Below are 288358 nucleotides of genomic sequence, written 5' to 3' on the forward strand. Positions count from 1 at the left end.
CACCCACCTCAACATTGAAAAACAGCAAGAAATTCAACTGCAACCTCAACTTTGAAAAATACAAAAAAGATAAAAAAAAACATTGATAACACCAATAAATTCAACAACCTCAACGTTGAAAATCACCAACAAATTCAACAACAATCTCAGCAATGAAAAACATCTAAAAATTCAACAACAACCTCAACTTTGAAAGACACCAAAAAAATCAACAACCTCAACATTGAGAAACAGCAACAAATTCAACTGCAACCTCAACTTTGAAAAATACAAAAAGATTAAAAAAATAACATTGAATACACCAACAAATTCAACAACAATCTCAATATTGAAAATCAACAAAAAATTCAACAACAACCTCAACATTGAAAAACACCAAATTATCAACAAAAACCTCAAGTTTGAAAAACACCAACAAATTCAAAAACCTCAACATGGAAAAACACCAACAAATTCAACTACAACCTTAATATTGAAAATCACCAAAAAATTCAACAACAACCTCAACAATGAAAAACACCAACAAATTCATCAAAACCCTCAACAATGAAAAACACCAACAAATTCAACTGCAACCTCAACTTTGAAAAATACAAAAAAGATAAAAAAAAACATTGATAACACCAAGAAATTCAACAACCTGAACATTCAAAATCACCAACAAATTCAACAAGAACCTCAGCAACGAAAAACATCAAAAAATTCAACAAAAACCTCAGCAATGAAAAACACCAACAAATTAAACAAGTACCGCAACATTGAAAAACACGGAAAAATTTAACAACAAACTCAACGTTGAAAATCACCAACAAATTCAACAACAACCTCAGCAATGAAAAACATCAAAAAGTTCAACAAAAACCTCAACTTTGAAAAACACCAAAAAATTCAACAACCTCAACATTGAGAAACAGCAACAAATTCAACTGCAACGTCAACTTTGAAAAATACAAAAAGATTCAAAAAAAAACATTGAATACATCAATAACTTCAACAACAACCTCAACATTTAAAATCACCAACAAATTCAACAAAAACCTCAGCAATGAAAAACACCAATAAATTCAACAACAACCTCAACTTTGAAAAACACCAACAACTTCAACAACCTCAACATTGAAAAACACCAAGAAATTCAGCTGCAACCTCAACTTTGAAAAATAGAAAAAAGATCAAAAAAAAGCATTGATAACACCAATAAATTCAACAACCTCAACATTGAAAATCACCAACAAATTCAACAACAATCTCAGCAATGAAAAACATTTAAAATTCAACAACAACCTCAACTTTGAAAAACACCAACAACTTCAACCACCTCAACATTGAAAAACACCAAGAAATTCAGCTGCAACCTCAACTTTGAAAAATAGAAAAAAGATCAAAAAAAGCATTGATAACACCAATAAATTCAACAACCTCAACATTGAAAATCACCAACAAATTCAACAACAATCTCAGCAATGAAAAACATTTAAAATTCAACAACAACCTCAACTTTGAAGAGCACCAAAAAATTCAACAACCTCAACATTGAGAAACAGCAACAAATTCAACTGCAACCGCAACTTTGAAAAATACAAAAAGATTAAAAAAAAACATTGAATACACCAATAAATTCAACAACAATCTCAATATTGAAAATCACCAAAAAATTCAACAACAACCTCAACATTGAAAAACACCAAATTCTCAACAAAAACCTCAACTTTGAAAAACACCAACAAATTCAAAAACCTCAACATGGAAAAACACCAACAAATTCAACTACAAACTCAATATTGAAAATCACCAATACATTCAACAACTACCTCAACAATGAAAAACACCAACAAATTCAACAAAACCCTCAACAATGAAAAACACCAAAAAATTCAACAACAACCTCAACTTTAAAAAATACAAAATGGTTCAACAAAATAAAAATTGATAACAACAACAAATTCATCAACAACCTCAACATTCAAAAACACCAAAAAATTCAACAAAAACCTCAATATTGAAAATCACCAACAAATTTAACAACAACCACAACAATGAAAAAAAAAACAATTCAACAGCAACCTCAACATTCAAAAATACCAACAAATTCAACAACTACCTCAGCATTCAAAAACACCAACAAATTCAACAACATTCTCTTCATTGAAAATCACCAAAAAATTCAACAACAACCTCAACATTGAATAACTCTAACAATTTCAACAACAACCTCAGCAATGAAAAACACCAAAAAAATTTCAAAAACAATCTCAACATTGAAAATCATCAACAAGTTCAACAACAATCTCAACTTTGAAAAACACCAACAAATTCAAAAACCTCAACATGGAAAAACACCAACAAATTCAACCAAAACCTCCATATTGAAAGTCACCAACAAATTCAACAACCTCCTCAACAGTGACAAACACAAACAAATTCAACAAAAACCTCAACAATGAAAAACACCAAAAAATTCATCAACAACCTCAACATTCAAAAACACCAACAAATTCAGCAGAAACCTCAACAATGAGAAACACCAAACAATTCAACAACAACCTCAACATTGAATATCACCATCAAATTCAACAAAAATATCAACAATGAAAAACACCAAAAAATTTATCAACAACCTCAACATTCAAAAACACCAAATAATTCAACATAAACCTCAACAATGAAAAAAACCAAAAAATTCAACAACAACCTCAACTTTGAAAAACAGCAACAACTTCAACAACCTCAACATTGAAAAACACCAACAAATTCAACTGCAACCTCAACTTTGAGAAATTAAAAAAAAAACAAAAAAAACCATTGAAAACACGAATAAATTCAACAACCTCAACAGTGAAAATGACCAACAAATTCAACAACAACCTCAGCAATGAAAAACATCAAAAAATGTAACAACAACCTCAACTTTGAAAAACACCAAAAAATTCAACAAGCTCAACATTGAGAAACAGCAACAAATTCAACTGCAACCTCAACTTTGAAAAATACAAAAAGATTAAAAAAAAACATTGAATACACCAATAAATTCAACATCAACCTCAACACTGAAAATCGCCAACAAATTCAACAAAAACCACAACAATGAAAAACACCAAAAAATTCATCAATAACCTCAACATTCAAAAACACCAAAAAATTCAACAAAAACCCCAACAATGAAAAACACCAAGAAATTCAATAACAACCTCAACCTTGAAAAACACCAACAAGTTCAACCACCTCAACATGGAAGAACACCAAGAAATTCAACTGCAACCTCAACTTTGAAAAATACATAAAAGATAAAAAAAAACCATTGATAACACCAATAAATTCAACAACCTCATCATTGTAAATCACCAGCAAATTCAACAACAACCTCAACTTTGTAAAACACCAACAAATTCAAAAACCTCAACATGGATAAACACGAACAAATTCAACTACAACCTCAATATTGAAAATCACCAACAAATTCAACAACAACCACAACTATGAAAAACACCAACAAATTCAACAAAAACCTCAACAATTAAAAACACCAAAAAATTCAACAACAACCTCAATTTGAAAAACACCAACAGATTTAACAACCTCAACATTCAAATACACCAACAAATTCAACAACAACCTCAACTTTTAAAAATACAAAAAGGTTCAACAAAAGAAAAATTGATAACTCCAACAAATTCAACAACAACCTCAAAATTGAAAATCACCAACAAGTTTAACAACAACCTCAACAATGAAAAACATCAAAAATACAACAACAACAAACACAACAATGAAAAACAACAACAAATTCAACAACAACCTCAGTATTGAAAATCACCAACAAATTTAACAACAACCTCAACAATGAAAAACATCAAAAATTCAACAACAACAACCACAACAATGAAAAACACCAACAAATTCAACAAAAACCTCAACAATAAAAAACATCAAAAAATTCAACAACAACGTCAACCTTGAAAAATACCAACAAATTCAACAACCTCAACATTAAAAAACACCAACAAATTCAACAACAACCTCAACATTGAAAATCTCCAACAAATTAAACAAAAACCTCAAGAATGGAAACCACCAACAAATTCATCAAAAACCTCAAGAATGGAAACCACCAACAAATTCAACTGCAACCTCAATTTTGAAAAATACAAAAAGATTAAAAAAAAACATTGAATACACCAAAAAATTCAACAACAACCTCAACATTGAAAAACACCAAAATATTCAACAACAACCTCAATATTGCTAATCACCAAATAATTCAACAAAAACCTCAAGAATGGAAACCACCAACAAATTCATCAAAAACCTCAACAATGAAAAATACCAACAAATTCAACTACAACCTCAACATTCAAAAACACCAGCAAATTCAAAGGAAACCTCTACAATGGAAAACACCAACAAATTCATCAAAATCCTCAACATTCAAAAACAGCAACAAATTCAACAACCTCAACATTGAAAAACACCAATAAATTCAACAACAACCTCAACTTTTAAAAATACAAAATACAAAATTGATAACACCAATATATTCAACAACCTCAACATTGAAAATCACCAACAAATTCAACAACAAACTCAACAATGAAAAACAGCAAAAAATTCCACAACAACCTCAACAATGAAAAACACCAAATTATTCAACAACATCCCCAACATTGAAAAACACCAGCAAATTCAACAACAACCTCAATATTAAAAATCACCAACAAATTCAACAACAACCTCAGCAATGAAAAACATCCAAAAATTCAACAACAACAACCTCAGCAATGAAAAACACCATAAAATTCAACAACAACCTCAACATTGAAAAACACCAACAAATTCAACAACAACCTCAATATTGAAAATCACCATCAATTTCAACAACAACCTCAACAATGAAAAACATCCAAAAATTCAAAAACAACAACCTCAACAATGAAAAACGCCCAACCATTCAACAACAACCAAAACATTCATAAACACCAACAAATTGAACAACAACCTCAACTTTGAAAAACACCAACAGATTTAACAACCTCAACATTCAAAAACACCAACAATTTTAACATCAACCTCAGCTTTGAAAAGCACCAACAAATTCAACAAACTCAACATTGAAAAACACCATCAAATTCAACAACAACCTCAACTTTTAAAAATACAAAAAGGTTCAACCAAATAAAAATTGATAACACCAACAAATTCAACAGCAACCTCAATATTGCAAATGACCAACAAATTCAACAACAACCTCAACAATGAATAACATCAAAAAATTCAACAACAACCTCAACAACGAAAAAAAAAAGAAAAACTCAATAACAAACTCAACATTCAAAAACACCAAGATATTCAACCTCAAGAATGAAAAACACCAAAAAATTCAACAACAACCTCAACATTCAAAAACGCCAACAAATTCAACCAAAACCTCAACAGTGAAAAACATCAAAAAATTCAACAACAACCTCACCTTTGAAAAACAACAATAAATTCAACAACCTCAACATTGAAAAACAGCAACAAATTCAACAACAACATCAACATTGAAAAACTGCAACAAATTCAACAACCTCAACACTGAAAAATACCAAAAAATTCAACAACAACCTCAACATTCAAAAACACCAACAAACTCAACAAAAACATCAACAATGAAAAATACCAAAAAATTCAACAACAACTTCAAAATTGAAAAATCACCAAACAATTCAACAACAACCTCAACATTGAAAAACACCAAAATATTCAACAACAACCTCAACTTTGAAAAACAACAACAAATTCAAAAACCTCTACATTGAAAAACACCAACACCAACAAATTCAACAGCAACCTCAGAAATGAAAAACAACAAACAATTCAACAACAACGACCTCAACATTGAAAAACACCAAAAAATTCATCAACAACCTCAGCAATGAAAAACAGGAATAAATTCAACAACAACGATCTCATCAATGAAAAATACCAAAAGATTCAACCACAACCTCAACATTGAAAAACTCCAACAATTTCAACCACCACCTCAGCATTGAAAAACTCCAACAATTTCAACAACAACCTCAACAATGAAAAACACCAAAAAATTCAACAACAAACTCAACATTGAAAATTACGAACAAATTCAACAACATCCTCACCAATGAAAAAACCTCAACATGGAAAGACACCAACAAATTCAACAACAACCTCAATACTGAAAATCACCAACAAATTTAACAACAACCTCAACATTCAAAAAAACCAACAAATTTAACAAAAACCTCAACAATTATAAGCACCAAAAAATTCAAGAACAACGTCAACTTTAAAAACACCAAGAAATTCAACAACCTCAACATTGAAAAACACCAACAAATTCAACAACAACCTCAACATTGAAAAACATCAAAAAATTCAACAACAACCTCAACTTTGAAAAACACCAACAAATTCAACAACCTCAACTTTGAACAACACTAACAAATTCAACTGCAACCTCAACTTTGAAAAATACAAAAAAGTTCAAGAAAAATCATTGATAACATCAATAAATTCAACAACATCCTTAACATTGAAAAACGCCAAAATATTCAACAACAACCTCAACTTTTAAAACATAAACAAATTGAAAAACCTCAACATGGAAAAGCACCAACAAATTCAACAACAACCTCAATATTGAAAATCACCAACAAATTTAACAACAACATTAACAATGAAAAACATCAAAAAATTCAACAACAACAACGTTAGCAATGAAAAACACCAAACAATTCAACACCAACCTCAACATTCAAAAACAACTACAAATTCAACAACAACCTCAACAATGAAAAACACCAAAAAATTCAACAACAACCTCAACATTCAAAAACCAGAGCAAATTCAACAACCTCAACATTGAAAAACATCAACAAATTCAACAACAACCTCAACTTTGAAAAATACAAAACTGATCAAAAAAAACCATTGATGACACCAATAAATTCAACAACCTCAACATTGAAAATCACCAACAAATTCAACAACAACCTCAGCAATGAAAAATATCAAAAAATTCAAACAAGAACCTCAAGAATGAAAAACACCAACAAATTCAACTACAACCTCAATATTGAAAACCACCAAAAAATTCAACAACAACCTCAACATTCGAAAACAACAACAAATTCAACAACAACCTCAACAATGAAAAATAGCAACAAATTCAATAACAACCTCAACATTCAAAAACACCAACAAATTCAACAAAAAACTCAACAATTGAAAACACCAAAAAATTGAACAACAACGTCAACTTTAAAAACACCAACAACTTCAACAACCTCAACGTTGAAAAACACCAACAAATTCAACAACAACCTCAACATTGAAAAACTCCAACAAATTCAACAACAACCTCAACAATGAAAAGCACCAACAAATAGAAGAACAACGTCAACATTGAGAAACACCAACAAATTCAACATAAACATCAACAATGAAAAACGCTAAAAAATTCAACAACAACGTCAACTTTAAAAACACCAACAAATTCAACAACCTCAACATTGAAAAACACCAACAAATACAACAACAACCTCATCAATGAAAAGCACCAAAAAATTCAACAACAACCTCAACATTCAGAAACACCAACAAATTCAACAATAACCTCAGCAATGAAAAAAACCCAAAATTCATCAACAACCTCAAGAATGAAAAACACCAACAAATTCAACAAGTACCGCAACAATGAAAAACACCAAAAAATTCAACAACAAACACAAAATTGAAAATAACCATCAAATTAAACCAAAATCTCTGCATTGAAAAACATCAAAAAATACAACAACAACCTCAACATTCCAAAAAACCAAAAAATTCAACTAAAACCTCAACAATGAAAACACCAAAATATTCAACAACAATCACAACTTTGAAAAACACCAACAAATTCAACAACATCAACATTGAAAAACACCAACAAATTAAAATGCAAACTCAACTTTGAAAAATACAAAAAAGTTTTAAAAAAAACATTGATAGCACCAATAAATTCAACAACAACCTCAATATTGAAAATCACCCGCAAATTCATCAACAACCTCAACAATGAAAAACAGCAAACAATTCAACAACAACGATCTCAACAATGAAAATCACCAAAGAATTCAACAACAACCTCAACTTTGAAAAATACAAAAAGTTCCAGAAAAATCATTGTCAACACCAAAAAATTCAACAGGAACCTCAATAATGAAAATCAACAATAAATTCATCAAAAACCTCAACAATGAAAAACATCACAAAATTCAACAACAACTTCAACAATGAAAAAGGCCAAATAATTCAACAACAATCTCAACATTCAAAACACCAACAAATTGAACAACAACCTCAACATTCGAAAACACCAACAAATTCAACAACAACCTCAACAATGAAAGCAACAAAAAATTCAACAACAACCTCAACATTCAATAACACCAACAAATTCAACAACAACCTCAGCAATGATAAACAGCAAACAATTCAACACGACGACCTCAACATTGAAAAATACCAAAAAATTCAACAACAACCTCAACATTGAAAAACTCCAACAATTTCAACAACAACCTCAACATTGAAAAACACCAAAAAATTCAACGGCAAACCTCAACATGGAAAAACACTAACAATTTAAACCACAACCTCAATATTGAAAATCACCAACAAATTCAACAACAACCACAACAATGAAAAACACCAAATAATTCAACAACAATCTCAACATTTAAAACACCAACAAATTCAACAACAACCTCAAAAATGAAAACAGCAAAAACTTCAACAACAACGACCTCAACAATGAAAAATACCAAAAAATTCAACAACAACCTCAACATTGAAAAACTCCACAATTTCAACAACAACCTCAACAATGAAAAAGACCAAAAAAATCATCAACAAACACAACATTGAAAATCATTAACAAATTCAACAACAACTTAAACAATGAAAAACATCAAAAAATTCAACAACAACTGAAACATTCAAAAACAGCAACAAGTTCAACAAAAAACTCAACAATAAAAAACGTCAAAAAATTCAACAAAAACCTCAACTTTGAAAAACACCAACAAATTCAAAAACCTCAACATGGAAAAACACCAACAAATTCAACTACAACCTCAATATTGAAAATCACCAACAAATTCAACAACAACCTCAACATTCAAAAACACCAACAAATTCAACAAAATCCTAAAAAGATTAAAAAAAAACATTGAATACACTAAGAAATTCAACAACGACCTCAATATTGAAAATCAGCAAAAAAATCAACAACAACCTCAAAATTGAAAAACACCAAAATATTCAACAATAACCTCAACTTTGAAAAACACCACCAAATTCAAAAACCTCAACATGGAAAAACACCAACAAATTCAACTACAACCTCAATATTGGAAATCACTAACAAATTCAACAACCTCTAAAATGAAAAACACCAAGAAATTCAACAAAAAACTCAACAATGAAAAACACCAAAAAATTCAACAACAACCTCATTTTTGAAAAACACCAACAAATTTAACAACCTCAACATTCAAATACACCAACAAATTCAACATGAAACTAAGCTTTGAAAAACACCAGCAAATTCAACAACCTAAACATTGAAAAACACCATCAAATTCAACAACAACCTCAACTTTTAAAAATACAAAAAGTTTCAACAAAATCAAAATTAATAACAGCAACAAATTCAACAACAACCTCAATATTGAAAATCACCAACAAATTTAACAACATCCTCAACAATTAAAAACATCAAAAAATTCAACAACAACAACCACAACAATGAAAAACACCAAACAATTCAACAACAACCTCAACATTCAAAAACACCAACAATTTCAACAACAACCTCGTCAATGAAAAACATCTAAAAATTCAACAACAACCTCAACATTGAAAAACACCAACAAATTTAACAACAACCTCAGCAATCAAAAACAGCAACAAATTCAATAACAACCTCAGCAATGGAAAACACACAAAAATTCAAAAACAACCTCAACATTCAAAAACACCAACAGATTCAACAAAAACCTCAACAATGAAAAACACCAAAAAAATAAACAACAACTTCAACATTGAAAAACTCCAACAATTTCAACAACAAACTCAACATTGAAAATCACCAACAATTTCAACAACAACCTCAACAATGATAAACATCAAAAAATTCAACAACAACTTCAACATTCAAAAACAACAACAAATTCAACAAAAAACTCAACAATGAAAAACACCAAAAAATTCTACATCAACCTCAACAATGAAAAACACCAAAAAATTCAACAACAAACTCAACATTGAAAATCATCAACAAATTCAACAGCAACATCAACAATGGAAAACATCAAAAAATTCAACAACAACCTCAACAATGAAAAACACCAAAAAATTCAACAACAACCTCAACATTGAAAAAAACCAACAACTTCACCCACCTCAACATTGAAAAACAGCAAGAAATTCAACTGCAACCTCAACTTTGAAAAATACAAAAAAGATAAAAAAAAACATTGATAACACCAATAAATTCAACAACCTCAACGTTGAAAATCACCAACAAATTCAACAACAATCTCAGCAATGAAAAACATCTAAAAATTCAACAACAACCTCAACTTTGAAAGACACCAAAAAAATCAACAACCTCAACATTGAGAAACAGCAACAAATTCAACTGCAACCTCAACTTTGAAAAATACAAAAAGATTAAAAAAATAACATTGAATACACCAACAAATTCAACAACAATCTCAATATTGAAAATCAACAAAAAATTCAACAACAACCTCAACATTGAAAAACACCAAATTATCAACAAAAACCTCAAGTTTGAAAAACACCAACAAATTCAAAAACCTCAACATGGAAAAACACCAACAAATTCAACTACAACCTTAATATTGAAAATCACCAAAAAATTCAACAACAACCTCAACAATGAAAAACACCAACAAATTCATCAAAACCCTCAACAATGAAAAACACCAACAAATTCAACTGCAACCTCAACTTTGAAAAATACAAAAAAGATAAAAAAAAACATTGATCATACCAAGAAATTCAACAACCTGAACATTCAAAATCACCAACAAATTCAACAAGAACCTCAGCAACGAAAAACATCAAAAAATTCAACAAAAACCTCAGCAATGAAAAACACCAACAAATTAAACAAGTACCGCAACATTGAAAAACACGGAAAAATTTAACAACAAACTCAACGTTGAAAATCACCTACAAATTCAACAACAACCTCAGCAATGAAAAACATCAAAAAGTTCAACAAAAACCTCAACTTTGAAAAACACCAAAAAATTCAACAACCTCAACATTGAGAAACAGCAACAAATTCAACTGCAACGTCAACTTTGAAAAATACAAAAAGATTCAAAAAAAAACATTGAATACATCAATAACTTCAACAACAACCTCAACATTTAAAATCACCAACAAATTCAACAAAAACCTCAGCAATGAAAAACACCAATAAATTCAACAACAACCTCAACTTTGAAAAACACCAACAACTTCAACAACCTCAACATTGAAAAACACCAAGAAATTCAGCTGCAACCTCAACTTTGAAAAATAGAAAAAAGATCAAAAAAAAGCATTGATAACACCAATAAATTCAACAACCTCAACATTGAAAATCACCAACAAATTCAACAACAATCTCAGCAATGAAAAACATTTAAAATTCAACAACAACCTCAACTTTGAAAAACACCAACAACTTCAACCACCTCAACATTGAAAAACACCAAGAAATTCAGCTGCAACCTCAACTTTGAAAAATAGAAAAAAGATCAAAAAAAGCATTGATAACACCAATAAATTCAACAACCTCAACATTGAAAATCACCAACAAATTCAACAACAATCTCAGCAATGAAAAACATTTAAAATTCAACAACAACCTCAACTTTGAAGAGCACCAAAAAATTCAACAACCTCAACATTGAGAAACAGCAACAAATTCAACTGCAACCGCAACTTTGAAAAATACAAAAAGATTAAAAAAAAACATTGAATACACCAATAAATTCAACAACAATCTCAATATTGAAAATCACCAAAAAATTCAACAACAACCTCAACATTGAAAAACACCAAATTCTCAACAAAAACCTCAACTTTGAAAAACACCAACAAATTCAAAAACCTCAACATGGAAAAACACCAACAAATTCAACTACAAACTCAATATTGAAAATCACCAATACATTCAACAACTACCTCAACAATGAAAAACACCAACAAATTCAACAAAACCCTCAACAATGAAAAACACCAAAAAATTCAACAACAACCTCAACTTTAAAAAATACAAAATGGTTCAACAAAATAAAAATTGATAACAACAACAAATTCATCAACAACCTCAACATTCAAAAACACCAAAAAATTCAACAAAAACCTCAATATTGAAAATCACCAACAAATTTAACAACAACCACAACAATGAAAAAAAAAACAATTCAACAGCAACCTCAACATTCAAAAATACCAACAAATTCAACAACTACCTCAGCATTCAAAAACACCAACAAATTCAACAACATTCTCTTCATTGAAAATCACCAAAAAATTCAACAACAACCTCAACATTGAATAACTCTAACAATTTCAACAACAACCTCAGCAATGAAAAACACCAAAAAAATTTCAAAAACAATCTCAACATTGAAAATCATCAACAAGTTCAACAACAATCTCAACTTTGAAAAACACCAACAAATTCAAAAACCTCAACATGGAAAAACACCAACAAATTCAACCAAAACCTCCATATTGAAAGTCACCAACAAATTCAACAACCTCCTCAACAGTGACAAACACAAACAAATTCAACAAAAACCTCAACAATGAAAAACACCAAAAAATTCATCAACAACCTCAACATTCAAAAACACCAACAAATTCAGCAGAAACCTCAACAATGAGAAACACCAAACAATTCAACAACAACCTCAACATTGAATATCACCATCAAATTCAACAAAAATATCAACAATGAAAAACACCAAAAAATTTATCAACAACCTCAACATTCAAAAACACCAAATAATTCAACATAAACCTCAACAATGAAAAAAACCAAAAAATTCAACAACAACCTCAACTTTGAAAAACAGCAACAACTTCAACAACCTCAACATTGAAAAACACCAACAAATTCAACTGCAACCTCAACTTTGAGAAATTAAAAAAAAAACAAAAAAAACCATTGAAAACACGAATAAATTCAACAACCTCAACAGTGAAAATGACCAACAAATTCAACAACAACCTCAGCAATGAAAAACATCAAAAAATGTAACAACAACCTCAACTTTGAAAAACACCAAAAAATTCAACAAGCTCAACATTGAGAAACAGCAACAAATTCAACTGCAACCTCAACTTTGAAAAATACAAAAAGATTAAAAAAAAACATTGAATACACCAATAAATTCAACATCAACCTCAACACTGAAAATCGCCAACAAATTCAACAAAAACCACAACAATGAAAAACACCAAAAAATTCATCAATAACCTCAACATTCAAAAACACCAAAAAATTCAACAAAAACCCCAACAATGAAAAACACCAAGAAATTCAATAACAACCTCAACCTTGAAAAACACCAACAAGTTCAACCACCTCAACATGGAAGAACACCAAGAAATTCAACTGCAACCTCAACTTTGAAAAATACATAAAAGATAAAAAAAAACCATTGATAACACCAATAAATTCAACAACCTCATCATTGTAAATCACCAGCAAATTCAACAACAACCTCAACTTTGTAAAACACCAACAAATTCAAAAACCTCAACATGGATAAACACGAACAAATTCAACTACAACCTCAATATTGAAAATCACCAACAAATTCAACAACAACCACAACTATGAAAAACACCAACAAATTCAACAAAAACCTCAACAATTAAAAACACCAAAAAATTCAACAACAACCTCAATTTGAAAAACACCAACAGATTTAACAACCTCAACATTCAAATACACCAACAAATTCAACAACAACCTCAACTTTTAAAAATACAAAAAGGTTCAACAAAAGAAAAATTGATAACTCCAACAAATTCAACAACAACCTCAAAATTGAAAATCACCAACAAGTTTAACAACAACCTCAACAATGAAAAACATCAAAAATACAACAACAACAAACACAACAATGAAAAACAACAACAAATTCAACAACAACCTCAGTATTGAAAATCACCAACAAATTTAACAACAACCTCAACAATGAAAAACATCAAAAATTCAACAACAACAACCACAACAATGAAAAACACCAACAAATTCAACAAAAACCTCAACAATAAAAAACATCAAAAAATTCAACAACAACGTCAACCTTGAAAAATACCAACAAATTCAACAACCTCAACATTGAAAAATAACAACAAATTCAACAACAAACTCAACATTGAAAATCACCAAAAAATTCAACAACAACCTCAACATTGAACAACTCCATCAAGTTCAACAACAAACTCAACAATGAAAAACACCAAAAAATTCAACAAGAAACTCAACATTGAAAATCAGCAACAAATTCAACAAAAACCTCAAACATGAAAAACACCAAAAAATTCATCAAAAACCTCAACATTGAAAATCACCAACAAATTCAACAAAAACCTCAACAATGAAAAACACCAAAAAATTCATCAACAACCTCAACATTCAAAAACACCAAAAAATTCAACAAAAACCTCAACAATGAAAAACACCAAAAAATTCAACAACAACCTCAACTTTGAAAAACACCAACAACTTCAACAACCTCAACATTGAAAAATTCCAACATTTCCAACTACACCCTCAACTTTGAAAAATACCAAAAAGATAAAAAAAACCATTGATAACATAAATAAATTTTTCAACCTCGACATTGAAAATCACCAAAAAATTCAACAACAACCTCAGCAATGAAAAACATCAAAAAATTCAACAACAACTTCAACTTTGCAAAACACCAAAAAATTCAACAAAAACCTCAACAATGAAAAACACCAAAAAATTCATCAACAACCTCAACATTCAAAAACACCAAAAAATTCAACAAAAACCTCAACAATGAAAAACACCAAAAAATTCAACAACAACCTCAACTTTGAAAAACACCAACAAATTCAACAAAAACCTCAAACATGAAAAACACCAAAAAATTCATCAAAAACCTCAACATTGAAAATCACCAACCAATTCAACAAAAACCTCAACAATGAAAAACACCAAAAAATTCATCAACAACCTCAACATTCAAAAACACCAAAAAAATTCAACAAAAACCTCAACAATGAAAAACACCAAAAAATTCAACAACAACCTCAACTTTGAAAAACACCAACAACTTCAACAACCTCAACAGTGAAAAATACCAACATTTCCAACTGCACCCTCAACTTTGAAAAATACCAAAAATATAAAAAAAACCATTGATAACATAATTAAATTTTTCAACCTCAACATTGAAAATCACCAAAAAATTCGACAACAACCTCAGCAATGAAAAACATCAATAAATTCAACAACAACTTCAACTTTGAAAAATACCAAAAAATTCAACAACCTCAACATTGAGAAACAGCAACAAATTCAACTGCAACCACAACTTTTAAAAATACAAAAAGATTTAAATAAAAACATTGAATACACCATTAAATTCAACAACAACCTCAATATTAAAATCACCAACAAATTCAACAACAACCTCAACTTTGAAAAGCACCAAAAAATTAAACAACCTCACCATTGAGAAACAGCAACAAATTCAACTGCAACCTCAACTTTGAAAAACACCAAATTTTCAACAATAACCTCAACTTTGAAAAATACCAACAAATTCAAAAACCTCAACATGGAAAAACACCAACAAATTCAACTACAACCTCAACAATGAAAAGCACCAAAAAATTCAACAACAACCTCAATTGAAAAACACCAACAGATTTAACAATCTGAACATTCAAATACACCAACAAATTCAAGAAAAACTCAGCTTTGAAAAACACCAACAAATTCAACAATCTCAACATTGAAAAACACCAACAAATTCAACAACAACCTCAACTTTAAAAAATACAAAAAGGTTCAACAAAATAAAAATCGATAACACAAACAAATTCAACAACAGCCTCAATATTGAAAATCACCAACAAATTTAACAACAACCTCAACAATGAAAAACATCAAAAATTCAACAACAACCACAACTGTGAAAAACAACAAAAAATTCAACAATAACCTCAACATTCAAAAACACCAACAAAATCAACAATAAGCTCAACATTGAAAAACACCAACAAATTCAACAACATTCTCTTCATTGAAAATCACCAAAAAATTCAACAACAACCTCAACAATGAAAAACTCCAACAATTTCATCAACAACCTCAACAATGAAAAACACCAAAAAATTCAAAAACAAACACAACATTGAAAATCACCAACAAAATCAACAACAACATCAACTTTGAAAAACACCAACAAATTCAAAAACCTCAATTGGGAAAAACACCAACAAATTCAACAACAACCTCAATATTGAAAATCACCAACAAATTCAACAACAACCTCAACAGTGAAAAACACCAACGAATTCAACAAAAACCTCAACAATGAAAAACACCAAAAAATTCATCAACAACCTCAACATTCAAAAACACCAAATAATTCAACAAAAACCTCAACAATGAAGAACACCAAAAAATTCAACATCAACCTCAACTTTGAAAGACACCAACAACTTCAACAATCTCAACATTGAAAAACACCAACAAATTCAACTGCAACCTCAACTTTGAAAAATACAAAAAAGATCAAAAAAAAACATTGATAACACCAATAAATTCAACAACCTCAACATTGAAAATCAAAAACAAATTCAAAAACAACCTCAGCAATGAAAAACATCAAAAAATTCAACAACAACCACAACTTTGAAAAACACCAAAAAATTCCATAACCTCAACACTGACAAACAGCAACAAATTCAAGTGCTACCTCAACTTTGAAAAATACAAATACATTCAAAAATAAATTGAATACACCAATAAATTGAACAACAACCTCAATATTGAGAATCACCAAAAAATTCAACAACAACCTCAACTTTGAAAAACACCAACAAATTCTAAAACCACAACATGGAAAAACACCAACAAATTCAACTACAACCTCAATAATGAAAATCACCAACAAATTCAACAACAACCTCAACTATGAAAAACACCAACAAATTCAACAAAAACCTCAACAATGAAAAACACCAAAAAGTTCAACAACAACCTCAGTTTGAAAAACACCAACAGATTTAGAAACCTCAACATTCAAATAAACCAACAAATACAATAACAAACGCTTCTTTGAAAAACACCAACAGATTCAACAAATTCAACATTGAAAAACACCATCAAATTCAACAACAACCTCAGCAGTGAAAAACATCAAAAAATTCAACAACAACCTCAACTTTGAAAAATACAAAAAGGTTCAACAAAATAAAAATTGATAACACCAACACATTCAACAACAACCTCAAAATTGAAAATCACCAACAAATTTAACAACAAACTCACAATGGAAAAACATCAAAAATTCAACAACAACCACAACAATGAAAAACACCAAACAATTCAACAACAACCTAAACATTCAAAAACACCAACAAATTCAACAACAACCTTAACAATGAAAAACACCAAAAAATTCATCAACAGCCTCAACATTCAAAAACACCAACAAATTCAACAAAAACCTCAACAATTAAAAAAACCAAAAAATTCAACAACAACGTCAACTTTGAAAAATACCAATCAATTCAACAACCTCAACCTTGAAAACACCAACAAATTCAACAACAAACTCAACATTGAAAATCACCAACAAATTCAACAACAACCTCAACGTTGAAAAACACCAACAATTTCAACAACAACCTCAACAATGAAAAACACCAAAAAATTCAACAACAAACTCAACATTGAAAATCACCAACAAATTCAACAACAACCTCAACCTTGAAAAACACCAACAAATTCTAAATCCTCAACATGGAAAAACACCAACAATTTCAACCACAACCTCAACATTGAAAATCACCAACAAATTCAACAACATCCTCAACAATGAAAAACACCAACAAAATCAACAAAAACCTCAGCCAAGAAAAACACCAAAAAATTCATCAACAACCTCAACATTCAAAAACACCAACAAATTCAACAGAATTCTCAACAATGAAAAACACCAAAAAATTCAAAAACAACCTCAACATTGAAAATCACCAAAAAATTGAACAAAAACCTCAACAATGAAAAACACCAAAAAATTCAACAACAACCTCAACTTTGAAAAACACCAAAAAATTCCACAACCTCAACATTGAGAAAGAGCAACAAATTCAACTGCAACCTCAACTTTGAAAAATACAAAAAGATTAAAAAAAAACATTGAATACACTAATAAATTCAACAACAACCTCAACATTGAAAATCACCAACAGATTCAACAAAAACCTAAAAAATGAAAAACAACAAAAAATTCAACAACAACCTCAACTTTTACAAATACAAAAAGGTTCAACAAAAGAAAATTTGATAACACCAACAAATTCAAAAACAACCGCAAAATTGAAAATCACCAACAAATTTAACAACAACCTCAACCATGAAAAACATCAAAAAATCAACAACAACCACGACAATGAAAAACACCAACAAATTCAACAACAACCTCAATATTGAAAATCACCAACAAATTTAACAACAACCTCAACAATGAAAAACATCAAAAATTCAACAACAACGACAACAATGAAAAATATCAACAAATTCAACAAAAACCTCAACAATTAAAAACAGCAAAAAATTCAACAACAACGTCAACTTTGAAAAATACCAACAAATTCAACAACCTCAACATTGAAAAACACCAACAAATTCAACAACAAACGCAACATTGAAAATCACCAAAAAATTCAACAACAATCTCAACATTGAAAAACTCCAGCAAGTTCAACAACAACCTCAGCAATGAAAAACAACATAAAATTCATCAACAACCTCAACATTCGAAAACACCAGCAAATTCAACAAAAACCTCAAAAATGAAGAACACCAAAAATTCAACAACAACCTCAACATTCAAAAACCCCAACAAATTCAACAAAAACCTCAACAATGAAAAACACCAAATAATTCAACAACAACCTCAACATTGAAAATCACCAACAAATTCAACAAAAACCTCAACAATGAAAAACAACAAAAAAATCATCAGCAACGTCAACATTCAAAAACACCAAAAAATTCAACAAAAACCTCAACACTGAAAAACACCAAAAATGTCAACAACAACCTCAACTTTGAAAAACACCAACAACTTCAACAACCTCAACATTGAAAAACACCAGCATATTCAACTGCAACCTCAACTTTGAAAAATACAAAAAAGATTAAAAAAAACCATTGATAACTCCAATAAATTCAACAAGCTCAACGTTGAAAATCACCAACAAATTCAACAACAACCTCAGCAATGAAAAACATTATAAAATTCAACAACAACCTCAACATTGAAAAACACCAAAAAATTCAACAACCTCAACATTGAGAAACAGCAACAAATTCAACTGCAACCTCAACTTTGAAAAATACAAAAATATTCAAAAAAATTCATTGAATACACCAATAAATTCAACAACAACCTTCATATTGAAAATCACCAACAAATTCAACAACAACCTCAACTTTGAAAAACACCAAAAAATTCAACATCCTCAACATTGAGAAACAACAACAAATTCAACTGCAACCTCAACTTTGAAAATTACAAAAAGATTCGAAAAAAAACATTGAACACACCAACAAATTCAACAACAACCTCAATATTGAAAATCACCAAAAAATTCAACAACAACCTCAACATTGAAAAACACCAAATTATCAACTACATCCTCAACTTTGAAAAACACCAACAAATTCAAAAACCTCAACATGGAAAAACACCAACAAATTCAACTACAACCTCAATATTGAAAATCACCAACAAATTTAACAACAACCTCAAATATGAAAAACATCAACAAATTCATCAAAACCGTCAACAATGAAAATCACCAAAAAATTCAACAACAACCTCAATTTGAAAAACACCGACAGATTTAACAACCTCAACATTCAAATACACCAACAAATTCAAAAACAAACTCAGCTTTGAAAAACACCAACAGATTCAACAACATCAACATTGAAAAACACCAACAAATTCAACAACAACCCCAACTTTAAAAAATACAGAAATGTTCAACAAAATAAAAATTGATTACACTAACAAATTCCACAACAACCTCAACAATGAATAACATCAAAAATTCAACAACAACAACCACAACAATGAAAAACAACAAACAATTCAACAACAACCTCAGCATTCAACAACACCAACAAATTCAACAACAAGCTGAACATTGAAAAACACCAACAAATTCAACAACATTCTCAAAATTGAAAATCACCAAAAAATTCAAAAACAGCCTCAACATTGAAAAACTCCAACAATATCAACAACAACCTCAACAATGAAAAACACCAAAAAATTCAGAAACAAACTCAACATTGAAAATCACCAACAAATTCAACAAAAACTTCAACTTTGAAAAACTCCAACAAATTCAAAAACCTCAACATGGAAAAACACGAACAAATTCAACCACAACCTCAATATTGAAAATCACCAACAAATTCAACTGCAACCTCAACAGTGAGAAACACCAACAAATTCAACAAAAACCACAACAATGAAAAACACCAAAAATTTCATCATAAACCTCAACATTCAAAAACACCAACAAATTCAACAGAAATCTCAACAATGAGAAACACCAAAAAATTCAACAACAACCTCAACATTGAAAATCACCAACAAATTCAACAAAAACCTCAACAATGAAAAACACCAAAAAATTCACCAACAACCTCAACATTCAAAAACATCAAATTAATCAACAAAAACCTCAACATTGAAAAACAGCAAAAAATTCATCAACAACCTCAACTTTGAAAAACACCAACAACTTCAACAACCTCAACATTGAAAAACACCAACATATTCAACTGCACCCTCAACTTTGAAAAATACAAAAAAGATAAAAAAAAAACATTGATAACACCAATAAATTCAACAACCTCAACATTGAAAATCACCAACAAATTCAACAACAACCTCAGCAATCAAAAGCATCTAAAAATTCAACAACAACCTCAACTTTGAAAGACACCAAAAAAATCAACAACCTCAACATTGAGAAACAGCAACAAATTCAACTGCAACCTCAACTTTGAAAAATACAAAAAGATTAAAAAAATAACATTGAATACACCAACAAATTCAACAACAATCTCAATATTGAAAATCAACAAAAAATTCAACAACAACCTCAACATTGAAAAACACCAAATTATCAACAAAAACCTCAAGTTTGAAAAACACCAACAAATTCAAAAACCTCAACATGGAAAAACACCAACAAATTCAACTACGACCTTAATATTGAAAATCACCAAAAAATTCAACAACAACCTCAACAATGAAAAACACCAACAAATTCATCAAAACCCTCAACAATGAAAAACACCAAAAAATTCAACAACAAACTCAACATTGAAAATCATCAACAAATTCAACAGCAACATCAGCAATGGAAAACGTCAAAAAATTCAACAACAACCTCAACAATGAAAAACACCAAAAAATTCAACAACAACCTCAACATTGAAAAAAACCAACAACTTCACCCACCTCAACATTGAAAAACAGCAAGAAATTCAACTGCAACCTCAACTTTGAAAAATACAAAAAAGATAAAAAAAAACATTGATAACACCAATAAATTCAACAACCTCAACGTTGAAAATCACCAACAAATTCAACAACAATCTCAGCAATGAAAAACATCTAAAAATTCAACAACAACCTCAACTTTGAAAGACACCAAAAAAATCAACAACCTCAACATTGAGAAACAGCAACAAATTCAACTGCAACCTCAACTTTGAAAAATACAAAAAGATTAAAAAAATAACATTGAATACACCAACAAATTCAACAACAATCTCAATATTGAAAATCAACAAAAAATTCAACAACAACCTCAACATTGAAAAACACCAAATTATCAACAAAAACCTCAAGTTTGAAAAACACCAACAAATTCAAAAACCTCAACATGGAAAAACACCAACAAATTCAACTACAACCTTAATATTGAAAATCACCAAAAAATTCAACAACAACCTCAACAATGAAAAACACCAACAAATTCATCAAAACCCTCAACAATGAAAAACACCAAAAAATTCAACAACAAACTCAACATTGAAAATCATCAACAAATTCAACAGCAACATCAACAATGGAAAACATCAAAAAATTCAACAACAACCTCAACAATGAAAAACACCAAAAAATTCAACAACAACCTCAACATTGAAAAAAACCAACAACTTCACCCACCTCAACATTGAAAAACAGCAAGAAATTCAACTGCAACCTCAACTTTGAAAAATACAAAAAAGATAAAAAAAACATTGATAACACCAATAAATTCAACAACCTCAACGTTGAAAATCACCAACAAATTCAACAACAATCTCAGCAATGAAAAACATCTAAAAATTCAACAACAACCTCAACTTTGAAAGACACCAAAAAAATCAACAACCTCAACATTGAGAAACAGCAACAAATTCAACTGCAACCTCAACTTTGAAAAATACAAAAAGATTAAAAAAATAACATTGAATACACCAACAAATTCAACAACAATCTCAATATTGAAAATCAACAAAAAATTCAACAACAACCTCAACATTGAAAAACACCAAATTATCAACAAAAACCTCAAGTTTGAAAAACACCAACAAATTCAAAAACCTCAACATGGAAAAACACCAACAAATTCAACTACAACCTTAATATTGAAAATCACCAAAAAATTCAACAACAACCTCAATTTGAAAAACACCAACAGATTTAACAACCACAACATTCAAATACACCAACAAATTCAACAATAAGCTCAGCTTTGAAAAACACCAACAAATTCAACAACAACCTCAACTTTAAAAACTACAAAAAGGTTCAACAAAATAAAAATTGATAACAACAACAAATTCATCAACCATCTCAACATTCAAAAACACCAAAAAATTCAACAAAAACCTCAGCAATGAAAAACACCAACAAATTCAACTGCAACCTCAACTTTGAAAAATACAAAAAAGATAAAAAAAAACATTGATAACACCAAGAAATTCAACAACCTGAACATTCAAAATCACCAACAAATTCAACAAGAACCTCAGCAACGAAAAACATCAAAAAATTCAACAAAAACCTCAGCAATGAAAAACACCAACAAATTAAACAAGTACCGCAACATTGAAAAACACGGAAAAATTAAACAACAAACTCAACGTTGAAAATCACCAACAAATTCAACAACAACCTCAGCAATGAAAAACATCAAAAAGTTCAACAAAAACCTCAACTTTGAAAAACACCAAAAAATTCAACAACCTCAACATTGAGAAACAGCAACAAATTCAACTGCAACGTCAACTTTGAAAAATACAAAAAGATTCAAAAAAAAACATTGAATACATCAATAACTTCAACAACAACCTCAACATTTAAAATCACCAACAAATTCAACAAAAACCTCAGCAATGAAAAACACCAATAAATTCAACAACAACCTCAACTTTGAAAAACACCAACAACTTCAACCACCTCAACATTGAAAAACACCAAGAAATTCAGCTGCAACCTCAACTTTGAAAAATAGAAAAAAGATCAAAAAAAAGCATTGATAACACCAATAAATTCAACAACCTCAACATTGAAAATCACCAACAAATTCAACAACAATCTCAGCAATGAAAAACATTTAAAATTCAACAACAACCTCAACTTTGAAGAGCACCAAAAAATTCAACAACCTCAACATTGAGAAACAGCAACAAATTCAACTGCAACCGCAACTTTGAAAAATACAAAAAGATTAAAAAAAAACATTGAATACACCAATAAATTCAACAACAATCTCAATATTGAAAATCACCAAAAAATTCAACAACAACCTCAACATTGAAAAACACCAAATTCTCAACAAAAACCTCAACTTTGAAAAACACCAACAAATTCAAAAACCTCAACATGGAAAAACACCAACAAATTCAACTACAAACTCAATATTGAAAATCACCAATACATTCAACAACTACCTCAACAATGAAAAACACCAACAAATTCAACAAAACCCTCAACAATGAAAAACACCAAAAAATTCAACAACAACCTCAATTTGAAAAACAACAACAGATTTAACAACCTCAACATTCAAATACACCAACAAATTCAACAACAAGCTCAGCTTTGAAAAACACCAGCAAATTCAAGAACCTCAACATTGAAAAACACCAAAAAATTCAACAACAACCTCAACTTTAAAAAATACAAAATGGTTCAACAAAATAAAAATTGATAACAACAACAAATTCATCAACAACCTCAACATTCAAAAACACCAAAAAATTCAACAAAAACCTCAATATTGAAAATCACCAACAAATTTAACAACAACCACAACAATGAAAAAAAAACAATTCAACAGCAACCTCAACATTCAAAAATACCAACAAATTGAACAACTACCTCAGCATTCAAAAACACCAACAAATTCAACAACATTCTCTTCATTGAAAATCACCAAAAAATTCAACAACAACCTCAACATTGAATAACTCTAACAATTTCAACAACAACCTCAGCAATGAAAAACACCAAAAAAATTTCAAAAACAATCTCAACATTGAAAATCATCAACAAGTTCAACAACAATCTCAACTTTGAAAAACACCAACAAATTCAAAAACCTCAACATGGAAAAACACCAACAAATTCAACCAAAACCTCCATATTGAAAGTCACCAACAAATTCAACAACCTCCTCAACAGTGACAAACACAAACAAATTCAACAAAAACCTCAACAATGAAAAACAACAAAAAATTCATCAACAACCTCAACATTCAAAAACACCAACAAATTCAGCAGAAACATCAACAATGAGAAACACCAAACAATTCAACAACAACCTCAACATTGAATATCACCATCAAATTCAACAAAAATATCAACAATGAAAAACACCAAAAAATTTATCAACAACCTCAACATTCAAAAACACCAAATAATTCAACATAAACCTCAACAATGAAAAAAACCAAAAAATTCAACAACAACCTCAACTTTGAAAAACAGCAACAACTTCAACAACCTCAACATTGAAAACAACCAACAAATTCAACTGCAACCTCAACTTTGAGAAATTAAAAAAAAAACAAAAAAAACCATTGAAAACACGAATAAATTCAACAACCTCAACAGTGAAAATGACCAACAAATTCAACAACAACCTCAGCAATGAAAAACATCAAAAAATGTAACAACAACCTCAACTTTGAAAAACACCAAAAAATTCAACAAGCTCAACATTGAGAAACAGCAACAAATTCAACTGCAACCTCAACTATGAAAAATACAAAAAGATTAAAAAAAAACATTGAATACACCAATAAATTCAACATCAACCTCAACATTGAAAATCGCCAACAAATTCAACAAAAACCACAACAATGAAAAACACCAAAAAATTCATCAATAACCTCAACATTCAAAAACACCAAAAAATTCAACAAAAACCCCAACAATGAAAAACACCAAGAAATTCAATAACAACCTCAACCTTGAAAAACACCAACAAGTTCAACCACCTCAACATGGAAGAACACCAAGAAATTCAACTGCAACCTCAACTTTGAAAAATACATAAAAGATAAAAAAAAACCATTGATAACACCAATAAATTCAACAACCTCATCATTGTAAATCACCAGCAAATTCAACAACAACCTCAACTTTGTAAAACACCAACAAATTCAAAAACCTCAACATGGATAAACACGAACAAATTCAACTACAACCTCAATATTGAAAATCACCAACAAATTCAACAACAACCACAACTATGAAAAACACCAACAAATTCAACAAAAACCTCAACAATTAAAAACACCAAAAAATTCAACAACAACCTCAATTTGAAAAACACCAACAGATTTAACAACCTCAACATTCAAATACACCAACAAATTCAACAACAACCTCAACTTTTAAAAATACAAAAAGGTTCAACAAAAGAAAAATTGATAACTCCAACAAATTCAACAACAACCTCAAAATTGAAAATCACCAACAAGTTTAACAACAACCTCAACAATGAAAAACATCAAAAATACAACAACAACAAACACAACAATGAAAAACAACAACAAATTCAACAACAACCTCAGTATTGAAAATCGCCAACAAATTCAACAAAAACCACAACAATGAAAAACACCAAAAAATTCATCAATAACCTCAACATTCAAAAACACCAAAAAATTCAACAAAAACCCCAACAATGAAAAACACCAAGAAATTCAATAACAACCTCAACCTTGAAAAACACCAACAAGTTCAACCACCTCAACATGGAAGAACACCAAGAAATTCAACTGCAACCTCAACTTTGAAAAATACATAAAAGATAAAAAAAAACCATTGATAACACCAATAAATTCAACAACCTCATCATTGTAAATCACCAGCAAATTCAACAACAACCTCAACTTTGTAAAACACCAACAAATTCAAAAACCTCAACATGGATAAACACGAACAAATTCAACTACAACCTCAATATTGAAAATCACCAACAAATTCAACAACAACCACAACTATGAAAAACACCAACAAATTCAACAAAAACCTCAACAATTAAAAACACCAAAAAATTCAACAACAACCTCAATTTGAAAAACACCAACAGATTTAACAACCTCAACATTCAAATACACCAACAAATTCAACAACAACCTCAACTTTTAAAAATACAAAAAGGTTCAACAAAAGAAAAATTGATAACTCCAACAAATTCAACAACAACCTCAAAATTGAAAATCACCAACAAGTTTAACAACAACCTCAACAATGAAAAACATCAAAAATACAACAACAGCAAACACAACAATGAAAAACAACAACAAATTCAACAACAACCTCAGTATTGAAAATCACCAACAAATTTAACAACAACCTCAACAATGAAAAACATCAAAAATTCAACAACAACAACCACAACAATGAAAAACACCAACAAATTCAACAAAAACCTCAACAATAAAAAACATCAAAAAATTCAACAACAACGTCAACCTTGAAAAATACCAACAAATTCAACAACCTCAACATTGAAAAATAACAACAAATTCAACAACAAACTCAACATTGAAAATCACCAAAAAATTCAACAACAACCTCAACATTGAACAACTCCATCAAGTTCAACAACAAACTCAACAATGAAAAACACCAAAAAATTCAACAAGAAACTCAACATTGAAAATCAGCAACAAATTCAACAAAAACCTCAAACATGAAAAACACCAAAAAATTCATCAAAAACCTCAACATTGAAAATCACCAACAAATTCAACAAAAACCTCAACAATGAAAAACACCAAAAAATTCATCAACAACCTCAACATTCAAAAACACCAAAAAATTCAACAAAAACCTCAACAATGAAAAACACCAAAAAATTCAACAACAACCTCAACTTTGAAAAACACCAACAACTTCAACAACCTCAACATTGAAAAATTCCAACATTTCCAACTACACCCTCAACTTTGAAAAATACCAAAAAGATAAAAAAAACCATTGATAACATAAATAAATTTTTCAACCTCGACATTGAAAATCACCAAAAAATTCAACAACAACCTCAGCAATGAAAAACATCAAAAAATTCAACAACAACTTCAACTTTGCAAAACACCAAAAAATTCAACAAAAACCTCAAAAATGAAAAACACCAAAAAATTCATCAACAACCTCAACATTCAAAAACACCAAAAAATTCAACAAAAACCTCAACAATGAAAAACACCAAAAAATTCAACAACAACCTCAACTTTGAAAAACACCAACAAATTCAACAAAAACCTCAAACATGAAAAACACCAAAAAATTCATCAAAAACCTCAACATTGAAAATCACCAACAAATTCAACAAAAACCTCAACAATGAAAAACACCAAAAAATTCATCAACAACCTCAACATTCAAAAACACCAAAAAATTCAACAAAAACCTCAACAATGAAAAACACCAAAAAATTCAACAACAACCTCAACTTTGAAAAACACCAACAACTTCAACAACCTCAACAGTGAAAAATACCAACATTTCCAACTGCACCCTCAACTTTGAAAAATACCAAAAAGATAAAAAAAACCATTGATAACATAAATAAATTTTTCAACCTCAACATTGAAAATCACCAAAAAATTCGACAACAACCTCAGCAATGAAAAACATCAATAAATTCAACAACAACTTCAACTTTGAAAAATACCAAAAAATTCAACAACCTCAACATTGAGAAACAGCAACAAATTCAACTGCAACCACAACTTTTAAAAATACAAAAAGATTTAAATAAAAACATTGAATACACCATTAAATTCAACAACAACCTCAATATTAAAATCACCAACAAATTCAACAACAACCTCAACTTTGAAAAGCACCAAAAAATTAAACAACCTCACCATTGAGAAACAGCAACAAATTCAACTGCAACCTCAACTTTGAAAAACACCAAATTTTCAACAATAACCTCAACTTTGAAAAATACCAACAAATTCAAAAACCTCAACATGGAAAAACACCAACAAATTCAACTACAACCTCAACAATGAAAAGCACCAAAAAATTCAACAACAACCTCAATTGAAAAACACCAACAGATTTAACAATCTGAACATTCAAATACACCAACAAATTCAAGAAAAACTCAGCTTTGAAAAACACCAACAAATTCAACAATCTCAACATTGAAAAACACCAACAAATTCAACAACAACCTCAACTTTAAAAAATACAAAAAGGTTCAACAAAATAAAAATTGATAACACAAACAAATTCAACAACAGCCTCAATATTGAAAATCACCAACAAATTTAACAACAACCTCAACAATGAAAAACATCAAAAATTCAACAACAACCACAACTGTGAAAAACAACAAAAAATTCAACAATAACCTCAACATTCAAAAACACCAACAAAATCAACAATAAGCTCAACATTGAAAAACACCAACAAATTCAACAACATTCTCTTCATTGAAAATCACCAAAAAATTCAACAACAACCTCAACATTGAAAAACTCCAACAATTTCATCAACAACCTCAACAATGAAAAACACCAAAAAATTCAAAAACAAACACAACATTGAAAATCACCAACAAAATCAACAACAACATCAACTTTGAAAAACACCAACAAATTCAAAAACCTCAATTGGGAAAAACACCAACAAATTCAACAACAACCTCAATATTGAAAATCACCAACAAATTCAACAACAACCTCAACAGTGAAAAACACCAACGAATTCAACAAAAACCTCAACAATGAAAAACACCAAAAAATTCATCAACAACCTCAACATTCAAAAACACCAAATAATTCAACAAAAACCTCAACAATGAAGAACACCAAAAAATTCAACATCAACCTCAACTTTGAAAGACACCAACAACTTCAACAATCTCAACATTGAAAAACACCAACAAATTCAACTGCAACCTCAACTTTGAAAAATACAAAAAAGATCAAAAAAAAACATTGATAACACCAATAAATTCAACAACCTCAACATTGAAAATCAAAAACAAATTCAAAAACAACCTCAGCAATGAAAAACATCAAAAAATTCAACAACAACCACAACTTTGAAAAACACCAAAAAATTCCATAACCTCAACATTGACAAACAGCAGCAAATTCAAGTGCTACCTCAACTTTGAAAAATACAAATACATTCAAAAATAAATTGAATACACCAATAAATTGAACAACAACCTCAATATTGAGAATCACCAAAAAATTCAACAACAACCTCAACTTTGAAAAACACCAACAAATTCTAAAACCACAACATGGAAAAACACCAACAAATTCAACTACAACCTCAATATTGAAAATCACCAACAAATTCAACAACAACCTCAACTATGAAAAACACCAACAAATTCAACAAAAACCTCAACAATGAAAAACACCAAAAAGTTCAACAACAACCTCAGTTTGAAAAACACCAACAGATTTAGAAACCTCAACATTCAAATAAACCAACAAATACAATAACAAACGCTTCTTTGAAAAACACCAACGGATTCAACAAATTCAACATTGAAAAACACCATCAAATTCAACAACAACCTCATCAGTGAAAAACATCAAAAAATTCAACAACAACCTCAACTTTGAAAAATACAAAAAGGTTCAACAAAATAAAAATTGATAACACCAACACATTCAACAACAACCTCAAAATTGAAAATCACCAACAAATTTAACAACAAACTCACAATGGAAAAACATCAAAAATTCAACAACAACCACAACAATGAAAAACACCAAACAATTCAACAACAACCTAAACATTCAAAAACACCAACAAATTCAACAACAACCTTAACAATGAAAAACACCAAAAAATTCATCAACAGCCTCAACATTCAAAAACACCAACAAATTCAACAAAAACCTCAACAATTAAAAAAACCAAAAAATTCAACAACAACGTCAACTTTGAAAAATACCAATCAATTCAACAACCTCAACCTTGAAAAACACCAACAATTTCAACAACAACCTCAACAATGAAAAATACCAAAAAATTCAACAACAAACTCAACATTGAAAATCACCAACAAATTCAACAACAACCTCAACCTTGAAAAACACCAACAAATTCTAAATCCTCAACATGGAAAAACACCAACAATTTCAACCACAACCTCAACATTGAAAATCACCAACAAATTCAACAACATCCTCAACAATGAAAAACACCAACAAAATCAACAAAAACCTCAGCCAAGAAAAACACCAAAAAATTCATCAACAACCTCAACATTCAAAAACACCAACAAATTCAACAGAATTCTCAACAATGAAAAACACCAAAAAATTCAAAAACAACCTCAACATTGAAAATCACCAAAAAATTGAACAAAAACCTCAACAATGAAAAACACCAAAAAATTCAACAACAACCTCAACTTTGAAAAACACCAAAAAATTCCACAACCTCAACATTGAGAAACAGCAACAAATTCAACTGCAACCTCAACTTTGAAAAATACAAAAAGATTAAAAAAAAACATTGAATACACTAATAAATTCAACAACAACCTCAACATTGAAAATCACCAACAGATTCAACAAAAACCTAAAAAATGAAAAACAACAAAAAATTCAACAACAACCTCAACTTTTACAAATACAAAAAGGTTCAACAAAAGAAAATTTGATAACACCAACAAATTCAAAAACAACCGCAAAATTGAAAATCACCAACAAATTTAACAACAACCTCAACCATGAAAAACATCAAAAAATCAACAACAACCACGACAATGAAAAACACCAACAAATTCAACAACAACCTCAATATTGAAAATCACCAACAAATTTAACAACAATCTCAACAATGAAAAACATCAAAAATTCAACAACAACGACAACAATGAAAAATATCAACAAATTCAACAAAAACCTCAACAATTAAAAACAGCAAAAAATTCAACAACAACGTCAACTTTGAAAAATACCAACAAATTCAACAACCTCAACATTGAAAAACACCAACAAATTCAACAACAAACGCAACATTGAAAATCACCAAAAAATTCAACAACAATCTCAACATTGAAAAACTCCAGCAAGTTCAACAACAACCTCAGCAATGAAAAACAACATAAAATTCATCAACAACCTCAACATTCGAAAACACCAGCAAATTCAACAAAAACCTCAAAAATGAAGAACACCAAAAAATTCAACAACAACCTCAACATTCAAAAACCCCAACAAATTCAACAAAAACCTCAACAATGAAAAACACCAAATAATTCAACAACAACCTCAACATTGAAAATCACCAACAAATTCAACAAAAACCTCAACAATGAAAAACAACAAAAAAATCATCAGCAACGTCAACATTCAAAAACACCAAAAAATTCAACAAAAACCTCAACACTGAAAAACACCAAAAATGTCAACAACAACCTCAACTTTGAAAAACACCAACAACTTCAACAACCTCAACATTGAAAAACACCAGCATATTCAACTGCAACCTCAACTTTGAAAAATACAAAAAAGATAAAAAAAAACCATTGATAACTCCAATAAATTCAACAAGCTCAACGTTGAAAATCACCAACAAATTCAACAACAACCTCAGCAATGAAAAACATTATAAAATTCAACAACAACCTCAACATTGAAAAACACCAAAAAATTCAACAACCTCAACATTGAGAAACAGCAACAAATTCAACTGCAACCTCAACTTTGAAAAATACAAAAATATTCAAAAAAAATCATTGAATACACCAATAAATTCAACAACAACCTTCATATTGAAAATCACCAACAAATTCAACAACAACCTCAACTTTGAAAAACACCAAAAAATTCAACATCCTCAACATTGAGAAACAACAACAAATTCAACTGCAACCTCAACTTTGAAAATTACAAAAAGATTCGAAAAAAACATTGAACACACCAATAAATTCAACAACAACCTCAATATTGAAAATCACCAAAAAATTCAACAACAACCTCAACATTGAAAAACACCAAATTATCAACTACATCCTCAACTTTGAAAAACACCAACAAATTCAAAAACCTCAACATGGAAAAACACCAACAAATTCAACTACAACCTCAATATTGAAAATCACCAACAAATTTAACAACAACCTCAACTATGAAAAACATCAACAAATTCATCAAAACCGTCAACAATGAAAATCACCAAAAAATTCAACAACAACCTCAATTTGAAAAACACCGACAGATTTAACAACCTCAACATGCAAATACACCAACAAATTCAAAAACAAACTCAGCTTTGAAAAACACCAACAGATTCAACAACATCAACATTGAAAAACACCAACAAATTCAACAACAACCCCAACTTTAAAAAATACAGAAATGTTCAACAAAATAAAAATTGATTACACTAACAAATTCCACAACAACCTCAACAATGAATAACATCAAAAATTCAACAACAACAACCACAACAATGAAAAACAACAAACAATTCAACAACAACCTCAGCATTCAACAACACCAACAAATTCAACAACAAGCTGAACATTGAAAAACACCAACAAATTCAACAACATTCTCAAAATTGAAAATCACCAAAAAATTCAAAAACAGCCTCAACATTGAAAAACTCCAACAATATCAACAACAACCTCAACAATGAAAAACACCAAAAAATTCAGAAACAAACTCAACATTGAAAATCACCAACAAATTCAACAAAAACTTCAACTTTGAAAAACTCCAACAAATTCAAAAACCTCAACATGGAAAAACACGAACAAATTCAACCACAACCTCAATATTGAAAATCACCAACAAATTCAACTGCAACCTCAACAGTGAGAAACACCAACAAATTCAACAAAAACCACAACAATGAAAAACACCAAAAATTTCATCATAAACCTCAACATTCAAAAACACCAACAAATTCAACAGAAATCTCAACAATGAGAAACACCAAAAAATTCAACAACAACCTCATTCTTGAAAAACACCAACAAATTTAACAACCTCAACATTCAAATACACCAACAAATTCAACATGAAACTAAGCTTTGAAAAACACCAGCAAATTCAACAACCTAAACATTGAAAAACACCATCAAATTCAACAACAACCTCAACTTTTAAAAATACAAAAATTTTCAACAAAATCAAAATTAATAACAGCAACAAATTCAACAACAACCTCAATATTGAAAATCACCAACAAATTTAACAACATCCTCAACAATTAAAAACATCAAAAAATTCAACAACAACAACCACAACAATGAAAAACACCAAACAATTCAACAACAACCTCAACATTCAAAAACACCAACAATTTCAACAACAACCTCGTCAATGAAAAACATCTAAAAATTCAACAACAACCTCAACATTGAAAAACACCAACAAATTTAACAACAACCTCAGCAATCAAAAACAGCAACAAATTCAATAACAACCTCAGCAATGGAAAACACACAAAAATTCAAAAACAACCTCAACATTCAAAAACACCAACAGATTCAACAAAAACCTCAACAATGAAAAACACCAAAAAAATAAACAACAACTTCAACATTGAAAAACTCCAACAATTTCAACAACAAACTCAACATTGAAAATCACCAACAATTTCAACAACAACCTCAATAATGATAAACATCAAAAAATTCAACAACAACTTCAACATTGAAAAACAACAACAAATTCAACAAAAAACTCAACAATGAAAAACACCAAAAAATTCTACATCAACCTCAACAATGAAAAACACCAAAAAATTCAACAACAAACTCAACATTGAAAATCATCAACAAATTCAACAGCAACATCAACAATGGAAAACGTCAAAAAATTCAACAACAACCTCAACAATGAAAAACACCAAAAAATTCAACAACAACCTCAACATTGAAAAAAACCAACAACTTCACCCACCTCAACATTGAAAAACAGCAAGAAATTCAACTGCAACCTCAACTTTGAAAAATACAAAAAAGATAAAAAAAAACATTGATAACACCAATAAATTCAACAACCTCAACGTTGAAAATCACCAACAAATTCAACAACAATCTCAGCAATGAAAAACATCTAAAAATTCAACAACAACCTCAACTTTGAAAGACACCAAAAAAATCAACAACCTCAACATTGAGAAACAGCAACAAATTCAACTGCAACCTCAACTTTGAAAAATACAAAAAGATTAAAAAAATAACATTGAATACACCAACAAATTCAACAACAATCTCAATATTGAAAATCAACAAAAAATTCAACAACAACCTCAACATTGAAAAACACCAAATTATCAACAAAAACCTCAAGTTTGAAAAACACCAACAAATTCAAAAACCTCAACATGGAAAAACACCAACAAATTCAACTACGACCTTAATATTGAAAATCACCAAAAAATTCAACAACAACCTCAACAATGAAAAACACCAACAAATTCATCAAAACCCTCAACAATGAAAAACACCAAAAAATTCAACAACAAACTCAACATTGAAAATCATCAACAAATTCAACAGCAACATCAACAATGGAAAACGTCAAAAAATTCAACAACAACCTCAACAATGAAAAACACCAAAAAATTCAACAACAACCTCAACATTGAAAAAAACCAACAACTTCACCCACCTCAACATTGAAAAACAGCAAGAAATTCAACTGCAACCTCAACTTTGAAAAATACAAAAAAGATAAAAAAAAACATTGATAACACCAATAAATTCAACAACCTCAACGTTGAAAATCACCAACAAATTCAACAACAATCTCAGCAATGAAAAACATCTAAAAATTCAACAACAACCTCAACTTTGAAAGACACCAAAAAAATCAACAACCTCAACATTGAGAAACAGCAACAAATTCAACTGCAACCTCAACTTTGAAAAATACAAAAAGATTAAAAAAATAACATTGAATACACCAACAAATTCAACAACAATCTCAATATTGAAAATCAACAAAAAATTCAACAACAACCTCAACATTGAAAAACACCAAATTATCAACAAAAACCTCAAGTTTGAAAAACACCAACAAATTCAAAAACCTCAACATGGAAAAACACCAACAAATTCAACTACGACCTTAATATTGAAAATCACCAAAAAATTCAACAACAACCTCAACAATGAAAAACACCAACAAATTCATCAAAACCCTCAACAATGAAAAACACCAAAAAATTCAACAACAAACTCAACATTGAAAATCATCAACAAATTCAACAGCAACATCAACAATGGAAAACATCAAAAAATTCAACAACAACCTCAACAATGAAAAACACCAAAAAATTGAACAACAACCTCAACATTGAAAAAAACCAACAACTTCACCCACCTCAACATTGAAAAACAGCAAGAAATTCAACTGCAACCTCAACTTTGAAAAATACAAAAAAGATAAAAAAAACATTGATAACACCAATAAATTCAACAACCTCAACGTTGAAAATCACCAACAAATTCAACAACAATCTCAGCAATGAAAAACATCTAAAAATTCAACAACAACCTCAACTTTGAAAGACACCAAAAAAATCAACAACCTCAACATTGAGAAACAGCAACAAATTCAACTGCAACCTCAACTTTGAAAAATACAAAAAGATTAAAAAAATAACATTGAATACACCAACAAATTCAACAACAATCTCAATATTGAAAATCAACAAAAAATTCAACAACAACCTCAACATTGAAAAACACCAAATTATCAACAAAAACCTCAAGTTTGAAAAACACCAACAAATTCAAAAACCTCAACATGGAAAAACACCAACAAATTCAACTACAACCTTAATATTGAAAATCACCAAAAAATTCAACAACAACCTCAATTTGAAAAACACCAACAGATTTAACAACCACAACATTCAAATACACCAACAAATTCAACAATAAGCTCAGCTTTGAAAAACACCAACAAATTCAACAACAACCTCAACTTTAAAAACTACAAAAAGGTTCAACAAAATAAAAATTGATAACAACAACAAATTCATCAACCATCTCAACATTCAAAAACACCAAAAAATTCAACAAAAACCTCAGCAATGAAAAACACCAACAAATTCAACTGCAACCTCAACTTTGAAAAATACAAAAAAGATAAAAAAAAACATTGATAACACCAAGAAATTCAACAACCTGAACATTCAAAATCACCAACAAATTCAACAAGAACCTCAGCAACGAAAAACATCAAAAAATTCAACAAAAACCTCAGCAATGAAAAACACCAACAAATTAAACAAGTACCGCAACATTGAAAAACACGGAAAAATTAAACAACAAACTCAACGTTGAAAATCACCAACAAATTCAACAACAACCTCAGCAATGAAAAACATCAAAAAGTTCAACAAAAACCTCAACTTTGAAAAACACCAAAAAATTCAACAACCTCAACATTGAGAAACAGCAACAAATTCAACTGCAACGTCAACTTTGAAAAATACAAAAAGATTCAAAAAAAAACATCGAATACATCAATAACTTCAACAACAACCTCAACATTTAAAATCACCAACAAATTCAACAAAAACCTCAGCAATGAAAAACACCAATAAATTCAACAACAACCTCAACTTTGAAAAACACCAACAACTTCAACCACCTCAACATTGAAAAACACCAAGAAATTCAGCTGCAACCTCAACTTTGAAAAATAGAAAAAAGATCAAAAAAAAGCATTGATAACACCAATAAATTCAACAACCTCAACATTGAAAATCACCAACAAATTCAACAACAATCTCAGCAATGAAAAACATTTAAAATTCAACAACAACCTCAACTTTGAAGAGCACCAAAAAATTCAACAACCTCAACATTGAGAAACAGCAACAAATTCAACTGCAACCGCAACTTTGAAAAATACAAAAAGATTTAAAAAAAACATTGAATACACCAATAAATTCAACAACAATCTCAATATTGAAAATCACCAAAAAATTCAACAACAACCTCAACATTGAAAAACACCAAATTCTCAACAAAAACCTCAACTTTGAAAAACACCAACAAATTCAAAAACCTCAACATGGAAAAACACCAACAAATTCAACTACAAACTCAATATTGAAAATCACCAATACATTCAACAACTACCTCAACAATGAAAAACACCAACAAATTCAACAAAACCCTCAACAATGAAAAACACCAAAAAATTCAACAACAACCTCAATTTGAAAAACAACAACAGATTTAACAACCTCAACATTCAAATACACCAACAAATTCAACAACAAGCTCAGCTTTGAAAAACACCAGCAAATTCAAGAACCTCAACATTGAAAAACACCAAAAAATTCAACAACAACCTCAACTTTAAAAAATACAAAATGGTTCAACAAAATAAAAATTGATAACAACAACAAATTCATCAACAACCTCAACATTCAAAAACACCAAAAAATTCAACAAAAACCTCAATATTGAAAATCACCAACAAATTTAACAACAACCACAACAATGAAAAAAAAACAATTCAACAGCAACCTCAACATTCAAAAATACCAACAAATTGAACAACTACCTCAGCATTCAAAAACACCAACAAATTCAACAACATTCTCTTCATTGAAAATCACCAAAAAATTCAACAACAACCTCAACATTGAATAACTCTAACAATTTCAACAACAACCTCAGCAATGAAAAACACCAAAAAAATTTCAAAAACAATCTCAACATTGAAAATCATCAACAAGTTCAACAACAATCTCAACTTTGAAAAACACCAACAAATTCAAAAACCTCAACATGGAAAAACACCAACAAATTCAACCAAAACCTCCATATTGAAAGTCACCAACAAATTCAACAACCTCCTCAACAGTGACAAACACAAACAAATTCAACAAAAACCTCAACAATGAAAAACAACAAAAAATTCATCAACAACCTCAACATTCAAAAACACCAACAAATTCAGCAGAAACATCAACAATGAGAAACACCAAACAATTCAACAACAACCTCAACATTGAATATCACCATCAAATTCAACAAAAATATCAACAATGAAAAACACCAAAAAATTTATCAACAACCTCAACATTCAAAAACACCAAATAATTCAACATAAACCTCAACAATGAAAAAAACCAAAAAATTCAACAACAACCTCAACTTTGAAAAACAGCAACAACTTCAACAACCTCAACATTGAAAACAACCAACAAATTCAACTGCAACCTCAACTTTGAGAAATTAAAAAAAAAAACCATTGAAAACACGAATAAATTCAACAACCTCAACAGTGAAAATGACCAACAAATTCAACAACAACCTCAGCAATGAAAAACATCAAAAAATGTAACAACAACCTCAACTTTGAAAAACACCAAAAAATTCAACAAGCTCAACATTGAGAAACAGCAACAAATTCAACTGCAACCTCAACTATGAAAAATACAAAAAGATTAAAAAAAAACATTGAATACACCAATAAATTCAACATCAACCTCAACATTGAAAATCGCCAACAAATTCAACAAAAACCACAACAATGAAAAACACCAAAAAATTCATCAATAACCTCAACATTCAAAAACACCAAAAAATTCAACAAAAACCCCAACAATGAAAAACACCAAGAAATTCAATAACAACCTCAACCTTGAAAAACACCAACAAGTTCAACCACCTCAACATGGAAGAACACCAAGAAATTCAACTGCAACCTCAACTTTGAAAAATACATAAAAGATAAAAAAAAACCATTGATAACACCAATAAATTCAACAACCTCATCATTGTAAATCACCAGCAAATTCAACAACAACCTCAACTTTGTAAAACACCAACAAATTCAAAAACCTCAACATGGATAAACACGAACAAATTCAACTACAACCTCAATATTGAAAATCACCAACAAATTCAACAACAACCACAACTATGAAAAACACCAACAAATTCAACAAAAACCTCAACAATTAAAAACACCAAAAAATTCAACAACAACCTCAATTTGAAAAACACCAACAGATTTAACAACCTCAACATTCAAATACACCAACAAATTCAACAACAACCTCAACTTTTAAAAATACAAAAAGGTTCAACAAAAGAAAAATTGATAACTCCAACAAATTCAACAACAACCTCAAAATTGAAAATCACCAACAAGTTTAACAACAACCTCAACAATGAAAAACATCAAAAATACAACAACAACAAACACAACAATGAAAAACAACAACAAATTCAACAACAACCTCAGTATTGAAAATCACCAACAAATTTAACAACAACCTCAACAATGAAAAACATCAAAAATTCAACAACAACAACCACAACAATGAAAAACACCAACAAATTCAACAAAAACCTCAACAATAAAAAACATCAAAAAATTCAACAACAACGTCAACCTTGAAAAATACCAACAAATTCAACAACCTCAACATTGAAAAATAACAACAAATTCAACAACAAACTCAACATTGAAAATCACCAAAAAATTCAACAACAACCTCAACATTGAACAACTCCATCAACTTCAACAACAAACTCAACAATGAAAAACACCAAAAAATTCAACAAGAAACTCAACATTGAAAATCAGCAACAAATTCAACAAAAACCTCAAACATGAAAAACACCAAAAAATTCATCAAAAACCTCAACATTGAAAATCACCAACAAATTCAACAAAAACCTCAACAATGAAAAACACCAAAAAATTCATCAACAACCTCAACATTCAAAAACACCAAAAAATTCAACAAAAACCTCAACAATGAAAAACACCAAAAAATTCAACAACAACCTCAACTTTGAAAAACACCAACAACTTCAACAACCTCAACATTGAAAAATTCCAACATTTCCAACTACACCCTCAACTTTGAAAAATACCAAAAAGATAAAAAAAACCATTGATAACATAAATAAATTTTTCAACCTCGACATTGAAAATCACCAAAAAATTCAACAACAACCTCAGCAATGAAAAACATCAAAAAATTCAACAACAACTTCAACTTTGCAAAACACCAAAAAATTCAACAAAAACCTCAAAAATGAAAAACACCAAAAAATTCATCAACAACCTCAACATTCAAAAACACCAAAAAATTCAACAAAAACCTCAACAATGAAAAACACCAAAAAATTCAACAACAACCTCAACTTTGAAAAACACCAACAAATTCAACAAAAACCTCAAACATGAAAAACAACAAAAAATTCATCAAAAACCTCAACATTGAAAATCACCAACAAATTCAACAACAACCTTAACAATGAAAAACACCAACAAATTCAACAACCACAATATTGAAGAACAACAACAAATTCAACGACAACCTCAACATTCAAAAACACCAACAAATTCAACAAAAACCTCATCAATGAAATACACCAAAAATTTCAACAACAACCTCAACTTTGAAAAACACCAACAACTTCAACAACCTCAACAGTGAAAAATACCAACATTTCCAACTGCACCCTCAACTTTGAAAAATACCAAAAAGATAAAAAAAAACCATTGATAACATAAATAAATTTTTCAACCTCAACATTGAAAATCACCAAAAAATTCGACAACAACCTCAGCAATGAAAAACATCAATAAATTCAACAACAACTTCAACTTTGAAAAATACCAAAAAATTCAACAACCTCAACATTGAGAAACAGCAACAAATTCAACTGCAACCACAACTTTTAAAAATACAAAAAGATTTAAATAAAAACATTGAATACACCATTAAATTCAACAACAACCTCAATATTAAAATCACCAACAAATTCAACAACAACCTCAACTTTGAAAAGCACCAAAAAATTAAACAACCTCACCATTGAGAAACAGCAACAAATTCAACTGCAACCTCAACTTTGAAAAACACCAAATTTTCAACAATAACCTCAACTTTGAAAAATACCAACAAATTCAAAAACCTCAACATGGAAAAACACCAACAAATTCAACTACAACCTCAACAATGAAAAGCACCAAAAAATTCAACAACAACCTCAATTGAAAAACACCAACAGATTTAACAATCTGAACATTCAAATACACCAACAAATTCAAGAAAAACTCAGCTTTGAAAAACACCAACAAATTCAACAATCTCAACATTGAAAAACACCAACAAATTCAACAACAACCTCAACTTTAAAAAATACAAAAAGGTTCAACAAAATAAAAATTGATAACACAAACAAATTCAACAACAGCCTCAATATTGAAAATCACCAACAAATTTAACAACAACCTCAACAATGAAAAACATCAAAAATTCAACAACAACCACAACTGTGAAAAACAACAAAAAATTCAACAATAACCTCAACATTCAAAAACACCAACAAAATCAACAATAAGCTCAACATTGAAAAACACCAACAAATTCAACAACATTCTCTTCATTGAAAATCACCAAAAAATTCAACAACAACCTCAACATTGAAAAACTCCAACAATTTCATCAACAACCTCAACAATGAAAAACACCAAAAAATTCAAAAACAAACACAACATTGAAAATCACCAACAAAATCAACAACAACATCAACTTTGAAAAACACCAACAAATTCAAAAACCTCAATTGGGAAAAACACCAACAAATTCAACAACAACCTCAATATTGAAAATCACCAACAAATTCAACAACAACCTCAACAGTGAAAAGCACCAACGAATTCAACAAAAACCTCAACAATGAAAAACACCAAAAAATTCATCAACAACCTCAACATTCAAAAACACCAAATAATTCAACAAAAACCTCAACAATGAAGAACACCAAAAAATTCAACATCAACCTCAACTTTGAAAGACACCAACAACTTCAACAATCTCAACATTGAAAAACACCAACAAATTCAACTGCAACCTCAACTTTGAAAAATACAAAAAAGATCAAAAAAAAACATTGATAACACCAATAAATTCAACAACCTCAACATTGAAAATCAAAAACAAATTCAAAAACAACCTCAGCAATGAAAAACATCAAAAAATTCAACAACAACCACAACTTTGAAAAACACCAAAAAATTCCATAACCTCAACATTGACAAACAGCAACAAATTCAAGTGCTACCTCAACTTTGAAAAATACAAATACATTCAAAAATAAATTGAATACACCAATAAATTGAACAACAACCTCAATATTGAGAATCACCAAAAAATTCAACAACAACCTCAACTTTGAAAAACACCAACAAATTCTAAAACCACAACATGGAAAAACACCAACAAATTCAACTACAACCTCAATATTGAAAATCACCAACAAATTCAACAACAACCTCAACTATGAAAAACACCAACAAATTCAACAAAAACCTCAACAATGAAAAACACCAAAAAGTTCAACAACAACCTCAGTTTGAAAAACACCAACAGATTTAGAAACCTCAACATTCAAATAAACCAACAAATACAATAACAAACGCTTCTTTGAAAAACACCAACAGATTCAACAAATTCAACATTGAAAAACACCATCAAATTCAACAACAACCTCAGCAGTGAAAAACATCAAAAAATTCAACAACAACCTCAACTTTGAAAAATACAAAAAGGTTCAACAAAATAAAAATTGATAACACCAACACATTCAACAACAACCTCAAAATTGAAAATCACCAACAAATTTAACAACAAACTCACAATGGAAAAACATCAAAAATTCAACAACAACCACAACAATGAAAAACACCAAACAATTCAACAACAACCTAAACATTCAAAAACACCAACAAATTCAACAACAACCTTAACAATGAAAAACACCAAAAAATTCATCAACAGCCTCAACATTCAAAAACACCAACAAATTCAACAAAAACCTCAACAATTAAAAAAACCAAAAAATTCAACAACAACGTCAACTTTGAAAAATACCAATCAATTCAACAACCTCAACCTTGAAAACACCAACAAATTCAACAACAAACTCAACATTGAAAATCACCAACAAATTCAACAACAACCTCAACGTTGAAAAACACCAACAATTTCAACAACAACCTCAACAATGAAAAATACCAAAAAATTCAACAACAAACTCAACATTGAAAATCACCAACAAATTCAACAACAACCTCAACCTTGAAAAACACCAACAAATTCTAAATCCTCAACATGGAAAAACACCAACAATTTCAACCACAACCTCAACATTGAAAATCACCAACAAATTCAACAACATCCTCAACAATGAAAAACACCAACAAAATCAACAAAAACCTCAGCCAAGAAAAACACCAAAAAATTCATCAACAACCTCAACATTCAAAAACACCAACAAATTCAACAGAATTCTCAACAATGAAAAACACCAAAAAATTCAAAAACAACCTCAACATTGAAAATCACCAAAAAATTGAACAAAAACCTCAACAATGAAAAACACCAAAAAATTCAACAACAACCTCAACTTTGAAAAACACCAAAAAATTCCACAACCTCAACATTGAGAAACAGCAACAAATTCAACTGCAACCTCAACTTTGAAAAATACAAAAAGATTAAAAAAAACATTGAATACACTAATAAATTCAACAACAACCTCAACATTGAAAATCACCAACAGATTCAACAAAAACCTAAAAAATGAAAAACAACAAAAAATTCAACAACAACCTCAACTTTTACAAATACAAAAAGGTTCAACAAAAGAAAATTTGATAACACCAACAATTTCAACAACAACCTCAATATTGAAAATCACCAACAAATTTCACAACAACCTCAACAATGAAAAACATCAAAAATTCAACAACAACAACCACAACAATGAAAAACTCCAAAAAATTCAACAAAAACCTCAACAATGAAAAACAACAAAAAATTCAACAACAAGCTCAACTTTGAAAAACACCAACAACTTCAAGAACCTCAGCATTGAAAAACAACAACATATTCAAATGCACCCTCAACTTTGAAAAATACAAAAAAGATCCAAAAAAACCATTGATAACAACAATAAATTCAACAACCTCAACATTGAAAATCACCAACAAATTCAACAACAACCTCAGCAATGAAAAACATCAAAAAATTCAACAACAACCTCAACTTTGAAAAACAACAAAAAATTCAACAACCTCAACATTGAGAAACAGCAACAAATTCAACTGCAACCTCAACTTTGAAAAATACAAAAGGATTCAAAAAAAAACATTGAATACACCAATAAATTCAACAACAGCCTCAATATTGAAAATGACCAACAAATTCAACAACAACCTCAACTTTGAAAAACAACAAAAAATTCAACAACCTCAACACTGAGAAACAGCAACAAATTCAACTGCAACCTCAACTTTGAAAAATACAAATACATTCAAAAATAAACATTGAATACACCAATAAATTCAACAACAACATCAATATTGAAAATCTCAAAAAATTCAACAACAACCTCAACATTGAAAAACACCAAATTATCAACAACAACCTCAACTTTGAAAAACACCAACAAATTCAAAAACCTCAACATTTAAAAACACCAACAAATTCAACTACAACCTGAATATTGAAAATAACCCACAAATTCAACAACAACCTCAACTATGAAAAACACCAACAAATTCAACAAAACCCTCAACAATGAAAAACACCAAAAAATTCAACAACAACCTCAATTTGAAAAACACCAACAGATTTAACAACCTCGACATTCAAATACATCAAAAAATTCAACACCAAACGCAGCTTTGAAAAACACCTACAAATTCAACAACCTCAACATTGAAAAAAAACCAACAAATTCAACAACAACCTCAACTTTTACAAATAAAAAAGTTTCAACAAAAGAATAATTGATAACAACAACAAATTCAACAACAACTGCAAAATTGAAAATCAACAACAAATTTAACAACAACCACGACAATGAAAAACATCAACAAATTCAACAACAACCTCAATATTGAAAATCACCAACAAATTTAACAACAACCTCAACAATGAAAAACATCAAAAATTCAACAACAACCACAACAATGAAAAACACCAACAAATTCAACAAAATCCTCAACAATTAAAAACACCAAAAAATTCAACAACAACGTCAACGTTGAAAAATACCAACACATTCAACAACCTCAACTTTGAATAATACAAAATGATTCAAAAAAAACATTGAATACACCAATAAATTCAACAACAACCTCAATATTGAAAATCACCAACAAATTCAACAACAACCTCAACTTTGAAAAAGTCCAACAATATCAACAACAACCTCAACAATGAAAAACACCAAAAAATTCAAAAACAAACTCAACATTGAAATTCACCAACAAATTCAACAACAACCTCAACTTTGAAAAACTCCAATAAATTCAAAAACCTCAACATGGAAAAACACCAACAAATTCAACCACAACCTCAATATTGAAAATCACCAACAAATTCAACAACAACCTCAATAGTGAAAAACACCAACAAATGCAACAAAAACCTCAACAATGAAAAACACCAAAAAATTCATCAACAACCTCAACATTCAAAAACACCAACAAATTCAACAGAAACCTCAACAATGAGAAACACAAAAAATTCAACAACAACCTCAACATTGAAAATCACCAACAAATTCAACAAAAACCTCAACAATGAAAAACACCATAAAATTCATCAACAACCTCAACATTCAAAAACACCAAATAATTCAACAAAAACCTCAACATTGAAAAACACCAAAAAATTCATCAACAACCTCAAGTTTCAAAAACACCAACAACTTCAACAACCTCAACATTGAAAATCATCAACTAATTCAACAACAACCTCAGCAATGAAAAACATCAAAAAATTCAACTACAACCTCAACTTTGAATAACACCAAAATATTCAACAACCTCAACATTGAGAAACAGCAAGAAATTCAACTGCAACCTTTGAAAAATACAAAAAGATTCAAATAAAAACATTGATTACACCTATAAATTCAACAACAACTTCAACATTGCAAATCACCAACAAATTCAACTACAACCTCAATATTGAAAATCACCAACAAATTCAACAACAACCTTAACTATGAAAAACAGCAACAAATTCAACAAAAACCTCAACAATGAAAAACAACAAAAAATTCAACAACAACCGCAATTTGAAAAACACCAACAGATTTAACAACCTCAACATTCAAATACATCAACAAATTCAACAACAAACGCAGCTTTGAAAAACACTTACAAATTCAACAACCTCAACATTGAAAAACACCAACAAATTCAACAACAAACTCAACTTTTACAAATACAAAAAAGTTCAACAAAAGAAAAATTGATAACAACAACAAATTCAACAACAACCGCAAAATTGAAAATCACCAACAAATTTAACAACAACCTCAACAATGAAAAACATCAAAAATTCAACAACAACAACCACGACAATGAAAAACACCAACAAATTCAACAACAACCTCAATATTGAAAATCACCAACAAATTTAACAACAACCTCAATAATGAAAAACATCAACAATTCAACAACAACAACCTCAACATTGAAAAACACCAACAAATTCAACAACAAACGCAACATTGAAAATCACCAAAAGATTCAACAACAACCTCAATATTGAAAAACTACAACAAGTTCAACAACAACCTCAACAATGAAAAACACCAAAAAATTCAACAAGAAACACAACATTGAAAATCACCAACAAATTCAACAAAAACCTCAACAATGAAAAACACCAAAATATTCATCAACAACCTCAACATTCAAAAACACCAACAAATTCAACAAAAACCTCAACAATGAACAACACCAAAAAATTCAACAACAACCTCAACATTGAAAATCACCAACAAATTCAACAAAAACCTCAACAATGAAAAACACCAAAAAATTCATCAGCAACCGCAACAATCAAAAAAACCAAAAAATTCAACAAAAACCTCAAGAATGAAAAACACCAAAAAATTCAACAACAACCTCAACTTTGTAAAACAGCAACAACTTCAACAACCTCAACATTGAAAAACATCAACATATTCAACTGCACCCTCAACTTTGAAAAATACAAAAAAGATCAAAAAAAACCATTGATAACACCAATAAATTCAACACCCTCAACATTGAAAATCACCAACAAATTCAACAACAACCTCAGCAATGAAAAGCATCAAAAAAAACAACAATAACCTCAACTTTGAAAAACACCAAAAAATTCAACAACCTCAACATTGAGAAACAGCAACAAATTCAACTGCAACCTCAACTTTGAAAAATACAAATACATTCAAAAATAAACATTGAATACACCAATAAATTCAACAACAACATCAATATTGAAAATCTCAAAAAATTCAACAACAACCTCAACATTGAAAAACACCAAATTATCAACAACAACCTCAACTTTGAAAAACACCAACAAATTCAAAAACCTCAACATTTAAAAACACCAACAAATTCAACTACAACCTGAATATTGAAAATAACCAACAAATTCAACAACAACCTCAAATATGAAAAACACCAACAAATTCAACAAAACCCTCAACAATGAAAAACACCAAAAAATTTAACAACAACCTCAATTTGAAAAACACCAACAGATTTAACAACCTCGACATTCAAATACATCAACAAATTCAACACCAAACGCAGCTTTGAAAAACACCTACAAATTCAACAACCTCAACATTGAAAAAAAACCAACAAATTCAACAACAACCTCAACTTTTACAAATAAAAAAGTTTCAACAAAAGAATAATTGATAACAACACCAAATTCAACAACAACTGCAAAATTGAAAATCAACAACAAATTTAACAACAACCACGACAATGAAAAACACCAACAAATTCAACAACAACCTCAATATTGAAAATCACCAACAAATTTAACAACAACCTCAACAATGAAAAACATCAAAAATTCAACAACAACCACAACAATGAAAAACACCAACAAATTCAACAAAATCCTCAACAATTAAAAACACCAAAAAATTCAACAACAACGTCAACGTTGAAAAATACCAACACATTCAACAACCTCAACTTTGAATAATACAAAATGATTCAAAAAAAACATTGAATACACCAATAAATTCAACAACAACCTCAATATTGAAAATCACCAACAAATTCAACAACAACCTCAACATTGAAAAACTCCAACAATATCAACAACAACCTCAACAATGAAAAACACCAAAAAATTCAAAAACAAACTCAACATTGAAATTCACCAACAAATTCAACAACAACCTCAACTTTGAAAAACTCCAATAAATTCAAAAACCTCAACATGGAAAAACACCAACAAATTCAACCACAACCTCAATATTGAAAATCACCAACAAATTCAACAACAACCTCAATAGTGAAAAACACCAACAAATGCAACAAAAACCTCAACAATGAAAAACACCAAAAAATTCATCAACAACCTCAACATTCAAAAACACCAACAAATTCAACAGAAACCTCAACAATTAGAAACACAAAAAATTCAACAACAACCTCAACATTGAAAATCACCAACAAATTCAACAAAAACCTCAACAATGAAAAACACCATAAAATTCATCAACAACCTCAACATTCAAAAACACCAAATAATTCAACAAAAACCTCAACATTGAAAAACACCAAAAAATTCATCAACAACCTCAAGTTTCAAAAACACCAACAACTTCAACAACCTCAACATTGAAAATCATCAACTAATTCAACAACAACCTCAGCAATGAAAAACATCAAAAAATTCAACTACAACCTCAACTTTGAATAACACCAAAATATTCAACAACCTCAACATTGAGAAACAGCAAGAAATTCAACTGCAACCTTTGAAAAATACAAAAAGATTCAAATAAAAACATTGAATACACCTATAAATTCAACAACAACTTCAACATTGCAAATCACCAACAAATTCAACTACAACCTCAATATTGAAAATCACCAACAAATTCAACAACAACCTTAACTATGAAAAACAGCAACAAATTCAACAAAAACCTCAACAATGAAAAACAACAAAAAATTCAACAACAACCGCAATTTGAAAAACACCAACAGATTTAACAACCTCAACATTCAAATACATCAACAAATTCAACAACAAACGCAGCTTTGAAAAACACTTACAAATTCAACAACCTCAACATTGAAAAACACCAACAAATTCAACAACAAACTCAACTTTTACAAATACAAAAAAGTTCAACAAAAGAAAAATTGATAACAACAACAAATTCAACAACAACCGCAAAATTGAAAATCACCAACAAATTTAACAACAACCTCAACAATGAAAAACATCAAAAATTCAACAACAACAACCACGACAATGAAAAACACCAACAAATTCAACAACAACCTCAATATTGAAAATCACCAACAAATTTAACATCAACCTCAACAATGAAAAACATCAACAATTCAACAACAACAACCTCAACATTGAAAAACACCAACAAATTCAACAACAAACGCAACATTGAAAATCACCAAAAGATTCAACAACAATCTCAATATTGAAAAACTACAACAAGTTCAACAACAACCTCAACAATGAAAAACACCAAAAAATTCAACAAGAAACACAACATTGAAAACCACCAACAAATTCAACAAAAACCTCAACAATGAAAAACACCAAAATATTCATCAACAACCTCAACATTCAAAAACACCAACAAATTCAACAAAAACCTCAACAATGAACAACACCAAAAAATTCAACAACCTCAACATTGAAAATCACCAACAAATTCAACAAAAACCTCAACAATGAAAAACACCAAAAAAATTCATCAGCAACCTCAACAATCAAAAAAACCAAAAAATTCAACAAAAACCTCAAGAATGAAAAACACCAAAAAATTCAACAACAACCTCAACTTTGTAAAACAGCAACAACTTCAACAACCTCAACATTGAAAAACACCAACATATTCAACTGCACCCTCAACTTTGAAAAATACAAAAAAGATCAAAAAAAACCATTGATAACACCAATAAATTCAACACCCTCAACATTGAAAATCACCAACAAATTCAACAACAACCTCAGCAATGAAAAGCATCAAAAAATTCAACAATAACCTCAACTTTGAAAAACACCAAAAAATTCAACAACCTCAACATTGAGAAACAGCAACAAATTCAACTGCAACCTCAACTTTGAAAAATACAAATACATTCAAAAAAAAACATTGAATACACCAATAAATTGAACAACAACCTCAATATTGAAAAACACCTGCAAATTCAACAACAACCACAACCTTGAAAAACACCAAAAAATTCAACAACCTCAACATTGAGAAACAGCAACAAATTCAACTGCAACCTCAACTTTGAAAAATACAAAAAGATTCAAAAATAAACACTGAATACACCAATAAATTCAAAAACAACATCAATATTGAAAATCACCAAAAAATTCAACAACAACCTCAACATTGAAAAACTCCAACAATATCAACAACAACCTCAACAATGAAAAACACCAAAAAATTCAAAAACAAACTCAACCTTGAAAATCACCAACAAATTCAACCACAACCTCAATACTGAAAATCACCAACAAATTCAACAACAACCTCAACAGTGAAAAACACCAACAAATGCAACAAAAACCTCAACAATGAAAAACAACAAAGAATTCAACAACAACCTCAATTTGAAAAACACCAACAGATTTAACAACCTCAACATTCAAATACATCAACAAATTCAACAGCAAACGCAGCTTTGAAAAACACCTACAAATTCAACAACCTCAACATTGAAAAACAACAACAAATTCAACAACAACCGCAAAATTGAAAGTCACCAACAAATTTAACAACAACCTCAACAATGAAAAACATCAAAAATTCAACAACAACAACTACGTAAATGAAAAACACCAACAATTTCAACAACAACCTCAATATTGAAAATCTCCAACAAATTTCACAACAACCTCAACAATGAAAAACATCAAAAATTCAACAACAACAACCACAACAATGAAAAACTCCAACAAATTCAACAAAAACCTCAACAATTAAAAAAAACAAAAAATTCAACAACAACGTCAACTTTGAAATATACCAACAAATTCAACAACCTCAACCTGGAAAAACACCAACAAATTCAACAACAAACGCAACATTGAAAATAACCAAATAATTCAACAACAACATCAACATTGAAAAACTACAAGTTCAACAACAACCTCAACAATGAAAAACACCAAAAAATTCAACAACAAGCTCAACATTGAAAATCAACAACAAATTCAACAAAAACCTCAACAATGAAAAAAACCAAAAAATTCATCAGCAACCTCAACATTCGAAAACACCAAAAAATTCAACAAAAACCTCAACAATGAAAAACAACAAAAAATTCAACAACTACCTCAATATTGAAAATCACCAACAAATTTCACAACAACCTCAACAATTAAAAACATCAAAAATTCAAGAACAACCACAACAATGAAAAACTCCAAAAAATTCAACAAAAACCTCAACAATGAAAAACAACAAAAAATTCAACAACAACCTCAACTTTGAAAAACACCAACAACTTCAAGACCCTCAGCATTGAAAAACAACAACATATTCAAATGCACCCTCAACTTTGAAAAATACAAAAAAGATCCAAAAAAACCATTGATAACACCAATAAATTCAACAACCTCAACATTGAAAATCACCAACAAATTCAACAACAACCTCAGCAATGAAAAACATCAAAAAATTCAACAACAACCTCAACTTTGAAAAACAACAAAAAATTCAACAACCTCAACATTGAGAAACAGCAACAAATTCAACTGCAACCTCAACTTTGAAAAATACAAAAAGATTAAAAAAAAAACATTGAATACACCAATAAATTCAACAACAGCCTCAATATTGAAAATCACCAACAAATTCAACAACAACCTCAACTTTGAAAAACAACAAAAAATTCAACAACCTCAACACTGAGAAACTGCAACAAATTCAACTGCCACCTCAACTTTGAAAAATACAAAAAGATTCAAAAATAAACATTGAATACACCAATAAATTCAACAACAACATCAATATTGAAAATCTCAAAAAATTCAGCAACAACCGCAACATTGAAAAACACCAAATTATCAACAACAACCTCAGCTTTGAAAAACACCAACAAATTCAAAAACCTCAACATGGAAAAACACCAACAAATTCAACTACAACCTCAATATTGAAAATAACCAACAAATTCAACAACAACCTCAACTATGAAAAACACCAACAAATTCAACAAAACCCTCAACAATGAAAAACAACAAAAAATTCAACAACAACCTCAATTTGAAAAACACCAACAGTTTTAACAACCTCAACACTCAAATACATCAACAAATTCAACAACAAACTCAGCTTTGAAAAACACCAACAAAATCAACAACATCAACATTGAAAAACACCAACAAATTCAACAACAACCTCAACAATGAATAACATCAAAAATTCAACAACAACAACCACAACAATGAAAAACAACAAACAATTCAACAACAACATCAACATTCAAAAACACCAACAAATTCAACAAGCTCAACATTTAAAAACACCAACAAATTCAACAACCTTCTCAAAATTGAAAATCACCAAAAAATTCAACAACAAGCTCAACATTGAAAAACTCCAACAATACCAACAACAACCTCAACAATGAAAAACAACAAAAAATTCAAAAACAAACTCAACATTGAAAATCACCAACAAATTGAACAACAACCTCAACTTTGAAAAACTCCAACAAATTCACAAGCCTCAACATGGAAAAACACCAACAAATTCAACCACAACCTCAATATTGAAATTGACCAACAAATTCAAAAAAAACCTCAACAATGAAAAACACCAAAAAATTCATCAACAACCTCAACATTCAAAAACACCAACAAATTCAACAGAAACCTCAACAATGAGAAACACCAAAAAATTCAACAACAACCACAGCAATGAAAATCACCAACAAATTCAACAAAAACCTCAACAATGAAAAACACCAAGAAATTCATCAACAACCTCAACATTCAAAAACACCAAATGATTCAACAAAAACCTCAACATTGAAAAACACCAACAACTTCAACAACCTCAACATTGAAAATCATCAACTAATTCAACAACAACCTCAGCAATGAAAAACATCAAAAAATTCAACAACAAGCTCAACTTTGAATAACACCAAAAAATTCAACAACCTCAACATTGAGGAACAGCAAGAAATTCAACTGCAACCTTAGGTTTGAAAAATACAAAAAGATTCAAATAAAAACATTGAATACACCAATAAATTCAATAACAACTTCAACATTGAAAATCACCAACAAATTCAACTACAACCACCATATTGAAAATCACCAACTTATTCAACAAAAACCTCAACTATGAAAAACACCAACAAATTCAACAAAAACCTCAACAATGAAAAACAACAAAAAATTCAACAACAACCTCAATTTGAAAAACACCAACAGATTTAACAACCTCAACATTCAAATACATCAACAAATTCAACAGCAAACGCAGCTTTGAAAAACACCTACAAATTCAACAACCTCAACATTGAAAAACAACAACAAATTCAACAACAACCGCAAAATTGAAAGTCACCAACAAATTTAACAACAACCTCAACAATGAAAAACATCAAAAATTCAACAACAACAACTATGTCAATGAAAAACACCAACAATTTCAACAACAACCTCAATATTGATAATCACCAACAAATTTCACAACAACCTCAACAATGAAAAACATCAAAAATTCAACAACAACAACCACAACAATGAAAAACTCCAACAAATTCAACAAAAACCTCAACAATTAAAAAAACCAAAAAATTCAACTACAACGTCAACTTTGAAAAATACCAACAAATTCAACAACCTGAACCTGGAAAAACACCAACAAATTCAACAACAAACGCAACATTGAAAATAACTAAATAATTAAACAACAACATCAACATTGAAAAACTCCACAAGTTCAACAACAACCTCAACAATGAAAAACACCAAAAAATTCAACAACAAGCTCAACATTGAAAATCAACAACAAATTCAACAAAAACCTCAACAATTAAAAACACCAAAAAATTCATCAGCAACCTCAACATTCGAAAACACCAAAAAATTCAACAAAAACCTCAACAATGAAAAACAACAAAAAATTCAACAACAACCTCAACTTTGAAAAACACCAACAACTTCAAGAACCTCAGCATTGAAAAACAACAACATATTCAAATGCACCCTCAACTTTGAATAATACAAAAAAGATCCAAAAAAAACCATTGATAACACCAATAAATTCAACAACCTCAATATTGAAAATCACCAACAAATTCAACAACAACTTCAGCAATGAAAAACATCAAAAAATTCAACAACAACCTCAACTTTGAAAAACAACAAAAAATTAAACAACCTCAACACTGAGAAACAGCAACAAATTCAACTGCAACCTCAACTTTGAAAAATACAAAAAGATTCAAAAAAAAACATTGAATACACCAATAAATTCAACAACAGCCTCAATATTGAAAATCACCAACAAATTCAACAACAACCTCAACTTTGAAAAACAACAAAAAATTCAACAACCTCAACACTGAGAAACAGCAACAAATTCAAATGCAACCTCAACTTTGAAAAATACAAAAAGATTCAAAAATAAACATTGAATACACCAATAAATTCAACAACAACATCAATATTGAAAATCTCAAAAAATTCAACAACAACCTCAACATTGAAAAACACCAAATTATCAACAACAACCTCAACTTTGAAAAACACCAACAAATTCAAAAACCTCAACATGGAAAAACACCAACAAATTCAACTACAACCTGAATATTGAAAATAACCAACAAATTCAACAACAACCTCAACTATGAAAAACACCAACAAATTCAACAAAACCCTCAACAATGAAAAACACCAAAAAATTCAACAACAACCTCAATTTGAAAAAAAACAACAGATTTAACAACCTCAACATTCAAATACACCAACAAATTCAACAACAAACTCAGCTTTGAAAAACACCAACAAAATCAACAACATCAACATTGAAAAACACCAACAAATTCAACAACAACCTCAACAATGAATAACATCAAAAATTCAACAACAACAACCACAGCAATGAAAATCAACAAACAATTCAACAACAACATCAACATTCAAAAACACCAACAAATTCAACAAGCTCAACATTGAAAAACACCAACAAATTCAACAACCTTCTCAAAATTGAAAATCACCAAAAAATTCAACAACAACCTCAACATTGAAAAACTCCAACAATACCAACAACAACCTCAACAATGAAAAACAACAAAAAATTCAAAAACAAACTCAACATTGAAAATCACCAACAAATTGAACAACAACCTCAACTTTGAAAAACTCCAACAAATTCACAAACCTCAACATGGAAAAACACCGACAAATTCAACCACAACCTCAATATTGAAATTGACCAACAAATTCAACAAAAACCTCAACAATGAAAAACACCAAAAAATTCATCAACAACCTCAACATTCAAAAACACCAACAAATTCAACAGAAACCTCAACAATGAGAAACACCAAAAAATTCAACAACAACCACAGCAATGAAAATCACCAACAAATTCAACAAAAACCTCAACAATGAAAAACACCAAGAAATTCATCAACAACCTCAACATTCAAAAACACCAAATGATTCAACAAAAACCTCAACATTGAAAAACACCAAAAAATTCATCAACAACCTCAACTTTGATAAACACCAACAACTTCAACAACCTCAACATTGAAAATCATCAACTAATTCAACAACAACCTCAGCAATGAAAAACATCAAAAAATTCAACAACAAGCTCAACTTTGAATAACACCAAAAAATTCAACAACCTCAACATTGAGGAACAGCAAGAAATTCAAATGCAACCTTAGGTTTGAAAAATACAAAAAGATTCAAATAAAAACATTGAATACACCAATAAATTCAATAACAACTTCAACATTGAAAATCACCAACAAATTCAACTACAACCTCAATATTGAAAATGACCAACTTATTCAACAACAACCTCAACTATGAAAAACTCCAAAAATTCAACAACAACAACCGCAACAATGAAAAACTCCAAAAAAATTCAACAAAAACCTCAACAATGAAAAACAACAAAAAATTCAACAACAACCTCAACTTTGAAAAACACCAACAACTTCAAGAACCTCAGCATTGAAAAACAGCAAGAAATTCAAATGCAACCTTAGGTTTGAAAAATACAAAAAGATTCAAATAAAAACATTGAATACACCAATAAATTCAATAACAACTTCAACATTGAAAATCACCAACAAATTCAACTACAACCTCAATATTGAAAATCACCAACTTATTCAACAACAACCTTAGCTATGAAAAACACCAACAAATTCAACAAAAACCTCAACAATGAAAAACAACAAAAAATTCAACAACAACCTCAATTTGAAAAACACCAACAGATTTAACAACCTCAACATTCAAATACATCAACAAATTCAACAGCAAACGCAGCTTTGAAAAACACCTACAAATTCAACAACCTCAACATTGAAAAACAACAACAAATTCAACAACAACCGCAAAATTGAAAGTCACCAACAAATTTAACAACAACCTCAACAATGAAAAACATCAAAAATTCAACAACAACAACTACGTCAATGAAAAACACCAACAATTTCAACAACAACCTCAATATTGAAAATCACCAACAAATTTCACAACAACCTCCACAATGAAAAACATCAAAAATTCAACAACAACAACCACAACAATGAAAAACTCCAAAAAAATTCAACAAAAACCTCAACAATGAAAAACAACAAAAAATTCAACAACAACCTCAAGTTTGAAAAACACCAACAACTTCAAGAACCTCAGCATTGAAAAACACCAACAAATTCAACAACAAACGCAACATTGAAAATCACCAAATAATTAAACAACAACTTCAACATTGAAAAACTCCAATAAGTTCAATAACAACCTCAACAATGAAAAACACCAAAAAATTCAACAACAAGCTCAACATTGAAAATCAACAACAAATTCAACAAAAACCTCAACAATGAAAAACACCAAAAAATTCATCAGCAACCTCAACATTCGAAAACACCAAAAAATTCAACAAAAACCTCAACAATGAAAAACAACAAAAAATTCAACAACAACCTCAACTTTGAAAAACACCAACAACTTCAAGAACCTCAGCATTGAAAAACAACAACATATTCAAATGCACCCTCAACTTTGAAAAATACAAAAAAGATCCAAAAAATCCATTGATAACACCAATAAATTCAACAACCTCAACATTGAAAATCACCAACAAATTCAACAACAACCTCAGCAATGAAAAACATCAAAAAATTCAACAACAACCTCAACTTTGAAAAACACCAAAAAATTCAACAACCTCAACATTGAGAAACAGCAAGAAATTCAACTGCAACCTCAACTTTGAAAAATACAAAAAGATTCAAAAATAAACATTGAATACACCAATAAATTCAACAACAACATCAATATTGAAAATCTCAAAAAATTCAACAACAACCTCAACATTGAAAAACACCAAATTATCAACAACAACCTCAACTTTGAAAAACACCAACAAATTCAAAAACCTCAACATGGAAAAACACCAACAAATTCAACTACAACCTCAATACTGAAAATAACCAACAAATTCAACAACAACCTCAACTATGAAAAACACCAACAAATTCAACAAAACCCTCAACAATGAAAAACGACAAAAAATTCAACAACAACCTCAATTTGAAAAACACCAACAGATTTAACAACCTCAACATTCAAATACACCAACAAATTCAACAACAAACTCAGCTTTGAAAAACACCAACAAAATCAACAACATCAACATTGAAAAACACCAACGAATTCAACAACAACCTCAACAATGAATAACATCAAAAATTCAACAACAACAACCACAACAATGAAAAACAACAAACAATTCAACAACAACATCAACATTCAAAAACACCAACAAATTCAACAAGCTCAACATTGAAAAACACCAACAAATTCAACAACCTTCTCAAAATTGAAAATCACCAAAAAATTCAACAACAACCTCAACATTGAAAAACTCCAACAATACCAACAACAACCTCAACAATGAAAAACAACAAAAAATTCAAAAATAAACTCAACATTGAAAATCATCAACAAATTGAACAACAACCTCAACTTTGAAAAACTCCAACAAATTCACAAACCTCAACATGGAAAAACACCAACAAATTCAACCACAACCTCAATATTGAAATTGACCAACAAATTCAACAAAAACCTCAACAATGAAAAACACCAAAAAATTCATCAACAACCTCAACATTCAAAAACACCAACAAATTCAACAGAAACCTCAACAATGAGAAACACCAAAAAATTCAACAACGACCTCAACTTTGAAAAACACCAACTACTTCTACAGCCTCAACATTGAAAATCATCAAACAATTCAACAACAACCTCAGCAATGAAAAACAACATAAAATTCAACAACAACCTCAACTTTGAATAACACCAAAAAATTCAACAACCTCAACATTGAGAAACAGCAAGAAATTCAACTGCAACCTTAGGTTTGAAAAATACAAAAAGATTCAAATAAAAACATTGAATACACCAATAAATTCAACAACAACATCAACATTGAAATTCACCAACCAATTCAACAATAACCTCAACAATGAAAAACACCAATAAATTCATCAACAACCTCAACATTCAAAAATACCAAAAAATTCAACAAAAACCTCAATAATGAAAAACACCAAAAAATTCAACAACAACCTCAACTTTGAAAAACACCAACAACTTCAAGAACCTCAACATTGAAAAACACCAACAAATTCAACTGCAACCTCAACTTTGATAAATACAAGAAAGATTTAAAAAAACCATTGATAACACCAATAAATTCAACAACCTCAATATTGAAAATCACCAACAAATTCAACAACAACCTCAGCAATGAAAAACAACAAAAAATTCAACAACAACCTCAACTTTGAACAACACCAAAAAATTCAACAACCTCCACATTGAGAAACAGCAACAAATTCAACGGCAACCTCAACTTTGAAAAATACGAAAAGATTCAAAAAAAAACATTGAATACACCAATAAATTCAACAACAACCTCAATATTGAAAATAACAAAAAAATTCAAAAACAACCTCAACTTTGAAAAAGTCCAACAAATTCAAAAACCTCAACATGGAAAAACACCAACAAATTCAACTACAACCTCAATATTGAAAATCACCAACAAATTCAACAACAACCTCATCTATGAAAAACACCAACAAATTCAACAAAAACCTCAACATTGAAAAACACCAACAAATTCAACAACAAACTCAATATTGAAAATCACCAACAAATTTAACAACAACCTCAGCAATGAAAAACATCAAAAAATTAAACAACAACCTCAATTTGAAAAACACCAACAGATTTAACAACCTCAACATTCAAATACAGCAACAAATTCAACAACAAATGCAGCTTTGAAAAACACCAACAAATTCAACAAGCTCAACATTGAAAAACACCAACAAATTCAACAACAACCTCAACTTTTAAAAATACAAAAAAGTTCAACAAAATAAAAATTTATAACACCAACAAATTCAACAACAACCTCAAATTTGAAAATCACCAAAAAATTTAACAACAACCTCAACAATGAAAAACATCAAAAATTCAACAACAACAACCACAACAATGAAAAGCAACAAACAATTCAACAACAAGCTCAACATTCAAAAACACCAACGAATTCAACAACAACCTCAACAATGAAAAACACCAAAAAATTCATCAACAACATCAACATTCAAAAACACCAACAAATTCAACAAAAACCTCAACAATTAAAAACACCAAAAAATTCAACAACAACATCAACTTTGAAAAATACCAACAAATTCATAAACTTCAACATTGAAAAACACCAACAAATTCAACAACAAACTCAACATTGAAAATCACCAAAAAATTCAACTTCAACCTCAACATTGAAAAACTCCAACAATTTCAACAACAAACTCAACAATGAAAAACACCAAAAAATTCAACATCAAACTCAACATTGAAAATCACCAACAAATTCAAACACAACCTCAACATTGAAAATCACCAACAAATTCAACAACAACCTCAACAATGAAAAACACCAACAAATTCAACAAATACCTCAACCAAGAAAAACCACAAAAAATTCATCAACAACCTCAACATTCAAAAACACCAACAATTTCAATAGAATCCTCAACAATGAAAAACACCAAAAAATTCAACAACAACCTCGACATTGAAAATCACCAACAAATTCAACATAAACCTCAACAATGAAAAACAACAATAAATTCAACAACCTCAACATTGAAAATGACCAAAAAATTGAACAAAAACCTCAACATTGAAAAACACCAAAAAATCCAACAGAATCCTCAACAATGAAAAACACCAAAAAAATTCAACAACAACCTCAACTTTGAAAAACACCAAAAAATTCAACAACCTCAACAAACAGAAACAGCAAGAAATTCAATTGCAACCTCAACTTTGAAAAATACTAAAAGATTCAAATAAAAACATTGAATACTCCTATAAATTCAACAACAAACTCAACATTGAAAATCACCAACATATTCAACAAAAACCTCAACAATGAAAAACATCAAAAAGTTCATCAACAACCTCAACATTCAAAAACACCAAAAAATTCAACAAAAACCTCAACAATGAAAAACACCAAAAATTTCAACAACAGCCTCAAAAATGAAAAACACCAAAAAATTCAACAACAAAAAGCACATTGAAAATCACCAACAAATTCAACAACAACCTCATCAATGAAAAACACCAACAAATTCAACAAAAACCTCAACAAAGAAAAACACCAATAAATTCATCAACAACCTCAACATTCAAAAACACCAACAAATTCAACAACAACCTCAACATTGAAAAAACACCAAAAAATTCATCAACAACCTCAACATTCAAAAACACCAACAAATTCAACAACAAAAAGCACATTGAAAATCACCAACAAATTCAACAACAACCTCATCAATGAAAAACACCAACAAATTCAACAAAAACCTCAACAAAGAAAAACACCAATAAATTCATCAACAACCTCAACATTCAAAAACACCAACAAATTCAACAACAACCTCAACATTGAAAAAACACCAAAAAATTCATCAACAACCTCAACATTCAAAAACACCAACAAATTCAACAAAAACCTGAACAATTATAAACACCAAAAAATTCAACAACAACGTCAACATTGAAAAACACCAACAAATTCAACAACAAACTCAACATTGAAAATCACCAAAAAATTCAACATCAACCTTAACATTGAAAAACTCCAACAATTTCAACAAAAACCTCAACAATGAATAACACCAAAAAATTCAACAACAAACTCAACATTGAAAATCACCAACAAATTCAACAACAACCTCAACTTTGAAAAACAACAACAAATTCAAAAACCTCAACATGGAAAAACACCAACAAATTCAAACACAACCTCAACTTTGAAAAACACCAACAAATTCAAAAACCACAACATGGAAAAACACCAACAAATTCAGACACAACCTCAACATTGAAAATCACATACAAATTCAACAACAACCTCAACAATGAAAAACACCAACAAGTTCAACAAAAACCTCAACCGAGAAAAACACCAAAAAATTCATCAACAACCTCAACATTCAAAAACACCAACAAATTCAACAGAATCCTCAACAATGAATATCACCAATAAATTCAACAACCTCAACATTTAAAATCACCATAAAATTGAAGAGAAACCTCAACAATGAAAAACACCAAAAAAATTCAACATCAACCTCAACTTTGAAAAACACCAAAAAATTCAACAACCTCAACAAATAGAAACAGTAAGAAATTCAATTGCAACCTCAACGTTGAAAAATACTAAAAGATTCAAATAAGAACATTGAATACACCAATAAATTCAACAACAAACTCAACATTGAAAATCACCAAGAAATTCAACAACAACCTCAACAATGAAAAACACCAACAAATTCAACAAAAACCTCAACAAAGAAAAACACCAAAAAATTCATCAACAACCTCAACATTCAAAAACACCAACAAATTGAACAAAAACCTCAACAATTAAAAAACACCAGAAAATTCAACAACAACGTCAACTTTGAAAAACACCAACAAATTCAACAACAAAATCAACATTGTAAATCACCAAAAAATTCAACATCAACCTTAACATTGAAAAACTCCAACAATTTCAACAACAACCTCACCAATGAATAACACCAAAAAATTCAACAACAACCTAAAAAATGAAAAACAACAACAAATTCAAAAACCTCAACATGGAAAAACACCAACAAATTCAAACACAACCTCAACTTTGAAAAACACCAACAAATTCAAAAACCTCAACATGGAAAAACACCAACAAATTCAGACACAACCTCAACATTGAAAATCACCAACAAATTCAACAACAACCTCAACAACGAATAACACCAACAAGTTCAACAAAAACCTCAACCGAGAAAAACACCAAAAAATTCATCAACAACCTCAACATTCAAAAACACCAACAAATTCAACAGAAACCTCAACAATGAAAAACACCAATAAATTCAACAACCTCAACATTTAAAATCACCAAAAAATTGAACAGAAACCTCAACAATGAAAAACACCAAAAAAATTCAACATCAACCTCAACTTTGAAAAACACCAAAAAATTCAACAACCTCAACAAATAGAAACAGCAAGAAATTCAATTGCAACCTCAACGTTGAAAGATACTAAAAGATTCAAATAAAAACATTGAATACACCAATAAATTCAACAACAAACTCAACATTGAAAATCACCAAGAAATTCAACAACAACCTCAACAATGAAAAACACCAACAAATTCAACAAAAACCTCAACAAAGAAAAACACCAAAAAATTCATCAACAACCTCAACATTCAAAAACACCAACAAATTCAAAAGCAACCTCAACATTGAAAAACACCAAAAATTTCATCAACAACCTCAACATTCAAAAACACCAACAAATTCAACAAAAACCACAACAATTAAAAAACACCAAAAAATTCAACAACAACGTCAACTTTGAAAAACACCAACAAATTCAACAACAAACTCAACATTGAAAATCACCAAAAAATTCAACATCAACCTTAACATTGAAAAACTCCAACAATTTCAACAAAAACCTCACCAATGAATAACACCAAAAAATTCAACAACAAACTCAACATTGAAAATCACCAACAAATTTAACAACAACCTCAACTTTGAAAAACAACAACAAATTCAAAAACCTCAACATGGAAAAAAACCAACAAATTCAAACACAACCTCAACTTTGAAAAACACCAACAAATTCAAAAACCTCAACATGGAAAAACACCAACAAATTCAGACACAACCTCAACATTGAAAATCACCATCAAATTCAACAACAACCTCAACAATGAAAAACACCAACAAGTTCAACAAAAACCTCAACCGAGAAAAAGACCAAAAAATTCATCAACAACCTCAACATTCAAAAACACCAACAAATTCAACAGAATCCTCAACAATGAAAAACACCAATAAATTCAACAACCTCAACATTTAAAATCACCAAAAAATTGAACAGAAACCTCAACAATGAAAAACACCAAAAAAATTCAACATCAACCTCAACTTTGAAAATCACCAAAAAATTCAACAACCTCAACAAATAGCATCAGCAAGAAATTCAATTGCAACCTCAACGTTGAAAAATACTAAAAGATTCAAATAATAGCATTGAATACACCAATAAATTCAACAACAACCTCAACATTGAAAATCACCAACATATTCAACAAAAACCTCAACAATGAAAAACATCAAAAAGTTCATCAACAACCTCAACATTCAAAAACACCAAAAAATTCAACAAAAACCTCAACAATGAAAAACACCAAAAATTTCAACAACAGCCTCAAAAATGAAAAACAACAAAAAATTCAACAACAAACTCAGCATTCAAAATCACCAACAAATTAAACAACAACCTCAACATTGAAAAACACCAACAAATTCAAAAACTTCAACATGGAAAAACACCAACAAATTCAAACACAACCTCAACATTGAAAATCACCAATAAATTCAACAACAACCTCAACAATGAAAAACACCAACAAATTCAACAAAAACCTCAACCGAGAAAAACACCAAAAAATTCATCAACAACCTCACATTCAAAAACACCAAAAAAATCAACAGAATCCTCAACAATGAAAAACACCAATAAATTCAACAACCTCAACATTTAAAATCACCAAAAAATTGAACAGAAACCTCAACAATGAAAAACACCAAAAAATTCAACAACAACCTCAACTTTGAAAAACACCAAAAAATTCAACAACCTCAACAATGAGAAACAGCAACAAATTCAATTGCAACCTCAACTTTGAAAAATACAAAAAGATTCAAATAAAAACATTGAAAATCACCAACAAATTCAACAAAAACCTCAACAATGAAAAACATCAAAAAGTTCATCAACACCCTCAACATTCAAAAACATCAAAAAATTCAACAAAAACCTCAACAATGAAAAACATCAAAAAGTTCATCAACACCCTCAACTTTCAAAAACATCAAAAAATTCAACAAAAACCTCAACAATGAAAAACATCAAAAAATTCATCAACAACCTGCACATTCAAAAACAGCAAAAAATTCAACAAAAACCTCAACAATGCAGAACACCAAAAAATTCAACAACAACCTCAACTTTGAAAAACACCAACAACTTCAACAACCTCAACATTGAACAAAACTTACAAATTCAACTGCAACCTCAACTTTGAAAAATACAAAAAAGATTAAAAAAAACTACTGATAACACCAATAAATTCAACAACATCAACATTGAAAATCACCAACAAATTCAACAACAACCTCAACCATGAAAAACATCTAAAAATTCAACAACAACCTCAACTTTGAAAAACACCAAAAAATTCAACAACCTCTACATTGAGAAACAGCAACAAATTCAACAGCAACCGCAACTTTGAAAAATACAAAAAGATTCAAAAAAAACATTGAATACACCAATAAATTCAACAACAACCTCAATATTGAAAATCACCAAAAAATTCAACAACAACGTCAACTTTGAAAAACACCAACAAATTCAAAAACCTCAACATGGAAAAATAACAACAAATTCAACAACAAACTCAACTTTTTAAAATACAAAAAGGTTCCACAAAATAAAAATTGATAACACCAACAAATTCAAAAACAACCTCAATATTGAAAATCACCAACAAATTCAAAAACGTCAACATGGAAAAACACCAACAAATTCAAACACAACCTCAACATTGAAAATCACCAACAAATTCAACAACAACCTCAACAATAAAAAACACTAACAAATTCAACAAAAAGCTCAACCAAGAAAAACACCGAAAAATTCATCAACAACCTCAACATTCAAAAACACCAACAAATTCAACAAAAACCTCAACAATGAAAAACACCAATAAATTCAACAACCTCAACATTGAAAATCACCAAAAAAATTGAACAAAAACCTCGGCAATGAAAAACACCAAAAAATTCAACAACAACCTCAACTTTGAAAAACACCAAAAAATTCAAGAACCTCAACAATGAGAAACAGCAACAAATTCAATTGCAACCTCAACTTTGAAAAATACAAAAAGATTCAAATAAAAACATTGAATACACCAATAAATTCAACAACAACCTCATCTTTGAAAAACACAAACAAATTCAACAACCTCAACATTGAAAAACACCAACAAATTCAACTGTAACCTCAACTTTGAAAAATACAAAAAAGATAAAAATACCACTGATAACACCGATAAATTCAACAACTTCAACATTGAAAATCACCAACAAATTCAACAACAACCTCAGCAATGAAAAACATCTAAAATTCAACAACAACCTGAACATTGAAAAACACCAGAAAATTCAACAACCTCAACATTGAGAAACAGCAACAAATTCAACTGCAACCTCAACTTTGAAAAATACAAAAAGGTTCAAATAAATACATTGAATACACCAATAAATTCAACAACAACCTCAACATTGAAAATCGCCAACAAATTCAACAAAAACTTCAACAATGAAAAACGTCAAAAAAATTCATCAACAACCTGCACATTCAAAAACAGCAAAAAATTCAACAAAAACCTCAACAATGCAGAACACCAAAAAATTCAACAACAACCTCAACTTTGAAAAACACCAAAAAATTCAACAACCTCTTCATTGAGAAACAGCAACAAATTCAACAGCAACCGCAACTTTGAAAAATACAAAAAGATTCAAAAAAAACATTGAATACACCAATAAATTCAACAACAACCTCAATATTGAAAATCACCAAAAAATTCAACAACAACGTCAACTTTGAAAAACACCAACAAATTCAAAAACCTCAACATGGAAAAACACCAACAAATTCAACAACAAACTCAACTTTTAAAAATACAAAAAGGTTCCACAAAATAAAAATTGATAACACCAACAAATTCAAAAACAACCTCAATATTGAAAATCACCAACAAATTCACAAACTTCAACATGGAAAAACACCAACAAATTCAAACACAACCTCAACATTGAAAATCACCAACAAATTCAACAACTACCTCAACAATGAAAAACACTAACAAATTCAACAAAAAGCTCAACCAAGAAAAACACCGAAAAATTCATCAACAACCTCAACATTCAAAAACACCAAACATTTCAACAAAAACCTCAACAATGAAAAACACCAATAATTTCAACAACCTCAACATTGAAAATCACCAAAAAAATTGAACAAAAACCTCGGCAATGAAAAACACCAAAAAATTCAACAACAACCTCAACTTTGAAAAACACCAAAAAATTCAACAACCTCAACAATGAGAAACAGCAACAATTTCAATTGCAACCTCAACTTTGAAAAATACAAAAAGATTCAAATAAAAACATTGAATACACCAATAAATTCAACAACAACCTCAACAATGAAAAACACCAAAAAATTCAACAACAAACTCAACATTGAAAATCACCAACAAATTCAATATCAACCTCAACTTTGAAAAACAACAACAAATTCAAAAACCTCAACATTGAAAAACATCAACAAATTCAAACACAACCTCAACATTGAAAATCACCAACAAATTTAACAACAACCTCAGCAATGAAAAAATTCAAAAATTCAACAACAACCTCAACGTTGAAAAAAACTAAAAAATTCAACAACCTCAACATTGAGAAACAGGAACAAATTCAACTGCAACACCAACTTTGAAAAATACAAAAAGATTCAACAACAACCTCAACAATGACAAACTCCAACAATTTCAACAACAACGTCAACAATGAAAAACACCAAAAAATTCAACAACAAACTCAACATTGAAAATCACCAACAAATTCAACAACAACCTCAACAATGAAAAACACCAAGAAATTCAACAAAAACCTCAACAAAGAAAAACACCAAAAAATTCATCAACAACCTCAACATTCAAAAACACCAACAAATTCAATAACAACCTCAACGATGAAAAACACCAAAAAATTCATCAACAACCTCAACATTCAAAAACACAAACAAATTCAACAAAAACATCAACAATTAAAGAACACAAACAACTTCAACAACAAACTCAACATTGAAAATCACCAAAAAATTCAACATCAACCTTAACATAGAAAAACGCCAACAATTTCAACAACAACCCCAACAATGAATAACAACAAAAAATTCAACAACAAACTCAACATTGAAAATCACCAACAAATTCAACAACAACCTCAACTTTGAAAAACACCAACAAATTCAAAAACCTCAACATGGAAAAACACCAACAAATTCAAACACAACCTCAACATTGAAAATCACCAACAAATTCAACAACAACATCAACAATGAAAAACACCAACAAATACAACAAAAACCTCAACTTTGAAAAACACCAAAAAATTCATCAACAACCTCAACATTCAAAAACACCAACAAATTCAACAGAATCCTCAACAATGAAAAACACCAATAAATTCAACAACCTCAACATTTAAAATCAGCAAAAAATTGAACAGAAACGTCAACAATGAAAAACACCAAAAAATTCAACAACAACCTCAACTTTGAAAAACACCAAAATATTCAAATACCTCAACAATTAGAAAAAGCAACAAATTCAATTGCAACCTCAACTTTGAAAAATACAAAAAGATTCAAATAAAAACATTGAATACACCAATAAATTCAACAACAACCTCAACATTGAAAATCACCAACAAATTCAACAAAAACCTCAACAATGAAAAACATCAAAAAGTTAATCAACAACCTCAACTTTCAAAAACATCAAAAAATTCAACAAAAACCTCAACAATGAAAAACACCAAAAATTTCAACAACAACCTCAAAAATGAAAAACACCAAAAAATTCAACAACAAACTCAACATTGAAAATCAGCAACAAATTCAACAACAACCTCAACTTTGAAAAACACCAACAAATTCAAAAACCTCAACATGGAAAAACACTAACAAATTCAAACACAACCTCAACATTGAAAATCACCAACAAATTCAACAACAACCTCAACAATGAAAAACAGCAACAAATTCAACAAAAACCTCAACCAAGAAAAACACCAAAAAATTCATCAACAACCTTGGCATTCAAAAGCACCAACAGATTCAACAGAATCCTCAACAATGAAATACACGAAAAGATTCAAAAACAACCTCAACATTGAAAATCACCAACAAATTCAACAAAAACCTCAACAATGAAAAACACCAATATATTCAACAACCTCAACATTGAAAATCACCAAAAAATTGAACAAAAACCTCAACAATGAAAAGCACCAAAAAATTCAACAACAACCACAACTTTGAAAAACACCAAAAAATTTAACAACCTCAACAATGAGAAACAGCAACAAATTCAACTGTAACCTCAACTTTGAAAAATACAAAAAAGATAAAAATACCACTGATAACATCAATAAATTCAACAACTTCAACATTGAAAATCACCAACAAATTAAACAACAACCTCAGCAATGAAAAACATCTAAAAATTCAACAACAACCTGAACATTGAAAAACACCAAAAAATTCAACCACCTCAACATTGAGAAACAGCAACAAATTCAACTGCAACCTCAACTATGAAAAATACAAAAAGATTCAACAACAACCTCAACATTGAAAAACTCCAACAGTTTCAACAACAACCTCAACAATGAAAAACACCAATAAATTCAACAACTTCAACATTGAAAATCACCAACAAATTCAACAACAACCTCAGCATTGAAAAACTCCAACAGTTTCAACAACAACCTCAACAATGAAAAACACCAATAAATTCAAAAACAACCTCAACATTGAAAATCACCAACAAATTCAATAACAACATAAACAATGAAAAACACCAAAAAATTCAACAAAAACCTCAACAAAGAAAAACACCAACAATTTCAACAACAACCTCAAAATTGAAAAACACCAAAAAATTCAACAACAAACTCAGCATTGAAAATCACCAACAAATTCAGCAACAACCTCAACTTTGAAAAACACCAACAAATTCAAAAACCTCAACATGGAAAAACACCAACAAATTCAAACACAAACTCAACATTGAAAATCACCAACAAATTCAACAACAACCTCAACAATGAAAAACACCAAAAAATTCAATAAAAACCTCAACTTTGAAAAACACCAGAAAATTTCATCAACAACCTCGGCATTCAAAAACACCAACAGATTCAACAGAATCCTCAACAATGAAATACAAGAAAAAATTCAACAACAACCTCAACATTGAAAATCACCAACAAATTCAACAAAAACCTCAACAATGAAAAACACCAATAAATTCAACAACCTCAACAATGAAAAGCACCAAAAAATTCAACAACAACCACAACTTTAAAACACACCAAAAAACTTAACAACCTCAACAATGAGAAACAGCAACAAATTCAACTGTCACCTCAACTTTGAAAAATACAAAAAAGATAAAAATACCACTGATAACACCAATAAATTCAACAACTTCAACATTGAAAATCACCAAAAAATTCAACAACAACCTCAGCAATGAAAAACATCTAAAAATTCAACAACCTCAACATTGAGAAACATCAACAAATTCAATTGCAACCTCAACTTTGAAAAATACAAAAAGATTCAAATAAAAACATTGAATACACCAATAAATTCAACAACAACCTCAACATTGAAAATCACCAACAAATTCAACAAAAACCTCAACAATGAAAAACATCAAAAAGTTCATCAACAACCTCAACATTCAAAAACATCAAAAAATTCAACAAAAACCTCAACAATGAAAAACACCAAAAATTTCAACAACAACCTCAAAAATGAAAAACACCAAAAAATTCAACAACAAACTCAACATATAAAATCAGCAACAAATTCAACAACAACCTCAACTTTGAAAAACACCAACAAATTTTAAAACCTCAACATGGAAAAACACCAACAAATTCAAACACAACCTCAACATTGAAAGTCACCAACAAATTCAACAACAACCTCAACAATGAAAAACACCAACAAATTCAACAAAAACCTCAACCAAGAAAACACGAATAAATTCATTAACAGCCTCAATATACATAAACACCAACAAATTCAACAGAATCTTCAACAATGAAAAAAATCCAATAAATTCAGCAACCTCAACATTTAAAATCACCAAAAAATTGGACAAAAACCACAACAATGAAAGACACCAAAAAAATCAACAACAACCTCAACTTTGAAAAGCACCAAAATATTCAACAACCTCAACAATGAGAAACAGCAACAAATTCAATTGCAACCTCAACTTTGAAAAATACAAAAAGATTCAAATAAAAACATTGAATACACCAATAAATTCAACAACAACCTCAACATTGAAAATCACCAACAAATTCAACAAAAACCTCAACAATGAAAAACATCAAAAAGTTCATCAACAACCACAACATTCAAAAACACCAAAAAATTCAACAAAAACCTCAACAATGAGAAACACCAAAAATTTCAACATCAACCTCAACAATGAAAAACACAAAAATATTCAACAACAAACTCAACATTGAAAGTCTCCAACAAATTCAACAACAACCTCAACTTTGAAAAACACCAACAAATTCAAAAACCTCAACATGGAAAAACACCAACAAACTCAACCACAACCTCAACATTGAAAATCACCAATAAATTCAACAACAACCTCAACAATGAAAAACACCAACAAATTCAACAAAAACCTCAACCAAGAAAAACACCAAAAAAATCATCAACAACCTTGGCGTTCAAAAACACCAACAGATTCAACAGAATCCTCAACAATGAAATACACGAAAAAATTCAACAACAACCTCAACATTGAAAATCACCAACAAATTCAACAAAAACATCAACAATGAAAAACACCGAAAAATTCAACAACAACCACAACTTTGAAAAACACCAAAAAATTTAACAACCTCAACAATGAGAAACAGCAACAAATTCAATTGCAACCTCAACTTTGCAAAATACAAAAAGATTCAAATAAAAACATTGAATACAACAATAAATTCACAAACAACCTCAACATTGAAAATCACCAACAAATTCAACAAAAACCTCAACAATGAAAAACACCAAAAAATTCAACAACAACCTCATCTTTGAAAAACACCAAGAAATTCATCTGCAACCACAACTTTGAAAAATACAAAAAAGATAAAATACCATTGATAACACCAATAAATTCAACAACTTCAACATTGAAAATCACCAACAAATTCAACAACAACCTCAGCAATGAAAAACATCTAAAAATTCAACAACAACCTGAACATTGAAAAGCACCAAAAAATACAACAACCTCAACATGGAGAAACATCAACAAATTCAACTGCTACCTCAACTTTGAAAAATACAAAAAGATTCAAGAACAACCTCAACATTGAAAAACTCCAACAATTTCAACAACAACCTCAACAATGAAAAACACCATCAAATTCAACAACAAACTCAAGAAAGAAAAACACCAAAAAATTCATCAACAACCTCAACATTCAAAAATACCAACAAATTCAACAGAATCCTCAACAATGAAAAACACCAAATAATTCAAAAACAACCTCAACATTGAAAATCACCAACAAATTCTAACAAAAACCTCAACAATGAAAAACACCAATAAATTCAACCAGCTCAACATTGAAAATCACCAACAAATTCAACAAAAACCTCAACAATGAAAAACAGCAAAAAATTCATCAACAACCTCCACATTCAAAAAGAGTAAAAAATTCAGCAAAAACCTCAACAATGCAAAACACCAAAAAATTCAACAACAACCTCAACTTTGAAAAACACCAACAACTTCAACAACCTCAACATTGAAAAACACTTACAAATTCAACTGCAACCTCAACTTTGAAAAATACAAAAAGATTCAAAAAAAAACCATTGAATACACCATTAAATTCAATAACAACCTCAACATTGACAATCACCAACAAATTCAACAGAAACCTCAACAATGAAAAACATCAAAAAGTTCATCAACAACCTCAACATTCAAAAACACCAGAAAATTCAACAAAAACCTCAACAATGAAAAACACCAAAAAATTCAACAACAACCTCATCTTTGAAAAACACCAAGAAATTCATCTGCAACCACAACTTTGAAAAATACAAAAAAGATAAAATACCATTGATAACACCAATAAATTCAACAACTTCAACATTGAAAATCACCAACAAATTCAACAACAACCTCAGCAATGAAAAACATCTAAAAATTCAACAACAACCTGAACATTGAAAAGCACCAAAAAATACAGCAACCTCAACATGGAGAAACATCAACAAATTCAACTGCTACCTCAACTTTGAAAAATACAAAAAGATTCAAGAACAACCTCAACATTGAAAAACTCCAACAATTTCAACAACAACCTCAACAATGAAAAACACCATCAAATTCAACAACAAACTCAAGAAAGAAAAACACCAAAAAATTCATCAACAACCTCAACATCCAAAAATACCAACAAATTCAACAGAATCCTCAACAATGAAAAACACCAAATAATTCAAAAACAACCTCAACATTGAAAATCACCAACAAATTCTAACAAAAACCTCAACAATGAAAAACACCAATAAATTCAACCAGCTCAACATTGAAAATCACCAACAAATTCAACAAAAACCTCAACAATGAAAAACAGCAAAAAATTCATCAACAACCTCCACATTCAAAAAGAGTAAAAAATTCAGCAAAAACCTCAACAATGCAAAACACCAAAAAATTCAACAACAACCTCAACTTTGAAAAACACCAACAACTTCAACAACCTCAACATTGAAAAACACTTACAAATTCAACTGCAACCTCAACTTTGAAAAATACAAAAAGATTCAAAAAAAAACCAATGAATACACCATTAAATTCAATAACAACCTCAACATTGACAATCACCAACAAATTCAACAGAAACCTCAACAATGAAAAACATCAAAAAGTTCATCAACAACCTCAACATTCAAAAACACCAGAAAATTCAACAAAAACCTCAACAATGAAAAACACCAAAAAATTCAACAACAACCTCAACCTTGAAAAACACCAACAACTTCAACAACCTCAACATTGAAAATCACCAACAAATTCAACAACAACCTCAGCAATGAAAAACTTCTAAAAATTCAACAACAACCTCATTTTGAAAAACACCAAAAATTCAACAACATCAACATTGAGAAACAGCAACAAATTCAACTGCAACCTCAACTTTGAAAATAAAAAAAGATTCAACAACAACCTCAACATTGAAAAACTCCAACAATTTCAACAACAACCTCAACAATGAAAAAGACCGAAAAATTCAACAACAAACTCAACATTGAAAATCAACAACAAATTCAACAACAACCTCAACTTTTAAAAATACAAAAAGGTTCAACAAAATAAAAATTGATAACACCAACAAATTCAACAACAACCTCAATATTGAAAATCACCAACAAATTTAACAACAACCTCAACAATGAAAAACACCAAAAAATTCAACAACAACAACCTCAACAATGGAAAACATTAAAAAGATCACCAACAACCTAAACATTCAAAAACACCAACAAGTTCAACAAAAACCTCAGCAATGACAAACACCAAAAAATTCAAGTGCATCCTCAACTTTTAAAAAAGGCCAAAAAAGTTCAAAAAAAACCATTGATAACACCATTAAATTCAACAACATCCTCAACATTGAAAATCACCAACAAATTCAACAGCAATCTCAGCAATGCAAAACATCAAAAAATTCAACAACAACAACCTCAACAATGAAAAATATCAAAAAATTCAACAACAACCTCAACAATGAAAAATAACAAAAAGATCAACAACAACCTCAACAATGAAGAACACCAAAAAGATCAGCAACAACATCAACAATGAAAAACACGAAAAAATTCAACAACAACATCAACTTTGAAAAACACCAACAAATTCAACAACCTCAACATTGAAAAACAGCATCAAATTCAACAACAACCTCAACTTTTAAAAATACAAAAAATTTCAACAAAAAAAATATTGATAAAACCAACAAAGCCAACAAGAACCTCAATATTGAATATAACCAACAAGTTCAACAGCAACCTCAACTTTGAAAAACACCAATAAATTCAACAACCTCAACATTGAAGAACACCAGCAAATTCAACAACAACCTCAACAATGAAAAACATCAAAATATTCAACAACAACCTCAACATTGAAAAACACCAACAAATTCAACTGCAACCTCAACTTTGAAAAATACAAAAAAGTTAAAAAAGATCCATTGATAACACCGATAAATTCAACAACAAGCTCAATATTGAAAATCACCAACAAATTTAACAACAACCTCAACATTGCAAAACACCAACTAATTCAACAACAAACTCAACAATGAAATACGCCAACAAATTCAACAACCTCAACATTGAAAAACACCAACAAATTCAACAACAACAACATAAATAATAAAAAACACCAAAATGATCAACAACAACCTCAACAATGAAAAACACCAACAAATTCAACAACAACCTCAACAATGAAAAACAACAAAAATTCAACAACAACTTCAGCTTTGAAAAACACCAACAAATTCAACAACCTCAACATTGAAAAAGACGAACAAATTTAGCAAAAACCTCAACAATGAAAAACAACAAAAAATTCAACAACAACCTCAACTTTGAAAAACACCAACAAATTCAACAACCTCAACATTGAAAAACAGCAATAAATTCAACTGCAACCTCAACTTTGAAAAATACAAAAAAATTGAACAAAATCAATATTGATAACACCAAAAAATTCAACGTCAACCTCAACTTTGAAAAACACCAACAAATTCAACAACCGCAACGTTGAAAAACACCAACAAATTCAACTGCAGCCTCAACTTTGAAAATTACAAAAAAGTTTAAAAAAAAGCCATTGACTACACCAATAAATTCAACAACAGCCTCAACATTGAAAATCACCAACAAATTCAACAACAACCTCAACAATGAAAGTCACCAACAAATTCAACAACAACAACCCCAACAATGAAAAACATCAAAAAATTCAACAACAACCTAAACATTGAAAAACACCAAAATGATCAACAACAACCTCAACAATGAAAAACATCAGAAAATTCAACAACAACAACCTCTACAATGATAAACACCAAAAAATTTAACAACAACAACCTCAACAATGAAAAACGTCAAAAAATTCAACAACAACCTCAACAATGAAAAACACGAAAAAATTCAACAACAACCTCAACTTTGAAAAACATCAACAAATTCAACAACCTCAACATTGAAAAACAGCATCAAATTCAACAACAACCTCAACTTTTAAAAATACAAAAAATTTCGACAAAATAAATATTGATAAAACCAAAAAATTCAACAAGAACCTCAATATTGAATATAACCAACAAATTCAACAGCAACCTCAACTTTGAAAAACAGCAACAAATTCAACAACCTCAACACTGAAAAAGACCAGCAAATTCAACAACAACCTCAACAATGAAAAACATCAAAATATTCAACAACAACCGCAACATTCAAAAACACTAACACATTCAACAAAAACCTCAACAATGAAAAACACCAAAAAATTCAACAACTTCAACATTGAAAAACACCAACAAATTCAAATGCATCATCAACTTTGAAAAATACAAAAAGTTCAATAAAAACCATTGATAACAACAACAAATGCAACAACAACCTCAACAATGAAAAACATCAAATAATGCAACAAAAACCTCAACTTTCAAAACCATCAACAAATTCAAAAAAAACCTCAACAATGAAAAACACCAAAAAATGCGACAACAACCTCAGCTTTGAAAAACACCAACAAATTCAACTGCAACCTCTACTTTGAAAAATACTAACAAATACAAAAACAACCTCAACATTGAAAAACTCCAACAAATTCAACAACAACCTCAATATTCAAAAACAACAACAAATTCAACAACCACAACATTGAAAAACACCAACAAATTCAAATGCAACCTCAACTTTGAAAAATACAAAAAAGTTAAAAAAGAACCATTGATAACACCAATAAATTCAACAACAAGCTCAATATTGAAAATCATCAACAAATTCAACAACAGCCTCAACATTGCAAAACACCAACTAATTCAACAACAACCTCAACAATGAAATACGCCAACAAATTCAACAACTTCAACATTGAAAAACAGCAACAACTTCAACAACAACAAAATCAACAATGAAAAAGACCAAAATGATCAACAACAAGCTCAAAAATGAAAAACATCAAAAAATTCAACAACAACCTCAACAATGAAAAATATCAAAAAATTCAACAACAACCTTAACAATGAAAAACACAAAAAAAATCAACAACAACCTCAACAATGAAAAACACCAAAAAGATCCACAACAACCTCAACAATGAAAAACACCGAAAAATTCATCAACAACCTCAACTTTGAAAAACACCAACAAATTCAACAACCTCATCATTGAAAAACACCAACAAATTCAACAACCTCAACATTGAAAAACACCAACAAATTCAACTGCAACCTCAACTTTGAAAAATACAAAAAAGTTCAAAAGGAACCATTGATAACACCAATAAATTCAACAACACCCTCAACATTGAAAATCACCAACAAATTCAACAACAACCTCAACAATGAAAAACCCCAAAAAATTCGACAACTACAACCTCAACAATGAAAAACACCAAGGAATTCAACAACAACAACCTCAGCAATGAAAAAAACGAAAAAGATCAACAACAACCTCAATAATGAAAAGCACTAAGAAATTCAACAACAACCTCAACTTTGAAAAACACCAGCAAATTCAATAACAACCTAAACAATGAAAAACAACAAAAAATTCAACAACAACCTCAACTTTGAAATACACCAACAAACTCAACAACCTCAACATTGAAAAACACCAATAAATTCAACTGCATCCTCAACTTTGAATAATACAAAAACTTTGAACAAAATCAATATTGAAAACATCAACAAATTCAACAGCAACCTCAACTTTGAAAAACACCAACAAATTAAACAACCTCAACATTGAAAAACACCAAGAAATTCAACTGCAACATCAACTTTGAAAAATACAAAAACGTTCAAAAAAAACAATTGATAACACCAACATATTCAACAACAACCTCTACAATGAAAAACACCTAAAAATTCAACAACAACCACATCATTGAAAAACACCAATAAATTCAACAACAACCTCAACATTCAAAACCACCAACAAATTCAACAAAAACCTCAACAATGAAAAACACCAAAATATGCAACAACAACCTCAACTTTGAAAAACACCAACAAATACAACTGCAACCTCAACTTTGAAAAATACAAAAAGATTCAAATAAAAACATTGAATACACCAATAAATTCAACAACAACCTCAACATTGAAAAACTCCAACACATTCAACAACAACCTCAACAATGAAAAACACCAAAAAATTCAACATCAACCTCAATATTCAAAAACACCAACAAATTCAACAAAAACCTCAACAATGAAAAATATCAAAAAAATTCAACAACAACCTCAACAATGAAAAACACCAACACATTCAACAACCACAGCATTGAAAAACAATAACAAATTCAACTGCAACCACAACTTTGAAAAATACAGAAAAGTTAAAATAAAACCATTGATAATCCCAATAAATTCAACAACAACCTCAATATTGAAAATCACCAACAAATTCAACATCAACCTCTGCAAAGACAAATATCAAAAAATTCAACAACAACTACCTGAAAAATGAAAAACACCATAAAATTCAACAACAACCAAAGCAATGAAAATCACCAAAAAGATCAACAACAACCTCAACATTGAAAAACTCCAACAATTTCAACAACAAAGGCAACAATGAAAAACACCAAAAAATTCAACAACAAACTCAACATTGAAAATCACCACAAAATTCAACAACAAACTCAACTATCAAAAACACCAACATTGAAATACACCAAAAAAAACCTCAACAATGAAAAAAACCAAATAATTCAACAACAACCTCAACTTTGAAAAATACAAAAAATTTGAACAAAATAAATATTGATAACACCAACAAATTCAACAACAACCTCAATATTGAATATCACCAACAAATTCAACTGCATCATCAACTTTGAAAAATACAAGACGTTCAAAAGAAACCATTGATAACACTAAAAAATTCAACAACCTGCTCAATATTGAAAATCACCAACAAATTCAACAACAATCTCAACATTGCAAAACACCAGCAAATTCAACAACTAACTCAACAATGAAATACACCAACAAATTCAACAACCTCAGCATTGAAAAACACCAACACATTGAACAACAACAACCTCAACAATGAAAAACACCAAAAAATTCAACAACATCAACAATGAAAACACCAAAATGATAAACAACAACCTCAACAATGAAATACACCAAAAAGATCGACAGCAACCTCAACAATGAAAAACACCGTAAAATTCAACAGCAACCTCAACTTTGAAAAACACCCACAAATTCAACAACCTCAACATTGAAAAACACCAACAAATTCAACTGCAACCTCAACTTTGAATAATACAAAAACTTTGAACAAAATCAATATTGAAAACATCAACAAATTCAACAGCAACCTCAACTTTGAAAAACACCAACAAATTAAACAACCTCAACATTGAAAAACACCAAGAAATTCAACTGCAACATCAACTTTGAAAAATACAAAAACGTTCAAAAAAAACAATTGATAACACCAACATATTCAACAACAACCTCTACAATGAAAAACACCTAAAAATTCAACAACAACCACATCATTGAAAAACACCAATAAATTCAACAACAACCTCAACATTCAAAACCACCAACAAATTCAACAAAAACCTCAACAATGAAAAACACCAAAATATGCAACAACAACCTCAACTTTGAAAAACACCAACAAATACAACTGCAACCTCAACTTTGAAAAATACAAAAAGATTCAAATAAAAACATTGAATACACCAATAAATTCAACAACAACCTCAACATTGAAAAACTCCAACACATTCAACAACAACCTCAACAATGAAAAACACCAAAAAATTCAACATCAACCTCAATATTCAAAAACACCAACAAATTCAACAAAAACCTCAACAATGAAAAATACCAAAAAAATTCAACAACAACCTCAACAATGAAAAACACCAACACATTCAACAACCACAGCATTGAAAAACAATAACAAATTCAACTGCAACCACAACTTTGAAAAATACAGAAAAGTTAAAATAAAACCATTGATAATCCCAATAAATTCAACAACAACCTCAATATTGAAAATCACCAACAAATTCAACAAAAACCTTAAGATTGCAAAACACCAACACATTCAACAACAAACACAACGTTGAAAATCACCAACAAATTCAACAACAACCTCAACAATGAAAAACACCAACAAATGCAAGAACCACAACATTGAAAAACACCAACAAATTCAACTGCAACCTCAAATTTGAAAAATACAAAAAGTTAAAAAAAAACCATTGATAACAGCAATAACTTCAACAACAACCTCAATATTGAAAATCACCAACAAATTCAAAAAAAACCTTAACATTGCAAAACACCAACACATTCAACATCAAACTCAACATTGAAAATCACCAACAAATTCAACATCAACCTCTGCAAAGACAAATATCAAAAAATTCAACAACAACTACCTGAAAAATGAAAAACACCATAAAATTCAACAACAACCAAAGCAATGAAAATCACCAAAAAGATCAACAACAACCTCAACATTGAAAAACTCCAACAATTTCAACAACAAACGCAACAATGAAAAACACCAAAAAATTCAACAACAAACTCAACATTGAAAATCACCACAAAATTCAACAACAAACTCAACTATCAAAAACACCAACATTGAAATACACCAACAAAAACCTCAACAATGAAAAAAACCAAATAATTCAACAACAACCTCAACTTTGAAAAATACAAAAAATTTGAACAAAATAAATATTGATAACACCAACAAATTCAACAACAACCTCAATATTGAATATCACCAACAAATTCAACTGCATCATCAACTTTGAAAAATACAAGACGTTCAAAAGAAACCATTGATAACACTAAAAAATTCAACAACCTGCTCAATATTGAAAATCACCAACAAATTCAACAACAATCTCAACATTGCAAAACACCAGCAAATTCAACAACTAACTCAACAATGAAAAACACCTAAAAATTCAACAACAACCACATCATTGAAAAACACCAATAAATTCAACAACAACCTCAACATTCAAAACCACCAACAAATTCAACAAAAACCTCAACAATGAAAAACACCAAAATATGCAACAACAACCTCAACTTTGAAAAACACCAACAAATACAACTGCAACCTCAACTTTGAAAAATACAAAAAGATTCAAATAAAAACATTGAATACACCAATAAATTCAACAACAACCTCAACATTGAAAAACTCCAACACATTCAACAACAACCTCAACAATGAAAAACACCAAAAAATTCAACATCAACCTCAATATTCAAAAACACCAACAAATTCAACAAAAACCTCAACAATGAAAAATACCAAAAAAATTCAACAACAACCTCAACAATGAAAAACACCAACACATTCAACAACCACAGCATTGAAAAACAATAACAAATTCAACTGCAACCACAACTTTGAAAAATACAGAAAAGTTAAAATAAAACCATTGATAATCCCAATAAATTCAACAACAACCTCAATATTGAAAATCACCAACAAATTCAACAAAAACCTTAAGATTGCAAAACACCAACACATTCAACAACAAACACAACGTTGAAAATCACCAACAAATTCAACAACAACCTCAACAATGAAAAACACCAACAAATGCAAGAACCACAACATTGAAAAACACCAACAAATTCAACTGCAACCTCAAATTTGAAAAATACAAAAAGTTAAAAAAAAACCATTGATAACAGCAATAACTTCAACAACAACCTCAATATTGAAAATCACCAACAAATTCAAAAAAAACCTTAACATTGCAAAACACCAACACATTCAACATCAAACTCAACATTGAAAATCACCAACAAATTCAACATCAACCTCTGCAAAGACAAATATCAAAAAATTCAACAACAACTACCTGAAAAATGAAAAACACCATAAAATTCAACAACAACCAAAGCAATGAAAATCACCAAAAAGATCAACAACAACCTCAACATTGAAAAACTCCAACAATTTCAACAACAAACGCAACAATGAAAAACACCAAAAAATTCAACAACAAACTCAACATTGAAAATCACCACAAAATTCAACAACAAACTCAACTATCAAAAACACCAACATTGAAATACACCAACAAAAACCTCAACAATGAAAAAAACCAAATAATTCAACAACAACCTCAACTTTGAAAAATACAAAAAATTTGAACAAAATAAATATTGATAACACCAACAAATTCAACAACAACCTCAATATTGAATATCACCAACAAATTCAACTGCATCATCAACTTTGAAAAATACAAGACGTTCAAAAGAAACCATTGATAACACTAAAAAATTCAACAACCTGCTCAATATTGAAAATCACCAACAAATTCAACAACAATCTCAACATTGCAAAACACCAGCAAATTCAACAACTAACTCAACAATGAAATACACCAACAAATTCAACAACCTCAGCATTGAAAAACACCAACAAATTGAACAACAACAACCTCAACAATGAAAAACACCAATAAATTCAACAACATCAACAATGAAAAACACCAAAATGATAAACAACAACCTCAACAATAAAATACACCAAAAAGATCCACAGCAACCTCAACAATGAAAAACACCGTAAAATTCAACAGCAACCTCAACTTTGAAAAACACCCACAAATTCAACAACCTCAACATTGAAAAACACCAACAAATTCAACAGCAACCTCAACTTTGAAAAACACCCACAAATTAAACAACCTCAACACTGAAAAACACCAACAAATTCAACTGCAACCTCAAATTTGAAAAATACAAAAAGTTAAAAAAAAACCATTGATAACACCAATAAATTCAACAACAACCTCAATATTGAAAATCACCAACAAATTCAACAAAAACCTTAACATTGCAAAACACCAACACATTCACCAACAAACTCAACATTGAAAATCACCAACAAATTCAACATCAACCTCAGCAAAGACAAAGATCAAAAAATTCAACAACAACTACCTGAAAAATGAAGAACACCATAAAATTCAACAACAACAACCAAAGCAATGCAAATCACCAAAAAGATCAACAACAACCTCAACATTGAAAAACTCCAACAATGTCAACAACAACCGCAACAATGAAAAACACCACAAAATTCAACAACAAACTCAACATTGAAAATCACCACAAAATTCAACAACAAACTCAACTATCAAAAACACCAACATTGAAATATACCAACAAAAACCTCAACAATGAAAAAAACCAAATAATTCAACAACAACCTCAACTTTGAAAAACACCAACAAATTCAACAACCTCAACATTGAAAAACACCAACAAATTCAACTGCAACCTCAACTTTGAAAAATACAAAAAATTTGAACAAAATAAATATTGATAACACCAACAGATTCAACAACAACCTCAATATTGAATATCACCAACAAATTCAACAGCAACCTCAACTTTGAAAAACACCAACAAATTCAACAACCTCAACATTGAAAAACACTAACAAATTCAACTGCATCATCAACTTTGAAAAATACAAGACGTTCAAAAGAAACCATTGATAACACTAAAAAATTCAACAACAAGCTCAATATTGAAAATCACCAACAAATTCAACAACAATCTCAACATTGCAAAACATCAGCAAATTCAACAACTAACTCAACAATGAAATACACCAACAAATTCCACAACCTCAACATTGAAATACACCAACAAATTCAACAACAACATCAACAATGAAAAACACCAAAATGATAAACAACAACCTCAACAATGAAATACACCAAAAAGATCGACAGCAACCTCAACAATGAAAAGGACCGTAAAATTCAACAACAACCTCAACTTTGAAAAACACCCACAAATTCAACAACCTCAACATTGAAAAACACCAACAAATTCAACTGCAACCTCAACTTTGAAAATTACAAAAAAGTTCAAAAAAAACCATTGATAACACGAATAAATTCAACAACATCCTCAACATTGAAAATCACCAACAAATTCAACAACAACCTCAAAAATGAAAATCACCAACAAAATCAACAAAAACCTTAACATTGCAAAGCACCAACACATTCAACAACAAACACAACATTGAAAATCACCTACAAATTCAACAACAACGTCAACAATGAAAAACACCAAAAAATTCAACAACAACCTCAATATTCAAAAGCACCAACAAATTCAACAAAAACCTCAACAATGAAAAATACCAAACAAATTCAACAACAACCTCAACAATGAAAGACACCAACAAATGCAAGATCCACAACACTGAAAAACACCAACTAATTCAACTGCAACCTCAAATTTGAAAAATACAAAAAGTTAAAAAAAAAACATTGATAACACCAATAACTTCAACAACAACCTCAATATTGAAAATCACCAACAAATTCAAAAAAAACCTTAACATTGCAAAACACCAACACATTCACCATCAAACTCAACATTGAAAATCACCAACAAATTCAACATCAACCTCTGCAAAGACAAATATCAAAAAATTCAGCAACAACTACCTGAAAAATGAAAAACACCATAAAATTCAACAACAACCAAAGCAATGCAAATCACCAAAAAGATCAACAACAACCTCAACATTGAAAAACTCCAACAATTTCAACAACAAACGCAACAATGAAAAACACCAAAAAATTCAACAACAAACTCAACATTGAAAATCACCACAACATTCAACAACAAACTCAACTATCAAAAACACCAACATTGAAATACACCAACAAAAACCTCAACAATGAAAAAAACCAAATAATTCAACAACAACCTCAACTTTGAAAAACACAAAAAATTTGAACAAAATAAATATTGATAACACCAACAAATTCAACAACAACCTCAATATTGAATATCACCAACAAATTCAACTGCATCATCAACTTTGAAAAATACAAGACGTTCAAAAGAAACCATTGATAACACTAATAAATTCAACAACCTGCTCAATATTGAAAATCACCAACAAATTCAACAACAATCTCAACATTGCAAAACACCAGCAAATTCAACAACTAACTCAACAATGAAATACACCAACAAATTCAACAACCTCAGCATTGAAAAACACCAACACATTGAACAACAACAACCTCAACAATGAAAAACACCAATAAATTCAACAACATCAACAATGAAAAACACCAAAATGATAAACAACAACCTCAACAATGAAATACACCAAAAAGATCGACAGCAACCTCAACAATGAAAAACACCGTAAAATTCAACAGCAACCTCAACTTTGAAAAACACCCACAAATTCAACAACCTCAACATTGAAAAACACCAACAAATTCAACTGCAACCTCAACTTTGAATAATACAAAAACTTTGAACAAAATCAATATTGAAAACATCAACAAATTCAACAGCAACCTCAACTTTGAAAAACACCAACAAATTAAACAACCTCAACATTGAAAAACACCAAGAAATTCAACTGCAACATCAACTTTGAAAAATACAAAAACGTTCAAAAAAAACAATTGATAACACCAACATATTCAACAACAACCTCTACAATGAAAAACACCTAAAAATTCAACAACAACCACATCATTGAAAAACACCAATAAATTCAACAACAACCTCAACATTCAAAACCACCAACAAATTCAACAAAAACCTCAACAATGAAAAACACCAAAATATGCAACAACAACCTCAACTTTGAAAAACACCAACAAATACAACTGCAACCTCAACTTTGAAAAATACAAAAAGATTCAAATAAAAACATTGAATACACCAATAAATTCAACAACAACCTCAACATTGAAAAACTCCAACACATTCAACAACAACCTCAACAATGAAAAACACCAAAAAATTCAACATCAACCTCAATATTCAAAAACACCAACAAATTCAACAAAAACCTCAACAATGAAAAATACCAAAAAAATTCAACAACAACCTCAACAATGAAAAACACCAACACATTCAACAACCACAGCATTGAAAAACAATAACAAATTCAACTGCAACCACAACTTTGAAAAATACAGAAAAGTTAAAATAAAACCATTGATAATCCCAATAAATTCAACAACAACCTCAATATTGAAAATCACCAACAAATTCAACAAAAACCTTAAGATTGCAAAACACCAACACATTCAACAACAAACACAACGTTGAAAATCACCAACAAATTCAACAACAACCTCAACAATGAAAAACACCAACAAATGCAAGAACCACAACATTGAAAAACACCAACAAATTCAACTGCAACCTCAAATTTGAAAAATACAAAAAGTTAAAAAAAAACCATTGATAACAGCAATAACTTCAACAACAACCTCAATATTGAAAATCACCAACAAATTCAAAAAAAACCTTAACATTGCAAAACACCAACACATTCAACATCAAACTCAACATTGAAAATCACCAACAAATTCAACATCAACCTCTGCAAAGACAAATATCAAAAAATTCAACAACAACTACCTGAAAAATGAAAAACACCATAAAATTCAACAACAACCAAAGCAATGAAAATCACCAAAAAGATCAACAACAACCTCAACATTGAAAAACTCCAACAATTTCAACAACAAACGCAACAATGAAAAACACCAAAAAATTCAACAACAAACTCAACATTGAAAATCACCACAAAATTCAACAACAAACTCAACTATCAAAAACACCAACATTGAAATACACCAACAAAAACCTCAACAATGAAAAAAACCAAATAATTCAACAACAACCTCAACTTTGAAAAATACAAAAAATTTGAACAAAATAAATATTGATAACACCAACAAATTCAACAACAACCTCAATATTGAATATCACCAACAAATTCAACTGCATCATCAACTTTGAAAAATACAAGACGTTCAAAAGAAACCATTGATAACACTAAAAAATTCAACAACCTGCTCAATATTGAAAATCACCAACAAATTCAACAACAATCTCAACATTGCAAAACACCAGCAAATTCAACAACTAACTCAACAATGAAATACACCAACAAATTCAACAACCTCAGCATTGAAAAACACCAACAAATTGAACAACAACAACCTCAACAATGAAAAACACCAATAAATTCAACAACATCAACAATGAAAAACACCAAAATGATAAACAACAACCTCAACAATAAAATACACCAAAAAGATCCACAGCAACCTCAACAATGAAAAACACCGTAAAATTCAACAGCAACCTCAACTTTGAAAAACACCCACAAATTCAACAACCTCAACATTGAAAAACACCAACAAATTCAACAGCAACCTCAACTTTGAAAAACACCCACAAATTAAACAACCTCAACACTGAAAAACACCAACAAATTCAACTGCAACCTCAAATTTGAAAAATACAAAAAGTTAAAAAAAAACCATTGATAACACCAATAAATTCAACAACAACCTCAATATTGAAAATCACCAACAAATTCAACAAAAACCTTAACATTGCAAAACACCAACACATTCACCAACAAACTCAACATTGAAAATCACCAACAAATTCAACATCAACCTCAGCAAAGACAAAGATCAAAAAATTCAACAACAACTACCTGAAAAATGAAGAACACCATAAAATTCAACAACAACAACCAAAGCAATGCAAATCACCAAAAAGATCAACAACAACCTCAACATTGAAAAACTCCAACAATGTCAACAACAACCGCAACAATGAAAAACACCACAAAATTCAACAACAAACTCAACATTGAAAATCACCACAAAATTCAACAACAAACTCAACTATCAAAAACACCAACATTGAAATATACCAACAAAAACCTCAACAATGAAAAAAACCAAATAATTCAACAACAACCTCAACTTTGAAAAACACCAACAAATTCAACAACCTCAACATTGAAAAACACCAACAAATTCAACTGCAACCTCAACTTTGAAAAATACAAAAAATTTGAACAAAATAAATATTGATAACACCAACAAATTCAACAACAACCCCAATATTGAATATCACCAACAAATTCAACAGCAACCTCAACTTTGAAAAACACCAACAAATTCAACAACCTCAACATTGAAAAACACTAACAAATTCAACTGCATCATCAACTTTGAAAAATACAAGACGTTCAAAAGAAACCATTGATAACACTAAAAAATTCAACAACAAGCTCAATATTGAAAATCACCAACAAATTCAACAACAATCTCAACATTGCAAAACATCAGCAAATTCAACAACTAACTCAACAATGAAATACACCAACAAATTCCACAACCTCAACATTGAAATACACCAACAAATTCAACAACAACATCAACAATGAAAAACACCAAAATGATAAACAACAACCTCAACAATGAAATACACCAAAAAGATCGACAGCAACCTCAACAATGAAAAGGACCGTAAAATTCAACAACAACCTCAACTTTGAAAAACACCCACAAATTCAACAACCTCAACATTGAAAAACACCAACAAATTCAACTGCAACCTCAACTTTGAAAATTACAAAAAAGTTCAAAAAAAACCATTGATAACACCAATAAATTCAACAACATCCTCAACATTGAAAATCACCAACAAATTCAACAACAACCTCAAAAATGAAAATCACCAACAAAATCAACAAAAACCTTAACATTGCAAAGCACCAACACATTCAACAACAAACACAACATTGAAAATCACCTACAAATTCAACAACAACGTCAACAATGAAAAACACCAAAAAATTCAACAACAACCTCAATATTCAAAAGCACCAACAAATTCAACAAAAACCTCAACAATGAAAAATACCAAACAAATTCAACAACAACCTCAACAATGAAAGACACCAACAAATGCAAGATCCACAACACTGAAAAACACCAACTAATTCAACTGCAACCTCAAATTTGAAAAATACAAAAAGTTAAAAAAAAAACATTGATAACACCAATAACTTCAACAACAACCTCAATATTGAAAATCACCAACAAATTCAAAAAAAACCTTAACATTGCAAAACACCAACACATTCACCATCAAACTCAACATTGAAAATCACCAACAAATTCAACATCAACCTCTGCAAAGACAAATATCAAAAAATTCAGCAACAACTACCTGAAAAATGAAAAACACCATAAAATTCAACAACAACCAAAGCAATGCAAATCACCAAAAAGATCAACAACAACCTCAACATTGAAAAACTCCAACAATTTCAACAACAAACGCAACAATGAAAAACACCAAAAAATTCAACAACAAACTCAACATTGAAAATCACCACAACATTCAACAACAAACTCAACTATCAAAAACACCAACATTGAAATACACCAACAAAAACCTCAACAATGAAAAAAACCAAATAATTCAACAACAACCTCAACTTTGAAAAACACAAAAAATTTGAACAAAATAAATATTGATAACACCAACAAATTCAACAACAACCTCAATATTGAATATCACCAACAAATTCAACTGCATCATCAACTTTGAAAAATACAAGACGTTCAAAAGAAACCATTGATAACACTAAAAAATTCAACAACCTGCTCAATATTGAAAATCACCAACAAATTCAACAACAATCTCAACATTGCAAAACACCAGCAAATTCAACAACCTCAGCATTGAAAAACACCAACAAATTGAACAACAACAACCTCAACAATGAAAAACACCAATAAATTCAACAACATCAACAATGAAAAACACCAAAATGATAAACAACAACCTCAACAATGAAATACACCAAAAAGATCGACAGCAACCTCAACAATGAAAAACACCGTAAAATTCAACAGCAACCTCAACTTTGAAAAACACCCACAAATTCAACAACCTCAACATTGAAAAACACCAACAAATTCAACTGCAACCTCAACTTTGAAATTTACAAAAAAGTTCAAAAAAAACCATTGATAACACCAATAAATTCAACAACATCCTCAACATTGAAAATCAGCAACAAATTCAACAACAACCTCAAAAATGAAAATCACCAACAAAATCAACAAAAACCTTAACATTCCAAAACACCAACACATTCAACAACAAACACAATGTTGAAAATCACCAACAAATTCAACAACAACGTCAACAATGAAAAACACCAAAAAATTCAACAACTACCTCAATATTCAAAAACACCAACAAATTCAACAAAAACCTCAACAATGAAAAATACCAAACAAATTCAACAACAACCTCAATAATGAAAAACACCAACAAATGCAAGAAACACAACATTGAAAAACACCAACAAATTCAACTGCAACCTCAAATTTGAAAAATACAAAAAGTTAAAAAAAAACCATTGATAACACCAATAACTTCAACAACAACCTCAATATTGAAAATCACCAACAAATTCAACAAAAACCTTAACATTGCAAAACACCAACACATTCACCAACAAACTCAACATTGAAAATCACCAACAAATTCAACATCAACCTCAGCAAAGACAAAGATCATAAAATTCAACAACAACTACCTGAAAAATGAAAAACATCATAAAATTCAACAACAACAACCAAAGCAATGCAAATCACCAAAAAGATCAACAACAACCTCAACATTGAAAAACTCCAACAATGTCAACAACAACCGCAACAATGAAAAGCACCAAAAAATTCATCAACAAACTCAACATTGAAAATCACCACAAAATTCAACAACAAACTCAACTATCAAAAACACCAACATTGAAATACACCAACAAAGACCTCAACAATGAAAAAAACCAAATAATTCAACAACAACCTCAACTTTGAAAAACACCAACAAATTCAACAACCTCAACATTGAAAAACACCAACAAATTCAACTGCAACCTCAACTTTGAAAAATACAAAAAATTTGAACAAAATAAATATTGATAACACCAACAAATTCAACAACAACCTCAATATTGAATATCACCAACAAATTCAACAGCAACCTCAACTTTGAAAAACACCAACAAATTCAACAACCTCAACATTGAAAAACACTAACAAATTCAACTGCATCATCAACTTTGAAAAATACAAGACGTTCAAAAGAAACCATTGATAACACTAAAAAATCCAACAACAAGCTCAATATTGAAAATCACCAACAAATTCAACAACAATCTCAACATTGCAAAACATCAGCAAATTCAACAACTAACTCAACAATGAAATACACCAACAAATTCCACAACCTCAACATTGAAATACACCAACAAATTCAACAACCACAACCTCAACAATGAAAAACACCAATAAATTCAACAACAACATCAACAATGAAAAACACCAAAATGATAAACAACAACCTCAACAATGAAATACACCAAAAAGATCGACAGCAACCTCAACAATGAAAAGCACCGTAAAATTCAACAACAACCTCAACTTTGAAAAACACCCACAAATTAAACAACCTCAACATTGAAAAACACCAACAAATTCAACTGCAACCTCAAAAATGAAAATCACCAACAAAATCAACAAAAACATTAACATTGCAAAGCACCAACACATTCAACAACAAACACAACATTGAAAATCACCAACAAATTCAACAACAACGTCAACAATGAAAAACACCAAAAAATTCAACAACAACCTCAATATTCAAAAGCACCAACAAATTCAACAAAAACCGCAACAATGAAAAATACCAAACAAGTTCAACAACAACCTCAACAATGAAAGACACCAACAAATGCAAGATCCACAACACTGAAAAACACCAACCAATTCAACTGCAACCTCAAATTTGAAAAATACAAAAAGTTAAAAAAAACCATTGATAACACCAATAAATTCAACAACAACCTCAATATTGAAAATCACCAACAAATTCAACAAAAACCTTAACATTGCAAAACACCAACACATTCACCAACAAACTCAACATTGAAAATCACCAACAAATTCAACATCAACCTCAGCAAAGACAAAGATCAAAAAATTCAACCACAACTACCTGAATAATGAAAAACACCATAAAATTCAACAACAACAACCAAAGCAATGCAAATCACCAAAAAGATCAACAACAACCTCAACATTGAAAAACTCCAACAATGTCAACAACAACCGCAACAATGAAAAACACCACAAAATTCAACAACAAACTCAACATTGAAAATCACCACAAAATTCAACAACAAACTCAACTATCAAAAACACCAACATTGAAATATACCAACAAAAACCTCAAGAATGAAAAAAACCAAATAATTCAACAACAACCTCAACTTTGAAAAACACCAACAAATTCAACAACCTCAACATTGAAAAACACCAACAAATTCAACAAAAACCTTAAGATTGCAAAACACCAACACATTCAACAACAAACACAACGTTGAAAATCACCAACAAATTCAACAACAACCTCAACAATGAAAAACACCAACAAATGCAAGAACCACAACATTGAAAAACACCAACAAATTCAACTGCAACCTCAAATTTGAAAAATACAAAAAGTTAAAAAAAAACCATTGATAACAGCAATAACTTCAACAACAACCTCAATATTGAAAATCACCAACAAATTCAACAAAAACCTTAAGATTGCAAAACACCAACACATTCAACAACAAACACAACGTTGAAAATCACCAACAAATTCAACAACAACCTCAACAATGAAAAACACCAACAAATGCAAGAACCACAACATTGAAAAACACCAACAAATTCAACTGCAACCTCAAATTTGAAAAATACAAAAAGTTAAAAAAAAACCATTGATAACAGCAATAACTTCAACAACAACCTCAATATTGAAAATCACCAACAAATTCAAAAAAAACCTTAACATTGCAAAACACCAACACATTCAACATCAAACTCAACATTGAAAATCACCAACAAATTCAACATCAACCTCTGCAAAGACAAATATCAAAAAATTCAACAACAACTACCTGAAAAATGAAAAACACCATAAAATTCAACAACAACCAAAGCAATGAAAATCACCAAAAAGATCAACAACAACCTCAACATTGAAAAACTCCAACAATTTCAACAACAAACGCAACAATGAAAAACACCAAAAAATTCAACAACAAACTCAACATTGAAAATCACCACAAAATTCAACAACAAACTCAACTATCAAAAACACCAACATTGAAATACACCAACAAAAACCTCAACAATGAAAAAAACCAAATAATTCAACAACAACCTCAACTTTGAAAAACACCAACAAATTCAACAACCTCAACATTGAAAAACACCAACAAATTCAACTGCAACCTCAACTTTGAAAAATACAAAAAATTTGAACAAAATAAATATTGATAACACCAACAAATTCAACAACAACCTCAATATTGAATATCACCAACAAATTCAACAGCAACCTCAACTTTGAAAAACACCAACAAATTCAACAACCTCAACATTGAAAAACACTAACAAATTCAACTGCATCATCAACTTTGAAAAATACAAGACGTTCAAAAGAAACCATTGATAACACTAAAAAATCCAACAACAAGCTCAATATTGAAAATCACCAACAAATTCAACAACAATCTCAACATTGCAAAACATCAGCAAATTCAACAACTAACTCAACAATGAAATACACCAACAAATTCCACAACCTCAACATTGAAATACACCAACAAATTCAACAACCACAACCTCAACAATGAAAAACACCAATAAATTCAACAACAACATCAACAATGAAAAACACCAAAATGATAAACAACAACCTCAACAATGAAATACACCAAAAAGATCGACAGCAACCTCAACAATGAAAAACACCGTAAAATTCAACAGCAACCTCAACTTTGAAAAACACCCACAAATTCAACAACCTCAACATTGAAAAACACCAACAAATTCAACTGCAACCTCAACTTTGAATAATACAAAAACTTTGAACAAAATCAATATTGAAAACATCAACAAATTCAACAGCAACCTCAACTTTGAAAAACACCAACAAATTAAACAACCTCAACATTGAAAAACACCAAGAAATTCAACTGCAACATCAACTTTGAAAAATACAAAAACGTTCAAAAAAAACAATTGATAACACCAACATATTCAACAACAACCTCTACAATGAAAAACACCTAAAAATTCAACAACAACCACATCATTGAAAAACACCAATAAATTCAACAACAACCTCAACATTCAAAACCACCAACAAATTCAACAAAAACCTCAACAATGAAAAACACCAAAATATGCAACAACAACCTCAACTTTGAAAAACACCAACAAATACAACTGCAACCTCAACTTTGAAAAATACAAAAAGATTCAAATAAAAACATTGAATACACCAATAAATTCAACAACAACCTCAACATTGAAAAACTCCAACACATTCAACAACAACCTCAACAATGAAAAACACCAAAAAATTCAACATCAACCTCAATATTCAAAAACACCAACAAATTCAACAAAAACCTCAACAATGAAAAATACCAAAAAAATTCAACAACAACCTCAACAATGAAAAACACCAACACATTCAACAACCACAGCATTGAAAAACAATAACAAATTCAACTGCAACCACAACTTTGAAAAATACAGAAAAGTTAAAATAAGACCATTGATAATCCCAATAAATTCAACAACAACCTCAATATTGAAAATCACCAACAAATTCAACAAAAACCTTAAGATTGCAAAACACCAACACATTCAACAACAAACACAACGTTGAAAATCACCAACAAATTCAACAACAACCTCAACAATGAAAAACACCAACAAATGCAAGAACCACAACATTGAAAAACACCAACAAATTCAACTGCAACCTCAAATTTGAAAAATACAAAAAGTTAAAAAAAAACCATTGATAACAGCAATAACTTCAACAACAACCTCAATATTGAAAATCACCAACAAATTCAAAAAAAACCTTAACATTGCAAAACACCAACACATTCAACATCAAACTCAACATTGAAAATCACCAACAAATTCAACATCAACCTCTGCAAAGACAAATATCAAAAAATTCAACAACAACTACCTGAAAAATGAAAAACACCATAAAATTCAACAACAACCAAAGCAATGAAAATCACCAAAAAGATCAACAACAACCTCAACATTGAAAAACTCCAACAATTTCAACAACAAACGCAACAATGAAAAACACCAAAAAATTCAACAACAAACTCAACATTGAAAATCACCACAAAATTCAACAACAAACTCAACTATCAAAAACACCAACATTGAAATACACCAACAAAAACCTCAACAATGAAAAAAACCAAATAATTCAACAACAACCTCAACTTTGAAAAATACAAAAAATTTGAACAAAATAAATATTGATAACACCAACAAATTCAACAACAACCTCAATATTGAATATCACCAACAAATTCAACTGCATCATCAACTTTGAAAAATACAAGACGTTCAAAAGAAACCATTGATAACACTAAAAAATTCAACAACCTGCTCAATATTGAAAATCACCAACAAATTCAACAACAATCTCAACATTGCAAAACACCAGCAAATTCAACAACTAACTCAACAATGAAATACACCAACAAATTCAACAACCTCAGCATTGAAAAACACCAACAAATTGAACAACAACAACCTCAACAATGAAAAACACCAATAAATTCAACAACATCAACAATGAAAAACACCAAAATGATAAACAACAACCTCAACAATAAAATACACCAAAAAGATCCACAGCAACCTCAACAATGAAAAACACCGTAAAATTCAACAGCAACCTCAACTTTGAAAAACACCCACAAATTCAACAACCTCAACATTGAAAAACACCAACAAATTCAACAGCAACCTCAACTTTGAAAAACACCCACAAATTAAACAACCTCAACACTGAAAAACACCAACAAATTCAACTGCAACCTCAAATTTGAAAAATACAAAAAGTTAAAAAAAAACCATTGATAACACCAATAAATTCAACAACAACCTCAATATTGAAAATCACCAACAAATTCAACAAAAACCTTAACATTGCAAAACACCAACACATTCACCAACAAACTCAACATTGAAAATCACCAACAAATTCAACATCAACCTCAGCAAAGACAAAGATCAAAAAATTCAACAACAACTACCTGAAAAATGAAGAACACCATAAAATTCAACAACAACAACCAAAGCAATGCAAATCACCAAAAAGATCAACAACAACCTCAACATTGAAAAACTCCAACAATGTCAACAACAACCGCAACAATGAAAAACACCACAAAATTCAACAACAAACTCAACATTGAAAATCACCACAAAATTCAACAACAAACTCAACTATCAAAAACACCAACATTGAAATATACCAACAAAAACCTCAACAATGAAAAAAACCAAATAATTCAACAACAACCTCAACTTTGAAAAACACCAACAAATTCAACAACCTCAACATTGAAAAACACCAACAAATTCAACTGCAACCTCAACTTTGAAAAATACAAAAAATTTGAACAAAATAAATATTGATAACACCAACAGATTCAACAACAACCTCAATATTGAATATCACCAACAAATTCAACAGCAACCTCAACTTTGAAAAACACCAACAAATTCAACAACCTCAACATTGAAAAACACTAACAAATTCAACTGCATCATCAACTTTGAAAAATACAAGACGTTCAAAAGAAACCATTGATAACACTAAAAAATTCAACAACAAGCTCAATATTGAAAATCACCAACAAATTCAACAACAATCTCAACATTGCAAAACATCAGCAAATTCAACAACTAACTCAACAATGAAATACACCAACAAATTCCACAACCTCAACATTGAAATACACCAACAAATTCAACAACAACATCAACAATGAAAAACACCAAAATGATAAACAACAACCTCAACAATGAAATACACCAAAAAGATCGACAGCAACCTCAACAATGAAAAGGACCGTAAAATTCAACAACAACCTCAACTTTGAAAAACACCCACAAATTCAACAACCTCAACATTGAAAAACACCAACAAATTCAACTGCAACCTCAACTTTGAAAATTACAAAAAAGTTCAAAAAAAACCATTGATAACACCAATAAATTCAACAACATCCTCAACATTGAAAATCACCAACAAATTCAACAACAACCTCAAAAATGAAAATCACCAACAAAATCAACAAAAACCTTAACATTGCAAAGCACCAACACATTCAACAACAAACACAACATTGAAAATCACCTACAAATTCAACAACAACGTCAACAATGAAAAACACCAAAAAATTCAACAAAAACCTCAACAATGAAAAATACCAAACAAATTCAACAACAACCTCAACAATGAAAGACACCAACAAATGCAAGATCCACAACACTGAAAAACACCAACTAATTCAACTGCAACCTCAAATTTGAAAAATACAAAAAGTTAAAAAAAAAACATTGATAACACCAATAACTTCAACAACAACCTCAATATTGAAAATCACCAACAAATTCAAAAAAAACCTTAACATTGCAAAACACCAACACATTCACCATCAAACTCAACATTGAAAATCACCAACAAATTCAACATCAACCTCTGCAAAGACAAATATCAAAAAATTCAGCAACAACTACCTGAAAAATGAAAAACACCATAAAATTCAACAACAACCAAAGCAATGCAAATCACCAAAAAGATCAACAACAACCTCAACATTGAAAAACTCCAACAATTTCAACAACAAACGCAACAATGAAAAACACCAAAAAATTCAACAACAAACTCAACATTGAAAATCACCACAACATTCAACAACAAACTCAACTATCAAAAACACCAACATTGAAATACACCAACAAAAACCTCAACAATGAAAAAAACCAAATAATTCAACAACAACCTCAACTTTGAAAAACACAAAAAATTTGAACAAAATAAATATTGATAACACCAACAAATTCAACAACAACCTCAATATTGAATATCACCAACAAATTCAACTGCATCATCAACTTTGAAAAATACAAGACGTTCAAAAGAAACCATTGATAACACTAAAAAATTCAACAACCTGCTCAATATTGAAAATCACCAACAAATTCAACAACAATCTCAACATTGCAAAACACCAGCAAATTCAACAACCTCAGCATTGAAAAACACCAACAAATTGAACAACAACAACCTCAACAATGAAAAACACCAATAAATTCAACAACATCAACAATGAAAAACACCAAAATGATAAACAACAACCTCAACAATGAAATACACCAAAAAGATCCACAGCAACCTCAACAATGAAAAACACCGTAAAATTCAACAGCAACCTCAACTTTGAAAAACACCCACAAATTCAACAACCTCAACATTGAAAAACACCAACAAATTCAACTGCAACCTCAACTTTGAAATTTACAAAAAAGTTCAAAAAAAACCATTGATAACACCAATAAATTCAACAACATCCTCAACATTGAAAATCAGCAACAAATTCAACAACAACCTCAAAAATGAAAATCACCAACAAAATCAACAAAAACCTTAACATTCCAAAACACCAACACATTCAACAACAAACACAATGTTGAAAATCACCAACAAATTCAACAACAACGTCAACAATGAAAAACACCAAAAAATTCAACAACTACCTCAATATTCAAAAACACCAACAAATTCAACAAAAACCTCAACAATGAAAAATACCAAACAAATTCAACAACAACCTCAATAATGAAAAACACCAACAAATGCAAGAACCACAACATTGAAAAACACCAACAAATTCAACTGCAACCTCAAATTTGAAAAATACAAAAAGATAAAAAAAAACCATTGATAACACCAATAACTTCAACAACAACCTCAATATTGAAAATCACCAACAAATTCAACAAAAACCTTCACATTGCAAAACACCAACACATTCACCAACAAACTCAACATTGAAAATCACCAACAAATTCAACATCAACCTCAGCAAAGACAAAGATCATAAAATTCAACAACAACTACCTGAAAAATGAAAAACATCATAAAATTCAACAACAACAACCAAAGCAATGAAAATCACCAAAAAGCTCAACAACAACCTCAACATTGAAAAACTCCAACAATGTCAACAACAACCGCAACAATGAAAAGCACCAAAAAATTCATCAACAAACTCAACATTGAAAATCACCACAAAATTCAACAACAAACTCAACTATCAAAAACACCAACATTGAAATACACCAACAAAGACCTCAACAATGAAAAAAACCAAATAATTCAACAACAACCTCAACTTTGAAAAACACCAACAAATTCAACAACCTCAACATTGAAAAACACCAACAAATTCAACTGCAACCTCAACTTTGAAAAATACAAAAAATTTGAACAAAATAAATATTGATAACACCAACAAATTCAACAACAACCTCAATATTGAATATCACCAACAAATTCAACAGCAACCTCAACTTTGAAAAACACCAACAAATTCAACAACCTCAACATTGAAAAACACTAACAAATTCAACTGCATCATCAACTTTGAAAAATACAAGACGTTCAAAAGAAACCATTGATAACACTAAAAAATCCAACAACAAGCTCAATATTGAAAATCACCAACAAATTCAACAACAATCTCAACATTGCAAAACATCAGCAAATTCAACAACTAACTCAACAATGAAATACACCAACAAATTCCACAACCTCAACATTGAAATACACCAACAAATTCAACAACCACAACCTCAACAATGAAAAACACCAATAAATTCAACAACAACATCAACAATGAAAAACACCAAAATGATAAACAACAACCTCAACAATGAAATACACCAAAAAGATCGACAGCAACCTCAACAATGAAAAGGACCGTAAAATTCAACAACAACCTCAACTTTGAAAAACACCCACAAATTAAACAACCTCAACATTGAAAAACACCAACAAATTCAACTGCAACCTCAAAAATGAAAATCACCAACAAAATCAACAAAAACCTTAACATTGCAAAGCACCAACACATTCAACAACAAACACAACATTGAAAATCACCAACAAATTCAACTGCAACCTCAAAAATGAAAATCACCAACAAAATCAACAAAAACATTAACATTGCAAAGCACCAACACATTCAACAACAAACACAACATTGAAAATCACCAACAAATTCAACAACAACGTCAACAATGAAAAACACCAAAAAATTCAACAACAACCTCAATATTCAAAAGCACCAACAAATTCAACAAAAACCGCAACAATGAAAAATACCAAACAAGTTCAACAACAACCTCAACAATGAAAGACACCAACAAATGCAAGATCCACAACACTGAAAAACACCAACCAATTCAACTGCAACCTCAAATTTGAAAAATACAAAAAGTTAAAAAAAACCATTGATAACACCAATAAATTCAACAACAACCTCAATATTGAAAATCACCAACAAATTCAACAAAAACCTTAACATTGCAAAACACCAACACATTCACCAACAAACTCAACATTGAAAATCACCAACAAATTCAACATCAACCTCAGCAAAGACAAAGATCAAAAAATTCAACCACAACTACCTGAATAATGAAAAACACCATAAAATTCAACAACAACAACCAAAGCAATGCAAATCACCAAAAAGATCAACAACAACCTCAACATTGAAAAACTCCAACAATGTCAACAACAACCGCAACAATGAAAAACACCACAAAATTCAACAACAAACTCAACATTGAAAATCACCACAAAATTCAACAACAAACTCAACTATCAAAAACACCAACATTGAAATATACCAACAAAAACCTCAACAATGAAAAAAACCAAATAATTCAACAACAACCTCAACTTTGAAAAACACCAACAAATTCAACAACCTCAACATTGAAAAACACCAACAAATTCAACTGCAACCTCAACTTTGAAAAATACAAAAAATTTGAACAAAATAAATATTGATAACACCAACAAATTCAACAACAACCTCAATATTGAATATCACCAACAAATTCAACAGCAACCTCAACTTTGAAAAACACCAACAAATTCAACAACCTCAACATTGAAAAACACTAACAAATTCAACTGCATCATCAACTTTGAAAAATACAAGACGTTCAAAAAAAACCATTGATAACACTAAAAAATTCAACAGCAAGCTCAATATTGAAAATCACCAACAAATTCAACAACAATCTCAACATTGCAAAACATCAGCAAATTCAACAACTAACTCAACAATGAAATACACCAACAAATTCCACAACCTCAACATTGAAATACACCAACAAATTCAACAACCACAACCTCAACAATGAAAAACACCAAAATGATAAACAACAACCTCAACAATGAAATACACCAAAAAGATCGACAGCAACCTCAACAATGAAAAGGACCGTAAAATTCAACAACAACCTCAACTTTGAAAAACATCCACAAATTCAACTGCAACCTCAACTTTGAAAATTACAAAAAAGTTCAAAAAAAACCATTGATAACACCAATAAATTCAACAACATCCTCAACATTGAAAATCACCAACAAATTCAACAACAACCTCAAAAATGAAAATCACCAACAAAATCAACAAAAACCTTAACATTGCAAAGCACCAACACATTCAACAACAAACACAACATTGAAAATCACCAACAAATTCAACAACAACGTCAACAATGAAAAACACCAAAAAATTCAACAACTACCTCAATATTCAAAAACACCAACAAATTCAACAAAAACCTCAACAATGAAAAATACCAAACAAATTCAACAACAACCTCAATAATGAAAAACACCAACAAATGCAAGAACCACAACATTGAAAAACACCAACAAATTCAACTGCAACCTCAAATTTGAAAAATACAAAAAGTTAAAAAAAAACCATTGATAACACCAATAACTTCAACAACAACCTCAATATTGAAAATCACCAACAAATTCAACAAAAACCTTAACATTGCAAAACACCAACACATTCACCAACAAACTCAACATTGAAAATCACCAACAAATTCAACATCAACCTCAGCAAAGACAAAGATCATAAAATTCAACAACAACTACCTGAAAAATGAAAAACATCATAAAATTCAACAACAACAACCAAAGCAATGAAAATCACCAAAAAGATCAACAACAACCTCAACATTGAAAAACTCCAACAATGTCAACAACAACCGCAACAATGAAAAGCACCAAAAAATTCGTCAACAAACTCAACATTGAAAATCACCACAAAATTCAACAACAAACTCAACTATCAAAAACACCAACATTGAAATACACCAACAAAAACCTCAACAATGAAAAAAACCAAATAATTCAACAACAACCTCAACTTTGAAAAACACCAACAAATTCAACAACCTCAACATTGAAAAACACCAACAAATTCAACTGCAATCTCAACTTTGAAAAATACAAAAAATTTGAACAAAATAAATATTGATAACACCAACAAATTCAACAACAACCTCAATATTGAATATCACCAACAAATTCAACAGCAACCTCAACTTTGAAAAACACCAACAAATTCAACAACCTCAACATTGAAAAACACTAACAAATTCAACTGCATCATCAACTTTGAAAAATACAAGACGTTCAAAAGAAACCATTGATAACACTAAAAAATTCAACAACAAGCTCAATATTGAAAATCACCAACATATTCAACAACAATCTCAACATTGCAAAACATCAGCAAATTCAACAACTAACTCAACAATGAAATACACCAACAAATTCCACAACCTCAACATTGAAATACACCAACAAATTCAACAACAACCGCAACAATGAAAAACACCAAAAAATTCAACAACAAACTCAACATTGAAAAACTCCAACAATTTCAACAACAACCGCAACAATGAAAAACACCAAAAAATTCAACAACAAACTCAACATTGAAAATCAACACAAAATTGAACTACCTGAACATTGAAAAACACCAACAAATTCAACTGCAACCTCAACTTTGAAAAATACAAAAAATTTGAACAAAATAAATATTGATAACACCAACAAATTCAACAACAACCTCAATATTGAATATCACCAACTAATTCAACAGCAACCTCAACTTTGAAAAACACCAACAAATTCTCAACATTGCAAAACACCAGCAAATTCAACAACTAACTCAACAATGAAATACACCAACTAATTCAACAACCTCATCATTGAAATACACCAACAAATTCAACAACAACAAACTCAACAATGAAAAAAAGCAAAAAATTCAACAACAACATCAACAATGAAAAACACCAAAAAGATCAACAACAACCTCGACAATGAAAAACATCAAAAAATTCAACAACAACCTCAACTTTGAAAAAAACCAACAAATTCAATAACAACCTCAACATTCAAAAACACCAACAAATTCAACAACAACCTCAACATTGAAAAACACGAAAAAATTCAACTACAACCTCAACTTTCAAAAACACCTTCATAATCAACAACAACCACAACTTATAAAAATACAAAAAATTTCAACAATATAAATATTGATAAAACCAACAAATTCAACAACAACGTCAATATTGAATATAACCAACAAATTCAACAGCAACCTCAACTTTGAAAAAGACCAAATAATTCAACAACCTCAACATTGAAAAATACCAACAAATTCAACTGCTTCATCAACTTTGAAAAATACAAAAAAGGTCAAAAAATACCATTGATAACACCAACAAATTCAACAACAACCTCAACAATGAAAAACATCAAAAAATTTAGCAACAACCTAAACACTCAAAACCACCAACAAATCCAACAAAAACCTCAACAGTGAATAACACCAAAAAATGCAAATACAACCTCAACTTTGAAAAACACCAACAAATTCAACTGCAACCTCAACTTTGAAAAATACCAACAAATATAACAACAACCTCAAGATTGAAGAACTCCATCAAATTCAACAACAACCTCAACAATGAAAAACACCAAAAAATTCAACAACAACCTCATATTCAAAAACACCAACAAATTCAACAAAAACCTCAACAATGAAAAATACCAAAAAAAATCAACAACAACTTCAACAATGAAAAACGCCAACAAATTCAACATCCACAACATTGAAAAGCACCAACAAATTCAACAGCAACCTCAACTTTGAAAAATACAAAAAAGTTTAAAAAAACCCATTGATAACACCAATAAATTCATCAAAAACCTCAATATTGAAAATCACCAACAAATTCAACAAAAACCTTAAAATTGCAAAACACCAACACATTCAACAACAAACTCAACATTGAAAATCACCAACAAATTCATCATCAACCTCAGCAAAGACAAATATCAAAAAATGCAACAACAACTACCTGAACAATGAAAAACACCAAAAAATTCAACAACAACAACCAAAGCAATGAAAAACACCAAAAAGATCAACAACAACCTCAACATGGAAAAACTCCAACAATTTCAACAGCAACCGCAACAATGAAAAACACAATAAAAATTCAACAACAAACTCAACATTGAAAATCACCACAAAATTCACCAACAAACTCAACTATCAAAAACAACAAGTTCAACAAAAACTTCAACAATGAAAAAAACCAAATAATTCAACAACAACCTCAACTTTGAAAAACACCAACAAATTCCACAACCTCAATATTGAAAAACACCAACAAATACAACTGCAAACTCAACTTTGAAAAATACAAAAAATATGAACAAAATAAATATTGATAACACCAACAAATTCAACAACAACCTCAATATTGAATATCACCAACAAATTCAACAGCAACCTCAACTTTGAAAAACACCAACAAATACAACAACAACAACTCAACAATGAAAAACACCAAAAAATTCAACCACAACATCAACAATGAAAAACGCCAAAATGATCAACAACAACCTCAACAACGAAAAACACCAAAAAGATCCACAGCAACCTCAACAATGAAAAACACCGTAAAATTCAACAACAACCTCAACTTTGAAAAACACCAACAAATTCAACAACCTCAACATTGACAAACTCCAACAAATTCAACTGCAACCTCAACTTTGAAAAATACAAAAAAGTTCAAAAAAAATCATTGATAACACCAATAAGTTCAACAACATCCTCAACATTGAAAATCACCAACAAATTCAACAAAACCTCAACAATGATAATCAACAACAAATTCAAAAACAACAACTCCAACAATGAAAAACACCAAAAAATTAAACAACAACAACCTCAACAACCAAAAACACCAACAAATTCAACAAAAACCTCAACAATGAAAAACACCAAAAAATTCAACCAGAACCTCAAGTTTGAAAAACACCAACAGATTTAACGTCCTCAACATTGAAAAACTCCAACAATTTCAACAACAACCTCAACAATGAAAAACATCCAAAAATACAAAAACAACAACCTCAACAATGAAAACCACCAAAACATTCAACAACAACCTCAACATTAATCAACACCAACAAATTCCACAACAACCTCAACAATGAAAAACACCAAAAAATTCAACAACAACCCCAACATTGAAAAACACCAACAAATTCAACAACAACCTCAATACTGAAAATCACCAACAAATTCAACAACAACCTCAACAATGAAAAACATAAAAAAATTCAACAACAACAACCTCAACAATGAAAAACAACAAAAAATTCAACAGCAACCTGAACATTGAAAAACACCAACAAATTCAACAACAACCTCAATATTGAAAATCACCAACAAATTCAACAACAACCTCAACAATGAAAAACATAAAAAAATTCAACAACAACAACCTCAACAATGAAAAACACCAAAAAATTCAACAACAACCTCAACATTGAAAAACTCCAACACATTCAACAACAACCTCAATATTCAAAAACACCAACAAATACAACAAAAACCTCAACAATGAAAAATACCCAAAAAATTCAACAACAACCTCAACAATGAAAAACACCAACAAATTCAGCAACCACAACATTGAATAACACAAACAAATTCAACTGCAACCTCAACATTTAAAAATACAAAACAGTTAAAAAAAAACCATTGATAACACCAATAAATTGAACAACAACCTCAATATTGAAAATCACCAACAATTTCAACTGCATCATCAACTTTGAAAAACACAAAAAAGTTCAAAAAATACCATTGATAACACCAACAAATTCAACAAAAAATTCAACAATGAAAAACATCAAAAAATTCAACGACAACCTCAACATTCAAAACCACCAACAAATTCAACAAAAACCTCAACAATGAAAAACACCATAAAATGCATCAACAACCTCAACTTTGAAAAACTCCAACAAGTTCTACAGCAACCACAACTTTGAAAAATACTAACAAATACAACAACAACCTCAACATTGAAAAACTCCAACAAATTCAACAACAACCTCAATATTCAAAAACATCAACAAATTCAACAAAAACCTCAACAATGAAAAATACCCAAAAAATTCAACAACAACCTCAACAATGAAAAACACCAACAAATTCAACAACCACAACATTGAAAAACACCAACAAATTCAACTGCAACCTCAACATTTAAAAATACAAAAAGGTTAAAAAAAAACCATTGATAACACCAATAAATTCTACAACAACCTCAATATTGAAAATCACCAACAAATTCAACAAAAACCTGAACATTGCAACACACCAACACATTCAACAACAAACTCAACATTGAAAATCACCAGCAAATTCAACAACAACCTCAGCAAAGACAAATATCAAAACATTCAAAAACAACTTGCTGAACAATGAAAAGCACCAAAAGATCAACAACAACCTCAACATTGAAAAACTCCAACAATTTCAGCAACAAACGCAACAATGAAAAACACCAAAAAATTCAACAACAAACTCAACATTGAAAATCACCACAAAATTAAACAATAAACTCAATTATCAAAAACACCAACAAGTTCAACAAAAACCTCAACAATGAAAAAAACCAAATAATTCAACAACAACCTCAACTTTGAAAAACACCAACAAATTCAACAACCTCAACATTGAAAAACAGCAACAAATTCAACGGCAACCTCAACTTTGAAAAATACAAAAAATTTGAACAAAATAAATATTGATAACACCAACAAGTTCAACAACAACCTCAATATTGAATATCACCAACAAATTCAACAGCAACCTCAACTTTGAAAAACACCAACAATTTCAACTACCTCAACATTGAAAAACACCAACAAATTCAACTGCATCATCAACTTTGAAAAATACTAAAATGTTAAAAAAAAACCATCGATAACAATAAAAAATTCAACAACAAACTCAATATTGAAAATCACCAACAAATTCAACAACAATCTCAACATTCCAAAACACCAGCAAATTCAACAACAAACTCAACAATGAAATACACCAACAAATTCAACAACCTCAAAATTTAAAAACAACATCAAATTCAACAACAACAACCTCAACAATGAAAAACACCAAAAAAATCAGCAACAACATCAACAATGAATAACACCAAAATGATCAACAACAAACTCAACATTGAAAATAACCACAAAATTAAACAATAAACTCAACTATCAAAAACACCAACAAGTTCAACAAAAACCTCAACAATGAAACAAACCAAATAGTTCAACAACAACCTCAACTTTGAAAAACACCAACAAATTCAACTGCAAACTCAACTTTGAAAAATACAAAAAATTTGAACAAAATAAATATTGATAACACCAACAGGTTCAACAACAACCTCAATATTGAATATCACCAACAAATTCAACAGCAAACTCAACTTTGAAAAACACCAACAATTTCAACTACCTCAACATTGAAAAACACCAACAAATTCAACTGCATCATCAACTTTGAAAAATACTAAAATGTTCAAAAAAAACCATCGATAACACTAAAAAATTCAACAACAAACTCAATATTGAAAATCACCAACAATTTCAACAACAATCTCAACATTCCAAAACACCAGCAAATTCAACAACAAACTCAACAATGAAATACAGCAACAAATTCAACAACCTCAAAATTTAAAAACCCCAACAAATTCAACAACAACAATCTCAACAATGAATAACACCAAAAAAATCAACAACAACATCAACAATGAAAAACAGCAAAATGATCAACAACAACCTCAACAATGAAAAAGACCAAAAAGGTCCACAGCAACCTCAACAATGAAAAACACTGCAAAATTCAACAACAACCTCAACTTTGAAAAACACCAACAAACTCAACAACCTCAACATTGAAAAACACCAACAAATTCAACTGCAACCTCAACTTTAAAAATTACAAAAAAATTCAAAAATACCATTGATAACACCAATAAATTCAACAACATCCTCAACATTGAAAATCACCAACAAATTGAACAACAACAACTTCTACATGAAGAACTCCAAAAAATTCACCAACAACCTCAACATTGAAAAACTTCAAAATGATCAACAACAACATCAACAATGATAAACATCAAAAAATTCAACAACAACAACCTCAACAATGAAAAAAACCAACAAATTCAATAACAACCTCAACATTCAAAAACACCACCAATTTCAACAACAACCTCAACAATGAAAAACACGAAAAAATTCAACAACATCCTCAACTTTGAAAAAAACCAACAAATTCAATAACAACCTGAACATTCAAAAACACCAACAAATTCAACAACAACCTCATCATTGAAAAACACGAAAAAATTCAACTACAACCTTAACTTTGAAAAACACCATCAAACTCAAGAACAACCTCAACTTTTAAAAATACAAAAAATTTCAACAAAATAAATATTGATAAAACCAACAAATTCAACAACAACGTCATTATTGAATATAACGAACAAAATCAACAGCAACCTCAACTTTGAAAAAGACCAACAAATTCAACAACCTCAACATTGAAAATCACCAACAATTTCAACTGCATCATCAACTTTGAAAAATACAAAAAAGTTCAAAAAATACCATTGATAACACCAACAAATTCAAGAACAACCTCAACAATGAGAAACATCAAAGAATTCAACAACAACCTCAACATTCAAAACCACCAACAAATTCAACAAAAACCTCAACAATGAAAGACACCAAAAAATGCAACAACAACCTCAACTTTGAAAAACACCAACAAATTCAACAGCAACCTCAACTTTGAATAATACCAACAAATACAACAACAACCTCAACATTGAAAAACTCCAACAAATTCAACAACAACCTCAATATTCAAAAACACCAACAAATTCAACAAAAACCTCAACAATGAAAAATACCAAAAAAACTCAACAACAACCTCAACAATGAAAAACGCCAACAAATTCAACAACCACAACATTGAAAAACACAAACAAATTCAACTGCAACCTCAACATTTAAAAATACAAAACAGTTAAAAAAAAACCATTGATAACACCAATAAATTGAACAACAACCTCAATATTGAAAATCACCAACAAATTCAACAAAAACCTGAACATTGCAACACACCAACACATTCAACAACAAACTCAACATTTAAAATCACCAGCAAATTCAACAACAACCTCAGCAAAGACAAATATCAAAACATTCAAAAACAACTTGCTGAACAATGAAAAACACCAAAAAATTCAACAACAACAACCAAAGCAATGAAAAGCACCAAAAGATCAACAACAACCTCAACATTGAAACACTCCAACTATTTCAGCAACAACCGCAACAATGAAAAACACCAAAAAATTCAACAACAAACTCAACATTGAAAATCACCACAAAATTAAACAATAAACTCAACTATCAAAAACACCAACAAGTTCAACAAAAACCTCAACAATGAAAAAAACCAAATAATTCAACAACAACCTCAACTTTGAAAAACACCAACAAATTCAACAACCTCAACATTGAAAAACAGCAACAAATTCAACTGCAACCTCAACTTTGAAAAATACAAAAAATTTGAACAAAATAAATATTGATAACACCAACAAGTTCAACAACAACCTCAATATTGAATATCACCAACAAATTCAACAGCAACCTCAACTTTGAAAAACACCAACAATTTCAACTACCTCAACATTGAAAAACACCAACAAATTCAACTGCATCATCAACTTTGAAAAATACTAAAATGTTCAAAAAAAAACATCGATAACACTAATAAAGTCAACAACAAGCTCAATATTGAAAATCACCAACAAATTCAACAACAATCTCCACAGTCCAAAACACCAGCAAATTCAACAACAAACTCAACAAGGAAATACACCAACAAATTCAACAACCTCAAAATTTAAAAACACCAACAAATTCAACAACAACAACCTCAACAATGAAAAACACCAAAAAATTCAACAACTACATCAACAATGAAAAACACCAAAATGATCAACAACAACCTCAACAATGAAAAACACCAAAAAGATCCACAGCAACCTCAACAATGAAAAACACCGTAATATTCAACAACAACCTTAACTTAGAAAAACACCAACAAATTCAACAACCTCAACATTGACAAACACCAACAAATTCAACTGCAACCTCAACTTTGAAAATTACAAAAAAGTTCAAAAAAAACCATTGATAACACCAATAAATTCAACAACATCCTCAACATTGAAAAACACCAACAAATTCGACAACAACCTCAACAATGAAAATCACCAACAAATTCAACAACAACAACTTCAACATGAAAAACACCTAAAAATTCAACAACAACAACCTCAACATTGAAAAACACCAAAATGATCAACAACAACATCAACAATGAAAAACATCAAAAAATTCAACAAAAACCTCAACAATGAAAAAAACCAACAAATTCAATAACAACCTCAACATTCAAAAACACCAGCAAATTCAACAACAACCTCAACAATGTAAAACACGAAAAAATTCAACAATAACCTCAACTTTGAAAAACACCAACAAACTCAACAACAACCTCAACTTTTAAAAATAGAAAAAGTTTCAACAAAATAAATATTGATAAAACCAACAAATTCAACAACAACGTCATTATTGAATATAACGAACAAATTCAACAGCAACCTCAACTTTGAAAAAGACTAACAAATTCAACAGCCTCAACATTGAAAATTACCAACAATTTCAACTGCATCATCAACTTTGAAAAATACAAAAAAGTTCTAAAAATACCATTGATAACACAAACAAATTCAACAACAATCTCAACAATGAAAAACATCAAAAAATTCAACAACAACCTCAACATTCAAAGCCACCAACAAATTCAACAAAAACCTCAACAATGAAAAACACCAAAAAATGCAACAACAACCTCAACTTTGAAAAATACCAACAAATACAACAACAACCTCAACATTGAAAAACTCCAACAAATTCAACAACAACCTCAATATTCAAAAACACCAACAAATTCAACAAAAACCTCAACAATGAAAAATACCAAAATAATTCAACAACAACCTCAACAATGAAAAAAACCAACAAATTCAACAACCACAACATTGAAAAACACCAACAAATTCAACTGCAACCTCAACATTGAAAAATACAAAAAAGTTAAAGAAAAACCATTGATAACACCTATAAATTCAACAACAACCTCAATATTGAAAATCACCAACAAATTCAACAAAAACCTGAACATTGCAACACACCAACACATTCAACAACAAACTCAACATTGAAAATCACCAACAAATTCAACAACAACATCAGCAAAGGCAAATATCAAAACATTCAACAACATGTTGCTGAACAATGAAAAACTCCAAAAAATTCAACAACAACCAAAGCAATGAAAAACACCAAAAGATCAACAACAACCTAAACATTGAAAAACTCCAACAATTTCAGCAACAACCGCAACAATAAAAAACACAAATAAATTCAACAACAAACTCAACATTGAAAATCACCACAAAATTTAACAACAAGCTCAACTATGAAAAACACCAACAAGTTCAACAAAAACCTCAACAAAGAATAAAAACCAAATATTTTAACAACATCCTCAACTTTGAAAAACACCAACAAATTCAACAACCCCAACATTGAATAACAGCAACAAATTCAACTGCAAACTCAACTTTGAAAAATACAAAAAATTTGAACAAAATAAATATTGATAACACCAACAAGTTCAACAACAACCTCAATATTGAATATCACCAACAAATTCAACAGCAACCTCAACTTTGAAAAACACCAACAAATTCAACTACCTCAACAGTGAAAAACAACAACAAATTCAACTGCATCATCAACTTTGAAAAATACTAAAAAGTTCAAAAAAAACCATCGATAACACTAAAAAATTCAACAACAAACTCAATATTGAAAATCACCAACAAATTCAACAACAATCTCAACATTCCAAAACACCAGCAAATTCAACAACAAACTCAACAATGAAATACACCGACAAATTCAACAACCTCAAAATTTAAAAACACCAACAAATTCAACAACAACAACCTCAACAATGAATAACACCAAAAAAATCAACATAAACATCAACAATGAAAAACATCAAAATGATCAACAACAGCCTCAACAATGAAAAACACCAAAAAGATCCACAGCAACCTCAACAATGAAAAACACCGTAAAATTCAACAACAAACTCAACTTTGAAAAACACCAACAAATTCAACAACCTCAACATTGAAAAACACCAACAAATTCAACTGCAACCTCAACTTTGAAAATTACAAAAAAGTTCAAAAAAATACCATTGATAACACCAATAAATTCAACAACATCGTCAACATTGAAAATCAACAACAAATTCAACAACAACCTCAACAATGAAAATCACCAACAAATTCAACAACAGCAACTTCAACATGAAAATCGTCAAAAAAATTCAACAACAACCTCAACAATGAAAAACACCAAAAAATTCAACAACAACCTCAACATTGAAACAAACCCAAAAAATCAATAACAACCTCAACATTGAAAAACTCCAACAAATTCAACAACAACCTCAACAATGAAAAGCACCAAAAAATTCAACAACAACCTCAACATTCAAAAACACCAACAACTTCAACAACAACCTCAGCAATGATTAACATCAACAAATTCAACAACATCCTCAACAATGAAAAACACCAAAAAATTACACAACAACCTCAACAATGAAAAACACCATAAAATTCAACAACAACCTAAACATTCAAAAACACCAAAAAATAAATACAACAACCTCAACATTTAAGAACACCAAAATGATCAACAACAACATCAACAATGAAAAACACCAAAAAATTCAATAACAACCTCAACATTCAAAAACACCAGCAAATTCAACAACAACCTCAACAATGAAAAACACCATCAAATTCAACAACAACCTCAACTTTTAAAAATGCAAAAAATTTCAACAAAATAAATATTGATAAAACCAACGAATTCAACAACAACTTCTATATTGAATATAGCCAGCAAATTCAACAGCAACCTCAACTTTGAAAAAGACCAACAAATTCAACGACCTCAACATTAAAAAACACCAACAAATTCAACTGCATCATCAACTTTGAAAAATACAAAAAAGTTCAAAAAATACCATTGATAACACCATCAAATTCAACAACAACCTCAACAATGGAAAACATCAAAAAATTCAACAACAACCTCAACATTCAAAACCACCAACAAATTCAACAAAAACCTCAACAATGAAAAACACCAAAAAATGCAACAACAACCTCAACTTTGAAAAACACCAAAAGTTCCACTGCAAAGTCAACTTTGAAAAATACCAACAAATACAACAACAACCTCAACATTGAAAAACTCCAACAAATACAACAACAACTTCAACAATGAAAAAAACCAAAAAATTCAGCAACAACCTCAACTTTGAAAATCACCAACAAATTCAACAAAAACCTCAACAATGAAAAATAGGAAAAAAATTCATCAACAAACTCAACATTGAAAACCACCAACGAATTCAACTGCAACCTCAACTTTGAAAAAATACAAAAAAGTTACAAAAACCAATTAGCACCAAAAGATTCAAGAACAACCTCAATATTGAAAATCACCAACAAATTCAACAAAAACCTCAACATTGCAAAACAGCAACACATTCAACAACAAACTCAACATTGAAAATCACCAACAAATTCAACAACAACCTCAGCAAGGAAAGACATCAAAAAATTCAACATCTACAACCTGAACAATGCAAAACAGCATAACATTCAACAACAACAACCACAACAATGAATAACACCAAAAGGATCAACAACAACCTCAACATTGAAAAACTCCAACTATTTGAACAACAACTGCAACAATGATAAACACCAAAAAATTCAACAACAAACTCAACATTGAAAATCACCACAAAATTCAACAACAAACTCAACTATCAAAAACACCAACAAGTTCAAAAAAACCTCAAAAATGAAAAACACCAAATAATTCAAAAACAACCTCATCTTTGAAAAACACCAACAAACTCAACAACCTCAACAATGAAAAACACCAACAAATACAACAACAACTTCAACAATGAAAAAAACCAAAAAATTCAGCAACAACCTCAACTTTGAAAATCACCAACAAATTCAACAACCTCATCATTAAAAAACACCGAAAAATTCGAGTGCAACATCAACTTTGAAAAATGCAAAAAAGTTCAAAAAAAACATTGATAACACCAATAAATTCAACAACAACCTCAACAATGAAAAACACCAAAAAATTCAACAACATCCCTAGCTTTGAAAAACACCAACAAATTCAACAACCTCAACATTTAAAAACTCCAACAAATTCAACAACAACCTCAACAATTAAAAACACCAAAAAATTCAACAACAACCACAACATTGAAAAACACCAACAAATTCAACAACACCCTCAATACTGAAAAACACCAACAAATTCAACAACAACCTCAACATTCAAAAACACCAACAAATTCAACGACAACCTCAACAATGAAGAACAGCAAAAAATTCAACAACAACTTCAACTTTCAAAACCAGTAACAAATAAAACAACAACCTCAATGCTGAAAATCACAAACAAATACAACAACAACCTCAACAATGAAAAACTCGAACAAATTCAACAACAATCTCAACAATGAAAAACACCAACAAATTCAACAACAACCACAACATTCAAAACCACCAACAAATTCAACAAAAACCTCAATAAAGAAACACACCAAAAAATGTAACAACAACCTCAACTTTAAAAACATCAACAAATTCAACTGCAACCTCAACTTTCAAAAATACCAACAAATACAACAACAAACTCAATATTGAAAAACACCAAAAAATTCAACAACAACCTCAACAATGAAAAACACCAAAAAATTCAACAACAACCTCAATATTCAAAAACAACAACAAATTCAACAACAACCTCAATACTAAAAAACACCAACAAATTCAACAACTACCTCCACAATGAAAAACACCAAAAAATTCAACAAAAACCCCAACATTGAAAATCACCAACGAATTCAACAACAACCTCATCTTTGATAAACATCAACAAATTCAACAACCTCAACATTGAAAAACACCAACAAATTCAACTGCAACCACAACTTTGAAAAATACAAAAAAGTTTAAAAAAAAACATTGATAACACCAATAAATTCAACAACAAACTCAATATTGAAAATCACCGACAAATTCAACAACAACCTCAACAATAAAAAACACCAACAAATTCAACAACAACCTCAATATTGAAAATCACCGACAAATTCAACAACAACCTCAACAATGAAAAACATAAAAAAAATTCAACAACAACATCAACAATGAAAAACACCAAATAATTCAACAAGAACCTCAACATTCAATAACACCAAAAAATAGAAACAACAACCTCAACATTCAAAAACACCAACAATTTCAACCAAAACCTCAATAATGAAAAACGCCAATAAAATCAACAACAAACTCAACTTTGAAAAACTCCAACAAATTCAACAACCTCATCATTGAAAAACACCCACAAATTCAACAATAAGCTCAACATTGAAAACCTCCAACAAATTCAACAACAACCTCAACAATGAAAAACACAAAAAAATTCAACAACTGCCTCAACATTCAAAAACACCAACAATGTCAATAACAACCACAGCAATGAAAAACATCAATAAATTCAAAAACAACCTCAACAATGAAAAACACCAAAAAAATTCAACAACAACCTCAACAACGAAAAATACCAAAAAACAATAAAAATATCAACATTGAAAAACTCCATGAAATTCAACAACTACCACAACAATGAAGAACACCAAAAAATTCGACAACAAACTCAACATTCAAGAACACCAACAAATTCAACAACAACCTCAATATGGAAAATCACCAACAAATTCAACAACAACCTCAACAATGAAAAACATCCAAAAATTCAACAACAACAACCTCAACAATGAAAAACACCAAAACATTCAACAACAACCTCAACATTAATCAACACCAACAAATTCAACAAAAACCTCATCAATGAAAAACACCAAAAAATTCAACAACAACCCCAACATTGAAAAACACCACAAATTCAACAACAACCTCATTATTGAAAACCACCTACAAACTCAACAACAACCTCAACAATGAAAAACATCCAAAAATTCAACAACAACAACCTCAACTATGAAAAACCACAAAAAAATTCAACAACAAACTCATCTTTGAAAAAAACCAACAAATTCAACAACCTCAACATTAAAAAACACCGACAAATTGAACAACAACCTCAACATTGAAAATCCCCAACAAATTCAACAAAAACCTCAACAATGAAAAACACCGAAAAATTCATCAAAAACCTCTACTTTGAAAAACACCAACAAATTCAACAATCCCAACATTGAAAAACACCAACTTATTCAACAACAACCTCAACAATGAAAAACACCAAAAAATTCAACAACAACCTCAACATTCAAAAACACCATCAAATTCAACAACAACCTCAACAATGAGAACACCAAAAAATTCAACAACAACCTCCAGAATGAAACAAACCCAAAAAATCAATAACAACCTCAACATTGAAAAACTCCTACAATTCCGGCAACTACCTCAACAATGAAAAACACCAAAAAATTCGACAACAAACTCAACATTGAAAATCACCATCAAATTCAACAAAAACCTCAACAATGAAAAACACCAAAAAATTCAACAAAAACCTCAACTTTGAAAAACACCAACAGATTTAACAACCTTAACATTCAAAAACACCAACAAATTTAACAACAACCTCAGCTTTGAAAAACACCAACAGATTCAACAACCTCAACATTGAAAAACACCATCAAATTCAACAACAACCTCAACTATTAAAAATACAAAAAGTTTCAACAAAATAAAAATTGATAACACCAACAAATTCAACGGCAACCTCAACATTGAAATACTCCAACAATTTCAATAACAACCTCAACAATGAAAAACACCAACAAATTCAACTGCAACCACAATTTTGAAAAATACAAAAAGATTCAAAAAAAAAATGAGTACACCAAAAAAGTCAACAACAACCTCAACATTGAAAAACACCAAAATATTCAACTACAACCTCAACTTTGAAAATCACGATCCAATTCCAAAACCTCAACATTGAAAAGCACAAAATAATTCAACTACAACCTCAATATTGTTAATCACCAACAAATTCAACAAAAACCTCAAAAATGGAAACCACCAACAAATTCATCAAAAACCTCAACAATGAAAAATAACAACAAATTCAACTACCACCTCAACATTCAAAAACACGAACAAATTCAACAAAAACCTCAACAATGGAAAACACCAACAAATTCATCAAAATCCTCAACAATGAAAAACACCAAAAAATACATCAACAACCTCAACATTCAAAAACACCAAAAAATTCAACAACCTCAACAATGAAGAACTCCAAGAAATTCAACAACAACCTCAACAATGAAAAACACTAAAGAATTCAACAACAACACCAACATTGAAAAACACCAACGAATTCAACAACAACCTCAACATTGAAAATCACCAACAAATTCAACAACAACCTCAACAATGAAAAACATCCAAAAATTCACCAACAACAACCTCAACAATGAAAAACACCAAAACATTCAACAACAACCTCAACATTAATCAACACCAACAAATTCATCAACAACCTCAACAATGAATAACACCAAAAAATACAACAACAAACTCATCTTTGAAAAAAACCAACAAATTCAACAACCCCAACATTAAAAAAAACCAACAAATTCAACAACAAACTCAACATTGAAAATCTCCAACAAATTCAACAAAAACCTCAACAATGAAAAACAACGAAAAATAAATACAACAACCTCAACATTCAAAAACACCAACAAATTCAAACAAAACCTCAACAATGAAAAACATGAAAAAATTCAACAACAACAACCTCAACAATGAAAAACACCAAAAAATTCAACAACAACCTCAACATTGAAAAACTCCAACAAATTCAACAACAACCTAAATATTGAAAATCACCATCAAATTCAACAACAACCTCAACAATGAAAAACATTCAAAAATTCAAATACAACAACCTCAACAATGAAAAAGACCAAACATTCAATAACAACCTCAACATTAATCAACACCTACAAATTCCACAACAACCACAGCAATGAAAAACACCAAAAAATTCAACAACAACCCCAACATTGAAAAACACCAACAAATTCAACAACAACCTCAATATTGAAAATCACCAACAAATTGAACAACAACCTCAACAATGAAAAACATAAAAAAATTCAACAACAACAACCTCAACAATGAAAAACACCAAAAAATTCAAAAACAACTTCAACATTGAAAAACACCAACTAATTCAAAAACAGCCTCAATATTGAAAATCACCAACAAATTCAACAACAACCCCAACATTGAAAAACACCAACAAATTCAACAACAACCTAAATATTGAAAATCACCAACAAATTCAACAACAACCTCAACAATGAAAAACATCCAAAAATTCAAAAACAATAACACCAACAATGAAAAACACCAAAACATTCAACAACAACCTCAACATTAATCAACACCAACAAATTCAACAGCAACTTCAACAATGAAAAACTCCAAAAAATTCAACAACAACCCCAACATTGAAAATCACCAACAAATTCAACAAAAACCTCAACAATGAAAAACACCGAAAAATAAAAACAACAACCTCAACATTCAAAAACACCAACAAATTCAACGAAAACCTCAAAAATGAAAAACACCAAAAAATTCATCAAAAACCTCTACTTTGAAAAACACCAACAAATTCAACAATCTCAACATTGAAAAACACCAACTTCAACAACCTCATCATTGAAAAATACCAACAAATTCAACAATAACCTCAACATTGAAAACCTCCAACAAATTCAACAACAACCTCAACAATGAAAAACACCAAAAAATTCAAAAACAACTTCAACATTGAAAAACACCAACTAATTCAAAAACAACCTCAATATTGAAAATCACCAACAAATTCAACAACAACCCCAACATTGAAAAACACCAACAAATTCAACAACAACCTAAATATTGAAAATCACCAACAAATTCAACAACAACCTCAACAATGAAAACCATCCAAAAATTCAAAAACAATAACACCAACAATGAAAAACACCAAAACATTCAACAACAACCTCAACATTAATCAACACCAACAAATTCAACAACAACCTAAATATTGAAAATCACCAACAAATTCAACAACAACCTCAACAATGAAAAACATCCAAAAATTCAAAAACAATAACGCCAACAATGAAAAACACCAAAACATTCAACAACAACCTCAACATTAATCAACACCAACAAATTCAACAGCAACTTCAACAATGAAAAACTCCAAAAAATTCAACAACAACCCCAACATTGAAGAACACCAACAAATTTAACAACAACCTCAATATTGAAAATCACCTGCAAACTCAACAACAAGCTCAACAAAGAAAAACATCCAAAAATTCAACAACAACATCCTCAACAATGAAAAACAACAAAAAAATTCAACAACACACTCATCATTGAAAAAAACCAACAAATTCAACAACCTCAACATTAAAAAACACCAACAAATTCAACATCAACCTCAACATTGAAAATCTCCAACAAATTCAACAAAAACCTCAACAATGAAAAACACCGAAAAATAAAAACAACAACCTCAACATTCAAAAACACCAACAAATTCAACGAAAACCTCAAAAATGAAAAACACCAAAAAATTCATCAAAAACCTCTACTTTGAAAAACACCAACAAATTCAACAATCTCAACATTGAAAAACACCAACTTCAACAACCTCATCATTGAAAAATACCAACAAATTCAACAATAACCTCAACATTGAAAACCTCCAACAAATTCAACAACAACCTCAACAATGAAAAACACCAAAAAATTCAAAAACAACCTCAACATTGAAAAACTCCAAGAATTTCAACAACTACCACAACAATGAAAAACAACAAAAAATTCGACAACAAACTCAACATTGAAAAACACCAACAAATTCAACAACAACCTCAATATTGAAAATCACCAACAAATTCAACAACAACCTCAACAATGAAAAACATCCAAAAATTCAACAACAACAACCTCAAGAATGAAAAACACCAAAACATTCAACAACAACCTGAACATTAATCAACACCAACAAATTAAACAACAACCTCAACAATGAAAAACATCAAAAAATTCAAACAACAACCCCAACATTGAAAAACACCAACAAAATCAACAACAACCTCAATATTGAAAATCCCCAACAAATTCAACAACAACCTAAATATTGAAAATCACCATCAAATTCAACAACAACCTCAACAATGTAAAGCATCCAAAAATTCAAAAACAACAACCTCAACAATGAAAAAGACCAAAACATTCAACAACAACCTCAACATTAATCAACATCAACAAATTCCACAACAACCTCAGCAATGAAAAACACCGAAAAATTCAACAACAACCCCAACATTGAAAAACACCAACAAATTCAACAACAACCTCAATATTGAAAATCACCACCAAATTCAACAACAACCTCAACAATGAAAAACACCAAAAAATTCAACAACAACCTCAACATTGAAAAACTCCAACAAATTCAACAACAACCTAAATATTGAAAATCACCATCAAATTCAACAACAACCTCAACAATGAAAAGCATTCAAAAATTCAAAAACAACAACCTCAACAATGAAAAAGACGAAAACATTCAACAACAACCTCAACATTAATCAACACCTACAAATTCCACAACAACATCAGCAATGAAAAACACCAAAAAATTCAACAACAACCCCAACATTGAAAAACACCAACAAATTCAACAACAACCTCAACTTTCAAACAAACAAAAAGGTTCAACAAAATAAAAATTGAAAACACCAACACATTCAACGGCAACATCAACATTGAAAATCACCACCAAATTCAACAACAACCTCAACAATGAAAAACATGAAAAAATTCAACAACAACAACATCAATAATGAAAAACACCAAAAAATTCAACAACAACCTCAACATTGAAAAACACCAACAAATTCAACAACAACCTATATATTGAAAATCACCATCAAATTCAACAACAACCTCAACAATGAAAAGCATCCAAAAATTCAAAAACAACAACCTCATCAATGAAAAAGACCAAAACATTCAACAACAACCTCAACATTAATCAACACCAACAAATTCCACAACAACCTCAGCAATGAAAAACACCAAAAAATTCAACAACAACCCCAACATTGAAAAACACCAACAAATTCAACAACAACCTCAATATTGAAAATCACCGACAAATTCAACAACAACCTCAACAATGAAAAACATAAAAAAAATTCAACAACAACCTCAACAATGAAAAACACCAAAAAATTCAACAACAACTTCAACATTGAAAAACACCAACTAATTCAAAAACAACCTCAATATTGAAAATCACCAACAAATTCAACAACAACCTCAACAATGAAAAACATCCAAAAATTCAAAAACAATAACGTCAACAATGAAAAACACCAAAACATTCAACAACAACCTCAACATTAATCAACACGAACAAATTCAACAGCAACCTCAACAATGAAAAGCACCAAAAAAATTCAACAACAACCTCAACAATGAAAAACACATAAAAAATCAATAAAAACCTCAACATTGAAAAACTCCAAGAATTTCAACAACTACCACAACAATGAAAAACACCAAAAAATTCGACAACAAACTCAACATTGAATATCACCATCAAAATCAGCAAAAACCTCAACAATGAAAAACACCAAAGAAATTCAACAACAACCTCAATTTTGAAAAACACCAACAGATTTAACAACCTCAACATTCAAAAAAACCAACACATTCAACAACAACCTCAGCTTTGAAAAACACCAACAAATTCATCAAAAACCTCAACAATGAAAAATACCAACAAATTCAACTACAACCTCAACATTCAAAAACACCAGCAAATTCAACGAAAACCTCAACAATGGAAAACACCAACAAATTCATCAAAATCCTCAACATTCAAAAACACCAACAAATTCAACAACCTCAACAATGAATAAAAACAAAAAATTGAACAACAACCTAAATATTGAAAAACACCAACAAATTCAACAACAACCTCAATATTGAAAATCACCAACAAATTCAACAACAACCTCAACAATGAAAAACATCCAAAAATTCAAAAACAACAACCTCAAAAATGAAAAGCAACAAAACATTCAACAACAACCAAAACATTCATAAACACCAACAAATTCAACAACAACCTCAACTTTGAAAAACACCAACAGATTTAACAACCTCAACATTCAAAAACATCAACAAATTTAACAACAACCTCAGCTTTGAAAAACACCAACAAATTCAACGGCAACCTCAACATTGTAAAACACCATCAAATTCAACAACAACCTCAACTTATAAAAATACAAAAAGGTTCAACTAAATAAAAATTGATAACACCAACAAATTCAACAGCAACCTCAATATTGCAAATGACCAACAAATTCAACAACAACCTCAACAATGAATAACATCAAAAAATTCAACAACAACCTCACCTTTGAAAAACAACAATAAATTCAACAACCTCAACATTGAAAAACACCAACAAATTCAACAACAACATCAACATTGAAAAACTGCAACAAATTCAACAACCTCAACACTGAAAAACACCAAAAAATTCAACAACAACCTCAACATTCAAAAACACCAACAAATTCAACAAAAACATCAACAATGAAAATCACCAAACAATTCAACAACAACCTCAACATTGAAAAACACCAAAATATTCAACAACAACCTCAACTTTGAAAAACAACAACAAATTCAAAAACCTCTACATTGAAAAACACCAACAAATTCAATTACAACTTCAAGATTGTTAATCACCAACAAATTCAACTACAACCTCAACATTCAAAAACACCAACATATTCAACAAAAACCTCAACAATGGAAAACACCAACAAATTCATCAAATATCTCAACAATGAAAAACACCAAAAAATTCATCAACAACCTCATCATTCAAAAACACCAAAATATTCAACAACAACCTCAACAATGAAAAACACCTACAAATTCAACAACCACAACATTGAAGAACAACAACAAATTCAACGACAACCTCAACATTCAAAAACACCAGCAAATTCAACGAAAACCTCAACAATGGAAAACACCAACAAATTCATCAAAATCCTCAACATTCAAAAACACCAACAAATTCAACAACCTCAACAATGAAAAAAACCAAAAAATTGAACAACAACCTAAATATTGAAAAACACCAACAAATTCAACAACAACCTCAATATTGAAAATCACCAACAAATTCAACAACAACCTCAACAATGAAAAACATCTAAAAATTCAAAAACAACAACCTCAAAAATGAAAAGCAACAAAACATTCAACAACAACCAAAACATTCATAAACACCAACAAATTCAACAACAACCTCAACTTTCAAAAACACCAACAGATTTAACAACCTCAACATTCAAAAACATCAACAAATTTAACAACAACCTCAGCTTTGAAAAACACCAACAAATTCAACGGCAACCTCAACATTGAAAAACACCATCAAATTCAACAACAACCTCAACTTATAAAAATACAAAAAGGTTCAACTAAATAAAAATTGATAACACCAACAAATTCAACAGCAACCTCAATATTGCGAATGACCAACAAATTCAACAACAACCTCAACAATGAATAACATCAAAAAATTCAACAACAACCTCACCTTTGAAAAACAACAATAAATTCAACAACCTCAACATTGAAAAACACCAACAAATTCAACAACAACGTCAACATTGAAAAACTGCAACAAATTCAACAACCTCAACACTGAAAAACACCAAAAAATTCAACAACTACCTCAACATTCAAAAACACCAACAAATTCAACAAAAACATCAACAATGAAAATCACCAAACAATTCAACAACAACCTCAACATTGAAAAACACCAAAATATTCAACAACAACCTCAACTTTGAAAAACAACAACAAATTCAAAAACCGCTACATTGAAAAACACCAACAAATTCAACTACAACTTCAAGATTGTTAATCACCAACAAATTCAACTACAACCTCAACTTTCAAAAACACCAACAAATTCAACAAAAACCTCAACAATGGAAAACACCAACAAATTCATCAAATATCTCAACAATGAAAAACACCAAAAGATTCATCAACAACCTCATCATTCAAAAACACCAAAATATTCAACAACAACCTCAACAATGAAAAACACCTACAAATTCAACAACCACAACATTGAAGAACAACAACAAATTCAACGACAACCTCAACATTCAAAAACACCAACAAATTCAACAAAAACCTCAACAATGAAATACAACAAAAATTTCAACAACAACCTCAACTTTGAAAAACACCAACAATTTCAACAACCTCAACATTGAAAATCACCAACAATTTCAACTTCAACCTCAACTTTGAAAAATACAAAAAAGTTCAATAAAAGCCATTGATCACACCAATAAATTCAACAACCTCAACATTCAAAAACACCAACAAATTCAACAAAAACCTCAACAATCAAAAACACCAAAAAAATCAACAACAACCTCAACTTTGAAAAACTCCAACAAATTCAACAACCTCGTCATTGAAAAACACCAACAAATTCAACAATAAACTCAACATTGAAACCTCCAACAAATTCAACAACAACCTCAACAATGAAAAACACCAAAAAATTCAACAACAACCTCAACATTCAAAAACACCAACAATTTCAACAACAAGAACAGCAAAGAGAAACATCAATAAATTCAACAACAACCTCAACAAGGAAAAACACCAATAAAATTCAACAACAACCTCAACAATGAAAAACACCAAAAAAATCAATAAAAACCTCAACATTGAAAAACTCCAAGAATTTCAACAACTACCACAACAATGAAAAACACCAAAAAATTCCACAAGAAACTCAACATTGAAAATCACCACCAAATTCAAAAAAAACCACAACAATGAAAAACACCAAAAAATTCAACCAGAACCTCAATTTTGAAAAACACCAACAGATTTAACAACCTCAACATTCAATTACACCAACAAATTCAACAACAACCTCAACTTTTAAACATGCAAAAAGGTTCAACAAAATAAAAATTGATAACAGCAACACATTCAATGGCAACCTCAACATTGAAAAACACCAACAATTTCAATAACAACTTCAACAATGAAAAACACCAACAAATTCAACTGCAATCTCAATTATGAAAAATACAAAAAGATTCAAAAGAAAACATTGAATACACCGAAAAATTCAACAACAATCTCAACATTGAAAAACACCAAATAATTCAACAACACCCTCAACCATGAAAAACACCAAAAAATTCAACAACAACCTCAACATTGAAAAACTCCAGCAAATTCAACAACAACCTCAAAATTCAAAAACTCCAACAAATTCAACAAAAACCTCAAAATTGAAAAAGACCAAATAATTCAACAACAACCTCAACTTTGAAAAACTCCAACAAATTCAACAACCTCATCATTCAAAAACACCAACAAATTCAACAATAAACTCAACATTGAAAGCTCCAACAAATTCAACAACAACCTCAACAATGAAAAACACCAAAAAATTCAACAACAACCTCAACATTCAAAAACACCAACAATTTCAACAACAAGAACAGCAATGAAAAACATCAATAAATTCAACAACTACCACAACAATGAAAAACACCAAAAAATTCCACAACAAACTCAACATTGAAAATCACCATCAAATTCAACAAAAACCTCAACAATGAAAAACACCAAAAAATTCAACCAGAACCTCAATTTTGAAAAACACCAAAAGATTTAACAACCACAACATTCAAACACACCAACAAATTCAACAACAACCTCAGCTTTTAAAAACACCAACAAATTCAACGGCAACCTCAACGTTGAAAAAGTCCAACAATTTCAATAACAACCTCAACAATGAAAAACACCAACAATTTCAACTGCAACCGCAATTTCGAAAAATACAAAAAGATTAAAAAAAAAACATTGAATACACCAAAAAATTCAACAACAACCTCAACATTGAAAAACACCAAAATATTCAACAACAACCTCAACTTTGAAAAACACGATCCAATTCCAAAACCTCAACATTGAAAAGCACAAAAAAATTAAACTACAAACTCAATATTGTTAATCAGCAACAAATTCAACAAAAACTTCAACAATGGAAAGCACCAACAAATTCATCAAAAACCTCAACAATGAAAAATACAAACAAATTCAACTACAACCTCAACATTCAAAAACACCAACAAATTCAACAAAAACCTCAACAATGGAAAACACCAACAAATTCATCAAAATCCTCAACAATGAAAAACACCAAAAAATACATCAACAACCTCAACATTCAAAAACAGCAACAAATTCAACAACCTCAACAATGAAGAACTCCAATAAATTCCACAACAACCTCAACAATGAAGAACACCAAAAAATTCAACAACAACCCCAACATTGAAAATAACCAACAAATTCAACAACAACCTCAACTTTTAATAATACAAAAAGGTTCAACAAAATAAAAATTGATAACACCAACAAATATTCAACGGCAACCTCAACATTGAAAAACTCCAACAATTTCAATAACAACCTCAACAATGAAAAACACCAACAAATTCAACAACAACCTCAACATTCAAAAACACCAACAAATTCAACAAAAACATCAACAATGAAAATCACCAAACAATTCAACAACAACCTCAACATTGAAAAACACCAAAATATTCAACAACAACCTCAACTTTGAAAAACAACAACAAATTCAAAAACCTCTACATTGAAAAACACCAACAAATTCAATTACAACTTCAAGATTGTTAATCACCAACAAATTCAACTACAACCTCAACATTCAAAAACACCAACATATTCAACAAAAACCTCAACAATGGAAAACACCAACAAATTCATCAAATATCTCAACAATGAAAAACACCAAAAAATTCATCAACAACCTCATCATTCAAAAACACCAAAATATTCAACAACAACCTCAACAATGAAAAACACCTACAAATTCAACAACCACAACATTGAAGAACAACAACAAATTCAACGACAACCTCAACATTCAAAAACACCAGCAAATTCAACGAAAACCTCAACAATGGAAAACACCAACAAATTCATCAAAATCCTCAACATTCAAAAACACCAACAAATTCAACAACCTCAACAATGAAAAAAACCAAAAAATTGAACAACAACCTAAATATTGAAAAACACCAACAAATTCAACAACAACCTCAATATTGAAAATCACCAACAAATTCAACAACAACCTCAACAATGAAAAACATCTAAAAATTCAAAAACAACAACCTCAAAAATGAAAAGCAACAAAACATTCAACAACAACCAAAACATTCATAAACACCAACAAATTCAACAACAACCTCAACTTTCAAAAACACCAACAGATTTAACAACCTCAACATTCAAAAACATCAACAAATTTAACAACAACCTCAGCTTTGAAAAACACCAACAAATTCAACGGCAACCTCAACATTGAAAAACACCATCAAATTCAACAACAACCTCAACTTATAAAAATACAAAAAGGTTCAACTAAATAAAAATTGATAACACCAACAAATTCAACAGCAACCTCAATATTGCGAATGACCAACAAATTCAACAACAACCTCAACAATGAATAACATCAAAAAATTCAACAACAACCTCACCTTTGAAAAACAACAATAAATTCAACAACCTCAACATTGAAAAACACCAACAAATTCAACAACAACGTCAACATTGAAAAACTGCAACAAATTCAACAACCTCAACACTGAAAAACACCAAAAAATTCAACAACTACCTCAACATTCAAAAACACCAACAAATTCAACAAAAACATCAACAATGAAAATCACCAAACAATTCAACAACAACCTCAACATTGAAAAACACCAAAATATTCAACAACAACCTCAACTTTGAAAAACAACAACAAATTCAAAAACCGCTACATTGAAAAACACCAACAAATTCAACTACAACTTCAAGATTGTTAATCACCAACAAATTCAACTACAACCTCAACTTTCAAAAACACCAACAAATTCAACAAAAACCTCAACAATGGAAAACACCAACAAATTCATCAAATATCTCAACAATGAAAAACACCAAAAGATTCATCAACAACCTCATCATTCAAAAACACCAAAATATTCAACAACAACCTCAACAATGAAAAACACCTACAAATTCAACAACCACAACATTGAAGAACAACAACAAATTCAACGACAACCTCAACATTCAAAAACACCAACAAATTCAACAAAAACCTCAACAATGAAATACAACAAAAATTTCAACAACAACCTCAACTTTGAAAAACACCAACAATTTCAACAACCTCAACATTGAAAATCACCAACAATTTCAACTTCAACCTCAACTTTGAAAAATACAAAAAAGTTCAATAAAAGCCATTGATCACACCAATAAATTCAACAACCTCAACATTCAAAAACACCAACAAATTCAACAAAAACCTCAACAATCAAAAACACCAAAAAAATCAACAACAACCTCAACTTTGAAAAACTCCAACAAATTCAACAACCTCGTCATTGAAAAACACCAACAAATTCAACAATAAACTCAACATTGAAACCTCCAACAAATTCAACAACAACCTCAACAATGAAAAACACCAAAAAATTCAACAACAACCTCAACATTCAAAAACACCAACAATTTCAACAACAAGAACAGCAAAGAGAAACATCAATAAATTCAACAACAACCTCAACAAGGAAAAACACCAATAAAATTCAACAACAACCTCAACAATGAAAAACACCAAAAAAATCAATAAAAACCTCAACATTGAAAAACTCCAAGAATTTCAACAACTACCACAACAATGAAAAACACCAAAAAATTCCACAAGAAACTCAACATTGAAAATCACCACCAAATTCAAAAAAAACCACAACAATGAAAAACACCAAAAAATTCAACCAGAACCTCAATTTTGAAAAACACCAACAGATTTAACAACCTCAACATTCAATTACACCAACAAATTCAACAACAACCTCAACTTTTAAACATGCAAAAAGGTTCAACAAAATAAAAATTGATAACAGCAACACATTCAATGGCAACCTCAACATTGAAAAACACCAACAATTTCAATAACAACTTCAACAATGAAAAACACCAACAAATTCAACTGCAATCTCAATTATGAAAAATACAAAAAGATTCAAAAGAAAACATTGAATACACCGAAAAATTCAACAACAATCTCAACATTGAAAAACACCAAATAATTCAACAACACCCTCAACCATGAAAAACACCAAAAAATTCAACAACAACCTCAACATTGAAAAACTCCAGCAAATTCAACAACAACCTCAAAATTCAAAAACTCCAACAAATTCAACAAAAACCTCAAAATTGAAAAAGACCAAATAATTCAACAACAACCTCAACTTTGAAAAACTCCAACAAATTCAACAACCTCATCATTCAAAAACACCAACAAATTCAACAATAAACTCAACATTGAAAGCTCCAACAAATTCAACAACAACCTCAACAATGAAAAACACCAAAAAATTCAACAACAACCTCAACATTCAAAAACACCAACAATTTCAACAACAAGAACAGCAATGAAAAACATCAATAAATTCAACAACTACCACAACAATGAAAAACACCAAAAAATTCCACAACAAACTCAACATTGAAAATCACCATCAAATTCAACAAAAACCTCAACAATGAAAAACACCAAAAAATTCAACCAGAACCTCAATTTTGAAAAACACCAAAAGATTTAACAACCACAACATTCAAACACACCAACAAATTCAACAACAACCTCAGCTTTTAAAAACACCAACAAATTCAACGGCAACCTCAACGTTGAAAAAGTCCAACAATTTCAATAACAACCTCAACAATGAAAAAGACCAACAATTTCAACTGCAACCGCAATTTCGAAAAATACAAAAAGATTAAAAAAAAAACATTGAATACACCAAAAAATTCAACAACAACCTCAACATTGAAAAACACCAAAATATTCAACAACAACCTCAACTTTGAAAAACACGATCCAATTCCAAAACCTCAACATTGAAAAGCACAAAAAAATTAAACTACAAACTCAATATTGTTAATCAGCAACAAATTCAACAAAAACTTCAACAATGGAAAGCACCAACAAATTCATCAAAAACCTCAACAATGAAAAATACAAACAAATTCAACTACAACCTCAACATTCAAAAACACCAACAAATTCAACAAAAACCTCAACAATGGAAAACACCAACAAATTCATCAAAATCCTCAACAATGAAAAACACCAAAAAATACATCAACAACCTCAACATTCAAAAACAGCAACAAATTCAACAACCTCAACAATGAAGAACTCCAATAAATTCCACAACAACCTCAACAATGAAGAACACCAAAAAATTCAACAACAACCCCAACATTGAAAATAACCAACAAATTCAACAACAACCTCAACTTTTAATAATACAAAAAGGTTCAACAAAATAAAAATTGATAACACCAACAAATATTCAACGGCAACCTCAACATTGAAAAACTCCAACAATTTCAATAACAACCTCAACAATGAAAAACACCAACAAATTCAACTGCAATCTCAATTTTGAAAAATACAAAAAGATTTAAAAAAATACATTGAATTCACCAAAAAATTCAACAACAACCTCAACATTGAAGAACACCAACAAATTCAACAACAACCTCAAAGTTCAAAAACTCCAACAAATTCAACAAAAACTTCAACATTGAAAAACACCAAAAAATTCAACAACAACCTCAACAATGAAATACACCAAAAAATTCAACAAGAACCTCAACATTCAATAACACCAAAAAATAAAAACAACAACCTCAACATTCAAAAACACCAACAAATTCAACCAAAACCTCAAAAATGAAAAACACCAAAAAAATCAACAACAACCTCAACTTTGAAAAACTCCAACAAATTCAACAACCTCATCATTGAAAAACACCAACAAATTCAACAATAACCTCAACATTGAAAACCTCCAACAAATTCAACAACAACCTCAACAATGAAAAACACCAACAAGTTCAACAACCACAATATTGAAGAACATCAACAAATTCAACGACAACCTCAACATTCAAAAACTCCAACAATTTCAACAACAACCTCAGCAATGAAAAACATCCAAAAATTCAACAACAACCTCAACAATGAAAAACACCAAAAAAATTCAACAACAACCTCAACAACGAAACACACCAAAAAAATCAATAAAAACCTCAACATTGAAAAACTCCAAGAATTTCAACAACTACCACAACAATGAAAAACACCAAAAAATTCGACAACAAACTCAACATTGAAAATCACCATCAAATTCAACAACAACCTCAATATTGAAAATCACCAACAAATTCAACATCAACCTCAACAATGAAAAACATCCAAAAATTCAACAACAACAACCTCAACAATGAAAAACACCAAAACATTCAACAGCAACCTCAACATTAATCAACACCAACAAATTCAACAACAACCTCAACAATGAAAAACACCAAAAAATTTAACAACAAACTCATCTTTGAAAAAAACCAACAAATTCAACAGCCTCAACATTAAAAAACACCAACAAATTCAACAGCAACCTCAACATTCAAAATCTCCAACAAATTCAACAAAAACCTCAACAATGAAAAGCACCGAAAAATAAAAACAACAACATCAACATTCAAAAACACCAACAAATTCAACGAAAACCACAAAAATGAAAAACACCAAAAAACTCATTAAAAACCTCTACTTTGAAAAACACCAACAAATTCAACAAGCTCAACATTGAAAAACACCAACTTATTCAACAACAACTTCAACAATGAAAAACACCAAAAAATTCATCAACAACCTCATCATTCAAAAACACCAAAATATTCAACAACAACCTCAACAATGAAAAACACCAAAAAATTTAACAACAAACTCATCTTTGAAAAAAACCAACAAATTCAACAGCCTCAACATTAAAAAACACCAACAAATTCAACAGCAACCTCAACATTCAAAATCTCCAACAAATTCAACAAAAACCTCAACAATGAAAAGCACCGAAAAATAAAAACAACAACATCAACATTCAAAAACACCAACAAATTCAACGAAAACCACAAAAATGAAAAACACCAAAAAACTCATTAAAAACCTCTACTTTGAAAAACACCAACAAATTCAACAAGCTCAACATGAAAAACACCAACTTATTCAACAACAACTTCAACAATGAAAAACACCAAAAAATTCATCAACAACCTCATCATTCAAAAACACCAAAATATTCAACAACAACCTCAACAATGAAAAAGACCAACAAATTCCACAACCACAATATTGAAGAACAACAACAAATTCAACGACAACCTCAACATTCAACAAACCAACAAATTCAACAAAAACCTCAACAATGAAACACACCAAAAAATTCAACAATAACCTCAACTTTGAAAAACACCAACAAATTCAACAACCTCAACATTGAAAAACACCAATAATTTCAATTTCAACCTCAACTTTGAAAAATACAAAAAAGTTCAATAAAAGCCATTGATCAAACCAATAAATTCAACAACCCCAACATTGAAAATCACCAACAAAGTCAACAACAACCTCAACAATGTAAAACATTAAAAAATTCAACAGCAGCCTCAACAATGAAAAACACCAAAAAATTCGACAACAACCTCAACAACGAAACACACCCTAAAAATCAATAACAACCTCAACATTGCAAAACTCGAAGAATTTCAATAACTACCACAACAATGAAAAACACCAAAAAATTCGACAACAAACTCAACATTGAAAATCTCCATCAAATTCAACAAAAACTTCAACATTGAAAAACACCAAAAAATTCAACAACAACCTCAACAATGAAATACACCAAAAAATTCAACAAGAACCTCAACATTCAATAACACCAAAAAATAAAAACAACAACCTCAACATTCAAAAACACCAACAAATTCAACCAAAACCTCAAAAATGAAAAACACCAAAAAAATGAACAACAACCTCAACTTTGAAAAACTCCAACAAATTCAACAACCTCATCATTGAAAAACACCAACAAATTCAACAATAACCTCAACATTGAAAACCTCCAACAAATTCAACAACAACCTCAACAATGAAAAACACGAACAAATTCAACAACCACAATATTGAAGAACATCAACAAATTCAACGACAACCTCAACATTCAAAAACTCCAACAATTTCAACAACAACCTCAGCAATGAAAAACATCCAAAAATTCAACAACAACCTCAACAATGAAAAACACCAAAAAAATTCAACAACAACCTCAACAACGAAACACACCAAAAAAATCAATAAAAACCTCAACATTGAAAAACTCCAAGAATTTCAACAACTACCACAACAATGAAAAACACCAAAAAATTCGACAACAAACTCAACATTGAAAATCACCATCAAATTCAACAACAACCTCAATATTGAAAATCACCAACAAATTCAACATCAACCTCAACAATGAAAAACATCCAAAAATTCAACAACAACAACCTCAACAATGAAAAACACCAAAACATTCAACAGCAACCTCAACATTAATCAACACCAACAAATTCAACAACAACCTCAACAATGAAAAACACCAAAAAATTTAACAACAAACTCATCTTTGAAAAAAACCAACAAATTCAACAGCCTCAACATTAAAAAACACCAACAAATTCAACAGCAACCTCAACATTCAAAATCTCCAACAAATTCAACAAAAACCTCAACAATGAAAAGCACCGAAAAATAAAAACAACAACATCAACATTCAAAAACACCAACAAATTCAACGAAATCCACAAAAATGAAAAACACCAAAAAACTCATTAAAAACCTCTACTTTGAAAAACACCAACAAATTCAACAAGCTCAACATTGAAAAACACCAACTTATTCAACAACAACTTCAACAATGAAAAACACCAAAAAATTCATCAACAACCTCATCATTCAAAAACACCAAAATATTCAACAACAACCTCAACAATGAAAAACACCAAAAAATTTAACAACAAACTCATCTTTGAAAAAAACCAACAAATTCAACAGCCTCAACATTAAAAAACACCAACAAATTCAACAGCAACCTCAACATTCAAAATCTCCAACAAATTCAACAAAAACCTCAACAATGAAAAGCACCGAAAAATAAAAACAACAACATCAACATTCAAAAACACCAACAAATTCAACGAAAACCACAAAAATGAAAAACACCAAAAAACTCATTAAAAACCTCTACTTTGAAAAACACCAACAAATTCAACAAGCTCAACATGAAAAACACCAACTTATTCAACAACAACTTCAACAATGAAAAACACCAAAAAATTCATCAACAACCTCATCATTCAAAAACACCAAAATATTCAACAACAACCTCAACAATGAAAAAGACCAACAAATTCCACAACCACAATATTGAAGAACAACAACAAATTCAACGACAACCTCAACATTCAACAAACCAACAAATTCAACAAAAACCTCAACAATGAAACACACCAAAAAATTCAACAAGAACCTCAACTTTGAAAAACACCAACAAATTCAACAACCTCAACATTGAAAAACACCAATAATTTCAATTTCAAACTCAACTTTGAAAAATACAAAAAAGTTCAATAAAAGCCATTGATCAAACCAATAAATTCAACAACCTCAACATTGAAAATCACCAACAAAGTCAACAACAACCTCAACAATGTAAAACATTAAAAAATTCGACAACAACCTCAACAACGAAACACACCCAAAAAATCAATAACAACCTCAACATTGCAAAACTCGAAGAATTTCAATAACTACCACAACAATGAAAAACACCAAAACATTCGACAACAAACTCAACATTGAAAATCTCCATCAAATTCAACAAAAACCTCAACCATGAAAAACACCAAAAAATTCAACCAGAACCTCAATTTTGAAAAACACCAACAGATTTAACAACCACAACATTCAAATACACCAACAAATTCAACAAAAACCTCAACAATGGAAAACACAAACATATTCATCAAAATCCTCAACATTGATAAACACCAAAAAATACATCAGCAACCTCAACATTCAAAACCACCAACAAATTCAACAACCTCAACATTGAAGAACTCCAAGAAATTCCACAACAACCTCAACAATGAAAAACACCAAAAAAATTCAACAACAACCCCAACATTGAAAAACACCAACAAATTCAACAACAACCTCAACATTAAAAATCACCATCAAATTCAACAACAACCTCAACAATGAAAAACATCCAAAAATTCAAAAACAACAACCTCAACAATGAAAAACACCAAAACATTCAACAACAACCTCAACATTAATCAACACCAACAAATTCAACAACAATCTCAACAATGAAAAACACCAGAAAATTCAACAACAAACTCATTTTTGAATAAAACCATCGAATTCAACAACCTCAACATTCAAAAACACCAACAAATTCAACGAAAACCTCAAAAGTGAAAAACACCAAAAAATTCATTAAAATCCTCTTCTTTGGAAAACACAAACAAATTCAACAACCTCAACATTGAAAAACACCAACTTATTCAACAACAACTTCAACAATGAAAAACACCAAAAAAACCAAGAACAACCTCAGCATTCAAAAACACCATCAAACTAAACAACAACCACAGCAATGAAAATCGTCAAAAAATTCAACAACAACCTCAACAATGAAAAACACCAAAAAATTCAACAACAGTCTCAACAATGAAACACACCCAAAAAATCAATAACAACCTCAACATTGAATAACTCCAACAATTTCAACAACTACCGCAACAATGAAAAACACCAAAAAATTGGACAACAAACTCAACTTTGAAAAACACCAACAGATTTAACAACCTCAACATTCAAAAACTCCAACAAATTTAACAACAACCTCAGCTTAGAAAAACACCAACAAATTCAACAACCTCAACATGGAAAAACACCATCAAATTCAACAAAAACCTCAACTTTTAAAAATACAAAAAGGTTCAACAAAATAAAAATTGATAACAGCAACAAATTCAATGGCAACCTCAACATTGAAAAACTCCAACAATTTCAATAACAACCTCAACAATGAAAAAAACCAACAAATTCAACTGAAATCACAATTTTGAAAAATACAAAAAGATTCAAAAAAAAACATTGAATACACCAAAAAATTCAACAACAACCTCAACCATGAAAAACACCAAAAAATTCAACAACAACCTCAACATTGAAAAACACCATCAAATTCAACAACAACCTCCAAATTCAAAAACTCCAACAAATTCAACAAAAACCTCAACATTGAAAAACAACAAAAAATTCAACAACAACCTCAACAATGAAAAACACCAAAAAATTTATCAAGAACCTCAACATTCAATAACTCCAAAATATAAAAACAACAACCTCAACATTCAAAAACACCAACAAATTCAAGGAAAACCACAAAAATGAAAAACACCAATAAACTCATTAAAAACCTCTACTTTGAAAAACACCAAAAAAATTCAACAGCAACCTCAACATTCAAAATCTCCAACAAATTCAACAAAAACCTCAGCAATGAAAAGCACCGAAAAATAAAAACAACAACATCAACATTCAAAAACGCCAACAAATTCAACGAAAACCACAAAAATGAAAAATACCAAAAAACTCATTAAAAACCTCTACTTTGAAAAACACCAACAAATTCAACAAGCTCAACATTGAAAAACACCAACTTATTCAACAACAACTTCAACAATGAAAAACACCAAAAAATTCAACAACAACCACAACATTGAAAAACACCAAAATATTCAACAACAACCTCAACCATGAAAACCTCCAACAAATTCAACAACAACCTCAACAATGAAAAACACCAAAAAATTCAACAACAACCTCAACATTCAAAAACACCAACAATTTCAACAACAACAACAGCAATGAAAAACATCAATAAATTCAACAACTACCTCAACAATGAAAAACACCAAAAAAATTCAACAAGAATCTCAACAATGAAAAACACCAAAAAAATCAATAAAAACCTCAACATTGAAAAACTCCAAGAATTTCAACAACTACCACATCAATGAAAAACACCAAAAAATTCCACAAAAAACTCAACATTGAAAATCACCATCAAATTTAACAAAAATTTCAACAATGAAAAACACCAAAAAAATTCAACAACAACCTCAATTTTGAAAAACACCAACAGATTTAACAACCTCAACATTCAAATAAACCAACATATTCAACATCAACCTCAGTTTTGAAAAACACCAACAAATTCAACGGCAACCTCAACATTGAAAAACTCCAACAATTTCAATAACAAACTCAAAAATGAAAAACACCAACAAATTCAACTGCAACCTCAATTTTGAAAAAACCAAAAAGATTCCAAAAAAAACATTGAATACACCAAAAAATTCAACAACAACCTCAACATTGAAAAACACCAAAATATTCAACAACAACCTCAACTGTGAAAAACACGATCCAAATTAAAAACCTCAACATTGAAAAGCACCAAAAAATACAACTAAAACCTTAATATTGTTAATCAGCAACAAATTAAAAAAAAACCTCAACAATGGAAACCACCAACAAATTCATCAAAAACCTCAACAATGGAATACACCAACAAATTCATCAAAATCCTAAACAATGAAAAACACCAAAAAATACATCAACAACCTCAACATTCAAAAACACCAACAAATTCAACCAAAACCTCAACAATCAAAAACACCAAAAAAATCAACAACAACCTCAACTTTGAAAAACACCAACAAATTCAACAACCTCAACATTGAAAAACACCAATAATTTCAATTTCAACCTCAACTTTGAAAAATACAAAAAAGTTCAATAAAAGCCATTGATCAAACCAATAAATTCAACAACCTCAACATTGAAAATCACCAACAAAGTCAACAACAACCTCAAGAATGAAAACATCAAAAAATTCAACAACAACCTCAACAATGAAAAACACCAAAAAATTCGACAACAAACTCAACATTGAAAATCACCATCAAATTCAACAAAAACCTCAACAATGAAAAACACCAAAAAATTCAACCAGAACCTCAATTTTGAAAAACACCAACAGATTTAACAACCGCAACATTCAAATACACCAACAAATTCAACAAAAACCTCAACAATGGAAAACACAAACAAATTCATCAAAATCCTCAACAATGAAAAACACCAAAAAATACATCAGCAACCTCAACATTCAAAAACTCCAACAAATTCAACTGCACCCTCAATTTTGAAAAATACAAAAAGATTTTAAAAAAATACATTGAATACACCAAAAAATTCAACAACAATCTCAACATTGAAAAACACCAAAATATTCAACAACAACCTCAACTTTGATAAACACCAACAAATTCAACAACAACATCAACATTGAAAAATTGCAACAAATTCAACAACCTCAACACTGAAAAACACCAAAAAAATTCAACAACAACCTCAACATTCAAAAACACCAACAAATTCAACAAAAACATCAACAATGAAAAACACCAAAAAATTCAACAACAACTTCAAAATTGAAAAATCACCAAACAATTCAACAACAACCTCAACATTGAAAAACACCAAAATATTCAACAACAACCTGAACTTTGAAAAACAACAACAAATTCAAAAGCGTCTACATTGAAAAACACCAACAAATTCAACTACAACTTCAAGATTGTTAATCAACAACAAATTCAACTACAACCTCAACAATCAAAAACACCAACAAATTCAACAAAAACCTCAACAATGGAAAACACCAACAAATTCATCAAAAATCTCAACAATGAAAAACACCAATAAATTCATCAACAACCTCATCATTCAAAAACACCAAAATATTCAACAACAACCTCAACAATGAAAAACACCAACAAAATCAACAACCACAATATTCAAGAACAACAACAAATTCAACGACAACCTCAACATTCAAAAACACCAACAAATTCAACAAAAACCTCAACAATGAAATACACCAAAAATTTCAACAACAACCTCAACTTTGAAAAACACCAACAAATTCAACAACCTCAACATTGAAAAACACCAATAATTTCAATTTCAACCTCAACTTTGAAAAATACAAAAAAGTTCAATAAAAGCCATTGATCAAACCAATAAATTCAACAACCTCAACATTGAAAATCACCAACAAAGTCAACAACAACCTCAACAATGAAAAACATCAAAAAATTCAACAACAACCTCAACAATGAAAAACACCAAAAAATTCCACAACAAACTCAACATTGAAAATCACCATCAAATTCAACAAAAACCTCAACAATGAAAAACACCAAAAAATTCAACCAGAACCTCAATTTTGAAAAACACCAACAGATTTAACAACCGCAACATTCAAATACACCAACAAATTCAACAAAAACCTCAACAATGGAAAACACAAACAAATTCATCAAAATCCTCAACAATGAAAAACACCAAAAAATACATCAGCAACCTCAACATTCAAAAACACCAACAAATTCAACAACCTCAACATTGAAGAACTCCAAGAAATTCCACAACAACGTCAACAATGAAAAATACCAAAAAATTCAACAACAACCCCAACATTGAAAAACACCAACAAATTCAACAACAACCTCAACATTGAAAATCACCATCAAATTCAACAACAACCTCAACAATGAAAAACATCCAAAAATTCAAAAACAACAACCTCAACAATGAAAAACACCAAAACATTCAACAACAACCTCAACATTAATCAACACCAACAAATTCAACAACTACCTCAACAATGAAAAACACCAACAAATTCAACAAAAACCTCAACATTGAAAAACACCAAAAAATTCAACATCAACCTCAACAATGAAAAACACCAAAAAATTCAACAAGAACCTCAACATTCAATAACACCAAAAAATAAAAACAACAACCTCAACATTTAAAAACACCAACAAATTGAACCAAAACCTCAACAATCAAAAACACCAAAAAAATCAACAACAACCTCAATTTTAAAAACTCCGACAAATTCAACAACCTCATCATTGAAAAACTCCAACAATTTCAATAACAACCTCAACAATGAAGAAAACCAACAAATTCAACTGCAATCTCAATTTTGAAAAATACAAAAAGATTCAAAAAAAAACATTGAATACACAAAAAAATTCAACAACAACCACAACATTGAAAAACACCAAAATATTCAACAACAACCTCAACCATGAAAACCTCCAACAAATTCAACAACAACCTCAACAATGAAAAACACCAAAAAATTCAACAACAACCTCAACATTCAAAAACACCAACAATTTCAACAACAACAACAGCAATGAAAAACATCAATAAATTCAACAACTACCTCAACAATGAAAAACACCAAAAAAATTCAACAAGAATCTCAACAATGAAAAACACCAAAAAAATCAATAAAAACCTCAACATTGAAAAACTCCAAGAATTTCAACAACTACCACATCAATGAAAAACACCAAAAAATTCCACAATAAACTCAACATTGAAAATCACCATCAAATTTAACAAAAATTTCAACAATGAAAAACACCAAAAAAATTCAACAACAACCTCAATTTTGAAAAACACCAACAGATTTAACAACCTCAACATTCAAATAAACCAACATATTCAACATCAACCTCAGTTTTGAAAAACACCAACAAATTCAACGGCAACCTCAACATTGAAAAACTCCAACAATTTCAATAACAACCTCAAAAATGAAAAACACCAACAAATTCAACTGCAACCTCAATTTTGAAAAAACCAAAAAGATTCCAAAAAAAACATTGAATACACCAAAAAATTCAACAACAACCTCAACATTGAAAAACACCAAAATATTCAACAACAACCTCAACTTTGAAAAACACGATCCAAATTAAAAACCTCAACATTGAAAAGCACCAAAAAATTCAACTAAAACCTTAATATTGTTAATCAGCAACAAATTTAAAAAAAACCTCAACAATGGAAACCACCAACAAATTCATCAAAAACCTCAACAATGGAAAACACCAACAAATTCATCAAAATCCTAAACAATGAAAAACACCAAAAAATACATCAACAACCTCAACATTCAAAAACACCAACAAATTCAACCAAAACCTCAACAATCAAAAACACCAAAAAAATCAACAACAACCTCAACTTTGAAAAACACCAACAAATTCAACAACCTCAACATTGAAAAACACCAATAATTTCGACAACAAACTCAACATTGAAAATCACCATCAAATTCAACAAAAACCTCAACAATGAAAAACACCAAAAAATTCAACCAGAACCTCAATTTTGAAAAACACCAACAGATTTAACAACCGCAACATTCAAATACACCAACAAATTCAACAAAAACCTCAACAATGGAAAACACAAACAAATTCATCAAAATCCTCAACAATGAAAAACACCAAAAAATACATCAGCAACCTCAACATTCAAAAACTCCAACAAATTCAACTGCACCCTCAATTTTGAAAAATACAAAAAGATTTAAAAAAAATACATTGAATACACCAAAAAATTCAACAACAATCTCAACATTGAAAAACACCAAAATATTCAACAACAACCTCAACTTTGATAAACACCAACAAATTCAACAACAACATCAACATTGAAAAATTGCAACAAATTCAACAACCTCAACACTGAAAAACACCAAAAAAATTCAACAACAACCTCAACATTCAAAAACACCAACAAATTCAACAAAAACATCAACAATGAAAAACACCAAAAAATTCAACAACAACTTCAAAATTGAAAAATCACCAAACAATTCAACAACAACCTCAACATTGAAAAACACCAAAATATTCAACAACAACCTGAACTTTGAAAAACAACAACAAATTCAAAAGCGTCTACATTGAAAAACACCAACAAATTCAACTACAACTTCAAGATTGTTAATCAACAACAAATTCAACTACAACCTCAACAATCAAAAACACCAACAAATTCAACAAAAACCTCAACAATGGAAAACACCAACAAAGTCATCAAAAATCTCAACAATGAAAAACACCAATAAATTCATCAACAACCTCATCATTCAAAAACACCAAAATATTCAACAACAACCTCAACAATGAAAAACACCAACAAAATCAACAACCACAATATTCAAGAACAACAACAAATTCAACGACAACCTCAACATTCAAAAACACCAACAAATTCAACAAAAACCTCAACAATGAAATACACCAAAAATTTCAACAACAACCTCAACTTTGAAAAACACCAACAAATTCAACAACCTCAACATTGAAAAACACCAATAATTTCAATTTCAACCTCAACTTTGAAAAATACAAAAAAGTTCAATAAAAGCCATTGATCAAACCAATAAATTCAACAACCTCAACATTGAAAATCACCAACAAAGTCAACAACAACCTCAACAATGAAAAACATCAAAAAATTCAACAACAACCTCAACAATGAAAAACACCAAAAAATTCGACAACAAACTCAACATTGAAAATCACCATCAAATTCAACAAAAACTTCAACAATGAAAAACACCAAAAAATTCAACCAGAACCTCAATTTTGAAAAACACCAACAGATTTAACAACCGCAACATTCAAATACACCAACAAATTCAACAAAAACCTCAACAATGGAAAACACAAACAAATTCATCAAAATCCTCAACAATGAAAAACAGCAAAAAATACATCAGCAACCTCAACATTCAAAAACACCAACAAATTCAACAACCTCAACATTGAAGAACTCCAAGAAATTCCACAACAACGTCAACAATGAAAAATACCAAAAAATTCAACAACAACCCCAACATTGAAAAACACCAACAAATTCAACAAAAACCTCAACATTGAAAAACACCAAAAAATTCAACATCAACCTCAACAATGAAAAACACCAAAAAATTCAACAAGAACCTCAACATTCAATAACACCAAAAAATAAAAACAACAACCTCAACATTTAAAAACACCAACAAATTGAACCAAAACCTCAACAATCAAAAACACCAAAAAAATCAACAACAACCTCAATTTTAAAAACTCCGACAAATTCAACAACCTCATCATTGAAAAACTCCAACAATTTCAATAACAACCTCAACAATGAAGAAAACCAACAAATTCAACTGCAATCTCAATTTTGAAAAATACAAAAAGATTCAAAAAAAAACATTGAATACACCAAAAAATTCAACAACAACCACAACATTGAAAAACACCAAAATATTCAACAACAACCTCAACCATGAAAACCTCCAACAAATTCAACAACAACCTCAACAATGAAAAACACCAAAAAATTCAACAACAACCTCAACATTCAAAAACACCAACAATTTCAACAACAACAACAGCAATGAAAAACATCAATAAATTCAACAACTACCTCAACAATGAAAAACACCAAAAAAATTCAACAAGAATCTCAACAATGAAAAACACCAAAAAAATCAATAAAAACCTCAACATTGAAAAACTCCAAGAATTTCAACAACTACCACATCAATGAAAAACACCAAAAAATTCCACAATAAACTCAACATTGAAAATCACCATCAAATTTAACAAAAATTTCAACAATGAAAAACACCAAAAAAATTCAACAACAACCTCAATTTTGAAAAACACCAACAGATTTAACAACCTCAACATTCAAATAAACCAACATATTCAACATCAACCTCAGTTTTGAAAAACACCAACAAATTCAACGGCAACCTCAACATTGAAAAACTCCAACAATTTCAATAACAACCTCAAAAATGAAAAACACCAACAAATTCAACTGCAACCTCAATTTTGAAAAAACCAAAAAGATTCCAAAAAAAACATTGAATACACCAAAAAATTCAACAACAACCTCAACATTGAAAAACACCAAAATATTCAACAACAACCTCAACTTTGAAAAACACGATCCAAATTAAAAACCTCAACATTGAAAAGCACCAAAAAATTCAACTAAAACCTTAATATTGTTAATCAGCAACAAATTAAAAAAAAACCTCAACAATGGAAACCACCAACAAATTCATCAAAAACCTCAACAATGAAAAATACCAACAAATTCAAATACAACCTCATCATTCAAAAACACCAACAAATTCATCAAAAACCTCAACAATGGAAAACACCAACAAATTCATCAAAATCCTAAACAATGAAAAACACCAAAAAATACATCAACAACCTCAACATTCAAAAACACCAACAAATTCAACAAAAACCTCAACAATCAAAAACACCAAAAAAATCAACAACAACCTCAACTTTGAAAAACTCCAACAAATTCAACAACCTCGTCATTGAAAAACACCAACAAATTCAACAATAAACTCAACATTGAAACCTCCAACAAATTCAACAACAACCTCAACAATGAAAAACACCAACAATTTCAACAACAAGAACAGCAATGAAAAACATCAATAAATTCAACAACAACCTCAACAAGGAAAAACACCAATAAAATTCAACAACAACCTCAACAATGAAAAACACCAAAAAAATCATTAAAAATCTCAACATTGAAAAACTCCAAGAATATCAACAACTACCACAACAATGAAAAACACCAAAAAATTCCACAAGAAACTCAACATTGAAAATCACCACCAAATTCAACAAAAACCACAACAATGAAAAACACCAAAAAATTCAACCAGAACCTCAATTTTGAAAAACACCAACAGATTTAACAACCGCAACATTCAAATACACCAACAAATTCAACAAAAACCTCAACAATGGAAAACACAAACAAATTCATCAAAATCCTCAACAATGAAAAACACCAAAAAATACATCAGCAACCTCAACATTCAAAAACACCAACAAATTCAACAACCTCAACATTGAAGAACTCCAAGAAATTCCACAACAACCTTATCAATGAAAAACACCAAAAAATTCAACAACAACCCCAACATTGAAAAACACCAACAAATTCAACAACAACCTCAACATTGAAAATCACCATCAAATTCAACAACAACCTCAACAATGAAAAACATCCAAAAATTCAAAAACAACAACCTCAACAATGAAAAACACCGAAACATTCAACAACAACCTCAACATTGAAAAACACCAAAAAATTCAACATCAACCTCAACAATGAAAAACACCAAAAAATTCAACAAGAACCTCAACATTCAATAACACCAAAAAATAAAAACAACAACCTCAACATTTAAAAACACCAACAAATTGAACCAAAACCTCAACAATCAAAAACACCAAACAAATCAACAACAACCTCAACTTTGAAAAACTCCAAAAAATTCAACAACCTCATCATTCAAAAACACCAACAAATTCAACAATAAACTCAACATTGAAAGCTCCAACAAATTCAGCAACAACCTCAACAATGAAAAACACCAAAAAATTCAACAACAACCTCAACATTCAAAAACACCAACAATTTCAACAACAAGAACAGCAATGAAAAACATCAATAAATTCAACAACTACCAGAACAATGAAAAACACCAAAAAATTCCAGAACAAACTCAACATTGAAAATCACCATCAAATTCAACAAAAACCTCAACAATGAAAAACACCAAAAAATTCAACCAGAACCTCAATTTTGAAAAACACCAAAAGATTTAACAACCACAACATTCAAACACACCAACAAATTCAACAACAACCTCAGCTTTTAAAAACACCAACAAATTCAACGGCAACCTCAACGTTGAAAAAGTCCAACAATTTCAATAACAACCTCAACAATGAAAAACACCAACAAATTCAACTGCAACCGCAATTTTGAAAAATACAAAAAGATTAAAAAAAAAACATTGAATACACCAAAAAATTCAACAACAACCTCAACATTGAAAAACACCAAAATATTCAACAACAACCTCAACTTTGAAAAACACGATCCAATTCCAAAACCTCAACATTGAAAAGCACAAAAAAATTAAACTACAAACTCAATATTGTTAATCAGCAACAAATTCAACAAAAACTTCAACAATGGAAAGCACCAACAAATTCATCAAAAACCTCAACAATGAAAAATACAAACAAATTCAACTACAACCTAAACATTCAAAAACACCAACAAATTCAACAAAAACCTCAACAATGGAAAACACCAACAAATTCATCAAAATCCTCAACAATGAAAAACACCAAAAAATACATCAACAACCTCAACATTCAAAAACAGCAACAAATTCAACAACCTCAACAATGAAGAACTCCAATAAATTCCACAACAACCTCAACAATGAAGAACACCAAAAAATTCAACAACAACCCCAACATTGAAAAACACCAACGAATTCAACAACAACCTCAACATTGAAAATCACCAACAAATTCAACAACAACCTCAACTTTTAAAAATACAAAAAGGTTCAACAAAATAAAAATTGATAACACCAACAAATTCAATGGCAACCTCAACATTGAAAAACTCCAACAATTTCAATAACAACCTCAACAATGAAAAATACCAACAATTTCAACTGCAATCTCAATTTTGAAAAATACAAAAAAATTAAAAAAAATACATTGAATTCACAAAAAATTCAACAACAACCTCAACATTGAAGAACACCAACAAATTCAACAACAACCTCAAAGTTCAAAAACTCCAACAAATTCAACAAAAACTTCAACATTGAAAAACACCAACAAATTCATCAAAAACCTCAACAATGAAAAATACAAACAAATTCAACTACAACCTAAACATTCAAAAACACCAACAAATTCAACAAAAACCTCAACAATGGAAAACACCAACAAATTCATCAAAATCCTCAACAATGAAAAACACCAAAAAATACATCAACAACCTCAACATTCAAAAACAGCAACAAATTCAACAACCTCAACAATGAAGAACTCCAATAAATTCCACAACAACCTCAACAATGAAGAACACCAAAAAATTCAACAACAACCCCAACATTGAAAAACACCAACGAATTCAACAACAACCTCAACATTGAAAATCACCAACAAATTCAACAACAACCTCAACTTTTAAAAATACAAAAAGGTTCAACAAAATAAAAATTGATAACACCAACAAATTCAATGGCAACCTCAACATTGAAAAACTCCAACAATTTCAATAACAACCTCAACAATGAAAAACACCAACAATTTCAACTGCAATCTCAATTTTGAAAAATACAAAAAAATTAAAAAAAATACATTGAATTCACAAAAAATTCAACAACAACCTCAACATTGAAGAACACCAACAAATTCAACAACAACCTCAAAGTTCAAAAACTCCAACAAATTCAACAAAAACTTCAACATTGAAAAACACCAAAAAATTCAACAACAACCTCAACAATGAAATACACCAAAAAATTCAACAAGAACCTCAACATTCAATAACACCAAAAAATAAAAACAACAACCTCAACATTCAAAAACACCAACAAATTCAACCAAAACCTCAAAAATGAAAAAAACCAAAAAAATCAACAACAACCTCAACTTTGAAAAACTCCAACAAATTCAGCAACCTCATCATTGAAAAACACCAACAAATTCAACAATAACCTCAACATTGAAAACCTCCAACAAATTCAACAACAACCTCAACAATGAAAAACACCAACAAATTCAACAACCACAATATTGAAGAACATCAACAAATTCAACGACAACCTCAACATTCAAAAACTCCAACAATTTCAACAACAACCTCAGCAATGAAAAACATCCAAAAATTCAACAACAACCTCAACAATGAAAAACACCAAAGAAATTCAACAACAACCTCAACAACGAAACACACCAAAAAAATCAATAAAAACCTCAACATTGAAAAACTCCAAGAATTTCAACAACTACCACAACAATGAAAAACACCAAAACATTCGACAACAAACTCAACATTGAAAATCACCATCAAATTCAACAACAACCTCAATATTGAAAATCACCAACAAATTCAACATCAACCTCAACAATGAAAAACATCCAAAAATTCAACAACAACAACCTCAACAATGAAAAACACCAAAACATTCAACAGCAACCTCAACATTAATCAACACCAACAAATTCAACAACAACCTCAACAATGAAAAACACCAAAAAATTTAACAACAAACTCATCTTTGAAAAAAACCAACAAATTCAACAGCCTCAACATTAAAAAACACCAACAAATTCAACAGCAACCTCAACATTCAAAATCTCCAACAAATTCAACAAAAACCTCAACAATGAAAAGCACCGAAAAATAAAAACAACAACATCAACATTCAAAAACACCAACAAATTCAACGAAAACCACAAAAATGAAAAACACCAAAAAACTCATTAAAAACCTCTACTTTGAAAAACACCAACAAATTCAACAAGCTCAACATTGAAAAACACCAACTTATTCAACAACAACTTCAACAATGAAAAACACCAAAAAATTCATCAACAACCTCATCATTCAAAAACACCAAAATATTCAACAACAACCTCAACAATGAAAAAGACCAACAAATTCAACAACCACAATATTGAAGAACAACAACAAATTCAACGACAACCTCAACATTCAACAAACCAACAAATTCAACAAAAACCTCAACAATGAAACACACCAAAAAATTCAACAAGAACCTCAACTTTGAAAAACACCAACAAATTCAACAACCTCAACATTGAAAAACACCAATAATTTCAATTTCAACCTCAACTTTGAAAAATACAAAAAAGTTCAATAAAAGCCATTGATCAAACCAATAAATTCAACAACCTCAACACTGAAAATCACCAACAAAGTCAACAACAACCTCAACAATGAAAAACATCAAAAAATTCAACAGCAACCTCAACAATGAAAAACACCAAAAAATTCGACAACAAACTCAACATTGAAAAACAACAACAAATTCAAAAACCTCTACATTGAAAAACACCAACAAATTCAACAACAACCTCAGCTTCGAGAAACACCAACAAATTCAACGGCAACCTCAACATTGATAAACTCCAACAATTTCAATAACAACCTCAGCAACGAAAAACACCAACAAATTCAACTGCACCCTCAATTTTGAAAAATACAAAAAGATTTAAAAAAAATACATTGAATACACCAAAAAATTCAACAACAATCTCAACATTGAAAAACACCAAAATATTCAACAACAACCTCAACTTTGATAAACACCAACAAATTCAACAACAACATCAACATTGAAAAATTGCAACAAATTCAACAACCTCAACACTGAAAAACACCAAAAAATTCAACAACAACCTCAACATTCAAAAACACCAACAAATTCAACAAAAACATCAACAATGAAAAACACCAAAAAATTCAACAACAACTTCAAAATTGAAAAATCACCAAACAATTCAACAACAACCTCAACATTGAAAAACACCAAAATATTCAACAACAACCTCAACTTTGAAAAACAACAACAAATTCAAAAACCTCTACATTGAAAAACACCAACAAATACAACTACAACTTCAAGATTGTTAATCAACAACAAATTCAACTACAACCTCAACATTCAAAAACACCAACAAATTCAACAAAAACCTCAACAATGGAAAACACCAACAAATTCATCAAAAATCTCAACATTGAAAAACACCAATAAATTCATCAACAACCTCATCATTCAAAAACACCAAAATATTCAACAACAACCTCAACAATGAAAAACACCAACAAAATCAACAACCACAATATTCAAGAACAACAACAAATTCAACGACAACCTCAAAATTCAAAAACACCAACAAATTCAACAAAAACCTCAACAATGAAATACACCAAAAATTTCAACAACAACCTCAACTTTGAAAAACACCAACAAATTCAACAACCTCAACATTGAAAAACACCAATAATTTCAATTTCAACCTCAACTTTGAAAAATACAAAAAAGTTCAATAATAGCCATTGATCAAACCAATAAATTCAACAACCTCAACATTGAAAATCACCAACAAAGTCAACAACAACCTCAAGAATGAAAAACATCAAAAAATTCAACAACAACCTCAACAATGAAAAACACCAAAAAATTCGACAACAAACTCAACATTGAAAATCACCATCAAATTCAACAAAAACCTCAACAATGAAAAACACCAAAAAATTCAACCAGAACCTCAATTTTGAAAAACACCAACAGATTTAACAACCGCAACATTCAAATACACCAACAAATTCAACAAAAACCTCAACAATGGAAAACACAAACAAATTCATCAAAATCCTCAACAATGAAAAACACCAAAAAATACATCAGCAACCTCAACATTCAAAAACACCAACAAATTCAACAACCTCAACATTGAAGAACTCCAAGAAATTCCACAACAACCTTATCAATGAAAAACACCAAAAAATTCAACAACAACCCCAACATTGAAAAACACCAACAAATTCAACAACAACCTCAACATTGAAAATCACCATCAAATTCAACAACAACCTCAACAATGAAAAACATCCAAAAATTCAAAAACAACAACCTCAACAATGAAAAACACCGAAACATTCAACAACAACCTCAACATTAATCAACACCAACAAATTCAAAAACTACCTCAACAATAAGAAACTCCAACAAATTCAACAAAAACCTCAACATTGAAAAACACCAAAAAATTCAACATCAACCTCAACAATGAAAAACACCAAAAAATTCAACAAGAACCTCAACATTCAATAACACCAAAAAATAAAAACAACAACCTCAACATTTAAAAACACCAACAAATTGAACCAAAACCTCAACAATCAAAAACACCAAACAAATCAACAACAACCTCAACTTTGAAAAACTCCAAAAAATTCAACAACCTCATCATTCAAAAACACCAACAAATTCAACAATAAACTCAACATTGAAAGCTCCAACAAATTCAACAGCAACCTCAACAATGAAAAACACCAAAAAATTCAACAACAACCTCAACATTCAAAAACACCAACAATTTCAACAACAAGAACAGCAATGAAAAACATCAATAAATTCAACAACTACCAGAACAATGAAAAACACCAAAAAATTCCAGAACAAACTCAACATTGAAAATCACCATCAAATTCAACAAAAACCTCAACAATGAAAAACACCAAAAAATTCAACCAGAACCTCAATTTTGAAAAACACCAAAAGATTTAACAACCACAACATTCAAACACACCAACAAATTCAACAACAACCTCAGCTTTTAAAAACACCAACAAATTCAACGGCAACCTCAACGTTGAAAAAGTCCAACAATTTCAATAACAACCTCAACAATGAAAAACACCAACAAATTCAACTGCAACCGCAATTTTGAAAAATACAAAAAGATTAAAAAAAAAACATTGAATACACCAAAAAATTCAACAACAACCTCAACATTGAAAAACACCAAAATATTCAACAACAACCTCAACTTTGAAAAACACGATCCAATTCCAAAACCTCAACATTGAAAAGCACAAAAAAATTAAACTACAAACTCAATATTGTTAATCAGCAACAAATTCAACAAAAACTTCAACAATGGAAAGCACCAACAAATTCATCAAAAACCTCAACAATGAAAAATACAAACAAATTCAACTACAACCTAAACATTCAAAAACACCAACAAATTCAACAAAAACCTCAACAATGGAAAACACCAACAAATTCATCAAAATCCTCAACAATGAAAAACACCAAAAAATACATCAACAACCTCAACATTCAAAAACAGCAACAAATTCAACAACCTCAACAATGAAGAACTCCAATAAATTCCACAACAACCTCAACAATGAAGAACACCAAAAAATTCAACAACAACCCCAACATTGAAAAACACCAACGAATTCAACAACAACCTCAACATTGAAAATCACCAACAAATTCAACAACAACCTCAACTTTTAAAAATACAAAAAGGTTCAACAAAATAAAAATTGATAACACCAACAAATTCAATGGCAACCTCAACATTGAAAAACTCCAACAATTTCAATAACAACCTCAACAATGAAAAACACCAACAATTTCAACTGCAATCTCAATTTTGAAAAATACAAAAAAATTAAAAAAAATACATTGAATTCACAAAAAATTCAACAACAACCTCAACATTGAAGAACACCAACAAATTCAACAACAACCTCAAAGTTCAAAAACTCCAACAAATTCAACAAAAACTTCAACAATGGAAAGCACCAACAAATTCATCAAAAACCTCAACAATGAAAAATACAAACAAATTCAACTACAACCTAAACATTCAAAAACACCAACAAATTCAACAAAAACCTCAACAATGGAAAACACCAACAAATTCATCAAAATCCTCAACAATGAAAAACACCAAAAAATACATCAACAACCTCAACATTCAAAAACAGCAACAAATTCAACAACCTCAACAATGAAGAACTCCAATAAATTCCACAACAACCTCAACAATGAAGAACACCAAAAAATTCAACAACAACCCCAACATTGAAAAACACCAACGAATTCAACAACAACCTCAACATTGAAAATCACCAACAAATTCAACAACAACCTCAACTTTTAAAAATACAAAAAGGTTCAACAAAATAAAAATTGATAACACCAACAAATTCAATGGCAACCTCAACATTGAAAAACTCCAACAATTTCAATAACAACCTCAACAATGAAAAACACCAACAATTTCAACTGCAATCTCAATTTTGAAAAATACAAAAAAATTAAAAAAAATACATTGAATTCACAAAAAATTCAACAACAACCTCAACATTGAAGAACACCAACAAATTCAACAACAACCTCAAAGTTCAAAAACTCCAACAAATTCAACAAAAACTTCAACATTGAAAAACACCAAAAAATTCAACAACAACCTCAACAATGAAATACACCAAAAAATTCAACAAGAACCTCAACATTCAATAACACCAAAAAATAAAAACAACAACCTCAACATTCAAAAACACCAACAAATTCAACCAAAACCTCAAAAATGAAAAAAACCAAAAAAATCAACAACAACCTCAACTTTGAAAAACTCCAACAAATTCAGCAACCTCATCATTGAAAAACACCAACAAATTCAACAATAACCTCAACATTGAAAACCTCCAACAAATTCAACAACAACCTCAACAATGAAAAACACCAACAAATTCAACAACCACAATATTGAAGAACATCAACAAATTCAACGACAACCTCAACATTCAAAAACTCCAACAATTTCAACAACAACCTCAGCAATGAAAAACATCCAAAAATTCAACAACAACCTCAACAATGAAAAATACCAAAGAAATTCAACAACAACCTCAACAACGAAACACACCAAAAAAATCAATAAAAACCTCAACATTGAAAAACTCCAAGAATTTCAACAACTACCACAACAATGAAAAACACCAAAACATTCGACAACAAACTCAACATTGAAAATCACCATCAAATTCAACAACAACCTCAATATTGAAAATCACCAACAAATTCAACATCAACCTCAACAATGAAAAACATCCAAAAATTCAACAACAACAACCTCAACAATGAAAAACACCAAAACATTCAACAGCAACCTCAACATTAATCAACACCAACAAATTCAACAACAACCTCAACAATGAAAAACACCAAAAAATTTAACAACAAACTCATCTTTGAAAAAAACCAACAAATTCAACAGCCTCAACATTAAAAAACACCAACAAATTCAACAGCAACCTCAACATTCAAAATCTCCAACAAATTCAACAAAAACCTCAACAATGAAAAGCACCGAAAAATAAAAACAACAACATCAACATTCAAAAACACCAACAAATTCAACGAAAACCACAAAAATGAAAAACACCAAAAAACTCATTAAAAACCTCTACTTTGAAAAACACCAACAAATTCAACAAGCTCAACATTGAAAAACACCAACTTATTCAACAACAACTTCAACAATGAAAAACACCAAAAAATTCATCAACAACCTCATCATTCAAAAACACCAAAATATTCAACAACAACCTCAACAATGAAAAAGACCAACAAATTCAACAACCACAATATTGAAGAACAACAACAAATTCAACGACAACCTGAACATTCAACAAACCAACAAATTCAACAAAAACCTCAACAATGAAACACACCAAAAAATTCAACAAGAACCTCAACTTTGAAAAACACCAACAAATTCAACAACCTCAACATTGAAAAACACCAATAATTTCAATTTCAACCTCAACTTTGAAAAATACAAAAAAGTTCAATAAAAGCCATTGATCAAACCAATAAATTCAACAACCTCAACATTGAAAATCACCAACAAAGTCAACAACAACCTCAACAATGAAAAACATCAAAAAATTCAACAGCAACCTCAACAATGAAAAACACCAAAAAATTCGACAACAAACTCAACATTGAAAAACAACAACAAATTCAAAAACCTCTACATTGAAAAACACCAACAAATTCAACAACAACCTCAGCTTCGAGAAACACCAACAAATTCAACGGCAACCTCAACATTGAAAAACTCCAACAATTTCAATAACAACCTCAGCAACGAAAAACACCAACAAATTCAACTGCAACCTCAATTTTGAAAAATACAAAAAGATTTAAAAAAAATACATTGAATACACCAAAAAATTCAACAACAATCTCAACATTGAAAAACACCAAAATATTCAACAACAACCTCAACTTTGATAAACACCAACAAATTCAACAACAACATCAACATTGAAAAATTGCAACAAATTCAACAACCTCAACACTGAAAAACACCAAAAAATTCAACAACAACCTCAACATTCAAAAACACCAACAAATTCAACAAAAACATCAACAATGAAAAACACCAAAAAATTCAACAACAACTTCAAAATTGAAAAATCACCAAACAATTCAACAACAACCTCAACATTGAAAAACACCAAAATATTCAACAACAACCTCAACTTTGAAAAACAACAACAAATTCAAAAACCTCTACATTGAAAAACACCAACAAATTCAACTACAACTTCAAGATTGTTAATCAACAACAAATTCAACTACAACCTCAACAATCAAAAACACCAACAAATTCAACAAAAACCTCAACAATGGAAAACACCAACAAATTCATCAAAAATCTCAACAATGAAAAACACCAATAAATTCATCAACAACCTCATCATTCAAAAACACCAAAATATTCAACAACAACCTCAACAATGAAAAACACCAACAAAATCAACAACCACAATATTCAAGAACAACAACAAATTCAACGACAACCTCAACATTCAAAAACACCAACAAATTCAACAAAAACCTCAACAATGAAATACACCAAAAATTTCAACAACAACCTCAACTTTGAAAAACACCAACAAATTCAACAACCTCAACATTGAAAAACACCAATAATTTCAATTTCAACCTCAACTTTGAAAAATACAAAAAAGTTCAATAAAAGCCATTGATCAAACCAATAAATTCAACAACCTCAACATTGAAAATCACCAACAAAGTCAACAACAACCTCAAGAATGAAAAACATCAAAAAATTCAACAACAACCTCAACAATGAAAAACACCAAAAAATTCCACAACAAACTCAACATTGAAAATCACCATCAAATTCAACAAAAACCTCAACAATGAAAAACACCAAAAAATTCAACCAGAACCTCAATTTTGAAAAACACCAACAGATTTAACAACCGCAACATTCAAATACACCAACAAATTCAACAAAAACCTCAACAATGGAAAACACAAACAAATTCATCAAAATCCTCAACAATGAAAAACACCAAAAAATACATCAGCAACCTCAACATTCAAAAACACCAACAAATTCAACAACCTCAACATTGAAGAACTCCAAGAAATTCCACAACAACGTCAACAATGAAAAACACCAAAAAATTCAACAACAACCCCAACATTGAAAAACACCAACAAATTCAACAACAACCTCAACATTGAAAATCACCATCAAATTCAACAACAACCTCAACAATGAAAAACATCCAAAAATTCAAAAACAACAACCTCAACAATGAAAAACACCAAAACATTCAACAACAACCTCAACATTAATCAACACCAACAAATTCAACAACTACCTCAACAATGAAAAACACCAACAAATTCAACAAAAACCTCAACATTGAAAAACACCAAAAAATTCAACATCAACCTCAACAATGAAAAACACCAAAAAATTCAACAAGAACCTCAACATTCAATAACACCAAAAAATAAAAACAACAACCTCAACATTTAAAAACACCAACAAATTGAACCAAAACCTCAACAATCAAAAACACCAAAAAAATCAACAACAACCTCAATTTTAAAAACTCCGACAAATTCAACAACCTCATCATTGAAAAACTCCAACAATTTCAATAACAACCTCAACAATGAAGAAAACCAACAAATTCAACTGCAATCTCAATTTTGAAAAATACAAAAAGATTCAAAAAAAAACATTGAATACACCAAAAAATTCAACAACAACCACAACATTGAAAAACACCAAAATATTCAACAACAACCTCAACCATGAAAACCTCCAACAAATTCAACAACAACCTCAACAATGAAAAACACCAAAAAATTCAACAACAACCTCAACATTCAAAAACACCAACAATTTCAACAACAACAACAGCAATGAAAAACATCAATAAATTCAACAACTACCTCAACAATGAAAAACACCAAAAAAATTCAACAAGAATCTCAACAATGAAAAACACCAAAAAAATCAATAAGAACCTCAACATTGAAAAACTCCAAGAATTTCAACAACTACCACATCAATGAAAAACACCAAAAAATTCCACAATAAACTCAACATTGAAAATCACCATCAAATTTAACAAAAATTTCAACAATGAAAAACACCAAAAAAATTCAACAACAACCTCAATTTTGAAAAACACCAACAGATTTAACAACCTCAACATTCAAATAAACCAACATATTCAACATCAACCTCAGTTTTGAAAAACACCAACAAATTCAACGGCAACCTCAACATTGAAAAACTCCAACAATTTCAATAACAACCTCAAAAATGAAAAACACCAACAAATTCAACTGCAACCTCAATTTTGAAAAAACCAAAAAGATTCCAAAAAAAACATTGAATACACCAAAAAATTCAACAACAACCTCAACATTGAAAAACACCAAAATATTCAACAACAACCTCAACTTTGAAAAACTCGATCCAAATAAAAAACCTCAACATTGAAAAGCACCAAAAAATTCAACTAAAACCTCAATATTGTTAATCAGCAACAAATTAAAAAAAAACCTCAACAATGGAAACCACCAACAAATTCATCAAAAACCTCAACAATGAAAAATACCAACAAATTCAAATACAACCTCATCATTCAAAAACACCAACAAATTCATCAAAAACCTCAACAATGGAAAACACCAACAAATTCATCAAAATCCTAAACAATGAAAAACACCAAAAAATACATCAACAACCTCAACATTCAAAAACACCAACAAATTCAACAACCTCAACATTGAAGAACTCCAAGAAATTCCACAACAACCTCAACAATGAAAAACACCAAAAAATTCAACAACAACCCCAACATTGAAAAACACCAACAAATTCAACAACAACCTCAATATTGAAAATCACCAACAAATTCAACAACAACCTCAACAATGAAAAACACCAAAAAATTCAAAAACCATCTCAACATTGAAAATCTCCAACAAATTCAACAAAAGCTCAACAATGAAAAACACCGAAAAATAAAAACAACAACCTCAACATTCAAAAGCACCAACAAATTCAACGAAATCCTCAAAAATGAAAAACACCAAAAAATTCATCAAAAACCTCTTCTTTGAAAAACACCAACAAATTCAACAACCTCAACATTGAAAAACACCAACTTATTCAACAACAACCTCAACAATGAAAAACACCAATAAATTCAACAACAACCTCAATTTTGAAAAACATCAACAGATTTAACAACCTCAACATTCAAATACACTAACAAATTCAACAACAACCTCAGCTTTTAAAAACACCAACAAATTCAACGGCAACCTCAACATTGAAAAACTCCAACAATTTCAATAACAACCACAACAATTAAAAGCACCAACAAATTCAACTGCAACCTCAATTTTCAAAAATACAAAAAGATTCAGAGAAAACATTGAATACACCAAAAAATTCAACAACAACCTCAACATTGAAAAACACCAAAATATTCAACAACAACCTCAACTTTGAAAAACACGATCCAATTCCAAAACCTCAACATTGAAAAGCAGCAAAAAATTCAACTACAACCTCAATATTGTTAATCACCAACAAATTCAACAAAAACCTCAAGAATGGAAACCACCAACAAATTCATCAAAAACCTCAATAATGAAAAATACCAACAAATTCAACTACAACCTCAACATGCAAAAACACCAGCAAATTCAAAGAAAACCTCTACAATGGAAAACACCAACAAATTCAACGAAATCCTCAAAAATGAATAACACCAAAAAATTCATCTAAAACCTCTACTTTGAAAAACACCAACAAATTCAACAACCTCAACATTGAAAAACACCAATAAATTCAACAACAACTTCAACTTTTAAAAATACAGAAAAGTTCAACAAAATAAAAATTGATAACACCAATATATTCAACAACCTGAACATTGAAAATCACCAACAAATTCAACAACAACCTCAACAATAAAAAACACCAAAAAATTCCACAACAACCTCAACAATGAAAAACACCAAAAAATTCAACAACATCCCCAACATTGAAAAACACCAACAAATTCAACAACAACCTCAATATTGAAAATCACCAACAAATTCAACAACAACCTCAATATTGAAAATCATCATCAAATTAAACAACAACCTCAGCAATGAAAAACATCCAAAAATTCAACAACAACAACCTCATCAATGAAAAACACCATAAAATTCAACAACAACCTCAACATTGAAAAACACCAACAAATTCAACAACAACCTCAATATTGAAAATCATCATCAAATTAAACAACAACCTCAACAATGAAAAACATCCAAAAATTCAAAAACAACAACCTCAACAATGAAAATCACCCAACCATACAACAACAACCAAAACATTCATAAACACCAACAAATTCAACAACAACCTCAACTTTGAAAAACAATAACAGATTTAACAACCTCAACATTCAAAAACACCAACAAATTTAACATCAACCTCAGCTTTGAAAAACACCAACAAATTCAACAACCTCAACATTGAAAAACACCATCAAATTCAACAAAAACCTCAACTTTTGAAAATACAAAAAGGTTCAACCAAATAAAAATTGATAACAGCAACAAATTCAACAGCAACCTCAATATTGCAAATGACCAACAAATTCAACAACAACCTCAACAATGAATAACATCAAAAAATTCAACAACAACAACAACCTCAACAACGAAAAAAAAAAGAAAAACTCAATAACAACCTCAACATTCAAAAACACCAAGATATTCAACCCAAAGAATGAAAAACACCAAAATATTCAACAACAACCTCAACTTTGAAAAACACGATCCAAATTAAAAACCTCAACATTGAAAAGCACCAAAAAATTCAACTAAAACCTTAATATTGTTAATCAGCAACAAATTAAAAAAAAACCTCAACAATGGAAACCACCAACAAATTCATCAAAAACCTCAACAACGAAAAATACCAACAAATTCAAATACAACCTCAACATTCAAAAACACCAACAAATTCATCAAAAACCTCAACAATGGAAAACACCAACAAATTCATCAAAATCCTAAACAATGAAAAACACCAAAAAATACATCAACAACCTCAACATTCAAAAACACCAACAAATTCAACAACCTCAACATTGAAGAACTCCAAGAAATTCCACAACAACCTCAACAATGAAAAACACCAAAAAATTCAACAACAACCCCAACATTGAAAAACACCAACAAATTCAACAACAACCTCAATATTGAAAATCACCAACAAATTCAACAACAACCTCAACAATGAAAAACACCAAAAAATTCAAAAACCATCTCAACATTGAAAATCTCCAACAAATTCAACAAAAGCTCAACAATGAAAAACACCGAAAAATAAAAACAACAACCTCAACATTCAAAAACACCAACAAATTCAACGAAATCCTCAAAAATGAAAAACACCAAAAAATTCATCAAAAACCTCTACTTTGAAAAACACCAACAAATTCAACAACCTCAACATTGAAAAACACCAACTTATTCAACAACAACCTCAACAATGAAAAACACCAATAAATTCAACAACAACCTCAATTTTGAAAAACACCAACAGATTTAACAACCTCAACATTCAAATACACTAACAAATTCAACCACAACCTCAGCTTTTAAAAACACCAACAAATTCAACGGCAACCTCAACATTGAAAAACTCCAACAATTTCAATAACAACTACAACAATTAAAAACACCAACAAATTCAACTGCAACCTCAATTTTCAAAAATACAAAAAGATTCAGAGAAAACATTGAATACAACAAAAAATTCAACAACAACCTCAACATTGAAAAACACCAAAATATTCAACAACAACCTCAACTTTGAAAAACACGATCCAATTCCAAAACCTCAACATTGAAAAGCACCAAAAAATTCAACTACAACCTCAATATTGTTAATCACCAACAAATTCAACAAAAACCTCAAGAATGGAAACCACCAACAAATTCATCAAAAACCTCAATAATGAAAAATACCAACAAATTCAACTACAACCTCAACATTCAAAAACACCAGCAAATTCAAAGAAAACCTCTACAATGGAAAACACCAACAAATTCAACGAAATCCTCAAAAATGAAAAACACCAAAAAATTCATCAAAAACCTCTACTTTGAAAAACACCAACAAATTCAACAACCTCAACATTGAAAAACACCAATAAATTCAACAACAACCTCAACTTTTAAAAATACAGAAAAGTTCAACAAAATAAAAATTGATAACACCAATATATTCAACAACCTGAACATTGAAAATCACCAACAAATTCAACAACAACCTCAACAGTGAAAAACACCAAAAAATTCCACAACAACCTCAACAATGAAAAACATCAAAAAATTCAACAACATCCCCAACATTGAAAAACACCAACAAATTCAACAACAACCTCAATATTGAAAATCACCAACAAATTCAACAACAACCTCAGCAATGAAAAACATCCAAAAATTCAACAACAACAACCTCATCAATGAAAAACACCATAAAATTCAACAACAACCTCAACATTGAAAAACACCAACAAATTCAACAACAACCTCAATATTGAAAATCATCATCAAATTAAACAACAACCTCAACAATGAAAAACATCCAAAAATTCAAAAACAACAACCTCAACAATGAAAAACACCCAACCATCCAACAACAACTAAAACATTCATAAACACCAACAAATTCAACAACAACCTCAACTTTGAAAAACACCAACAGATTTAACAACCTCAACATTCAAAAACACCAACAAATTTAACATCAACCTCAGCTTTGAAAAACACCAACAAATTCAACAACCTCAACATTGAAAAACACCATCAAATTCAACAAAAACCTCAACTTCTGAAAATACAAAAAGGTTCAACCAAATAAAAATTGATAACACCAACAAATTCAACAGCAACCTCAATATTGCAAATGACCAACAAATTCAACAACAACCTCAACAATGAATAACATCAAAAAATTCAACAACAACAACAACAACCTCAACAACGAAAAAAAAAAGAAAAACTCAATAACAACCTCAACATTCAAAAACACCAAGATATTCAACCTCAAGAATGAAAAACACCAAAAAATTCAACAACAACCTCAACATTCAAAAACGCAAACAAATTTAACCAAAACCTCAGCAATTAAAAACTTCAAAAAATTCAACAACAACCTCACCTTTGAAAAACAACAATAAATTCAACAACCTCAACATTGAAAAACAGCAACAAATTCAACAACAACATCAACATTGAAAAACTGCAACAAATTCACCAAACTCAACACTGAAAAACACCAAAAAATTCAACAACAACCTCAACAGTCAAAAACACCAACAAATTCAACAAAAACATCAACAATGAAAAACACCAAAAAATTCAACAACAACTTCAAAATTGAAAAATGACCAAACAATTCAACAACAACCTCAACATTGAAAAACACCAAAATATTCAATAACAACCTCAACTTTGAAAAACAACAACAAATTCAAAAACCTCTAAACTGAAAAACACCAACAAATTCAACTACGACTTCAAGATTGTTAATCACCAATAAATTCAACTACAACCTCAACATTCAAAAACACCAACAAATTCAACAAAAACGTCAACAATGGAAAACAACAACGAATTCATCAAAAATCTCAACAATGAAAAACACCAAAAAATTCATCAACAACCTCATCTTTCAAAAACACCAAAATATTCAACAACAACCTCAACAATGAAAAACACCAACAAATTCAACAACCACAATATTGAAGAACAACAACAAATTCAACGACAACCTCAACATTCAAAAACACCAACAAATTCAACCAATACCTCAACAATGAAATACACCAAAAATTTCAACAACAACCTCAACTTTGAAAAACACCAACAAATTCAACAACCTCAACATTGAAAAACACCAACAATTTCAACTTCAACCTCAACTTTGTAAAATACAAAAAAGTTCAATAAAAATGATTGATCACGCCAATAAATTCAACAACCTCAACATTGAAAATCACCATCAAATTCAACAAAAACCTCAACAATGAAAAACACCAGAAAATTCAACCAGAACTTCAATTTTGAAAAACACCAACAAATTCAACGGCAACCTCAACATTGAAAAACTCCAACAATTTCATTAACAACCTCAGCAATGAAAAACACCAACAAATTCAACTGCACCCTCAATTTTGAAAAATACAAAAAGATTCAAAAAAAATACATTGAATACACCAAAAAATTCAACAACAACCTCAAAATTGAAAAACACCAAAATATTCAACAACAACCTCAACTTTGAAAAATACGATCCAATTCCAAAACCTCAACATTGAAAAGCACCAAAAAATTCAACTACAACCTCAATATTGTTAATCACCAACAATTTCAACAAAAACCTCAACAATGGAAACCACCAACAAATTCATCAAAAACCTCAACAATGAAAAATACCAACAAATTCAACTGCAACCTCAACATTCAAAAACACCAAAAAATTCAACAAAAACCTCAACAATGGAAAACACCAACAAATTCATCAAAATCCTCAACAATGAAAAATAGCAAAAAATACATCAACAACCTCAACATTCAAAAACACCAACAAATTCAACAACCTCAACATTGAAGAACTCCAAGAAATTCCACAACAACCTCAACAATGAAAAACACCAAAAAATTCAACAACAACCCCAACATTGAATAACGCCAACAAATTCAACAACAACCTCAATATTGAAAATCAACAACAAATTCAACAACAAACTCAACAATGAAAAATATCCAAAAATTCAACAACAACAACCTCAACAATGAAAAATACCAAAAAATTCAACAACAACCTCAACATTGAAAAACACCAACAAATTCAACAACAACCTCAATATTGAAAATCACCGTCAAATTCAACAACAACCTCAACAATGAAACACATCCAAAAATTCAAAAACAACAACCTCAACAATGAAAAACACCAAAAAATTCAACAACAACATCAACATTGAAAAACACCAACAAATTCAACAACAACCTCAATATTGAAAATTTCCATCAAATTCAACAACAACCTCAACAATGAAAAACATCCAAAAATTCAAAAACAACAGTTTGAACAATGTAAAACAACAAAACATTCAACAACAACCAAAACATTCATAAACACCAACAAATTCAACAACAACCTCAACAATGAAAAACGCCATAAAATTCAACAACAAACTCATCTTTGAAAAAAACAAAGAAATTCAACAACCTCAACATTAAAAAACACCAACAAATGCAACAACAACCTCAACATTGAATATCTCCAACAAATTCAACAACAACCTCAACAATGAAAAACACCGAAAAATAAAAACAACAACCTCAACATTCAAAAACACCAACAAATTGAACGAAATGCTCAAAAATGAAAAACACCAAAAAATTCATCAAAAACCTCTACTTTGAAAAACACCAACAAATTCAACAACCTCAACATTGAAAAACAACAACTTATTCAACAACAACCTCAACAATGAAAAACACCAATAAATTCAACAACAACCTCAATTTTGAAAAACACCAACAGATTTAACAACCTGAACATTCAAATACACTAACAAATTCAACAACAACCTCAGCTTTTAAAAATACCAACAAATTCAACGGCAACCTCAACATTGAAAAACTCCAACAATTTCAATAACATCCACAAAAATTAAAAACACCAACAAATTCAACTGCAACCTCAATTTTGAAAAATACAAAAAAGATCAATAAAAGCCATTGATCACGCCAATAAATTCAACAACCTCAACATTGAAAATCACCATCAAATTCAACAAAAACCTCAACAATGAAAAACACCAGAAAATTCAACCAGAACCTCAATTTTGAAAAACACCAACAGATTTAACAACCACAACATTCAAATACACCAACAAATTCAACAACAACTTCAGCTTTGAAAAACACCCACAAATTCAACGGCAACCTCAACATTGAAAAACTCCAACAATTTCATTAACAACCTCAGCAATGAAAAACACCAACAAATTCAACTGCACCCTCAATTTTGAAAAATACAAAAAGATTCAAAAAAAATACATTGAATACACCAAAAAATTCAACAACAACCTCAAAATTGAAAAACACCAAAATATTCAACAACAACCTCAACTTTGAAAAACACGATCCAATTCCAAAACCTCAACATTGAAAAGCACCAAAAAATTCAACTACAACCTCAATATTGTTAATCACCAACAATTTCAACAAAAACCTCAACAATGGAAACCACCAACAAATTCATCAAAAACCTCAACAATGAAAAGTACCAACAAATTCAACTGCAACCTCAACATTCAAAAACACCAACAAATTCAACAAAAACCTCAACAATGGAAAACACCAACAAATTCATCAAAATCCTCAACAATGAAAAACAGCAAAAAATACATCAACAACCTCAACATCCAAAACACCAACAAATTCAACAACCTCAACATTGAAGAACTCCAAGAAATTCCACAACAACATCAACAATGAAAAACACCAAAAAATTCAACAACAACCCCAACATTGAAAAACACCAACAAATTCAACAACAACCTCAATATTGAAAATCAACAACAAATTCAACAACAACCTCAACAATGAAAAATATCCAAAAATTCAACAACAACAACCTCAACAATGAAAAATACCAAAAAATTCAACAACAACCTCAACATTGAAAAACACCAACAAATTCAACAACAACCTCAATATTGAAAATCACCGTCAAATTCAACAACAACCTCAACAATGAAACACATCCAAAAATTCAAAAACAACAACCTCAACAATGAAAAACACAAAAAAATTCAACAACAACATCAACATTGAAAAACACCAACAAATTCAACAACAACCTCAATATTGAAAATTTCCATCAAATTCAACAACAACCTCAACAATGAAAAACATCCAAAAATTCAAAAACAACAATTTGAACAATGTAAAACAACAAAACATTCAACAACAACCAAAACATTCATAAACACCAACAAATTCAACAACAACCTCAACAATGAAAAACGCCATAAAACTCAACAACAAACTCATCTTTGAAAAAAACAAAGAAATTCAACAACCTCAACATTAAAAAACACCAACAAATGCAACAACAACCTCAACATTGAATATCTCCAACAAATTCAACAACAACCTCAACAATGAAAAACACCGAAAAATAAAAACAACAACCTCAACATTCAAAAACACCAACAAATTGAACGAAATGCTCAAAAATGAAAAACACCAAAAAATTCATCAAAAACCTCTACTTTGAAAAACACCAACAAATTCAACAACCTCAACATTGAAAAACAACAACTTATTCAACAACAACCTCAACAATGAAAAACACCAATAAATTCAACAACAACCTCAATTTTGAAAAACACCAACAGATTTAACAACCTGAACATTCAAATACACTAACAAATTCAACAACAACCTCAGCTTTTAAAAACACCAACAAATTCAACGGCAACCTCAACATTGAAAAACTCCAACAATTTCAATAACATCCACAACAATTAAAAACACCAACAAATTCAACTGCAACCTCAATTTTGAAAAATACAAAAAGATTCAGAGAAAACATTGAATACACCAAAAAATTCAACAACAACCTCAACATTGAAAAACACCAAAATATTCAACAACAACCTCAACTTTGAAAAACACGATCCAATTCCAAAACCTCAACATTGAAAAGCACCAAAAAATTCAACTACAACCTCAATATTGTTAATCACCAACAAATTCAACAAAAACCTCAAGAATGGAAACCACCAACAAATTCATCAAAAACCTCAACAATGAAAAATACCAACAAATTCAACTACAACCTCAACATTCAAAAACACCAGCAAATTCAAAGAAAACCTCTACAATGGAAAACACCAACAAATTCATCAAAATCCTCAACATTCAAAAACACCAACAAATTCAACAACCTCAACATTGAAAAACACCAATAAATTCAACAACAACCTCAACTTTTAAAAATACAAAAAAGTTCAATAAAATAAAAATTGATAACACCAATATATTCAACAACCTGAACATTGAAAATCACCAACAAATTCAACAACAACCTCAACAATGAAAAACACCATAAAATTCCACAACAACCTCAACAATGAAAAACACCAAAAAATTCAACATCATCCCCAACATTGAAAAACACCAACAAATTCAACAACAACCTCAATATTGAAAATCACCATCAAATTCAACAACAACATCAACAATGAAAAACATCCAAAAATTCATAAACAACAACCTCAACAATGAAAAACACCCAACCATTCAACAACAACCAAAACATAAATAAACACCAACAAATTCAACAACAACCTCAACTTTGAAAAACACCTACAGATTTAACAACCTCAACATTCAAAAACACCAATAAATTTAACATCAACCTCAGCTTTGAAAAACACCAACAAATTCAACAACCTCAACATTGAAAAACACCATCAACTTCATCAACAACCTCAACTTTTGAAAATACAAAAAGGTTCAACCAAATAAAAATTGATAACACCAACAAATTCAACAGCAACCTCAATATTGCAAATGACCAACAAATTCAACAACAACCTCAACAATGAATAACATCAAAAAATTCAACAACAACAACCTCAACAACGAAAAAAAAATGAAAAACTCAATAACAACCTCCACATTCAAAAACACAAAGATATTCAACCTCAAGAATGAAAGACACCAAAAAAATCAACAACAACCTCAACATTCAAAAACACCAACAAATTCAACAAAAACATCAACAATGAAAAACACCAAAAAATTCAACAACAACTTCAAAATTGAAAAATCACCAAAAAATTCAACAACAACCTCAACATTGAAAAACACCAAAATATTCAATAACAACCTCAACTTTGAAAAACAACAACAAATTCAAAAACCTCTACACTGAAAAAGACCAACAAATTCAACTACAACTTCAAGATTGTTAATCACCAATAAATTCAACTACAACCTCAACATTCAAAAACACCAACAAATTCAACAAAAACCTCAACAATGGAAAACAACAACGAATTCATCAAAAATCTCAACAATGAAAAACACCAAAAAATTCATCAACAACCTCATCTTTCAAAAACACCAAAATATTCAACAACAACCTTAACAATGAAAAACACCAACAAATTCAACAACCACAATATTGAAGAACAACAACAAATTCAACGACAACCTCAACATTCAAAAACACCAACAAATTCAACAAAAACCTCATCAATGAAATACACCAAAAATTTCAACAACAACCTCAACTTTGAAAAACACCAACAAATTCAACAACCTCAACATTGAAAAACACCAACAGTTTCAACTTCAACCTCAATTTTGAAAAATACAAAAAAGTTCAATAAAAGCCATTGATCACACCAATAAATTCAACAACCTCAACATTGAAAATCACCATCAAATTCAACAAAAACCTCAACAATGAAAAACACCAGAAAATTCAACCAGAACCTCAATTTTGAATAACACCAACAGATTTAACAACCTCAACATTCAAATACACCAACAAATTCAACAACAACCTCAGCTTTGAAAAACACCAACAAATTCAACGGCAACCTCAACATTGAAAAACTCCAACAATTTCATTAACAACCTCAGCAATGAAAAACACCAACAAATTCAACTGCACCCTCAATTTTGAAAAATACAAAAAGATTCAAAAAAAATACATTGAATACACCAAAAAATTCAACAACAACCTCAAAATTGAAAAACACCAAAATATTCAACAACAACCTCAACTTTGAAAAATACGATCCAACTCCAAAACCTCAACATTGAAAAGCACCAAAAAATTCAACTACAACCTCAATATTGTTAATCACCAACAATTTCAACAAAAACCTCAACAATGGAAACCACCAACAAATTCATCAAAAACCTCAACAATGAAAAATACCAACAAATTCAACTGCAACCTCAACATTCAAAAACACCAAAAAATTCAACAAAAACCTCAACAATGGAAAACACCAACAAATTCATCAAAATCCTCAACAATGAAAAACAGCAAAAAATACATCAACAACCTCAACATTCAAAAACACCAACAAATTCAACAACCTCAACATTGAAGAACTCCAAGAAATTCCACAACAACCTCAACAATGAAAAACACCAAAAAATTCAACAACAACCCCAACATTGAAAAACGCCAACAAATTCAACAACAACCTCAATATTGAAAATCAACAACAAATTCAACAACAAACTCAACAATGAAAAATATCCAAAAATTCAACAACAACAACCTCAACAATGAAAAATACCCAAAAATTCAACAACAACCTCAACATTGAAAAACACCAACAAATTCAACAACAACCTCAATATTGAAAATTACCATCAAATTCATCAACAACCTCAACAATGAAAAACATCCAAAAATTCAAAAACAACAGTTTGAACAATGTAAAACAACAAAACATTCAACAACAACCAAAACATTCATAAAAACCAACAAATTCAACAACAACCTCAACAATGAAAAACGCCATAAAATTCAACAACAAACTCATCTTTGAAAAAAACCAACAAATTCAACAACCTCAACATTAAAAAACACCAACAAATGCAACAACAACCTCAACATTGAAAATCTCCAACAAATTCAACAAAAACCTCAACAATGAAAAACACCGAAAAATAAAAACAACAACCTCAACATTCAAAAACACCAACAAATTGAACGAAAACCTCAAAAATGAAAAACACCAAAAAATTCATCAAAAACCTCTACTTTGAAAAACACCAACAAATTCAACAACCTCAACATTGAAAAACACCAACTTATTCAACAACAACCTCAACAATGAAAAACACCAAAAAAATTCAACAACAACCTCAACAATGAAACACACTTAAATAATCAATAACAACCTCAACATTGAAAAACTCCAACAATTTCAACAACTACCGCAACAATGAAAAACACCAAAAAATTCGGCAAACAAACTCAACATTGAATATCACCATCAAATTCAACAACAACCTCAACTTTTAAAAATACAAAAAGGTTCAACAAAATAAAAATTGATAACACCAACAAATTCAACAACAACCTCAACAATGAATAAAATCAAAAAATTCAACAACAACCACAACAACGAAAAAAAAAGAAAAACTCAATAACAACCTCAACATTCAAAAACACCAAGATATTCAACCTCAACAATGAAGAACACCAAAAAATTCAACAAGAACCTCAACATTCAAAAACCCCATCAAATTCAACCAAAACCTCAACAATGAAAAACATCAAAAAATTCAACATAAAACATCACCTTTGAAAAACAACAATAAATTCAACAACCTCAACATTGAAAAACACCAACAAATTCAACAAACAACATCAACATTGAAAAATTGCAACAAATTCAACAACCTCAACACTGAAAAACACCAAAAAATTCAACAACAACCTCAACATTCAAAAACACCAACAAATTCAACAAAAACATCAACAATGAAAAACACCAAAAAATTCAACAACAACTTCAAAATTGAAAAATCACCAAACAATTCAACAACAACCTCAACATTGAAAAACACCAAAATATTCAACAACAACCTCAACTTTGAAAAACAACAACAAATTCAAAAACCTCTACATTGAAAAACACCAACAAATTCAACAAAAACCTCAACAATGAAATACATCAAAAAATTCAACAACAACCTCAACAATGAAAAACACCAAAAAAATTCAACAACAACCTCAACAACGAAACACACCCAAAAAACCAATAACAACCTCAACATTGAATAACTCCAACAATTTCAACAAATACCGCAACAATGAAAAACACGAAAAATTTCGACAACAAACTCAACATTGAAAATTACCATCAAATTCAACAAAGACCTCAACAATGAAAAACACCAAAAAATTCAACAACAACCTCAACTTTGAAAAACAACAACAGATGTAACAACCTCAACATTCACAAACAACAACAAATTTAACAACAACCTCAGCTTTGAAAAACACCAACAAATTCAACAACAACTTCAAAATTGAAAAATCACCAAACAATTCAACAACAACCTCAACATTGAAAAGCACCAAAATATTCAACAACAACCTCAACTTTGAAAAACAACAACAAATTCAAAAACCTCTACATTGAAAAACACCAACAAATTCAACTACAACTTCAAGATTGTTAATCAACAACAAATTCAACTACAACCTCAACATTCAAAAACACCAACAAATTCAACAAAAACCTCAACAATGAAATACACCAAAAATTTCAACAACAACCTGAACTTTGAAAAACACCAACAAATTCAACAACCTCAACATTGAAAAACACCAACAATTTCAACTTCATCCTCAACTTTGAAAAATACAAAAAAGTTCAATAAAAGCCATTGATCACACCAATAAATTCAACAACCTCAATATTGAAAATCACAGTCAAATTCAACAAAAACCTCAACAATGAAAAACACCAGAATATTCAACCAGAACCTCAATTTTGAAAAACACCAACAGATTTAACAACCTCAACATTCAAATACACCAACAAATTCAACAACAACCTCAGCTTCGAGAAACACCAACAAATTCAACGGCAACCTCAACATTGAAAAACACCAACAAATTCAACAAAAACCTCAACAATGGAAAGCACCAACAAATTCATCAAAATCCTCAACAATGAAAAACAGCAAAAAATACATCAACAACCTCAACATTCAAAAACACCAACAAATTCAACAACCTCAACATTGAAGAACTCCAAGAAATTCCACAACAACCTCAACAATGAAAAACACCAAAAAATTCAACAACAACCCCAACATTGAAAAACACCAACAAATTCAACAACAACCTCAATATTGAAAATCACCAACAAATTCAACAACAAACTCAACAATGAAAAACATCCAAAAATTCAACAACAACCTCAACAATGAAAAACACCAAAAAATTCAACAACAACCTCATCATTGAAAAGCACCAACAAATTCAACAACAACCTCAATATTGAAAATCACCATCAAATTCAACAACAACCTCAACAATGAAACACATCCAAAAATTCAAAAACAACAACCTGAACAATGAAAAACAACAAAACATTCATAAACAACCAAAACATTCATAAACACCAACAAATTCAACAACAACCTCAACAATGAAAAACACCAAAAAATTCAACAACAAACTCATCTTTGAAAAAAACCAACAAATTCAACAACCTCAACATTAAAAAACACCAACAAATGCAACAACAACCTCAACATTGAAAATCTCCAACAAATTCAACAAAAACCTCAACAATGAAAAACACTGGAAAGTAAAAACAACAACCTCAACATTCAAAAACACCAACAAATTGAACGAAAACCTCAAAAATGAAAAACACCAAATAATTCATCAAAAACCTCTACTTTGAACAACACCAACAAATTCAACAACCTCAACATTGAAAAACACCAACTTATTCAACAAGAACCTCAACAATGAAAAACACCAAAAAATTCATCAACAACCTTAACAAAGAAAAACACCAAAAAATTCAACAACAACCTTATCAATGAAACACACCCAAAAAATCAATAACAGCCTCAACATTGAATAACTCCAACAATTTCAACAACTACCGCAACAATGAAAAACACCAAAAAATTCGGCAACAAACTCAACATTGAAAATCACCATCAAATTCAACAAAAACCTCAACAATGAAAAACACCAAAAAATTCAACAACAACCTCAACTTTGAAAAACACCAACAGATTTAACAACCTCAACATTCAAAAACAACAACAAATTTAACAACAACCTCAGCTTTGAAAAACACCAACAATTTCAACAACCTCAACATTGAAAAACACATCAAATTCAACAACAGCCTCAACTTTTAAAAATTCAAAAAGGTTCAACAAAATAAAAATTGATAACACCAACAAATTCAACAACAACCTCAACAATGAATAACATCAAAAAATTCAACAACAACAACAACCTCAACAACGAAAAAAAAAGAGAAGCTCAATAACAACCTCAACATTCAAAAACACCAAGATATTCAACCTCAACAATGAAAAACACCAAAAAATTCAACAACAACCTCAACATTCAAAAACCCCAACAAATTCAACCAAAACCTCAACAATGAAAAACATCAAAAAATTCAACATAAAACATTACCTTTGAAAAACAACAATAAATTCAACAACCTCAACACTGAAAAACACCAAAAAATTCAACAGCAACTTCAAAATTTAAAAATCACCAAAGAATTCAACAACAGCCTCAACATTGAAATAAACCAAATATTCAACAACAACCTCAACTTTGAAAAACAACAAATTCAAAAACCTCTACACTGAAAAACACCAACAAATGCAACTACAACTTCAAGATTGTTAATCTCCAACAAATTCAACTACAACCTCAACATTCAAAAACACCAGCAAATTCAACAAAAACCTCAACAACGGAAAACACCAACAAATTCATCAAAAATCTCAACAATGAAAAACACAAAAAAATTCAGCAACAACCTCATCATTCAAAAACAGCAAAATATTCAACAGCAACCTCAACAATGAAAAACACCAACAAATTCAACAACCACAATATTGAAGAACAACAACAAATTCAACGACAACCTCAACATTGAAAAACACCAACAAATTCGACAAAAACCTCAACAATGAAATACATCAAAAAATTCAACAACAACCTCAACAATGAAAAACACCAAAAAAATTCAACAACAACCTCAACAACGAAACACACCCAAAAAACCAATAACAACCTCAACATTGAATAACTCCAACAATTTCAACAAATACCGCAACAATGAAAAACACGAAAAATTTCGACAACAAACTCAACATTGAAAATTACCATCAAATTCAACAAAGACCTCAACAATGAAAAACACCAAAAAATTCAACAACAACCTCAACTTTGAAAAACAACAACAGATGTAACAACCTCAACATTCACAAACAACAACAAATTTAACAACAACCTCAGCTTTGAAAAACACCAACAAATTCAACAACCTCAACATTGAAAAACACCATCAAATTCAACAACAACCTCAACTTTTAAAAATACAAAAAGGTTCAACAAAATAAAAATTGATAACACCAACAAATTGAACAGCGACCTCAATATTGCAAATGACAAAGAAATTCAACAACGACATCAACAATGAATAACAACAAAAAATTCAACAACAACCTCAACAATGAAAAAAAAAGAAAAAACTCAATAACAACCTCAACATTCAAAAACACCAAGATATTCAACCTCAACAATGAAATACACCAATAAATTCAACAACAACCTCAACATTGAAAATCACCAACAAATTCAACAAAAACCTCAACAATGAAAAACATCAAAAACTTCATCAACAACCTCAACATTCAAAAACAACAAAAAATTCAACAAAAACCTCAACAATGAAAAACACCAAAAATTTCAACAACAACCTCAAAAATGAAAAACACCAAAAAATTCAACAACAAACTCAGCATTGAAAATCACCAACAAATTCAACAACAACCACAAATTTGAAAAACACCAACGAATTCAAAAACCTCAACATGGAAAAACACCAACAAATTCAAACACAAGCACAACATTGAAAATAACCAACAAATTCAACAACAACCTCAACAATGAAAAACAGCAACAAATTCAACAAATACCTCAACCAAGAAAAACACCAGAAAATTCATCAACTACCTCGGCATTCAAAAACACCAACAGATTCAACAGAATCCTCAACAATGAAATACACGAAAAAATTCAACAACAACCTCAACATCGAAAATCACCAACAAATTCAACAAAAACCTCAAAAATGAAAAACACCAATAAATTCAACAACCTCAACATTGAAAATCACCAAAAAATTGAACAAAAACCTCAACAATGAAAAACACCAATAAATTCAACTACAACCTCAACTTTGAAAAACACCAAAAATGTCAACAACAAACTCAGCATTGAAATTCAACAAAAAATTCAACAACAACCTCAACTTTGAAAAACACCAACAAATTCAAAAACCTCAAAATGGAAAAACACCAACAAATTCAAACAGAACTTCAACATTGAAAATCACCAACAAATTCAACAACAACCTCAACAATGAAAAACACCAACAAATTCAACAAAAACCTCAACCAAGAAAAACAGCAAAAAATTCATCAACAATCTCAACATTCAAAAACACCAACAAAATCAACAGAATCCTCAACAATGAAAAACACCAATACATTCAACAACCTCAACTTTGAAAAAAACCAAAAAATTCAACAACCTCAACAATGAGAAACAGCAACAAATTAAATTGCAACCTCAACTTTGAAAAATACAAAAAGATTCACATAAAAACATTGAATACACCAATAAATTCAACAACAACCTCAACATTGAAAATCACCAACAAATTCAACAAAAACCTCAACAATGAAAAACATCAAAAAGTTCATCAACAACCTCAACATTCAAAAACATCAAAAAATTCAACAAAAACCTCAACAATGAAAAACACCAAAAATTTCAACAACAACCTCAATAATGAAAAACACCAAAAAATTCAACAACAAACTCAACATTGAAAATGAGCAACAAATTCAACAACAACCTCAACTTTGAAAAACACCAACAAATTCAAAAACCTCAACAAGGAAAAACACCAAGAAATTCAAACACAACCTCAACATTGAAAATCACCAACAAATTCAACAACAACCTCAACAATGAAAAACACCAACAAATTCAACAAAAACCTCAACCAAGAAAAACACGAAAAAATTCATCAACAGCCTCAATATACAAAAACACCAACAAATTCGACAGAATCCTCAACAATGAAAAAAAACAATAAATTCAGCAACCTCAACATTTAAAATCACCAAAAAATTGGACAAAAGCCTCAACAATGAAAGACACCAAAAAATTCAACAACAACCTCCACTTTGAAAAACACCAATAAAATTCAACAACCTCAACAATGAGAAACAGCAACAAATTCAATTGCAACCTCAACTTTGAAAAATACAAAAAGATTCAAATAAAAACAATGAATACACCAATAAATTCAACAACAACATCAACATTGAAAATCACCAACAAATTCAACAAAAACCTCAACAATGAAAAACATGAAAAAGTTCATCAACAACCACAACATTCAAAAACACCTAAAAATTCAACAAAAACCTCAACAATGAAAAACACCAAAAATTTCAACATCAACCTCAACAATGAAAAACACCAAAAAATTCAACAACAACCTCAACATTGAAAGTCTCCAACAAACTCAACAACAACCTCAACTTTGAAAACCACCAACAAATTCAAAAACCTCAACATGGAAAAACACCAACAAATTCAAACACAACCTCAACATTGAAAATCACCAACAAATTCAACAACAACCTCAACAATGAAAAACACCAACAAATTCAACAAAAACCTCAACCAAGAAAAACACCAATAAAATCATCAACAACCTCGGCATTCAAAAACACCAACAGATTCAACAGAACCCTCAACAATGAAATACACGAAAAAATTCAACAACAACCTCAACATTGAAAATCACCAACAAATTCAACAAAAACCTCAACAATGAAAAACGCCAAAAAATTCAACAACAACCAGAACTTTGAAAAACACCAAAAAATTTAACAACCTCAACAATTGCAACCTCAACTTTGAAAAATACATAAAGATTCAAATAAAAACATTGAATACAACAATAAATTCACAAACAACCTCAACATTGAAAATCACCAACAAATTCAACAAAAACCTCAACAATGAATAACACCAATAAATTCAACAACAACCTCATCTTTGAAAAACACCAACAAATACATCTGCAACCACAACTTTCAAAAATACAAAAAAGATAAAAATACCATTGATAACACCAATAAATTCAACAACTTCAACATTGAAAATCACCGACAAATTCAACAACAACCTCAGCAATGAAAAACATCTAAAAATTCAACAACAACCTGAACATTGAAAAGCACCAAAAAATACAACAACCTCAACATTGAGAAACAGCAACAAATTCAACTGCTACCTCAACTTTGAAAAATACAAAAAGATTCAACAACAACCTCAACATTGAAAAACTCCAACAATTTCAACAACAACCACAACAATGAAAAACACCAAAAAATTCAACAACAAACTCAACATTAAAAATCACCAACAAATTCAACAACAACCTCAACAATGAAAAACACCAACAAATTCAACAGAATCCACAACAATGAAAAACACCAAAAAATTCAACAACAACCTCAACATTGAAAATCACCAACAAATTCTAACAAAAACCTCAACAATGAAAAAAACCAATAAATGCAACCACCTCAACTTTGAAAATCACCAACAAATTCAACAAAAACCTCAACAATGAAAAACAGCAAAAAAATTCATCAACAACCTCCACATTCAAAAAGAGCAAAAAATTCAACAAAAACCTCAACAATGCAAAACACCAAAAAATTCAACAACAACCTCAACTTTGAAAAACACCATCAACTTCAACAACCTCAAAATTGAAAAACACTTACAAATTCAACTGCAACCTCAACTTTGAAAAATACAAAAAGATTCAAAATAAACCATTGAATACACCAATAAATTCAACAACAACCTCAACATTGACAATCACCAACAAATTCAACAGAAACCTCAACAATGAAAAACATCAAAAAGTTCATCAACAACCTCAACATTCAAAAACACCAGAAAATTCAACAAATACCTCAACAATGAAAAACACCAATAAATTCAACTACAACCTCAACTTTGAAAAACAGCAACAACTTCAACAAGCTCAACATTGAAAAACACCAACAATGAGAAACAGCAACAAATTCAACTGTAACCTCAACTTTGAAAAATACAAAAAAGATAAAAATACCACTGATAACACCAATAAATTCAACAACTTCAACATTGAAAATCACCAACAAATTCAACAACAACCTCAGCAATCAAAAACTTCTAGAAATTCAACAACAACCTCATTTTGAAAAACACCAAAAATTCAACAACATCAACATTGAGAAACAGCAACAAATTCAACTGCAACCTCAACTTTGAAAAATACAAAAAGATTCAACAACAACCTCAACATTGAAAAACTCCAACAATTTCAACAACAACCTCAACAATGAAAAACACCGAAAAATTCAACAACAAACTCAACATTGAAAATCAACAACAAATTCAAAAACAACCTCAACTTTTAAAAATACAAAAAGGTTCAACAAAATAAAAATTGATAAAACCAACAAATTCAACAACAACATCAATATTGAAAATCACCAACAAATTTAACAACAACCTCAACAATGAAAAACATCAAAAATTCAACAACAACCACCAAAAGCACCAACAAATTCAACAACAACCTCAACAATGAAAAACACCAAAAAATTCAGCAACAACCTCAACATTCAAAAACACCAACAAATTCAACAAAAACCTGAACAATTAAAAACACCAAAAATTTCAACAACAACGTCATCTTTTAAAAATACCAACAAATTCAACAACCTCCACATTGAAAAACACCAACAAATTCAACAACAAACTCAACATTGAAAATCACGAAAAAATTCAACAACAGCCTCAACATTGAAAAACTCCAACAATTTCAACAACAACCTCAACAATGAAAAACACAAAAAAATTCAACAACAAGATCAACTTTGAAAATCACCAAGAAATTCAACAACAACCTCAACTTTGAAAAACACCAACAAATTCAAAAACCTGAACATGGAATAACACCAACAAATTCAAGCACAACTTCAATATTGAAAATCACCAACAAATTCAACAACAACCTCAACAGTGAAAAACACCAAAAAATTCAACAACAACCTCAACTTTGCAAAACACAAACATCTTCAACAATATCAACATTGAAAAACACCAACAAATTCAACTGCAAACTCAACTTTGAAAAATACAAAAAAGATCAATAAAAACCATTGATAACACCAATAAATTCAACAACCTCAACATTGAAATTCACCAACAAATTCAACAACAACCTCAGCAATGAAAAACATCAAAAAACTCAACAACAACCTCAACTTTGAAAAACACCAAAAAATTCAACAACCTCAACATTGTGAAACAAATTCAACTGCAACCTCAACTTTGAAAAATACGAAAAGATTCAAATAAAAACATTGAATACACCAATAAATTCAACAACAATCTCAACATTGAAAATCACCAACAAATTCAACATCAACCTCAACTTTGAAAAACACCAACAAATTCAAAAACCTCAACATGGAAAAACACCAACAAATTCAACCACAACCTCAACATTGAAAATCACCGAAAAATTCAACAACAAACTCAACATTGAAAATCAACAACAAATTCAACAACAACCTCAACTTTTAAAAATACAAAAAGGTTCAACAAAATAATAACTGATAACACCAACAAATTCAACAACAACCTCAATATTGAAAATCACCAACAAATTTAACAACAACCTCAACAATGAAAAACATCAAAAATTCAACAAAAACCACCAAAAGCACCAACAAATTCAACAACAACCTCAACAATGAAAAACACCAAAAAATTCAGCAACAACCTCAACATTCAAAAACACCAACAAATTCAACAAAAACCTGAACAATTAAAAACACCAAAAATTTCAAGAAGAACGTCATCTATTAAAAATACCAACAAATTCAACAACCTCCACATTGAAAAACACCAACAAATTCAACAACAACCTCAACATTGAAAATCACGAAAAAATTCAACAACAGCCTCAACATTGAAAAACTCCAACAAATTCAACAACAACCTCAACAATGAAAAACACAAAAAAATTCAACAACAAGATCAACTTTGAAAATCACCAAGAAATTCAACACAAACCTCAACTTTGAAAAACACCAACAAAATCAAAAAACTCAACATGCAAAAACATCAACAAATTCAACCTCAAACTCAACATTGAAAATCACCAAGAAATTCAACAACAAGCTCAACATTGAAAAACTCCAAGAAATTCAACAACAACCTCAGTATTCAAAAACACCAACAAATGAAACAAGCGCAACATTGAAAAGCACCAACAAATTCATCAACAATCTCAACATTGAAAAACACCAGCAAATTTAACAACAACCTCAACAATGAACAGCATCAAAAAATTCAACAATAACCTCAGCATTCAAAATCACCATCAAATGAAACAAGCTCAACATTGAAAAACACCAACGAATTCAACAACAACCTCAGCAATGAAAAACATCAATAAATTCAACAACACCCTCAACAATGAAAAACACCAATAAAATCAACATCAACAACCTCAACAATGAAAAACACCAAAAAGATCAACAACAACCTTAACAATGAAAAACTCCAACAATTTCAACAACAACCGCAACAAGGAAAAACAGCAAAAAATTCAACACCAACCTCAACATTCAATAATACCAACAAGTTCAACAAAAACCGCAACAATGAAAAACACCAAAAAATTCAACAACAACCTCAACTTCGAAAAACACCAACAAATTCAACAACCTCAACATTGAAAAACACCAACAAATTCAACTGCAACCTCAACTTTGAAAAACATAAAAAAAGCTTTAAAAAAAACATTGATAACAGTAAAAAATTCAACAACAACCTCAATATTGAAAAACTCCAAGAAATTCAACAACAACATCAACATTGAAAAACACCAAGAAATTCAACAACAACCTCAGTATTCAAAAACACCAACAAATGAAACAAGCTCAACATTGAAAAACACCAACAAATTCATCAACAACCTCAACATTGAAAAACACCAGCAAATTCAACAACAACCTCAACAATGAACAACATCAAAAAATTCAACAACAACCTCAACATTGAAAAACACCAAGAAATTCAACAACAACCTCAGCATTCAAAAACACCAACAAATGAAACAAGCTCAACATTGAAAAACACCAACAAATTCAACCACAACCTCAACATTGAAAATCACCGAAAAATTCAACAACAAACTCAACAATGAGAAACACCAAAAAATTCAAAAACAACAACCTCAACAATGGAAATCATTAAAAAGATCAACAATAACCTAAACATTCAAAAACACCAACAAGTTCAACAAAAACCTCAACAATGAAAAACACCAAAAAATTCAAGTGCATCCACAACTTTTAAAAAAATCCAAAAAAGTTAAAAAAAAAACGATTGATAACACCATTAAGTTCAACAACATCCTCAACATTGAAAATCACCAACAAATTCTACAGCAACCTCAGCAATGAGAAACATCCAAAAATTCAACAGCAACAACCTCAACAATGAAAAACACCAAAAAAATTAAACAACAATCTCAACAATGAAAAATAACAAAACGATCAACAACAACCTCAACATTGAAAAAAACCAACAATTTCAACAACAACCGCAGCAATTAAAAACACCAACAAATTCAACAACCTCAACATTGAAAATCACCAACAAATTCAACACAAACCTCAACAATGAAAAACACCTAAAAAATTCAACAACAATCTCAACATTCAAAAACACCAACAAATTTAACTGCATCCACAACTTTGAAAAATTCAAAAAAGTTTTTAAAAACACATTACCACCAATAAAGTCAACGACAACCTCCATTTTGAAAAACACCAACAAATTCTACAACCTCAACGTTCAAAAGCACCAATAAATCCAACAAAAACCTGAACAATGAAAAACAGCAAAAAATTCAACAACATCCTCAACTTTGAAAAACACCAACAAATTCAAAAACCTCTACATTGAAAAACTCCAACAAATTCAACAACAACTTCAGCAATGAAAAACATCAAGAAATTCAACAACAACCTCAACATTCAAAAATACCAACAAATTGAACAAAAATCTCAACAATGAAAAACACCAAAAAATTCAACAACAACCTCAACTTTGAAAAACACCAACAGATTCAGCAACCTCAAAATTCATAAACATCAACAAATCCAACAACAACCTCAACATTGAAAAACTCCAAAAAATTCAACAACAACCTAAACTTTGGAAAACACCAACAAATTCAAATACAACCTCAACTTTGAAAAATACAAATAAGTTTTAAAGAAAACATTGATACCACCAATAAATTCAACAACAACCTCAACAATGAAAAACGTCATGAAATTCAAGAACAACCTCAACAATCAAAAACACCAACAAATTGAACAAATACCTCAACAATGAAAAACACCAAAAAATTCAACAACACCGTCAACATTGAAAAACACCAATATATTCAACAACAACCTAATCTTTGAAAAACACCAACAAAGTCAACAACAACCTCAACAGTGAAAACCCCAGTTAATTCAACAACAACCTTAACAATGAACAATATCAAAATATTTCAACAACAACCTCAACATTCAAAAACACCAACAAATGCAAAAAGCTCAACATTCAAAAAGACCAACAAATTCAACTGCAACCTCAACTTTGAAAAATACAAAAAAGTTCAATAAAACCATTGATAACACCAATAAATTCAACAACAATCTCAACATTGAAAATCACCAACAAATTCAACATCAACCTCAACTTTGAAAAACACCAACAAATTCAAAAACCTCAACATGGAAAAACACCAACAAATTCAACAACAAACTCAACATTGAAAATCAACAACAAATTCAACAACAACCTAAACTTTTAAAAATACAAAAAGGTTCAACAAAATAATAACTGATAACACCAACAAATTCAACAACAACCTCAATATTGAAAATCACCAACAAATTTAACAACAACCTCAACAATGAAAAACATCAAAAATTCAACAAAAACCACCAAAAGCACCAACAAATTCAACAACAACCTCAACAATGAAAAACACCAAAAAATTCAGCAACAACCTCAACATTCAAAAACACCAACAAATTCAACAAAAACCTGAACAATTAAAAACACCAAAAATTTCAAGAACAACGTCATCTATTAAAAATACCAACAAATTCAACAACCTCCACATTGAAAAACACCAACAAATTCAACAACAACCTCAACATTGAAAATCACGAAAAAATTCAACAACAGCCTCAACATTGAAAAACTCCAACAATTTCAACAACAACCTCAACAATGAAAAACACAAAAAAATTCAACAACAAGATCAACTTTGAAAATCACCAAGAAATTCAACACAAACCTCAACTTTGAAAAAAACCAACAAAATCAAAAACCTCAACACGCAAAAACATCAACAAATTCAACCTCAAACTCAACATTGAAAATCACCAAGAAATTCAACAACAAGCTCAACATTGAAAAACTCCAAGAAATTCAACAACAACCTCAGTATTCAAAAACACCAACAAATGAAACAAGCGCAACATTGAAAAACACCAACAAATTCATCAACAATCTCAACATTGAAAAACACCAGCAAATTCAACAACAACCTCAACAATGAACAGCATCAAAAAATTCAACAATAACCTCAGCATTCAAAATCACCATCAAATGAAACAAGCTCAACATTGAAAAACACCAACGAATTCAACAACAACCTCAGCAATGAAAAACATCAATAAATTCAACAACACCCTCAACAATGAAAAACACCAATAAAATCAACATCAACAACCTCAACAATGAAAAACACCAAAAAGATCAACAACAACCTTAACAATGAAAAACTCCAACAATTTCAACAACAACCGCAACAAGGAAAAACAGCAAAAAATTCAACACCAACCTCAACATTCAATAATACCAACAAGTTCAACAAAAACCGCAACAATGAAAAACACCAAAAAATTCAACAACAACCTCAACTTCGAAAAACACCAACAAATTCAACAACCTCAACATTGAAAAACACCAACAAATTCAACTGCAACCTCAACTTTGAAAAACATAAAAAAAGCTTTAAAAAAAACATTAATAACAGTAAAAAATTCAACAACAACCTCAATATTGAAAAACTCCAAGAAATTCAACAACAACATCAACATTGAAAAACACCAAGAAATTCAACAACAACCTCAGTATTCAAAAACACCAACAAATGAAACAAGCTCAACATTGAAAAACACCAACAAATTCATCAACAACCTCAACATTGAAAAACACCAGCAAATTCAACAACAACCTCAACAATGAACAACATCAAAAAATTCAACAACAACCTCAACATTGAAAAACACCAAGAAATTCAACAACAACCTCAGCATTCAAAAACACCAACAAATGAAACAAGCTCAACATTGAAAAACACCAACAAATTCAACCACAACCTCAACATTGAAAATCACCGAAAAATTCAACAACAAACTCAACATTGAAAATCAACAACAAATTCAACAACAACCTCAACTTTTAAAAATACAAAAAGGTTCAACAAAATAATAACTGATAACACCAACAAATTCAACAACAACCTCAATATTGAAAATCACCAACAAATTTAACAACAACCTCAACAATGAAAAACATCAAAAATTCAACAAAAACCACCAAAAGCACCAACAAATTCAACAACAACCTCAACAATGAAAAACACCAAAAAATTCAGCAACAACCTCAACATTCAAAAACACCAACAAATTCAACAAAAACCTGAACAATTAAAAACACCAAAACACCAGTAAAAAATTCAACAACAACCTCAATATTGAAAAACTCCAAGAAATTCAACAACAAATCAACATTGAAAAACACCAAGAAATTCAACAACAACCTCAGTATTCAAAAACACCAACAAATGAAACAAGCTCAACATTGAAAAACACCAACAAATTCATCAACAACCTCAACATTGAAAAACACCAGCAAATTCAACAACAACCTCAACAATGAACAACATCAAAAAATTCAACAACAACCTCAACATTGAAAAACACCAAGAAATTCAACAACAACCTCAGCATTCAAAAACACCAACAAATGAAACAAGCTCAACATTGAAAAACACCAACAAATTCAACAACAACCTCAACAATGAAAAACATCAATAAATTCAACAACAAACTCAACAATGAAAAACACCAACAAATTCAAAAACCTCTACATTGAAAAACTCCAACAAATTCAACAACAACTTCAGCAATGAAAAACATCAAGAAATTCAACAACAACCTCAACATTCAAAAATACCAACAAATTGAACAAAAATCTCAACAATGAAAAACACCAAAAAATTCAACAACAACCTCAACTTTGAAAAACACCAACAGATTCAGCAACCTCAAAATTCATAAACATCAACAAATCCAACAACAACCTCAACATTGAAAAACTCCAAAAAATTCAACAACAACCTAAACTTTGGAAAACACCAACAAATTCAAATACAACCTCAACTTTGAAAAATACAAATAAGTTTTAAAGAAAACATTGATACCACCAATAAATTCAACAACAACCTCAACAATGAAAAACGTCATGAAATTCAAGAACAACCTCAACAATCAAAAACACCAACAAATTGAACAAATACCTCAACAATGAAAAACACCAAAAAATTCAACAACACCGTCAACATTGAAAAACACCAATATATTCAACAACAACCTAATCTTTGAAAAACACCAACAAAGTCAACAACAACCTCAACAGTGAAAACCCCAGTTAATTCAACAACAACCTTAACAATGAACAATATCAAAATATTTCAACAACAACCTCAACATTCAAAAACACCAACAAATGCAAAAAGCTCAACATTCAAAAAGACCAACAAATTCAACTGCAACCTCAATTTTGAAAAATACAAAAAAGTTCAATAAAACCATTGATAACACCAATAAATTCAAAAACATCCTCAACATTGAAACTCTCTAACAAATTCAACAACAACCTGAACAATGAAAAACATCAAAAAAATTGAACAACAACCTCAACATTCAAAAACACCAGCAAATTCAACAACAAACTCAACAATGAAAAACATCAAAAAATTCAACAACAACCTCAACATTCAATAACACCAACAAGTTCAACAAAAACCGCAACAATGAAAAACACCAAAAAATTCAACAACAACCTCAACTTCGAAAAACATTAACAAATTCAACAACCTCAACATTGACAAACAGCAACAAGTTCAACTGCAACCTCAACTTTGAAAAACACAAAAAAGTTTTTTAAAAAAAATTGATAACAGTAAAAAATTCAACAACAACCTCAATATTGAAAAACTCCAAGAAATTCAAAAACAACCTCAACATTGAAAAACACCAGGAAATTCAACAACAACCTCAGTATTCAAAAACACCAACAAATGAATCAAGCTCAACATTGAAAAACACCAACAAATTCATCAACAACCTCAACATTGAAAAACACCAGCAAATTCAACAACAACCTCAACAATGAACAACATCAAAAAATTCAACAACAACCTCAGCATTCAAAAACACCAACAAATGAAACAAGCTCAACATTGAAAAACACCAACAAATTCAACAACAACCTCAGCAATGAAAAACATCAATAAATTCAACAACAACCTCAACAATGAAAAACAACAATAAATTCACCAACAACAACCTCAACAATGAAAAACAACAAAAAGATCAACAACAACGTCAACAATGAAAAACTCCAACAATTTCAACAACAACTGCAACAATGAAAAACACCAAAAAATTCAACAACAACAACCTCAACAATGGAAAACATTAAAAAGATCACCAACAACCTAAACATTCAAGAACACCAACAAGTTCAACAAAAACCTCAGCAATAACAAGCACCAAAAAATTCAAGTGCATCCTCAACTTTTAAAAAAATCCAAAAAAGTTAAAAAAAAACCATTGATAACACCATTAAATTCAACAACATCCTCAACATTGAAAATCACCAACAAATTCAACAGCAACCTCAGCAATGCAAAACATCAAAAAATTCAACAACAACCTCAACAATGAAAAATATCAAAAAATTCAACAACAACCTCAACAATGAAAAATAACAAAAAGATCAACAACAACCTCAACAATGAAGAACACCAAAAAGATCAGCAACAACATCAACAATGAAAAACACCAAAAAATTCAACAACAACCTCAACAATGAAAAACACGAAAAAAATTCAACAACAACATCAACTTTGAAAAACACCAACAAATTCAACAACCTCAACATTGAAAAACACCAATAAATTCAACAACCTCAACATTGAAAAATACCAGCAATTCAACAACAACCTCAACAATGAAAAACATCAAAATATTCAACAACAACCTCAACATTGAAAAACACCAACAAATTCAACTGCAACCTCAACTTTGAAAAATACAAAAAAGTTAAAAAAGATCCATTGATAACACCAATAAATTCAACAACAAGCTCAATATTGAAAATCACCAACAAATTCAACAACAACCTCAACATTGCAAAACACCAACTAATGCAACAACAAACTCAACAATGAAATCCGCCAACAAATTCAACAACCTCAACATTGAAAAACACCAACAAATTCTACAACAACAACATAAACAATGAAAAACACCAAAATGATCAACAACAACCTCAACAATGAAAAACATTAAAAAATTCAACAACAACCTCAACAATGAAAAACACCAAAAAGATCCATAACAACCTCAACAATGAAAAACACCGAAAAATTCATCAACAACCTCAACTTTGAAAAACACCAACAAATTCAACAACCTCAACATTGAAAAACACCAACAAATTCAACAACCTCAACATTGAAAAACACCAACAAATTCAACTGCAACCTCAACTTTGAAAAATACAAAAAGTTCAAAAGAAACCATTGATAACACCAATAAATTCAACAACACCCTCACCATTGAAAATCACCAACAAATTCAACAACAACCTCAACAATGAAAAACCCCAAAATTTCGACAACGACAACCTCAACAATGAAAAACACCAAGGAATTCCACAACAACAACCTCAGCAATGAAAAAAACGAAAAAGATCAACAACAACCTCAATAATGAAAAGCACTAAGAAATTCAAAAACAACCTCAACTTTGAAAAACGCCAGCAAATTCAATAACAACCTAAACAATGAAAAGCAACAAAAAATTCAACAACAACCTCAACTTTGAAATACACCAAAAAACTCAACAACCTCAACATTGAAAAACACCAATAAATTCAACTGCATCCTCAACTTTGAAAAATACAAAAACTTTGAACAAAATCAATATTGAAAACACCAACAAATTCAACAGCAACCTCAACTTTGAAAAACACCAACAAATTGAACAACCTCAACATTGAAAAACACCAAGAAATTCAACTGCAACATCAACTTTGAAAAATACAAAAACGTTAAAAAAAAACAATTGATAACACCAACATATTCAACAACAACCTCTACAATGAAAAACACCTAAAAATTCAACAACAACCTCAACAATGAAAAACACGAAAAAAATTCAACAACAACATCAACTTTGAAAAACACCAACAAATTCAACAACATCAACATTGAAAAACAGCATCAAATTCAACAACAACCTCAACTTTTAAAAATACAAAAAATTTCAACAAAATAAATATTGATAAAACCAACAAAGCCAACAAGAACCTCAATATTGAATATAACCAACAAATTCAACTGCAACCTCAACTTTGAAAAACACCAATATATTCAACAACCTCAACATTGAAAAATACCAGCAATTCAACAACAACCTCAACAATGAAAAACATCAAAATATTCAACAACAACCTCAACATTGAAAAACACCAACAAATTCAACTGCAACCTCAACTTTGAAAAATACAAAAAAGTTAAAAAAGATCCATTGATAACACCAATAAATTCAACAACAAGCTCAATATTGAAAATCACCAACAAATTCAACAACAACCTCAACATTGCAAAACACCAACTAATGCAACAACAAACTCAACAATGAAATCCGCCAACAAATTCAACAACCTCAACATTGAAAAACACCAACAAATTCTACAACAACAACATAAACGATGAAAAACACCAAAATGATCAACAACAACCTCAACAATGAAAATCATTAAAAAATTCAACAACAACCTCAACAATGAAAAACACCAAAAAGATCCACAACAACCTCAACAATGAAAAACACCGAAAAATTCATCAACAACCTCAACTTTGAAAAACACCAACAAATTCAACAACCTCAACATTGAAAAACACCAACAAATTCAACAACCTCAACATTGAAAAACACCAACAAATTCAACTGCAACCTCAACTTTGAAAAATACAAAAAAGTTCAAAAGAAACCATTGATAACACCAATAAATTCAACAACACCCTCACCATTGAAAATCACCAACAAATTCAACAACAACCTCAACAATGAAAAACCCCAAAATTTCGACAACGACAACCTCAACAATGAAAAACACCAAGGAATTCCACAACAACAACCTCAGCAATGCAAAAAACGAAAAAGATCAACAACAACCTCAATAATGAAAAGCACTAAGAAATTCAAAAACAACCTCAACTTTGAAAAACGCCAGCAAATTCAATAACAACCTAAACAATGAAAAACAACAAAAAATTCAACAACAACCTCAACTTTGAAAAACACCAAAAAACTCAACAACCTCAACATTGAAAAACACCAATAAATTCAACTGCATCCTCAACTTTGAAAAATACAAAAACTTTGAACAAAATCAATATTGAAAACACCAACAAATTCAACAGCAACCTCAACTTTGAAAAACACCAACAAATTGAACAACCTCAACATTGAAAAACACCAAGAAATTCAACTGCAACATCAACTTTGAAAAATACAAAAACGTTATAAAAAAACAATTGATAACACCAACATATTCAACAACAACCTCTACAATGAAAAACACCTAAAAATTCAACAACAACCACAACATTGAAAAACACCAATAAATTCAACAACATCTTCAACATTCAAAACCACCAACAAATTCAACAAAAACCTTAACAATGAAAAACACCAAAAATTGCAACAACAACCTCAACTTTGAAAAACACCAACAAATTCAACTGCAGCCTCAACTTTGAAAATTACAAAAAAGTTAAAAAAAAGCCATTGACTACACCAATAAATTCAACAACAGCCTCAACATTGAAAATCACCAACAAATTCAACAACAACCTCAACAATGAAAGTCACCAACAAATTCAACAACAACAACCTCAACAATGTAAAACACGAAAAAATTCAACAACAACCTCAACTTTGAAAAACACCAACAAATTCAACAACCTCAACATTGAAAAACAGCATCAAATTCAACAACAACCTCAACTTTTAAAAACACAAAAAATTTCAACAAAATAAATATTGATAAAACCAACAAATTCAACAAGAACCTCAATATTGAATATAACCAACAAATTCAACAGCAACCTCAACTTTGAAAAACAGCAACAAATTCAACAACCTCAACACTGAAAAAGACCAGCAAATTCAACAACAACCTCAACAATGAAAAACATCAAAATATTCAACAACAACCGTTACATTCAAAAACACTAACACATTCAACAAAAACCTCAACAATGAAAAACACTAAAAAATTCAACAACTTCAACATTGAAAAACGCCAACAAATTCAAATGCATCATCAACTTTGAAAAATACAAAAAAGTTCAATAAAAACCATTGATAACAACAACAAATGCAACAACAACCTCAACAATGAAAAACATCAAATAATGCAACAAAAACCTCAACTTTCAAAACCATCAACAAATTCAAAAAAAACCTCAACAATGAAAAACACCAAAAAATGCGACAACAAACTTAGCTTTGAAAAACACCAACAAATTCAACTGCAACCTCTACTTTGAAAAATACTAACAAATACAACAAAAACCTCAACATTGACAAACTCCAACAAATTCAATAACAACCTCAATATTCAAAAACAACAACAAGTTCAACAACCACAACATTGAAAAACACCAACAAATTCAACTGCAACCTCAACTTTGAAAAATACAAAAAAGTTAAAAAAAAGCCATTGATAACACCAACACATTCAACAACAAACTCAACATTGAAAATCACCAACAAAACAACAACCTCCGCAAATGAAAATATCAAAAAATTCAACAACAACTACCTGAAAAATGAAAAACACCAAAAAATTCAACAACAACCAAAGCAATGAATAACACCTAAAAGATCAACAACAACCTCAACATTGAAAAACTCCAACAATTTCAACAACAACGGCAACAATGAAAAACATCAAAAAATTCAACAACAAACTCAACATTGAAAATCACCACAAAATTGAACTACCTGAACAATGAAAAACACCAAAAAATTCAACAACAACCAAAGCAATGGATAACACCTAAAAGATCTACAACAACCTCAACATTGAAAAACTCCAACAAGTTCAAAAAAAACCTCAACAATGAAAAAAACCTAATAATTCAACAACAACCTCAACTTTGAAAAACACCAACAAAATCAACAACCTCAACATTGAAAAACACCAACAAATTCAACTGCAACCTCAATATTGAATATCACCAACTAATTCAACAGCATCCTCAACTTTGAAAAACACCAACAAATTCAACAACAACCTCAACAATGAAAAAAAGCAAAAAATTCAACAACAACATCAACAATGAAAAACACCAAAAAGATCAACAACAACCTCGACAATGAAAAACATCAAAAAATTCAACAACAACCACAACTTTGAAAAAAACCAACAAATTCAATAACAACCTCAACATTCAAAAACACCAACAAATTCAACAACAACCTTAACATTGAAAAACACGAAAAAATTCAACTACAACCTCAACTTTCAAAAACACCATCATATTCAACAACAACCCCAACTTTTAAAAATACAAAAAATTTCAACAATATAAATAGTGATTAAACCAGCAAATTCAACAACAACGTCAATATTGAATATAACCAACAATTTCAACAGCAACCTCAACTTTGAAAAAGACCAAATAATTCAACAACCTCAACATTGAAAAATACCAACAAATTCAACTGCTTCATCAACTTTGAAAAATACAAAAAAGTTCAAAAAATACCATTGATAACACCAACAAATTCAACAACAACCTCAACAATGAAAAACATCAAAAAATTCAGCAACAACCTAAACACTCAAAACCACCAACAAATTCAACAAAAACCTCAACAGTGAATAACACCAAAAAATGCAACAACAACTTCAACTTTGAAAAACACCAACAAATTCAACTGCAACCTCAACTTTGAAAAATACCAACAAATAAAACAACAACCTCAAGATTGAAAAACTCCAACAAATTCAACAACAACCTCAACAATGAAAAACACCAAAAAATTAAACAACAACCTCATATTCAAAAACACCAACAAATTCAACAAAAACCTCAACAATGAAAAATACCAAAAAAATTCAACAACAACTTCAACAATGAAAAACACCAACAAATTCAACTGCAACCTCAACTTTGAAAAATACAAAAAAGTTTAAAAAAAACCATTGATAACACCAATATATTCAACAAGAACCTCAATATTGAAAATCACCAACAAATACAACAAAAACCTTAGCATTGCAAAACACCAACACATTCAACAACAACCTCAACAATGAAAAGAACCAACAAATTCAACAACAACCTCAATATTCAAAAACACCAACAAATTCAACAAAAACCTCAACAATGAAAAATAACAAACAAATTCAACAACAACCTCAACAATGAAAAACACAAAACAATTCAACAACCACAACATTGAAAAACACCAACAAATTCACCTGCAACCTCAACTTTGAAAAATACAAAAAAGTTTAAAAAAAAACATTGATAACACCAATAAATTCAACAACAACCACAATATTGAAAATCACCAACAAATTCAACAAAAACCTTAAAATTGCAAAACACCAACACATTCAACAACAAACTCAACATTGAAAATCACCAACAAATTCAACATCAACCTCAGCAAAGACAAATATCAAAAAATGCAACAACAACTACCTGAACAATGAAAAACACCAAAAAGATCAACAACAACCTCAACATGGAAAAACTCCAACAATTTCAACAACAACCGCAACAATGAAAAACACAAAAAAATTCAACAACAAACTCAACATTGAAAATCACCACAAAATTCAACAACAAACTCCACTATCAAAAACAACAAGTTCAACAAAAACCTCAACAATGAAAAAAACCAAATAATTCAACAAAAACCTCAACTTTGAAAAACACCAACAAATTCCACAACCTCAATATTGAAAAACACCAAAAAATACAACTGCAAACTCAACTTTGAAAAATACAAAAAATATGAACAAAATAAATATTGATAACACCAACAAATTCAACAACAACCTCAATATTGAATATCACCAACAAATTCAACAGCAACCTCAACTTTGAAAAACACCAACAAATTCAACAACAAAAACTCAACAATGAAAAACACCAAAAAATTCAACCACAACATCAACAATGAAAAACGCCAAAATGATCAACAACAACCTCAACAACGAAAAACACCAATAAGATCCACAGCAACCTCAACAATGAAAAACACCGTAAAATTCAACAACAACCTCAACTTTGAAAAACACCAACAAATTCAACAACCTCAACATTGACAAACACCAACAAATTCAACTGCAACCTCAACTTTGAAAATTACAAAAAAGTTCAAAAAATATCATTGATAACACCATTAAATTCAACAACATCCTCAACATTGAAAATCACCAACAAATTCAACAAAACCTCAACAATGATAATCAACAACAAATTCAACAACAACAACTTCAACAATGAAAAACACAAAAAAATTCAACAACAACAACCTCAACATTGAAAAACACCAAAATGATCAACAACAACCTCAACAATGAAAAACATCAAAAAATTCAACAACAGCCTCAACTTTGAAAATCACCAACAAATTCAACAAAACCTCAACAATGATAATCAACAACAAATTCAACAACAACAACTTCAACAATGAAAAACACCAAAAAATTCAACAACAACAACCTCAACATTGAAAAACACCAAAATGATCAACAACAACCTCAACAATGAAAAACATCAAAAAATTCAACAACAGCCTCAACTTTGAAAAAAACCAACTAATTCATAAACAACCTCAACAATCAAAAACACCAACAAATTCAACAACATCCTCAACATTGAAAAACACGAAAAAATTCAACAAGAACCTCAACTTTGAAAAAGACCATCAAACTCAACAACAACCTCAACTTATAATATTACAAAAAATTTCATCAAAATAAATATTGATAAAACCAACAAATTCAACAACAACATCATTATTGAATATAACCAACAAATTCAAAAGCAACCTCAACTTTGAAAAAGACCAACAAATTCAACACCTCAACATTGAAAATCACCAACAATTTCAACTGCATCATCATCTTTGAAACATACAAAAAAGTTCAAAAAATACCATTGATAACACCAACAAATTCAACAACAACCTCAACAATGAAAAACATCAAAAAATTCAACAACAACCTCAACATTCAAAACCACCAACAAATTCAACAAAAACCTCTACAATGAGAAACAGCAAAAAATGCAAAAACAACCTTAACTTTGAAAAACACCAACAAATTCAACAGCAACCTCAACTTTGAAAAATACCAACAAATACAACAACAACCTCAACATTGAAAAACTCCAAAAAATTCAAAAACTACCTCAACAATGAAAAACACCAAAAAATTCAACAACAACCTCAACATTGAAAATCACCAACAAATTCAACAAAAACCTCAACAATGAAAAACACCAATAAATTCAACAACCTCAACATTGAAAAACACCAACGAATTCAACTGCAACCTCAACTTTGAAAAATACAAAAAATTTGAACAAAATAAATATTGATAACACCAACAAGTTCAACAACAACCTCAATATTGAATATCACCAACAAATTCAACAGCAACCTCAACTTTGAAAAACACCAACAAATTCAACAACCTCAACATTGAAAATCACCAACAAATTGAACTGCATCATCAACTTTGAAAAATACAAAAAGATCAAAAGAAACCATTGATAACACCAAAAAATTCAACAACAAGCTCAATATTGAAAATCATCAACAAATTCAACAACAATCTCAACATTGCAAAACACCAGCAAATTCAACAACTAACTCAACAATGAAATACACCAACTAATTCAACAACCTCAACATTGAAATACACCAACAAATTCAACAACAACAACCTCAACAATGAAAAAAAACAAAAAATTCAACAACAACATCAACAATGAAAAACACCAAAATGATCAACAACAACCTCAACAATGAAAAACACCAAAAAGATCCACAGCAACCTCAACAATGAAAAACACCTGTAAAATTCAACAACAACCTCAACTTTGAAAAACATCAACAAATTCAAAAACCTCAACATTGAAAAACTCCAACAAATTCAACTGCAACCTCAACTTTGAAAATTACAAAAAAGTTCAAGAAAAACAATTGGTAACACCAATAAATTCAACAACATCCTCAACATTGAAAATTAGCAACAAATTCAACAACAACCTCAACAATGAAAATCAACAACAAATTCAACTACAACAACCTCAACATTGAAAAACACCAAAATGATCAACAACAACCTCAACAATGAAAAACAACAAAAAATTCAACAACAACATCCTCAACAATGAAAAACACCAAAAAATTAAACAACAACCTCAACAATGAAAAACACCAAAAAAATCAACAACAACCTCAACAATGAAAAACACCAAAAAATTCAACAACAACCTCAACAATGAAAAGCACCAAAAAATTTCAACAAAATAAATATTGATAAAACCAACAAATTCAATAATAACCTCAACATTCAAAAACACTAACAAATTCAACAACTACCTCAAGAATGAAAAACACGTAAAAATTCAACAACAACCTCAACAATGAAAAAAACCAACAAATTCAATAACAACCTCAACATTCAAAAGCACCAGCAAATTCAACAACAACCTCAACAATGAAAAACACGAAAAAATTCAACAACAACCTTAACTTTGAAAAACACCATCAAACTCAACAACAACCTCAACTTTTAAAAATACAAAAAGTTTCAACAAAATAAATATTGATAAAACCAACAAATTCAACAACAACGTCATTATTGAATATAACGAACAAAATCAACAGCAACCTCAACTTTGAAAAAGACCAACAAATTCAACAACCTCAACATTGAAAATCACCAACAATTTCAACTGCATCATCAACTTTGAAAAATACAAAAAAGTTCAAAAAATACCATTGATAACACCAACAAATTCAACAACTACCTCAACAATGAAAAACATCAAAGAATTCAACAACAACCTCAACATTCAAAACCACCAACAAATTCAACAAAAACCTCAACAATGAAAAACACCAAAAAATGCAACAACAACTTCAACTTTGAAAAACACCAACAAATTCACCAGCAACCTCAACTTTCAAAAATACCAACAATTACAACAACAACCTCAACATTGAAAAACTCCCACAAATTCAACAACAACCTCAATATTCAAAAACACCAACAATTTCAACAAAAACCTCAAAAATGAAAAATACCAAAAAAATTCAACAACAACCTCAACAATGAAAAACACCAACAAATTCAACAACCACAACATTGAAAAACACAAACAAATTCAACTACAACCTCAACATTTTAAAATACAAAACAGTTAAAAAAAAACCATTGATAACACCAATAAATTGAACAACAACCTCAATATTGAAAATCACCAACAACTTCAAATGCATCATCAACTTTGAGAAATACAAAAAAGTTCAAAAAATAACATTGATAACACCAACAAATTCAACAAAAACCTCAACAATGAAAAACATCAAAAAATTCAACAAAAACCTCAACATTCAAAACCACCAACAAATTCAACAAAAACCTCAACAATGAAAGACACCAAAAAATGCATCAACAACCTCAACTTTGAAAAACTCCATCACGTTCTACAGCAACCTCAACTTTGAAAAATACCAACAAATACAACAACAACCTCAACATTGGAAAACTCCAACAAATTCAACAACAACCTCAATATTCAAAAACATCAACAAATTCAACAAAAACCTCAACAATGAAAAATACCCAAAAAATTCAACAACAACCTCAACAATGAAAAACACCAACAAATTCAACAACCACAACATTGAAAAACACCAACAAATTCAACTGCAACCTCAACATTTAAAAATACAAAAAGGTTAAAAAAAAACCATTGATAACACCAATAAATTCTACAACAACCTCAATATTGAAAATCACCAACAAATTCAACAAAAACCTGAACATTGCAACACACCAACACATTCAACAACAAACTCAACATTGAAAATCACCAGCAAATTCAACAACAACCTCAGCAAAGACAAATATCAAAACATTCAAAAACAACTTGCTGAACAATGAAAAACACCAAAAAATTCAACAACAACACCCAAAGCAATGAAAAGCACCAAAAGATCAACAACAACCTCAACATTGAAAAACTCCAACAATTTCAGCAACAACCGCAACAATGAAAAACACCAAAAAATTCAACAACAAACTCAACATTGAAAATCACCACAAAATTAAACAATAAACTCAATTATCAAAAACACCAACAAGTTCAACAAAAACCTCAACAATGAAAAAAACCAAATAATTCAACAACAACCTCAACTTTGAAAAACACCAACAAATTCAACAACCTCAACATTGAAAAACAGCAACAAATTCAACGGCAACCTCAACTTTGAAAAATACAAAAAATTTGAACAAAATAAATATTGATAACACCAACAAGTTCAACAACAACCTCAATATTGAATATCACCAACAAATTCAACAGCAACCTCAACTTTGAAAAACACCAACAATTTCAACTACCTCAACATTGAAAAACACCAACAAATTGAACAGCATCATCAACTTTGAAAAATACTAAAATGTTCAAAAAAAGCCATCGATAACACTAAAAAATTCAACAACAAACTCAATATTGAAAATCACCAACAAATTCAACAACAATCTCAACATTCCAAAACACCAGCAAATTCAACAACAAACTCAACAATGAAATACACCAACAAATTCAACAACCTCAAAATTTAAAAACACCAACGAATTCAACAACAACAACCTCACCATTGAATAAAATCAAAAAAATCAACAACAACATCAACAATGAAAAACACCAAAATGATCAGCAACAACATCAACAATGAAAAAGACCAAAAAGATCCACAGCAACCTCAACAATGAAAACATGTAAAAATTCAACAACAACCTCAACTTTCAAAAACACCAACAAATTCAACAACCTCAACATTGAAAAACACCAACAAATTCAACTGCAACCTCAACTTTGAAAATTACAAAAAAGTTCAAAAAAACCATTGATAACACCAATAAATTCAACAACATCCTCAACATTGAAAATCACCAACAAATTCAACAACAACAACTTCTACACGAAGAACTCCAAAAAATTCAACAACAACCTCAACATTGAAAAACACCAAAATGATCAACAACATCAACAATGAAAAACATCAAAAAATTCAACAACAACCTCAACATTGAAAAACTCCAACAAATTCAAAAACTACCTCAACAATGAAAAACACCAAAAAATTCAACAACAACCTCAACATTGAAAATCACCAACAAATTCAACAAAAACCTCAACAATGAAAAACACCAATAAATTCAACAACCTCAACATTGAAAAACACCAACGAATTCAACTGCAACCTCAACTTTGAAAAATACAAAAAATTTGAACAATATAAATATTGATAACACCAACAAGTTCAACAACAACCTCAATATTGAATATCACCAACAAATTCAACAGCAACCTCAACTTTGAAAAACACCAACAAATTCAACAACCTCAACATTGAAAAACACCAACAAATTGAACTGCATCATCAACTTTGAAAAATACAAAAAGATCAAAAGAAACCATTGATAACACCAAAAAATTCAACAACAAGCTCAATATTGAAAATCATCAACAAATTCAACAACAATCTCAACATTGCAAAACACCAGCAAATTCAACTGCAACCTCAACATTTAAAAATACAAAACAGTTAAAAAAAAACCATTGATAACACCAATAAATTGAACAACAACCTCAATATTGAAAATCACCAACAATTTCAAATGCATCATCAACTTTGAGAAATAAAAAAATGTTCAAAAAATACCATTGATAACACCAACAAATTCAACAAAAACCTCAACAATGAAAAACATCAAAAAATTCAACAACAACCTCAACATTCAAAACCACCAACAAATTCAACAAAAACCTCAACAAAGAAAAACACCAAAAAATGCATCAACAACCTCAACTTTGAAAAACTCCAACACGTTCTACAGCAACCTCAACTTTGAAAAATAACAACAAATACAACAACAACCTCAACATTGAAAAACTCCAACAAATTCAACAACAACCTCAATATTCAAAAACATCAACAAATTCAACAAAAACCTCAACAATGAAAAATACCCAAAAAATTCAACAACAACCTCAACAATGAAAAACACCAACAAATTCAACAACCACAACATTGAAAAACACCAACAAATTCAACTGCAACCTCAACATTTAAAAATACAAAAAGGTTAAAAAAAAACCATTGATAACACCAATAAATTCTACAACAACCTCAATATTGAAAATCACCAACAAATTCAACAAAAACCTGAACATTGCAACACACCAACACATTCAACAACAAACTCAACATTGAAAATCACCAGCAAATTCAACAACAACCTCAGCAAAGACAAATATCAAAACATTCAAAAACAACTTGCTGAACAATGAAAAACACCAAAAAATTCAACAACAACACCCAAAGCAATGAAAAGCACCAAAAGATCAACAACAACCTCAACATTGAAAAACTCCAACAATTTCAGCAACAACCGCAACAATGAAAAACACCAAAAAATTCAACAACAAACTCAACATTGAAAATCACCACAAAATTAAACAATAAACTCAATTATCAAAAACACCAACAAGTTCAACAAAAACCTCAACAATGAAAAAAACCAAATAATTCAACAACAACCTCAACTTTGAAAAACACCAACAAATTCAACAACCTCAACATTGAAAAACAGCAACAAATTCAACGGCAACCTCAACTTTGAAAAATACAAAAAATTTGAACAAAATAAATATTGATAACACCAACAAGTTCAACAACAACCTCAATATTGAATATCACCAACAAATTCAACAGCAACCTCAACTTTGAAAAACACCAACAATTTCAACTACCTCAACATTGAAAAACACCAACAAATTGAACAGCATCATCAACTTTGAAAAATACTAAAATGTTCAAAAAAAGCCATCGATAACACTAAAAAATTCAACAACAAACTCAATATTGAAAATCACCAACAAATTCAACAACAATCTCAACATTCCAAAACACCAGCAAATTCAACAACAAACTCAACAATGAAATACACCAACAAATTCAACAACCTCAAAATTTAAAAACACCAACAAATTCAACAACAACAACCTCACCAATGAATAAAATCAAAAAAATCAACAACATCAACAATGAAAAACACCAAAATGATCAACAACAACATCAACAATGAAAAAGACCAAAAAGATCCACAGCAACCTCAACAATGAAAAACATGTAAAAATTCAACAACAACCTCAACTTTCAAAAACACCAACAAATTCAACAACCTCAACATTGAAAAACACCAACAAATTCAACTGCAACCTCAACTTTGAAAATTACAAAAAAGTTCAAAAAAACCATTGATAACACCAATAAATTCAACAACATCCTCAACATTGAAAATCACCAACAAATTCAACAACAACAACTTCTACATGAAGAACTCCAAAAAATTCAACAACAACCTGAACATTGAAAAACACCAAAATGATCAACAACAACATCAACAATGAAAAACATCAAAAAATTGAACAACAACAACCTTAACAATGAAAAAAACCAACAAATTCAATAACAACCTCAACATTCAAAAACACCACCAATTTCAACAACAACCTCAACAATGAAAAGCATCAAAAAAATTCAACAACATCATCAACAATGAAAAAAACCAACAAATTCAATAACAACCTCAACATTCAAAAACACCAACAAATTCAACAACAACCTCAACATTGAAAAACACGAAAAAATTCAACTACAACCTTAACTTTGAAAAACACCATCAAACTCAACAACAACCTCAACTTTTAAAAATACAAAAAGTTTCAACAAAATAAATATTGATAAAACCAACAAATTCAACAACAACGTCATTATTGAATATAACGAACAAAATCAACAGCAACCTCAACTTTGAAAAAGACCAACAAATTCAACAACCTCAACATTGAAAATCACCAACAATTTCAACTGCATCATCAACTTTGAAAAATACAAAAAAGTTCAAAAAATACAATTGAGAACACCGGCAAATTCAACAACAACCTCAACAATGAAAAACATCAAAGAATTCAACAACAACCTCAACATTCAAAACCACCAACAAATTCAACAAAAACCTCAACAATGAAAAACACCAAAAAATGCAACAACAACCTCAACTTTGAAAAACACCAACAAATTCAACAGCAACCTCAACTTTGAAAAATACCAACAATTACAACAACAACCTCAACATTGAAAAACTCCAACAAATTCAACAACAACCTCAATATTCAAAAACACCAACAATTTCAACAACAACCTCAACAATGAAAAACACTAACAAATTCAACAACCACAACATTGAAAAACAGAAACAAATCAACTGCAAACTCAACATTTAAAAATACAAAACAGTTAAAAAAAACCATTGATAACGTCAATAAATTGAACAACAACCTCAATATTGAAAATCACCAACAATTTCAACTGCATCATCAACTTTGAAAAATACAAAAAAGTTCAAAAAATACTATTGATAACACCAACAAATTCAACAAAAACCTCAACAATGAAAAACACCAAAAAATGCATCAACAACCTCAACTTTGAAAAACTCCAACACGTTCTACAGCAACCTCAACATTGAAAAATACCAACAAATACAACAACAACCTCAATATTCAAAAACATCAACAAATTCAACAAAAACCTCAATATTCAAAAACATCAACAAATTCAACAAAAACCTCAACAATGAAAAATACCCAAAAAATTCAACAACAACCTCAACAATGAAAAACACCAACAAATTCAACAACCACAACATTGAAAAACACCAACAAATTCAACTGCAACCTCAACATTTAAAAATACAAAAAGGTTAAAAAAAAACCATTGATAACACCAATAAATTCTACAACAACCTCAATATTGAAAATCACCAACAAATTCAACAAAAACCTGAACATTGCAACACACCAACACATTCAACAACAAACTCAACATGGAAAATCACCAAAAAATTCAACAACAACACCCAAAGCAATGAAAAGCACCAAAAGATCAACAACAACCTCAACACTGAAAAACTCCAACAACTTCAGCAACAACCACAACAATGAAAAACACCAAAAAATTCAACAACAAACTCAACATTGAAAATCACCACAAAATTAAACAATAAACTCAATTATCAAAAACACCAACAAGTTCAACAAAAACCTCAACAATGAAAAAACCAAATAATTCAACAACAACCTCAACTTTGAAAAACACCAACAAATTCAACAACCTCAACATTGAAAAACAGCAACAAATTCAACGGCAACCTCAACTTTGAAAAATACAAAAAATTTGAACAAAATAAATATTGATAATACCAACAAGTTCAACAACAACCTCAATATTGAATATCACCAACAAATTCAACAGCAACCTCAACTTTGAAAAACACCAACAATTTCAACTACCTCAACATTGAAAAACACCAACAAATTCAACAGCATCATCAACTTTGAAAAATACTAAAATGTTCAAAAAATACCATTGATAACACTAAAAAATTCAACAACAAACTCAATATTGAAAATCACCAACAAATTCAACAACAATCTCATCATTCCAAAACACCAGCAAATTCAACAACAAACTCAACAATGAAATACACCAACAAATTCAACAACCTCAAAATTTAAAAACAACATCAAATTCAACAACAACCTCAACAATGAAAAACACCAAAAAAATCAACAACAACATCAACAATGAAAAACACCAAAATGATCAACAACAAACTCAACATTGATAATCACCACAAAATTAAACAATAAACTCAACTATCGAAAACACCAAGTTCAACAAAAACCTCAACAATGAAAAAAACCAAATAATTCAACAACAACCTCAACTTTGAAAAACACCAACAAATTCAACACCCTCAACATTGAAAAACAGCAACAAATTCAACTGCAACCTCAACTTTGAAAAATACAAAAAATTTGAACAAAATAAATATTGATAACACCAACAAGTTCAACAACAACCTCAATATTGAATATCACCAACAAATTCAACAGCAACCTCAACTTTGAAAAAAACCAACAAATTCAACTACCTCAACATTGAAAAAGACCAACAAATTCAACTGCATCATCAACTTTGATAAATACTAAAATGTTCAAAAAAAACCATCGATAACACTAAAAAATTCAACAACAAACTCAATATTGAAAATAACCAACAAATTCAACAACAATCTCAACATTCCAAAACACCAGCAAATTCAACAACAAACTCAACAATGAAATACACCAACAAATTCAACAACCTCAAAATTTAAAAACACCAACAAATTCAACAACAACAACCTCAACAATGAATAACATCAAAAAAATCAACAACAACATCAACAATGAAAAACACCAAAATGATCAACAACAACATCAACAATGAAAAAGACCAAAAAGATCCACAGCAACCTCAACAACGAAAAACACCGCAAAATTCAACAACAACCTCAACTTTCAAAAACACCAACAAATTCAACAACCTCAACATTGAAAAACACCAACAAATTCAACTGCAACCTCAACTTTGAAAATTACAAAAAAGTTCAAAAAAACCATTGATAACACCAATAAATTCAACAACATCCTCAACATTGAAAATCACCAACAAATTCAACAACAACAACTTCTACATGAAGAACTCCAAAAAATTCAACAACAACCTCAACATTGAAAAACACCAAAATGATCAACAACAACATCAACAATGAAAAACATCAAAAAATTCAACAACAACAACCTCAACAATGAAAAAACCAACAAATTCAATAACAACCTCAACATTCAAAAACACCAACAAATTCAACAACAACCTCAACATTGAAAAACACGAAAAAATTCAACTAAAACCTTAACTTTGAAAAACACCATCAAACTCAACAACAACCTCAACTTTTAAAAATACAAAAAGATTCAACAAAATAAATATTGATAAAACCAACAAATTCAACAACAACGTCATTATTGAATATAACGAACAAAATCAACAGCAACCTCAAATTTGAAAAAGACCAACAAATTCAACAACCTCAACATTGAAAATCACCAACAATTTCAACTGCATCATCAACTTTGAAAAATACAAAAAAGTTCAAAAAATATCATTGAGAACACCAACAAATTCAACAACAACCTCAACAATGAAAAACATCAAAGAATTCAACAACAACCTCAACATTCAAAACCACCAACAAATTCAACAAAAACCTCAACAATGAAAAACACCAAAAAATGCAACAACAACCTCAACATTGAAAAACTCCAAGAAATTCAACAACAACCTCAATATTCAAAAACACCAACAATTTCAACAACAACCTCAACAATGAAAAACACCAACAAATTCAACAACCACAACATTGAAAAACACAAACAAATTCAACTGCAACCTCAACATTTGAAAATACAAAACAGTTAAAAAAAAACCATTGATAACACCAATAAATTGAACAACAACCTCAATATTGAAAATCACCAACAATTTCAAATGCATCATCAACTTTGAAAAATACAAAAAAGTTCAAAAAATACTATTGATAACACCAACAAATTCAACAAAAACCTCAACAATGAAAAACATCAAAAAATTCAACAACAACCTCAACATTCAAAACCACCAACAAATTCAACAAAAACCTCAACAATGAAAAACACCAAAAAATGCATCAACAACCTCAACTTTGAAAAACTCCAACACGTTCTACAGCAACCTCAACTTTGAAAAATACCAACAAATACAACAACAACCTCAACATTGAAAAAAATCCAACAAATTCAACAACAACCTCAATATTCAAAAACATCAACAAATTCAATAAAAACCTCAACAATGAAAAATACCCAAAAAATTCAACAACAACCTCAACAATGAAAAACACCAACAAATTCAACAACCACAACATTGAAAAACACCAACAAATTCAACAACAACCTCAACAATGAAAAACATCAAAGAATTCAACAACAACCTCAACATTCAAAACCACCAACAAATTCAACAAAAACCTCAACAATGAAAAACACCAAAAAATGCAACAACAACCTCAACATTGAAAAACTCCAAGAAATTCAACAACAACCTCAATATTCAAAAACACCAACAATTTCAACAACAACCTCAACAATGAAAAGCACCAACAAATTCAACAACCACAACATTGAAAAACACAAACAAATTCAACTGCAACCTCAACATTTGAAAATACAAAACAGTTAAAAAAAAACCATTGATAACACCAATAAATTGAACAACAACCTCAATATTGAAAATCACCAACAATTTCAAATGCATCATCAACTTTGAAAAATACAAAAAAGTTCAAAAAATACTATTGATAACACCAACAAATTCAACAAAAACCTCAACAATGAAAAACATCAAAAAATTCAACAACAACCTCAACATTCAAAACCACCAACAAATTCAACAAAAACCTCAACAATGAAAAACACCAAAAAATGCATCAACAACCTCAACTTTGAAAAACTCCAACACGTTCTACAGCAACCTCAACTTTGAAAAATACCAACAAATACAACAACAACCTCAACATTGAAAAAAATCCAACAAATTCAACAACAACCTCAATATTCAAAAACATCAACAAATTCAATAAAAACCTCAACAATGAAAAATACCCAAAAAATTCAACAACAACCTCAACAATGAAAAACACCAACAAATTCAACAACCACAACATTGAAAAACACCAACAAATTCAACAGCAACCTCAACATTTAAAAATACAATAAGGTTAAAAAAAAACCATTGATAACGCCAATAAATTCTACAACAACCTCAATATTGAAAATCACCAACAAATTCAACAAAAACCTCAACAATGAAAAACACCAAAAAATGCAACAACAAACTCAACTTTGAAAAACACCAACAAATTCAACTGCAACCTCAACTTTGAAAAATACCAACAAATACAACAACAACCTCAAGATTGAAAAACTCCAACAAATTCAACAACAACCTCAATATTCAAAAACACCAACAAATTCAACAACAACCTCAACAATGAAAAACACCAAAAAATTCAACAACCACAACATTGAAAAACACAAACAAATTCAACTGCAACCTCAACATTTAAAAATACAAAACAGTTAAAAAAAAACCATTGATAACACCAATAAATTGAACAACAACCTCAATATTGAAAATCACCAACAATTTCAACTGCATCATCAACTTCGTAAAATACAAAAAAGTTCAAAAAATACCATTGATAACAGCAACAAATTCAACAAAAACCTCAACAATGAAAAACATCAAAAAATTCAACAACAAACTCAACATTCAAAACCACCAACAAATTCAACAAAAACCTCAACAATGAAAAACACCAAAAAATTCAACAACAAACTCAACATTGAAAATCACCACAAAATTAAACAATAAACTCAACTATCAAAAACACCAACAAGTTCAACAACAACCTCAACAATGAAAAACACCAATAAATTCAACAACAACCTCAATATTGAAAATCACCAACAAATTCAACAAAAACCTCAACATTGCAAAACACGAACACATTCAACAACAAACTCAACATTGAAAATCACCAACAAATTCAACAACAACCTCAGCAAAGACAAATATCATAACATTCAACAGCAACTTCCTAAACAATGAAAAACACCAAAAAAATTCAACAACAACAACCAAAGCAATGAAAAACACCAAAAGATCAACAACAAACTCAAAATTGAAACACGCCAACAATTTCAGCAACAACCGCAACAATGAAAAACACAAAAAAGTACAACGACAACCTCAACTTTGAAAAACACCAACAAATTCAATAACCTCAACATTGAAAAACAGCAACAAATTTAACTGCAACCTCAACTTTGAAAAATACAAAAAATTTGAACAATATAAATATTGATAACACCAACAAATTCCACAGCAACCTCAACTTTGAAAAACACCAACAAATTCAACAACCTCAACATTGAAAAACACCAACAAATTCAACTGCATCATCAACTTTGAAAAATACTAAAAAGTTTAAAAAAAACATCGATAACACTAAAAAATTCAACAACAAGCTCAATATTGAAAATCACCAACAAATTCAACAACAATCTCCACAATCCAAAACACCAGCAAATTCAACAACAAACTCAACAATGAAATACACCAACAAATTCAACAACCTCAAAATTTAAAAACACCAACAAATTCAACAACAACAACCTCAACAATGAAAAACACCAAAAAATTCAACAACTACATCAACAATGAAAAACACCAAAATGATCAACAACAACCTCAACAATGAAAAACACCAAAAAGATCCACAGCAACCTCAACAATGAAAAACACCGTAATATTCAACAACAACCTCAACTTTGAAAAACACCAACAAATTCAACAACCTCAACATTGACAAACACCAACAAATTCAACTGCAACCTCAACTTTGAAAATTACAAAAAAGTTCAAAAAAACCATTGATAAGACCAATAAATTCAACAACATCCTCAACATTGAAAAACACCAACAAATTCGACAACAACCTCAACAATGAAAATCACCAACAAATTCAACAACAACAACTTCAACATGAAAAACACCTAAAAATTCAACAACAACAACCTCAACATTGAAAAACACCAAAATGATCAACAACAACATCAACAATGAAAAACATCAAAAAAATTCAACAAAAACCTCAACAATGAAAAAAACCAACAAATTCAATAACAACCTCAACATTCAAAAACACCAGCAAATTCAACAACAACCTCAACAATGTAAAACACGAAAAAATTCAACAACAACCTCAACTTTGAAAAACACCAACAAACTCAACCACAACATGAAGTTTTAAAAATACAAAAAGTTTCAACAAAATAAATATTGATAAAATCAACAAATTCAACAACAACGTCATTATTGAATATAACGAACAAATTCAACAGCAACCTCACCTTTGAAAAAGACTAACAAATTCAACAACCTCAACATTGAAAATCACCAACAATTTCAACTGCATCATCAACTTTGAAAAATACAAAAAAGTTCTAAAAATACCATTGATAACACCAACAAATTCAACAACAATCTCAACAATGAAAAACATCAAAAAATTCAACAACAACCTCAACATTCAAAACCACCAACAAATTCAACAAAAACCTCAACAATGAAAAACACCAAAAAATGCAACAACAACCTCAACTTTGAAAAATACCAACAAATACAACAACAACCTCAACATTGAAAAACTCCAACAAATTCAACAACAACCTCAATATTCAAAAACACCAACAAATTCAACAAAAACCTCAACAATGAAAAATACCAAAATAATTCAACAACAACCTCAGCAATGAAAAAAACCAACAAATTCAACAACCACAACATTGAAAAACACCAACAAATTCAACTGCAACCTCAACATTGAAAAATACAAAAAAGTTAAAGAAAAACCATTGATAACACCAATAAATTCAACAACAACCTCAATATTGAAAATCACCAACAAATTCAACAAAAACCTAAACATTGCAACACACCAACACATTCAACAACAAACTCAACATTGAAAATCACCAACAAATTCAACAACAACCTCAGCAAAGACAAATATCAAAACATTCAACAACATGTTGCTGAACAATGAAAAACACCAAAAAATTCAACAACAACAACCAAAGCAATGAAAAACACCAAAAGATGAACAACAACCTCAACATTGAAAAACTCCAACAATTTCAGCAACAACCGCAACAATAAAAAACACAAAAAAATTCAACAACAAACTCAACATTGAAAATCACCACAAAATTTAACAACAAACTCAACTATCAAAAACAACAACAAGTTCAACAAAAACCTCAACAAAGAAAAAAAAACAAATATTTTAACAACAACCTCAACTTTGAAAAACACCAACAAATTCAACAACCCCAACATTGAAAAACAGCAACAAATTCAACTGCATCATCAACTTTGAAAAATACAAAAAATTTGAACAATATAAATATTGATAACACCAACAAATTCCACAGCAACCTCAACTTTGAAAAACACCAACAAATTCAACAACCTCAACATTGAAAAACACCAACAAATTCAACTGCATCATCAACTTTGAAAAATACTAAAAAGTTAAAAAAAAAACATCGATAACACTAAAAAATTCAACAACAAGCTCAATATTGAAAATCACCAACAAATTCAAGAACAATCACCACAATCCAAAACACCAGCAAATTCAACAACAAACTCAACAATGAAATACACCAACAAATTCAACAACCTCAAAATTTAAAAACACCAACAAATTCAACAACAACAACCTCAACAATGAAAAACACCAAAAAATTCAACAACTACATCAACAATGAAAAACACCAAAATGATCAACAACAACCTCAACAATGAAAAACACCAAAAAGATCCACAGCAACCTCAACAATGAAAAACACCGTAATATTCAACAACAACCTCAACTTTGAAAAACACCAACAAATTCAACAACCTCAACATTGACAAACACCAACAAATTCAACTGCAACCTCAACTTTGAAAATTACAAAAAAGTTCAAAAAAACCATTGATAAGACCAATAAATTCAACAACATCCTCAACATTGAAAAACACCAACAAATTCGACAACAACCTCAACAATGAAAATCACCAACAAATTCAACAACAACAACTTCAACATGAAAAACACCTAAAAATTCAACAACTACATCAACAATGAAAAACACCAAAATGATCAACAACAACCTCAACAATGAAAAACACCAAAAAGATCCACAGCAACCTCAACAATGAAAAACACCGTAATATTCAACAACAACCTCAACTTTGAAAAACACCAACAAATTCAACAACCTCAACATTGACAAACACCAACAAATTCAACTGCAACCTCAACTTTGAAAATTACAAAAAAGTTCAAAAAAACCATTGATAAGACCAATAAATTCAACAACATCCTCAACATTGAAAAACACCAACAAATTCGACAACAACCTCAACAATGAAAATCACCAACAAATTCAACAACAACAACTTCAACATGAAAAACACCTAAAAATTCAACAACAACAACCTCAACATTGAAAAACACCAAAATGATCAACAACAACATCAACAATGAAAAACATCAAAAAATTCAACAAAAACCTCAACAATGAAAAAAACCAACAAATTCAATAACAACCTCAACATTCAAAAACACCAGCAAATTCAACAACAACCTCAACAATGTAAAACACGAAAAAATTCATCAACAACCTCAACATTCAAAAACACCAACAAGTTCAACAACAACCTCAACAATGAAAAACACCAATAAATTCAACAACAACCTCAATATTGAAAATCACCAACAAATTCAACAAAAACCTCAACATTGCAAAACACGAACACATTCAACAACAAACTCAACATTGAAAATCACCAACAAATTCAACAACAACCTCAGCAAAGACAAATATCATAACATTCAACAGCAACTTCCTAAACAATGAAAAACACCAAAAAAATTCAACAACAACAACCAAAGCAATGAAAAACACCAAAAGATCAACAACAAACTCAAAATTGAAACACGCCAACAATTTCAGCAACAACCGCAACAATGAAAAACACAAAAAAGTACAACGACAACCTCAACTTTGAAAAACACCAACAAATTCAATAACCTCAACATTGAAAAACAGCAACAAATTTAACTGCAACCTCAACTTTGAAAAATACAAAAAATTTGAACAATATAAATATTGATAACACCAACAAATTCCACAGCAACCTCAACTTTGAAAAACACCAACAAATTCAACAACCTCAACATTGAAAAACACCAACAAATTCAACTGCATCATCAACTTTGAAAAATACTAAAAAGTTTAAAAAAAACATCGATAACACTAAAAAATTCAACAACAAGCTCAATATTGAAAATCACCAACAAATTCAACAACAATCTCCACAATCCAAAACACCAGCAAATTCAACAACAAACTCAACAATGAAATACACCAACAAATTCAACAACCTCAAAATTTAAAAACACCAACAAATTCAACAACAACAACCTCAACAATGAAAAACACCAAAAAATTCAACAACTACATCAACAATGAAAAACACCAAAATGATCAACAACAACCTCAACAATGAAAAACACCAAAAAGATCCACAGCAACCTCAACAATGAAAAACACCGTAATATTCAACAACAACCTCAACTTTGAAAAACACCAACAAATTCAACAACCTCAACATTGACAAACACCAACAAATTCAACTGCAACCTCAACTTTGAAAATTACAAAAAAGTTCAAAAAAACCATTGATAAGACCAATAAATTCAACAACATCCTCAACATTGAAAAACACCAACAAATTCGACAACAACCTCAACAATGAAAATCACCAACAAATTCAACAATAACAACTTCAACATGAAAAACACCTAAAAATTCAACAACAACAACCTCAACATTGAAAAACACCAAAATGATCAACAACATCAACAATGAAAAACATCAAAAAAATTCAACAAAAACCTCAACAATGAAAAAAACCAACAAATTCAATAACAACCTCAACATTCAAAAACACCAGCAAATTCAACAACAACCTCAACAATGTAAAACACGAAAAAATTCAACAACAACCTCAACTTTGAAAAACACCAACAAACTCAACCACAACATGAAGTTTTAAAAATACAAAAAGTTTCAACAAAATAAATATTGATAAAATCAACAAATTCAACAACAACGTCATTATTGAATATAACGAACAAATTCAACAGCAACCTCACCTTTGAAAAAGACTAACAAATTCAACAACCTCAACATTGAAAATCACCAACAATTTCAACTGCATCATCAACTTTGAAAAATACAAAAAAGTTCTAAAAATACCATTGATAACACCAACAAATTCAACAACAATCTCAACAATGAAAAACATCAAAAAATTCAACAACAACCTCAACATTCAAAACCACCAACAAATTCAACAAAAACCTCAACAATGAAAAACACCAAAAAATGCAACAACAACCTCAACTTTGAAAAATACCAACAAATACAACAACAACCTCAACATTGAAAAACTCCAACAAATTCAACAACAACCTCAATATTCAAAAACACCAACAAATTCAACAAAAACCTCAACAATGAAAAATACCAAAATAATTCAACAACAACCTCAGCAATGAAAAAAACCAACAAATTCAACAACCACAACATTGAAAAACACCAACAAATTCAACTGCAACCTCAACATTGAAAAATACAAAAAAGTTAAAGAAAAACCATTGATAACACCAATAAATTCAACAACAACCTCAATATTGAAAATCACCAACAAATTCAACAAAAACCTAAACATTGCAACACACCAACACATTCAACAACAAACTCAACATTGAAAATCACCAACAAATTCAACAACAACCTCAGCAAAGACAAATATCAAAACATTCAACAACATGTTGCTGAACAATGAAAAACACCAAAAAATTCAACAACAACAACCAAAGCAATGAAAAACACCAAAAGATGAACAACAACCTCAACATTGAAAAACTCCAACAATTTCAGCAACAACCGCAACAATAAAAAACACAAAAAAATTCAACAACAAACTCAACATTGAAAATCACCACAAAATTTAACAACAAACTCAACTATCAAAAACAACAACAAGTTCAACAAAAACCTCAACAAAGAAAAAAAAACAAATATTTTAACAACAACCTCAACTTTGAAAAACACCAACAAATTCAACAACCCCAACATTGAAAAACAGCAACAAATTCAACTGCATCATCAACTTTGAAAAATACAAAAAATTTGAACAATATAAATATTGATAACACCAACAAATTCCACAGCAACCTCAACTTTGAAAAACACCAACAAATTCAACAACCTCAACATTGAAAAACACCAACAAATTCAACTGCATCATCAACTTTGAAAAATACTAAAAAGTTAAAAAAAAAACATCGATAACACTAAAAAATTCAACAACAAGCTCAATATTGAAAATCACCAACAAATTCAAGAACAATCACCACAATCCAAAACACCAGCAAATTCAACAACAAACTCAACAATGAAATACACCAACAAATTCAACAACCTCAAAATTTAAAAACACCAACAAATTCAACAACAACAACCTCAATAATGAAAAACACCAAAAAATTCAACAACTACATCAACAATGAAAAACACCAAAATGATCAACAACAACCTCAACAATGAAAAACACCAAAAAGATCCACAGCAACCTCAACAATGAAAAACACCGTAATATTCAACAACAACCTCAACTTTGAAAAACACCAACAAATTCAACAACCTCAACATTGACAAACACCAACAAATTCAACTGCAACCTCAACTTTGAAAATTACAAAAAAGTTCAAAAAAACCATTGATAAGACCAATAAATTCAACAACATCCTCAACATTGAAAAACACCAACAAATTCGACAACAACCTCAACAATGAAAATCACCAACAAATTCAACAACAACAACTTCAACATGAAAAACACCTAAAAATTCAACAACAACAACCTCAACATTGAAAAACACCAAAATGATCAACAACAACATCAACAATGAAAAACATCAAAAAATTCAACAAAAACCTCAACAATGAAAAAAACCAACAAATTCAATAACAACCTCAACATTCAAAAACACCAGCAAATTCAACAACAACCTCAACAATGTAAAACACGAAAAAATTCAACAACAACCTCAACTTTGAAAAACACCAACAAACTCAACAACAACATGAACTTTTAAAAATACAAAAAGTTTCAACAAAATAAATATTGATAAAACCAACAAATTCAACAACAACGTCATTATTGAATATAACGAACAAATTCAACAGCAACCTCAACTTTGAAAAAAGACTAACAAATTCAACAACCTCAACATTGAAAATCACCAACAATTTCAACTGCATCATCAACTTTGAAAAATACAAAAAAGTTCTAAAAATACCATTGATAACACCAACAAATTCAACAACAATCTCAACAATGAAAAACATCAAAAAATTCAACAACAACCTCAACATTCAAAACCACCAACAAATTCAACAAAAACCTCAACAATGAAAAACACCAAAAAAATGCAACAACAACCTCAACATTGAAAAACTCCAACAAATTCAACAACAACCTCAATATTCAAAAACACCAACAAATTCAACAAAAACCTTAACAACGAAAAATACCAAAAAATTTCAACTGCAACCTCAACAATGAAAAAAACCAACAAATTCAACTGCAACCTCAACTTTGAAAATTACAAAAAAGTTCAAAAAAACCATTGATAACACCAATAAATTCAACAACATCCTCAATATTGAAAATCACCAACAAATTCAACAACAACAACTTCTACTTGAAGAACTCCAAAAAATTCAACAACAACCTCAACATTGAAAAACACCAAAATGATCAACAACAACATCAACAATGAAAAACATCAAAAAATTCAACAACAACATCCTCAACAATGAAAAAAACCAACAAATTCAATAACAACCTCAACATTCAAAAACACCAACAAATTCAACAACAACCTCATCATTGAAAAACACGAAAAAATTCAACTACAACCTTAACTTTGAAAAACACCATCAAACTCAACAACAACCTCAACTTTTAAAAATACAAAAAGTTTCAACAAAATAAATATTGATAAAACCAACAAATTCAACAACAACGTCATTATTGAATATAAAGAACAAAATCAACAGCAACCTCAACTTTGAAAAAGACCAACAAATTCAACAACCTCAACATTGAAAATCACCAACAATTTCAACTGCATCATCAACTTTGAAAAATACAAAAACGTTCAAAAAATACCATTGATAACACCAACAAATTCAACAACAACCTCAACAATGAAAAACATCAAAGAATTCAACAACAACCTCAACATTCAAAACCACCAACAAATTCAACAAAAACCTCAACAATGAAAAACACCAAAAAATGCAACAACAACCTCAACTTTGAAAAACACCAACAAATTCAACTGCAACCTCAACTTTGAAAAATACCAACAAATACAACAACAACCTCAAGATTGAAAAACTCCAACAAATTCAACAACAACCTCAATATTCAAAAACACCAACAAATTCAACAAAAACCTCAACAATGAAAAATACCCAAAAAATTCAACAACAACCTCAACAATGAAAAACACCAAAAAATTCAACAACCACAACATTGAAAAACACAAACAAATTCAACTGCAACCTCAACATTTAAAAATACAAAACAGTTAAAAAAAAACCATTGATAACACCAATAAATTGAACAACAACCTCAATATTGAAAATCACCAACAATTTCAACTGCATCATCAACTTTGTAAAATACAAAAAAGTTCAAAAAATACCATTGATAACAGCAACAAATTCAACAAAAACCTCAACAATGAAAAACATCAAAAAATTCAACAACAAACTCAACATTCAAAACCACCAACAAATTCAACAAAAACCTCAACAATGAAAAACACCAAAAAATGCATCAACAACCTCAACTTTGAAAAACTCCAACAAGTTCTACAGCAACCTCAACTTTGAAAAATACCAACAAATACAACAACAACCTCAACATTGAAAAACTCCAACAAATTCAACAACAACCTCAATATTCAAAAACACCAACAAATTCAACAAAAACCTCAACAATGAAAAATACCCAAAAAATTCAACAACAGCCTCAACAATGAAAAACACCGACAAATTCAACAACCACATCATTGAAATACACCAACAAATTCAACTGCAACCTCAACATTTAAAAATACAAAAAGGTTAAAAAAAAACCTTTGATAACACCAATAAATTCTACAACAACCTCAATATTGAAAATCACCAACAAATTCAACAAAAACCTGAACATTGCAACACACCAACACATTCAACAACAAACTCAACATGGAAAATCACCAGCAAATTCAACAACAACCTCAGCAAAGACAAATATCAAAACATTCAAAAACAACTTGCTGAACAATGAAAAACACCAAAAAATTCAACAACAACACCCAAAGCAATGAAAAGCACCAAAAGATCAACAACAACCTCAACATTGAAAAACTCCAACAATTTCAGCAACAACCGCAACAATGAAAAACACCAAAAAATTCAACAACAAACTCAACATTGAAAATCACCACAAAATTAAACAATAAACTCAATTATCAAAAACACCAACAAGTTCAACAAAAACCTCAACAATGAAAAAAACCAAATAATTCAACAACAACCTCAACTTTGAAAAACACCAACAAATTCAACAACCTCAACATTGAAAAACAGCAACAAATTCAACGGCAACCTCAACTTTGAAAAATACAAAAAATTTGAACAAAATAAATATTGATAACACCAACAAGTTCAACAACAACCTCAATATTGAATATCACCAACAAATTCAACAGCAACCTCAACTTTGAAAAACACCAACAATTTCAACTACCTCAACATTGGAAAACACCAACAAATTCAACAGCATCATCAACTTTGAAAAATACTAAAATGTTCAAAAAAAGCCATTGATAACACTAAAAAATTCAACAACAAACTCAATATTGAAAATCACCAACAAATTCAACAACAATCTCATCATTCCAAAACACCAGCAAATTCAACAACAAACTCAACAATGAAATACACCAACAAATTCAACAACCTCAAAATTTAAAAACAACATCAAATTCAACAACAACAACCTCATCAATGAAAAACACCAAAAAAATCAACAACAACATCAACAATTAAAAACACCAAAATGATCAACAATAAACTCAACATTGAAAATCACCACAAAATTAAACAATAAACTCAACTATCAAAAACACCAACAAGTTCAACATAAACCTCAACAATGAAAAAAACCAAATAATTCAACAACAACCTCAACTTTGAAAAACACCAACAAATTCAACACCCTCAACATTGAAAAACAGCAACAAATTCAACTGCAACCTCAACTTTGAAAAATACAAAAAATTTGAACAAAATAAATATTGATAACACCAACAAGTTCAACAACAACCTCAATATTGAATATCACCAACAAATTCAACAGCAACCTCAACTTTGAAAAAAACCAACAAATTCAACTACCTCAACATTGAAAAAGACCAACAAATTCAACTGCATCATCAACTTTGAAAAATACTAAAATGTTCAAAAAAAACCATCGATAACACTAAAAAATTCAACAACAAACTCAATATTGAAAATCACCAACAAATTCAACAACAATCTCAACATGCCAAAACACCAGCAAATTCAACAACAAACTCAACAATGAAATACACCAACAAATTCAACAACCTCAAAGTTTAAAAACACCAACAAATTCAACAACAACAACCTCACCAATGAATAACATCAAAAAAATCAACAACAACATCAACAATGAAAAACACCAAAATGATCAACAACAACCTCAACAATGAAAAAGACCAAAAAGATCCACAGCAACCTCAACAATGAAAAACACCGCAAAATTCAACAACAACCTCAACTTTGAAAAACACCAACAAATTCAACAACCTCAACATTGAAAAACACCAACAAATTCAACAACAGCCTCAATACTGAAAAACACCAACAAATTCAACAACAACCTCCACAATTAAAAACACCAAAAAATTCAACAAAAACCCCAACATTGAAAATCACCAACGAATTCAACAACAACCTCATCTTTGATAAACATCAACAAATTCAACAACCTCAACATTGAAAAACACCAACAAATTCAACTGCAACCACAACTTTGAAAAATACAAAAAAGTTTAAAAAAAAACATTGATAACACCAATAAATTCAACAACAACCTCAATATTGAAAATCACCGACAAATTCAACAACAACCTCAACTTTGATAAACACCAACATATTCAACAACAACTTCAACAATGAAAAACACCAAAAAATTCAGCAACAACCGCAACTTTGAAAAACACCAACAAATTCAACAACCACAACATTGAAAAACACCAACAAATTCAATAACAACCTCAATACTGATAAACAAAAACAAATTTAACAACAACCTCAACATTCAAAAACACCAACAAATTCACCGACAACCTCAACAATGAAATACACCAAAAAATTCAACTACAACTTCAACTTTGAAAAACACCAAAAATTCAAATAAAAGCTCAACAATGAAAAACACCAAAAATTCAACAACAACCTCAACTTGGAAAAACACCAACAAATTCAACTGCAACCTCAACTTTGAAAAATACAAAAAAGTTAAAAAAATAACCATTGATAACACCAATAAATTCAACAACAACCACATTATTGAAAATTATCAACAAATTCATAAACAACCTCAACATTGCAAAACAACAACAAATTCACCGACAACCTCAACAATGAAAAACACCAAAAAATTGAACAACAACCTTAACAATGAAAAACAACAACAAATTCAACAACAGCCTCAACATTCAAAACCACCAACAAATTCAACAAAAACCTCAACAATGAAACACACCAAGAAATGCAACAGCAACCTCAACTTTGAAAAACACCAACAAATTCAACTGCAACCTCAACTTTGAAAAATACCAACAAATACAACAACAACCTCAACATTGAAAAACTACAACAAATTCAACAACAACCTCAACAATGAAAAACTCCAAAAAATTCAACAACAACCTCAATATTCAAAAACACCAACAAATTCAACAACAACCTCAATACTGAAAAACAACAACAAATTCAACAACAACCTCAACAATGAAAAACACCAAAAAATTCAACAACAATCCCAACATTGAAAATCACCAACGAATTCAACAACAACCTCATCTTTGAAAATCACCAACAAATTCAACAACCTCAACATTGAAAAACACCAACAAATTCAACTGCAACCACAACTTTGAAAAATACAAATAAGTTTTAAAAAAAACATTGATAACACCAATAAATTCAACAACAACCTCAATATTGAAAATCAGCGACAATTCAACAACAACCTCAACAATGAAATACACCAACAAATTCAACAACAACTTCTACAATGAAAATCATCAAAAATTCAGCAACAACCTCAACCTTGAAAAACATCAACAAATTCAACAACCTCAACATTGAAAAACAACAACAAATTCAAGTGCAACCTCAACTTTCAAAAATACAAATAAGTTCAAAAAAAACCATTGATAACACCAATGAATTCAACAACAACCTCAACAATCAAAAACACCAAATAATTCACCAACAAATTCAACATTGATAACACCAATAAATTCAACAACAACCTCAATATTGAAAATAACCAACAAATTTAACAACAATCTCAACAATGAAAAACATCAAAAAATTCAACAGCAACCTCAACTTTGAAAAACACCAAAAAATTCATCTAAAACCTCAACATTGAAAAACTCAAACAATTTCAACAACAACCTTAGCAAAGAAAAACAACAATAAAATTCAACGACAAACTCAACGTTGAAAATCACCAACAAATTCAACAACAACCTCAACAATGAAAAAAATCACAGAATTCAACAACAACCTCAACTTTTAAAAACACCAACAAATTCAACAACCTCAACATTGAAATACAGCAACGAATTCAACTACAACCTCAATATTGATAATCACCAACAAATTCAACAACAATCTCAACATTGAAAAACACAAATAAATTCAACAACCTCAACATTCAAAATCACCAACAACTTCAACAACAACCTCAACATTCAAAAACACCTTAATTCAACAACTACCTCAACAATGAAAAACACCGAAAAATTCAACAGCAACCTGAACTTTGAAAAACACCAACAAATGCAACAACGTCAACATTGAAATAGAGCAACAAATTCAACAACAACCTCACCTATGAAAAACAGCAACATATTCAACAACCTCAACTTTGAAAAAGACCAATAAATTCAACAACCTCAACATTGAAAATCACCAACAAATTCAACAACAAGCTAAACATTCAAAAACAACAACAAATTCAACAACCGCAAAAATGAAAAACACCAAAAAAATCAACAACAACCTCAACTTTGAAAAACAACCACAAATGCAACTACCTCAACATTGAAAAATAGTAACAAATTCAAATACAACCTCAACTTTGAAGAATACAAAAAGATTTTTAAAAAAACATTGAATTCGCAAATAAATTCAAAATACAATCGCAATATTGAAAATTACCAACAAGTTCAACAACAACCTCAACATTGAATACGAGCAAAATATTCAACAACAACCTCAGCAATGAAAAACACCAAAAAATTCAACAACAACCCCAAAATTGAAAATCACCAAAAAATTCAACAACAACCTCAATATTGAAAATCACCAACAAATTCAACAACAACCTCAACAATGAAAAACATGAAAAAATTCAACAACAAACTCAACATTGAAAAACACCAACAAATTCAACAACAACCTCAATATTGAAAATCACCATCAAATTCAACAACAACCTCAACAATGAAAAACATCCAAAAATTCAAAAACAACAACCTCAACAATGAAAAACACCAAAAAATTCAACAACAACCTCAACATTAATCAACACCAACAAATTCAACAACAACCTCAACAATGAAAAACACCAAAAAATTCAACAACAACCCCAACATTGAAAAACACCAACAAATTCAACAACAACTTCAATATTGAAAATCACCAACAAATTCAACAAGAACCTCAACAATGAAAAACATCCAAAAATTCAACAACAACAACCTCAACAATGAAAAACATCAAAAAATTCAACAGCAAACTCATCCTTGAAAAGAACCAACAAATTCAACAACCTCAACATTAAAAAAACACCAACAAATTCAACAACAACCTCAACATTGAAATCTCCAACAAATTCAACAAAAACCTCAACAATGAAAAACACCGAAAAATAAAAACAACAACCACAACATTCAAAAACACCAACAAATTCAACGAAAACCTCAAAAATGAAAAACACCAAAAAATTCATCAAAAACCTCTACTTTGAAAAACACCAACAAGTTCAACAACCTCAACATTGAAAAGCACCAACTTATTCAACAACAACCTCAACATTCAAAAACAGCAACAATTTCAACAACAACCTCAGCAATGATTAACATCAAAAAATTCAACAACATCCTCAACAATGAAAAACACCAAAAAATTTCAACAACAACCTCAACAATGAAAAACACAATTAAAAATCAGTAAACACCTCAACATTGAAAAACACCAAAAAATTACACAACAACCTCAACAATCAAAAACACCATAAAATTCAATGACAACCTCAACATTCAAAAACACCAAAAAATAAATACAAGAACCTCATCATTGAAAAACACCAACAAATTCAACAACGACCTCAACAATGAAAAACACCAAAAAATTCAACAACAACCCCAACATTGAAAAACACCAACAAATTCAACAACAACTTCAATATTGAAAGTCACCAACAAATTCAACAGCAACCTCAGCAATGAAAAACACCAAAAAATTCAACAACAAACTCATCATTGAAAAAAACCAACAAATTCAACAACCTCAACATTAAAAAACACCAACAAATTCAACAACAACCTCAACATTGAAAATCTTCAACAAATTCAACAACAACCTCAACAATGAAAAACACCGAAAAATAAAAACAACAACCTCAACATTCAAAAACACCAACAAATTCAACGAAAACCTCAAAAATGAATAACACCAAATAATTCATCAAAAACCTCTACTTTGAAAAACACCAACAAATTCAACAATCTCAACATTGAAAAACACCAACTTCAACAACCTCATCATTGAAAAACACCAACAAATTCAACTACAACCTCAACATTCAAAAACACCAACAAATTGAACAAAAACATCAACAATGGAAAACACCAACAAATTCATCAAAAATCGCAACAATGAAAAACACCAAAAAATTCAACAACAACCTCATCATTCAAAAACACCAAAATATTCAACAACAACCTCAACAATGAAAAACACCAACACATTCAACAACCACAATACTGAAGAACAACAACAAATTCAACGACAACCTCAACATTCAAAAATACCATCAAATTCAACAAAAACCTCAACAATGAAATACACCAAAAAATTCAACAACAACCTCAACTTTGAAAAACACCAACAAATTCAGCAACCTCAACATTGAAAAACACCAACAATTTCAACTTCAACCTCAACTTTGAAAAATACAAAAAAGTTCAATAAAAGCCATTGATCACACCAATAAATTCAACAACCTCAACATTGAAAATCACCAACAAATTCAACAACAACCTCAACAATGAAAAACACCAAAAAATTCAACAACAAGCTCAACAATGAAAAACACCAAAAAATTCAACAACAACCTCAACAACGACACACACCCAAAAAATCAATAACAACCTCAACATTTAAAAACTCCAACAATTTCAACAAATACCGCAACAATGAAAAACACGAAAAAATTCGACAACAAACTCAACATTGAAAATTACCATCAAATTCAACAAAAACCTCAACAATGAATAACACCAAAAAATTCAATAACAACCTCAACATTTAAAAACTCCAACAATTTCAACAAATACCGCAACAATGAAAAACACGAAAAAATTCGACAACAAACTCAACATTGAAAATTACCATCAAATTCAACAAAAACCTCAACAATGAATAACACCAAAAAATTCAACAACAACCTCAACTTTGAAAAACAACAACAGATTTAACAACCTCAACATTGAAAAACACCAACAAATTTAACAACAACCGCAGCTTTGAAAAACACCAACAAATTCAACAACCTCAACATTGAAAAACACCATCAAATTCAACAACAAACTCAACTTTTAAAAATACAAAAGGTCCAACAAAATTAAAATTGATAACACCAACAAATTCAACAACGACCTCGATATTGCAAATGAAAAACAAATTCAACAACGACCTCAACAATGAATAAAATCAAAAAATACAACAACAACCTCAACAATGAAAAAAAAACAAAAACTCAATAACAACCACTACATTCAAAAACACCAAGATATTCAACAACAACCTCAGCAATGAAAAACACCAAAAAATTCAACAACAACCTCAACAATGAATAACATCAAAAAATTCAAGAACAACAACCTCAACAACGAAAAAAAACCAAAAACTCAATAACAACCTCAACAATCAAAAACACCAAGATATTCAACCTCAACAATGAAAAACACCAAAAAATTCAACAACAACCTCAACATTCAAAAACACCAAAAAATAAAAACAACAACCTCAACATTCAAAAACCCCAACAAATTCAGCTAAAACCTCAACAATGAAAAACATCAAAAAATTCAACAACAACCTCACCTTTGAAAAACAACAATAAATTCAACAACCTCAACATTGTAAAAGACCAACAAATTCAACAACAACCTCAACATTGAAAAACTGCAACAAATTCAACAACCTCAACACTGAAAAACACCATTACATTCAACAACAACATCAACATTCAAAAACACCAACAAATTCAACAAAAACCTCATCAATGAAAAACAATAAAAAATTCAACAACAACTTCAAAATTGAAAATCACCAACCAATTCAACAACAACCTCAACATTGAAAAACACCGAAATATTCAACAACAACCTCAACTTTGAAAAACAACAACAAATTCAAAAACCTCTACATTGAAAAACACCAACAAATTCAACTACAACTTCAAGATTGTTAATCACCAGCAAATTCAACTACAACCTCAACATGCAAAAACACCAACAAATTCAACAAAAACCTCAACAATGGAAAACACCAACAAATTCAACAAAAACCACAACAATGAAATACACCAAAAAATTCAACAACAACCTCAACTTTGAAAAACACGAACAAATTCAACAACCTCAACATTGAAAAACACCAACAATTTCAACTTCAACATCAACATTGAAAAATACAAAAAAGTTCAATAAAAGCCATTGGTCACACCAATAAATTCAACAACTTCAACATTGAAAATCACCAACAAATTCAACAACAACCTCAACAATGAAAAACACCAAAAAAATCAACAACAACCTCAACAATGAAAAACACCAAAAAATTCAACAACAACCTCAACAACGAAACAAACCCAAAAAATCAATAACAACCTCAACATTGAAAAACTCCAACAATTTCAACAAATACCGCAACAATGAAAAACACCAAAAAGTTCGACAACAAACTGAACATTGAAAATCACCATCAAATTCAACAAATACCTCGACAATGAAAAACACCAAAAAATTCAACAACAACTTCAAAATTGAAAATCACCAAACAATTCAACAACAACCTCAACATTGAAAAACACCAAAATATTCAACAACAACCTCAACTTTGAAAAACAACAACAAATTCAAAAACCTCTACTTTGAAAAACACCAACAAATTCAACTACAACTTCAAGATTGTTAATCACCAACAAATTCAACTACAACCTCAACATTCAAAAACACCAACAAATTCAACAAAAACCTCAACAATGGAAAACACCAACAAATTCATCAAATATCTCAACAATGAAAAACACCAAAAAATTCATCAACAACCTCATCATTCAAAAACACCAAAATATTCAACAACAACCTCAACAATGAAAAACACCAACAAATTCAACAAAAACCTTAACAATGGAAAACACCAACAAATTCATTAAAAATCTCAACAATGAAAATACACCAAAAAATTCATCAACATCCTCATCATTCAAAAACACCAAAATATTCAACAACAACCTCAACAATGAAAAACACCAACAAATTCAACAAAAACCTCAACAATGGAAAACACCAACAAATTCATCAAAAATCTCAACAATGAAAAACACCAAAAAAATTCAGCAACAACCTCAACAACGAAACACACCCAAAAAATCAATTACAACCTCAACATTGAAAAACTCCAACAATTTCAACAAATACCGCAACAATGAAAAACACCAAAAAGTTCGACAACAAACTGAACATTGAAAATCACCATCAAATTCAACAAAAACCTCAACAATGAAAAACACCAAAAAATTCAACAACAACCTCAACTTTGAAAAACAACAACAGATTTAACAACCTCAACTTTCAAAAACACAAACAAATTTAACAACAACCTCAGGTTTGAAAAACACCAGCAAATTCAACAACCTCAACATTGAAAAACACCATCAAATTCAACAAAAACCTCAACTATTAAAAATACAAAAAGGTTCAACAAAATAAAAATTGATAACACCAGCAAATTCAACAACGACCTCAATATTGCAAATGACCAACAAATTCAACAACAGCCTCAACAATGAATAACATCAATAAATTCAACAACAACAACCACAACAATGAAAAAAAAAGAAAAACTCAATAACAACCTCAATTTTCAAAAACATCAAGATAGTCAACAACAACCTCAACAATGAAAAACAACAACAAATTCAAACAAAACCTCAACAATGAAAAACATCAAAAAATTCAACAAAAACCTCACCTTTGAAAAACACCAATAAATTCAACAACCTCAACATTGAAAACACTAACAAATTCAACAACAACCTCAACATTGAAAATCTGCAACAAATTCAACAAAAACCTCAACAATGAAAAACACCAAAAAATTCAACAACAACCTCAGCATTCAAAAACACCATCAAATTCAACATCAACCTCAGCAATGAAAATCGTCAAAAAATTCAACAAAAACCTCAACAATGAAAAACAGGAAAAAATTCAACAACAGCCTCAACAATGAATCAAACCCAAAAAATCAATAACAACCTCAGCATTGAAAAACTCCAACAAATTCAACAACAACCTCAACAATGAAAAGCACCAAAAAATTCAACAACAACCTCAACATTCAAAAACAGCAACAATTTCAACAACAACCTCAGCAATGATTAACATCAAAAAATTCAACAACATCCTCAACAATGAAAAACACCAAAAAATTTCAACAACAACCTCAACAATGAAAAACACAAATAAAAATCAGTAAACACCTCAACATTGAAAAACACCAAAAAATTACACAACAACCTCAACAATGAAAAACACCATAAAATTCAATAACAACCTCAACATTCAAAAACACCAAAAAATAAATACAAGAACCTCAACATTGAAAAACACCAACAAATTCATCAAAAATCTCAACAATGAAAAACACCAAAAAATTCAACATCAACCCCAACATTGAAAAACACCAACAAATTCAACAACAACTTCTATATTGAAAGTCACCAACAAATTCAACAGCAACCTCAGCAATGAAAAACACCAAAAAATTCAACAACAAACTCACCTTTGAAAAACACCAATAAATTCAACAACCTCAACATTGAAAAACACTAACAAATTCAACAACAACCTCAACATTGAAAATCTGCAACAAATTCAACAAAAACCTCAACACTGAAAAACACCAAAAAATTCAACAACAACCTCAGCATTCAAAAACACCATCAAATTCAACATCAACCTCAGCAATGAAAATCGTCAAAAAATTCAACAAAAACCTCAACAATGAAAAACACCAAAAAATTCAACAACAGCCTCAACAATGAAACAAACCCAAAAAATCAATAACAACCTCAGCATTGAAAAACTCCAACAAATTCAACAACAACCTCAACAATGAAAAGCACCAAAAAATTCAACAACAACCTCAACATTCAAAAACAGCAACAATTTCAACAACAACCTCAGCAATGATTAACATCAAAAAATTCAACAACATCCTCAACAATGAAAAACACCAAAAAATTTCAACAACAACCTCAACAATGAAAAACACAAATAAAAATCAGTAAACACCTCAACATTGAAAACACCAAAAAATTACACAACAACCTCAACAATCAAAAACACCATAAAATTCAATAACAACCTCAACATTCAAAAACACCAAAAAATAAATACAAGAACCTCAACATTGAAAAACACCAACAAATTCAACAACGACCTCAACAATGAAAAACACCAAAAAATTCAACAACAACCCCAACATTGAAAAACACCAACAAATTCAACAACAACTTCAATATTGAAAGTCACCAACAAATTCAACAGCAACCTCAGCAATGAAAAACACCAAAAAATTCAACAACAAACTCATCATTGAAAAAACCAACAAATTCAACAACCTCAACATTAAAAAACACCAACAAATTCAACAACAACCTCAACGTTGAAAATCTCCAACAAATTCAACAACAACCTCAACAATGAAAAACACCGAAAAATAAAAACAACAACCTCAACATTCAAAAACACCAACAAATTCAACGAAAACCTCAAAAATGAATAACACCAAATAATTCATCAAAAACCTCTACTTTGAAAAACACCAACAAATTCAACAATCTCAACATTGAAAAACACCAACTTCAACAACCTCATCATTGAAAAACACCAACAAATTCAACTACAACCTCAACATTCAAAAACCCCAACAAATTCAAACAAAACCTCAACAATGAAAAACATCAAAAAATTCAACAACAACCTCACCTTTGAAAAACACCAATAAATTCAACAACCTCAACATTGAAAAACACTAACAAATTCAACAACAACCTCAACATTGAAAATCTGCAACAAATTCAACAAAAACCTCAACACTGAAAAACACCAAAAAATTCGACAACAACCTCAACATTCAAAAACACCAACAAATTCAACAAAAACCTCAAAAATGAAAAACACCAAAAAATTCAACAACATCCTCAACTTTGAAAAACACCAACAAATTCAACAACCTCAACATTGAAGAACTCCAAGAAATTCAACAACAACCTCAACAATGAAAAACACTAAAAATTCAACAACAACCCCAACGTTGAAATACACCAACAAATTCAACAACAACCTCACCTTTGAAAAACACCAATAAATTCAACAACCTCAACATTGAAAAACACTAACAAATTCAACAACAACCTCAACATTGAAAATCTGCAACAAATTCAACAAAAACCTCAACACTGAAAAACACCAAAAAATTCAACAACAACCTCAGCATTCAAAAACACCATCAAATTCAACATCAACCTCAGCAATGAAAATCGTCAAAAAATTCAACAAAAACCTCAACAATGAAAAACACCAAAAAATTCAACAACAGCCTCAACAATGAAACAAACCCAAAAAATCAATAACAACCTCAGCATTGAAAAACTCCAACAAATTCAACAACAACCTCAACAATGAAAAGCACCAAAAAATTCAACAACAACCTCAACATTCAAAAACAGCAACAATTTCAACAACAACCTCAGCAATGATTAACATCAAAAAATTCAACAACATCCTCAACAATGAAAAACACCAAAAAATTTCAACAACAACCTCAACAATGAAAAACACAAATAAAAATCAGTAAACACCTCAACATTGAAAACACCAAAAAATTACACAACAACCTCAACAATGAAAAACACCATAAAATTCAATAACAACCTCAACATTCAAAAACACCAAAAAATAAATACAAGAACCTCAACATTGAAAAACACCATCAAATTCAACAACGACCTCAACAATGAAAAACACCAAAAAATTCAACAACAACCCCAACATTGAAAAACACCAACAAATTCAACAACAACTTCAATATTGAAAGTCACCAACAAATTCAACAGCAACCTCAGCAATGAAAAACACCAAAAAATTCAACAACAAACTCATCATTGAAAAAACCAACAAATTCAACAACCTCAACATTAAAAAACACCAACAAATTCAACAACAACCTCAACGTTGAAAATCTCCAACAAATTCAACAACAACCTCAACAATGAAAAACACCGAAAAATAAAAACAACAACCTCAACATTCAAAAACACCAACAAATTCAACGAAAACCTCAAAAATGAATAACACCAAATAATTCATCAAAAACCTCTACTTTGAAAAACACCAACAAATTCAACAATCTCAACATTGAAAAACACCAACTTCAACAACCTCATCATTGAAAAACACCAACAAATTCAACTACAACCTCAACATTCAAAAACCCCAACAAATTCAAACAAAACCTCAACAATGAAAAACATCAAAAAATTCAACAACAACCTCACCTTTGAAAAACACCAATAAATTCAACAACCTCAACATTGAAAAACACTAACAAATTCAACAACAACCTCAACATTGAAAATCTGCAACAAATTCAACAAAAACCTCAACACTGAAAAACACCAAAAAATTCGACAACAACCTCAACATTCAAAAACACCAACAAATTCAACAAAAACCTCAAAAATGAAAAACACCAAAAAATTCAACAACATCCTCAACTTTGAAAAACACCAACAAATTCAACAACCTCAACATTGAAGAACTCCAAGAAATTCAACAACAACCTCAACAATGAAAAACACTAAAAATTCAACAACAACCCCAACGTTGAAATACACCAACAAATTCAACAACAACCTCAATATTGAAAATCACCAACAAATTCAACGACAACCTCGACAATGAAAAACAATCAAAAATTCAACAACATCAACCTCAATATTGAAAATCACCATCAAATTCAACAGCAACCTCAACCATGAAAAACATCCAAAAATTCAAAAACAACAACCTCAACAATGAAAAACACCAAAACATTCAACAACAACCTCAACCTTCAAAAACACCAACAAATTCAACAACAACCTCAACAATAATAAACACCATAAAATTCAACAACAAACTCATCTTTGAAAAAAACCAACAAATTCAGCAACCTCAACATGAAAAACAAAAATAAATTCAACAACAACCTCAACATAGAAAATCTGCAACAGATTCAACAAAAACCTCAACAATGAAAAACAACGAAAAAAAAAACAACAGCCTCAACATTTATAAACACCAGCAAATTCAACAAAAACTTCAACAATGAAAAACACCATAAAATTCAACAACAACCTCTACTTTGAAAACCCTCAACAAATTCAACAACGTCAACATTGAATAACACCAACATATTCAAGAAGAACCTCAACATTGAAAAACTCCAACAAATTCAACGACACCCTCAACAATGAAAAACACCAAAAAATTCTACAACAACCTCAGCAATCAAAAACACCAACAAATTCAACAACAACCTCAGCAATGAAAATCATCAAAAAATTCAACAACAACCTCAACAATGAAAAACACCAAAAAATTCAACAACAACCTCAACAATGAAACACACCAAAAAAATCAATGACAACCTCAACATTGAATAACTCCAACAATTTCAGCAACTACCGCAAAAATGAAAAACACCAAAAAATTCGACAACAAACTCAACATTGAAAATCAGCATCAAATTCAACAAAAACCTCAACAATTAAAAACACCAACAAATTCAACAACCTCAACATTCAAAAACACAAACAAATTTAACAACAACCTCAGATTTGAAAAACACCAACAAATTCAACAACCTCAACATTGAAAAACACCAACAAATTCAACAACAACCTCAATATTGAAAATGACTAACAAATTCAACAACAACCTCAACAATGAGTAACATCAAAAAATTCAACAACAACAACCTCAACAATGAAAAAAAAACTCAATAACAACCTCAACATTTAAAAACAGCAAGAAATTCAACAACAACCTCAACTATGAAAAACACCAAAAAATTCAGCAACAGCCTCAACATTCCAAAACACCAAAAAATAAAAACAACAACCTCAACATTCAAAAACGACAAAAAATTCAACCAAAATCTCAACAATGAAAAACACCAAAAAATTCAACAACAACCTCACCTTTGAAAAACACCAATAAATTCAACAACCTCAACATTGAAAAACACTAACAAATTCAACAACAACCTCAACATTGAAAATCTGCAACAAATTCAACAAAAACCTCAACACTGAAAAACACCAAAAAATTCGACAACAACCTTAACATTCAAAAACACCAACAAATTCAACAAAAACCTCAAAAATGAAAAACACCAAAAAATTCAACAACATCCTCAACTTTGAAAAACACCAACAAATTCAACAACCTCAACATTGAAGAACTCCAAGAAATTCAACAACAACCTCAACAATGAAAAACACTAAAAATTCAACAACAACCCCAACGTTGAAATACACCAACAAATTCAACAACAACCTCACCTTTGAAAAACACCAATAAATTCAACAACCTCAACATTGAAAAACACTAACAAATTCAACAACAACCTCAACATTGAAAATCTGCAACAAATTCAACAAAAACCTCAACACTGAAAAACACCAAAAAATTCAACAACAACCTCAGCATTCAAAAACACCATCAAATTCAACATCAACCTCAGCAATGAAAATCGTCAAAAAATTCAACAAAAACCTCAACAATGAAAAACACCAAAAAATTCAACAACAGCCTCAACAATGAAACAAACCCAAAAAATCAATAACAACCTCAGCATTGAAAAACTCCAACAAATTCAACAACAACCTCAACAATGAAAAGCACCAAAAAATTCAACAACAACCTCAACATTCAAAAACAGCAACAATTTCAACAACAACCTCAGCAATGATTAACATCAAAAAATTCAACAACATCCTCAACAATGAAAAACACCAAAAAATTTCAACAACAACCTCAACAATGAAAAACACAAATAAAAATCAGTAAACACCTCAACATTGAAAACACCAAAAAATTACACAACAACCTCAACAATCAAAAACACCATAAAATTCAATAACAACCTCAACATTCAAAAACACCAAAAAATAAATACAAGAACCTCAACATTGAAAAACACCAACAAATTCAACAACGACCTCAACAATGAAAAACACCAAAAAATTCAACAACAACCCCAACATTGAAAAACACCAACAAATTCAACAACAACTTCAATATTGAAAGTCACCAACAAATTCAACAGCAACCTCAGCAATGAAAAACACCAAAAAATTCAACAACAAACTCATCATTGAAAAAACCAACAAATTCAACAACCTCAACATTAAAAAACACCAACAAATTCAACAACAACCTCAACGTTGAAAATCTCCAACAAATTCAACAACAACCTCAACAATGAAAAACACCGAAAAATAAAAACAACAACCTCAACATTCAAAAACACCAACAAATTCAACGAAAACCTCAAAAATGAATAACACCAAATAATTCATCAAAAACCTCTACTTTGAAAAACACCAACAAATTCAACAATCTCAACATTGAAAAACACCAACTTCAACAACCTCATCATTGAAAAACACCAACAAATTCAACTACAACCTCAACATTCAAAAACCCCAACAAATTCAAACAAAACCTCAACAATGAAAAACATCAAAAAATTCAACAACAACCTCACCTTTGAAAAACACCAATAAATTCAACAACCTCAACATTGAAAAACACTAACAAATTCAACAACAACCTCAACATTGAAAATCTGCAACAAATTCAACAAAAACCTCAACACTGAAAAACACCAAAAAATTCGACAACAACCTCAACATTCAAAAACACCAACAAATTCAACAAAAACCTCAAAAATGAAAAACACCAAAAAATTCAACAACATCCTCAACTTTGAAAAACACCAACAAATTCAACAATCTCAACATTGAAGAACTCCAAGAAATTCAACAACAACCTCAACAATGAAAAACACTAAAAATTCAACAACAACCCCAACGTTGAAATACACCAACAAATTCAACAACAACCTCACCTTTGAAAAACACCAATAAATTCAACAACCTCAACATTGAAAAACACTAACAAATTCAACAACAACCTCAACATTGAAAATCTGCAACAAATTCAACAAAAACCTCAACACTGAAAAACACCAAAAAATTCAACAACAACCTCAGCATTCAAAAACACCATCAAATTCAACATCAACCTCAGCAATGAAAATCGTCAAAAAATTCAACAAAAACCTCAACAATGAAAAACACCAAAAAATTCAACAACAGCCTCAACAATGAAACAAACCCAAAAAATCAATAACAACCTCAGCATTGAAAAACTCCAACAAATTCAACAACAACCTCAACAATGAAAAGCACCAAAAAATTCAACAACAACCTCAACATTCAAAAACAGCAACAATTTCAACAACAACCTCAGCAATGATTAACATCAAAAAATTCAACAACATCCTCAACAATGAAAAACACCAAAAAATTTCAACAACAACCTCAACAATGAAAAACACAAATAAAAATCAGTAAACACCTCAACATTGAAAACACCAAAAAATTACACAACAACCTCAACAATGAAAAACACCATAAAATTCAATAACAACCTCAACATTCAAAAACACCAAAAAATAAATACAAGAACCTCAACATTGAAAAACACCATCAAATTCAACAACGACCTCAACAATGAAAAACACCAAAAAATTCAACAACAACCCCAACATTGAAAAACACCAACAAATTCAACAACAACTTCAATATTGAAAGTCACCAACAAATTCAACAGCAACCTCAGCAATGAAAAACACCAAAAAATTCAACAACAAACTCATCATTGAAAAAACCAACAAATTCAACAACCTCAACATTAAAAAACACCAACAAATTCAACAACAACCTCAACGTTGAAAATCTCCAACAAATTCAACAACAACCTCAACAATGAAAAACACCGAAAAATAAAAACAACAACCTCAACATTCAAAAACACCAACAAATTCAACGAAAACCTCAAAAATGAATAACACCAAATAATTCATCAAAAACCTCTACTTTGAAAAACACCAACAAATTCAACAATCTCAACATTGAAAAACACCAACTTCAACAACCTCATCATTGAAAAACACCAACAAATTCAACTACAACCTCAACATTCAAAAACCCCAACAAATTCAAACAAAACCTCAACAATGAAAAACATCAAAAAATTCAACAACAACCTCACCTTTGAAAAACACCAATAAATTCAACAACCTCAACATTGAAAAACACTAACAAATTCAACAACAACCTCAACATTGAAAATCTGCAACAAATTCAACAAAAACCTCAACACTGAAAAACACCAAAAAATTCGACAACAACCTCAACATTCAAAAACACCAACAAATTCAACAAAAACCTCAAAAATGAAAAACACCAAAAAATTCAACAACATCCTCAACTTTGAAAAACACCAACAAATTCAACAACCTCAACATTGAAGAACTCCAAGAAATTCAACAACAACCTCAACAATGAAAAACACTAAAAATTCAACAACAACCCCAACGTTGAAATACACCAACAAATTCAACAACAACCTCAATATTGAAAATCACCAACAAATTCAACGACAACCTCGACAATGAAAAACAATCAAAAATTCAACAACATCAACCTCAATATTGAAAATCACCATCAAATTCAACAGCAACCTCAACCATGAAAAACATCCAAAAATTCAAAAACAACAACCTCAACAATGAAAAACACCAAAACATTCAACAACAACCTCAACCTTCAAAAACACCAACAAATTCAACAACAACCTCAACAATAATAAACACCATAAAATTCAACAACAAACTCATCTTTGAAAAAAACCAACAAATTCAGCAACCTCAACATGAAAAACAAAAATAAATTCAACAACAACCTCAACATAGAAAATCTGCAACAGATTCAACAAAAACCTCAACAATGAAAAACAACGAAAAAAAAAACAACAGCCTCAACATTTATAAACACCAGCAAATTCAACAAAAACTTCAACAATGAAAAACACCATAAAATTCAACAACAACCTCTACTTTGAAAACCCTCAACAAATTCAACAACGTCAACATTGAATAACACCAACATATTCAAGAAGAACCTCAACATTGAAAAACTCCAACAAATTCAACGACACCCTCAACAATGAAAAACACCAAAAAATTCTACAACAACCTCAGCAATCAAAAACACCAACAAATTCAACAACAACCTCAGCAATGAAAATCATCAAAAAATTCAACAACAACCTCAACAATGAAAAACACCAAAAAATTCAACAACAACCTCAACAATGAAACACACCAAAAAAATCAATGACAACCTCAACATTGAATAACTCCAACAATTTCAGCAACTACCGCAAAAATGAAAAACACCAAAAAATTCGACAACAAACTCAACATTGAAAATCAGCATCAAATTCAACAAAAACCTCAACAATTAAAAACACCAACAAATTCAACAACCTCAACATTCAAAAACACAAACAAATTTAACAACAACCTCAGATTTGAAAAACACCAACAAATTCAACAACCTCAACATTGAAAAACACCAACAAATTCAACAACAACCTCAATATTGAAAATGACTAACAAATTCAACAACAACCTCAACAATGAGTAACATCAAAAAATTCAACAACAACAACCTCAACAATGAAAAAAAAACTCAATAACAACCTCAACATTTAAAAACAGCAAGAAATTCAACAACAACCTCAACTATGAAAAACACCAAAAAATTCAGCAACAGCCTCAACATTCCAAAACACCAAAAAATAAAAACAACAACCTCAACATTCAAAAACGACAAAAAATTCAACCAAAATCTCAACAATGAAAAACACCAAAAAATTCAACAACAACCTCACCTTTGAAAAACACCAATAAATTCAACAAACTCAACAATGTAAAACACCAAAAAATTCAACATCAACATTGAAAAAAACCAACAAATTCAACAACAACGTCAACATTCAAAAACTCCAAAAAATAAAAACAACAACCTCAACATTCAAAAACACCAACAAATTCAACCAAAACCTCAACAATGAAAAACAGCAAAAAATTCAGCAACATCCTCGGAGTTGAAAAACACCAACAAATTCAACAACCTCAACATTGAAAATCACCAACAAATTCAACAACAACCTCAGGAATGAAAAACATCAAAAAATTCAACAACAACCTCAACAATGAAAAACACCAACAAATTCAACAAGTACTGCAACAATGAAAAACACCAAAAAATTCAACAACAACCTCAATTTTGAAAAACACCAACAGATTTAACAACCTCAACATACAAATACACCAAAAATTCAACAACAACCTCACCTTTGAATACACCAACAAATTCAACAACGTCAACATTGAAAAACTCCAACAAATTCAACAACATCCTCAACAATGAAAAACATCAAAAAATTCAACAACAACCTCAACAATAATAAACACCTAAAAAATTCAACAACAACCTCAACAATGAAATGCACCAAAAAAATCAATAAAAACCTCAACATTGAAAAACTCCAAGAATTTGAACAATTACCACAACCATGAAAAGCACCAAAAAATTCGACAACAAACTCAATATTGAAAATCACCAACACATTTAACAACCGCAACATTCAAAAACACCAACAAATCCAACAAAAACCTCAACATTGAAAATCACCAAAAAATTCCACAACAACCTCAACAATGAAAAACACCAAAAAATTCAACAACAACCTCAACATTCAAAAACACCAAAAAATAAGAACAACAACCTCAACAATCAAAAAAACCAACAAATTCAACCAGAACCTCAACAATGAAAAACACCAAAAAATTCAACAACAACCTCAACTTTGAAAAACACAAACAAATTCAACAACCTCAACATTGAAAAAACACCAACAAATTCAACAACAACCTCAACATTGAAAAACTCCAACAAATTCAACAACTTCCTCAACAATGAAAAACATCAATAAGTTCAACATCAACCTCAACAATGAAAAACACCAAAAAAATTCAACAACAACCTCAACAATGAAATACACCAAAAAAATCAATGAAAACCTCTACATTGAAAAACTCCAAGAATTTGAACAATTACCACAACAATGAAAAGCACCAAAAAATTCGACAACAAACTCAATATTGAAAATCACCAACACATTTAACCAACGCAACATTCAAATACACCAACAAATTGAACAACACCGTCGGCATTGAAAAACACCAACAAATTCAACAACCTCAACATTTAAAAGCACCAACAAAATCAACAACAACCTCAGGAATGAAAAGCATCGAAAAATTCAACAACAACCTCAACAATGAAAAACACCAACACGTTCAATAAGTACTGCAACAATGTAAAACACCAATAAATTCAACAACAGCCTCAACTTTGAAAAACACCAACAGATTTAACAACCTCAACATTCAAATACACCAACAAATTCAACAAAAACCTCAACATTGAAAAACACCAAAAAATTCATCAACAACCTCAACTTTGAATAACACCAACAAATTCAACAACCTCATCATTGAAAAACACCAACAAATTCAACTGCAACCTCAACTTTCAAAAATACACAAAAGTTCAAAAAATTATTGATAACACCAATAACTTCAACAAGAACCTCAATATTGAAAATCACCAATAAATTCAACAACAACCTCAACAATGAAAAACATCAAAAAATTCGACAGCAACAACCTCAACACTGAAAAACACCAAATAATTCAACAACAATCTCAACATTCAAAACACCAACAAATTCAACAACAACCTCAACATTCGAAAACACCAGCAAATTCAACAACAACCTCAGCAATAAAAAACAGCAAACAATTCAACAACAACGACCTGAACAATGAAAAATACCAAAAATTCATGAACAACCTCAGCAATGAAAAACAGCAAAAAATTCAACAACAACGACCTCAACAATAAAAAATACCAAAAGATTCAACAACAACCTAAACACTGAAAAACTCCAACAATTTCATAACAACCTCAACAATGGAAAACACAAAAAAATTCAACAGCTAACTCAACACTGAAAATCACCAGCAAATTTAACAACAGCCTCAACAATGAAAAACATCAAAAAATTCAACAACAACCTCAACATTGAATACACCAATAAATTCAACAACAACCTCAATATTGAAAATCACCAAAAAAATTCAACAAGAGGCTCACACTGAAAAACACCAAAATATTCAACCGCAACCTCAACTTTGAAAAACACCAACAAATTCAAAAAACTCAACATGGAAATGCAACGACAAATTCAAGTACAACCTCAATATTGATAATCAACAACAAATTCAAAAAAAACCTCAACAATGAAAAACAACAAAAAATTCAACAACAACCTCAACATTGAAAAACAACAACAAATTCAACAACAACCTCAGCATTCAAAAACACCAACAAATTCAACAAAAACCTCAACATTTAAAAACATCAAAAAATTCAACAACAACCTCAACTTTGAAAAACACCAGCAAATTCAACAACCTCAACATTGAGAAACACAAACAAATTCAACTGCAACCTCAACTCTGAAAAATACAAAAAGATTCCAAAATAAGACATTGAATACAACAATAAATTCAACAACAACTTAAACATTCAATACACCAAAAAAACCACAAAAAGGTTCAACAAAATAAAAATTGATAACACCAACAAATTCAACAACAACCTCAACATTCAAAAACACCAACAAATTCAACAATAACCTTAACAATGAAAAACACCAAAAAATTCAACAACAATCTCAACATTCAAAACACCGACAAATTCAACAACAACCTCAAAATTCGAAAACACCAACAAATTCAACAACAACCTCAACGTTGAAAAACTCCAACAAATTCAACAACAACCTCAACAATGAAAAACACCAAAAAATTCAACAACAACCTCAACATTCAGAAACACCAACAAATTCAACAAAAACCTCAACAACGAAAAACACCAAAAAATTCAACAACAACCTCAACTTTGGAAAACACCAAGAAATTCAACAATCTCAACATTGAAAAACAACAACAAATTCAACTGCAACCTCAACTTTGAAAAATACAAATAAGATCAAAATAAACCATTGATAAGACCAATAAATTCAACAACCTCCCAATTGAAAATCACCAACAAATTCAACAACAATCTCAGCAATGAAAAACATCAAAAAATTCAACAACAACCTCAACAAAGAAAAACACCAACAAATTCAACAAGTACCGCAAATGAAAAACACCAAAAAATTCAACAGCAAACTCAAAATTGAAAATAACCATCAAATTCAACAAAAATCCCAACAATGAAAAACACCAAAAAATTCAGCAACAACCTCAACTTGGAAATACACCAACAAATTCAACAACCACAACATTGAAAAACACCAACAAATTCAAGAACAACCTCAACATTGAAAAACTGCAACAAATTCAACAACAACCTCAACAATGAAAAACACCAAATAATTCAACAACAATCTCAACATTCAAAACACCAACAAATTCAACAACAACCTCAACATTCGAAAACACCAAAAAATTCAACAATAACCTCAACTTTGAAAAACGCCAACAAATTCAACAACCTCAACATTGAGAAACACCAACAAATTCAACTGCAAGCTCAACTTTGAAAAATACTAAAAAGATCAAAAAAAACCATTGATAACACCAATAAATTCAACAACCTCAGCATTGAAAATCACCAACAAATTCAACAACAACTTCAATATTGAAAACCACCAACAAATTCAACAACAACCTCAACAATGAAAAACAACAACATATTCAACTAAAACCTCAACAATGAAAAACACCAAAAAATTCAACAACAACCTCAATTTTGAAAATCACCAAAAAATTCAACAACAACCTCAACATTGAAAAACACCAAAATATTCAACACCAACCTCAACTTTGACAAACACCAACAAATTCAAAAACCTCAACATGGAAAAACACCAACAAATTCAACTACAACCTCAACAATGAAAAACAGCAAAAAATTCAACAACAACGACCTCAACAATAAAAAATACCAAAAGATTCAACAACAACCTCAACACTGAAAAACTCCAACAATTTCATAACAACCTCAACAATGGAAAACACAAAAAAATTCAACAGCTAACTCAACACTGAAAATCACCAGCAAATTTAACAACAGCCTCAACAATGAAAAACATCAAAAAATTCAACAACAACCTCAACATTGAATACACCAATAAATTCAACAACAACCTCAATATTGAAAATCACCAAAAAAATTCAACAAGAGGCTCACACTGAAAAACACCAAAATATTCAACCGCAACCTCAACTTTGAAAAACACCAACAAATTCAAAAAACTCAACATGGAAATGCACCGACAAATTCAAGTACAACCTCAATATTGATAATCAACAACAAATTCAAAAACAACCTCAACAATGAAAAACAACAAAAAATTCAACAACAACCTCAACATTGAAAAACAACAACAAATTCAACAACAACCTCAGCATTCAAAAACACCAACAAATTCAACAAAAACCTCAACATTTAAAAACATCAAAAAATTCAACAACAACCTCAACTTTGAAAAACACCAGCAAATTCAACAACGTCAACATTGAGAAACACAAACAAATTCAACTGCAACCTCAACTCTGAAAAATACAAAAAGATTCCAAAATAAGAGATTGAATACAACAGTAAATTCAACAACAACTTAAACATTCAATACACCAAAAAAACCACAAAAAGGTTCAACAAAATAAAAATTGATAACACCAACAAATTCAACAACAACCTCAACATTCAAAAACACCAACAAATTCAACAATAACCTCAACAATGAAAAACACCAAAAAATTCAACAACAATCTCAACATTCAAAACACCGACAAATTCAACAACAACCTCAAAATTCGAAAACACCAACAAATTCAACAACAACCTCAACATTCAAAAACACCAACAAATTCAACAATAACCTCAACAATGAAAAACACCAAAAAATTCAACAACAATCTCAACATTCAAAACACCGACAAATTCAACAACAACCTCAAAATTCGAAAACACCAAAAAATTCAACAACAACCTCAACGTTGAAAAACTCCAACAAATTCAACAACAACCTCAACAATGAAAAACACCAACAAATTCAACAAAAACCTCAACAACGAAAAACACCAAAAAATTCAACAACAACCTCAACTTTGGAAAACACCACGAAATTCAACAATCTCAACATTGAAAAACACCAACAAATTCAACTGCAACCTCAACTTTGAAAAATACAAATAAGATCAAAATAAACCATTGATAACACCAATAAATTCAACAACCTCCCAATTGAAAATCACCAACAAATTCAACAACAACCTCAACAAAGAAAAACACCAACAAATTCAAAAAGTACAGCAAATGAAAAACACCAAAAAGTTCAACAGCAAACTCAAAGTTGAAAATAACCATCAAATTCAACAAAAATCTCAACAATGAAAAACACCAAAAAATTCAGCAACAACCTCAACTTGGAAAAACACCAACAAATTCAACAACTACAACCTTGAAAAACACCAACAAATTCAAGAACAACCTCAACATTGAAAAGCTGCAACAAATTCAACAACAACCTCAACAATGAAAAACACCAAATAATTCAACAACAATCTCAACATTCAAAACACCAACAAATTCAACAACAACCTCAACATTCGAAAACACCAAAAAATTCAACAATAACCTCAACTTTGAAAAACGCCAACAAATTCAACAACCTCAACATTGAGAAACACCAACAAATTCAACTGCAAGCTCAACTTTGAAAAATACTAAAAAGATCAAAAAAAACCATTGATAACACCAATAAATTCAACAACCTCAGCATTGAAAATCACCAACAAATTCAACAACAACTTCAATATTGAAAACCACCAACAAATTCAACAACAACCTCAACAATGAAAAACAACAACATATTCAACTAAAATCTCAACAATGAAAAACACCAAAAAATTCAACAACAACCTCAATTTTGAAAATCTCCAACTGTTTTAACAACCTCTACATTCAAATAAACCAACAAATTCAACAACAAACTCAGCTTTGACAAACACCAACAATTTCAACAACCTCAACAATGAAAAACACCAACAAATCCAACAACAACCTCAACTTTTAAAAATACAAAAAGGTTCAACAAAATAAAAATTGATAACACCAACAAATTCAACAACAACCTCAATATTGAAAATCCCCAACAAATTTCACAACAACCTCAACAATGAAAAACAACAAAAAATTCAACAACAACCACAACAATGAAAAACACCAACAAATTCAATAACCTCAACATGAAAAACACCAACAAATTCAACAAGAACCTCAACAATGAAAAACACCAACAAATTCAACAAGTACCGCAACAAAAAAAAACACCAAAAAATTCAACAACAAACTCAAAATTGAAAATTACCATCAAATTCAACAAATAATCTCAACATTGAAAAACATCAAAAAATGCAACAACAATTGAACATTCCAAAACAGCAACAAATTCAACAAAAACCTCAACAATGAGAACACCAAAAAATTCAACAACAAGCACAACTTTGAAAAATACCAACAAATTCAACAACATCAACATTGAAAAACACCAACAAATTAAATTGCAAACACAACTTTGAAAAATACAAAAAAGTTTAAAAAAAACATTGATAACACCGATAAATTCAGCAACAACGTCAATATTCTAAATCACGACCAAATTCATCAACAACCTCAACAATGTAAAAAGGCAAACAATTCAACAACAACGACCTCAACAATGAAAAACACCAAATAATTCAACAACAACCTCAACATGGAAAAACTCCAACAATTACAACAACAATCTCAACAAAGAAAAACACCAAAAAATTCAACAACAACCTCAACTTTGAAAAACTCCAACAGATTTAACAACCTCAACATTCAAATAAAGCAACAAATTCATCTACAAACTCAGCTTTGAAAATCACCAACAATTTCAACAACCTCAACATTGAAAAACACCAACAAATTCAACAACAACCTCAACTTTGAAAAATACAAAAAGGTTCAACAAAATGAAAATTGATAACACCAACAAATTCACCAACAACCTCAATATTGAAAATCCCCAACAAATTTTACAACAACCTCAACAATGAAAAACATCAAAAAATTCAACAACAACCACAACAATGAAAAACACTAACCATTTCAACAAAAACCTTAACAATTAAAAACACCAAAAAATTCAACAACAACCTCGACTTTGAAAAACACCAACAAATTCAACAACCTCAACATTGAAAAACACCAACAAATTCAACAACAACCTCAACATTGAAAAACTCCATCAATTTCAACAACAACCTCAACAATGAAAAACACCAATAAATTCAACAACAACCTCAACATTCAAAAACACCAAAAAATTCAACAAAAACCTCAACAATGAAAAACACCAAAAAATTCAACAGCAACCTCAACTTTGAAAAACTCAAACAATTTCAAGAACAGCCTCAACAATGAAAAACACCAAAAAATTCAACAAACACCTCAACACTCAAAAACAACAACAAATTCAACAAAAACCTCAACATTGAAAAACACCAACAAATTCAACAACTACCTCAACATTGAAAAACTCCAACAAATTCAATAACCTCAACATTGAAAAACACCAACAAATTCAACAACAACCTTAACATTGAAAAACTCCAACAAATTCAACAACAACCTCAACAATGAAAAACACCAAAAAATTCAACAACAACCTCAACATTCAGAAACAACAACAAATTCAAGAAAAACTTCAACAATGAAAAACACCAAAAAATTCAACAACAACCGCAACTTTGGAAAACACCAAGAAATTCAACAATCTCAACATTGAAAAACACCAACAAATTCTACAACAACCTCAGCAAAAAAAACATCATAAAATTCAACAACAACCTCAACAAAGAAAAAGACCAACAAATTCAACAAGTCCCGCAAATGAAAAACACCAAAAAAATTCAACAGCAAACTCAAAATTGAAAATAACCATCAAATTCAACAAAAATCTCAACATTGAAAAACAAATAAAAAATACAACAACAACCCCAATATTCCAAAACATCAACAAATTCAACAAAAACCTCAACAATGAAAACACCAAAAAATACAACAACAACCTTAACATTCCAACACACCAACAAATTCAACAAAAACCTCATCAATGAAAACACCAAATAATTCAACAACAATCACAACTATGAAAAACACCAACAAATTCAACAACTTCAACATTGAAAAACAACAACAAATTAAAGTGCAAACTCAAGTTTGAAAAAAACAAAAAAGAGAAAAAAACACATTGATAACACCAATTAATTCAACAACAACCTCAACATTTAAAATCACCACCAAATTCATCAACAACCTCAACAATGTAAACAGGCAAACAATTCAACAACAACGACCTCAACAATGAAAAACACCAAAAAATTCATCAACAACCTCAACATTGAAGAACTCCAACAATTACAACAACAATCTCAACAAAGAAAAACACCAAAAAATTCAACAACAACCTCAACTTTGAAAAACTCCAACAGATTTAACAACCTCAACATTCAAATAAAGCAACAAATTCAACTACAAACTCAGCTTTGAAAAACACCAACAATTTCAACAACCTCAACATTGAAAAACACCAACAAATTCAACAACAACCTCAACTTTGAAAAATACAAAAAGGTTCAACAAAATGAAAATTGATAACACCAACAAATTCACCAACAACCTCAATATTGAAAATCCCCAACAAATTTTACAACAACCTCAACAATGAAAAACATCAAAAAATTCAACAACAACCACAACAATGAAAAACACTAACCATTTCAACAAAAACCTTAACAATTAAAAACACCAAAAAATTCAACAACAGCCTCGACTTTGAAAAACACCAACAAATTCAACAACCTCAACAGTGAAAAACACCAACAAATTCAACAACAACCTCAACATTGAAAAACTCCAACAAATTCAACAACAACCTCAACATTCAAAAACACCAAAAAATTCAACAAAAACCTCAACAATGAAAAACACCAAAAAATTCAACAACAACCTCAACTTTGAAAAACTCAAGCAATTTCAAGAACAGCCTCAACAATGAAAAACACCAAAAAATTCAACAAACACCTCAACACTCAAAAACAACAACAAGTTCAACAAAAACCTCAACATTGAAAAACACCAACAAATTCAACAACTACCTCAACATTGAAAAACTCCAACAAATTCAATAACCTCAACATTGAAAAACACCAACAAATTCAACAACAACCTTAACATTGAAAAACTCCAACAAATTCAACAACAACCTCAACAATGAAAAACACCAAAAAATTCAACAACAACCTCAACATTCAGAAACAACAACAAATTCAAGAAAAAGCTCAACAATGAAAATCACCAAAAAATTCAACAACAACCGCAACTTTGGAAAACACCAAGAAATTCAACAATCTCAACATTGAAAAACACCAACAAATTCAACAACAACCTCAGCAAAGAAAAACATCAAAAAATTCAACAACAACCTCAACAAAGAAAAAGACCAACAAATTCAACAAGTCCCGCAAATGAAAAACACCAAAAAATTCAACAGCAAACTCAAAAATGAAAATAACCATCAAATTCAACAAAAATCTCAACATTGAAAAACAAATAAAAAATACAACAACAACCCCAATATTCCAAAACATCAACAAATTCAACAAAAACCTCAACAATGAAAACACCAAAAAATACAACAACAACCTTAACATTCCAAGACACCAACAAATTCAACAAAAACCTCATCAATGAAAACACCAAATAATTCAACAACAATCACAACTTTGAAAAACACCAACAAATTCAACAACTTCAACATTGAAAAACACCAACAAATTAAAGTGCAAACTCAAGTTTGAAAAAAACAAAAAAGAGAAAAAAACACATTGATAACACCAATAAATTCAACAACAACCTCAATATTTAAAATCACCACCAAATTCTTAAACAACCTCAACAATGTAAACAGGCAAACAATTCAACAACAACGACCTCAACAATGAAAAACACCAAAAAATTCAACAACAACCTCAACATTGAAAAACTCCAACAATTACAACAACAATCTCAACAAAGAAAAACACCAAAAAATTCAACAACAACCTCAACTTTGAAAAACTCCAACAGATTTAACAACCTCAACATTCAAATAAAGCAACAAATTCAACTACAAACTCAGCTTTGAAAATCACCAACAATTTCAACAACCTCAACATTGAAAAACACCAACAAATTCAACAACAACCTCAACTTTGAAAAATACAAAAAGGTTCTACAAAATGAAAATTGATAACACCAACAAATTCACCAACAACCTCAATATTGAAAATCCCCAACAAATTTTACAACAACCTCAACAATGAAAAACATCAAAAAATTCAACAACAACCACAACAATGAAAAACACTAACCATTTCAACAAAAACCTTAACAATTAAAAACACCAAAAAATTCAACAACAACCTCGACTTTGAAAAACACCAACAAATTCAACAACCTCAACATTGAAAAACACCAACAAATTCAACAACAACCTCAACATTGAAAAACTCCATCAATTTCAACAACAACCTCAACAATGAAAAACACCAATAAATTCAACAACAACCTCAACATTCAAAAACACCAAAAAATTCAACAAAAACCTCAACAATGAAAAACACCAAAAAATTCAACAGCAACCTCAACTTTGAAAAACTCAAACAATTTCAAGAACAGCCTCAACAATGAAAAACACCAAAAAATTCAACAAACACCTCAACACTCAAAAACAACAACAAATTCAACAAAAACCTCAACATTGAAAAACACCAACAAATTCAACAACTACCTCAACATTGAAAAACTCCAACAAATTCAATAACCTCAACATTGAAAAACACCAACAAATTCAACAACAACCTTAACATTGAAAAACTCCAACAAATTCAACAACAACCTCAACAATGAAAAACACCAAAAAATTCAACAACAACCTCAACATTCAGAAACAACAACAAATTCAAGAAAAACTTCAACAATGAAAAACACCAAAAAATTCAACAACAACCGCAACTTTGGAAAACACCAAGAAATTCAACAATCTCAACATTGAAAAACACCAACAAATTCTACAACAACCTCAGCAAAAAAAACATCATAAAATTCAACAACAACCTCAACAAAGAAAAAGACCAACAAATTCAACAAGTCCCGCAAATGAAAAACACCAAAAAAATTCAACAGCAAACTCAAAATTGAAAATAACCATCAAATTCAACAAAAATCCCAACATTGAAAAACAAATAAAAAATACAACAACAACCCCAATATTCCAAAACATCAACAAATTCAACAAAAACCTCAACAATGAAAACACCAAAAAATACAACAACAACCTTAACATTCCAACACACCAACAAATTCAACAAAAACCTCATCAATGAAAACACCAAATAATTCAACAACAATCACAACTATGAAAAACACCAACAAATTCAACAACTTCAACATTGAAAAACAACAACAAATTAAAGTGCAAACTCAAGTTTGAAAAAAACAAAAAAGAGAAAAAAACACATTGATAACACCAATAAATTCAACAACAACCTCAATATTTAAAATCACCACCAAATTCATCAACAACCTCAACAATGTAAACAGGCAAACAATTCAACAACAACGACCTCAACAATGAAAAACACCAAAAAATTCATCAACAACCTCAACATTGAAGAACTCCAACAATTACAACAACAATCTCAACAAAGAAAAACACCAAAAAATTCAACAACAACCTCAACTTTGAAAAACTCCAACAGATTTAACAACCTCAACATTCAAATAAAGCAACAAATTCAACTACAAACTCAGCTTTGAAAAACACCAACAATTTCAACAACCTCAACATTGAAAAACACCAACAAATTCAACAACAACCTCAACTTTGAAAAATACAAAAAGGTTCAACAAAATGAAAATTGATAACACCAACAAATTCACCAACAACCTCAATATTGAAAATCCCCAACAAATTTTACAACAACCTCAACAATGAAAAACACTAACCATTTCAACAAAAACCTTAACAATTAAAAACACCAAAAAATTCAACAACAGCCTCGACTTTGAAAAACACCAACAAATTCAACAACCTCAACAGTGAAAAACACCAACAAATTCAACAACAACCTCAACATTGAAAAACTCCAACAAATTCAACAACAACCTCAACATTCAAAAACACCAAAAAATTCAACAAAAACCTCAACAATGAAAAACACCAAAAAATTCAACAACAACCTCAACTTTGAAAAACTCAAGCAATTTCAAGAACAGCCTCAACAATGAAAAACACCAAAAAATTCAACAAACACCTCAACACTCAAAAACAACAACAAGTTCAACAAAAACCTCAACATTGAAAAACACCAACAAATTCAACAACTACCTCAACATTGAAAAACTCCAACAAATTCAATAACCTCAACATTGAAAAACACCAACAAATTCAACAACAACCTTAACATTGAAAAACTCCAACAAATTCAACAACAACCTCAACAATGAAAAACACCAAAAAATTCAACAACAACCTCAACATTCAGAAACAACAACAAATTCAAGAAAAAGCTCAACAATGAAAATCACCAAAAAATTCAACAACAACCGCAACTTTGGAAAACACCAAGAAATTCAACAATCTCAACATTGAAAAACACCAACAAATTCAACAACAACCTCAGCAAAGAAAAACATCAAAAAATTCAACAACAACCTCAACAAAGAAAAAGACCAACAAATTCAACAAGTCCCGCAAATGAAAAACACCAAAAAATTCAACAGCAAACTCAAAAATGAAAATAACCATCAAATTCAACAAAAATCTCAACATTGAAAAACAAATAAAAAATACAACAACAACCCCAATATTCCAAAACATCAACAAATTCAACAAAAACCTCAACAATGAAAACACCAAAAAATACAACAACAACCTTAACATTCCAAGACACCAACAAATTCAACAAAAACCTCATCAATGAAAACACCAAATAATTCAACAACAATCACAACTTTGAAAAACACCAACAAATTCAACAACTTCAACATTGAAAAACACCAACAAATTAAAGTGCAAACTCAAGTTTGAAAAAAACAAAAAAGAGAAAAAAACACATTGATAACACCAATAAATTCAACAACAACCTCAATATTTAAAATCACCACCAAATTCTTAAACAACCTCAACAATGTAAACAGGCAAACAATTCAACAACAACGACCTCAACAATGAAAAACACCAAAAAATTCAACAACAACCTCAACATTGAAAAACTCCAACAATTACAACAACAATCTCAACAAAGAAAAACACCAAAAAATTCAACAACAACCTCAACTTTGAAAAACTCCAACAGATTTAACAACCTCAACATTCAAATAAAGCAACAAATTCAACTACAAACTCAGCTTTGAAAATCACCAACAATTTCAACAACCTCAACATTGAAAAACACCAACAAATTCAACAACAACCTCAACTTTGAAAAATACAAAAAGGTTCTACAAAATGAAAATTGATAACACCAACAAATTCACCAACAACCTCAATATTGAAAATCCCCAACAAATTTTACAACAACCTCAACAATGAAAAACATCAAAAAATTCAACAACAACCACAACAATGAAAAACACTAACCATTTCAACAAAAACCTTAACAATTAAAAACACCAAAAAATTCAACAACAACCTCGACTTTGAAAAACACCAACAAATTCAACAACCTCAACATTGAAAAACACCAACAAATTCAACAACAACCTCAACATTGAAAAACTCCATCAATTTCAACAACAACCTCAACAATGAAAAACACCAATAAATTCAACAACAACCTCAACATTCAAAAACACCAAAAAATTCAACAAAAACCTCAACAATGAAAAACACCAAAAAATTCAACAGCAACCTCAACTTTGAAAAACTCAAACAATTTCAAGAACAGCCTCAACAATGAAAAACACCAAAAAATTCAACAAACACCTCAACACTCAAAAACAACAACAAATTCAACAAAAACCTCAACATTGAAAAACACCAACAAATTCAACAACTACCTCAACATTGAAAAACTCCAACAAATTCAATAACCTCAACATTGAAAAACACCAACAAATTCAACAACAACCTTAACATTGAAAAACTCCAACAAATTCAACAACAACCTCAACAATGAAAAACACCAAAAAATTCAACAACAACCTCAACATTCAGAAACAACAACAAATTCAAGAAAAACTTCAACAATGAAAAACACCAAAAAATTCAACAACAACCGCAACTTTGGAAAACACCAAGAAATTCAACAATCTCAACATTGAAAAACACCAACAAATTCTACAACAACCTCAGCAAAAAAAACATCATAAAATTCAACAACAACCTCAACAAAGAAAAAGACCAACAAATTCAACAAGTCCCGCAAATGAAAAACACCAAAAAAATTCAACAGCAAACTCAAAATTGAAAATAACCATCAAATTCAACAAAAATCCCAACATTGAAAAACAAATAAAAAATACAACAACAACCCCAATATTCCAAAACATCAACAAATTCAACAAAAACCTCAACAATGAAAACACCAAAAAATACAACAACAACCTTAACATTCCAACACACCAACAAATTCAACAAAAACCTCATCAATGAAAACACCAAATAATTCAACAACAATCACAACTATGAAAAACACCAACAAATTCAACAACTTCAACATTGAAAAACAACAACAAATTAAAGTGCAAACTCAAGTTTGAAAAAAACAAAAAAGAGAAAAAAACACATTGATAACACCAATAAATTCAACAACAACCTCAATATTTAAAATCACCACCAAATTCATCAACAACCTCAACAATGTAAACAGGCAAACAATTCAACAACAACGACCTCAACAATGAAAAACACCAAAAAATTCATCAACAACCTCAACATTGAAGAACTCCAACAATTACAACAACAATCTCAACAAAGAAAAACACCAAAAAATTCAACAACAACCTCAACTTTGAAAAACTCCAACAGATTTAACAACCTCAACATTCAAATAAAGCAACAAATTCAACTACAAACTCAGCTTTGAAAAACACCAACAATTTCAACAACCTCAACATTGAAAAACACCAACAAATTCAACAACAACCTCAACTTTGAAAAATACAAAAAGGTTCAACAAAATGAAAATTGATAACACCAACAAATTCACCAACAACCTCAATATTGAAAATCCCCAACAAATTTTACAACAACCTCAACAATGAAAAACACTAACCATTTCAACAAAAACCTTAACAATTAAAAACACCAAAAAATTCAACAACAGCCTCGACTTTGAAAAACACCAACAAATTCAACAACCTCAACAGTGAAAAACACCAACAAATTCAACAACAACCTCAACATTGAAAAACTCCAACAAATTCAACAACAACCTCAACATTCAAAAACACCAAAAAATTCAACAAAAACCTCAACAATGAAAAACACCAAAAAATTCAACAACAACCTCAACTTTGAAAAACTCAAGCAATTTCAAGAACAGCCTCAACAATGAAAAACACCAAAAAATTCAACAAACACCTCAACACTCAAAAACAACAACAAGTTCAACAAAAACCTCAACATTGAAAAACACCAACAAATTCAACAACTACCTCAACATTGAAAAACTCCAACAAATTCAATAACCTCAACATTGAAAAACACCAACAAATTCAACAACAACCTTAACATTGAAAAACTCCAACAAATTCAACAACAACCTCAACAATGAAAAACACCAAAAAATTCAACAACAACCTCAACATTCAGAAACAACAACAAATTCAAGAAAAAGCTCAACAATGAAAATCACCAAAAAATTCAACAACAACCGCAACTTTGGAAAACACCAAGAAATTCAACAATCTCAACATTGAAAAACACCAACAAATTCAACAACAACCTCAGCAAAGAAAAACATCAAAAAATTCAACAACAACCTCAACAAAGAAAAAGACCAACAAATTCAACAAGTCCCGCAAATGAAAAACACCAAAAAATTCAACAGCAAACTCAAAAATGAAAATAACCATCAAATTCAACAAAAATCTCAACATTGAAAAACAAATAAAAAATACAACAACAACCCCAATATTCCAAAACATCAACAAATTCAACAAAAACCTCAACAATGAAAACACCAAAAAATACAACAACAACCTTAACATTCCAAGACACCAACAAATTCAACAAAAACCTCATCAATGAAAACACCAAATAATTCAACAACAATCACAACTTTGAAAAACACCAACAAATTCAACAACTTCAACATTGAAAAACACCAACAAATTAAAGTGCAAACTCAAGTTTGAAAAAAACAAAAAAGAGAAAAAAACACATTGATAACACCAATAAATTCAACAACAACCTCAATATTTAAAATCACCACCAAATTCTTAAACAACCTCAACAATGTAAACAGGCAAACAATTCAACAACAACGACCTCAACAATGAAAAACACCAAAAAATTCAACAACAACCTCAACATTGAAAAACTCCAACAATTACAACAACAATCTCAACAAAGAAAAACACCAAAAAATTCAACAACAACCTCAACTTTGAAAAACTCCAACAGATTTAACAACCTCAACATTCAAATAAAGCAACAAATTCAACTACAAACTCAGCTTTGAAAATCACCAACAATTTCAACAACCTCAACATTGAAAAACACCAACAAATTCAACAACAACCTCAACTTTGAAAAATACAAAAAGGTTCTACAAAATGAAAATTGATAACACCAACAAATTCACCAACAACCTCAATATTGAAAATCCCCAACAAATTTTACAACAACCTCAACAATGAAAAACATCAAAAAATTCAACAACAACCACAACAATGAAAAACACTAACCATTTCAACAAAAACCTTAACAATTAAAAACACCAAAAAATTCAACAACAACCTCGACTTTGAAAAACACCAACAAATTCAACAACCTCAACATTGAAAAACACCAACAAATTCAACAACAACCTCAACATTGAAAAACTCCATCAATTTCAACAACAACCTCAACAATGAAAAACACCAATAAATTCAACAACAACCTCAACATTCAAAAACACCAAAAAATTCAACAAAAACCTCAACAATGAAAAACACCAAAAAATTCAACAGCAACCTCAACTTTGAAAAACTCAAACAATTTCAAGAACAGCCTCAACAATGAAAAACACCAAAAAATTCAACAAACACCTCAACACTCAAAAACAACAACAAATTCAACAAAAACCTCAACATTGAAAAACACCAACAAATTCAACAACTACCTCAACATTGAAAAACTCCAACAAATTCAATAACCTCAACATTGAAAAACACCAACAAATTCAACAACAACCTTAACATTGAAAAACTCCAACAAATTCAACAACAACCTCAACAATGAAAAACACCAAAAAATTCAACAACAACCTCAACATTCAGAAACAACAACAAATTCAAGAAAAACTTCAACAATGAAAAACACCAAAAAATTCAACAACAACCGCAACTTTGGAAAACACCAAGAAATTCAACAATCTCAACATTGAAAAACACCAACAAATTCTACAACAACCTCAGCAAAAAAAACATCATAAAATTCAACAACAACCTCAACAAAGAAAAAGACCAACAAATTCAACAAGTCCCGCAAATGAAAAACACCAAAAAAATTCAACAGCAAACTCAAAATTGAAAATAACCATCAAATTCAACAAAAATCCCAACATTGAAAAACAAATAAAAAATACAACAACAACCCCAATATTCCAAAACATCAACAAATTCAACAAAAACCTCAACAATGAAAACACCAAAAAATACAACAACAACCTTAACATTCCAACACACCAACAAATTCAACAAAAACCTCATCAATGAAAACACCAAATAATTCAACAACAATCACAACTATGAAAAACACCAACAAATTCAACAACTTCAACATTGAAAAACAACAACAAATTAAAGTGCAAACTCAAGTTTGAAAAAAACAAAAAAGAGAAAAAAACACATTGATAACACCAATAAATTCAACAACAACCTCAATATTTAAAATCACCACCAAATTCATCAACAACCTCAACAATGTAAACAGGCAAACAATTCAACAACAACGACCTCAACAATGAAAAACACCAAAAAATTCATCAACAACCTCAACATTGAAGAACTCCAACAATTACAACAACAATCTCAACAAAGAAAAACACCAAAAAATTCAACAACAACCTCAACTTTGAAAAACTCCAACAGATTTAACAACCTCAACATTCAAATAAAGCAACAAATTCAACTACAAACTCAGCTTTGAAAAACACCAACAATTTCAACAACCTCAACATTGAAAAACACCAACAAATTCAACAACAACCTCAACTTTGAAAAATACAAAAAGGTTCAACAAAATGAAAATTGATAACACCAACAAATTCACCAACAACCTCAATATTGAAAATCCCCAACAAATTTTACAACAACCTCAACAATGAAAAACACTAACCATTTCAACAAAAACCTTAACAATTAAAAACACCAAAAAATTCAACAACAGCCTCGACTTTGAAAAATACCAACAAATTCAACAACCTCAACATTTAAAAACACCAACAAATTCAACAACAACCTCAACATTGAAAAACTCCAACAAATTCAACAACAACCTCAACATTCAAAAACACCAAAAAAATTCAACAAAAACCTCAACAATGAAAAACACCAAAAAATTCAACAACAACCTCAACTTTGAAAAACTCAAGCAATTTCAAGAACAGCCTCAACAATGAAAAACACCAAAAAATTCAACAAACACCTCAACACTCAAAAACAACAACAAGTTCAACAAAAACCTCAACATTGAAAAACACCAACAAATTCAACAACTACCTCAACATTGAAAAACTCCAACAAATTCAATAACCTCAACATTGAAAAACACCAACAAATTCAACAACAACCTTAACATTGAAAAACTCCAACAAATTCAACAACAACCTCAACAATGAAAAACACCAAAAAATTCAACAACAACCTCAACATTCAGAAACAACAACAAATTCAAGAAAAAGCTCAACAATGAAAATCACCAAAAAATTCAACAACAACCGCAACTTTGGAAAACACCAAGAAATTCAACAATCTCAACATTGAAAAACACCAACAAATTCAACAACAACCTCAGCAAAGAAAAACATCAAAAAATTCAACAACAACCTCAACAAAGAAAAAGACCAACAAATTCAACAAGTCCCGCAAATGAAAAACACCAAAAAATTCAACAGCAAACTCAAAATTGAAAATAACCATCAAATTCAACAAAAATCTCAACATTGAAAAACAAATAAAAAATACAACAACAACCCCAATATTCCAAAACATCAACAAATTCAACAAAAACCTCAACAATGAAAACACCAAAAAATACAACAACAACCTTAACATTCCAAGACACCAACAAATTCAACAAAAACCTCATCAATGAAAACACCAAATAATTCAACAACAATCACAACTTTGAAAAACACCAACAAATTCAACAACTTCAACATTGAAAAACACCAACAAATTAAAGTGCAAACTCAAGTTTGAAAAAAACAAAAAAGAGAAGAAAACACATTGATAACACCAATAAATTCAACAACAACCTCAATATTTATAATCACCACCAAATTCATAAACAACCTTAACAATGTAAACAGGCAAACAATTCAACAACAACGACCTCAACAATGAAAAACACCAAAAAATTCAACAACAACCTCAACATTGAAAAACTCCAACAATTACAACAACAATCTCAACAAAGAAAAACACCAAAAAATTCAACAACAACCTCAACTTTGAAAAACTCCAACAGATTTAACAACCTCAACATTCAAATAAAGCAACAAATTCAACTACAAACTCAGCTTTGAAAATCACCAACAATTTCAACAACCTCAACATTGAAAAACACCAACAAATTCAACAACAACCTCAACTTTGAAAAATACAAAAAGCTTCAACAAAATGAAAATTGATAACACCAACAAATTCACCAACAACCTCAATATTGAAAATCCCCAACAAATTTTACAACAACCTCAACAATGAAAAACATCAAAAAAATTCAACAACAACCACAACAATGAAAAACACTAACAATTTCAACAAAAACCTTAACAATTAAAAACACCAAAAAATTCAACAACAACCTCGACTTTGAAAAACACCAACAAATTCAACAACAACCTCAACATTGAAAAACTGGAAACAAATTCAACAACAACCTCAACAATGAAAAACACGAATAAATTCAACAACAACCTCAACATTCAAAAACACCAAAAAATTCAACAACAACCTCAACAATGAAAAACACCAAAAAATTCAACAACAACCTCAACATTGAAAAACACCAACAAATTCAACAACTACCTCAACATTGAAAAACTCCAACAAATTCAACAACAACCTCAACAATGAAAAACACCAAAAAATTCAACAACGACCTCAACATTCAGAAACAACAACAAATTCAAGAAAAACCTCAACAGTGAAAAACACCAAAAAATTCAACAACAACCGCAACTTTGGAAAACACCAAGAAATTCAACAATCTCAACATTGAAAAACACCAACAAATTCAACAACAGCCTCAACAAAGAAAAAGACCAACAAATTCAACAAGTACCGCAAATGAAAAACACCAAAAAATTCAACAGCAAACACAAAATTGAAAATAACCATCAAATTCAACAAAAATCTCAACATTGAAAAACAAATAAAAAATACAACAACAACCCCAATATTCCAAAACACCAACAAATTCAACAAAAACCTCATCAATGAAAACACCAAATAATTCAACAACAATCACAACTTTGAAAAACACCAACAAATTCAACAACTTCAACATTGAAAAACACCAACAAATTAAAGTGCAAACTCAAGTTTGAAAAAAACAAAAAAGAGAAAAAAACACATTGATAACACCAATAAATTCAACAACAACCTCAATATTGAAAATCACCACCAAATTCATCAACAACCTCAACAATGAAAAACAGCAAAAAATTCAACAACAACCTCAACATTGAAAAACTCCCACAATTTCAGCAAAAACCTCAGCAATGAAAAGCACCAAAATATTCAACAACAAACTCAACATTGAAAATCACCAACAAATTCAGGAACAGCCTCAACAATGAAAAACATCAAAAAATTCAACAACAACCTCAACATTCCAAAACATCAACAAATTAAACAAAAACCTCAACAATGAAAACACCAAAAAATACAACAACCAACACAACATTCAAAAACACCAACAAATTCAACCGCCTCAACATTGAAAAATACCAATACATTCAAGTGCAAACACAACTTTGAAAAACACAAAAAAGTTTAAAAAAAAACATTGATAACACCAATAAATTCAACAACAACCTCAATATTGAAAATCACCAGCAAATTCAAAAACAACCCCAGCAATGAAAAACAGCAAAAAATTCAACAACAACGACCTCAACAATGAAAAATACCAAAAATTCAACAACAGCCTCAACATTGAAAAACTCCAACAATTTCAACAACAACCTCAACAATGAAAAACACCAAAAAATTCAAACAACAACCTCAATTTTGAAAAGCTCCAACAGATTTAACAACCTCAACATTCAAATAAACCAACAAATTGAACTACAAACTCAGCTTTGAAAAACACCAACAATTTCAACAACCTCAGCATTGAAAAACACCAACAAATTCAACAACAACCTCAACTTTGAAAAATACAAAAAGCTTCAACAAAATAAAAATTGATAACACCAACAAATTCACCAACAACCTCAGCATTGAAAATCCCCAACAAATTTTACAACAACCTCAACAATGAAAAACATCAAAAAATTCAACAACAACCACAACAATGAAAAACACTAACCATTTCAACAAAAACCTTAACAATTAAAAACACCAAAAAATTCAACAACAACCTCAACTTTGAAAAGCACCAACAAATTCAATAACCTCAACATTGAAAAACACCAACAAATTCAACAAGAACCTCAACAATGAAAAACACCAACAAATTGAACAAGTACCGCAACAAAAAAAAAAAATTCAACAACAAACTCAAAATTGAAAATTACCAACAAATTCAACAAATAATCTCAACATTGAAAAACATCAAAAAATGCAACAACAATTGAACATTCCAAAACAGCAACAAATTCACCAAAAACCTCAACAATGAGAACACCAAAAAATTCAACAACAAGCACAACTTTGAAAAATACCAACAAATTCAACAACATCAACATTGAAAAACACCAACAAATTAAATTGCAAACACAACTTTGAAAAATCCAAAAAAGTTTAAAAAAAACATTGATAACACCGATAAATTCAGCAACAACGTCAATATTGCAAATCACGACCAAATTCATCAACAACCTCAACAATGTAAACAGGCAAACAATTCAACAACAACGACCTCAACAATGAAAAACACCAAAAAAATTCAACAACAACCTCAACATTGAAAAACTCCAACAATTTCAACAACAATCTCAACAAAGAAAAACACCAAAAAATTCAACAACAACCTCAACTTTGAAAAACTCCAACAGATTTAACAACCTCAACATTCAAATAAACCAACAAATTGAACTACAAACTCAGCTTTGAAAAACACCAACAATTTCAACAACCTCAGCATTGAAAAACACCAACAAATTCAACAACAACCTCAACTTTGAAAAATATAAAAAGCTTCAACAAAATAAAAATTGATAACACCAACAAATTCACCAACAACCTCAATATTGAAAATCCCCAACAAATTTTACAACAACCTCAACAATGAAAAACATCAAAAAATTCAACAACAACCACAACAATGAAAAACACCAACAAATTCAACAACCTCAACATTGAAAAACACCAACAAATTCAACAACAACCTCAACAATGAAAAACACCAATAAATTCAACAACAACCTCAACATTCAAAAACACCAATAAATTCAACAAAAACCTCAACAATGAAAAACAACAAAAAATTCAACAACAACCTCAACTTTGAAAAACTCAAATAATTTCAAGAACAACATCAACAATGAAAAACACCAAAAAATTCAACAAAAACCTCAACACTCAAAAACAACAACAAATTCAACAAAAAACTCAACAATTAAAAACACCAAAAAATTCAACAACAACGTCAACTTTCAAAAACTCCAACAAATTCAACAACAACCTCAACATTGAAAAACACCAACAAATTCAACAACTACCTCAACATTGAAAAACTCCAACAAATTCAATAACCTCAACATTGAAAAACACCAACAAATTCAACAACAACCTTAACATTGAAAAACTCCAACAAATTCAACAACAACCTCAACAATGAAAAACACCAAAAAATTCAACAACAACCTCAACATCCAGAAACAACAACAAATTCAAGAAAAACCTCAACAATGAAAAACACCAAAAAATACAACAACAACCGCAACTTTGGAAAACACCAAGAAATTCAACAATCTCAACATTGAAAAACACCAACAAATTCAACAACAACCTCAGCAAAGAAAAACATCAAAAAATTCAACAACAACCTCAACAAAGAAAAAGACCAACAAATTCAACAAGTACCGCAAATGAAAAACACCAATAAATTCAACAGCAAACTCAAAATTGAAAATAACCATCAAATTCAACAAATATCTCAACATTGAAAAACAAATAAAAAATACCACAAAAACCCTAATATTCCAAAACATCAACAAATTCAACAAAAACCTCAACAATGAAAACACCAAAAAATACAACAACAACCTGAACATTCCAAGACACCAACAAATTCAACAAAAACCTCAACAATGAAAACACGAAATAATTCAACAACAATCACAACTTTGAAAAACACCAACAAATTCAACAACTTCAACATTGAAAAACACCAACAAATTAAAGTGCAAACTCAAGTTTGAAAAAAACAAAAAAGAGAAAAAAACACATTGATAACACCAATAAATTCAACAACAACCTCAATATTGAAAATCACCAACAAATTCATCAACAACCTCAACAATGAAAAACAGCAAAAAATTCAACAACAACCTCAACATTGAAAATCACCAACAAATTCAGCCACAGCCTCAACAATGAAAACACCAAAAAATACAACAGCAACCACAACTTTCAAAAACACCAACAAATTCAACCGCCTCAACATTGAAAAATACCAATACATTCAAGTGCAAACACAACTTTGAAAAACACAAAAAAGTTTAAAAAAAAACATTGATAACACCAATAAATTCAACAACAACCTCAATATTGAAAATCACCAGCAAATTCAAAAACAACCCCAGCAATGAAAAACAGCAAAAAATTCAACAACAACGACCTCAACAATGAAAAATACCAAAAATTCAACAACAGCCTCAACATTGAAAAACTCCAACAATTTCAACAACAACCTCCACAATGTAAAACACCATAAAATTCAACAACAACCTCAACTTTGAAAAACACCAAAAAATTCAACAACCTCAACATTGAGAAACAGCAACAAATTCAACTGCAACCTCAACTTTGAAAAATACAAAAAAGATTTTAAAAAAAATTGAACACACCAATAAATTCAACAAGAAACTCAATATTTAAAATCGCCAATAAATTCAACAACTACCTCAACAATGAAAAACATCAAAAAATTCAACAACAACAACCTCAACAATGAAAAACACCAACAAATTCAACATAAACCTCAACAATGAAAACACCAAAAAATTAAACAACAATCTCAACATTCAAAAATACCAACAAATTCACCGAAAACCTCAACATTGAAAAACACCAAAAAATTCAGCAACAACCTCAACTTTAAAATACACCAACAAATTCAACGACCTCAACATTAAAAACACCAACTAATTCAACTGCAACCTCAACTTTGAAAAATACAAAAAAGTTCAAAAAAATCATTGATAAAACCAATAAAGTAAACAAGAACCTCAATATTGAAAATCACCAAAAAATTCAACAACAACCTCAACAATGAAAAACACCAAAAAATTCAACAACAACGACCTCAACAATCAAAAATGCCTGAAAAATCAACAACAATCTCAACATTGAAAAACTCCAATAAATTCAACAACAATCTCAACAATGAAAAACAGCAAAACATTCATCAACAACCTCAACATTCAAAAACAAAAACAAATTCAACAAAAAACTCAACAATGAAAACCACCAAATAATTCAACAACAACCTCAAGTTTGAATAACACCAAAAAAATCCAGAACCTCAACACTGAGAAACAACAACAAATTCAACTGCAATCTCAACTTTGAAAAATACAAAAAGATTCAAAGAAAAACTTTGAATACACCAATAAGTTCAACAAGAACCTCAATATTTGAAATCACCAATAAATACAACAATGACCTCAACAATGAAAAACATCAATAAATTCAACAACAACAACCTCAACAATGAAAAAGACCAAAAAATTCAACAACAACCTCAACATTCAAAAACACCAAAAAATTCAACAACAACCACAGCAATGAAAAACAGCAAATAATTCAACAACAACGACCTGCACAAGGAAAAATACCAAAAAAATTCGTCAACAACCTCCGCAACGAAAAACAGCAAAAAATTCAACAACAACGACCTCAACAATGAAAAATACCAAAAAATTCAACAACAACCTCAAAATTTAAAACACTCCAACAATTTCAACAGCAACCTCAACAATGAAAAACACCAAAAAATTTGAACAACAACCTCAACATTGAAAATCACCAACAAATTGAACAACAACTTCAACAATGAATAACATCAAAAAATTCAACAACAACCTCAACATTCAAAAACAACAACAAATTCAACAAAATCTCAACAAAGAAAAACACCAAAAAATTCAACAACAACCTCAATTTTGAAAAACACCAAAAAATTCAACAACCTCAAAATTGAGAAACACCAACAAATTCATCTGCAACCACAACTTTCATAAATACAAAATGATTAAAAAAAAACATTGAATACACCAATAAATTCAACTACAACGTCAACATTGAAAAACACCAAAATATTCAACAACAACCTCAACATTCAAAAACACCAACAAATTCAACAAAAACATCAACAATGAAAAACACCGAACAATTCAACAACAACCTCAACATTGAAAAACACCAACAAATTCAACAACAACCTCAACATTCAAAAACACCAACAAATTCAAAAACATCAACATGGAAAAACAGCAAAAAATTCAACTACAACCTCAATATTGAAAATACCCAACAAATTCAACAACAACCTCAAATTTTAAAAACACCAACAAATTGAACAACTTCAACTTTGAAAAACACCAACAAATTCAACTGCAACCTTAACTTTGAAAAATGCAAAAAAGTTCAAGAAAAATCATTGATAACACCAAAAAATTCATCAACAACCTTAACATTGAAAAACACCAAAATATTCAACAACAACCTCAAATTTGAAAAACACCAACAAATTCAAAAACCTCAACATGGAAAAACACCAACAAATTCAACTACAACCAAAATATTGAAAATCACCAACAAATTCAACAACAACCTCAACATTCGAAAACAGCAAAAAATTCAACAACAACCTCAACAATGAAAAACACCAAAAAATTCAACAACAACGTCAACTTTGAAAAATACCAACAAATTCAACAACCACAAAATGGAAAAACACCAACAAATTCAACAACAACCTCAGCAATCAAAATTAGCAACAAATTCAACAACAACCTCAACAATGAAAAACATACAAAAATTCAACAACAACCTCAACATTCACAAACACCAACAAATTCAACAAAAACCTCAACAATCAAAAACACCAAAAAAATTCAGCAACAACCTCAACTTTGAAAAACTCAAACAAATTCAATAAACTCAACATTGAAAAACAGCAACAAATTCAACTGCAACCTCAACTTTGGATAATACAAAAAAGATCAAAAAAAACCATTGATAACACGACTAAATTCTACCACCTCAACATTGAAAAACACCAACAAATTCAACAACAACCTCAGCAAAGAAAAACATCAAAAAATTCAACAACAACCTCAACAAAGAAAAAGACCAACAAATTCAACAAGTACCGCAAATGAAAAACACCAATAAATTCAACAGCAAACTCAAAATTGAAAATAACCATCAAATTCAACAAAAATCTCAACATTGAAAAACAAATAAAAAATACCACAAAAACCCCAATATTCCAAAACATCAACAAATTCAACAAAAACCTCAACAATGAAAACACCAAAAAATACAACAACAACCTGAACATTCCAAGACACCAACAAATTCAACAAAAACCTCAACAATGAAAACACGAAATAATTCAACAACAATCACAACTTTGAAAAACACCAACAAATTCAACAACTTCAACATTGAAAAACACCAACAAATTAAAGTGCAAACTCAAGTTTGAAAAAAACAAAAAAGAGAAAAAAACACATTGATAACACCAATAAATTCAACAACAACCTCAATATTGAAAATCACCAACAAATTCATCAACAACCTCAACAATGAAAAACAGCAAAAAATTCAACAACAACCTCAACATTGAAAATCACCAACAAATTCAGCCACAGCCTCAACAATGAAAACACCAAAAAATACAACAGCAACCACAACTTTCAAAAACACCAACAAATTCAACCGCCTCAACATTGAAAAATACCAATACATTCAAGTGCAAACACAACTTTGAAAAACACAAAAAAGTTTAAAAAAAAACATTGATAACACCAATAAATTCAACAACAACCTCAATATTGAAAATCACCAGCAAATTCAAAAACAACCCCAGCAATGAAAAACAGCAAAAAATTCAACAACAACGACCTCAACAATGAAAAATACCAAAAATTCAACAACAGCCTCAACATTGAAAAACTCCAACAATTTCAACAACAACCTCCACAATGTAAAACACCATAAAATTCAACAACAACCTCAACTTTGAAAAACACCAAAAAATTCAACAACCTCAACATTGAGAAACAGCAACAAATTCAACTGCAACCTCAACTTTGAAAAATACAAAAAAGATTTTAAAAAAAATTGAACACACCAATAAATTCAACAAGAAACTCAATATTTAAAATCGCCAATAAATTCAACAACTACCTCAACAATGAAAAACATCAAAAAATTCAACAACAACAACCTCAACAATGAAAAACACCAACAAATTCAACATAAACCTCAACAATGAAAACACCAAAAAATTCAACAACAATCTCAACATTCAAAAATACCAACAAATTCACCGAAAACCTCAACATTGAAAAACACCAAAAAATTCAGCAACAACCTCAACTTTAAAATACACCAACAAATTCAACGACCTCAACATTAAAAACACCAACTAATTCAACTGCAACCTCAACTTTGAAAAATACAAAAAAGTTCAAAAAAATCATTGATAAAACCAATAAAGTAAACAAGAACCTCAATATTGAAAATCACCAAAAAATTCAACAACAACCTCAACAATGAAAAACACCAAAAAATTCAACAACAACGTCAACTTTGAAAAATACCAACAAATTCAACAACCTCAAAATGGAAAAACACCAACAAATTCAACAACAACCTCAGCAATCAAAATCAGCAACAAATTCAACAACAACCTCAACAATGAAAAACATACAAAAATTCAACAACAACCTCAACATTCACAAACACCAACAAATTCAACAAAAACCTCAACAATCAAAAACACCAAAAAATTCAACAACAACCTCAACTTTGAAAAACTCAAACAAATTCAATAAACTCAACATTGAAAAACAGCAACAAATTCAACTGCAACCTCAACTTTGGATAATACAAAAAAGATCAAAAAAAACCATTGATAACACGACTAAATTCTACCACCTCAACATTGAAAATCACCAACAAATTCAACAACAACCTCAGCAATGAAAAACATCAAAAAATTCAACAAGAACCTCAACAATGAAAAACACCAACAAATTCAACAAGTACCGCAAAAATGAAAAACACCAAAAAATTTAACCTAAACTCAAAATTGAAAATCACCATCAAATTCAACAAAAATGTCCTCATTGAAAAACATCAAAAAATGCAACATAAACCTCAACATTCCAAAACAACAACAAATTCAACAAAAACCTCAACAATGATAACAGCAAAAAATTCAACAACAATCTCAACATTGAAAAACTCCAAGAATTTCAACCACAACCTCAACATTCAAAAACACCAACAACTTCAACTAAAACCTCCACGTTGAAAAACATCAAAAAATTCAACAACAACCTCAACTTTGAAAAACACCAACAAATTCAACAACCTCAACTTTGAAAAACACCAACAAATTCAACTGCAACCTCAACTTTGAAAAATACAAAAAAGTTCAAGAAATATCATTGATAACACCAATAAATTCAACAAGAACCTTAACATTGAAAAACACCAAAATATACAACAACAAACTCAACTTTGAAAAACACCAACAAATTCAAAAACCTCAAAATGCAAAAACACCAACAAATTCAACTACAACCTCAATATTGAAAATCACCGACAAATTCAACAACAACCCCAACATTCGAAAACACCAAAAAATTCAACAACAACCTCAACAATGAAAAACACCAAAAAATTCATCAACAACCTCAACATTCAACAACACCAGCAAATTCAACAAAAACCTCAACAATTAAAAAGACCAAAAAATTCAACAACAACCTCAACTTTGAAAAATGCCCACAAATTCAAAAATCACAACATTGAAAAACACCAACAAATTCAACAACAACCTCAGCAATCAAAATCAGCAACAAATTCAACAACAACCTCAACAATGAAAAACACACAAAAATTCAACAACAACCTCAACATTCAAAAACACCAACAAATTCAACAAAAACCTCAACAATGAAAAACACCAAAACATTCAACAACAACCTCAACTTTGAAAAACACAAACAAATTCAACAAACTCAACATTGAAAAACAGCAACAAATTCAACTGCAACCTCAACTTTGAAAAATACAAATAAGATAAAAAAAAACCACCAAAAAATTCATCAACAACCACAGCAATGAAAAACAGGAATAAATTCAACAACAACGATATCATCAATGAAAAATACCAAAAGATTCAACAACAACCTCAACATTGAAAAACTCCAGGAATTTCAACAACAACCTCAACAATGAAAAACACCAAAAAATTCAACAACAAACTCAACATTGAAAATCACCAACAAATTCAACAACAACCTCAACAATGAAAAACATCAATTAATTCAACAACAACCTCAACATTCAAAAACACCAACAAATACAACAAAAGCCTCAACAATGAAAAACACCAAAAAATTTCAAAAACAACGTCAACTTTGAAAAACACCAAAAAGTTCAACAACCTCAACATTGTGAAACACCAACAAATCCAACTGCAACCTCAACTTTGAAAAATACAATAAGATTCAAAAAAAAGTTTGAATACACCAATAAATTCAACAAAAACCTCAATATTGAAAATCACCAAAAAATTCAAGAACAACCTCAACATTCAAGAACACCAAAATATTCAACAAGAACCTCAACTTCGAAAAACACCAACAAATTCAAAAACCCCAACATGGAAAAACACTAACAAATTCAAGTACAACCTCAATATTGAAAATCATAAACAAATTCAACATCAACCTCAACAATGAAAAACACCAACAAATTCAACAAAAACCTCAACAATGAAAAACACCAAAAAATTCATCAACAACCTCAACATTCAAAAACAACAACAAATTCAACAAAAGCCTCAACAATGGAAAACACCAAAAAATTCAACAACAACCTCAACATTGAAAAACACCAACAAATTCAACAACAACCTCAACATTCAAAAACACCAACAAATTCAACAAAAACATCAACATTGAAAAACATCAAAAAATTCAACAACAATCTCTACTTTGAAAAACACCAACAAATTCAACTGCAACCTCAACTTTGAAAAATACAAAAAAGTTCAAGAAAAATCATTGATAACACCAATAAGTTCAACAAGATCCGTAATATTGAAAATCAGCAATAAATTCAACAACAACCTCAACAATGAAAAACAGGAATAAATTCAAACAACAACGATCTCATCAATGAAAAATACCAAAAGATTCAACAACAACCACAACATTGAAAAACTCCAACAAATTCAACAACAACCTCAACAATGAAAAACACCAAAAAATTCAACAACAACCTCAACATTCAAAAACAACAACAAATTCAACAAAAAACTCAACAATGAAAAGCACCAAAAAATTCAACAACAACCTCAACTTTGAAAAACACCAAAAAATTCAACAACCTCCACATTGAGAAACAGCAACAAATTCAACAACCTCAACATTGAGATACAGCAACAAATTCAAATGCAACCTCAACATTGAAAAATGCAATAAGATTCAAAAAAATCATTGAATACACCAATAAATTCAACAACAACCTCAACATTGAAAAACACCAAAATATTCAACAACAACATCAACTATGAAAAACACGAACAAATTCAAAAACCTCAACATGGAAAAACACCAACAAGTTCAAATACAATCACAATATTGAAAATCACCAACAAATTCAACAACAACCTCAACACTGAAAACCAGCAACAAATTCAACAAAAACCTCAACAACGAAAAACACCAAAAAATTCATCAACAACCTCAACATTCAAAAACACCAACAAATTCAACAACAACCTCAACAATGAAAAACACCAAAAAATTCAACAACAACCTCAACATTCAAAAACACCAACAAATTCAACAACAACCTCAGCAAGGAAAAACAGCAAACAATTCAACAACAACGACCTCAAAAATCAAAAACACCAAAAAATTCATCAACAACCTCAGCAATGAAAAACAGGAATAAATTCAACAACAACGATCTCATCAATGAAAAATACCAAAAGATTCAACAACAACCTCAACATTGAAAAACTCCAACAATTTCAACAACAACCTCAACAATGAAAAACACCAAAAAATTTAACGACAAACTCAATATTGAAAATAAGGAACAAATTCAACAACAACCTCAACATTCAAAAACAACAACAAATTCAACAAAAAACTCAACAATGAAAAGCACCAAAAAATTCAACAACCTCAACATTGAGAAACACCAACAAATTCAAATGCAACCTCAACATTGAAAAATGCAACAAGATTCAAAAAAAACATTGAATACACCAATAAATTGAACAACAACCTCAATATTGAAAATCAGCAAAAAATTCAACAACAACCTCAACATTGAAAAACACCAAAACATTCAACAACAACCTCAACTATGAAAAACACCAACAAATTCAAATACCTCAACATGGAAAAACACCAACAAATTCAACTACAACCTCAATATTGAAAATCACCAACAAATTCAACAACAACCTCAACACTGAAAACCAGCAACAAATTCAACAGAAACCTCAACAACGAAAAACACCAAAAAATTCATCAACAACCTCAACATTCAAAAACACCAGCAAAGTCAACAACCTCAACTTTGAAAAAGACCAACAACTTAAACAACAACCTCAACTTTGAAACATACAAAAATGATAAAAAAAAACCATTGATGAGAATAATAGATTCAACAACCTCAACATTGAAAATCACCAACAAATTCAACAACAACCTCAACAATGAAAAACACCAAAAAATTCAACAACAACCTCAACATTCAAAAACACCTGCAAATTCAACAACCTCAACTTTGAAAAAGACCAACAAATTAAACAACAACCTCAACTTTGAAACATACAAAAATGATAAAAAAAAAAACCATTGATGAGAATAATAGATTCAACAACCTCAACATTGAAAATCACCAACAAATTCAACAACAACCTCAGCAATGAAAAACATCAAAAAATTCAACAAGAACATCAAGAATGAAAAACAGCAACAAATTCAACTACAACCTCAATATTGAAAATCACCAACAAATTCATCAACAACATCAACAATGAAAAACACCAACGTATTCAACATAAACGACAACAATGAAAAACACCAAAAAATTCAACAACATCAATTTTGAAAAACGCCATGAGATTTAACATCCTCAACATTCAAATACACCAACAAATTCAACAACAACCTCAGCTTTGAAAATCACCAACAAATTTACCAACAACCTCAACTTTGAAAAACATCAAAAAATTGAACAACAACACCTCAACAATGAAAACCACCCAGCAATTCAACACCAAACTCAACATTCAAAAACAACAACAAATTCAACAACAACCTCAACAATGAAAAACACCAAAAAATTCAACAACAATCTCAACATTCAAAATCACCAACAAATTCAACAAAAACCTCAACAATTAAAGACACCAAAAAATTCAACAACAACGTCAACTTTAAAAACACCAACAAATTCGACAACCTCAACATTGAAAAACACCAACAAATTCAACAAAACCTCAACATTGAAAAACTCCAACAAATTCAACAAAACCTCAACATTGAAAAACTCCAACAAATTCAACAACAACCACAACAATGAACAGCACCAAAAAATTCAACAACAACCTCAACATTCAGAATACACCATCAAATTCAACAATAACCTCAACAATGAAAAACACCAAAAAATTCATCAACAACCTCAACATTCAAAAACACCAAATAATTCAACAAAAACCTCAACAATGAAAAACCCAAAAAAATTCAACTACAACCTAAACTTTGGAAAGCACCAACAAATTCAACAACCTCAACACTGAAAAACACAACAAATTCAACTGCAACCTCCACTTTGAAAAATACAAAATAGATAAAAAAAACCATTGATAACACCAATAAATTCAACAACGTCAACATTGAAAATCACCAACAAATTCAACATCAACCTCAGCAATGAAAAAAACCAACAATTCAACAACAACCTCGAAAATGAAAAACACCAACAAATTCAACAGGTACCGCAACAATTAAAAACACCAACAAATTCAACAAAAACCTCAACAATGAAAACACCAAAAATTTCAACAACAATCTCAACTTTGAAAAAAACCAACAAATTCAACAACATCAACATTGAAAAACACCAACAAATTAAATTGCAAAATCAACTTTGAAAAATACAAAAAAGTTTTAAAAAAAACATTGGTAACACCAATAAATTCAACAACATCCTCAATATTGAAAATCACCAACAAATTCATCAACAACCTCAGCAATGAAAACAGGCAAACAATTCAACAACAACGACCTCAACAATGAAAAACACCAAATAATTCAACCACAACCTCAACATTGAAAAACACCAACAAATTCAACAACAACCTCAATATTGAAAATCACCAGCAAATTTAACAACAACCTCAACAATGAAAAACATCAAAAAATTCAACAACAACAACGTAAACAACGAAAAACACCAAACAATTCAACACCAACCTCAACATTCAAAAACACCAACAAATTCAACAACCTCAACATTGAAAAACACCAACAAATTCAAAAACAACCTCAACTTTGAAAAATAAAAAAATTATCAAAAAAATCCATTTATGACACCAATAAATTCAAAAACCTCATGATTGAAAATCACCAACAAATTCAGCAACAACCTCAGCAATGAAAAACATCAAAAAATTCAACAAGAACCTCAAGATTGAAAAACACCAACATATTCAACAACAACCTCAATATTGAAAATCACAAACAAATTCAACAACAACCTCAAAAATGAAAAACGCCAACGTATTCAACAAAAACGTCAACAATGAAAAACACCAAAAGATTCAACAACCTCAATTTTGAAAAATGCCAATAGATTTAACAACCTCAACATTCAAATACACCAACAAATTCAACAACAACCTCAGCTTTGAAAATCATAAACAAATTTAACAACAACCTCACCAATGAAAAACATCAAAAAATTCAACATCAACAACCTCAACAATGAAAAACACCAAGCAATGCAACACCAATCTCAACATTCAAAAACAATAACAAATTCAACAACAACCTCAACAATGAAAAACACCAAGAAATTCAACAACAAACTCAACATTCAAAAACACCAACAAATTCAACAAAAACATCAACAATTAAAACACCAAAAAATTCAACAACAACGACAAGTTTAAAAACACCAACAAATTCAACAACCTCAACATTGAAAAACACCAACAAATTCAACAACCTCAACATTGAAGAACACCAACAAATTCAACAACAAACTCAACAATGAAAATCACCAAAAAATTCATCAACAACCTCAACAATGAAAAACATCAATAAATTCAACAACAACCTCAACATTCAAAAACAACAACCAATTCAACAAAAAACTCAACAATGAAAAACACCAAAAAATTCAACAACAACCTCAACTTTGAAAAACACCAAAAAATTCAACAACCTCAACATTGAGAAACACCAACAAATACAACTGCAACCGCAACTTTGAAAAATATAATAAGATTCAAAAAAAAAATGAATACACCAATAAATTCAACAAAAACATTAATATTGACAATCACCAAGAAATTCAAGAACAACCTCAATATTGAAGAACACCAAAATATTCAACAACAACCTCAACTTTGAAAAACACCAACAAATTCAAAAACCCCAACATGGAAAAACACCAACAAATTCAACTAAAACCTCAATATTGAAAATCACCAACAAATTGAACAACAACGTCAACAATGAAAAACACCAACAAATTCAACAAAAACATCAACAATGAAAAACACCAAAAAATTCATCAACAACCACAACATTCAAAAAGAACAACAAATTCAACAAAAGCCTCAACAATGAAAAACACCAAAAAATTCAATAACAACCTCAACATTGAAAAACACCAACAAATTCAACAACAACCTCAACATTCAAAAACACCAACAAATTCAAAAAAAACCACAACATTGAAAAACATCAAAAAATTGAACAACAACCACAACTTTGAAATACACCAACAAATTCAACTGCAACCTCAACATTGAAAAATACAAAAAAGTTCAAGAAAAATCATTGATAACACCAATAAGTTCAACAAAATCCTTAATATTGAAAATCACCAATAAATTCAATAACAACCTCAACAATGAAAAACATCAAAAAATTCAACAACAACAACCTCAACAATGAAAAACACAAATAATTCAACAACAATCTCAATATTCAAAACAGCAACAAAATCAACAACAACATCAACATTCGAAAATACCAACAAATTCAACAACAACCTCAACAATGAAAAACACCAAAAAATTCAACAACAACCTCAACATTGAAAATTACGAACAAATTCAACAACAACCTCAACAATGAAAAACATCAATATATTCAACAACAACCTCAACATTGAAAAACAACAACAAATGCAACATAAATCTCAACAACGAAAAACACCAAAAAATTCAACAACAACCTCAACTTTGAAAAACACAAAAAACTCAACAACCTCAACATTGAGAAACACCACCAAATTCAACTGCATACCTCAACTTTGAAAAACACAATAAGATTCAAAAAAAAATTGAATACACCAATAAATTCAACAAAAACCTCAATATTGAAAATCACCAAAAAATTCGAGAACAACCTCAACATTGAAGAACACCAAAATATTCAACGAAAACCTCAACTTTGAAATACACCAACAAATTCAAAAAACCTCAACATGGAAAAACACCAACAAATTCAACTACAACCTCAATATTGAAAATCACCAACAAATTCAACAACAACCTCAACAATGAAAAACACCAACAAATTCAACAAAAACCTCAACAATGAAAAACACCAAGAAATTCAACAACCTCAACATTGATAAACACCAACAAATTCAACAACAACCTAAATATTGAAAATCACCAAAAAATTTAACAACAACCTCAACAATGAAAAACACCAAAAAAATCATCAACAAGCACAACATTGAAAATCACTAACAAATTCAACAACAACTTCAACAATGAAAAACATCAAAAAATTCAACAACAACCTCAACATTCAAAAACAGCAACAAATTCAACAAAAAACTCAACAATGAAAAACAACAAAAAATTCAACAAAAACCTCAACTTTGAAAAACACCAACAAATTCAACTACAGCCTCAATATTGAAAATCACCAACAAATTCAACAACAAACTCAACAATGAAAAACACCAACAAATTCAACAAAAACCTCAACAATGAAAAGCACCGAAAAATTCAACAACAACTTCAACAATGAAAAACATCAAAAAATTCAACAGCAACCTCAACATTCAAAAACACCAACAAATTCAACAAAAAACTCAACAATGAAATAAACCAAAAAATTCAACAAGAACCTCAACTTTGAAAAACACCAACAAATTCAAAAACCTCAACATGGAAAAACACCAACAAATTCAACTACAACCTCAATATTGAAAATCAGCAACAAATTCAAAAACAACCTCAACAATGAAAAACACCAACAAATTCAACAAAAACCTCAGCAATGAAAAAAACCAAAAATTCAACAACAACCTCAAGAATGAAAAACACCAACAAATTCAACAAGTACCGCAACAATGAAAAACACCAAAAAATTCAACAACACACTCAAAATTGAAAATAACCATCAAATTCAACCAAAATCTCTACATTGAAAAACATCAAAAAATACAACAACAGCCTCAACATTCCAAATAACCAAAAAAATCAACTAAAACCTCAACAATGAAAACACAAAAAAATTCAACAACAATCACAACTTTGAAAAACACCAACAAATTCAACAACAACCTCAACAATGAAAAACACCAATAAATTCAACAACAAACTCAATATTGAAAATCACCAACAAATTCAACAACAACCTCAACTTTGAAAAACACCAGAAAATTCAACAACCTCAACATTGAGAAACAGCAACAAATTCAACTGCAACCTCAACATTGAAAAACTCCAACAAATTCAACAACAACCTCATCAATGAAAAGCACCAAAAAATTCAACAACAACCTCAACATTCAGAAACACCAACAAATTCAACAAAAACCTCAGCAATGAAAAATACCAAAAATTCAACAACAACCTCAAGAATGAAAAACACCAACAAATTCAACAAGTACCGCAACAATGAAAAGCACCAAAAAATTCAACAACACACTCAAAATTGAAAATAACCATCAAATTCAACCAAAATCTCTGCATTGAAAATCACTAAAAAATACAACAACAACCTCAACATTCCAAAAAACCTAAAAATTCAACTAAAACCTCAACAATGAAAACACCAAAAAATTCAACAACAATCACAACTTTGAAAAACACCAACAAATTCAACAACATCAACATTGAAAAACACCAACAAATTAAAATGCAAACTCAACTTTGAAAAGTACAAAAAAGTTTTAAAAAAAACATTGATAACACCAATAAACTCAACAACAACCTCAATATTGAAAATCACCCGCAAATTGATCAACAACCTCAACAATGAAAAACACCAAAAAATTCAACAACAAACTCAACATTGAAAATCACCAACAAATTCAACAACAACCTCAACAATGAAAAACATCAATAAATTCAACAACAACCTCAACATTCAAAAACACCAACAAATACAACAAAAGCCTCAACAATGAAAAACACCAAAAAATTTCAAAAACAACGTCAACTTTGAAAAACACCAAAAAGTTCAACAACCTCAACATTGTGAAACACCAACAAATCCAACTGCAACCTCAACTTTGAAAAATACAATAAGATTCAAAAAAAAGTTTGAATACACCAATAAATTCAACAAAAACCTCAATATTGAAAATCACCAAAAAATTCAAGAACAACCTCAACATTCAAGAACACCAAAATATTCAACAAGAACCTCAACTTCGAAAAACACCAACAAATTCAAAAACCCCAACATGGAAAAACACTAACAAATTCAACTACAACCTCAATATTGAAAATCATGAACAAATTCAACATCAACCTCAACAATGAAAAACACCAACAAATTCAACAAAAACCTCAACAATGAAAAACACCAAAAAATTCATCAACAACCTCAACATTCAAAAACAACAACAAATTCAACAAAAGCCTCAACAATGGAAAACACCAAAAAATTCAACAACAACCTCAACATTGAAAAACACCAACAAATTCAACAACAACCTCAACATTCAAAAACACCAACAAATTCAACAAAAACATCAACATTGAAAAACATCAAAAAATTCAACAACAATCTCTACTTTGAAAAACACCAACAAATTCAACTGCAACCTCAACTTTGAAAAATACAAAAAAGTTCAAGAAAAATCATTGATAACACCAATAAGTTCAACAAGATCCGTAATATTGAAAATCAGCAATAAATTCAACAACAACCTCAACAATGAAAAACAGGAATAAATTCAAACAACAACGATCTCATCAATGAAAAATACCAAAAGATTCAACAACAACCACAACATTGAAAAACTCCAACAAATTCAACAACAACCTCAACAATGAAAAACACCAAAAAATTCAACAACAACCTCAACATTCAAAAACAACAACAAATTCAACAAAAAACTCAACAATGAAAAGCACCAAAAAATTCAACAACAACCTCAACTTTGAAAAACACCAAAAAATTCAACAACCTCCACATTGAGAAACAGCAACAAATTCAACAACCTCAACATTGAGATACAGCAACAAATTCAAATGCAACCTCAACATTGAAAAATTCAATAAGATTCAAAAAAATCATTGAATACACCAATAAATTCAACAACAACCTCAACATTGAAAAACACCAAAATATTCAACAACAACATCAACTATGAAAAACACGAACAAATTCAAAAACCTCAACATGGAAAAACACCAACAAGTTCAAATACAATCACAATATTGAAAATCACCAACAAATTCAACAACAACCTCAACACTGAAAACCAGCAACAAATTCAACAAAAACCTCAACAACGAAAAACACCAAAAAATTCATCAACAACCTCAACATTCAAAAACACCAACAAATTCAACAACAACCTCAACAATGAAAAACACCAAAAAATTCAACAACAACCTCAACATTCAAAAACACCAACAAATTCAACAACAACCTCAGCAAGGAAAAACAGCAAACAATTCAACAACAACGACCTCAAAAATCAAAAACACCAAAAAATTCATCAACAACCTCAGCAATGAAAAACAGGAATAAATTCAACAACAACGATCTCATCAATGAAAAATACCAAAAGATTCAACAACAACCTCAACATTGAAAAACTCCAACAATTTCAACAACAACCTCAACAATGAAAAACACCAAAAAATTTAACGACAAACTCAATATTGAAAATAAGGAACAAATTCAACAACAACCTCAACATTCAAAAACAACAACAAATTCAACAAAAAACTCAACAATGAAAAGCACCAAAAAATTCAACAACCTCAACATTGAGAAACACCAACAAATTCAAATGCAACCTCAACATTGAAAAATGCAACAAGATTCAAAAAAAACATTGAATACACCAATAAATTGAACAACAACCTCAATATTGAAAATCAGCAAAAAATTCAACAACAACCTCAACATTGAAAAACACCAAAACATTCAACAACAACCTCAACTATGAAAAACACCAACAAATTCAAATACCTCAACATGGAAAAACACCAACAAATTCAACTACAACCTCAATATTGAAAATCACCAACAAATTCAACAACAACCTCAACACTGAAAACCAGCAACAAATTCAACAGAAACCTCAACAACGAAAAACACCAAAAAATTCATCAACAACCTCAACATTCAAAAACACCAGCAAAGTCAACAACCTCAACTTTGAAAAAGACCAACAACTTAAACAACAACCTCAACTTTGAAACATACAAAAATGATAAAAAAAAACCATTGATGAGAATAATAGATTCAACAACCTCAACATTGAAAATCACCAACAAATTGAACAACAACCTCAACAATGAAAAACACCAAAAAATTCAACAACAACCTCAACATTCAAAAACACCTGCAAATTCAACAACCTCAACTTTGAAAAAGACCAACAAATTAAACAACAACCTCAACTTTGAAACATACAAAAATGATAAAAAAAAAAACCATTGATGAGAATAATAGATTCAACAACCTCAACATTGAAAATCACCAACAAATTCAACAACAACCTCAGCAATGAAAAACATCAAAAAATTCAACAAGAACATCAAGAATGAAAAACAGCAACAAATTCAACTACAACCTCAATATTGAAAATCACCAACAAATTCATCAACAACATCAACAATGAAAAACACCAACGTATTCAACATAAACGACAACAATGAAAAACACCAAAAAATTCAACAACATCAATTTTGAAAAACGCCATGAGATTTAACATCCTCAACATTCAAATACACCAACAAATTCAACAACAACCTCAGCTTTGAAAATCACCAACAAATTTACCAACAACCTCAACTTTGAAAAACATCAAAAAATTGAACAACAACACCTCAGCAATGAAAACCACCCAGCAATTCAACACCAAACTCAACATTCAAAAACAACAACAAATTCAACAACAACCTCAACAATGAAAAACACCAAAAAATTCAACAACAATCTCAACATTCAAAATCACCAACAAATTCAACAAAAACCTCAACAATTAAAGACACCAAAAAATTCAACAACAACGTCAACTTTAAAAACACCAACAAATTCGACAACCTCAACATTGAAAAACACCAACAAATTCAACAAAACCTCAACATTGAAAAACTCCAACAAATTCAACAACAACCACAACAATGAACAGCACCAAAAAATTCAACAACAACCTCAACATTCAGAATACACCATCAAATTCAACAATAACCTCAACAATGAAAAACACCAAAAAATTCATCAACAACCTCAACATTCAAAAACACCAAATAATTCAACAAAAACCTCAACAATGAAAAACCCAAAAAAATTCAACTACAACCTAAACTTTGGAAAGCACCAACAAATTCAACAACCTCAACACTGAAAAACACAACAAATTCAACTGCAACCTCCACTTTGAAAAATACAAAATAGATAAAAAAAACCATTGATAACACCAATAAATTCAACAACGTCAACATTGAAAATCACCAACAAATTCAACATCAACCTCAGCAATGAAAAAAACCAACAATTCAACAACAACCTCGAAAATGAAAAACACCAACAAATTCAACAGGTACCGCAACAATTAAAAACACCAACAAATTCAACAAAAACCTCAACAATGAAAACACCAAAAATTTCAACAACAATCTCAACTTTGAAAAAAACCAACAAATTCAACAACATCAACATTGAAAAACACCAACAAATTAAATTGCAAAATCAACTTTGAAAAATACAAAAAAGTTTTAAAAAAAACATTGGTAACACCAATAAATTCAACAACATCCTCAATATTGAAAATCACCAACAAATTCATCAACAACCTCAGCAATGAAAACAGGCAAACAATTCAACAACAACGACCTCAACAATGAAAAACACCAAATAATTCAACCACAACCTCAACATTGAAAAACACCAACAAATTCAACAACAACCTCAATATTGAAAATCACCAGCAAATTTAACAACAACCTCAACAATGAAAAACATCAAAAAATTCAACAACAACAACGTAAACAACGAAAAACACCAAACAATTCAACACCAACCTCAACATTCAAAAACACCAACAAATTCAACAACCTCAACATTGAAAAACACCAACAAATTCAAAAACAACCTCAACTTTGAAAAATAAAAAAATTATCAAAAAAATCCATTTATGACACCAATAAATTCAAAAACCTCATGATTGAAAATCACCAACAAATTCAGCAACAACCTCAGCAATGAAAAACATCAAAAAATTCAACAAGAACCTCAAGATTGAAAAACACCAACATATTCAACAACAACCTCAATATTGAAAATCACAAACAAATTCAACAACAACCTCAAAAATGAAAAACGCCAACGTATTCAACAAAAACGTCAACAATGAAAAACACCAAAAGATTCAACAACCTCAATTTTGAAAAATGCCAATAGATTTAACAACCTCAACATTCAAATACACCAACAAATTCAACAACAACCTCAGCTTTGAAAATCATAAACAAATTTAACAACAACCTCACCAATGAAAAACATCAAAAAATTCAACATCAACAACCTCAACAATGAAAAACACCAAGCAATGCAACACCAATCTCAACATTCAAAAACAATAACAAATTCAACAACAACCTCAACAATGAAAAACACCAAGAAATTCAACAACAAACTCAACATTCAAAAACACCAACAAATTCAACAAAAACATCAACAATTAAAACACCAAAAAATTCAACAACAACGACAAGTTTAAAAACACCAACAAATTCAACAACCTCAACATTGAAAAACACCAACAAATTCAACAACCTCAACATTGAAGAACACCAACAAATTCAACAACAAACTCAACAATGAAAATCACCAAAAAATTCATCAACAACCTCAACAATGAAAAACATCAATAAATTCAACAACAACCTCAACATTCAAAAACAACAACCAATTCAACAAAAAACTCAACAATGAAAAACACCAAAAAATTCAACAACAACCTCAACTTTGAAAAACACCAAAAAATTCAACAACCTCAACATTGAGAAACACCAACAAATACAACTGCAACCGCAACTTTGAAAAATATAATAAGATTCAAAAAAAAAATGAATACACCAATAAATTCAACAAAAACATTAATATTGACAATCACCAAGAAATTCAAGAACAACCTCAATATTGAAGAACACCAAAATATTCAACAACAACCTCAACTTTGAAAAACACCAACAAATTCAAAAACCCCAACATGGAAAAACACCAACAAATTCAACTAAAACCTCAATATTGAAAATCACCAACAAATTGAACAACAACGTCAACAATGAAAAACACCAACAAATTCAACAAAAACATCAACAATGAAAAACACCAAAAAATTCATCAACAACCACAACATTCAAAAAGAACAACAAATTCAACAAAAGCCTCAACAATGAAAAACACCAAAAAATTCAATAACAACCTCAACATTGAAAAACACCAACAAATTCAACAACAACCTCAACATTCAAAAACACCAACAAATTCAAAAAAAACCACAACATTGAAAAACATCAAAAAATTGAACAACAACCACAACTTTGAAATACACCAACAAATTCAACTGCAACCTCAACATTGAAAAATACAAAAAAGTTCAAGAAAAATCATTGATAACACCAATAAGTTCAACAAAATCCTTAATATTGAAAATCACCAATAAATTCAATAACAACCTCAACAATGAAAAACATCAAAAAATTCAACAACAACAACCTCAACAATGAAAAACACAAATAATTCAACAACAATCTCAATATTCAAAACAGCAACAAAATCAACAACAACATCAACATTCGAAAATACCAACAAATTCAACAACAACCTCAACAATGAAAAACACCAAAAAATTCAACAACAACCTCAACATTGAAAATTACGAACAAATTCAACAACAACCTCAACAATGAAAAACATCAATATATTCAACAAGAACCTCAACATTGAAAAACAACAACAAATGCAACATAAATCTCAACAACGAAAAACACCAAAAAATTCAACAACAACCTCAACTTTGAAAAACACAAAAAACTCAACAACCTCAACATTGAGAAACACCACCAAATTCAACTGCATACCTCAACTTTGAAAAATACAATAAGATTCAAAAAAAAATTGAATACACCAATAAATTCAATAAAAACCTCAATATTGAAAATCACCAAAAAATTCGAGAACAACCTCAACATTGAAGAACACCAAAATATTCAACGAAAACCTCAACTTTGAAATACACCAACAAATTCAAAAAACCTCAACATGGAAAAACACCAACAAATTCAACTACAACCTCAATATTGAAAATCACCAACAAATTCAACAACAACCTCAACAATGAAAAACACCAACAAATTCAACAAAAACCTCAACAATGAAAAACACCAAGAAATTCAACAACCTCAACATTGATAAACACCAACAAATTCAACAACAACCTCAATATTGAAAATCACCAAAAAATTTAACAACAACCTCAACAATGAAAAACACCAAAAAAATCATCAACAAGCACAACATTGAAAATCACTAACAAATTCAACAACAACTTCAACAATGAAAAACATCAAAAAATTCAACAACAACCTCAACATTCATAAACAGCAACAAATTCAACAAAAAACTCAACAATGAAAAACAACAAAAAATTCAACAAAAACCTCAACTTTGAAAAACACCAACAAATTCAACTACAGCCTCAATATTGAAAATCACCAACAAATTCTACAACAAACTCAACAATGAAAAACACCAACAAATTCAACAAAAACCTCAACAATGAAAAGCACCGAAAAATTCAACAACAACTTCAACAATGAAAAACATCAAAAAATTCAACAGCAACCTCAACATTCAAAAACACCAACAAATTCAACAAAAAACTCAACAATGAAAAAAACCAAAAAATTCAACAAGAACCTCAACTTTGAAAAACACCAACAAATTCAAAAACCTCAACATGGAAAAACACCAACAAATTCAACTACAACCTCAATATTGAAAATCAGCAACAAATTCAAAAACAACCTCAACAATGAAAAACACCAACAAATTCAACAACACACTCAAAATTGAAAATAACCATCAAATTCAACCAAAATCTCTGCATTGAAAATCACTAAAAAATACAACAACAACCTCAACATTCCAAATAACCTAAAAATTCAACTAAAACCTCAACAATGAAAACACCAAAAAATTCAACAACAATCACAACTTTGAAAAACACCAACAAATTCAACAACATCAACATTGAAAAACACCAACAAATTAAAATGCAAACTCAACTTTGAAAAGTACAAAAAAGTTTTAAAAAAAACATTGATAACACCAATAAACTCAACAACAACCTCAATATTGAAAATCACCCGCAAATTGATCAACAACCTCAACAATGAAAAACACCAAAAAATTCAACAACAAACTCAACATTGAAAATCACCAACAAATTCAACAACAACCTCAAAAATGAAAAACATGAAAAAATTCAACAACAACCTCAAAATTCATAATCAACAACAAATTCAACAAAAACCTCAACAATGAAAAGCACCAAAAAATTCATCAACAACCTCAACATTCAAAAACGCCATCAAATTCAACAAAAACCTCAACAATGAAAAGTTCCCAAAAATTCAACAGCAACTTCAACATTGAAAAACACCAACAAATTCAACAACAACATCAACATTCAAAAACACCAACAAATTCAACAAAAACCTCAACATTGAAAATCACCAAAAAATTCAACAACAACCTCAACTTTGAAAAATACAAAAAAGTTCAAGAGAAATCATTGACAACACCAATAAACTCAACAAGAACATCAATAATGAAAATAAACAATAAATTCATCAAAAACCTCAGAATGAAAAACATCACAAAATTCAACAACAACCTCAACATTCAAAGACACCAACAAATTCAAGAAAAACCTCAACAATGAAAAACACCAAACAATTCAACACCAACCTCAACATTCAAAAACAACAACAAATTCAACAACAACCTCAACAATGAAAAGCACAAAAAATGCAACAACAACCTCAACATTGAGAAATACCAACAAATTCAACAAAAACCTCAACAATGAAAAACACCAAAAAATTCAACAACAACGTCAACTTTAAAAACACCAACAAATTCAACAACCTCAACATTGAAAAACACCAACAAATACAACAACAACCTCAACATTGAAAAACTCCAACAAATTCAACAACAACCTCATCAATGAAAAGCACCAAAAAATTCAACAACAACCTCAACATTCAGAAACACCAAAAAATTCAACAAAAACCTCAGCAATGAAAAATACCAAAAATTCAACAACAACCTCAAGAATGAAAAACACCAACAAATTCAACAAGTACCGCAACAATGAAAAGCACCAAAAAATTCAACAACACACTCAAAATTGAAAATAACCATCAAATTCAACCAAAATCTCTGCATTGAAAATCACTAAAAAATACAACAACAACCTCAACATTCCAAAAAACCTAAAAATTCAACTAAAACCTCAACAATGAAAACACCAAAAAATTCAACAACAATCACAACTTTGAAAAACACCAACAAATTCAACAACATCAACATTGAAAAACACCAACAAATTAAAATGCAAACTCAACTTTGAAAAGTACAAAAAAGTTTTAAAAAAAACATTGATAACACCAATAAACTCAACAACAACCTCAATATTGAAAATCACCCGCAAATTGATCAACAACCTCAACAATGAAAAACACCAAAAAATTCAACAACAAACTCAACATTGAAAATCACCAACAAATTCAACAACAACCTCAAAAATGAAAAACATGAAAAAATTCAACAACAACCTCAAAATTCATAATCAACAACAAATTCAACAAAAACCTCAACAATGAAAAGCACCAAAAAATTCATCAACAACCTCAACATTCAAAAACGCCATCAAATTCAACAAAAACCTCAACAATGAAAAGTTCCCAAAAATTCAACAGCAACTTCAACATTGAAAAACACCAACAAATTCAACAACAACATCAACATTCAAAAACACCAACAAATTCAACAAAAACCTCAACATTGAAAATCACCAAAAAATTCAACAACAACCTCAACTTTGAAAAATACAAAAAAGTTCAAGAGAAATCATTGACAACACCAATAAATTCAACAAGAACATCAATAATGAAAATAAACAATAAATTCATCAAAAACCTCAGAATGAAAAACATCACAAAATTCAACAACAACCTCAACAATGAAAAAGGCCAAATAATTCAACAACAATCTCAACATTCAAAACAGCAACAAATTGAACAACAACCTCATCATTCGAAAACACCAACAAATTCAACAACAACCTCAACAATGAAAAGCAACAAAAAATTCAACAGCAACCTCAACATTCAATAACACCAACAAATTCAACAACAACCTCAGCAATGATAAACAGCATACAATTCAACACAACGACCTCAACATTGAAAAATACCAAAAAAATTCAACAACAACCTCAACATTGAAAAACTCCAACAATTTCAACAACAACCTCAACAATGAAAAACAGCAGAAAATTCAACGGCAAACTCAACATTGAAAATCACCAACAAATTCAACAACAACCTCAACTTTGAAAAACACCAACAATTTCAAAAACCTCAACATGGAAAAACACCAACAAACTCAACCACAACCTCAATATTGAAAATCACCAACAAATTCAACAACAACCTCAACAATGAAAAACACCAAAAAATTCAACAACAACCTCAACAATGAGAAACACCAACAAATTCAACTGCAACCTCATTTTTGAAAAACACCAACAGATTTAACAAACCTCAACTTTCAAATACAACTACAAATTCAACATGAAACTCAGCTTTGAAAAACACCAGCAAATTCAACAACCTAAACATTGAAAAACATCATCAAATTCAACAACAACCTCAACTTTTAAAAATACAAAAAGTTGCAACAAATTCAAAATTGATAACACCAACAATTCAACAACAACCTCAATATTGAAAATCACCAACAAATTTAACAACAACATCAACAATTAAAAACATCAAAAAATTCAACAACAACAACCACAACAATGAAAAACACCAACAAATTCAACAAAAACCTCAACAATGAAAAACACCAAGAAATTCAACAACCTCAACATTGATAAACTCCAACAATTTCAACAACAACCTCAATATTGAAAATCACCAAAAATTTTAACAACAACCTCAACAATGAAAAACATCAAAAAATTCAACAACAACAACGTCAACAATGGAAAACACCAAACAATACAACACCAACCTCAACATTCAAAAACAACAACAAATTCAACAACAACCTGAACTATGAAAAACATCAAAAAATTCAACAACAACCTCAACATTCAAAAACACCAACACATTCAACAAAAACCTCAACAATTATAAACACCAAAAAATTCAAGAAAACGTCAACTTTAAAAACACGAAGAAATTCAACAACCTCAACATTGAAAAACACCAACAAATTAAACAACAACCTCAACATTGAAAAACATCAAAAAATTCAACAACAACCTCAACTTTGAAAAACACCAACAAATTCAACTGCAACCTCAACTTTGAAAAATACAAAAAAGTTCAAGAAAAATCATTGATAACATCAATAAATTCAACAAGATCCTTAACATTGAAAAACGCCAAAATATTCAACAACAACCTCAACTTTGAAAACATAAACAAATTCAAAAAACCTCAACATGGAAAAGCACCAACAAATTCAACAACAACCTCAATATTGAAAATCACCAACAAATTTAACAACAACCTTAACAATGAAAAACATCAAAAACTTCAACAACAACAACAACGTCAACAATGAAAAACACCAAACAATTCAACACCAACCTCAACATTCAAAAACAACATCAAATTCAACAACAACCTCAACAATGACAAACACCAAAAAATTCAACAACAACCTCAACATTCAAAAACACCAGCAGATTCAACAACCTCAACATTGAAAAACACCAACAAATTCAACAACAACCTCAACTTCGAAAAATACAAAAATGATCAAAAAAATACATTGATGACACCAATAAATTCAACAACCTCAACATTGAAAATCACCAAGAAATTCAACAACAACCTCAGCAATGAAAAACATCAAAAAATTCAACAAGAACCTCAA

Source organism: Cetorhinus maximus, unplaced genomic scaffold (genome assembly GCF_964194155.1).
Source record: "Cetorhinus maximus unplaced genomic scaffold, sCetMax3.hap1.1 HAP1_SCAFFOLD_45, whole genome shotgun sequence".
NCBI classification, from domain to species: domain Eukaryota; kingdom Metazoa; phylum Chordata; class Chondrichthyes; order Lamniformes; family Cetorhinidae; genus Cetorhinus; species Cetorhinus maximus.